This window comes from Hyperolius riggenbachi, chromosome 10, assembly GCF_040937935.1.
Source record: "Hyperolius riggenbachi isolate aHypRig1 chromosome 10, aHypRig1.pri, whole genome shotgun sequence".
Taxonomy (NCBI): Eukaryota; Metazoa; Chordata; class Amphibia; order Anura; family Hyperoliidae; genus Hyperolius; species Hyperolius riggenbachi.
Window position 1 is genome coordinate 137,138,975 of NC_090655.1, and position 288,358 is coordinate 137,427,332.

At 44.4% G+C, this 288,358-nt stretch overlaps 1 protein-coding gene and 1 long non-coding RNA gene across 2 annotated transcripts; both read right to left on the bottom strand.

Annotated features, from left to right (window-relative positions):
• Positions 1–30,160: 30,160 nt before the first annotated feature.
• LOC137536732 (uncharacterized) lies at positions 30,161–33,241 on the bottom strand. Its single transcript, XM_068258953.1, has 3 exons — positions 32,892–33,241; positions 31,479–31,641; positions 30,161–30,974 (listed from the first exon to the last, which is right to left on the bottom strand). Exons 1-3 carry the CDS (start codon positions 33,175–33,177, stop codon positions 30,161–30,163), a joined length of 1,263 nt encoding a protein of 420 aa, XP_068115054.1. The 5' UTR covers positions 33,178–33,241.
• Positions 33,242–76,532: 43,291 nt separating this feature from the next.
• LOC137535665 (uncharacterized) lies at positions 76,533–197,056 on the bottom strand. Its single transcript, XR_011024426.1, has 4 exons — positions 196,872–197,056; positions 195,804–195,960; positions 171,359–171,482; positions 76,533–76,601 (listed from the first exon to the last, which is right to left on the bottom strand). It is a non-coding gene; the product is annotated as an uncharacterized lncRNA (long non-coding RNA).
• Positions 197,057–288,358: the final 91,302 nt, after the last annotated feature.

The following is a 288,358-nucleotide window of genomic DNA, read 5'->3' on the forward strand; positions in this document are numbered from 1 at the left end:
ACCTTCTTGCTTCTGTCCAACTTGACGCTTGTACTGCAGTCAATTCGCCATCTGCCTCTACCCACCACGTGCAGCCCAGAAATACAGCGTGGCAGTGCTTAGCGGCAGGATACACGCTAAATCTGCGCGGTGGAAAGCCGTGCTGTGACAGCCCAATACAGGCGTCGGGTGAAGCTCCGCCCACAATGTACTACGATTGGCCCGAATGATCCCGCCCGCGGGACTACCGGGCCCTGTAAAAAGAAGCAGGCAGGAGAAGTGAGCGCTGCAATTGGCGGTCTGGGGCAGCGCCCCCCGCCTGATTGTTCGCTGACTACGTCCATCATTGGAGCTGCTCGCTGCGGATTGAGGAGTCGGGGAAAACATTGTATGCTGTACACGGGGGACAGCAAACTTAGGGATGGGGACATCAGCTGCAGGGACACCGGACACGGTGACATCAGATCGGGAACACCGGACACAGGGGGAACTCAGATGCGGGGACACACCGGACACGGGGACATCAGATTGGGGACACCGGACACGGGGAACTCAGATGCGGGGACACATCGGACACGGGGACATCCGATTGGGGACACCGCACACAGGGGGAGCTCAGATGTGGGGACACACCGGACACGGGGACATCAGATTGGGGACACCAGCCACAGGGGGAACTCAAAGGCGGGGGCACATCAGACGCAAGGACAGGGAAACGGGGCAATTTACACAGGGGGACGTGGGACACTGCACACATGGGTGGGAAACCACGCACAGGGATGATGGTCACCGTCAGATACAGAGGGCCAGAGGAAAAACATAGGCGCTGGTGGAACATTCGGACTATAAGACGCACTGACTTCCCCCCCCCCCCCCCACTTTTGGGGGAGAAAAAGTGCGTCTTATAGTCCGAAAAATACGGTATATATATATATATATATATATATATATATATATATATTCATAGTATAAAGTATAAATGTAAAGGTTGGACAATCAAGCAATCAAGGTAACAACATGTTTTGGGGATATGGGTGCAAACCCACATAAATTCACAAACTTAAATGCAGAAAGTATCCTGGTGAAGATTTGAACCTGAGAATCTAGCACTGTTCTCCACTATATCATAGTGCCACACAATACATTAAGAAAAAAACAAAACAAAACAACCTATACCATGCATAGACAGAAAAAAAACCGACATCAGCACAAATATGGAATGGACTGCATATATCTATAACTGTTACCATTTTTATATGCACACTATAGCTTCCATTTCAGTGATGAATAGTTTGACCATTTGTTTGGATCTATGAAGGGAATATATATTTTCTTGGCATGAGAATCGACATGAGGAATGGACTGCATATATCCATAACTGCTTCCATTTTTGTTTACACATAACTTCCATTTTAGTGATAAATGAGTTAACCGCTCATTTGGGTTGACGTCATGATGGGAATACTCTATATAATTTTTTGAGAGTGGTAGGACAAATCTCATGGATGCACGAACCAAAACCAGTTACTAGTATTAAATTGAGGCCTTACTTGTAACCAGTGTGCTTAAAGGATACCCGAGGTGACATGTGACATGATGAGAAAAACATGTGTATGTACAGTGCCTAGCACACAAATAACTATGCTGTGTTCCTTTTTTTTCTTTCTCTGCCTGAAAGAGTTAAATATCAAGTATGCAAGTGGCTGACTCAGTCCTGACTCAGACAGGAAGTGACTACAGTGTGAACCTCACTGACAAGAAATTCCAACTATAAAACACTTTCCTAGCAGAACATGGCTTCTGAGTTAAACGATCTGTGAAGCACAGGGAGGATCTGATTCCCGGTGATCTGCAGTATCACTGGGAATACAGATGTATACCAGATTATAAGTGATCTGCTGTATCACCGATAATCCGATATACCAGCTAACCTCTGTTCACCTAGGTAGAGTACTGCACGGATTCCTTCCGAAGACCTGGACTCTCCTAGACGGGAGGAGTCAGGCTGAGAGTAGGAAGGACTGTTCTGCAAGTGACACTCAGGAGGAAGTGTCACAGACAGGACGAGGAACCGCCTCCAATAGTAAAGTCGGTTCTCGAGGTCGGACAAGCCAGGTCGTAAACACGGACAGATAAAGTACAGTATCAGAAGGCAGAGGCGGAGTCCAGGTACAGGCAGGGTTCGGCAACAGGGTATCAGATATATCGAGGTACAAGATCAAGAGGCAGAAGCAGAGTCTAAGGATAAGCCGGGGTTCGGCAACAGAGTGTCAGAATGGCAAGGTACAAGATCAAAGCTCAGGAGGATAGTCAGGCAGGCAAAAGGTCATAACAGATAATCACAATCAAACTAGTACTTTAGCTATCAACAGAATCTAGCTAAGTGTAGGATTACAGCTCCAGCTGGTCCCGGCACACTTGCGGATCTGACTACGGATCTGGGTGCTCCCACGTATGTGATCGCACGCCAGACAAAGAGCAAGTGAACAGCCAGTGGTATATATACACAAGGACCTTTCCAGGACCTCCCTAATTGCTGGACCAATGAGAGTGGTGGAAAATGTCAGCTGACCCGCCTGGTCAGCTGACTCCCTTCTGACTGTTATTTAAGCTCTGCCTCTGTGCGCGCGCGCGTGTCACTCTGAATCTAGGTGGACTATCAGTCCCAGCCACACCAGTACTGTCTTGCAATGTATCCAGTTCCAATGCGGATTCCGCCGCTCCCAATGCGGAATCCGCCGATCCCAATGCGGATACCGCCGCCCTGCCTATGCGGCATGCGGCGGTTTTTCCACGTTGTGACGCCATGCTGGACGCGAAAACAGCCGCCTCACGTTGAGAGACGGCGGCTTTTCCGCGTTTCTTCACAGTACCCCCCTCCCGAGGAGTGGACTCCGGACAACTCCTACCAGGTTTCTCGGGATGTAAGGCGTGAAATTCCCTCCTTAATTCGTCCGCATGCATGCGACTCCCCGGTACCCATTGTCTCTCCTCAATGCCGTACCATTTCCAATGTACGAGATATTGTACCGAGGTTTGTACAACGCGTGAATCTAAAATCTTTTCTACCTCATACTCAGGCTGGTCATCCACCAACACAGGAGGAGAAGGAGTGGGACCCACATGGACTGCTGGCTTAAGCAGGGATACGTGGAAGGACCATACCCCACGCATGCTGGCGGGAAGATCAACGGCGTAAGTGACGCTGTTGATCCTTCTGGCTATCGGGAAAGGCCCGACAAACCTGGGACCCAACTTGTCTGAGGGCTGTTTCAGGGCCAAGTGACGTGTGGATACCCAAACCAAGTCTCCTGGTTGGAATCTCCACTCCAAAGACCGTTTCTTGTCAGCTTGACCCTTCTGACTCAGAAACGCCTTTTCCAAACTGTCTCTCACCGTCCGCCAAATGTCTTTAAAAGACCTTTGCCAAGCCTCCAGAGCTGGAAACGGAGTGGAGGCCACTGGTAACGGTGAAAATTTGGGCAATCTTCCAGACACAACCTGGAACGGAGAAAATCCAGTGGAAGAACTTCTCAAATTGTTTTGTGCAAATTCTGCAAAGGGGAGAAATTTGACCCAGTCATTCTGCGCCTCTGCCACGTAGCATCTCAAGAACTGCTCTAATGACTGGTTGACCCTCTCCGTCTGACCGTTGGTCTGTGGGTGGTAGCCCGATGAAAACGACAGCTTCATGCCCATTTGATGACAGAATGCCCTCCAGAATTAAGATACGAATTGGACTCCCCGATCGGACACTATGTTTTCCGGAATGCAGTGCAGCCGGAACACGTGTTTGATAAACAAGTCAGCCAATTCCTGGGCCGAGGGGAGTCCTTTCAAGGGCACAAAATGGGCCATCTTGCTGAAGCGGTCGACTACCACCCAAATGACCGACATGCCCTCTGATCTGGGAAGCTCACCCACAAAATCCATGGACAAGTGGGTCCATGGTTCACTCGGGGTGGGTAAAGGCTGCAACGTCCCTACAGGTGCCAGCCGGGAGGGTTTGCTTTTAGCGCATACCGCACAATCCTTAACAAATTCTTTGCAGTCGGCTGCCAGAGACGGCCACCAAGCACACCTGGCCACAAGATCCTGCGTTCTAGATGCCCCAGGATGTCCCGCATTCTTGTGTGAATGGAATATCTGTAGCACCCGGAGACGGAATGGCAGAGGCACAAATAAAACCTCCTCAGGCTTCCCCTCAGGGACATCCTGCTGAAAAGGACTCAAGGTCTCTGTCCAGTCTTCCCAAGTCTCTGTTACGGCCAGCACCAAATTTTGTGGGACAATGGTCTCTGGGGCAGAAGGCGGTGCTGTCTCCAACTCAAAGCATCTGGACAGGGCATCTGCCTTAATGTTCTTGCTACCCGGGGTATACGTAATTACGAACCTGAACCTCGAAAAAAACAAAGACCATCGAGCCTGACGGGGACTTAATCTCTTAGCCCCCTCGATGTATTCTAGATTCTTGTGATCCGTGTATACAGTAATTGTATGTTCTGCTCCTTCTAGCCAGTGACGCCACTCCTCAAAAGCAAGTTTAATGGCTAAGAGCTCTCTGTTGCCTATATCGTAGTTTCTCTCTGCCGGAGAAAACCTACGAGAGAAATACGCACAAGGGTGTAGCCTTTCCTGCAACCCTGACCGCTGAGACAGCACAGCCCCTACCCCAACCTCCGAGGCCTCTGCCTCAACAATAAAAGGATAAGAGGTGTCTACATGTCTCAGGATGGGTGCGGAACAAAACAAATCTTTTAAAGTGGAGAAAGCACTTAATGCATCAGGAGACCAGTGGGTGGTATCTGCCCCTTTTTTCGTAAGACAGGTGAGGGGTGCGATAACCGTGGAATACCCCTTTATGAACCTTCTTTAATAATTCGCAAAGCCTAAAAACCGCTGTAAAGACTTCAACCCAACCGGCTGAGGCCATTCCAAAACAGCGGAGACTTTGGCGTGGTCCATAGACAGGCCCGTGGTGGAAATTATGCACCCCAGAAAAGCGACAGATGTGACTTCAAAAATATACTTCTCAATTTTAGTGTAAAGTGAGTTTTGTCTTAATTTGTGGAGTACAAATTTCACATGCATTCTGTGCTCAGAGAGGTTGCTGGAGAAAACAAGTATATCGTCTAGATAGACCAGAACAAATCTCCCCAACACCTCTCTGAAGACCTCGTTGATGAGTTCCTGGAAAACGGCCGGGGCATTACATAACCCAAAGGGCATCACCAGGTACTCGTAATGCCCGTTTGGCGTGTTAAAGGCCGTTTTCCACTCATCGCCCTTTCTTATGCGCACCAGGTTGTACGCGCCCCGCAAATCCAGCTTTGAGAAGATCTTAGCATCGGTGACCTGCGTAAATAAATTGTCTATCAGGGGTAACGGATAGCGATTCTTTACCGTGATCTTATTTAGTCCCCGGTAATCAATACAGGGCCGCAGGCCCCAGTCTTTCTTTTTAACGAAAAAGAAACCTGCTCCAGCAGGCGATCGGGACGGCCGGATGAAGCCTTTGGCCAAATTCTCACGGATATATTCTTGCATAGCCAATTTTTCTGGCCCAGATAAATTGTACAAATGACCCCGAGGGGGCATACAACCTGAACGAATATCAATGGGGCAATCGAAAGAGCGATGTGGGGGTAATTTGTCTGCAGCCTTGGGACAGAATACATCAGAATATTCCACATATTGCTCAGGTACCCCCTGTACATGAACCCTGGTTTGGCCCAATGTCACCTTCCCTAAACATCGCTGAAAGCAGTGTGCTGACCAAGAAATTAGTTGGCCAGTGGCCTAATCAATGTGTGGAGAATGAAGGTGCAACCATGGCATGCCGAGTATAATGGTGGAGGTTGTCATATGCAACACAAAGAACTGTAACTTTTCCCAGTGCAGTACCCCTATGGTGACCCCCACCTCTGGTGTCTGAGACAGTGAGTGATTCCCTTGCAGAGGAGAGTCATCCACTGCCGTAACCTGGATGGGTGGTTGTACTGGTGTGAGCGGAATACACAATCTCTTAGCAAACTCAAAATCCATAAAATTTGCCGCGGAGCCTGAATCGATAAAGGCTTCCGTGACCTCAGTCTTATCTTCCCACGTAACGGTACAGGAAAGAAGCAATCGTTTTTCTTCTAGGGGTAAAAGTCAGACGCCCAGGGTGTTACCCCCTACCACTCCTAAGCGGCAGCGTTTCCCCGGCTTATTGGGGCAGTTCTGTACTATATGCCCCCCTTCAGCGCAGTACAGACATAGCTGTTCGGTCATTCTCCGTCTTCTACCTGGGTTAATTTTGACCGAGCAATCTGTATCGGCTCGGAAGGAGGCAAGATGGGAGAAGGTGAAATAGTAGGAGGTGGAGTCACTGGGACCGTGGTGTAAGATACCCCTCTGAGACGGGAACTACCCCTGGTCTGTTTTTGGTAGCGCAGCCTGCGGTCGATTCGGATGGCCGCTGAGATGGCCTCATCGACTGTTCTGGGCTCGGACTGGCTTAACATTAAATCAGAGACCTCATCGGACAGCCCTGACAAGAAACGATCTAATAGGGAATAAGTGTCCCACCTGGCCGTAACTGACCACCTCCTAAACTCGGCCGCATAATCTTCGACCGGACCTTCGCCTTAACGCAAAAGCTTGAGCTTCCGCTCAGAAGTCGAGGCAAGGTCCGAATCGTCGTAAATTACTGCCATAGCTTTAAAGAATTCCTCTACAGAGGTAAGAGCTTTGTCTCCGGCGCCGGACAACAAAGTTTTAATAAACGTGACCCTCTGGGTCTCAATACCCGAAGATTGGGGTCTCAACTCAAAATAGGACAACACCCTACTCCTAAGATTCCGGAAGTCAGATCTGTGACCGGAAAAACTTTCAGGTACAGGCATACGTATGTCAGAGCTAAAAGGGGATCGCACATGATCCACTGATGTCTGGAGGGTTTGTACAGACCCTGATAGGGCATCAATAAGAGTTATGTGGGTGCCCAGTACTTGATTGATGTTGTCCACCGAAGCGGCAAGTACACCCAGACAATCAGTGTTTGCGTCCATTTTGTATTTTGGTCTGGCGTTCTGTAACGATCTGTGAAGCACAGAGAGGATCTAATTACCGGTGATCTGCAGTATCACTGGGAATACAGATGTATACCAGATTATAAGTGATCTGCAGTATCACCGATAATCCGATATACCAGCTAACCTCTGTTCACCTGAGTAGAGTGTAGTGTTTGGTGTAACAGTAACACTTCGAGGACTAGGCCTCAGTGCAGAGAGGAGTACTGCACGGATTCCTTCCGAAGACCTGGACTCTCCTAGATGGGAGGAGTCAGGCTGAGAGTAGGAAGGACTGTTCTGCAAGTGACACTCAGGAGGAAGTGTCACTGACAGGACGAGGAACCGCCTCCAATAGTAAGGTCGGTTCTCGAGGTCGGACAAGCCAGGTCGTAAACACACGGACAGATACAGTACAGTATCAGAAGGCAGAGGCGGAGTCCAGGTACAGGCAGGGTTCGGCAACAGGGTATCAGATATATCGAGGTACAAGATCAAGAGGCAGAAGCAGAGTCTAAGGATAAGCCGGGGTTCAGCAACAGAGTATCAGAATGGCAAGGTACAAGATCAAAGCTCAGGAGGATAGTCAGGCAGGCAAAAGGTCATAACAGATAATCACAATCAAACTAGTACTTTAGCTATCAACAGAATCTAGCTAAGTGTAGGATTACAGCTCCAGCTGGTCCCGGCACACTTGCGGATCTGACTACGGATCTGGGTGCTCCCACGTATGTGATCGCACGCCAGACAAAGAGCAAGTGAACAGCCAGTGGTATATATACACAAGGACCTTTCCAGGACCTCCCTAATTGCTGGACCAATGAGAGTGGTGGAAAATGTCAGCTGACCCGCCTGGTCAGCTGACTCCCTTCTGACTGTTATTTAAGCTCTGCCTCTGTGCGCGCGCGCGCGCGTCACTCTGAATCTAGGTGGACTATCAGTCCCAGCCACACCAGTACTGTCTTGCAATGTATCCAGTTCCAATGCGGATTCCGCCGCTCCCAATGCGGATTCCGCCGCCCTGCCTATGCGGCATGCGGCGGTTTTTCCGCGTTGTGACGCCATGCTGGACGCGAAAACAGCCGCCTCACGTTGAGAGACGGTAGCTTTTCCGCGTTTCTTCACACTGAGAGCAAGAAAGAGGTAAAAAAGGGTAATTTCTTATCAGTTAGGGTCACACTGTAGTCACTTCCTGTCTGAGTCAAGACTGAGTCAGCCACTTGCATACCAGATATTTAACTCTTTCAGGCAGAGAAAGAAAAAAAGTAACACAGCATGTCTATCTCATCATGTCACATGTCAGTTCGGGTATCCTTAAAGGGGAACTGAAGAGAGAGGTATATGGAGGCTGTCCTGTTTATTTCCTTTTAATCAATACCAGTTGCCTGGCAGCTCTGCTGATCCTCTGCCTCTAATACTATTAGCCATAGCCCCTGAACAAGCATAGAGCAGATCAGGTGTTTCAGTGGTTCAGACTTATAAGTCTGATCTGACAAGACTAGCTGCATGCTTGTTTCTGGTTTTATTCAGATACTACTGCAGAGAAATAGACCAGCAGAGCTGCCAGGCAACTGGTATTGATTAAAAGGAAATAAACATGACAGCCTCCATATACCTCTCTCTTCAGTTCCCCTTTAAAGGTTAATGATAGAAAGGAGTTCTTACATTTTTTGAAATACATATATACCATAAAAAAATTTAACTATGCAATTCCCACAAATTGCATCTGTAATCAGATGGACCCTTGACCCAGCGGTGTGTGCCAGAGATGACACCACTTGCCTTTAACGAGAATGTGTTATGGAGGGCAAGTCTGCCATTCATTCAACTGTGTGAAACTTTCGATGGTACTTTCTCAGTAGCATGGTGACCACAGGTAATGACCAGGGAATCCTGGTTCGATTCCGGTCCGGAGTGGGAGCCTAAGAAACGGCTACCACCACCACACATCCAAGGAAGGCAGCAGGCACGCTGTGGGCAAAGGCGCAGGAACGGCTACCACACATCCAAGGAAGGCAGCAGGCATGGCATGCACGTCCCGAGGTAGTGACCAAAAATAACAATACAGAAGGACTTTCTAGGCCCTGCTGTATATGACACTGATCGACTTTACTACCTGTAACAAGAATCTGTTATGGAGGGGCAAGTCTGCCATTCATTCAAGTGAAAGGTATGCACTGACTGCCAAGTATAGTACAATGTGCAGTCACAGATGCAGTGAAAGGTATGCAGTGACTGCAAACAGCTGTTTGTGTAGTGACGGCCATGCTGGACTGCTGCGCACCATGACGAGAGTGCAGGTGACTGCGGCTTTCCAGCCCATATGGTTGCGGGGCTGAGGTAGCTGAATGACAGAACAGTGACTGTCCAGCTGATCAAATTTGGTCTGTCCACAATGAAGCAATGACCTTATTATTGTGAGTGTGATCCCCCCCTCCCCCCGAGACACTTGTATAGCCGGCGATCATTGCTTCATTGTGTTACGCAAGCCCCTTCACCGTGGGAAGGTAATGATCACGAAGGGGAATTGGCACATGTACATGCCCTTGGTTTTGTTGTTGCAGCTGCAGTGCAGGCAGAAAAATTCGGCAGGCATGTACACGCACCCAAAAAATTATTATAGCGGCCTGCGGGCAGAAGTGCTGTGTGGGGAGCGACTTAGTCTTGGGGCAGGCAGTCACACGGCATGCAGGCAGAGATGCGGTGTGTGGGGATTGACTTAGTCTTGGGGCTGGCAGTAGCCCTCCGGGATCAATGCCTCATTCATTTTGATAAAGGTGAGGTACTGAACACTTTTGTGACTTAGGCAACTTCTCTTCTCAGTGAAAATGCCTCCAGCTGCGCTTAAGGTCCTTTCTGACAGGACGCTTGAGGCAGGGCAAGACAGAAGTTGGATGGCAAATTGTGAAAGCTCTGGCCACAGGTCAAACCTGCGCACCCAATAGTCCATCAATGCTCATACTGTCGATGGTTCTTTCTCTACCATTGTTAAAGAAAGAAGTTTTAAACCAGAATGATACCATTTATTGGCTAACTAAAAATGAATAAAAATAAGCAAGCTTTCGGCCTTGCAGCCTTCGTCTGGCGTATATCCTGTTAGTTTGCAAACTGGTGGTACAGACAGCTTATATACATGCAACATCAAAACATCTTTTGATGTTGCATGTATATAAGCTGTCTGTACCACCGGTTTGCAAACTAACAGGATATAAGCCAGACGAAGGCTGCAAGGCCGAAAGCTTGCTTATTTTTATTCATTTTTAGTTAGCCAATAAATGGTATCATCCTGGTTTAAAACTTCTTGCTTTTACTGATGGCTAACACGGTACAATACCCTACTGCTACTACGATTGTTAAAGAAAGCGCACGGCCGGGGAGTCAAGGTTCGATTCCGGTCCGGAGTTGGAGCCTGAGAAATGGCTACCACCACACATTCAAGAAAGGCAGCAGGCATGGCATGTAAGTCCCGAGGTAGTGACAAAAAATAACAATACAGGAGGACTTTCGAGGTCCTGCTGTATATGACACTACTAATCGACTTTACTACCTTTAACGATTAATTAATTATTATTAATTAATTATCTGTTATGGAGGGCAAGTCTGCCATCCATTCAAGTGAAAGATATGCACTGACTGCCAGGTATAATACAATGTGCAGTCACAGATGCAGTGAAAGGTATGCAGTGACTGGTATTACAATGCAATGTGCAGCTGTCACACAGGTGCAGTTGACAGGTATGCTCGGAGTGGTATATTACACAGTGTGCAGTCACACGGGTACTGTGAACAATTATGCAATGACTGGTATTACAAATGTGCACCTGTCACACACACACACACACACAGGTACCGGACAGGCACAGTGACACTACATGCACTCACGTAGGTAGGTGGGTGCACCGAAGTGAACAACAGGTAGTAGGTATATGCAGTGATGGGTATTACAATGTGCCCCTGTCACACACAGACAGGTACTGGACAGGCACAGTGACACTGCGTGTGCTCACGTAGGTAGGTGGGTGCACAGTGAACAACAGGTAGGTATATGCAGTGATGGGTATTACAATGTGCACCTGACACACACACAGTCACTGAATGTGCAGGGCCTGGCAGTGGCACACACAGTAGGAATTACCAAGGCTGTTTATGCAACACAAGTGTCAGTGGGCCACACTAAAGAAAAAAAAAATAGATCACAAGAACAAGATTAGCTCTCAAAAGAGCTGATGAGGGGTGCTTTTTTAGCAATAAGAATCAGCAAGGAGCAAGCTAAGAAGCCTACAAGAGTCTAACTAAGCTTTCCCTATGAGAGTCTGCAGCAACGTTCCCTTCTCTAATTAATGCAGGCACACGAGTAAGTGAAAGGCCTGATGCTGCCTGCCTTTTATAAGGGGGGGGGGGAGTGGCTCCAGGAGGGAGTGTAGCCTGATTGGCTACAATGTGCCCGCTGACTGTGATGTAGAGGGTCAAAGTTGACCCTCATGATGCACTATGGGGGCGAACCGAACTTCCGGAAAAGTTTGCGGTTCTCCGCGATCACGAACCCCGGAAGTTCGCCGGGAACCGTTTGGGCCATCTCTAAATATAAGGCATATGCAGTATAACTCACATCTTTCACTGTTACTGAGGCTTGGATTTTAGTCACTTTTAGTCGAATATACAGAATATGTGTTGTAAACAAAATAAGCTTATTACAGATATATATATACATATAGCTGTGGGCCCATTACTGTAAATTAATCTGCATTCAATTTGTTAAATGTGTACCATGAACAATGTTTTTTTAATTTTCTTCTTGCTTTGAAGCATCTCTTTTTCTCTGCTCACAGATTTAGAGTGACAGATGTGGTAGGCACCTAACACATTCATTGCTCTTTGACTTATAAAGAACACCACAAATATATAAAGCAATATATACAATACAAATCATCAGCAGACAAAAGCAAAGTCATAAAGTAAAAACAATAAGTCAAAAAACCCAAGGAACTCAGTACAGCAGACCAGAGACAGGGAACAGGAGCAGAAACAGAGACCATGGTTGTCCAGTTTCAGCAACACCTGGGGCTAGCTACCAAAATAATCTGGCAAGGCCTGAGTGTTGAACAGTAGTTTAAATAGCAGGCCTCATCTGCAGAATAATTTGTCCCAAGCTATATGATAACAGCTGGGGAATAAGTCCATCCAGCCTTAACCTCCTTATCGGTAACCCCGAGTCAGATTTGTGGTAGCCGCCGGGAGGTTAATGCAGAGCACAGGGCACAGCAGGCATTTCAACTCACTGCCCCTGGATCCAGATGGAAGCAGCCATTCTCCTTTCAGTCCTCAGAGGCTCTGAATCCCTCTGGTGAGATCGCCGTCTATCGTCATGACGATAGCCCGGCGATCTCACTATAGTGTTACAGCTCCACTTGGAGGACAGAGGGAGAACTGCAGCGCTAGATCCCAGGGAGGTGAGTAAGTGCCGTGTCCGCTGCAGGCTCTCTGATTTTTTTCTTGCTTTTAGGGTCTAAAAGCAAATGAAAAAAATTGTACTGTTTTTAGACCCTAAAATCAGGACGGAATCCTACCACCAGTGAGGTTAAACTCTGTTCTTTGGCAACACAAAGAATAGCAGGCTTATTCCAAAGGCTGGTGAGGGCCGCCATTTTACAGATTTACTGACTATTGACTATTTCCATGCTGACAGGCATGTAACAGGCACTGGGAATATACCTGCCACACCATGGTGTTTTTTCTCATCTCCAATTGCACCTCAGTCTCACTCAAAATTGTCATTAGTGATGATCATAATCAGCTAATTACAACATTTTCTCAATTACGTGCATACGGAATTATAGTTTGTAAATTCAATTGATTTTATGTAATCATTCGTCATTTCACATCATTTTTGTGTAACTTTGTGGTGAGTTTAGCAGTGAATAGCCAAGTTCCCATACATGCTATTGTGGGTACAAGTCAAAAAAAGATTTTTTTCAAGAAGACCTTGTAGTTTTTGAGAAAATTGAAAAGGAAAAATGGTTTTTAAACTCGGAAAAATGACAGTTTAAAAAACATTTTTCCTTTGTATTTATTAAAATCTCTTTTCTCAAAAACTGCAAGGTCTTTTTGAAAAAAATGTTCACTTGTACCCACTATTCTCCTTAACACATGTAGCAATGTTGGTGGTAATAGCATGTATGGGGGCTCTGCTATTAACTGCACAAAACTACGGAAAAATTATGCAAATTATGTGAATGATTAAAATTACAGACAAAATTAATAACTATTTTTTCCCAAAAGTATTGCATTATGATTTTGCACCGTAACTGTGAATTTTGATGCAAAATTATATCTGTGTGAAATCACAAATTGTCATTGTTTGCAGAGAAGAGGGGTATCAGGCAGCAAGAACAGAGAAATTAGGTGGTAGACTTCTTGTAGAATGAGAGAGGGAAGTGAAAGTGCTAAGGTAGAATGGGGGCATCTCATTTTGCCAACTCTGAACCCTGGAGAAGCATCTAGACAGAACAGGGCAGTACAGTGTCTTCCCTTCCTCAGATTTAGATGGAGCCAGTATTGATGTAAATACCAGTGGTGCTCAGCAGAGCTCGAATATTCGAGTAGCTCGAATATTCGAGCTCTTTTTCAGCTATTCGAGCTCGGTATTCGAGCTCCGAATAGCTGGAGCTATTCGAATGGGCTATTCGAGTGAACTCGAATAGCCCATTCACTATTCGCGCTATTCGAGCTAACAGCGCTATTCGAGCTCGAATACCGAGTTCGAATAGCGTCATAGCCCAGATTGATGTCCTTAGAGCCAATCACAGGGCTCCCAGGCCCTCTGACGGCAGCCAATCACTGAGGGGGACCCTGGCCAGCCCCTACCCTATAAATAGCGGCCGCCATGTTCCGTTTCTCCGTCCTTGCCCGACTTTGCACAGAGAGAGAGATCTGCTCCTTTGTGCGTTGGCTTAGAAAGAGCTTTATTGTGGTCATTTACCTAGCGGTTTTGCTCACATACACCTCCTATATACACCTATATTGTTGTTAGTTAGATAGACATTGTATTTTAGTTAGTAGCTTTTGTGTTACATAGAGAGAGACTCAGACAGCTGCTGCAGGCTTACAGCTTTAGGCCTCAGGGCCTTGCCTGTGTGGGCAGCTGTTCTCTCCTGTCCTCTGTTTATTTCTCATCTATACCAGTATTTCTGCTGTCCTTTAGTACTGATTGATTGTATTTTGTATTGTAGTTATATACTGTAACTGTACTAGGACACTCACTCAGTCACTGTTCATAGGCTACTAGCTCCTGCGTGTGCGTGCACTCACTGTCTGTGTACTGTACACACACTATTTCCTTCTGAATAGTTATATACTGTAACTGTACTAGGACACTCACTGTCACTGTTCATAGGCTACTAGCTCCTGCGTGTGCGTGCACTCACTGTCTGTGTACTGTACACACACTCTATTTCCTTCTGAATAGTTATATACTGTAACTGTACTAGGACACTCACTCACTGACACTGTTCATAGGCTACTAGCTCCTGCGTGTGCGTGCACTCACTGTCTGTGTACTGTAGTGTACACACACTCTATTTCCTTCTGAATAGTTATATACTGTAACTGTACTAGGACACTCACTGTCACTGTTCATAGGCTACTAGCTCCTGCATGTGCGTGCACTGTCTGTGTACTGTACACACACTCTATTTCCTTCTGAATAGTTATATACTGTAACTGTACTAGGACACTCACTGACTGTCACTGTTCATAGGCTAGCTCCTGCGTGTGCGTGCACTCACTGTCTGTGTACTGTAGTGTACACACACTCTATTTCCTTCTGAATAGTTATATACTGTAACTGTACTAGGACACTCACTCACTGACACTGTTCATAGGCTACTAGCTCCTGCGTGTGCATGCAATCACTGTCTGTGTACTGTAGTGTACACACACTCTATTTCCTTCTGAATAGTTATATACTGTAACTGTACTAGGACACTCACTGTCACTGTTCATAGGCTACTAGCTCCTGCGTGTGCGTGCACTCACTGTCTGTGTACTGTAGTGTACACACACTATTTCCTTCTGAATAGTTATATACTGTAACTGTACTAGGACACTCACTGTCACTGTTCATAGGCTACTAGCTCCTGCGTGTGCGTGCACTCACTGTCTGTGTACTGTACACACACTCTATTTCCTTCTGAATAGTTATATACTGTAACTGTACTAGGACACTCACTGACTGTCACTGTTCATAGGCTAGCTCCTGCGTGTGCGTGCACTCACTGTCTGTGTACTGTAGTGTACACACACTCTATTTCCTTCTGAATAGTTATATACTGTAACTGTACTAGGACACTCACTCACTGACACTGTTCATAGGCTACTAGCTCCTGCGTGTGCATGCAATCAATGTCTGTGTACTGTAGTGTACACACACTCTATTTCCTTCTGAATAGTTATATACTGTAACTGTACTAGGACACTCACTGTCACTGTTCATAGGCTACTAGCTCCTGCGTGTGCGTGCACTCACTGTCTGTGTACTGTAGTGTACACACACTATTTCCTTCTGAATAGTTATATACTGTAACTGTACTAGGACACTCACTGTCACTGTTCATAGGCTACTAGCTCCTGCGTGTGCGTGCACTCACTGTCTGTGTACTGTACACACACTCTATTTCCTTCTGAATAGTTATATACTGTAACTGTACTAGGACACTCACTCACTGACACTGTTCATAGGCTACTAGCTCCTGCGTGTGCGTGCACTCACTGTCTGTGTACTGTAGTGTACACACACTCTATTTCCTTCTGAATAGTTATATACTGTAACTGTACTAGGACACTCACTGTCACTGTTCATAGGCTACTAGCTCCTGCGTGTGCGTGCACTCACTGTCTGTGTACTGTAGTGTACACACACTATTTCCTTCTGAATAGTTATATACTGTAACTGTACTAGGACACTCACTGTCACTGTTCATAGGCTACTAGCTCCTGCGTGTGCGTGCACTCACTGTCTGTGTACTGTACACACACTCTATTTCCTTCTGAATAGTTATATACTGTAACTGTACTAGGACACTCACTCACTGACACTGTTCATAGGCTACTAGCTCCTGCGTGTGCGTGCACTCACTGTCTGTGTACTGTAGTGTACACACACTCTATTTCCTTCTGAATAGTTATATACTGTAACTGTACTAGGACACTCACTGTCACTGTTCATAGGCTACTAGCTCCTGCGTGTGCGTGCACTCACTGTCTGTGTAGTGTACACACACTCTATTTCCTTCTGAATAGTTATATACTGTAACTGTACTAGGACACTCACTGTCACTGTTCATAGGCTACTAGCTCCTGCGTGTGCGTGCACTCACTGTCTGTGTACTGTACACACACTCTATTTCCTTCTGAATAGTTATATACTGTAACTGTACTAGGACACTCACTGTCACTGTTCATAGGCTACTAGCTCCTGCGTGGGCGTGCACTCACTGTCTGTGTACTGTACACACACTCTATTTCCTTCTGAATAGTTATATACTGTAACTGTACTAGGACACTCACTCACTGACACTGTTCATAGGCTACTAGCTCCTGCGTGTGCGTGCACTCACTGTCTGTGTACTGTAGTGTACACACACTCTATTTCCTTCTGAATAGTTATATACTGTAACTGTACTAGGACACTCACTGTCACTGTTCATAGGCTACTAGCTCCTGCGTGTGCGTGCACTCACTGTCTGTGTAGTGTACACACACTATTTCCTTCTGATTACTGATTGATTATTGTAATTTCTGGTTGTACTTACTGTTACTACTTACTGTACTAGTAGGGACACTCAGTCACTGTTCATAGGCTAGCTCCTGCGTGTGCGTGCACTCACTCACTGTCTGTGTACACACACTCTATTTCCTTGTGATTATTACTACTGATTATTGTAACTTCTAGTTGTACTTACTGACTCTGTTACTAGTTACTTACTGTACTAGACACTCACTCAGTCACCTCGCCCACCAACCCACTCCATTAAAGTACCCCACTTTTCACCCGCCCTTTTAAAAAACTTTTGTGTTTACGCCCAAAACATCGAAGATGTCTGGAAGTGGCAGCCAGCGTGGTCTGGGCAAGGGGAAGGGCAGCAAGGGAATCAGGAGGAGAGGGAGCAGCATTGTGGCAAGCCGCGGGTGCGGCCGCGCCACCATGCACAGTTCCGCAGCAGCAGCAGCAGCGTCAGTGGTTAACATTCCTCCTATAGCCACTGGCCGTGGACGCCTTGGGCGCCGCCCAGCAGGAGCATCTGCAACTCACGCTGCAGAGACACAGCAGCAGCGTGTAGCACCTGCTCCGATTTTCCTCCAGCCGGGTCGGAAACGTCCCATTGAGGAAAAGGATGCAGACACTGTGGTGCAACTGATGACGGAGGATGAGCAGCCCGCCATCAGCTCTGCATCCGAGGCCTCCACCCTCACCACCACCACCACCACCCCTGTTCGCAGCAGCCGCCCAGCAGGGCCTGGGGAGGAGGCCAGTTCACCGTCAGTCGCCGACCTGTCACTCAGCACTCTTTTGACCCCAGGCATGATGAGTCAATTGTCTGCTGTTGTTGGCGATTTGGAGGAGGAGATGCTGATGGGCACTTTGGGGGATGAGGGATTGGACAGCAAGACTGTGGCGACAGTCAAGCAGCCCATCCATGCATCAGGAGAGGAGTTTGGGGGGTCATCATCCCAGCAGGACATGTTTCAGGAGGGGGAGGATGATGATGACACGGTGACAGACAGAGACTGGGTGCCACCAGCTCCAGGGGATATCGTCATCAGCAGCTCTGAGGAGGAGGAGGAGGATGCGCTTGTGGGCCTTGCAAGGAGGCGCATCATTGCAAGCATTGGCAGCAGTAGGCAGGTCCCCCAGCCTGCTGGTGTCTCAGGCTCAGCAGCAGCAGCAGCATCTGCCAGTACCACCACCAGCCGCACCCAAGCCCCCCCCCCCAACCACCACAGGGAGACAGGCAGCAGCGGTTCCATGCCGTAGGGGGTTGTTTTTGTCACCAATCTGGCGCTTTTTCACCATGCCCACAGTGTACAGCAAGTACGCCACTTGCAACCACTGTCAGCGGAAGTTGAGCAGAGGTGCAGACTCCTTAAAGTTCAGCACCAGCTCGCTCATCAACCACCTTGCTGCGAAACATTTCCACCAGCATGAGGAGTTCCAGAGGCTGAAGGCATCTGGTGCTGGCAGTGGCACCACACCCATCACTGCACAGCCTTCAGCAGCAGCAGCAGCAGCAGCAACAGCAGCCACCCGCCCTCCTGCTCCTCCAGCAGCACCAGCAGGAGTGCGGAAACGCACTGCTCAGTGGCGCACGGAGGGGGTTGTTCTGGGTGTCTAGAACACCCCCCTGCACCGAGACCGGAAGTGGGGCTGCCGCATGGCCCGGCCGGCTGGGGAGAGAAGACAGAAAAAAATGATGGAGGCGCCAGCCGCGCTAATAAGGGATGCGGGAGCCGGCTTTATTCCTCGCTCCCTCCCTCCCTCCCTCTGAATGCCCCTCGCCTGCGGTGAATGTGTGCCCGGCTCCCCCATGAGTGTGTGCGCAGCGGAGCGGTAGGTCCTCTTACCGCAGATCAGGCGCACCAGCAACTGGAGTCTCATGCTTCCTGTTTACCATGACGTCACAGGAAGCAGAGAGACTAGTTGCTGGTGCGCCTGATCTGCGGTAAGAGGACCTACCGCTCCGCTGCGCACACACTCATGGGGGAGCCGGGCACACATTCACCGCAGGCGAGGGGCATTCAGAGGGAGGGAGGGAGGGAGCGAGGAATAAAGCCGGTTCCCGCATCCCTTATTAGCGCGGCTGGCGCCTCCATCATTTTATTCTGTCTTTTCTCCCCCGGGCAATCTTCTCCCCACACAGGGGGCGGGCACCTTCCTTCACCTATCTTATACTGGGGGGGCATATACCTATATAATCTATCCTGGGGGGCATATACCTATCTAACCTATACTGGGGGGCATATACCTATCTAATCTATACTGGGGGGCATATACCTATCTAACCTATACTGGGGGGCATATACCTATCTAACCTATACTGGGGGGCATATACCTATCTAATCTATACTGGGGGGTATATACCTATCTAATCTATACTGGGGGGCATATACCTATCTAACCTATACTGGGGGGCATATACCTATCTAATCTATACTGGGGGGCATATACCTATCTAACCTATACTGGGGGGCATATACCTATCTAACCTATACTGGGGGGCATATACCTATCTAACCTATACTGGGGGGCATATATATACCTATCTAACCTATACTGGGGGGCATAGCCCTATCTAACCTATACTGGGGGGCATAGCCCTATCTAACCTATACTGGGGGGCATATACCTATCTAACCTATACTGGGGGCATATACCTATCTAACCTATACTGGGGGGCATATACCTATCTAATTTATACTGGGGGGCATATACCTATCTAACCTATACTGGGGGACATATACCTATCTAATCTATACTGGGGGGCATATACCTATCTAACCTATACTGGGGGTAACTATATGGGCTACCTATACTGGGGGGGGGGACCTATAGCTGGCTACCTATACTGCGGGCACCTATACCTGTCTCCACGTTGGGGGCGCATTTTACGCCCTCACCCTGGGTGCAATTTAGCCTAGAAACTGCTAGTATTTGGCTCCACCCACACCATATTTTGGCCACGCCCACACGCCACTTTCAGGAACCCCCCCCTTGGAAATCCTGGATTTGCCCCTGCTGCTCCTCCCCCCTCTGCAACTCCTGCCGCCGACACTGAGGCCTGTTCTGGCAGCCAGTCCTCAGTGGCCTCCTCTGCTGTGTCTGCTGATTCCCGTGCCAGCAAAAGGCCACGCCAGAGCCTTTTGAGCGAGTCCTTCCAGGGGGTGGTTAGGGCTCTGCCTCCCAGCAGCCGTCGCGTGCGGCAGCTGAACGGCTTGCTGGCACGAGCCATGTGCTCCCAACTCCTGCCGTACACGCTCGTGCAGGAGGGGAGCGACATTCGTGCGCTGCTTGCTTGCGCAGCCCCAGACTGGCAGCTCCCCAGCAGACACTTCTTCGCCCGCAAGGCCATTCCTGCACTGCACCGCTTTGTGATGGCCAATGTGGAGCGAGGGCTGGAGCACGCGGTTGGTGAAAGGGTCCACGTCACCATGGACTCCTGGAGCAGCCGCTTCGGGACAGGCCGCTACCTGTCCTTCACTGTCCACTGGGTCAACTTGGTGGAAGGGGGTGAGGATGGGAGAGCAGCAGCGGGCACAGCAGCAGCAGCAACACAGTGGGTGGTGCCACCCCGCAGGGTCGGGGTAACTGCAGCAGGTTCCTCCGATCCTCTGCCATCCTCCGGCACACCTGGCAAAACACCCGCCTCAGCAGCAGCGTGAAGGCCCGCCACTGCCAAGCGCTGCTGCACTTGGTCAGCCTTGGGAAGACCAAGCTGACGGCAACCCATGTGTTGGCCAAACTCCAGGAGCAGGAGAGGATTTGGCTGACCCCCAGAGGCCTCAGAGTCGGAGAGGTGGTGGCCGACAATGGGGCCAATCTGGTTGCCGCAATAGACAGGGGAAACCTGACCCACATCCCCTGTCTTGCCCACGTGCTGAACCTGGTGGTGCAGAAGTTCTTGCGCACCTACCAGGGGATGGGCGAACTGCTGGAAACGGCAAGGAACGTTGTGCGTCACTTCCGGCGCTCGGCTGCAGCCTGTGCGAGCCTGGAAGACGTGCAAAAGGAGCTGGAGCTGCCACGCCATCGGCTGATCCTTGACGTTCCGACTCGCTGGAACTCCACCCTGGCGATGTTGGAGCATCTGGTTGAACAGAAGCACGCTGTCAACCAGTACCTTGCCCAGGCCACTGTTTCCGCCGCTCAGAGAAGGGACAGGACCAGCAACATCCCGTCCATCGTCCCCGATGATGACTGGAGGCACATGCAGCAGGTGTGCTTAGTGCTGGCTCCCTTTCTGCAGGCCACTAACATGGTGAGCAGGGACCATGCTATGGTCTGCGAGTGGGTGCCCCTGGTTTGTCTGCTGAACAGGGCCCTCGATGCTTTGCTGGAACAGGGAGAGGCAGCCTTGGATCAGCAGGAGCGGCAAGCAGCTGCACAGTCCACCTCTGAGGGGGAGGAGGAGGAGGACTTGGTGGAGGTCCCTGACCTTGCTGCTGATGAGGGGGATCAGCACAGCGCAGCTGAGTTGGTGCGGGGGTGGAGAGAGGATGAGGCGGCAGAGGAGGAGGATGAGGAGGACAGCACTGCCGTCGATGTGCCAGCAGACGTGGCCCGCCTCTTCCCAATGGCAGCGCACATGCTGACGTGCCTGCGCAGGGACCCCAGGGTGATCCAGATGAAGCAGAGGGAGGACATCTGGATCAGCATGATGTTGGACCCGCGCCTCAAGGGGAAGTTGAGCCAGTTCCTGCCGCCTGCAGGAGGAGACCCAGCGCAACAAATAAGGAGCTTGCAGCAGGCCCTTGTTGAGCGCTTGGAGGAAGCCTTCCCCCAGCCTTCCACCCCCACTGTCCAGCCAGCACAGAGGCAGCAGCAGGTGCCTGCATCCAGCAGCAAGCGCCCCACAGACCTGCTGTCTCTCAGCCACGAGCTCTACAGGACTGTAGAGGCTCCGGCAGCAGTGACTAGAGAGGAGGTGCATGCAGCAGCATCCTCCTCCGGTCACAGCCAGCGCCTGACCCGCATGGTGGCTGACTACATGGGGTCCTACAGCGGGCTTGACAGCGATGCCCCTGTTGATCCCATGGAGTATTGGGTCAAGCGCCTGGAGATCTGGAGCGAGCTGGCGCAGTACGCCCTGGAAGTGCTGTCCTGCCCCCCTTCCAGCGTGCTGTCCGAGCGCTGCTTCAGTGCAGCTGGTGGCGTGGTCACCGAGAAACGCTCACGTCTGTCTCACAAGTCTGTGGACAGACTGACGTTTCTCAAGATGAACCAGGCGTGGGTGGAAGGCGAGTTCCTGGCCCCTGTTGTCGGCGAGAGGGGGACATGAACTGGCTGCCGGAACTTAGAACCATTGTTAATGTGCCTTACCACCCTTTACCACCTCCTGGCTCCTGCTCACTAAGCCAGCCTGGTTCACTTTGACTATTACGTCGCCTGCAGCCACACATTTTACAACTACAGTGGGCTGCTGTGTACTGCTCTTCTGCTGTCTGTCTGTGTTTCCCACTGCCAGGGTACACAGATTTACATTCTGCTGCCACTCTGCCACCAGCTATTATGTCAAAAAATAGCTATATATCTGTGTAATTTGTTTTACAAACAAAAACCAAAAAACCATTAAAAAAAAAAAAGGTTTAATTTTTCAGAGGTGCCCGGTTTGAAAACTGTGTTGTCCCAGTTGTGTATTGGACACGATGTGGGCTGCACGACCGCTGTCTGGGACCTCCTGTTGTGTTTATTTACAGCCCTGGTATCACCCGCTAGGTACCAGGGCTATTATGTCACGCTGCCTGCCTGCTGCCACACTCACACTACTCCTCCATTCCTCCTGCTGCTGCTGCTGTCTGTCTGTGTTTCCCACTGCCAGGGTACACAGAATTACATTCTGCTGCCACTCTGCCACCAGCTATTACGTCAAACAATAGCTGCTCACATTACTCCTCCATTCCTCCTGCTGCTGCTGCTGTCGGTCTGTGTTTCCCACTGCCAGGGTACACAGAATTACATTCTGCTGCCACTCTGCCACCAGCTATTATGTAAAAAAATAGCTATATATCTGTGTAATTTGTTTTACAAACAAAACCAAAAAACCATAAAAAAAAAAGGTTTAATTTTTCAGAGGTGCCCGGGTTGAAAACTGTGTTGTCCCAGTTGTGTATTGGACACGATGTGGGCTGCACGACCGCTGTCTGGGACCTCCTGCCTGCTGTGTTTATTTACAGCCCTGGTATCACCGCTAGGTACCAGGGCTATTATGTCACGCTGCCTGCCTCATTGACTGCCTGCTGCCACACACTCATCCTCCTCCTCCTGCTGCTGAATTTACCTCCTGCTGTCTGTGTGTTTCCACTGCCAGGGAGCACATACAATGGCGCTTCCAACATGCGTGCGCCACCAGCTATTTGTTACGCTCAAAAATAGCTGCATTTCTTTAAAAAAAAAATTGAAAAGAGAAATAAGTGAAGAAGAAGAAGACGATCTAGAAAAAGAAGGAGAAGAAGAAGAAGGAGAAGAAGAAGAAGAAGATGAAGAAGAAGGAAAAGAAGAAGAAGATGAAGAAGATGAAGAAGAAGATGAAGAAGATGAAGAAGATGATGAAGAAGAAGAAGAAGAAGAAGAAGAAGAAGAAGAAGAAGAAGATGAAGAAGATGAAGAAGAAGATGAAGAAGATGAAGAAGATGATGAAGAAGATGAAGAAGATGATGATGATGATGATGATGATGATGATGATGATGATGATGATGATGATGATGATGATGATGATGATGATGATGATGATGATGATGATGATGATGATGATGATGATGATGATGATGATGATGATGATGATGATGATGATGATGATGATGATGATGATGATGATGATGATGATGATGATGATGATGATGATGATGATGATGATGATGATGATGATGATGATGATGATGATGATGATGATGATGATGATGATGATGATGATGATGATGATGATGATGATGATGATGATGATGATGATGATGATGATGATGATGATGATGATGAAGATGATGAAGAAGAAGAAGAAGAAGAAGAAGAAGAAGAAGAAGAAGAAGAAGAAGAAGAAGAAGAAGAAGAAGAAGAAGAAGAAGAAGAAGAAGAAGAAGAAGAAGAAGAAGAAGAAGAAGAAGAAGAAGAAGAAGAAGAAGAAGAAGAAGAAGAAGAAGAAGAAGAAGAAGAAGAAGAAGAAGAAGAAGAAGAAGAAGAAGAAGAAGAAGAAGAAGAAGAAGAAGAAGAAGAAGAAGAAGAAGAAGAAGAAGAAGAAGAAGAAGAAGAAGAAGAAGAAGAAGAAGAAGAAGAAGAAGAAGAAGAAGAAGAAGAAGAAGAAGAAGAAGAAGAAGAAGAAGAAGAAGAAGAAGAAGAAGAAGAAGATGAAGAAGATGAAGAAGAAGAAGATCAAGAAGAAGAAGATGAAGAAGAAGAAGATGAAGAAGATCAAGAAGAAGATGAAGAAGAAGATGAAGATGAAGAAGATGATGAAGAAGATGATGAAGAAGAAGAAGAAGAAGATGAAAAAGATGAAGAAGATCAAGAAGAAGAAGAAGATGAAGAAGAAGAAGAAGATGAAGAAGAAAAAGATGAAGAAGATCAAGAAGAAGAAGAAGAAGATGAAGAAGATGAAGAAGAAGAAGAAGAAGAAGAAGAAGAAGAAGAAGACAAAATAGAAGAAGAAGAAGAAGATATAGAAGAAGATCTAGAAGAAGAAGATATAGAAAAAGATATAGAAGAAGAAGAAGAAGATATAGAAGATAAAGAAGAAGAAGAAGAAGAAGAAGAAGTATATACAGTACTGAACAAAATTCTGGACACAACTTCTCTTTCCACCTTTTTTTTTTTTAAAGGAACATCCCCACATAATCACTTGCTGTTGTTACTTGGAAAAAAAGATGTTTCTTGCATCATTCACCCTCAAAACAAGTGTTGGAAGCTATTTAAGGCCAATTTGAATAGTCAGCTCGAATAATGAGCTCGAATACCGACTCGAATAGTGAGGTCGAAGTCCGAGGTCGAATCGAATAGTAAAAATTATTCGACTCGAATATTCGACTGACCTCGAATAATTTACTATTCGAATTCGACCAAACTCGAATTTTAAAAAGGGGTATTTGAGCACCACTGGTAAATACTACTTTAGTATTTTTAAACCAGTGTAAGTAATATCCCTACATTCAAATGGTAATAAAGCATTATTGTGCAGACATTTAGATTTTTTTTTGCCTACCATGGATCTCTGAAGTTCACTTATTTGTTAATATTGACCCTCTGTTCAGATCTCAACCTGTTTTTCCTAATTATGTGAACACTAGAACATGTATTTTAATGAGACAGGTAATACGCGTATAGGCAGAGATTTGGTCGCCGCCATAGGCCGTAATGTGAATGACGGCTGTAGTGCTCAGTGAGTAATTTGGGCGCCCCAAAAAGACGGAGCCAAAATTACAAACCCTGTAATTTGTCCCACAGCAATAGCTTCAAGCCAAATTACGTCTTACCCCACTGAACTGAGTTTTCAGAGGAAGAATAGTAATTAAAGTTGCCGGAAATTTGCCACAGCAGGGTGAGCCATTTTTCAGCTTCACCGGTGTCTAAATTTGAAATAAGCCAACACATTCATAGAAGCCCTATTCATCAAGGATAGAATTCTGCAGGGAACATGTGAGAATCTGCTCAGCTGCCTGTGCAGACAGGCAGCTTTTTGACCACTGTTCAGGTCTGCATTCTACAGGTCTCTTTAAGAGAGACTTTTGTCAGTATTGCAGCTTGCTGCCGAGGAATTTGCATACATTCGTTATGCAAATCCCCTACCTGCCTCCTGTGATGACTAGCAGTATAAAGGTTGGGATTACCCACAGTCCTTTGCTGGTCATTCCTTCAGGGTTTGTAGTAAACACTCCTAGAGAGTGTCAGCCATGCTACTTCTTGTTGAAGTTATCTTAGAGTAATTCTGGGGACTGCACTAGGCAGTTTCTTTAGTGCCGTTAGGATTGCTTATCTGTTTGTTTGTCTGTTGCGACTGTCCTGTCCCAGCGGTGGTCGATAGGAAGTCGTTCTGTGTGTCTGGGTGCTAACCGGAACAGCGGTTGTTACTGGTAGCCCCTTCTGATCTGTCTTCCCTGGATCGCACTCGCCTTGCGCTAGTGCTGTGGATCCTTCTGATCTGTCTTCCCTGGATCGCACTCGCCTTGCGCTAGTGCTGTGGATCCTTCTGTTCTGTCTCCCTGGATCGCACTCGCCTTGCGCTAGTGCTGTGGATCCTTCTGTTCTGTCTACCTGGATCGCACTTGCCTTGAGCTAGTGCTGTGGATCCTTCTGTTCTGTTTTCCTGGATCGCTCTAGTATCTGGAGCTGGTGCTGTGGATCCTTCTGATCTGTCTTCCTGGATCGCACTAACTGCTAGCGGTAGCGGCTGTGGATCTTTCTGATCTGTGTTTCTGCTTGGATCACACTTGCTCTGACGGAAGAGCGGTGGATCCTTTCTGCCTAGTTCCTGTTTCACGTCTGTCTGTCTTATCTTGTACGAACGCTTGCTGTAGGCTCGGTGAGGTAACCGTTAAGCAAGCGCTCGCGTTCTCTGTTTCGTGTTTGTCTGTCTTTGGTTAGTTAGGGGTGCTTGTCTCTGTTGTGCGTAACACGCAGAGACCACGCACGAACGCGTGCACTGTTGCGAATGAGTGTGGTGTTCGCGTTCAACTAGCGTTTGTTATTTTCCTTATCTTTCTCTTTGTATGATTTGCTGTGCCTTTGCTACCCTGGTGCTCTGTCCTGCTCAGTCTTGTGTCGCAATTGGCAATCACCATTCTTGCGATTGCGTTTTCTACTTCGTTTCCGCCGTTGTGTGTTCGCCGTTGCTGGGTGGCGACTAGTTTGGTGGGCACACATTGGTTCTGTCCTTTTGCTCTGTTCCCTGTGGGCTATCCAGCCCTGCCTGATTGTACCTTGTCCTGGATCTGTACAATTCCCATTTGGCATCTGTGGCTGTGCAGCGGCTGTGTTCGCCTGCACTCCACAGCGCCATCTGCCGGTGGGAATTGCCCTCTGCGGGTGCATAGCACCTAGCCTGGGTGTCCTCAATTATACGCTTGTGGAGGAAATCCGCCGCATCAGCGCACGTCTGGTGCGCTGACCACGGAGACGATTCCACATTCGTTACAGAACACTAATGTTTTAAGGTCTTGTTTCAATCTCTGCCACTAGAAGCAAACATGGCTTTTGTTTTCTTTTCATTTTGGATGGAGCAGTGAAATATTAGAGGTGGGAATATTTGGATTTGCTGCTGTGTGTATGTACTGGAAGATTTCTTCAAATACTGGCAACAAGACATTAACTTTTCCAGCTGGGGTTATGTGCAGACAGCAAAGGAAACACTTAACAGGGAATGGAAGAGAAACTACAAAAACATTATATTCTTCTCACCCAAAATGATCATTCATTATTTTTTTTGCAGTGAAAATATATGAGAACTGCTGTTTTTATAGTTCCTACTCAGGACAGAACTACAAATCATGGGATTCCCCAGCGAATGCTAATGAGCCACCCATATCTTCTTATTCAAGTGGGGACCCTCTTGGCCAGGCTACCCTGGCTATTGGCGTGTCTGACTAGGACTCCGGACAAAAGCCTGCACTCACCACCAGTAAACCACATCATGGTACTTGCTGCTCTCGTTGTTACTAGTGGAATTATTCCAAAGCCTACAACCTGGTGATTATTGGGTAACAAAGTAATCTTTCACACATTAGGTATAGTGGCCTATCATCCCTTTCAGGCGTACATGCAAAAATGGTGCTTGGAAAAAAGGGCGCGGTGTATAAACGATAAGTGGCAATAACGTTTATAACAATAGTGTTATATTTCGTTTACTTTAATGTTTTACAAATTGAAAACCTTTAATAATGTCTATGAAATTGCAAATTGTGAATATGATAATCTTCCCTGTTTTGAAAGTGAATCTTATAATAACATTTGTTAAAACGATAATATATGTATAATCATTATAATTGTATAATCTAGTGTATTGCCTTAATTTACCATTTTTTCATGTAATAAAATCTGAAAATATTGTTTGTAACAATAAAAAATAACTGTAGTAAAACATTAGTAAATATTACTAACATTTTACTACAACTAAACCTAACCCTACTCTTACACAGAACCCTCCCTCTACCTATCCCTAACCCTTAGACCCCCCTGGTGGTGCCTAACCCTAACCACCCCACCCTCCTTGTAGTGCCTAACCCTAAAACCCCCTGGTGGTGCCTAACCATAAGACCCTCCTGGTGGTGCCTAACCCTAAGACCCGCCTGGTGCTGCCTAACCCTAAATCTCCCCTGGTGGTGCCTAACCCCAAGACCCCCCTGGTGGTGCCTAACCCTAAGATCCCCCCTTAGTGATCGCTTTATTGTGTGGATAATAATGTTTTACAAATAGTAACTGTAAAAAATATATTATGATTTACTTACTGATCGCTGTATTATGTGGATAATAATGTTTTACAAACAGTAAGTGATAACATTTTAAATAACGGCTTAGTTAAATACGATAGATATGTTTAGTATATTTGTAAACATGATTTGTCACGGGTGCAGATATAAAATGCTAATTATCTCCAGCGCCCTTTTTTCCTGTTCGGCGCCCATTAAATTATATTTATTATGGGAGTGAATGGCAGCGCCCTTTTCGTCCACTAGCTGCCAGCGCCTTTTTTTTATTGCTCCCCCCTTTCAGGGACATCTTGGGAAGATCTGTATTAATGCTTACTCTCTAGTGCACACTTTAACCATGCCATTTAAAAACAACTAATAATTATGGAACTCCTTGACAAAGGGTCTTTAACCCATTAGCAGCTTCAATAGAGATATCTTGTTTGAGATAAGTGCACTGCTTTTAACCTTAGTCGGCAGAACCCGTTGAGCTGTTAAATCTTCTTGAAATGCATCCGAGGTAAAATTAAACTGATGAGATAAATTATTGTATCCATCCTCCTTCCCCTAAAAATGACCTTTTTTTTTTCGATATCCTGGTTTATTTTATATTTAAATCTAGTTTTTAAGTTTTTACTGTTTCATTGTCTATGCTCAATTACACCTTTATTTAAGTATGCCAGATCTCAAATCTATGAATTTTTTACCCTGTATATCTCTTTCCTGCTCTCAGGGCTGGTGCACACCAAAAACCGCAAGCAGATCCGCAAAACGCTAGCGTTTTTCTGAACGCTTATAAGTCTGTTTTTTTAGCTGCGTTTTGCTAGCGTTTTGCGTTTTGCGGTGGCGTTTAGCATGCGTTTTTCTAGCGTTTTGCGTTTTGCGTTTTTTAAGGAAAAAGGTAGAAAGAGTTGAACCAAAGGCTAAAAATTAGATATATTGATGACATGTGGATCAAATGAAGGAATTAAAGTGCAAGTACCAATATAAAAAGGGAGTGGTCCTTCACAGCATTGTGGGTTAGTTGAGGAGAGGTGACATAGTGTTTGAGAGTGAGTTGTTTTTGTGGAGAGAGAAAATGTATCCTGATTTGCTATTACTAATATGTGTAGCAGCATATATGAGACGCAGGCCAAGGACACGGAGATACTGGGTGCATCCCATACTGCAACAGCGGCGCAGGAAGGGTCAATTTTGGACACTCTATCGTGACTTGAGGCAGCATCCAGACAAGTTCTTTGGCTACACCAGAATGTCTGTGGGCAGGTAAGAGTTGTTTTGTTTGTTCTGTACCATTTGGCATTCTTGTTATTTAAATAATGAATGTTGCAGTCATTGCTGAGCCTTATTTAACACTCTGTTGGACTCCAATGTACAAACCAACACACTCAGCAATCATGTATATGCATTAAAAGACTAAGATTACCATTATGCTTGTTCCTGGTGTGTTATGCATACACTGCCTAACACCTATTGCTTTTTTGGACTACCCAGTAACTACTATAGTATATAAGCATACATCATTTTTGAACAATAACCTAAGGTAATAACCCCACGTAACACACATTTATACCTATACCAATATCATGCACCTATGAACAGCAGAAACTCAGTAAAGACACTTGTTGTGGCCAGCGACATTATTTTATTTGTTTTTGGTAGTGGTTGCCCAAATAATTCTTTAGGCCATGTTGTCATGAAGGTATTTTTGCAAACATAGAATGTATATGTTCAAAAAAGAATGCTTTTATATCACAAACATCATCAACAAATTACATATACATCTGTATTTTTGACAGTTTTGATTGTCTACTGTCCAAATTGAAGGATGCCCTTCAAAGACAAGATACTAATTATCGCCGTGCAATCACTCCAACGGAGCGTCTCCTCATAACTTTGAGGTATGTGAAACTAACTTTAAAATATTAACATAAAATATAACGATTTACACTACCTATAAGGCCCACTTCCTAGTCATGTTGTGCAAGATAATCAGACATGCTTCCAGTGTCATGAATGAAAGCTGGTGGACCAGATTCTGAAGTAGTTTGTGGCTGGGTCTGAGCTGATAAATCAGTGTACACTGGAGTGTCTGATCTTTGATACCTATTAGCTTGCTCAAAACGCATAGGTCCTGTCATAGGATAATGTGGCTGCTGCCCATATGGCCGGGTTGCCATATGCATAGGTGGGTAACTAGGTGGGTCATACATACGGTGACTCTGGTAAGATGGTTGTGGGTATGAATGATACTGAGGAGTGGCATGAGGCATGTGTTGTTGAGTGACATAGTTGGAGCTATTTTCTTCTGCCTGGCTCTGAGTTTGCAAAAATTTGCCCAGGGTCTCAGATATGGCATGTCTGGCTGCCCATTGCTTATCTGGTGGCACTTTCTGTAACAATGGCACTAAACTTAGCAGATACTGGGTGCATGGCTCTTTTAATTGTTTGATTTCCTCCTCTCGCTTCTCCATATGATCCACAGCCTTTTCAATAGAAGTAATGAGCTTGTGATCGTATTCAGCCCTGCTCATACCTCTTGCTATTCTCCTGCCTTGGGTTGATGCCCTCACACCTCTACTAGATCTGTGAGTTGTGCGTGGCCTAGTAGTTAGTGTACTGGGTTGTGTTTGATCAGCAGTTGTTGAGTCACTCTCATCCAGTGTAGCTGTGTCACCATCCTGTGGAGTTAAATCATCCACTTCCAGATCACTGCTAGTGTTGTGGCCTGCATCTATTTCCGCCTCCTCAGGATCAGGATCAGGTGGCAGGCTATCTTCAGTTCTAATGTAAAGAAGAAGAGAAGAATTGAGTACTGGTATAGAGGCCAGTGATGTAAAATAGAAAATGTCATTGATGTACATGTGTAACTGTACAACAATCATAGTTGCCTTTCTCTCCTGCAGAAATGTTGTGAGTATTACTTTAAGGCACAGCCCCTGAGTCATCATGCAGATCACATGTTTGTAGTGAAGTATTAATGTATAATCTACACATGCTTGTTCGTGGTGTGTGATTCAGACACTACTGCAGCCAAATAGATCCACATGAGTGTAAGGCAACTGGTATTTGTCCACAAAATCTTACCAGATTCCTGACAGATAATCGCACTATAAATAGCTTAGTAAACAATCATATTAAGCAAAGGCCTACTGTAAAATGACCTGCAGTGAATCACATTGAGTCTATCACACTCCTGCAATGCATTGTGTGACTTGTATTTATATTACAGCTGTAGCGGATACTTTTTTCAGAAGTGTAATAGGTGTACATTTGCGCCATACTTACTCAGCCGACTCATGATGTTTTCTCATAAATTCCAGAATCCCACAGAATTTATATCTTGTTCTTTGGGAACTGCCACACCCACTTTTAGATTCTTGATATTGTTTCTCCAGCTCCTTTTTATAACTGTCTCGCACAGACTTCCATCTTTTGCGCAGGAGACCAACTTCGAACAAAAAACAAATAAACATTTCTGTATTACTTTTCAGATTTCTGGCAACAGGACATTCATATGCAGCTCTGCATTATCAGTTCCTGATGGGAAGATCTACTATCCGCTACCTGGTTTTGGACACATGCAAACTGATTTGGAAAACACTGCAGCCCGAATTTATGCCACCTCCTGATCTACCTATGTGGGAGGCTAATATTCAGCATTTCTGGGAAAAGCATCAATTCCCTAACTGCCTAGGAGCAGTGGATGGGAAACATGTCCGTATTGTTATGCCTGCAGCCACTGGCAGTGTGTATTACAATTATAAAAAATATTTCTCTCTTGTGCTCATGGCTGTGGTGGATCCGAATTTAAAATTTATATATGTGGATGTGGGTGCTTACGGCAGTTCACATGATTCTGCTGTTTTCCAACACAGCAGATTTGGCTTGAAACTCCTAACTGGCCAAATGACCTTACCAGCACCACGACCCTGGCCTGACACACAACATCCACCTTACCCGTGTGTGTTTGTGGCTGATGAGGCATTTGCTCTATCCGAGCATGTGATGCGGCCTTATGCCCAAAGAGATATGTCTCTGAAAAAAAAAGTGTTTAATCAGCGCCTTACCAAAGCCAGGCAAGTGGTGGAATGTGCTTTTGGCATACTTTCTAACAAATGGCGCATTTTTCATACTGCCCTAAAAATGCAACCACAGTATGCAATAGCAGTTGTGAAGGCCACATGTGTTTTACACAATTATGTAAGAACATTAGATGGCATGCACACAGAGGAGGAGGAGGAGATTCCACCCTGTGCTCTTCAAAATGTTGCCCCTTCTACCTTACGTGGGCCTATTTCTGCCATTCAAATGCGAGATAAACTCGCAGATTACTTTGTGCCATAACCGATAAGTATGTAAATATTACAGGTTGACATTTAATTTGATTACATTATGATCTTTACTTTACTATTAAAAAATAGGTCAACCTCTTTGTATGTGTTAATCTATGATCATGTTCTTTACTGTAATATCACAACCGCATGCAGAATACATGTGCATACATAGACACACATGTACGTGCTGTTCCGATTGAGAGATGCCTATACAGAGACACAGACTGCAAGAGAGACATGTGGTAATGACACTTAGGATTAGCTAATTAACCTTTCAGGGGAGGGGTCTTCACATATTGTCAGCACAGTGCCAAAAGAGTCAACCTAAAAGAGTTAACAACACATGTTTAACAAATACACTCACCTTTTGCTTCTTGAGTCTTTGGTGACAATTTTTCCCATTTTTCACCCAGGAACTCATGGGCAATGTTTCTCCAGATGTCATGCAGCCTTTGATGATCTTTGTGTCCAGGCAATGTCTTGTCATACAGCTCTGGACTATTCTGTATTTTAATTATTAAATTTTCTGTGGTAAACCACGTGCCAGACATCTTGCACAAACCTTCTCTGCAATCCCTCATGCAAAGCAGAACAACAGGAAGTACACTTTGACCTGGAAGAGCAGATTCTGACAAAAAACGCATCTGCATCCGCTTCCAAAAACGCTATACCAAGCGGTTTGACAGGCGGTTTGCGTTTTTCCTATACTTAACATTGAGGCAAAAACGCATCCGCAATCCAAAATCTGCTGCAGCCCGGGAGTATGCGTTTCTGCAAAACGCCTACCGCTCTGGTGTGCACCACCCCATTGAAATGCATTACCCTAGCAGATCCGCACCCGCAAGCAGATCGCAAACCGCAGCGGAAACGCTCCGGTGTGCACTAGGCCACAGAAGCCATTTTCTGCCAGGGAAGTGTTTTATTGTTGAAATTCCTTATCAGTGAAGGTTATGCTATAGTCCAATCCAGTCCCGAATCGGACAGAAACTGTCACTTGCATACATGATGTTTAACTCTTTCAGGCAGAGAAAGAAAAAAAAAGGAGCACAGCATAGGCATTTGTGTGCTTTGCACTGTACATACACATGTCTATTTCATCTTGTCAGGTCACCTCGGTTGTCCTTTAATCTCTCTCTACTAGTAAAAAATATAGAAACTGAAAGCAGAAGTCCTCTGTTATTGGTTCATACTGCCCCCTAGTGACAAGTGGCCATAAATACACATTACAGCAGTACTAACTAAAAGCTAAGAAGAAATAAACAAAAATGTGCTAAAGTAAATTGGCCTGGAGCATTTGCAAGCCTCTAAATAAATTCGGTGCTAAAGGGTTACTCCAAAATTGACTTGTGTCATTTCAAATGTCTTGTTGAGATACTCTGAGTGATGACATTATCCATTGTACAATTTACTCTGGATTGAGGATTATTGCATAGTGCTGAATATCATTTAGCCCTATGGATCAATAAAACGTCCATGTACATGTATATCCAGGGATGTAACAGTTTGTTTTCATGGGTTAGAACCAGAGGCACTTAGACTTCTTGGGAAGCTTGTACATACTGCTAATGCCAGGGTCAAGACTACCTGGGGCCAGAAACCCACTAAGAGTGATTTTCTGAGCGCTTTGCAATTTAAAAGCTCTTGGTAATGTAATGCTATGGGTGTGATCCAACTTGAGCAATGTGATTTTATAAAAATAACCTATAGCATTGCATTAGCAAAAGCTTTTTCAAATGAGAAATCACTCCTGGTGGGTTTCTGGCCTTAAAGGGGTTCTGTGGAGTCATTTAATAAACATAAACAGGCACTTACCTGGGGCTTCTATCAGTCCCCTGTAGCTGTTATGTCCAACACAGTCCTCCTCCGATCACTCGTTCCCCGCTGGCACCGGGCAATTATTCATCTAACAAGACGAATAATGCATGCCCCCCGCTCGCGTCTCCGGGAGCTTACTGCTCAAGCGCAGTACGAGGTTTTCTTGTACTGCACCTGTGCAGTAAGCTACCGGAGATGTGAGCAGGAGCGTGGCCACGGCCGCACAGCCACAGACGCGTTACGCACGTAATCAGACCGAGACTGGTGGCGGGGAACGAGTGATCGGAGGAGGACAGCGCAAGACATTACAGCTACAGGGGGCTGATAGAAGCCCCAAGTAAGTGTCTGTTTATGTTTATTGAATTACTCCACAGAAACCCTTTAAGGTTATAATAGGAGCAGCAGTTTCAGACAAATAATGTAGAATACTTGTCATAATAGCATGGAGGGCGAAATGCCTTGATTTATTTAACATAAACTTGGGAGAAAAAAAATAAATAAAAATGGGTGTTTGATAGCCTCTTTGATCCTCCTGCAACTCACCAATGCTCATTAGGACCCTCACAGAAAAAGATATGCACAAGTGGCTCTGTGCTACTGCACAGACAGTCACTGCACCTGCGCAGTCTGACTGTGCTAAACTATTCAACAAGCCCTTGTCAAATAGGTAAGAGGGTCCCAGTGCTGGATTGGTGGGATGAGGCGGATGGGGAAGCCTCTGGATTATCCAGAAGCTTTCCTCTACTGAGTTAAAGGGGAACTGAAGAGAGAGGTATATGGAGACTGCCATGTTTATTTCCTTTTAAGCAATACCAGTTGCCTGGAAGCCCTGCTGATCCTCTGCCTCTAATACTATTAGCCATAGCCCCTGAACAAGCATGCAGCAGATCAGGTGTTTCAGACTTTAAAGTCAGATCTGACAAGACTAGCTGCATGCTTGTTTCTGGTGTTATTCAGATACTACTGCAGAGAAATAGACCAGCAGGGCTGCCAGGCAACTGGTATTGATTAAAAGGAAATAAATATGGCAGCCTCCGTATACCTCTTACTTCTGTTCCCCTTTAAGTATCTAACTTTGATAATGTAAGAGTGAACAGAGGTGCCAGCAGGATAAAAGGTTCTAAAAGGCTTAAAATCCCTCAGGAGGTGGTGGTGGACTCGCCTTCCCGAAGCAGACAAGATACCGTCAGTTTTATGACAACAGGTTTATTCATATACTCCAAAACAAACAGTGCAACGCGTTTCACTGGTATGTTCCCGCTTCCTCAGGCAATAAACAGATTGAAGTACACAGTATAGTCTCAAGGTCACGAATAGTGCCTCTGTTACTAAAGTATCTAACTTAGACCTTTTTTCCCCTACAGATACATAAATAAATGCTATAGGTACATAAATAAGATAAATGCTCCACACAATGCAATGTTGAATTTCTTAAGAAGTGTAGAGATTACAGTTTGACATTAATGTGTAACTGTAAGGAATATGGAGGAGGCAGCTGCGGGTAGTCTAGCATCCTCCGCAGCTGCCTCCAGTCTGCTGCCCAGTAGGTCTGAGGGGGACATGGAGGAGGCAGCTGCGGGTAGCCTGGCGTCCTCTGCAGCTGCCTCCATTCCGCCGACCAGTATGTCACCCGTGCCTCCGGCGTTTAGCACGCCGAGGACGGGTTTGTCAGCTGCTCATAGGGTTATTGTGAGGCGTGCGCGCACCGTCACGGACTTTATGCGGCAAGGAGGCGGCTCAGCTGACCTGCGGGTCGGCTGATGTCACGCCATGCGCCCACTGCCGCTGATTGGCCGGACGCAGGGGGGCGTGCTGCGAGGTCTCCTCAGGCTCTTAAGCCCGGAGGATTCAGTCCTTTTTTGTCTGCTGTTGCAAATGCTACGTGTTAGCACTCAGACCCTTAGATAGATCCGGTGTGCTTTGATACGGGAGGAAACCGGGGATTTCATACAGACTAGGATTATCATTGTTATTGATATATTGCTTGTATATTTGTGTATGACTCTGGCTCTCTTCTGACTTCCCTTCTGCTTTACGTCTCTGTACTTTAGCCCATCTGATCCTGTTGCCAACTCTGCCTGAAATACCTTTAACCTCTTGCCTGCCGACTTTGTACCGTATCCTCCTGTCTGTTGCCAAACCGATCTGTCTGACTACTCTACTCACCAGTGAGCCCTTGTCACTGATGAGGTTCTTTACTTATAGTACCCACCAGCTCCTCTGGTCAGGACTACTGTATTGTGTATATCCACCAGCTCCTCTGGTAATAGGCTTCTGTACTATAGTGCTCACCAGCTCCTCTGGTGAGGGCTACTGTACTAATCACATCCTCCAGCTCTTCTGGTGGAAGCCGCCATACAGATAGCACCCACCAGCTCCTCTGGTGAGGGCTTCTGTACTGATACTTACCAGCTCTTCTGGTGAGGCTATTGCTAGCTATCAGTTCTACTGTTGCAACTAGCATTATTAGTTATACATCTGTGTGTGGCTACACCTGTTACACCTTCTGTATTTGTTCTCACGGCAACTTCTGATATACCAGCATTATAGGTGATTCTGCAGATCACCTTATAATCTGGTATATATCTGCATTATAGGTGATACTGCAGATCACTTAATAATCAGATTCTGCCTTGCTGACACCAATCGTTACAGTAACCATTGAAAAGATTCTTGCATATGATTGCATATTGAAGAGAGATGATTGCAGCCATGTTAGCGCACTAGTAGAAGTTGAGTTTTGTGTATGCTATGGTTTTTATTTGCAGCAACAGTAGTTTCTTGGAGGATTTTCCTTTATACCTATGCCCTTTATCAGATCCTTAGGAATGTTATTCTTCCTCCAATTTTGTACCACAGTACTCAACTTTTTTTCAGATAACCGAACTGGAAACAGTGTCACTGTATTTTTCCTTTAGCATATTACCCCAAGCATTTTTATCTACCATGCAGTTCATGATATGGTTCACATCATTATTAATATAAGGAATAAAGACCCTTAGCTTCTACACCTCAGGTTTTTAGTATACTGTGGATCATTTTCTACCTTATTAAAACATAATGACAAAACGTGATTTACTTTTTTTGAGTAGGACTTTGTTAATGGGTATTCAAATATACTTGCATAACCGTCAGTGAAAATAATAAAAGGTATGAGTAGATTTTAGCTGCCAGGCTTCTATACTAATGAATCAAGCAGATGCTAGAAGCTGCGGCCAGGGCTACTGGTGCATTATATTGGCATTCATTCACAAAGTCAATTTCATGCATGGAGACTAGAAATACCGAAAGCATTTAAACTACATATTTTATGCTAATATATTTATACAAATTCAATACATGTAGTTAATAAGAGGTTCTCTGTAGATACCAATATTGCCTACATATAAAAGCCATGTAGCACATTATAGAAAATATACCATGTTACAGCAGTCATAAAAGGGGATGTAAAATATGGCATATGTAGTCTGACATTTGTATTTCCTAAACAATGCTGACTCCTTGGCTGTCCTGCTGAGCCTCTACCTCTAACATACCTCACAACTTTTTGATATAAGAAAGAGAGACACTTAAAGGGGAACTATAGAGTGAGGTATATGGAGGCTGTCATGTTTATTTCCTTTTAAGCAATACCAGTTGCCTGGCAGCCCAGCTGATCCTCTGCCTCTAATACTATTAACCATAGCCCCTGAACAAGCATTCAGCAGATCAGGTGTTTCAGTGGCTTAGACTTTAAAGTCATATCTGACAAGACTAGCTGCATGCTTGTTTCTGGTGTTATTCAGATACTACTGCAAAGAAATAGACCAGCAGGGCTGCCAGGCAACTGGTATTGATTAAAAGGAAATAAACATGACAGCCTCCATATAGCTCTCTCTTCAGTTCCCCTTTAAAGCAGACCTGAACTCAGAACTTACGCTCTGTTCGGAAAGATAAGCAACAGCATAATAACATTTAAAGGGAACCTGAACTGAGTAAAATGATTTAAAATAAACACATGATGTAGCTGCAAATTAATATTACATACTTCCCTCACCATCAATTCCTCTCAGAAGCTCACTATTTTCTTCTTACAGTGATCACATCCAGTTCTGTCAAGATTTTGTCAGAACTGAAATATACCAGTTGCTGTCAGTTATATATCAATTTAAAAGATGGGGATTAATTTTAGAGTCAATTAATAACATTCTTCAGTAGAAATATACATATATTTACACAGATCTGTACATTAGTCCTGAAACAAGGACAAATGTGGAAGAAAGAGAGAAAGAGGAACAGGGTCCCCAACAGGGTCAGGGGGTGGCATGAGGATATGGGGAGGTGAGGGAAATTATTAAAGCTGAAAAAAATGGATTATATTGGATACAAGGGGATTTATCCAAATATATCCAATCAATGCAATGTAGCTATTTAGTTCCCAGCTGCGTCTCTGAGTTAAAGGGACTCTGAGCAGTGCAGAAACTATGGAAAGATGCATACCATTTTGAAGCTCTCTTTCTCCTCTTTCCAACGATATATAAACCGCCGTCCTACGCCTTTTAGTTTTCGCTATTTTCGCGATCGAATTTGCGGCCTATGCAATTTCGATCGCGAAAATATCAAAAACTAAAAGGCGTAGGGAGGCAGTTTATGTGTTGCTTGTATTACACAGGATGACTTTTCCCCAAAGTCGGCAGCTCCATTCAGCTGCTGACTTTGGGGAAAAGTCGTCCTGTGTAATACAAGCAACTATGGAAAGATGCATACCATTTTGAAGCTCTTTTTTTCCTCTTTCCAACGACACATAAACCGCCGCCCTACGTCTTTTAGTTTTCAAAATGTTTGCGATCAAAATCGCGGTGGCCTTGATTTCGATCACGAAAATAGCAAAAACTAAAAGGCATAGGGCGGCGGTTTATATATCGTTGGAAAGAGGAGAAAGAGAGCTTCAAAATAGTATGCATCTTGCCATAGTTTCTGCACTGCTCGGAGTCCCTTTAAGTGCTTCTGTGATCTGTGTAATCTGCTGATCTGATTACTTTTCTGCCTATCTGCTACCAATTTTTGCCTGGATTTTGACTATTCTCTCTGCCTTTTGCCTGCACTAATTTCTCCTGGACTTTGATTGCTCTACTGTTGCCGATTTTTGCCTGGATTTTGACCACTCTCTGCCTGCTGCCTGTACCGACCTCTGCCTGTATTTCAACTACTCTCTCTTCCTGCTGCCTGCACCAACCTATGCCTGCATTTTGACTACTCTCTTCCTGCTGCCTGCCCGACCTCTGCCTGGATTTGACTACTTTCTGCCTGCCACCTGCACCAACCTCTGCCTGCCTGTCTGTCATCTGCTATGGTATCAGCCTCCAGAAGGTGTCTCACACCGGAAGCACTGGTAGAGTTTGAGGACAGTGATCCTTATCTGCAGTCGCTAGCGGACTCGAGTAACAGCAATGCACTTGCCGATCTGTCATCTGACCCAAGCAGCGAGAGTGACAGTGACTCCATCACCACCAAGGTCAGTGGTATCCACATTTGGTGCCCCAATGACACTAGTCAGGCGCCGCCACTGCCCCCATGTTTCCCTTTTACTGGGGAGCCTGGCCTGAAGGTAGACTGCAAACACAACCTCCTGTCCTGGCCTACCTGTAGCTCTCTTTTACTGATGCAGTCATTGACAAAATAGTGGAGGAGACAAACTGCTATGCCACCCAACAATTGGCTGCTACACAAGGGTGCTTTTCCAGGAGCAGTACATGGGAGCCGGTCACCAAACAGGACATTTGGGTCTTTTTAGGCCTAATTATTCTGCAGGGGGTGGTGGGGCTGTCTCTGCAGAAATGGTATTGGTCTACCAATAAAATTATTGCGATCCCTTTTCTTGGAATGGTGATGCCTAAATATTGCTTCAATTTAATCATGACGTTTTAGCATTTCTCCAACAACTACACCTTCGAGGAGTCCACCCACCCTGTGTCAAAACTTTAAAAAATCTGGGAAGTGTATCAGATAGTGGTTGACAACTTCCAGAGCACTTATGTACCACAGAGGGACATAAGCGAAGACGTCTGATGGCCTATAAGGGAAGGCTGAGTTTGACACAGTATATAGCATCCAAGTTGACCCGCTTTGGCATAAATCATACATGCTATTTAAGTCAGCAACTGGCTACATCTGGAACACTATACTATACACCGGCAAAGGCACAAAGTTCAACCCCAGGTTCAGCAACTATGGAGTGGCGACATTCTCTGTGCTTTTACTGGTTGAGCCTTTATTGAACAAAGGCTACTGTGTTGCAGCGACAACTTTTACAGTTCCCCTGAACTTTGAGTTTCTCCTAAAAAACAAGACTGAGGCCTATGGCACCATTAGGCCTAACAGACGGGAAATGCCATCAGCGTTTGCCAAACAGAAGCTGAAAACTGGGGACACTGTGGCTTGGCAAAAGGGGAAAATGCTGGCTCTCTGCTGGCATGACAAAAAGGATGTCTGTCTCCTGAGCACAGTCCATGACACCTCGACTGTCATCACCAGGACAAGAGGAGGTAAAGACATTCCAAAGACTCAGGTTGTGGTAGACTACAATTTCACAATGGGTGGTGTGGACAGAGCCAACCAGGCAGTTACTTTTTACCCCACAGTAAGGAAGCAGCAAAAGAAAAACTATAAAAAAATATTTCGTTATCTCCAGGAGCAAAGCTTGTGGATTGCCTACATCCTCCAAAAGCAGCACAGTGACAGGCCAGTAACACAAGCTGACTTCGTCTGGAAGATGTGTGAGTGCATCTGCCTCAAATACCAGACCTCGCCAGATGCCAGAGTTGGGCGCTGCACCTCCTACACTGTAAACCCTGAGCACCTCACAGGCCATCACTTCATGAAGTATATTCCACCCACTCCCCCAAAAAATGCACCAACCAGGACATGTGAAGTATGCTGCAGCAAGACTGATGAGAAAGTGAAAAAAGTCCATAAGGAATCATGATTCGACTACTACCCCGATTGTGATGTGTCCCTCTGTGACACTCTCCGATTTAAAATATACCATACGCGGGAGCTGTATAAGGTCTATATATGTACATACTGCATAATAATCTGGTACCTTATTTGTATAGTTTCACTGTTTTTTTCAGTTTATTGATACATTTATTTATTTCAACTATTTTTTGTTCCGGTCTTTTATTTATATGCAGGCTGTCTACCAGGCCTTTATTTCTGCTATATTTTGGCGAGTTAAGACTTAAGAATTGGAGGTTTAATATTCTTGATTAAAAAAATTACCACTTTTAGACCCATAAATCCAGACGGAAATGCACTGCCAGGAAGGTGAAAAAAAGAGATGGGGAAAATTGTGTATAATGTTGGGAAGGGATAACTTTATGCAGTTTTGAGGGCAACACGGAGAAGAAAGGGCTACTGGGAGGATCAGTACTTCCAGTATTCTAGAAACTCTGTCACAAGGGCCATTAAAAAGAGTTCTGCTGGGGTTTATTTCTAACAGTTTCATTCCACATCCCAAAAATGTACAGATATGTTAATAGGTTCCCTCAAAAGACTATCCCTATGCTACAACAGAAACAAGACTTGTGGAATGCCTACATCCTCCAAAACCAGCACAGTGACAGGTCAGTAACTGTGCCAGCCAGTTGACTTTGACTGGAAGATGTGTGAGTGCATCTGCCTCAAATACCAGACCTCGGCAGATACCAGAGTTGGGCGCTGTACCTCCTACACTGTGAACTCCGAGCGCCTCACAGGCCATCACTTCATGAAGTATATTCCACCCACTCCCCAAAAAAATGTGCCAACCAGGACATGTGCAGTATGCTGCAGCAAGACTGATAAGAAAGGGAAAAAAGTCCATAAGGAATCCCGATTCGACTACTGCCCGGATTGTGATGTTTCCCTCTGTGCAGCACCCTGATTTAAAATATACCATACGTGGGAGGTGTATAAGGTGTATATATGTACATACTGCATAATAATCTGTTGCCTTATTTGTACAGTTTCACTGTGTTTTCAGTTTATTGATACATGTAATTATTAGGGATGGTCGGAATGCCAATTTCCGATTCCGCGGTAAATCCGCATTCCGTCATGTACCAATTACCGATTCCGCTTTACGCTACCAATTTCCGCATTCCAATGCGGAATTTCCGCCGGAAATCGCGGAAATTCCGCCCGACTTTAACATCGATTTTCTCAAAAACTATAAGGTCTTTTTGAAAACTTTTTTTGCATCTTGTTTAGAAGATTCTGTGTAATAAACCCTGAAAATGTGGTGTTTTTAGGACTTACGGGGGCTTTTCTATTAACCACTAAAGTCGGCGGATTTTTACTGTAATGTAAAATGCAGAAAATAGGCAGATGCAGATTTTCTGCGTTTTACATAACAGTAAAAATCCACCAACTTTAGCGGTTAATAGCAAAGCCCCCTTAAGCCCTAGAAACACCAAATTTTCAGGGTATATTAAACTGAATTTTGTGAACAAGATGCAAAAAAAGGTTTTCAAAAAGACCTTATAGTTTTTGAGAAAATCAATGTTAAATTCGGGTGGAATTTCCGCGATTTCCGGCGGAAATCCACCTACGGCACTTGCATTACCGATTTCCGCATTCCTATGCGGAAATGCAATTTCCGATCGGAATTTCAGAAATTGCATTTCCGCGGAATCCGAATGAGCATCCCTAGTAATTATTTCAATTATTTTCGTTGTCCCAGTCTGCCTGATTTATTGTTGCCTTCTCAGTCCTTCCACAGACCACATTTGTCTTCTTTCCTCTCCCATCTAATCTTGCATTTTATTAATGTATTTTTCCTACTCTCTTCTCTTCTCTTCTTTTCCCTTCTTCTGTGCTCACTCCCTCTCTTTTCCTTCCTCCCCATCTCTATCCTTTCCTCCCCTTCTCTATCCTTTCCTACCCAGTCCCCATCTCTATGCTTTCCTCCCCATCTCTATCCTTTCCTCTCCATCTCTATCCTTTCCTCCCCATCTCTATCCTTTCCTCCCCATCTCTATCCTTTCCTCCCCATCTCTATCCTTTCCTCCTCTTTCACTTATCTTCCTCTCATCCCCTTTTCTCAGTCTCTCTTTTTTCTCCCCCTCCCCCACCTTTGCTACATCCTCTCTAGCACTCTCCCATCTCCCTATACTGTGTGTCCTCAGGGCTGGATCACACACTTTATTATTATGTATTTATGTAGTGCCAAAATCTTCTGCAGCGCTGTACAGAGTATATTGTCTAGTCACTTAACTGTCCCTCAAAGGTGGCTCATAATCTAATCCATCCCATACACATGTCTATGTCTGTATCATGAATAAGGCCAATCTAGGGGGAATCCAATTAACTTATCTGTATGTTTTCAAGTGTCTGGGGTAATGGTTGTTGCATTTTAGGTGTTGGGTGTAATGGTTGTTGCATTTCAAGTGTTGGAGGTAATGGTTGTTGCATTTCAAGTGTTGGAGGTTAACGGTTCTAACGATTGCTACATTTATTTTGATAGTCATAGTGGCTGTATATGGTACTTTAAAGAGAAATTGTGACCAGTAGTTCTGCGCCTGCGCAGTCCGCTCCGGCCCACGTGGCGGTGATTGACAGCGCCGCTCGTGCAGGCGCAGTACAGAGCGAACTGGAGGTCGCTCTGACGTCATTGCCGGGGACCGGGTCAGAGCTCCGGCGAACGACTGAAGGCAGAGCTGCGGCGAGGGAGGTCCTCGGAGCTTGGGGCTGGAGGAAGCCCCCGGTAAGTAGCGTTTATTTTCTATAAAAATCCCTGATAACGCCTTTAAGCAGAGGAAGAATCGCACACCCCTTGGTAGAGGCGCCACACCGGTACACAACACTGCTTTGTTGCTCCTGCTGTATGTTTTTTTGCCAGAGGAAGCGGGCTTGGGACCCGTGAAACGCGTTGCAAACTGTATTTTTAACTGGCGTACTAAATTAACAAATTTAATAATTTATACCATCCAAAGTGGTGTTTTGGTTGTTGCGGGGTTGGGCAAGTCCACCATTGCCACCCACTTTTTCATTGTTTTAATTGGTTCTAATTGATTTTATTATGCTGGCACCTCTGTATTTCTACTACGCAATTATCCACCTGGTGGATGGGTGTGGACACCCTTTCTTCTTCACAGAGAGCGACTTCTTAACCTGAGCAGGGACAGGTCTAATCTCCCCGACTGCGGAATAAGTGGTTGCCTGAGCTTGGCAGCAGTGCTGCTCGGATACCCCTTTTCAAAATCCGGATCCGATTCGGATCCGGATACCCCGCTATCCGATCCGGGTCGGATATCCGAATTCAAAATTTTCCGATCCGAATCCGATTCGGATATCCGACCCTAGTATCCGATCGGATTCGGATATCCGTGTTTAATCCCGGAAGTGGCCTTTAAATTGCTTTAAAAAGGTTTTTTAGGGTATATGAGGCATGTAGCATCATAATTTTGAAAATGGAAACACTGATGATGTGGGGAGTGGACTTAAAATCCCCCCCCCCCCTAAAAAAATGGCTGTCAATCAACATCAGAGTGGTATCAGGAAGCAGTCGTACTGACGCAGTTGGGGCCTCCCCACAACTCGGACAGCAGACACCTCCAAAAAAAATTACACAGCTATTGTGTTTAGATAGTTGACCATGGCACTGTTGTAGGTACCATGGCACAGTAAAAAATTAGGAGAGGTTCCAGGAAGCGGTCGGTCGTACTGCCGCAGTTGGGGCCCCACAACTCGGACAGCACAGACACCTCCAAAAAAATTACACAGCTATTGTGTTTACATAGTTGACCATGGCACTGTTGTAGGTACCACGGCACAGTAAAAAATTAGGAGAGGTTCCAGGAAGCGGTCGTACTGACGCAGTTGGGGCCTCCCCACAACTCGCACAGCACAGACACCTCCAAAAAAATTACACAGCTATTGTGTTTACATAGTTGACCATGGCAGGTACCACGGCACAGTTCAAAAAATAAGAACCTGGCTTCATGAAGATGGAGTCAGGAGGTTGTGGTGGTAAAGGGTGGTTAAGCAGCAAGCAGGCATAGTGATAACCACTCAGCCACTTCATTTCCCCCTCTTGCCAACAACAGGGGCCAGGAACTCACCAATTGCCCAAGCCTCGTTCATCTTTAAAAAAGTCAGTCTGTCCACAGACTGGCCTGACAGACAAGAGCGCTTCTCAGTGACCACGCCACCGGCCGCACTGAAGCACCTTTCCGACATAACGCTGGAAGGCGGGCAGGACAGCACTTCCAGGGCGTATTGCGCCAGCTCGCCCCAGATATCCAGGTGCTTCACCCAGTACTCCAAGGGGTCCACAGGGGTGTCGGTGTCAAGCCCGCTATAGGACCCCATATAGTCGGCCACCATCCGGGTCAGGTGCTGGTTCTGGCTTTGAGAGCCGGATGCTGCTGCAGGCACCTCCTCTGTAGGCAGCGGTACTGGTGTGGCATAGAGCGCCTTTGTCAGAGACAGCAGGTTTGTTGGGCGCCTGCTGATGCTGGATGCAGGCACCTGCTGCTGTGCTGGCTGGACTGAGACAGCAGGGGGGGTGGGAGTCCGGGGGAAGGCTTCCTCCAAGCGCCGAACCAGAATCCGCTGCAAGTCCCTGATTCGGCGCACAGGGTCTCCTCCTACAGGCAGGAACTGAGCCAGCTTCCCCTTCAGCCGTGGGTCCAGCATCAGGGTGATCCAGATGTCCTCCCGAGCACTCATCTCCTTCACCCTTGGGTCTTTGCGCAGGCACTGCAGCATGTGCACTGCCATGGGGAAGAGGGCTGCCATCTCTGCTGACCTATCATCTTCTGCACCGCTGACAGTGCTGTCGTCCTCCTCTGATTCCGGAGCCTCATCTTGCTCTCTCCACCCCCGCACTACTGCAGCTGCACTCCGCTGTGCCCCCTCCTCTTCAAGGTCAGGGACCTCCAACTCCTCCAAGTCCTCCTCCAACTCCTCCGAATCCTCCTCCTGCTGCACAGAGGTGGACTGTGAAGTGTGCTGCTGCTGCTCCTGCTGCTGGATCAAGGCTTCCTCTCCCACTTCCAGCAGAGCATCGAGGGCCTTGTCCAGCATGCACACAATGGTCAACCACTCACACAGCGACGCATGGTCCCGGCTGACCATGTTGGTGGCCTCCAGGAAGGGTGCCAGCACAAAGCACACCAGCTGCATTTTTCCCCACTCAGCAGGGCGGATGATGTCTGGGAGGTGGGTGGTGCCGGTCCCCAACAAGTTGGCATCCATGGTGGCTCTGGCCAGGTACAGGTTGACAGCCCGCCTCTGTTCAACCAGACGTTCCAACATCGCCAGGGTGGAATTCCAGCGTGTTGGAACGTCTATAATGAGGCGGTGCTGTGGGAGGTTCAGCTCCATCTGCACGGCTGTAAGGGTCGCTGTGGCACCACCCGAGCGGCGAAAATGACCCACCGTTTTCCTTGCCGCTCCCAAAAGAGTGTCCATCCCCTGGTAGGTGTGCAGGAATTTCTGCACCACTAGGTTCAGGACGTGGGCCAGACAGGGGATGTGGGTGAGGTTTCCCCGCTGGATGGCGGCAACCAAGTTTGCACCATTGTCGGCCACCACCTCTCCGACTCTGAGGCCTCTGGGGGTCAGCCAACTCCTCTCTTGCTCTCGGAGCTTGGCCAAGACGTGGTCTGCCGTCAGCTTGTTCTTGCCCACCGTGACCATCTGCAGCAGCGCTTGGCAGTGGTGGGCCTTCACGCTGCTGCTGAGGCGGGGTTGTTTGGCGGCGGATGGAACCGGATCAGAGCTGGAAGCTGCTGCACTTCCCCTGACCCTGCTGCGGGGTGGCACCACCCACCGTGGTGATGATGCTGCTGTCTCCTCTTCACCCCCTTCCACCAAACTGACCCAGTGCGCGGTGAAGGACAAATAGCGGCCTGTCCCGAACCGGCTGCTCCATGAGTCCATTGTCACATGGACGCGCGCACCAAGCGCATGATCCAGCCCACGCTCCACGTTGGCCTTTACAAAGCAGTGCAGTGCTGGGATGGCCTTGCGTGCGAAGTAGTGCCGGCTGGGGATTGGCCAATCCGGCGCTGCGCACTGCAGGAGCGCACGCATCCGGCTCCCCTCCTGCACAAACGAGTACGGGAGGAGCTGGGAGGACATGGCCCGTGTAAGCAAGCCGTTCAGCTGGCGTATGCGACGGCTGCCGGGAGGCTGAGCCCTGACCACAAAAGAGTCACTCAGCAGGGTCTGGTGGTGGGGGCGTTTTAGGCTTGCACGGGAAGCTGAGGAGGGAACAGAGGAGACCACTGAGGAGGACTGGCTGCCTGAACAGGCCTCAGTGTCAGCAGGAGTGGCAAAGCTGGTTATAGTGCTCTGACCTCTGCAAGGGCCAGCGCCAGCTTCCTTCAGCAGCTTGAATTCCTGATGCTCAGGTTTGTGCTTATTGCCCAGATGGTTGATGAAGCTGGAGGTGCCATAACTGGAGGGGTGAGACCCTCTGCTCAGCTTCACATGGCATAATTTGCATGTTACAAATTTGCTATCCAGTGAGGGCAGATGGAAAAACTGCCATATTGGGGATTGGAGTTTTCCCTTACGTGGCTCAGAACGGGATGCTGCTGTGGATTTTCTCCCGGTGGTGGTTGGGGCCTGGGGTTGAGTGGTGCGGCTGGTGGTAGTCGTGCCACTGACAGATGGAGCAGCAGCCTGCGGGTCACGTACTCCATGCCCACTGCTGCTCCTGCCAATCCCTGCAATGCTCAACCTGCGTGCCATACACACTGACTCCTCCTCCTCAGAGTCAGAGCTGACATGCCCCTCCGGTCGCTGGTAGTCCGGGTCCTTCACCTCATCATCAAACTCCCCTTCGTAAAACTGCTGGGATGATGAGCCCGCCTCAAACTCCTCTTCTGCTGACACATCATGGACGGGCTCCCCCCCAACAATTACTGTCAGCATCTCAGACTCTTCTGTAAAGCCAATTTTGCTGAGAATATTTTCTCTAGGGCTAGGGCTGGTGGTGGTGGCCTTACTGTCACTGGCTTGCTCCTCGTCATGCGCCATCTGCTGCATCACAGACGCGGCGTCCTTCTCCTCCAATCTGCGCCGCTGACCCTGCTTGAAAATTGACGCAACACGCTGCTGCGTCTCTGCAGCGTGACTGCCAGTGGGTAGCGGCGGAATGACTGATGCGGCAGAACTGCTGCCAGAGGCCGCAATGTTGCTCACTCTCCTTCTGGCCTTGCCCCTCCCCCGTCTCACACTGCCAGTGCCAGACATAGTACAAGACTCACTGTCACTGATGAGTCGACGTCACAGATGATGTGTGTGGGGTACTTGGTGCACTTTTATTATTGGCGGCGGGCTTGGAAATGATCAGCAGATTGACAGACAGGAGTACAACAACTAAACACACTGACACTGCTCACTCAGCAGCAGCACAGCAGCAATAATCTGTAGTACTAGCACTGTCTGCAACTACACAATATAAAACCACAGTAGCAGTAGTAATAGCAGCCCAGCCAGCAGCAAGGAGCCTGGAGTGTGTGCACACAGACACAGCACACACAAAGACACAGGACCTAGTAGCAGTAATAATAGCAGCCCAGCCAGCAGCAAGGAGCCTGGAGTGTGTGCACACAGACACAGCACACACAAAGACACAGGACCTAGTAGCAGGCACAGGCAGCTGAAAGACTGACTGACAAGACTGACTGACACTAACAAATTACACAGACTAGCTAAGCTAACTACAACACAGTAAAACAGTAAAACCAGAAGGTGTTTTAGTGTTAAAACGCTGGGTTATCACTGGGATAATGTACTTGCTTCAGCCAAACACACTGGACAAACTATCTCAGTGGCAGTCACAAAGCAAGGACGAGATTCTTAACATGCCCCCCTCCTTATATTCAGGAGGGACTGGCCAAGGTTCCCCTCTGTGATTGGGTGCTTGGGCTTAGGCTGGGAGCGCTCTGATTGGCTGAATGACGTCATGGACATCATGTCCATGGTTACAGTACCCGGATTCGGATATCCGATCGGTATCCGCGGATATCCGGGTTATGCGACCAACTATCCGCATAGAGCTATCCGGATTTCCGTCCAGCTATCCGGAATCCGGATCCGATCGGATAGGCCTAAAAAGTTCGGATATCCGAGTCTATTCGGATATCCGGTATCCTGATGAGCAGCACTGCTTGGCAGCCTACCTTTGTGAGTATAAATGTATTACTTACATTATACCAATCATTTTACAATAACACACTATTGGGGCTCTTTTCTTTTCTCTCTACATATCCAAAAACAGCCATAGGCAGGCAACAGATAGCTGACGTTTCGGATTAACCGTCCTTAATCATAGCTATGATTCGCAGTGCAGACCCTCTCTCTTCTTTCTGGCAGAGCTCTGTGCGCTGGTCAGGAGCTGCTTGCATTGGCTACTGAACCAGTCCATCAATGTAAGCCAATAGGATTTGCTTACAGTGATGACATGGTTAGGAGCCAAGGAAATCGGCTCCTGACCGGCTCACACAGCTCTGCCGTCATAATGACGGCAGAGCGAGTGAGTTGCGGTGGGGACAGAGTGGCACGATCGGCGGGACTGTGTGGCAACGATTGTTGAAATCCATGTCCTGTCAGAGCGGCGTAGCCACAAGCAGAATGTAGATTTCAACTGTGTTGGTTCAGAAACGGTTAAGTAAAACCCAAACAAACATGGACTATACTAACTGCATGCATCACAGTTCAAGCCTAGGAATGCAGAGCTGCCATGCTAAAGTGCTACAGTCTAGCAGATAAGGCAGAGACTGCTGTGAAAATGTAAAATATTAGTTTAGAAGGTAGATCAACAGGTGGAAATTATTTTGTCAGCACGGGGTTCAGTAAGGACACATAATTAACAGTAGTAAACAATCTGATGAAACCGGGGTTGGAAAATAAAATAACAAAGCTTTTTGAACCTTTTCTGAAAATAACATGGTTTGCGCTACAATGTTTTCATATTTAGTCACAGTTTCATATTTTACGTGCATTAACCTACACTGCTTTCTGTTGAGTCAACAATAAAAATAATTACACAAACAAAAGAAAACAGCTGGATGGCTTAAACTCCTGCAGGAGTTATATGAATAAAACGGCTTCATCAAGAAAGCATTAACTGAGGCATAAACTAAACTAAACACTTATACAGTTTACTGATTTGTCTTTTATATTATTGTACATTTTCATATTTTCATTCTGTTCATCTATGAATTACTGGCATTTTCTGAAGTGCTTAAAGGAGAACATTGAGTTAGTCACTTCATTTCTTGTATTCTAAGGAGATTAAAATGTCTTTCACATAGGTGCCAATGATGCAGATTGTACACATCTGCACAGGATCAGCAGTATAGCAGGAAGACTTTCATTTATTAAGTTATTAGAGTGAGTTTATCAATGGCAGAGATGCTGACGAAACCCTAGCTGAAAGTACACCTGAAATCAAACGGATAAGGATCCATATTTATTTTCTTTTAAACAAGACACAAGACAAGACACACAACATTTACATTGCACTTTTCTCCTGGCAGACTCAAGACCCCAGAGCTGCAGCCAGGGCCGGATTTGTGGGCAGGCCGAATAGGCTCGGGACTAGGGCGGAGCCAAGGAAGGGGCGGGTTAAAAACAGACAGCAGTGTCCCAATAGCCGCCCATGCTATTCCCTACAATGATGCTGCAGTGTTAATTTGTCTGCAGCCGCCCGCTGCTTTCCTATGCACATAGTAGCATATCTGTTTGTGCAGCAGCGGCGGCTACAGACAGGGACAGAGCGGGCAGCTTTGCTAATATGACAGGAGCAGTGGCCGCATCATTGCAGCTCTGCCCGCTGTCATTCAATGGTTGTCTCTCCGCCCCCCTTCAGAATCAGCCTATAGAAGTCGTAGAAGAGGCTTTAGAAAAAAACTTCAGCTTCCAGCCCTTTGTATCCCCGCCCTCCTGCTTGCTCCTGCCTATCAGAAATTCGGAGGGGCGGGGATACAGGAGATCGTGCAGAAATGAATTCAGCTTGAACATAAGGTAACTATAACTAGCTCTGCAATCTACACCTAGCTGTAATGTATAGCTGCACTCCCCCTGCTTCTCCCCCTTCCTGTTCTGTGTCTCGCTGTTCCTTCTGCTTCTACACTGTTTAGAGCAGCATCATCTGTATTCGTTGATGTGACATCTGCCCTTCCCCAGCACTCCCTCCTAAGAAATAGTGGTAGAGAGGGTTTGTTATGCCGCTGGGAGTGATGAATAGACTCCCAGGGCAGAGGTGCAGACCTTGAAAAGAAAAGTAAGTTTACGTTCCTCTGGGCAGGAGGGGAGGCTCACAGCCAGGCAGCACATTTCTGTACAACTACAGCACATTGCTGTACAACTAGAAACCAGTGTGTGAAATCCCTTACCACTGACCTCCTCTCCCTATCCAGCACAGCATGGTCTTCTACCTACTCGAATGGCAGATCCAAACTCTCCTCTGTTCATTACACCTAGACACTTTAAAGTGACCCAGAGATGAGTCATGTGGCTGTGTTTTTTACTTACCCGGGGCTGCCTCCAGTTCCATAAGCATGGATGCGTCCTTCGCCATCCTCCTGCGGGTCCTCCGTTAAGCCGCAATCTTCTCCAGTAAGCGGCTGTGTGATGTCAGCAGGAGGCCTTCTGTGCATGCGCGGACCTTCTGCGGCTGACGTCACTCAGTCAGACTGAGCCCTCTACCAGTTTATTGCAGCTGAACGAGGATTCCGGGCAGACTGCGGGAGGCACGCGTGAGGACGGCGAGGGACGCATCCGTGCTTCTGAGGCTGGAGGAAGCCCCAGGTAAGTAAAAAAAGAGCCACATGACTCATCTCTGGTCACTTTAAGGCTCGGCTCACACTGTAGATAAAAAAACTGATCCCTGTAAAAATGTATCCGTCTCAGGCCTCTTGTATACTACACTGATTTTTTTTTTTTCTTATACGATCCAATTTATGAATCTGATTAAAAAAAGTACTGCGTGCTGCTATGTTTTTAATCAGAATCAAAAATTGGATTGTATAAAAAATTGTAATTGCATGTAGTGTGCAAGAGGCCTAAAACGGATACGTTTTTTTAAAGGTGTCAATAATTTATCTGTTCCATTAGCACATGGTCAATGTGTGTCCTTTGATCCAGAAAAATTGTAGACACAAGTTTTCAGTATGTTCGGAGGAACGGATCCATTCTAACGGAGCAATGGGAACGGATTAATAGGTTAATTGGATCCGTTAGAATCTGTTCCGTCACCATCCACTAACAGTGCGGTTTTTAGTTCCAATGTGAACCAGGCCTTATGCTGCATACTTCTGTACAGCTCCCAGGTGTTCTTGCATGTCATGTGACATGTCAAGTGCTGTATAGAAGTGTGCTGCTGCATAGCACCCCACTGCATTAAAGAGTATCTGTAGTGAAAAAAGTGCCCCAGGGGTTATATTACTCTGGAGGGGGAAGCCTGTAGACACTGAGGCTTCCATCATCCTCCTTAGAACCCCTGATTCAGCTCTGGCCCCCTGGAAACTCCGCCCAGGCACACTACAGCTTCCACCGCTGGTTCGCCCTGAATAGTGCACCTAGTGCAGGTGCAGTAGCTGCTTTCCGCTTGGACTCCGGCAGAAATAGTGGAGTCCGATCAGGTCTGCTGTACTGTGCCCCCTTGTGGTCGGCTTGCGTCTGTGCTGTAAAGCAGATCCAATCGGGCTCGGCTATTTACGCCAGAGCCTGAGCAAGGAGCTGACACTGCGCCTGCATGAAGCTCACAGTGTAAATATATTGTTAATTTCACTGGAAAAGGGGATGGGGGTGGGGGTGGCAGTGCTGAATCGGGGCAGCAGAGAAGGACAGGGGAAGCTTCATTAGATTCTAGAGGCTTCGCCCTCAACCCCCCCTCCCCCGAGGTAAATCTATACCAATGGCAGATTTTTTTCGCTACAGGTTTCCTTTAAAATTGCTCTGCTGTGCTACTCTGAAGTTTTATCTGAGCTGCGGTTACAGGGCAGCACTGGAGGGGACCTTTGGGATGGGATAGAAACGTCCCATGACCGGCCTAAATGCTTTAGGAAGTTAGGATGAGCAGAAGGAAAAGGGAGGGGGGGGGGAGTTGACAACGGGCCTAGGGTGGGAAAAAGTACAAATCCGGCCCTGGCTTCAGCCGCTGGGGTACGCTCTATAGGCAGTAGCAGTGTTAGGGAGACTTGCCCAAGAGGTGCAGGCTTACTGAACAGACAATGCCCCTTAACCAGTACACTATCCAGCCACTGCACATTGCCTGCACACTGCCTGGCTGTTCTGCTGATCTTCTGTCTCTAAAATGTTTAGCTATAGACCCTGATCTAGTCATACTTCTGGCTGAAGTATGACTAGATTAGCTCCATGCTTAATTCAGGTGTGGGATCCAAATACTACGGCGGCCATTGATTAGTAGGAAGCCAGGCAACTGGTATTGTTTAAAAAGCAATATGTAACGATCTTACCTTCCAGCGGTGGGTTCCGTGGCGTCTCCGGTGATGGGACTTCCGTTCTGCCGGCTTCCGATGGCATCCCCGGCATCCCTCCAGCGGTGCACCAACAGACTCGCATGCATAGTTCCTCCTGTCGGGCGCACGTGGAGCACAGCAGCCTTTACAGGCTGAGGAGGTGTGTCTGACAGGAGGGGCTGTCATCCTGGGGGCGGGATCTGCTCTGCCTCTTGGCTTTTTGGTGCTGTTGTGTAATGATCACCTCTGTATGTGCTTTGAACAGAGGTTATCATTAAAGGGAGTCTGAAGCATTTTTAAAATAAAAAACAGATACAGGGAAGGCTCTAGCTCCTATAGATCATTCCCATTCTCCTCATGGTGTCCGTATACCCCTGCAGGTTAGTTAGTAGCAGTCTCTTCTGGGTTGGAGAGACTTCGGCAGGCTTCGGAAGACATGCCACTCCGTACAGCACACGTGCAAGCACCCTCTCTCTTGCGCATTTGCAATACAGAGCCGCCAGTCTTCGGAAGCCCAAGTGCTTCCGAAGACTGCCAAAGTCTCCCGCGGCAGGAGATTCAAAAGGAGGAGCCTGCAGGGGAACGAGGAGACCGGCAGGAGAACAGAAAGGCTCTGGGTCCTCCTTAGGTAAATATCAGTTTTTTAGTTTAAAAAATGCCTCAGATTCACTTTAACAAACAATTACTTTTCCTATTTCTCTCACATGACTTGTTTGAAGATCTGCTAATTTTTGAAGGTCTGTACATGACACAACAGGGTTTATTTATTATTCTCTATTGCTTAGAGAAGAAATTAATCATATTAAAGAACCAATAGAAAGGTTTGAAAGGGCAAATACTGTATAACACGTGTATGAAATAGAGGCACAAGGAATAATGGGAGCCATAAACGATAAATACTGTTTTGATCTGTGAGCCAAATGGAAAATAAAAAAATATTTACAGTGATAATGACGATAGTAAATGTTACCAATATTTTACTACAGCTAAGCCTAACCCTATTCTTACACAGAACCCCCCCCCCCCCCGCCCCTCAGATGCCTAACCCTAAAACCCCTCTTCCTGGCGCCTAACCTTAAAACCTCCCTTCCTGATGCTTAAGCCTAAAATCTCCCTTCCTGATGCCTAACCGTAAAACCCCCTTTCCTGATGCCTATCCAAAATTGCCTCTCCCCCGCCCCCAGTGTGCCTACCCCTGACGCAAATACTGTAAATATAAAAAACAAATTTCAAGAACAATAGATTAGAAAAATATGTTTCAAAATTCCGAATGATAAATTCAAAAACTAAAACTTTCAGTTGGACGGGCCTGTCACCTGCTATTTATCGGCCGCACAAATTTCTTGCTTCCAATACAACAATTTCCTCTGTCTTGACCCTGTGGGACGACTTCTTATCACTTTTACCAGCAGTAGCACTTCCATAGTTCTGGAATACATTTTTCATGCATTTTTCAATGAAGGTAACTGATGATTTTGTTTGCTATCCTCTGATGATTTTCTATTGGCCCTCTTTTCTTAAGTCTCATTTTAACCATTTAAGGACCAGCGGTCTCTGGGCACTTAAAGACCAGAGACCGCTGGTCCAATCCCGACGAATCGCCGCACATACCCGCTGCAACCGCCATCATCGCCGCTCGCCGAGACCCCCAGGATATAGACTCTACCGTCTGTATGACGGCAGAGTCATGTGAGCCGGTCAGGAGTCGCTTTCATTGGCTCCTGACCCTGTTTTTCAATGTAAGCCAATGGGAATGGCTTACATTGATAGACACGGCCAGGAGCCAATGAAATCGGCTCCTGACCGGCTCACATGACTCTGCCGTCATAGAGACAGGCAGAGCCTGTGAGATGCGGTGACAATCGTCGGGTTTGAGCGGCGCGATCAGCGGGTAGCAGCGGAAACGGCGGATGCGCGCTGCGGACAGTGACTGAGATCTACACCCTGCCAGCCAGGAGCCCACCAATACAGGGCGTAGATCTCAATCACTGCGGTCCTTAACTAGTTAAGGAAGACCTTTGTTATGTACAGTTTGTACCTAAACATGCAACTCTACAAACCAGAAAGAAGATATATTTAAAACAAAAAAATCTCAGAAGAAACCAAAATATCCATGAAGTCCTTGCTTTTACTAGTTAAACATGTGCAAAATAATTTAATAAATGTAGATCCATACAGATATACTCCTTTTTATATCACAACCAAGTAGGTCCTAAACATCAGAAAAAAGTGACAGCTAAATTACTAACTTTTTTTTGTGTGTGATATACATTATAACATTTATGTGTGCTGCTACAATTGAGCTTTGCTTTAATTTCTACAATGCAAAAAACCCTCTCCTAGCTTTTGAAATGAGATGGGCAGTGAATTGTGCTGCATGAAATATTGCTAAGGTAAACAAATGGATTGCTTGATCTCAGTAGAGTAGCTAAGGAGCTGTGGGCCCCGATGCAAGTTTTACAATGAGGCTCCCCAAACACTCTATACATAACAATTGATATGGCGCACCAAAACCTGTCAATGGCAACTACAGTGTCAGAGGTGCAAGAAGGGAATGGGGAACGGTTTGTTAATGATTACCAATATTCAAAGTATCAATAGAAGTGGTTATTATGAGCACAGGACCAATAGAGAGCTAATACTGTAGTTGAGGGAGGGCCTTTTGGGGCCCCTCTGGCCCTAGGGCCCTGATGCTGTCGCTACCTCTGCAACCCCTGTTGCTACGCCCCTGCTTGATCTTCTAGTCACTAGTAGCATTGTTCTTTTTCAGTTTGACACCAGTTCAGATAAAATGGACAAGTAATTTTGGAATCAGCAGGTACCGAAGCAGAACCCAGTTGAAATAAATATAAATAAAAATTCAGTAGATGTTTGGGGAACTGTAAAGAGCAATGGCTTCAGACAACCCTTTCAGTGCTTTTTATAAAGTAAAGGTGGGCCTTCAGGCTCAAACAAAGGCTATGGTTGATTGCTTTATTGCCAGCTAAGCCTCTGACTTACTATGATGATGTAAGCTTAGGGCTGCCCAACCCTCGGTTCATGGCCCAGTGCCAGTCCCAGTAGCCCAGAGAAACTGGAAATATACCACACCACTGGGAACACTGTCCCCTACTCTCCTTATTGCTGCTAGCTGTGCTGCAGCATACTCCATATGGCTCCTGATGTGTGTCACAATATAAGTGTGTGAGGAGAACCATTTGTTGTTAAGGGGAAGAGGCAAGAGGGCAGAGGACTTGTCATATGGCCCACCACGATTTTAGGCCAGTGTAAGGTATATAGGTGATTTTCAAATGCCCTTCAGATCTAATACCCTAATCTCCACCACAAGCTTCACCTATAGCCAAGCCCCCGCTTGAATGGGAAACTGAACACCGCTACCTGACTTAGGTTACCCCCAGCACTTATTTGTGCAAAGTATTTAATCTGAGGCTGAAGTAACTGATGGAAACACCCAATAAACAAAGGCAGAGTTAAGGTATATGGCAAAAGGTCATACACAAAAGGACAGATGGCTTACAATCTATAGGATAGACAAACTCAAAGTCATCCACTAGCTGAAGGTCATACACAGAGGACACAGCAGAGAGGTGGATAAACCAGGGGAAGAGACAGGAGCATGGTCAGTACAAAACAGTGGTTAATATAGGCAGCAAACAAGCCAAGGTTAATACACAAACAGAGCAATCCAGGAGCACACACTGTGCTGAACAGACAACTGAACGCTGTGACGGGTGCAGTGAACAAACAGGAAGTAGCTTTTATGCAAGATGAAATAAAGCAAAAGGCAACAGACTAACTTGAATGAATAATTATCCCAGGAGAGCTGAGAAAGATTCAGACTCAATATAAACAACTGGACTGGCCCCTTCTTCTTGCTTGGACCGGCCCTGGGGGCAGGGCGCTACTTCTTCTTCTTGCTTGAAGGTTGAGGCATGTAGCCTATTATATATATATATAGACAACTCACTGCCTCACTCTCTGCCTGACAGATGCATCTCCAAAGCCGATTCACAGAAACGCGTGTGGAAGAGGCACCATAAATGGAAGTTGCATGCTGCTGAGAAGAAGCTGAGAAAGCAGCTGAGAGATGGGGAGAGTTGTGATGGAAAGCCTCTGAGCCACAGAGTAAGGCCACAGTGGTGAGAATAGCTGTGAAAGGAATTGCCAGGCACATTCTGCTTTGGTGGTGAAGGTGGTGGTAGTGGTGGTGGTGGGGGAGGTTTGAGGCTTGTTATTTGGGGGACACCTTGCCCTATTTAAAATGTGCTTGCATGTGGTGAGGGGGGCCCCCATAATCTTCCCCAAGCCTCCCCACTTCCGGGTCTTCTCTCCAAAACACAGGCCTAGCATTTCCCGATCCAAGTCTATTACCTCAAATTCACCACATACCACGATCTTTCCCCCAAGACCTCGTCCCTGAAAAAATTGTGTGAAAAAACAGTCCTTGGCCCAAAAAAGGTTGGGGACTGCTGCTGTGGCTAATAAATGGTCCAGCTTATAACAAGGTCATTGAGGTGCTTTGTTTATTGTAAAGACAAATCCCACATCATGAAACGTTGGATGTTTGTTAATATGACGGAAATTTAAAAAGTGGCAAGACAGAGTAGCCTAGTGCTCGCCTATTACACCGGTCCCCCCACCACCACCACCAAAAAAAAAGTCAAGCTGGCAATACACTTATAGATTTCGACCAATGTTCCAAAATGATTGATTCTTTTCTGAAAAAAAAAATCAATTTAGAAGAAATTGATTCCTACTGTACAGTGCACATACATTTCCAAGAGCTATCTATTGAAAATTAATCAAACCACAGAGTTGCACCAACACTCTCACACTACACCAGATTGACCTATATTTTCCATCTTGTTCGATCGGTACATGCGATTGATTTTTGGTCAAAGGTTCCATCTAACATTTTGGGGAATGTATTCCCAGCAGATAAATTAAATCTGCACGGAATACAATGGGAAATTGATGAGTGAATGGGAACATTAACAGAATTTTAGCTTTAAACACCATTAGTTACAGTTGAGCTATGTTGTTGGTCTGGTCACTGCCATCTTGATTTCTGGCAGCTAGGCCTTGCACTCTATTTTAGCTATTTAGCCATTTAGGAATAAAAGCCAACATGAATGGGAAGCTTTCGAAGGAGATGCATATTGATGGTTGGTATGGTTATATAACTAAAACACACTGAAACAGGGGAGTCTCCTTAAACAGATATCAGCTTTATTAGAAAATACTGCTGTTGCAACAACATAAAAAACCCTTATCCCTTCTTAAAATCAAACACGGCCGTATTTAGGGTGTCATCAGCTGATTAACCATCCAACACTTTCAGCACTCATACCACAATCACTTAGCGCTATTTTTTTGTCCCCAAGGATCTCTAACCAGTTGCAACTTTGAAAAAGTCACTGATTCAGGGTAGCCTCTGTTACTCCAATGTGATGTGATAGGTAAGTTGCCAAGTCAACTATGTGTAGATGTATCACTTGTAAAGTCTCCTGTCTATAGCAGATGCGGTGTGATCCTAGTTATACCTACAGTTCTGCCCATAATTATTCATACACCTGACAAATTTTGCCTCAAAGTTACTTTCATTCAACCGGCAAGTAATGTTTTGATGGGAAATGACATAGTTGTCTCCCTAAACATAATAAGACGATGTACAAGAGGCATTATTGTAGGAGAAAAAAATACATTTCTCAGCTTTTATTTAAATTTGAGCAAAAAGTGTCCAGTCCAAAATTATTCATACCCTTTACAAACTGTCACAGTCTATGGGAAAATCCAACGTTCTATACCATTCCAAATAGTCCAAGCTGCTCTAAAGAATCCTAATTACCCTGATTAATCGGGAACAGCTGTTTTAATGATCTCCAGTACCACCTCTATAGTAAGTCACTTGCAGGGTCCCGCCTGCGTCTGATAAAGCTTGAATCGGCAAGCTAAACATGTCAAGTGATGTGGCCTTGGGGATCAGCTAATCTACCAAACACGTGACGGATTCCGGCGTGGCTGTTCTCCCGCGGTTTGCGGTGGTAGGATCACGCTGCACAGATGACCTGGAGTGAGTCTAAAGTGAAGAGACCCGGTGGAAAGTAACACTTGTGAAGCAGCATCCCAAGTGTGGTGGCTGTGATGGGCTTAAATTTCGCATATGCGATATTACGCATCGACATTTGCATTTTTGCATCGTAATCGTAATGTAAAAATTTCAGGGAAAATCGTAATTGATTTCATATGTAATAGTAGTATTTCATAATTTCGCGCAATTTTTCGCGTAATTTGAGCTAAATTTCACAAAATTTTGTCCGGGCTTTGGCAGTTAATAGCAAAGCCCCCATACGGGCAGCACGGTGGTGTAGAGGTTAGCGCTCTCGCCTTGCATCGCTGGGTCGCCGGTTCGGATGCCAGCCAGGTCAACATCTGCAAGGAGTTTGTATGTTCTTCCCGTGTCTGCATGGGTTTCCTCTGGGTACTCTGGTTTCCTCCTACACCCCCAAAACATACAGATAAGTTAATTGGCTTCCCCCCTAAAATTGGCCCTAGACTACATACACTACACAATACAATATAGGCATATGACTATGGTAGGGACTAGATTGTGAGCTCCTTCGAGTGACAGTTAGTGACAAGACTATATATACTCTGTACAGCGCTGTGGAAGATGTCGGCGCTATATAAATACTAAATAATAATAATAAAATGCTATTGGTACATATGTTAAGGAGAACATTGGGTACAAGTCAAAAAAAGAATTTTTCAAAAATACATTGTAGTTTTTGAGAAAATCGATTTTAAATATGCAAAACTGTCATTTTTCCTAATTTAAAAAACCATTTTTTCTTTGAATTTTTTATATCTGTTTTCTCAAAAACGATATGGTCTATTTGGAAAATTCTTTTATTCCCTTGTACCCCCAATTCCCTTTAACATAGGAAGCAATTTTGGTGTCAGTAGCGTGTATGGGGGCTTTGCTATTAACCTCCAAATTCGGCACAAAATTATGCGAAAATTACACACATTTTTAAGCGAAATTACGAATGACTATAAAATCAATGTTTGAAACATTGTATGGTGACAGACAATCATATTCACAAGTACTCCATCTGGGATAGTATCGCCAGCGACACTCACTGAGTCTGTGTAGCAGTTTGTGAACCGGGACTGTATTACCCCTTGTTATATATCTAGCTGGCAGAACATTAGTGGTGTACCACTGAGCTGCTGAAGTCTTAGATATAGGTATACCTAGGGCCACACCGCATCTGCTATAGACAGGAAACTTTACACACAATTGATACAGCTACATGTATTTGATTTGGCAACTTATCACATCACATGATTGGAGTAACGGGCTACCCTGGATCAGTGACTTTTTCAAAGTTGCAACACTTGAACTGGTTAGAGATCCTTGGGGACAAAAAATAGTGCTAAGTGATTGTGGTATGAGTGCTGAAACTGATTGGATGGTTAATCAGCTGATGTCACCCTCAACACGGCTATGTTTAATTTTAAGGGTGATAAGGGTTTTTTTATGTGGTTGCAACAGCAGTATTTTCTAATAAAGCTGATATCTGTTTAAGGAAACTCCCCTGTTTCAGTGTGTTTTCGTCTTTGATGGGTTTACAGGTGGTGGCTCCCCCTGGCGGGGTAACAGTTCAGCACTAAATGTCTTCAGGCGCTCCTCAATATTTTACTATGGTATGGTTATTTTAAAGAGAATCCTTTACATTTTTATAATAAATATTTTATAGTAATGCTAAACTTCCATCCCCTAATGTCTATTTGTCATCTGTTAAAGAGAACCCGAGGTGGGATTTAATTATGTTACTGGGGCACAGAGGCTGGTTGTGCACACTAAGACCAGCCTCGGTTGCCCCATGGTGTGCCTCCATGTCCCCTCTGCGCGCCGCTATACCCCCCCCCCCCCCCGCAGTGCTGGCGACACGCAGCGCGTTGCCAGCACAATGTTTACCTATGCGCTGTCAGTCAGCGCCGCTCCCCCGCCTCCTCCGCATCGGCACTACCCGCCCGCGTCACTTCCCTCCTATCAGCGGGAGGGAAGAGACACGGGCAGGTAGCGCCAATGCGGAGGAGGCGGGGGAGCGGCGCTGACAGACAGCGCATAGGTAAACATTGTGCTGGCGACACGCTGCGTGTCGCCAGCACTGCGGGGGGGGGGGGGGGGTATAGCGGCATGCAGGGGGGACATGGAGGCACACCATGGGGCAACCGAGGCTGGTCTTAGTGTGCACAACCAGCCTCTGTGCCCCAGTAACATAATTAAATCCCACCTCGGGTTCTCTAAGACAAATAAGCCATTATTCAATTGATGTCCTATCAGCGGGAGGGAAGAGACACGGGCAGGTAGCGCCAATGTGGAGGAGGCGGGGGAGCAGCGCTGACAGACAGCGCATAGGTAAACATTGTGCTGGCGACACGCTGCGTGTCGCCAGCACTGCGGGGGGGGGGGGGGGGGTATAGCGGCATGCAGGGGGGACATGGAGGCACACCATGGGGCAACCGAGGCTGGTCTTAGTGTGCACAACCAGCCTCTGTGCCCCAGTAACATAATTAAATCCCACCTCGGGTTCTCTAAGACAAATAAGCCATTATTCAATTGATGTTTTCTCCTAAGTTTTCATCTTCTGTTTAAGATAATTTATTTTTTCTGGTGGTGGTTTAAAAGGCATTTTATTGATAAGGTATGAAACTATTGCCTAGGATAGAAACTTAGTAGAAAAAGTGATTTGCATATGGGCCATAGTGTTTGTGGTGATCAGCATATCATTGATTATAAAAGCCACTTTTTTTACCTTGTTCGATACTTATATAGGGAGCTATGTCTCTTTTACATTAAAGCTAGCATTTTGTTTATTTCTTACACCATCTGTGTGGTGTCTCACACTTTTGTTACTTATACAGCCCTGAAATTGTTACTGGCTGTGTAAAATCAGGACAGAATGTGCTAATGTCTAGATCTGTCATGTTTGTTTGTGCTGGGAGATAAAGATGAGGTGCTAGACTAAATGACTTTTAGCTACAGGAAAAACAGATAGCACATGCTAATTTTTTTGTACATTTATTTTAGTTTAATATGCTAATGTAAAGAATGTAAAGCACAAATTTGCATTTGCAATGACATACTCTGAATTTGATTACTGTTGTCTGAAACTCTAATATATTTTACTGACAAACACAGACTTTGCTGTCTGTAACACAACAGTGTTTGTGATGCACAATCATAATCTTTGACCGTTGTCTATCGTTTACAAATGCCACTTGTCATGTGCATTGGCTCTGGAGGCATCTGTAGTAGGCTTTAAAAGCAAATACATTTTTCTTTATGCCACTGAACTTGAGGTCACTGGCTTCATTAAGCTAGCTTGATATTTCTCTCTGCCATAACTGTCAGATTTATATGGACGGACAAGGGACAAGGGGTTTTCATTTTAGAGTTTTTGAATGAATATATATTTCATACTGTGAACAACATGAACCACAAGATATATGCATGCTTATATCACCGTGGCAAGATGTGCTTACAGACAAGTAACCTTAAAGCAGACACATCCTTAAAATAAATGACTTATATTTTACTATACTTTATATTAATATCCCTTCCATCAGAAACACAAATAAACTTGAAAACTTCAGTCAAATACCCTTTTTCCCCCCTTAGTACCTACATATAAAACCCCCTTTAAGCACCAGAGCAGCTTCGAGGTTTAAGCTATGGCCCTATTAAATCAGAAATACCTTTATCACTACTTATGACTATTGAATAATTTATATATCTTTTTTTTTGGGGGGGGGGGGGGGTTGTCAAACTAGTCTTTCTTTGGGAAGTATTTTCTCCCAAGAGCAATTTTAATTTTATTGGTTTATAATGCAAAAGAAGACAAACACTTAAAACAAACCCTTATTTTTCAGGTTTTACCCATTAAAAGTAAAAAGTGCTAAAGTAGATAAAGCCCATTATTTGTCTTTTTCTCATTTTTAAAACTTAAATTATGTTCCTCTGGTGATGATGTTTGATTTTGAAATAAAGGTGAGTTTTTGCTATAGTGTGTACTTTTCACCTTAAATTGAAAACAAAATAATTAAAAGCGTTGTTAAACTTTAGGGAAAAAGGTTAATGGGGAGGGTTGACCAATAATACGAGGGGGGAGAGCTGCCTGCCTCATGCATGGGACGCCACGCCGCCCCGACCTCCGCTATCACTCACGGAGACCAGCTCCAATGGTCCCTATGCACCCGTCCACGCGGGCATACTGATGAACACTGATGAGTACATCCAGATTTTAATGCTACTAGTTGCAGACCGCGGACTACATTCTACCACGCAAGCAGACAGCGCTCTGAGACGCTGACATCATTGCCTCTGGAATAGGAGAGTTCTCCTCCGCAATTGGTGAGACAATTACTATATCTGTTATACATCTGAGTCATGGTATTGACGGCATATGTGAAGGCCATACCTGACTTGTTGCTGTGAACTGTTTGAGGCTGCTGATTGCTGTGACATTGCCTTGCTGCTGGACATTCGCATCACTATCTCTGGATGTTTATGTTGCTTCACTAACACTGCCTGATCACCGCAGTGATTGCCTATTTATCACATCAATCCAGTTCATTGGAAACAATACTGCATGCAATAGTAACAGCTTGCTGCATGCCAATTTCTGCTCAATCCTGTGTTCCTCCTTCATGTCATGCTATGGCAAAGACTAACCTATATAGTCATACCTATTGTTGTTGAACTTTGCTGGGTTCCTCTATAGGAGTAGTCCATACATTAGTTGCCGGCGTGTGATTGGTGTGTCAGTGTGGTTGCGGTTGTGTCGTGGCGGGGTGGCCATCCCATGTGCTTTTTATATTTTTTATAATATTCTACTTTTTCAGTAATTAATAAAATTAGATACATTTGAGATATTGAGCTTTGTGTTCTAGATTCATTAAGTAGTACATGCCCCACCACGTATTTACATGGCCATAATTGTGATTATTGTCAATAATATGACTATGTAGAATGCGTGGTGTGATGTGTAGGCATGATTAAAAGGTCTATTTCATTTTAATAGTTTTCACTGCATACCCATCACTATCATTTAACTATTACATTTCCCAATTTGGCCTGTTCCCCCCCTCCCTTTGTACAGATCTCCCAAGCAGTAGTTTAGCCATGTTTCTCTCGTGATCAGCTGGCCCCCAATCTACAGTATGTCTCTAGTAGTTTAATGCCAACCCCCCCCCCCCCAATGCTTCCCTGGTGGTCTGGTGGGTTTCTGGTGGCCTGGTGGGTGTCCTGGTAGACTGGCAGGTATCACTGGTAGACTGGCAGGTGTCCCTGGTAGGCTGGCAAGTGTCTCTTGTGTGGCTTTTCTTGGTGACCTGGCAGGTGTCCCTGGAGTTCTGGCAGGTTTCCCTGGTGGTGTCCGTGGTGGTCTGGCAAGTGTCCCTGGTGGAGTGGTCTGGACTGGTGGTCCCCCATATGCAGAACTGGCAGCAATGAAAAGCTCTCCTCTTTGCAAAGATCAGCATCCAGTGTTGCACTGCTGTTATGTACTTGGTTCTGGCTTGATGATGTCATCAAGCCAAATCCTGACTCTAGGGGCAGTGTAGTGCTAGAACCTGTATGCCAATCTGCTTGAAGGGGAAAAAAAGGTTGCTGGGTGAAGGAGGAGAGGTGAGGGTTGTTGCTGCAGCTGCTGCCATTGTGATCACTATGATCAGCAGTGATCATAGTAATCACATGATCGGGAGCATCATGGCATGGCACCTGATCAGTGAGGGCATCTGTCAAATAACAGCTGCAACTCCCCAGTCAGGTATGCAGGATTGCGGCGGGATTTCAGAAATTGCTTCAGAGTTAGGAAGCCAGAAGTGCGGCAGAGTCTACCATTGGTGGTCCCGAGCCGGTAAAAGGACACCTGGAGTGAGAAGGGCAGGGAGGCTGCCATATTTATTTCCTTTTAAATAATGCAAATTGTTTGGCTGTCCTGCTGATCACATGCCTCTCAAACTTTAACCTCACTCTTAGTAAGGACGAGTCTGACTTGTACAATCTAAAAGATGCTGAAATCCTGTGTTGTGTACCTTCAATAGCTTCCCCAGTGTCTTCTTCCCTGTCCCTTTGCGAATTTGCTTCTCCCTCTGCAATGAAGTGTTCTCCCGGGGTTGCGGGGAGAGCTGCGGCGAGGGACATGCTGGGAGCTTGCTGGAGGAAGCCCCCGGTAAGTAACACTTATTTTATTACATATTCCCTGATGACTCCTTTAAGGTAGCCAAACACCTGACAATTATGGACAGATTCGACTAAGAGATACATTTATCTCTTATCGAAGCTGATTAGAGATATATTTGTCTTGTCTTGTTTAAGCTGCCCATATACTGCAGGCTGATTCCCGTCCAATTTCAACATGACATCTTCAGGGAAACGGCAGAGCCCGCTGTGTCAGCCCCGCCATTGCCTCCCAATGTATAAATGTGCCCCCCCCCAGTGTATGCATTTATACATTACCCGTCCTGTAGCAGTCTCCGCACAGTGTCCGCCCATCTCTCCAGGTTCTTACAGCCGCGTACACGCTAGTGGCGCATAGTGTCTGAGTGTCTGAGTGTCTGATGGCAGACGCTATGCACCACCAGCGTGTATGTGGAACCTGGAGAGATGGATGGACACCACGTGGAGGCAGTTACAGGACAGGTAATGTATAAATGCACACACGGGGGGGGCACATTTATACCTTACAGTGGCAGAGGCGGGAGTTTTGTTGCTCATTCCGAAATTGGCCGCCATACCGCCGCAAACCCGACCAACCAACTTCGGCCCGACATCTTGCACTATGTGCGATTGACAATGCAACCAATTTTTATCCTGAAATTGGTGGCTTTGTCGGTCGGGCATGCAATTGGCAGGACAGATTTTCATCCAATTCGATTATAATCAAATCAGATGGTCGATCGGCCACCAAGTCACCTGATGTATGGCCACCTTTAGACCCTGAACAAACATGCAGATCAGATGTTATTTTTACTGGTGTAAAAATAAAACCCATGATATCAGCGCGGGCAGCAGAAACTTGTGCCATAATATCCAGGTTTTGTTGGCTAGCTTTCTGATAAACTGCCATGCAAAGACTACTGAGTACGGGTCCTTTTATACTCAATCAGTTGCTGTCAGTTATAGCTCAACAGACAACTGATGTGCAAGGTAAGGTACATGATTCCCTATGGCCCAGTTCACATTATACATACTTTAACAAAGCTTTTTCAAAATGCATTAGCAACAAGTTAAGTTAACTTAAAACACAGCAGTTTTTTAGTCTATACTGTAAAAGGCCGAATGCTGCATTTCCAATGGGGTGCTACTTCTGTTTCCAAAATGTAAATGACATTCATACAGATACAAATTGACATCAGTATCATTTTGCGATGCACAGCTATGGGGATTTGGATATAAGATGCAGAAATCTGAAGCATGCATCTTTTTTTTTCTCCACACACAATTCGTATGCAGCCTTTGGATTTAATTAGGCTGCGATTTTGCATCTGAAATTGCATGAGAAAAATGGGCACGATTTGCGCCTAGTGGAATTAGACCCTAATAGATTGTTTCATCTGTGGGTGGGTGAGAGGAGCTTAATACTGTGGCTTAAGAGGTACTCTACTTCTACCTGTGCCACTGAGCCAGCCTATCACAAAGAAGAGTGCTGGTTCTGAAGAGGGAAGTAGACCAGTTCCAGTAATAGTATATTGCATTCCAGAGCTGCTACAATGCTTCTCTGCTGCTTAAGGACCAGGGGAAGTTGCTGTGATCTGTGCTGCGTGGGCTCTCCAGCCCACAGCACAGATCACTTTGCAGCCAGGGCGACCAGACTTCCCCCCTTTTTTCCCCACTAGGGGGATGTCCTGCTGGGGGGGCCTGATCGCCACCGGCTATCTGCGTTTTGCAGGGCTCCTCAAAGACCCCCTCCGCAGCGATCTCCTCCCTCTCGGCCCTTCCCTCCATCTCGCTCTTGCTATGGGCTGTGCAGGACGGAGATACGTCCTGCGCCGCCTAGGATAGGCTTCAGCCTATCAGATGCCGGCGACCCCCGGCCAATCAGAGGTCGGGGATCGCCGATCTCCTTTACGGCGCTGCTGCGCAGCAGCGCCGTATGATGTAAACAGCGGGGATTTCTTCCCCGCGTGTTTACATTTCGCCTGCGAGCCGCGATCGGAGGCTTGCAGGCTGTTCACGGAGACACCCTCCGTGAACTGACATGGAAAGGCCGCTCGTATGAGTGGCCGTTTCCATGTAATACCATTTAGGACCTGCCGCCGCCTATTGGCGTTAGGCTATCGTTAAGTGGTTAATGAAGTAAGCCACTGCTTCATTGAATAAAACATAAAAAAGAGGGGGAACCATCGTAGTGCAAGTCTGGCTCTTTTACACATTGGAATTTACAGCAGTGGTCCACTTTAAGTTTAACTGAATTTGCTGCATGCTTGTTTGAGGTGATGCATGAAAGATGAGCAGGACACCGGGCAACTGATATTGTTTAAAAGGAAATAAATATGGCAGCCTCCATATCCCTCTCACTTCAGGTGCCCTTTAACAATTCTTGTCTAGGATCTCATCTCTGCCAGTAAGTCAAGTGAACTACTGCCAAAATTTGGTCAAGTAATCTCCTTTGAATTTGTTTAGAGGACTAATATGTAACTTCAGCCACACAATTATTGCACTGTCTGTACACTGATCATTGGCAATGGTCACACCACGCAAACATAGTCAAATGTCAGTCCGTATTTGGCCACTTCCTAATCATCAATTGGGCCTTTGATTACAGGAGAACTTGCTCTCCTTAAGAAACTTTAAGAATATTTGGTTATAACTAAATACTAAAATAAGTTTAGTTTATATTTAAACTTCTTGGCAGTAGCTGTCCATGAATCCTTAGCTGGACAAGAACATGTTTATCGGATTCAAGCCACAACTCTATAGTCAAGCAAATTAATTGTTTCCAAAAAGCATGTTACAGAGTTTTAATGAGACAAATTAATTATAAGCTGATTGTGCAATATAAATCCATTAATGTTGATATTTCAGTGACTATTCAAAAAGAGAATCTTGTTTCTATGGAGCTAACCTGAAATGACTTTGTATAACTATTTTAAGGAGTTATTTGCTTAAAAAATGCTGAAGAATACATAACAGCAGAAAAGAATGAAATAGGATAAAGTACATCAAAATATAAAGCAATAAAAGGGTTGTGCTGGAAAGGTACATTGTTAGGAGGAATTCAATTATATTAAAGCGTAGAAAAGGTGTCAGATGTAAAAGGGTAAAAACTTCCAGAAATGTAATTATCAACATTTTCCTGTCTTTTTGTGTGTCTGTGACAGAGTAGTTCTGGGTTCTAAACTTCACCCCTGAATCCCTATTGCCCCACTCTGTGTTAAAGTGTGACTTTGTGCCAAAAAATAGTAGTAGGGAGAAAAAGTAAATCAATACTTTGCAATGTAAGAAGGTAAAAAAATAAAAGAGAGATCAAGAAATTATTGATATTCGCCATGTAATTCATTCTGGTTGTTTGATCCACAATTAGCCTGCATGTCATCTTTACTACTGGCAGATGAGAAAAAAAACTACACAGCATCAACTGCCATTATCTATAGCCACACCCACTAACCATGCAATAGGCTAAAAAGGTTTTAGTTTTTTTTTTATAGCTAAACATATGCACATCACACATGGTCATGACACACTGTGGAAGAGGTTTCACCACAATATCAGCCCCCCCCCCCTTCCTGATGATCTATTAGAGAAACAGTAAAGATTTCTCATGGGGAAGGGGTATCAGATACTGATTGGGATGAAGTTCAATCCTTAGTTAACGTTTCTCTTTAATTGGAAAATACAGTGGGATGCAAAAGTTTGGGCAACCTTGTTAATCATCATGGTTTTCCTGTATAAAACGTTGGTTGTTACAATTAAAAAATGCCAGTTAAGGATATCATATAGGAGACACACACAGTCATATTTGAGAAGTGAAATTAAGCTTATTGGATTTACAGAAAGTGCGCAATAATTGTTTAAACAACATTAGGCAGGTGCATAAATTTGGACACTTTATTGATTCCAAAACCTCTAGAACTAATTATTGGAACTTAAATTGGCTTGGTAAGCTCAGTAACCCCTGACCTACATACACAGGTGAATCCAATTATGAGAAAGAGTATTTAAGTGGGTCATTTTTAAGTTTCTCTCCTCTTAATTTTTTTCTAAAAAGTAGCAACATAGGGGGGGCTCAAAACAACTATCAAATGACCTGAAGACAAAGATTGTTCATCATCATGGTTTAGGGGAAGGATACAGAAAGCTGTCTCAGAGATTTTAGCTTTCTGTTTCCACAGTTAGGACCATAATGAGGAAGTGGAAAACCACAGGGTCAGTTCAAGTTAAGGCTCGAAGTGGCAGACCAAGAAAAATCTGTGTAAAAAAAAAGTGTAAGCTTGCAAGGGAAGGGTTCTTTCACCCTTTTGTGCCTTGGAATTGTTAATTGCTAATTACTTTTGTCACTGTAATTAGCAATTTTGTATTTTGCACCAATTCAGTATTTTGTACTAATTTTTTTTGGGGGGGGGGGCAATTCTGTATTTTTGATATTGGTGTATACCATTGTCTATTATTATGTACCCCATGCTTGTTTCTTACTTTGTACAATCCCACATAATATGTTGGCGCTTTATAAAATACTAATAATTTAAAACATGTATTCTGTTCCATAACTAAGAGAATTGCATCTCATTTTGACTTCAGAGGCACAAGAATGTTCTCCTTTTTTTAAGTACAAAAAATGTTTTAGTTATATGAATTTTAGAACAGCACAGATATCAAGAACATAGTAAAAATGAATAATTATACTGCAGTACAAACATGATGCATATAGTAAAAAATAGTAATACAACTTGGCAATGAACATAAAACTACTGGTATATGTCAGAATAAGATATCAAACTGACATTGGCAATCAAAACAATATCTAAACCTCCTGTTACATGGTAACTCATCTTGTAAAGAGATATGAGCAGTAAGTTTTGAACAGAATCATGCATGAAGTTAAAATACTTTTTTTTTTTTTTTTTTATCTTGACCCTGATGCAGTAAACTTTTCTAATGAGCTACCTCATGATTTTTTCTTAGCTTATCTGTATAAGACATATTCAGTACCTTTTTTGCTTGATATGTGCTAAAAAAGAGTTCATATTAATAAACTGATAAAGAGAGATGACTAACATTATGTAAAAAGCTTTGTGCAATGGGACTCTTAACTGCAAAATACCTTGTTGACAAGAGAAACTAATAATGGTGCCCATTAAAAAGGGCACCTCATTCACATCAATGCAAATCTTTTTGCTATTGGCATAAAATGTTTAAAAAGGGTGCCGCATAAATATAAAACAACTATATTGCGCGTTATCTTTAACTTTCATTTCCATACCAAATGCATTCATTACAACAATCATTACTTAGCAAATAATAATTCTAAGACTGTATAATTGCTTACTCAGAAAAAAATCCTTTATATTTCAACTTTTTGCACCACACAACAAGCAGCTTCCACAATTCTCACCTATGTTACAAACTTTTGTTTTTTTAAATAAAAACTTTTAAACTAACATATATATATATATATATATATATATATATATATATATATATATATATATATATATATATTTTTTTTTTTTTTTTTTTAACGCTTTGACTGCTCAATTATTTTATTTTATTCTATGCTACATTAAGCCATAAACAAACATATTCTTATTTATATTAGGCAAGAGTTATATGCACAAAACAGGCCATTAGGCCCCGTTCACATTACAAGCGCGGATGGCCATGCGTGCGGAACGCACGCCATCCGCTTTGTGTGTGCTGCGTGGCTGATCCCATAACTGAAAAGTGAATGGGACAGCAACGCGTTTTTGCAAAAAATGCGTGCAGCATGCGTTCCTGGACCGCACAGGTCCTGAATGCATGCAGTGTGAACATCAGACAGTACACTCTATGCACTGTCTGATGTCGTGCGTGTCGGCCTCCCGCACACGTTTCCAAAACGCGGCTGGAAACGCGTGCAGTGTGAACGGGGCCTTAAGGTTACACGTCCTCCAGTGGTGGCAAAGCTTAGACATCATGGGTGGGATTTAAGGTAAGACACCACTGGGGGGGGGGGGGGGGGGGTTAAGCTTGCCAGTGAACCGTTCAGACCATCTCTACTGTTTTCGCGATAGTGGTTTTTGAAGCAGATTTCAGAGCAATTCTAGGCATGTTTAGAGACGTTTTCTAAACATTCCTAGCGTTTTTGGAGCATTTTTGTGTAGCAGATTACAAATATTGTTACAGTAAAAGCTATTATTGAACAGCTTCTGTAACAAAAATGCCTGGAAAACCGCTCTGATCTAGTGTTTTTCAGAACGGTTTTCCACTTTCCTATTCTATCGAGACAGAACGCCTCAGAAATCTAAAAAATGCTGCAGCCCCCGAGTTTGAGTTTGTGGAAAAAATGAACCACTCTGGTGTGCACACCATCCCATTCACTTTCATTAGCCAAGCGGTTTTCCTCCTGCAAACATTTTAAAAAACGCTTTAGAACCGCTCTGGGGTGCACCAGCCCTGTCTTAGGTGAAAGAAGCTTTAGTAAAACATTAATAAACTAGTAAATAAACTATAAACAAATAAACTAGCTAACTCTAGTAAGTAGTTATGATTCAGTTTTATCGCTGCCATTTTGTGTAAAATAAAAAGGAAGTTTGAGTTACTAATGTTATTACGGAGGTAATTCCTATGCATCAGTCTGCTAGAAGAAAGCCCTAGGTCTGCTTAGTTCACTCATTTTTCATCTGTCATTTAATATTCTTGATGGCCATTCTCTTCTTAAATATTTGGCCTGCAAGGATGCTCAGAGATACTGAAACAGACAACCTGTTTACTTTAAACCATCAATGGGCCTTTGGCTATGTTAGTTGCCAAACTTACTTATACTTTCAGTGCACCTTTCAAAAAGTAGAGCTACTGTATTTCGTTTTCTAGAAAGTCATACTTCTTACGAAGTAAACCTAGTTCATCGTTTTCAATAAAGGCTTCATACTGCTGACTAACCACAAGGCAGACTTCAATGGCGAGACATTGCTCCATTACAAGTTTATTGGGATCATGAAGGTCATTCCCACAGGGTCCTTCAGCTAGGAACAATCCCACACATTCTATGGACTAAGTGCTGAAAACAGCTCATTTCTAAGAGCAAAGTTTTTAACAAAAAGCTTTGTCATCTCCCCTGGGTCCCATAAAGCAAGTAATATGTTGCACAGTAGCTGTGTGTTTATAAGAAGACATCATATGAACAGAAGCATTGCAATACAGTTTGGCATACACAGCTTATGTATATAGCATATATGCATTTAAAATAAATGTCAAAAATTGATTAGCAAACTGTCACACCAAGGCAAAACGTAAATAAAAAACCTCACGTGTGGTCTCCAGCGTATTATCTTCCACATGAAAGCAGAGAATAGTAAACTCCTTATCTGACGTTAGCTGAGCTGTAGCAGATTTTGTTATAAATTGACACCAACTCAGTTTTGTATGATGTACTTTATGAAAGTTAGATGAAGAAAACTTAAAAAATGGAAACTTGCAATGTGTCTTCATACTTCCTCTGTGCAAGTATTTATATTTTGTCTAGGTGATTTGAGTTGAAAAGTGATTCCATCTATCATTTCGCCATATTAGGGCTATAGGAGCAGGAGCTTAGCACATGCGCTGATAAAAAGATCAAGTGATGATGGGCTGGTAACAGGAAGTTTCAGTCCAGCCTAACAGAATCTGACTGACCAAGGGCCTGTTTCCAATGGCATTTAGGATGTGAGGCGATCGCCACATCGCCTCGCATCCCTCTGCAAGTGCTTCTGGTTGTCTTCCATACAACCAGATACGGCGCCATGTGGCTTCCCGTCGGCGGCTATGGGGATTCGGATGCATGCTGTGGAAAGCTGCAGCATGCTATCCATCATTTCCCCCGTGTCGCATCGCACCGAAACGCGTAGGTAAATTCATGTCAATGGAAACTCCTACATTGATGTGAATTGGTTGCAGTTTCCTTGCGTTGCGACGCGTCAAGTGCAGTGATCTGCATACTTGGCTCTCTAGCTGTTAAGGAACTACAAGACCCACAATGCATTTGCCTTTATGAATCATGACTGTGGCTGTCAGTGTCAGACTCCCGCAATGCATTTTGGGACTTGTAGTTCCTTAACAGCTGGAGAGCCAAGTATGCAGATCACTGGTCTAGTGGAAACGGGCCCTAAATGCTAGTACGCTCAAAATTATCAGATCTGCTGATTAGAATACAACATAAATATTTTCAAAGAGTTCAAGTAATCCTGCCCTCCACCTTAAAGAGAAACTGTAGTGAAAATACCGGAATAAATACAATTGTTGATTATTCCTTTTTTTTTTTTTTTTTTACAATATTCATTTATAAACTATTTAGTCAGTGTTTGCCCATTGTCAATTTCTTTCCTCACACCAAATTTACTTTCTAAAATTTATTACAGGTGTAGATTTCTTTTTTAGTACTGTCAGGTGCATTTCTGTGGAATGTTTTATCGTAAGAGAACAGAGGCGCCAGCAGGATAAAAGGTAATAAGAGTTTTTTGAAATGTGCAGAGGCGCTATTCGTGCTACTGATGAGCTACTGGTTGTCCTCTATCTTATTGCCTGATGAAGTGGGCTGTGACTGCAAAACGAGTTGCATCTTTTGGGGTACCAATAATAAATGTATTTGTTCAATTCAGACAGTATTTTGAGTCTGCTTTCCGGAGGTAAGTCCACCACTGCCTGACAGTAAATTTTAAAACGTATTACCTTTTATCCTGCTGGCGCCTCTGTTCTCTTACGATAATACTGTGTCCACCCCTGGTGAAGGGGTTACCTATCCCTACTTTTCTGATCTACAGAGAGTGACATCTTAATCCTGAGTGAGGACAGGTCTAATCTCCTCACCTGCATCTACAGTGGTAACCCATGTTTGTGAGTATATGCATTTCACACTTACATTTATCCATGGTTTCCAATACATACTACACCACTATATTGGGCTCTTCAGGGTTTCTTATTTATCTGTGGAATGTTTGTTTACTGAGAGTTCTGAAGCCAGTACAACCGTGAGTGAATAATTTACTGCATTCCATTATATGTCCCCACAGTGCCTCTTTAAATTGCGTCAGAGAGAAGACTAGAGGCGAATGAGAAACCCTGTGTTGTGAAAGGAAACTTTTAACTGCTATTGACAAATTGAAAATAAAGACCCTATGCTTGGAGAAAAGGAGTGAAGGGCAGATATGCAATTTTGCACAATTAGTTACATTTTGTGTAGTTGGATGCAAAGTAAGAACTAAAACTGTCATTTAAGGGTCGCTTTTAAAGTGTACCTGAAACTAATACTGTCCCAGGATCTATAGTTACCTGGGGCTTCCTCCAGTACCCTTCAGGCGGTTCTGTCTCTCGCCTACTCCCTGGGCCGCTCAGGTTCCCCGTGGGACAGCCCGGTACATTGGATCATTTGCTCTTCATCGTGCACGTGCAGCCTGGCTGCACACGTGCCCCTGACGTGCTTTCCTTGACCATGGGAGTTCATGCATCCAGGCCGCACATGCATGACAAAGAGCAACTGAGCCAATGTACCATGCTGTCCAGCTAGGGACGGCAAAGAAAATGGCCTGAAGGGGGCTGAAGGAAAACCCAGGTAAGTATAAACCCTTTAAGGGTACTTTAAACGGATTTACCAGAATTCATCTTAAGATTCAACAACACTTCAACTGCACCTGTAATTAATGTACAATTGATCTACAAATTCCCTTATCTCATCCTTTTCTCCTCTTAGGTATATGACAATCTATCTCCTCTTTGCATCTGATCTTTACTGTATCTGCAACCAATATCTTAACTGCATCTGCCTGTGTATATAATGATCTATGACATGTTTGCATGTGATCTGTACTGAATCTGCAACTAATATCTTAACTGCATCTGCCTGCATGGGCACCAAGAGGGTACAAGGGACCCACCCAACTGCTTGGGACTGCCCAGTGCTCTGCAGCTCCTCCTGCCGAAACCAACATGGCCCTGATACAGTGACAATTCTCACCGCACTTCTGCCACTTAGTGTCTGGTCACCATGGTTACTTCCAGCCAGCGCCTCTCTTGATGTCAAAGGCACCATCCAAAAGTAACCATGGTGGTCGAAACTAAGTGGCAGGAGAGTGGTGAGATTCGGTGCTGGATCAAGCTCATGTGAGCTACGGCAGAAGGGAACCGTGGAACACAGCACAGTGAAGGGGAAAAAATTACACAACGGGACAAGAGGTGACACAGGAGGACAAGAGGTGACATGGGGGAACAGAGGAGAACAAAAGAGGCACAGGAGGAACAGAGGGGGACACAGAGGGGGACAAAGAGGCACATGTTGAACAGAGGTGACACAGGAGGACATGAGGTGACACAGGAGGACATGAGGTGACACAGAGGGGGACAAAAGAGACACAGGTGGAACAGAGGTGACACAGAGTGGGACAATAGGGGGGCTAACACAATGCAATACTGCTACTGCTATGAAAAATGGGTTTAATGTTTAGATTGGCTTGCAAAGAAGTGAACATAACATAAACAACACCTACCTTAATCATGCATATGAATGCAAGGACAGGTATTTTAGACAAAGTATTCATCTGAGATATTCAGTAGTCTAAAATGTATAAAAAGATTGAAGGAAATAGATAGATAGATATAGATGTATTGCTAAGAAAGCCTGGATTGTTGCCTTATACAGAAGTTTAAAAAATATTATGTAGCATCAGATTAAATACATTTATAGATATATACTGTATATATTTTTGACTGTTAGTGAGGTAGGGAAAGCATTAGCTAGGCCTGTGTTCTTGTTCCTTATTTGCTGTGAAAGCACCCCAAACAGCCGTTTTGAGGGCTAGCACATCAGTCTCCTGTGTTTTTTTTGTGTGTAACACTCCACAGCCCACTGACACCCAGAGCTGTGTGCACACTACTGTTGTTGCTACATTAAGTTGCACGCACAGTACCACTCCTGTACATTATTATTTCACTGTATTCTGATAGTACTATTGCATTACTCTGTGTGTGACACTCAACAGGCCACTGACACCCAAAGCTGTGCATAATGTGATTTCTGCCCTTTAAGGATTGAAACCTGACTTTGCATTAACTCCTTAATTTTTGGTGGGACTTTTAGCATGGATACCCCTCTGGCATGCCACAGTCCAGGTGTTAAACCCCTTGAAACAACTTTTCAATCACTTTTGTGGCCAGAAACAGTCTTTGTAGGTTTTAAAATTTGCATGCCCATTGAGGTCTATGGCAGTTCGCCAGATTTGCCTGTTAGCTAACATTTGCTAATTTGATATTCATGACATCTCTAGAGAATGGGAAGGCTCTGTAGGACCCAGATTCTTTCCTCACCTTAGGTGAGTATCTGTTTTTTATTTTTAAACTCACTTTAGATTCACTTTAAAGAGAGAATACTGGGCTACATTAAAAAAAATCAGCCAAAACTAACTGTACAATACGATTAGCCTGCAATAATAGTCTTAATACAAGTAAGACTACAGGCACAATGGGGCTCACAAATACAGAAGTAAGAACAGTTAAAAGTGATCTCCATTCCATTTAAATACGCTTTCTTCGGCTCTACCTTTAACTTAAAAAGGTAGTTTCAAAAGGAAAATCAATCACTTTCTAGTTTCTACATATTTTCTGTCCAAAACATTCCAACGATCAGAAGATAAGTATGAATCCTTCAGAAAATACATCATTATAGTTGCAAAACTCTGTTGTGACTAATGTCTAGGTGCTGGCCTCTTGCATGCATTAACAAAGCAACTTGTCAGCAAGTTTTAGCAATTCTGTTTTAAATTATAAAGTGCTGTACTAAGTGGTTAAAGAAAGCTTAAAGTAAGGGGCACATGAATTATTAGGAAAAGGTAGGGCTGCGCATACACCAATGAGTATGCAGGGGCAAAAAACGATACATTGCACAACAGAATGAAAGAAACATTCCATAAACACCACCACTCAAATATCATGGAATATACAGCATTTTATTTGATTCAATTCAAAAACCTATAACATGATTTATTTGCACAGATACACAGAGCAGTGAGCTGTCGCTAAGTGAGCACATGCACTGCATCAGCAGCACCACACATTATTTATTTATGTGTTCAGGGGAATATGCTGCTTAATTTTGTATGGATGGGAGATCATTCTGCATATTAATGTTATTTGGTGAAACATCCTACCTGATGTTTATGGGGAGTTGGGGACACTATGCTTAACAGTATTATTTGGGGAGGATACACTTCTTAAGTATGTTTTGTGGGTGATACACTGCCTAATTGAGTTGTTTTTGGGGGGACATGTTCCCTAATTGTGTTGTTTGGTGGGACACCCTGCCTAATTATATTGTTTGTGGGAGATACCTGCTTAACTATGATCTAATACTATGGATGAGTGTAATGTAAAAGACAAAACAAAAACAGTACATACATACAGTGAAACCTTGGTTTACAAGCATAATTTGTTCCAGTGACATGCTTGTGTTTCAAAGCACTCTTACATCAAAGCCAATTTCCCCATAAGAATTAATGTAAATTCAAGTAATTCATTTCGTTCCACAATCCAAACAGCTATTGAAAAACAGTTTATACAAAGGACTATAAAGTATAAAATAATGATGTAAATAAGGCTTTCACTATAACTAAGAGAATTATTGCAATCTGCTATTTAACAAGGAACTTTAGAGGATTTTACGGAAATGTGACTTTGCAGTCTCTACACTTAGATTAAGTACAGCCTCAAAGGGAGAAAAACCATCGGCTCAGTCGTGATGTGGTGTCGCGTGTGAATGTTTTTTGCTTGTACATCAAGATTTTGCTTGTATATCAAGTAAAAATGTCTCAAAAATGTTTGCTTGTATTTCAAAGCACTCTCAAACCAAGTTACACTCAATTCAAAGTTTTACTGTAATTTATTAGCGATCCCCACTAATCTCCGCCCACTACTCTTGACACCTTTCAGCGTTAGGCGGTCCTGGGGCTGCCACCTTCCCAACGCCGCCTATCGGCGTTAGGAGGTTGGGAAGGTGTTAATTGTAATTTTTTTTATTAAAAGTTTTATTGGGGTGTTTTTAGGAGAGTATGGGAAATAATTATTTAATTATAAAAGTAAGTGTGATTATGTTTATTAAAAAAAAATGTATGTAGGTGTAATTTTAATATTTGGCCATATGTACGCTTACAGGACATGAATAGGGGATGTGTAACTTAGACCGATCGCGGCTTCTCATAGACGCCAGCGATCGTTCTAATGGGGACTTAGATCAATGAATGGGAACTGTGTTCCCATTTATTGATCTCTGGGCTAATGGGCGGCGGAGGGAGCGGCAGCAGGGGCAGCCTTTTGGATGTAGTAGCTACTTCCAAAAGGCTTAAAGAATACCCGAAGTGACAAGTGACATGATGAGATAGACATGTTTATGTACAGTGCCTAGCACACAAATAACTATGCTGTGTTCCTTTTTTCTTTCTCTGTCTGAAAGAGTAAAATATCAGTTATGTAAGTGGCTGACTCATTCCTGACTCAAACAGGAAGTGACTACATTGTGACCCTCACTGATAAGAAATTCCAAGTATAAAACACTTTCCTAGCAGAAAATGGCTTCTGAGAGCAAGAAAGTCATAAAAAGTGGAATTTCTTATCGGCGAGGGTCACACTTTAGTCACTTCCTGTTTGAGTCAGGACTGAGTCAGCCACTTACATACCTGATGTTGAACTCTTTCAGGCAGAGAAAGAAAAAAAGGAACACAGCATAGTTATGTGTGTGCTAGGCACTGTACATACACATGTCTATCTCATCATGTCACATGTCCTTTCGGGTATCCTTTAAGTAGTTAATTATACATTCAATATATTCACTTAATTTACCCTTATACTACATAGATTTGGTAAAATTGGATAAAAAAAAGATTGAATAATTAGTGGCCACCTTTATGGTGCCCATACATGGTACATTTTTTTTTCGATTAGCTCATTTTGTTTGATTATTCCGTTAGCTCGAATATGAAGATTTTTCCAACACATCAGATTGGGTGTTTGTTGAAAAAACGTGATAATCATTACTTTTCTTTGATTTAATTTTTTTTTTCGATTCTATCGTTTTGGTTGAATATACGAGAAAATCAAATGTTTTTATTGTACCATCTATGGGCACCATTAGCTTGAGAGTGAATACTGGCTTTTGTTTTCAGCCCTAAATAACTACTGGCAGAGGATGTCATAGTCTATGTAGATTAAAATAGGCCTTTACTCTGAAAACCTGCGATTTATGATTTTCAATGCCTGCAATTGTTAAAACTATTAAGTATGTGTATAATTAACCCTTAGGCCCTGTTCACATCTAAAAAGGCAAAACAGGAGTGCTTCCATTTTGTGCAAGTGATTTTACTGCAATTAGCATGGTAAAAATCACTGGACACGTCCGCGAATTCCAGAGCAATCGCGGTCAGTGCTTTATAAGCACTGTACCGCACTCGTTCCAGAATCACCCAGAAAATGCTTCAGGTAACACATTTGCAATTGGCCTGCCTGTGATCAGCGCCAATTGCGGCAGTGAGAACACTGCCATAGGATAACAAAGCACAAGCGCTTTAAAAAGCACTAACGATTTAGATTTAGGGAATTGCCCGCTAATCAAATAAGTGTGAATGGGCCTGCCAGCTATTTTTTTTTTTACAAAATCTACACACCATTGCCAGCTATGTTTGTATTGTTTATTAAATGTCTTGCCCAAATCTAGATGTGCCAAAGTCCAAAATTGTCAGCAGGATTGGTATTGAGGTGCAAATACATTTGAGATGATAGAGAATTATGTGAATTATTATGATATAGATGTATACTAATTATTATGAAAATCGTTTGTAAAATGGACGAATCAAATCTTGCAGTAAAAGCATTTAGCTGGTCCATATTCAAGCTGTATATGTTTTCAGTAACATCTATACATGTGGCTAGATAGTTTAATAGTTAGACAAGACAAGACAAATAACATTTATGTTGCGCTTTTCTCCTGGCGGACTCAAAGCGCCAGAGCAGCAGCCACTAGGACACGCTCTATAGGCAGTAGCAGTGTTAGGGAGACTTGCCAAAGGTCTCCTACTAAATAGGTGCTGGCTTACTGAACAGGCAGAGCCGAGATTCGAACCTTGGTCTCCCATGTCAGAGGCAGAGCCCTTAACCATTACACCATCCAGCCACTGGGCTCTGCCTCTGACACAGGCACCCCGACTCTTCCTATTCAGTAAGCCTGCACCTATTCAGTTAGGAGTCCTTGGGCTAGACCCCCACAGACTACTACTGCCCAATGAGCGTGCTCTAGTGGCTGCAGCTCAAGTGCTTTAAAGTCTACCAGGATAAAAAAACAATATGTTATTTGTCTTGTCTATATGTCTGCATCAACATAGAATTATATGCATATTTCAAGTAAATTAGAAAGTTGGCACTGTGGCAAAACGTTCAGCTAAAAACGACTTTTAGATGTCTGTGGCAAAGGGATAAGGAGACTAAAAATGTTATAGATGTGTGCTGCAGGTGGAAGTAGTTTTGTAAAAGCTTTTAGACATCCGAGGCATATGGATGTGAAAACGCAGAACACTATAGATGTTGGCCACAGTCTAAGGCAGGCATGGGCAAACTTGGCCCTCCAGCTGTTACGGAACTACAAGTCCCACAATGCATATGCCTTTATGAGTCATGACTGTGGCTGTCAGACTCCTGCAATGCATTGTGTGTCTTGTAGTTCCTTAAAGGGGTTCTGTGGGGGTTCCTGAGAAGAAAAACAGACCCTTACCTTGGGCTTCTATCAGCCCCGTGCAGCGGTAATGTCCCACGCCGTCCTCCTCCCATCTGCTATTCTCCGCCGCCGGCCCCGGTCTAAGCGGCATGGGATCCAACTGCGGCTGCGCTACAGTGGCCGCGCACCCGCTCGCTTCCGCCTGCATCATCGGAAGCTTACTGCGCAAGCGCAGTACAAGGCTCCGTTGTACTGCGCCTGCGCAGTAAGCCTCAGATGACGTGAGCGGAGGCACGGCAACGCGCATTATTCGTCTGTGTGACAGCCGAATAATAGCCCGGTGCCGGCTGTGGGGAACGTCAGTTAGAAGCCCAAGGTAAGTGGCAGTTTTTCTCCTCAGGAACCCCCACAGAACCCCTTTAACAGCTGGAGGGCCAAGTTTGCCCATGCCTGGTCTAAGGGTTACCTGCATGCTTATGCAAAATAATGTAATACATTTCACCTTTCTATTTTACTACCAAAGTGCCATATTTTTTTCAGTTCAGGAAACACCGCCGTTTACTGTGCAACACAATTACCTGTTATCGATTCTAGCACTTCTAGGTATCTGTAAATTCTGAGTTTTGGCAGTTTCTATACATTAAAAGAAATAAAGCGGCATAGTCTCTAGCTAGCATTTAACAGTAAGCATTTTCCATGTGTCGTGTTGGTTCAGTTTCCCAGCAGTCTTCATACTATACTAATTTTCTCACATTTCCAACTAGATCATGTCTGTCCCTGGAGATCACTGGTAATAAAGGAGTGTACAATTAGCATCTTTGTTACATATGGTGAGCATTGACAAGCAAGCATTCTTGCACCAAGTCAAGGCCCTAGTATTGACAGTTTTATAAAAAGCCTCCAGCCAGTCTGCCTTGTAATGGTGACATATCACCTTGCACTAACCGGGAACTTATTTGAAGTGCTATGCATAACGAGCGATCTAAGCTATAATATGCATGTTTTATCGACTAGCAGATTGAGGAGAGGTAGAAAATGTTCACAGGACGCTACAAGGAGAAGAGGACATTTCGACGAGTGTAATGAGGAAGTTGCCAATACAGATTTACTGCAAATGAGTACTAATCAATGTGGCAAAGTAATTAAAACGGAAGGAAAAAAAGGTTATTTATGTCTTTAGGATACAAGGAGCTGTTGATCCAGTAAACAAGTTCATAAAGCTTTGAAATGGTCTTATTTTAGCATTTTGTACCAATTACTTGCTGTGAGATGTTAAATAGGCGCACATTATGAGTTGATTGGATAGACATAATAATGTTTTCTCACAGCACATGAACAAGTGCACTGAGAAAAACAATGGAAAAATACCTACTGTATTTTCTTAAGAGAGGAGGAGCACTGTATAAAGATATAGTACACTTGTCCTTGTTTAAAGGTCAAGTGAAGTGAGAGGAATATGGAGGCTGACAAAAGTATTTTCTTTTAACCACTTGAGGACCCACCCTTTACCCCCCCCATTAAGGACCAGCACTGTTTTAGGTGATCTGTGCTGGGTGGGCTGTGCAGCCCCCAGCACAGATCAGGGTGCAGGCAGAGCGACCAGATCGCCCCCCTTTTTTCCCCACTAGGGGGATGATGTGCTGGGGGGGTCTGATCGCTCCTGCCTGATGGGTGTTGCGGGGGGGGGGAGGGGGCACCTCAAAGCCCCCCTCCGCGGCGACATTCTCCCCCTCCCTCTCCTATCTGTCTCCTCTGGGGATCGGGGCTGCACAGGACGCTATCCGTCCTGTGCAGCCAGTGACAGGCTGTCCCCTGTCACATGGCGGCGATCCCCGGCCGCTGATTGGCCGGGGATCGCCGATCTGCCTTACGGCGCTGCTGCGCAGCAGCGCCGTACAATGTAAACAAAGCGGATTATTTCCGCTTGTGTTTACATTTACGGAGCCCCCCGCCGTGAATTGACAGGAAGCAGCCGCTCGCGCGAGCGGCTGCTTCCTGATTAATCAGCCTGCAGCTGGCGATGCAGTACTGCGTCGCTGGTCCTGCAGCTGCCACTTTGCCGACGCGCGGTATGAGTGCGCGGTCGGCAAGTGGTTAAACAATACCAGTTGCCTGGCAGTCCTGCTGATCTTTCATGCATCAGTAGTGTATGAACCACACACCTGAAACAAGCATGTATCAAATGCAGTCAAACATCTGATCTGCATGCTTGTTCAAAGATTTCCATATTCAACATGTATTTTTAAATATATTAATGTCTTTTGAGATATGTCCTATCCTAACTAATAAAAGCTAGCTGTCCCTGCGTACTCCTGTCTCTGTGTCCTTGGGTCCATGCTTTTTGCTACTGCGCATGTGCGCAGCACGGACCTTTGGGACAAGAGGACAGGGCCAGTTAGCCGGGCGGCGTGTGCACAGGTGGTCGGGTGCACGCATATGTGGCGGGTGCGGTTGCACGTGCTTGCGCACTCACATGCAGTGGTGGCGGCAGTGAGAGACAGACCTAGAGCCCAATTTTAAACGGGCTTAGGTCAACTAGTTTTGAATAAAACTTATGGTATTTTATTGTATAGTATGAGTTTACCTTCCCCTTCCCCGGGAAATCACATGGTGTGTACCAGGCATAACACCGAGAGCTTATTTGCAATATTGTTTGTCTCCAAGTATTATTGTAATTAAGGACATTTAATTAAGCTGCATATTTTCTGTCTCCCCAAGCACGTATAAATATGCATAACTTGTGGACATGGTTGGGCTCTTAGTCTGCCATGCTTATCTTGTGCTATAGGGCACAAAGCATCAAAAAAAAGGTATGGATGGGTCGCTGGCCAGTTTTGCAGCACTAATGGGGAGGAAGAGCTAGATTACGGACTTCACCCATCATATCCAGGCACTGGGCCATGCTGCAAGAGATAATGGGGTGGGTGGTTCAGTGACTGTTCTGGGCTGGAGGAGCGTGCCAGGCTTTTAGCCCAAGAAGTTATGTCAGAGCCAGAGTCCTATACCTGAAAGATTCCTGCCCGACAGGTGGGGTAGGACATAGCTGCCTGGGATGTCTCTTTCTGTCACTTTCTTCAGCCCTCCTCTTCCTATCCTCCCTCCCCTTTTCTCCCTCCTTCTCCCCTCTATTTTTCTATTATATTTACACCTTTTCTTCTTCTTCTCTTTCTTCCCTATTTTTTTCCCTTGTTTCACTTTGGTTGTTTTTGTTTTCTTTGTTGAACCATAAGCATCAATATTATATACCGTATTTTTCGGACTAAGACATTTTTTCTCCACCAAAAGTGGGACGGAAAAGTCCCTGCGTCTTATAGTTCAAATACAGGGAACGCCCGTCAATATGAACCACCATGATGTCGGGGACTCCCTGCATTGTCCCTGTCTGTGTCCTGTGCTCCCCCTGTTGAATGTAATCAGGGGCAGCCACTATTAATCACCTCATCCTAAGTGCCTGCAGCGATTAGCTGCTGTCCCCCTCCGTGTTCCTGGTGTGTGCTCCATGGCTACTGTATCCTATTCCAGAGCAGGAAAAAATGGCGCATACAGCAATAGAAACTTTCTGGCGCACCATTGAAAAGCACGGTAAATTTAATTTACCGTTTTGAAGTGAAACATTCTGGCACCATGATGTTGCACTTCAAAACGGTAAATTACATTTACCGTGCTTTTCAATGGTGTGCCAGAAAGTTTCTATTGCGGTGAGCGGAGGGATCAGTGTGAAAGGCATCAGGGATTAAATGATGCATTACCTGCTCCTAAACGATCGCTTTTCCTCTCCACCTGTTAGTTTGAATGAGATCCGCAGCCAGCCAATCACCATGCGGCTTCAGTCCCCGCATGGTGATTGGTTGGCTGCAGGACTCTTTCAAACTCTAACAGGGAGTGGAGAAGAGGCGGGATTGTCGGGACCAGGTAATATGCCAGTAATAACATCTTATTGCTAAGGTTATTTAATGTTTTAGGACATTTATAAAACATTCAATAACCTTAGTAGCAAGATGCCATTATCGGCATCACCCTGCGCCATTTTTTTCTGACGCCTCTTTGGTATGCATCCATCCTGTTCTGCTCCTGTTATTAGACCAATGGGGAGCCTTGGAGCCACATTTAAAGACACTTTTGGCTCTAGCTATACTTATAGCTAGATCCTCTGCGGGATCAGCGGTGTGTGGCGGCGGGTGGCGGGCAGAGATCTTCAATCAAGCTTCTTGTTAGAGGATATTGGCGTGGGATAATTTCTGAGGATATTGGCATGGGAACTTTTTGTTAAAGGCACAGGTAAGTATTTCTGGTTAATTAAGAATAATAAAGGACTTTTTTCGTGGTTGTGTTTTTATTTCATTTAACTCTTTTTGGAAATGGGTAAGTGGTACGATGTACCTCTATACTCATTTCTCCTGAGGATGGGATGGGCATCTGGAGTGGGGGTTCCCTTCTTAAAGGGGACTCCCAGATGCCACTATGAATCCCCCAGGATGTTGGTGGCCCCCACCTCCTTCTGGGGCACCATGGATTGGACAAGGGCTCTGGGGGATGTGGGGTTAGTATGGCTCTGTAAAATTGAAAGCTATAGGCTTGCTAGACACGGTTCTGGATGCAAGCTTGGCTTCTGGGGCACCATGGATTGGACAAGGGCTCTGGGGGATGTGGGGTTAGTATGGCTCTGTAAAATTTAAAGCTATAGGCTTGCTAGACACAGTTCTGGATGCAAGCTTGGCTTCTGGGGCATAAAGAGATAATTTGCATATTCAGAAGCAGTACATTGTGGGTAATCACAGATGTTTACTTTAAGCTGAATTATCGCAAATTCTTTTTGTTTTAAGAAGGCAAACCTCACTTAACATTGCTTTTTAGTAGAAGGGCTTTTCGGTCTCTAAGTCCCCTATACATTCCTTGTGGTTTAAGATCATGATGGTCACACTTGTTTTATGACCCTTGAAAGGGCTGCGAGGGTCAACAAGGGGAGGCAAGGGAAGTGGTATAAACATTGAGGGCCCTATGATTTGTAGTTTGGCCCCTGCATAGGGTGTAGGTACAAAAGTGAAGGGACTTTACAATTAGAGATGGCCTGAACGGTTCGCTGGCGAATGGTTCCCGGCGAACTTCCGGTGGTTGGCGTTCGCGCAGAACCACAAACTTTTCCGAAAGTTCAGTTCGCCCCCATAATGCACCATTAGGGTCAACTTTGACCTGCTACATCACAATCAGCAGGCACATTGTAGCCAATCAGGCTACACTCCCTCCTGGAGCCACTTTCCCCCTTATAAAAGGCAGGCATCGCCGGCCATTATACTCACTCGTGTGCCTGCAGTAAATAGAGAAGGACAGCTGCTGCTGCTGCTACTGCTGCAGACTCTCAAAGGGAAAGATTAGTTCTCTTGTAGGCTCTTGTAGGCTTGTTAGCTTGCTCCTTCCTAATTCTTATTGCTAAAATAGCACCCCACAACAGCTCTTTTGAGAGCTAATCTTGTTCTTGTGATCTATTTTTTTTTCTGTGTGTCCCAGTGACACTTGTGTTGCATAGAAAGCCTTGATAATTCATACTGTGTGTGTGCCACTGCCAGGCCCAGCACATTCAGTGACTACCTGTGTGCGTGAAAGGCAGCTGCACATTGTAATACCCAGTACTGCATATACCTACCTACCTGTTGTTCACAGTGCACCCACCTACCTACGTGAGCTGAGCACACGCAGTGTCACTGTGCCTGTCCGCTACCTGTCTGTGTGTGACAGGTGCACATTGTAATACCCAGTACTGCATATACCTACCTACCTGTTCACAGTGCACCCACCTACCTACGTGAGCGCACGCAGTGTCACTGTGCCTGTCCACTACCAGTCTGTATGTTACAGGTGCACATTGTAATACCCAGTACTGCATATACCTACCTACCTGTTGTTCACAGTGCACCCATCTACCTACGTGAGTTGAGTGCACGCAGTGTCACTGTGCCTGTCCACTACCAGTCTGTATGTTACAGGTGCACATTGTAATACCCATCACTGAATATACCTACCTACCTGTTGTTCACAGTGCACCCACCTACCTACGTGAGTTGAGCGTACGCAGTGTCATTGTGCCTGTCCGCTATCTGTCTGTCTGTGTGACATGTGCACATTATAGTACTTATTACTGCATATACCTACCTACCTGTTGTTCACAGTGCACCCACTTACCTACGTGAGTTGAGCGCACACAGTGTCATTGTGCCTGTCTGCTACCTGTCTGTGTGTGATAGGTGTAATATCCATCGCTGTATATACCTACCTGTTGTGTTCAGTGCACCCACCTACCTACGTGAGTGCACGCAGTGTGATATACCACTCCGTAATACCTGTTAACTGCACCTGTGTGACTGCACATTGTATTAGTGAAGTCAGTGCATACCTTTCACTTCATCCCCCCGCTATGGACACAATGGACAAAACAGGCAGAGGTGGAGGCAGACCCAGAGGAAGGCCACCTGGCAGGTCTGTGCGAGGTCGTGTTGATGTGATTTTGTGCGGCCCTAGCCCAAAGTACAGTGCTCAGAAGAAGGCACGTCCCAACAACTCCCAAGATTGTCAGGACGTGGTTGACTATTTAACACAGAACACCTCATCTTCCGCAGCCACCAGCGCTACTACAAGCACCACATCCATTGCATTTGACACTTCGCAGGAGTTAATTGGTTGGGTATTAACTGATTCACAGCCTTTATTGTTACAACCAGATGAAGGCGCTAAAAAAGTTACATCACCTCATATGTCTGAGTTAGGCGGCGACACTATGGATGTAACGTGTGAAGATGATGACGTACCTGCTGTTGGTGCAGTTTTGGAGGTGTCTGAGGCCAGCGAAGCTGGGCAGGATGATTATGATGATACGGATCCCACTTATGTTCCCAATAGTTCAGAGGGGGAGTCAGAGAGGAGTAGGAGGAGACGAGTTGCTGAAAGAAACAGCTGGTGGTAGTGTCCGGCAGCATGTATCCCCACCTATGTACAGCCAGCCAACATGCCCTTCAACGTCAGCTGCTGATGCCACCATAGTGGCATCACCCCAGGGGGCTCAGCGGTTTGGAAATTTTTTTAATGTGTCTGCCTCAGATCGGAGCAATGCCATCTGTTCTCTCTGCCTCCAAAAATTGAGCCATGGAAAGGCCAACACTCACGTAGGGACAAGTGCCTTATGAAGGCACATGCAAAAAAGACACAAACTGCAATGGGAAGAGCACCTGAGCAAAAGCAGCACACAAAAGAAAAGCCACCCTCCTTCTCCTCTTCCTCCTTCAGGTGCAGCATCTTCAGACGCTTTCTCCCTTGCACCTTCACAGCCACCCTCCTCCACTCCGCCTCTGACCTTGAGCAGTTTCTGCTCCTCTGCCCACAGCAGCAGTCAGGTGTCTGTGAAGGAAATCTTTGAGCCGAAGAAGCTAATTTCTGCCAGTCACCCCCTTGCCCGGCGTCTGACAACTGGCGTGGTGGAACTGTTAGCTCGCCAGCTGTTACCATATAAGCTGGTGGACTCTGAGGCCTTCCGTAAATTTGTGGCCATTGGGACACCGCAGTGGAAGATACCAGGCCACAATTTTTTCTCTAAAAAGGCAATACCCAAACTGTACCATGAAGTTGAGAGGCAAGTGGTGTCATCTCTGGCACACAGCGTTGGGTCAAGGGTCCACCTGACCACGGATGCTTGGTCTGCCAAGCACGGTCAGGGTCGCTACATTACTTACACAGCCCATTGGGTCAATCTGGTGACCGATGGCAAGCAAGGAGTACGTGGCTGTGCAGCGGACTAACTTGTGACACCTCCACGGCTTGCAGGCAGGCCTCCTGCCACCTCCTCTCCTCCTGCTACATCCTCTTCACTGTCATCCTCCCCCTTGGCTGAGTGGCAGTTCAACTCTACTGGTGCTGCGATCTCCTCTCCAGCTACACAGACCCATCTCCCCAGGGCCTATGCTGCATGCAAGATACGACGGTGTTGTTATAATTTAAGTAGGCCTCAGTTACTTGGCCTGAGTGTTATGTAAAAGGCTTGTCCGCAGTGTAGGCCTTTAAAATAGATAGAGTTCTTGTGATGCAGGCAGAGGCCTCTCAGGGTCTGCGTGTAGCAGAGGATACACGCAGATACTGAGAACATGTTCCTAGAAGAAGGCCACCGGCCGACTCTGACCTCAACACGTACACCACAAGAACAGTAAACATAGGCTTTGTTTTCTAAATACCAAATTCTTGTATGTATGTCAAAAGCCTCATTAAATATTAATTGAGTAGGTGGGTATTACGACCCCACGAGGGGGCTCCACCAATAGTCTGATCTAGGGGATGGCGAAAATGATGTCATAGTTAACTCTTTCCTAGTCGGTATTAAAGAAGCAGACAAGCTGGAAGACGGCTCTGTTTCCTGCTCTGCTCTCAATGCTGACTGGATCTTCTAAGTATTTTCATTCTATATGTAATCTGATATAATGTATGCTGTACATAGGTAGTCTAGTGTAACGTAGTTTAGAAAGAAGGTACCTGATTGACTTCAGCAGGAAGTTTAATCAAGAAGCTTGTAACGCAACATGAAGATTGGCGTGGCTAGGATATGATGAACTGTATCTATCTGTATTTCTGTTTCCTGAATAAATAACATGAATATTGAAGAAGCCTGAGAAAGTCTATCTCCTGCTGGCTGTGAGGAGTCGAGTGTGCAACTCTTGCTGATGAGTTGCTGGTGCCAGAAAAAGGTGATTAGAACAGTTTATAACAGGTGTCACGCCATCTTAGACATGTCTTGCCTCAAAGCAGAGAGTCTCACTGCACCAGCTCTCCTGGCTGCTCTGAACAAACAGGTGGATCAGTGGCTGACCCCGCACCAGCTGACGATTGGCAACGTGGTGTGTGACAACGGCAGCAATCTCCTTTCTGCTTTGAATTTGGGAAAGCTGACACATGTACCCTGCATGACACATGTGCTGAATCTAGTCATTCAAAGATTTGTGTCAGAGTACCCAGGCTTAGAGGACATCCTAAAGCAGGCCAGGAAGTTGTGTGGTCGTTTCAGGCAGTCTTACACGGCCACGGCAACAACTTGCCGGTTAGACGCTTGATATGTGATAGCCCGACTCGCTGGAATTCGACCCTGGTCATGTTCTCTCGCCTGCTAGAACAGGAGAAAGCCGTCACCCAGTACCTCTACAATTACAGTGGAAGGACACAATCTGGGGAGATGGGGATGTTGTGGCCCAACAACTGGACACTGATGCGAAATGCATGCAGGCTCATGCGGCCATTTGAGGAGGTGACCAACCTGGTGAGTCGCAGTGAAGGCACCATCAGTGACTTGATCCCGTATGCCTACTTCCTGGAGCGTGCCATGTGTAGAGTGGTGGATGAAGCTGTGGAAGAGCGTGAAGAGGAACAGTTACGGCAGGAACAGTTGTGGGAGCAATTTTCATCAGAATCAGATGTTTCCTCAACACCTGCGGCAGCACAGAGGGGGTAGGAGGAGGAAGAGTCGTGTAGGGAAGAGGAGTCAGACTCAGATGATGAGGAAGTTGTTTCTTTGGAGGAGGAGGAGGAGGCGGCGGCGGCAGAAGAACAACCCCAGGCCTTAAATGTGGATGTAGACACTGTGAGCAGCGATGAACCTTGGGCTACTGGGTGCGCAGGCTTGACCTGTGGCCAGAGCTGTCCCAATTTTGCCATCCAACTTCTGTCTTGCCCTGCCTCAAGCGTCTTGTCAGAAAGGACCTTCAGTGCAGCTGGAGGCATTGTTACTGAGAAGAGAAGTCGCATGGATCCCGGAGGGTTACTGCCCGCCCAAAGAAGTCAGTCCCCAAACACAGCATCTCTGCCTGCATGCCATGTGACTGCCTTCCCCAAGACTAAGTTGCTCCCCACACAGCACCTCTGCCCGCAGGCCGCTTGACTGCTTTCTCCGCCACCACCAACAGGGCCCAAGACTCCAGGCGGATTCCTGAATTTTTTAGGCAGCGGCCGCTATAATAATTTTTCTGGTGCGTGTACATGCCTGTCTAATTTTTCTGGCTGCACTTATATGTGCCCATTCCCCTTCGTGATCATTACCTTGCCGCGGTGAAGGGGCTTGAGTATCACAATGAAGCAATGACGGCCGGCTATATGAGTGTCTCGGGGCGTGGCACAGCAAAGATAATAAGGTCGTTGCTTCATTGTGGACAGACCTAATTTGATCAGCTGGACAGTTACTGTTCTGTCATTCAGCTACCTCAGCCCGGCGACCATATGGGCTGGAAAGCCGCCATCACCTGCACTCTCGTCATGGTGCGCACCAGTCCAGCACGGCTGTCACTACGCAAACAGCTGTTTGCAGTCACTGCATACCTTTCACTGCATCTTTGACTGCCCATTGTATTATTCCTGGCAGTCAATGCATACCTTTCACTTGAATGGATGGAAAACTTGCCCTCCATAACAGATTCTCATTAAATGATTTAAAGTTGATTCATCTCACATATACAGCAGGGCCTCGAAAGTCCTCCTGTATTGTTATTTTTAGTCACTACCTCGGGACGTGCATGCCATGCCTGCCGCCTACCTTGGATGTGTGGTGGTAGCCGTTCCTGCTCCTTTGCCCACAGCATGCCTGCTGCCTTCCTTGGATTTGTGGTGGTGGTAGCCATTTCTTAGGCTCCCACTTTGGACTGGAATCGAAACAGGATTCCCCGGCCATTACCCGTGGTCACTTGCAATGGCAGACTTGCCCTCCCATAAAGGATTCTCGATGCAGGTACTTAACAGCAAGCAGAACAAGTATTTAAAAAAATAGATGTAAGCTTTAACAATGGTAGAGAAAGAACCATCGAAAGTTGATAAGGCAGTTAGACATTGCCTGACATCACTGAGTAAGGGAGAGCAATCTTGTCATGGTGTGCACCAGTCCAGCACGGCCGCCACTACACAAACAGCTGTTTGAGGCGTGTTACATAGTGAGTTTGGTGTGTCAGTGTGAAGCAGTACTCTAATTACACTCCCTGTTCCATGTATACACACACAAGATGTTTTAAAGCACTTTAGGCCTGCAATTTAGCATTCAATGTGATTTCTGCCCTTAAAACGCTGCTTTGCGTCCAATCCAGATTTTTCCCCGGGACTTTTGCCGTGTATCCCACTCCGCCATGCTCCCCTCTAGGTGTTAGACCCCTTGAAACATCTTTTCCATCACTATTGGGGCCAGCATACATTTTCCTAGTTTTCAAAGTTCGCCTCCCCATTGAAGTCTATTGCGGTTCGCAAAAGTTCGCGGGAACCGAAATTTCGTGGGAGGTTTGCAAACCTAAAATCGGAGGTTCGGGCCATCTCTACAATGTGTTGTAGCACATGGAAGTTTATATAGAGTGTCAAATGTTTACATAGGTCATATAACATGGAAAACAAAACATTACATTTGGTGCATAGCTCATATTCAAATGAAATGCTTGGTTATCTTATTTTCAGAGGATATTTTTATTTTACATGGTTTGCCAGTAAACTGGTCATCGTTTATTGTGGAATATATAGTATGATCGGGAAGGATATATATCTACTTTATGCAGCCTCACTAAAAGCTACTATATAGTTTATAAGGCTCAGGAGTACATGAAAGAGAGGAAGAGGTCTGTTTCCTAAGATCAGGTTGACTATTCTGCTTCAGCCAACAACCAGTAATAATGCATGTAAATGAGCAAACATTCCAGTCAGTGGCGTAGCAAAGGAGCTGTGGGCCCCGATGCAAGTTTTACAATGGGGCCCCCCAAGCACTCTATACATAACAATTGATATGGTGCACCAAAACCTGCCAATGGTAACTACAGTGTCTGAGGTGCAAGAAGGGAATGGGGAACAGTTTGTTAATGATTACCACTATTCAAAGTATCTATAGAAGTGATTATTATGAGCACAGGACCAATAGAGAGCTAAAACTGTAGTTGAGGGAAGGCCCTTCGGGGCCCCTCTGGCCCAAGGGCCCCGATGCGGTCACTACCTCTGCAACCCCTATTGCTACTGTACTGCTCAGGCATTCACAGCAGTGCTGGTTATTATTTAAACAAATCAAATTAGCCTCATTATTACATGAAACTACAAATGTAAAATGGTAAAAACAAGTTTAACAGCTTCCCATCCGCCTAACGCAGATTGGCGGCGGGAGAGCAGCTCTCCCAGGTCTCATCGATGCCATATTGCGTCATCTCACAAGAAGTGAGATTTAAAGGGAGCTTGCGTTCGCACAGGAGCTTGCGTTCGCGAGCGCCCGGCACTGTAAACAGCGGGCCCCAGCACTCAGCCTGGCAGCTGCTGATCAGCGCTGGCAGGCTGTTTTTTTAACTTATAATGATAAAATCATTTATATAGCATTAATCTTACGCAGCGCTGTACAGAGTGTAGTATTGTCACTTACTGTAACTGTCCTCAGGGGGGGGGGGGTCACAATCTAATCCCTGCCATAGCCATATGCCTATGTATGTATTGTGTAGTGTATGTAACATAGTCTAGGGCCAATTTGGGGGGATGGGAGGGAGAAAAAAAAATAGGGTTTTTTAGTTTTTGTTTCCTTTACAAAAAAAATTACTTTTTAACCACCCTGGCGTTCTGATTAAATCGCCAGGGTGGCTGCGGGAGGGTTTTTTTTAAATAAAAAAAAAACTATTTCATGCAGCCAACTGAAAGTTGGCTGCATGAAAGCCCACTAGAGGGCGCTCCGGAGGCGATCTTCCGATCGCCTCCGGCGCCCAGAATAAACAAGGAAGGCCGCAATGAGCGGCCTTCCTTGTTTTGCTTATATCGTCGCCATAGCGACGAGCGGAGTGACACATCGACGTCAGCCGACGTCAGCCGCCTCCGATCCAGCCCTTAGCGCTGGCCGGAACTTTTTGTTCCGGCTGCGCAGGGCTCAGGCGGCTAGGGGGGCCCTCTTTCGCCGCTGCTCGCGGCGAATCGCCGCAGAGCGGCGGCGATCAGGCAGCACACGCGGCTGGCAAAGTGCCGGCTGCGTGTGCTGCACTTTATTTGATAAAAATCGGCCCAGCAGGGCCTGAGCGGCAGCCTCCGGCGGTGATGGACGAGCTGAGCTCGTCCAGACCGCTCAGGAGGTTAATTAACAAAAAAAAAATTTGCAGAAGCAGCAGCAGCAGCAATGAAATACCACCAAAACAAAGCTCTATTTGTGAGAAAAAAGGGGGTAAAACTCATTTGGGTGCCAAGTTGTATGACCGAGGAAATACAGTGAAATAATCATGCTGCTAGAGACCTTGCAGCAGCCCCTGCACATTTCTCACCTCTCTGAGATGCATTGCTGCAGTTGTCCCTCCATCCTCTGGGTGGCACTGTATCCCTATAATGAGATTGCCTTCTGTTGTCATGATGACAAACGGGGATCTCACCCAAGGGATGCAGAGCCTCTGAGGACAGGAAGGAAAATGGCTGCCAGTATCTGGATCCTGGGGAGGTGAGTTAAAACCCACACTGCGCATAGCACTCTGCACAGACCTCCCAGTGATGGCCACAAGTCATGATCGGGATAACTGCTCCTGGCTTGTTTTTTCTACCCCAAGCATGACTCAGGATAATCGCCAAGGAGGTTAAGGGGCCTTTCACATTTATTAGAATTTGTGTGCATTGAGCAGAATTGCGATTTTGCGTTCGTCACATATCTCATATTTTAATGGAATTGCATTTGACCCATGCTTTTCCCATTTTTTTTATGCATTTTGTGTTTTGTGATTTTACTGCACTATGAAATTGTGCTGCAGTGATGCTTTTTTTCCTGTCTGCTATTCCCATGTAATGCAAGTCAATGGAATCCCATTTATTTTGCATGCAAGGATTTTTAAGTTTATTAGATGCATTCCCATGTAAAATAACTTCATTGGTATGTGTGAAAAAAAAATCGCAATCTGGTTAATACCATACAAACACACACACAAACACAAGATCACAGAGATGAAAAAACAAAAAATAATAATTGCAAAACGCAGACTCGAACATACAGAACAATGTGGAAAATAGCATCAAGTGTGAATGCTATCTAAGGCTGGAGAAAACTGTAGAATATTTTTTATTTTTAATAAATCACGTCAGAGCAGTTTATATTAGATTGCTGTAGGCTAAATCATTAAGTGCTACTGCAGTTACTGTAAATGCATATATAAACAGTAGTTACCTGTTAATTGATTCAAAACAGCCTGGATTTATTTCTAAAAACTTCTCAATATAGATGTATGTATGCAATTGTCACTATAAAGCTACTAATTCACTAACCTATAAGCAACATAATACATAAAGCCTAAAGCCTAATTTCTTTCTGTGTTGCCAGAATGATCAGCAGGGCAGCCAGGCAACTGGTATGGTATAATGCTAGGAATACACCATACAATTTTCTGTTAGATCTTTCTGTTAGATTTTCTGTTACATTATTTCCTGTTATGCTGGGTAACAAATTCTGTGTATGGGTGGTGGAGCACTCCTCAAATTGACGTCCGGATGTGCCTTGGTTAAGCCAGCTGCACTCTGGCTTGTATAGACTGGAAAAAGGTAGAACCGACACCATCCAAAGTAAGTATTTGCTCTTTTATTGCAGATAATCAACAAACAGCCATATCAGCGACGTTTCAGCGCAACTGCCCCTTTCTCAAGCTTAGCCGTCTATGAACATTCACCAAATGACATGCAACATATATACAGGATCTTCTCAAAAAATTAGCATATTGTGATAAAGTTCATTATTTTCTGTAATGTACTGATAAACATTAGACTTTCATATATTTTAGATTCAAATACACACAACTGAAGTAGTGCAAGCCTTTTATGGTTTTAATATTGATGATTTTGGCATACAGCTCATGAAAACCCAAAATTCCTATCTCAAAAAATTAGCATATTTCATCCAACCAATAAAAGAAAAGTGTTTTTAAAACAAAAAAAAGTCAACCTTCAAATAATTATGTTCAGTTATGCACTCAATACTTGGTCAGGAATCCTTTTGCAGAAATGACTGCTTCAATGCGGTGTGGCATGGAGGCAATCAGCCTGTGGCACTGCTCAGGTGTTATGGAGGCCCAGGATGCTTGGATAGCGGCCTTAAAGTGGATCCGAGATGAACTTTTACTCCTTGCATAATTGTGTTCCTTACATATAGTTTATAGGGCATTCCTCAAGCCAAATACTTGTTTTGTTTTGTTTTAATACTCTAATTTCCTATAAACTAATCAAGCCACACCCACAGCTTCTCCAGAGTGCCTTGGCGCTTGCAAGGGATTGTGGGATTTCAGTCTGGGCAGGTGAAAAAGGTGTTACTAGCTATAGATTTCAGAGGCAGAGTTTTCACAATCTGAGAGCTGCAGTGCAGATACAGATCAGTTGCCTGTGTAATGGAGGAGATAAGAGTGGAGTTTTCACAGAATATGCAGATTAGCATGCCTAGATACAGATAAGCTTGCCTGTGTGTGTAATTGTGTAATAGTGACAAGCAGAAAACATGTCTGCTCCCATTGTATCACAGGAAAAAATATTAATATACTGTTGAAGCGGTTTGAAGATAGATTTGCTGTGTAAACTATCTAAACTTTAGATAAGATATATAGACAAGTCACTTGTTATATTTAGTTTTTCATCTCGGATCCGCTTTAAGCTCATCCAGAGTGTTGGGTCTTGCATCTCTCAACTCTCTCTTCACAATATCCCACAGATTCTCTATGGGGTTCAGGTCAAGAGAGTTGGCAGGCCAATTGAGCACAGTAATACCATGGTCAGTAAACCATTTACCAGTGGTTTTGGCACTGTGAGCAGGTGCCAGGTCGTGCTGAAAAATGAAATCTTCATCTCCATAAAGCTTTTCAGCAGATGGAAGCACGAAGTGCTACAAAATCTCCTGATAGCTAGCTGCATTGACCCTGCCCTTGATAAAACACAGTGGACCAACACAAGCAGCTGACATGGCACCCCAGACCGTCACTGACTGTGGGTACTTGACACTGGACTTCAGGCATTTTGGCATTTCCCTCTCCCCAGTCTTCCTCCAGGCACTGGCACCTTGATTTCCGAATGACATGTAAAAGTTGCTTTCATCTGAAAAAAAGTACTTTGGACCACTGAGCAACAGTCCAGTGCTGCTTCTCTGTAGCCCAGGTCAGGCGCTTCTGCCGCTGTTTCTGGTTCAAAAGTGGGTTCATGCTTCCATCTGCTGAAAAGCTTTATGGAGATGAAGATTTAATTTTTCAGCATGACCTGGCACTTGCTCACAGTGCCAAAACCACTGGTAAATGGTTTACTGCCCATGGTATTACTGTGCTCAATTGGCCTGTCAACTTAGTGTTGGGCGAACATCTAGATGTTCGGGTTCGGGCCGAACAGGCCGAACATGGCCGCGATGTTCGGGTGTTCGACCCGAACTCCGAACATAATGGAAGTCAATGGGGACCCGAACTTTTGTGGTTTGTAAAGCCTCCTTACATGCTACATACCCCAAATTTACAGGGTATGTGCACCTTGGGAGTGGGTACAAGAGGAAAAAAAAATTTAGCAAAAAGAGCTTATAGTTTTTGAGAAAATCGATTTTAAAGTTTCAAAGGGAAAACTGTCTTTTAAATGCGGGAAATGTCTGTTTTCTTTGCACAGGTAACATGCTTTTTGTCGGCATGCAGTCATAAATGTAATACATATAAGAGGTTCCAGGAAAAGGGACCGGTAATGCTAACCCAGCAGCAGCACACGTGATGGAACAGGAGGAGGGTGGCGCAGGAGGAGAAGGCCACGCTTTGAGACACAACAACCCAGGCCTTGCATGAGGACAAGAAGCGTGCGGATAGCATGCTTTGTACCACCATGCAGTCATAAATGTAATAAAGATAAGTGGTTCAATAAACAGGGACCACGCGGCAACGCTAACCCAGCAGCAGCACACGTGATGGAACAGGAGGAGGCGCAGGAGGAGAAGGCCACGCTTTGTGAGACACAACAACCCAGGCCTTGCATGAGGACAAAAAGCGTGCGGATAGCATGCTTTGTACCGCCATGTAGTCATAAATGTAATAAAGATAAGAGGTTCAATAAACAGGGACCACGCGGCAACGCTAACCCAGCAGCAGCAGCAGCAGCAGCACACGTGATGGAACAGGAGGAGGCGCAGGAGGAGAAGGCCACGCTTTGTGAGACACAACAACCCAGGCCTTGCATGAGGACAAAAAGCGTGCGGATAGCATGCTTTGTACCGCCATGTAGTCATAAATGTAATAAAGATAAGAGGTTCCATAAACAGGGACCGGCAACGGTAACCCAGCAGCAGCAGCAGCAGCAGCAGCACACGTGATGGAACAGGAGGAGGCGCAGGAGGAGAAGGCCACGCTTTGTGAGACACAACAACCCAGGCCTTGCATGAGGACAAAAAGCGTGCGGATAGCATGCTTTGTACCGCCATGTAGTCATAAATGTAATAAAGATAAGAGGTTCCATAAACAGGGACCGGCAACGGTAACCCAGCAGCAGCAGCAGCAGCAGCACACGTGATGGAACAGGAGGAGGCGCAGGAGGAGAAGGCCACGCTTTGTGAGACACAACAACCCAGGCCTTGCATGAGGACAAAAAGCGTGCGGATATAGCAGCAATGCTTTTTGCCGCCATGCAGTCATAAATGTAATACAGATGAGAGGTTCAATAAACAGGGACCGGAAACGCTAAACCATCCCAGATGTTCATCGGTCATGTTACTTGGTTGGGGTCCAGGAGTGTTGCGTAGTCGTTTCCAATCCAGGATTGATTCATTTTAATTTGAGTCAGACGGTCTGCATTTTCTGTGGAGAGGCGGATACGCCGATCTGTGATGATGCCTCCGGCAGCACTGAAACAGCGTTCCGACATAACGCTGGCTGCTGGGCAAGCCAGCACCTCTATTGCGTACATTGCCAGTTCGTGCCAGGTGTCTAGCTTCATGCCCGGTTTCAGGTCCAGCGGTGCCAGCCACAAATCCGTCTGTTCCTTTATTCCCCTCCAAATTTCCTCCCCTGTGTGCTGCTTATCCCCAAGGCAGATCAGCTTCAGCAACGCTTGCTGACGCATGCCAACAGCTGTGCTGCACTGCTTCCACGATCCTACTGCTGCTGGTGCTGGGTTAGCGTTTCCGGATGAGGTACAGCTTTGAGATGCGTTGGAGGAGAAGGAGTCAGAGAGGTAGGTGCTGCTGTTGTTATCCAGTGGGAGGGACGGCGGTGCAGCTGTTTGCGGCGTGGGCAACACCCGCGCCGTAGCAGGTGAGGAATCGCTGCCAGGCTCCACAAGGTTCACCCAGTGCGCGGTAAGGGAGATGTATCGACCCTGGCCGAACGCACTCGTCCAGGTGTCAGTGGTGAGGTGAACCTTGCAGGCAACGGCATTCTTCAAGCTTCGGGTTATTTAGCTGACCACGTGCTCATGCAACTCAGGCACTGCAGAGCGCGCAAAGTGGTAGCGGCTGGGAACCACGTAACGTGGGATGGCCACTGACATCATGCCCTTGAAGCTGTTTGTCTCCACCACTCGATATGGCAGCATTTCGCAGGCCAGAAGCTTGGCTATGCTGGCTGGCTGTTACTGCCACGGCCCGGGGGTCATTTGCTGGCAATTTCCTCTTGTGCTCAAACATCTCAGAGACAGACAACTCAACCGTAGCGCTGCACACCGAAGGGCTGTTGGTTGTTGTGTTTGATGAACACTGGGAGACCTCAAGAGCACTAGTCCGGAAAGTGACAGTGTCAGCATCGTCTGATGTTTGTGAATGTTGTGAACCACGCAATGGCTGGGCTACTGCTGCTGCTGAGGCGGGTCTGGTGGTGAGTATGGTGAACCCAAGGGAGGCAGTGTTGCTGGTGGTACGGTGGTACCCTGTCCTGCCGCGTTTGCCCACAGAGTGGGATGTTTGGATAGAATGTGGCGGCTCATGCTGGTGGTGGAGAGGTTGTTAATACTTTTCCCCCTGCTCAGGCGGGTCTTGCACACCTTGCAAATCGCCATGGTAACATCCTCAGTGCAGTCTTCAAAGAAAGCCCAGACTTTAACTGGCTGAGGACTCGGACCTCGTGCGTGATGTGCTGGTGCTGCTTAACCCACTGCTGGACGCTTGAGAGGTCATCCAAGTAATTATCTGGTCCTGTTCTTTTGGATCTGTGAGGGTTGTTGTCCTGGACAACATGGGCAGTATTGAGTGGGTTTTCTTGGGTGCTCCCCTGTGGCCTGTACGTGAACCGTCAGGGGAAACACCTCTTCCCTTGCCCCTCCCTCTTTCACCGGATTTCTTCCTCATTTCACTTATCCTTAAAGTACACGCTGACTGGCAGCAGTACAGTGGCAGTACAGAAATGCTATACAGTGGTGGGTGAGCGGTGTACCACTATTGTCAGCAGTGACACAGAGCACAATGCTATACAGTGGCGGGTGAGCGGTGTACTACTGTTCCCAGCAGACACAGAGTGGAAGTAAACACAATGCTATATAGTGTGGCTGAGCCGTGTACACAGAGTGGCATTAAACACAATGCTATATAGTCTGCTATATAGTCACCCCGAACAGGGTGATGTTCTGCAGAACCCGAACAGTGGCAAACACTGTTCGCCCAACACTACTGGGAGGGATCGCAGATTTTAGTACCTAAACACACGATACAACATGTTTTCCGGGGTCGGACTCTGAGGCACATACAGATGGTCCCGATCATCATCCTCATCATACAACTCTTCTCCTGAGTCTGACCCACCCACCACCTCTGCCACCCCAACATCCCCAGACACAGACCCCTCATCGTCCTCAACATTAACTTGGGATGCTGGCCTGAGCCAGACCTCCTCCTCCACATCAGGCCCCATCATCTCCTCAATGGCAGCCCTCAATCGCTCTGGCGACGGACTGATGGACACAACGTTCTCCTCCGGGGAGGGCTGCTGCTGACCACTGGCTGCTGGGGTGGATGTTATAGCTTGCGTGGGGCGTTGGCTGTTGCTGTTGTTGGGAGTGCTGCTCACAGCGGAGGTCTCTGGGGAACTCATGTTGAGCTCATATAGTGGTTGACGGTGAGTGGAGTATTACTGATCCCAGCAATATACACACTGACTGGCAGAGTACGCAATGCTATATAGTGTGGCTGAGCGGTGTACACAGAGTGGCAGTAAACACAATGCTATATAGTCTGGCTGAGCGAGCGGTGTACTACTGTTCCCAGCAGAATCAGAGTGGCAGTAAACAATGGTATATAGTCTGGCTGAGCGGTGTACACACAATGCTATATAGTCTGCTATATAGTGTCAGTAAACAATGGTATATAGTCTGGCTGAGCGAGCGGTGTACTACTGTTCCCAGCAGAATCAGAGTGGCAGTAAACAATGGTATATAGTCTGGCTGAGCGGTGTACACAGAGTGTCAGTAAACAATGGTATATAGTCTGGCTGAGCGGTGTACACACAATGCTATATAGTCTGCTATATAGTGTCAGTAAACAATGGTATATAGTCTGGCTGAACGAGCGGTGTACTACTGTTCCCAGCAGACACAGAACAGTACACAGAATGCTATATAGTGTGGCTGAACGAGCGGTGTACCACTGTTCCCAGCAGACACAGAACAGTACACAGAATGCTATATAGTGTGGCTGAACGAGCGGTGTACCACTGTTCCCAGCAGACACAGAACAGTACACAGAATGCTATATAGTGTGGCTGAACGAGCGGTGTACTACTGTTCCCAGCAGACACAGAACAGTACACAGAATGCTATATAGTGTGGCTGAACGAGCGGTGTACTACTGTTCCCAGCAGACACAGAACAGTACACAGAATGCTATATAGTGTGGCTGAACGAGCGGTGTACTACTGTTCCCAGCAGACACAGAACAGTACACAGAATGCTATATAGTGTGGCTGAACGAGCGGTGTACTACTGTTCCCAGCAGACACAGAACAGTACACAGAATGCTATATAGTGTGGCTGAACGAGCGGTGTACTACTGTTCCCAGCAGACACAGAACAGTACACAGAATGCTATATAGTGTGGCTGAACGAGCGGTGTACTACTGTTCCCAGCAGACACAGAACAGTACACAGAATGCTATATAGTGTGGCTGAACGAGCGGTGTACTACTGTTCCCAGCAGACACAGAACAGTACACAGAATGCTATATAGTGTGGCTGAACGAGCGGTGTACTACTGTTCCCAGCAGCGACACACAATGACTGGGGGGGACCCTGGCTAGCGTGGCTGGAGCGCGAACTACCCTGCCTGCCTACCCAAAGCTAAACCCACAGACAAATGGCGGAGATATGACGTGGTTCGGGTATTTATTTACCCGAACCACGTGACAGTTCGGCCAATCAGAGCGCGTTCGGGTCCGAACCACGTGACCCGTTCGGCCAATCACAGCGCTAGCCGAACGTTCGGGGAACGTTCGGCCATGCGCTCTTAGTTCGGCCATATGGCCGAACGGTTTGGCCGAGCACCGTCAGGTGTTCGGCCGAACTCGAACATCACCCGAACAGGGTGATGTTCTGCAGAACCCGAACAGTGGCGAACACTGTTCGCCCAACACTATGTCAACTCTCCCGACCTGAACCCCATAGAGAATCTGTGGGATATTGTGAAGAGAAAGTTGAGAGATGCAAGACCCAACACTCTGCTATCAAAGCATCCTGGGCCTCCATAACACCTGAGCAGTGCCACAGGCTGATTGCCTCCATGCCACGCCGCATTGAAGCAGTCATTTCTGCAAAAGGATTCCCGACCAAGTATTGAGTGCATAACTGAACATAATTATTTGAAAGTTGACTTTTTCTGTTTTAAAAACACTTTTCTTTTATTGGTCGGATGAAATATGCTAATTTTTTGAGATAGGAAATGTGGGTTTTCATGAGCTGTATGCCAAAATCATCAATATTAAAACAATAAAAGGCTTGAACTACTTCAGTTGTAGTGTAATGAATCTAAAATATATGAAAGTCTAATGTTTATCAGTACATTACAGAAAATAATGAACTTTATCACAATATGCTAACTTTTTGAGAAGATCCTGTATATACTCAGCAAAAATGACAAGCGACCAATCAGCATTAAGCTACATCTCCTCCAATCACATGGTCTGTCCTCAATGCGGACCTGACAGGGAACTACACTAGTCGCACTCCATAGGTACATTTGAAGTGAACTCTGCCACACCTCCCCACTCACCAGTAGCCGGAAATCCGCCTCTGCTCCATTGCCAGGAACGCCTGTCAGCTGCTCACACAGGCCGCTGGAACAGCAGACCTGATAGAAAACTGGCAAGCGTGACGCTGGAAGGCGGAGCAAAGCTTCGCCCCAACGTCACCATGGCAACAAGACGCAGGAGCGGCTAATAGTCGCCCTGCGCAAAAGATGTAAACAAAGCCATGCGGAATGCCGGCCACTGTAAAGGGGCCTCCTGTCTATATCCTAATATCTCCGTTCAAGCGTTACATTATATCAACAAGCATGCATATCTATAACAAGGGCCACACCATAGTCTAGAGGGTAAAGGGACCTATATGTATAAATGTATAATAATAAACCAAATTAGTAATAAAGAAAACTAAAAATTGCAAAATAAAAAATAAAAAATAATGAATAAAAATATCTTTCGCACAGGGCGACCATTAGCCGCTCTTGCGTCTTGTTGCCATGGTGACATTGGGGCGGAGCAAATTCCAGCGTCACGCTTGCCAGTTTCCTATCAGGTCCGCTGTTCCAGCGGCCTGTGTGAGCAGCTGACAGGCATTCCTGGCAACGGAGCAGAGGCGGATTTCCGGCTACTGGTGAGTGGGGAGGTGTGGCAGAGTTCACTTCAAACGTATCTATGGAGTGCGACTAGTGTAGTTCCCTGTCAGGTCCGCATTGAGGACAGACCATGTGATTGGAGGAAATGTAGCTTAATGCTGATTGGTCGCTTGTCATTTTTGCTGAGTATATATATATGTTGCATGTCATTTGGTGAATGTTCATAGACGGCTAAGCTTTAGAAAGGGGCGGTTGCCATGAAACGTCGCTGATATGGCTGTTTGTTGATTATCTGCAATAAAAGAGCAAATACTTACTTTGGATGGTGTCGGTTCTACCCTTTTCTAGTCTATACAAGCCAGGGTGCAGCTGGCTTAACCAAGGCACATCCAGACGTCAATTTGAGGAGTGCTCCACCACCCATACACAGAATTTGTTACTCTGCACTTGGTGAGTGCACCCTCTTGGAATCAGTATGATGGACGTTGATGTGGACTTGCCCACATTCTCCTACACTCCTGAGGAGACCTCAAGAATTATGGCACAAGTTTCTACCAAAGTGTCTTTTCTAACTACAGCTGATGAGAAAAACATCCGCAAGCATATTGTCAAAGTTGCTAAAATGCACACTACACTTGAATTACATGCCAAAACCTTGGCCGAATACCATCGGGTTAAACGTATCCCACAAGGGATGAGATCCAATGTAGCCCCCATAATGTTTGCAACGGATAAGCCTTTCTGCCATCAATGGACCTTAATATGGAACAAAGCAGCATTTGATGCTATGACGTTAACGATTGAAAAGATTCAAGAGGAATTGCTCAAACTTACTACGCAACGTATCAAATTGAAGGGGAAACTTAAATCTTTGGTTTCGATTGATACATATGAACAATTTTCCTCTGAATTAGTGACAACTTTGGAGCTCCATGAAAAACAAATACAGGCCATTAAACGTGAGAAATTCTTACGTGATGAACATGATTACAAATTAGGATGTGTCCATTCGTGGCAGAGACCTATTCAAAGACCAAGACCAACCACCACGTAGACCTAAACAGGGTGGCCCAGAAGGGAGAAGACCACAGGGTGGTTCTGTACCGGATTCCTCAGAGACTTTTGCTAGCTCTTCTCAGGAGGGTTTTTCGGATCAGGCTACAAGTCAGGGCGTACACGGAGGGGCGGCCGCAAGAGGCGAAGGAGGAGGGGGAATCAGAGATTGGTTACGATCTCGTCAGCTGAGACAGCCCAAAAAATGATCGTATACAACATCTCCTCTGTTGACCTGACCTCATCCCAACTGTCTGCATTAAACCATGGCCTCTCTTTTTCACCTACCAATTATCCTGATCCATTGGAGTTAGATGTGGAGTTACAACGTTTTTTTCGTTCTATTAAACTTAAGTACTATTTTTCCATGCCACGACCATTTGAGAACACTACATGATCTACGATAGATACGGACTCTCTGCACCTGGGAGATACTAATTTACGTTTAAAAAGCAAATTTCAACCGACATCTTGTCAAATAATTGATATGTATATCAAAAATGTTCAACAAGAAATTGATTCTCTTATTAGGAGATCAAATCTTTCTGGTGTTCATATTAGATCTAATATCAGCCAGGCAGAGAGACTAGCCATTAAGGAATTGGCCGCTAATTCTTCTATCACGATTAAGCCGGCCGATAAGGGCGGAGCGGTCGTGGTGATGGACACCTCTATGTATCGCAGTGAGATTTTGAGACAATTGGCTGATTCAGCCACATATTTACCAATACCATCAGACCCATTGGTTGAAATTCAGAACAAGATCGGACATATCATCACAGAGGCCATTTCTGAAAATTTGATTGATGATAAACTGGCACAATTCTTGATTCAGTCATATCCTATGACTCCGGTGATCTACGTGTGTCCAAAGATCCATAAAAGTTTATCGAATCCACCAGGTCGACCTATAGTCGCTGGGATGGACTCAGTACTAGCCCCTATCGCTAAATATCTAGATCAAGTTTTGCGACCTTATGTGGTGTCTCTCAAGTCATACAGTATTTGAGAGACACAGATGTTTCTTAGCATTTTGCATAACATGTCCCCTATTCCAGAGGACTGTTTATTTGTTACTCTTGATGTAGAAAGTTTGCATACCTTCATTCCGCATGATAGTGGAATGGAGGCAGTAAGATATATGTTAGAAACAGCATCTGATATGACTGCGAGACAGATACGGTTTATTTGTAAACTGTTGGAGATAGTGCTTAAATGTAATTATTTCAGATTTGAAGACCAGTTTTATATGCAGCTTAGGGGAACAGCTATGGGGTCGAATGTGGCCCCCTCCTACGCTAACATCTATATGGGGGTTTATGAGGAAATGTTTGTTTATTCCAATTCTTTATTTCAGAAATATGCTTTACAGTGGTTTCGTTAGATTGATGATGTTTTTTGCGTGTGGGCGGGGCCACGTTCGACCCTTGATGAGTTCATCCAACAGTTGATGATAAGATGTACTGATATCAAACTTACAATCCACTGTTCAACTGAACAAGTGAGTTATCTTGACACCTTGGTGACATGTAGGGAGCAGAGACTGGTTACTGACCTCTATGTTAAGCCCACGGATGTGAACTCCCTGTTGCATTTTGGGAGTTTTCATCCGTGGGCTACTAGGAGGTCAGTGCCAGTAGGACAATTTCAAAGAGTTCACAGAATTGTTGAGGATGAGTTAGTTAGGACACAGAGGTTGGATGAAATGCAGACTAAGTTTGTAGATAGAGGGTACCCTAGTGAAATTGTGACGGCTGCACGTGAAAAGACTCAGGATGGTAGTGTGGGTAGAGGTAGATGCAGAGATGAGGGCCAGAGAATATCTTTGTGACAAGATACAACACTCAAAGTGAAAACATTGCTAGAATTATTAAACGTCACTGGTACTTGCTTGCTGATAGCTTTCCAGAGATACAGCAATTCAGAAATCCACCCATTATTTCTTATAAAAGAGCACCTAATTTGCAAGACCAGTTGGTCCGTGCTGATATGTGTGGGTATGTCAGATGGTCAGTAAAGATCTAATCGCATTGGCACGTTTCCGTGTATGAATTGTGTTCACTGCAGTTCAGTCATCAAAGGTGACTGCATTACTCATCCTCATAGAGGTACTAAATTTAAGATAAAAGGTTGTTTTACATGTGATTCCACTTACGTGGTATATGCACTTAAGTGCCCGTGTGAGTTGTTGTATATTGGGCAGACTACGCAGAAAATTAAAAAAAGACTTTCGTCACATAAACATGCAATTAGAGAATCATTGACGGACCAGGCTGTTGCTTTTCACTTTAAACAGGCTAACCATCAGGTTAACCAGCTTAGATACCTTATTATAGAACAGGTGGGGCCCCTTAGGAGAGGAGGTGATAGGATAAAAAAACTGTTATATAGGGAGGCCTTCTGGATCAAGAAATTAGATACTATGGAACCTTGTGGTTTAAATCGAGAGTTGGCTCTTATACCCTTCATTTAACTTGTGATTATCCTGTTCCATTTGGCCTCTCTGTATAGATATTAGGTATTATTAAGAGTACTGTGTCATTCTGCCTTAGCTACTTGTCCCCTTTAAATGCTATTGCATGTTATTTCAATGGGACCCTATGACACTATATTATTTATTTCTATTCTTTATTTCTTATTTTTATTCATTATTTTTTATTTTTTATTTTGCAATTTTTAGTTTTCTTTATTACTAATTTGGTTTATTATTATACATTTATACATATAAGTCCCTTTACCCTCTAGACTATGGTGTGGCCCACGTTATAGATATGCATGCTTGTTGATATAATGTAGTGCTTGAATGGAGATATTAGGATATAGACAGGAGGCCCCTTTCCAGTGGCCGGCATTCCGCATGGCTTTGTTTACATCTTTTGCGCAGGGCGACCATTAGCCGCTCCTGCTTCTTGTTGCCATGGTGACGTTGGGGCGGAGCTTGCCAGTTTCCTATCTGATCTGCTGTTCCAGCGGCCTGTGTGAGCAGCTGACAGGCGTTCCTGGCAACGGAGCAGAGGCGGGTTTCCGGCTACTGGTGAGTGGGGAGGTGTGGCAGAGTTCACTTCAAACGTACCTATGGAGTGCGACTAGTGTAGTTCCCTGTCAGGTCCACATTGAGGACGGACCATGTGATTGGAGGAAATGTAGCTTAATGCTGATTGGTCGCTTGTCATTTTTGCTGAGTATATATATATGTTGCATGTCATTTGGTGAATGTTCATAGACGGCTAAGCTTGAGAAAGGGGCGGTTGCCCTGAAACGTCGCTGATATGGCTGTTTGTTGATTATCTGCAATAAAAGAGCAAATACTTACTTCGGATGGTGCCGGTTCTACCTTTTTCCTGTTATGCTGGGTACACACGTTACTTTTTTCGTGCGATTTTACGAACCGGCCGTTTTATCGGCACGATTCCGCACTTGATTCCGCGCTCGATTCTCTTCATTCGTTTTTTATATCTTTTCCATTAACCACTATGAGAAATCGAGTGCAGAAACGATTGGGAGCAATATCGGACATGACGAATTGTATCTATCTGATCCCGCTATTGCACAGAAAATTGTACCGTGTGTTCCCAGCATTAGATTATTTTCTGTAGAGACTGTTCATTATCTGTGGTGCATTGTCTTCTGGTTATCTCCTGCTGAGTAGAACAATGCCTAATTGCTAGGCAGATAGATAGTTAGATAGATAATTTCCAACATGTTTTAAATTATCTATCTGGCAGGTAAATCTAACAGAAAATCTAACAGAAAATTGTATGGTGTATTCCCAGCATTAAAGGAATGAATATGGCAGCAGCTACATAACTCTTGCTTCAGGTTCCCTTTAAATAAATAATCAATATCATTATCAAGCAGACTATGCATTTTTATGTTATTACTAGTCTAGCAACAGGCCGGATTTACATCACAGAAGCCAATAGACACAGATGTCTTGGCACCTGACCCTAGACTTCGCCCTCCATGAACCTACAAACCCCCTCAGAGCCGCACCGCAAGCTTGCTGGCTGGCCCAGCTGTCACTACTCCCTTAGTTCCCCTGCTCGCCATAGGTAGCTACAGGTGTCCTTTAGCCTTAGGTACCCAGAAGTACCTTCAGTATTAAACAGCTAGTGATGTCCCTGACTGAAGGAGACCTTGTTAGTGAATTGCTGAGAGCTTGGTGATTAATCTCTCATTTACATTCCCATCAGGACTCTGCATAGGGAAGAAGGGAGGCAGGCAATAGGGGAGAGGAGTGAGCCGGATTTTCCATCATCAGGCGCAAGCCTAATTTTCAGAATGAAGGTGGAACTAATATACACTGCAGGTTTATAGCTCCACCCATGGTACTGGTGCAGAGAGAGGAAGTATCTTGTGGTCTTGGACCATTCCCATACATGCACATGGGAGGTGTTAATAGTGATGATCGTAATCAGCTGATTACGATTCCGCAAATTTTTTGCAAACATTTTCGCAATTTTGCTTATACTTAATTACAATTTGTACATTTAATTGATTTCATATTGTCATTCATAATTTCAAAAAATTTCGCAGTGAATAGCAAAGCCCCATACATGCTATTGACAACAAAATTGCTACACATGTTAAGGAGAATAGTGGGTACAAGTCAAAAAAAAAGTTTTTAAGGAACTCAAATTTAAAAACGCAAAGAAAAAAAATTATATATATATATATATATATATATATATATATATATATATATATATATATATATATATATACACCGTATATACTCGCATAGAAGCCGACCCGCATATAAGCCGACCCCCCAACTTTTCCCTGAAAAACCAGGGAAAAATTATTTACCCCCATATAAGCCGGGGGTAGGAAATGCTGGATTGGTGCAGCCCCCCAGTGTGTCCCAGTATAGCTAGTATAGTGCCCAGTATAGGTAGGTAGTGTCCAGTATAGCTAGTATAGTGCCCAGTATAGCTAGTAAAGTGCCCAGTATAGCCAGTATAGTGCCCAGTATAGCCAGTATAGTGCTCAGTATAGCACCCAGTATGGGTAGGTAGTGTCTCAGTTTAGCTAGTATAGTGCCCAGTTTAGCTAGTATAGTGCCCAGTTTAGCTAGTATAGTGCCCCAGTATGGCTAGTATAGTGCCCCAGTATGGCTAGTAAAGTGCCCAGTTTAGCCAGTATAGTGCCCAGTATAGCGCCCAGTATGGGTAGGTAGTGCCTCAGTATAGTGCCCAGTTTAGCTAGTATAGTGCCCAGTTTAGCTAGTATAGTGCCCCAGTATGGCTAGTAAAGTGCCCAGTTTAGTCAGTATAGTGCCCAGTTTAGCCAGTATAGTGCCCAGTTTAGCCAGTATAGTGCCCAGTTTAGCTAGTATAGTGCCCCAGTTTAGCCAGTATAGTGCCCAGTTTAGCCAGTATAGTGCCCAGTTTAGCCAGTAGCATAGGTAGGTAGTGCTCCCCCCGCTCCCCGCTCCCCCCGCGGTCACCGCTGCTATTACCTGCTTAGGCAGCGGCCACTTCCTAATCCGCGTTCCTCTTCTGAACTTTCAGAGTGTATCACAGCAGCGCGCCCGGCGCTGCTGCTGTGACGATGCAGAGTGCAGGAAAGAGCGCGGCTCCCTATAGCGGCGATCTGTATCGCCGTTACCAAGGGAACCGCTCTTTCCTGCCCCCTGCATCGTCACAGCAGCAGCGCCGAGCGCGCTGCTGTGATACACTCTGAAAGTTCAGAGGGGGAACGCGGATTAGGAAGCGGCCGCTGCCTAAGCAGGTAATAGCAGCGGCGGCCGCGGGGGGAGCGGGGAGGGAGGGGGGGGAGCGGATCGCGGACCACCCACCACTAGACCACCAGGGAAGACTCGCATACAAGCCGACCCCCCAACTTTTGACCCCCTTTTTGGGGGTCAAAAATTTGGCTTGTATGCGAGTATATACGGTATATACATACTGTATATATATATATATATATATATATATATATATATATATATATATATATATATACTGTATATACATATATGCAGGGGCGTAGCAATAGGGGGTGCAGAGATTGTGACCGCATCGGGGCCCTTGGGCCAGAGGGGCCTGAGGGACCCTCCCTCAACTGCAGTATTAGCTCTTTATTGGTCCTGTGCTCATAGCATTCACTTAGATGCTTTGAATGATGATAATAATCAACAAACTGCCCCCCCATTCCCTTCTTACACCTCTGAAATGTTGTCCTTGACAGGTTTTGGTGCGACGTATCAATTGTTATGCATAGAGTGCTAGGGGAGCCTCATTGTAAAACTTGCATCAGGGCCCACAGCTCCTTAGCTACGCCACTGCATATATGTGTATATACTGCTGCCTGCACCAACCTCGGCATGGGTTTTGACTACTCTCTGCCTGCCGCCTGCACCGACCTCTGCCTGGATTTTGTCTACCCTCTGCCTGCCACCTGCACCAACCTCTTCCTGAATTTTGACTACTCTCTGCCTGCCTTGTTTGTACAGTTTCACAATTGTTTAAGTTTATAAATAAATGTAATTAATTCAACACATTTGTGTTCTAGTCTTTTATTTATATGCAGAATGTCTTCGACCAATTTGGTCAAACACTGCTTTCTCTGCTGTCGAAGGAGTCTTCAGAAGGGCTCCCGAAGACGGGCTGCTCCATACTGCGCACAGCCTCTCTAGCGCACTTGCACGTGCGCAGTATGGAACCACCTATCTTCGGGAGGACTCGGCTCCCATAGACTTCCAAATTCCACCAGGGCGGACCCAGAGCCATCCCTCTCCTTAGGTAAGCATCCTTTTATTTTATTTTTTTTATTTTTACAATTCACAATTTCTTTAAGCAGAAAAAAATTCCCATATCTATATATTGCTGCATATTGGTATGTAACAATCCCAGTAATGCTTAGATTAGGCTGTTTGGCTATGCAGAATTCTCCTACCAGAGCATTCTGGGAAACCAGGTATATTTTACTGGTTTCGGAAGTCAACAAAAAATAACATTCCACAGAGCTGCACCTGACAGCACTAAATTTGTCACCTGTGACAATTGCAGAATGTAAATCAGTGTGGAATGTTTTTACAACGGGCAAACACTAACTAAATAATTTATAAATGAATACTGTAAAAAAAATCAATTTTACTCATTGCGTTATTTTCGCTACAGTTCCTCTTTAAATTTGCATGCTGGGCAGAATTTTTAACATCTCATTGGCCACCTGCATGTGCCTGGCATTTGGTGTCTGGCTATGGGTGAGCAGCAGTCAGTCACATGGCTGGAGATATTAATACTGAATCTTGGCATTTTGTGTGTGTAGAGGCGAAAAGAGTGTTGGCACTAGATGCAGCCAGGAGCCTACAAAGGTTGCAGATGGGCTAGGTGACGTGCTCAAGTGGTTGATCCAATACAAAACAAAGAAGAGAGCAAGGCACAGCTTACCTATGAAAGCCCTTTAAAAGGGAGTCTGAATGGAAAATAAAAACTAGATACTCACCTAAGGAGAGGGAAGGCTCTGGGTCCTATAGAGCATTCCTGTTCTTCTCCCAGTCTCCGCGGTTAGAAGACCGTTCGGTCGTGGGTGGCCTGCTCTCTTCCACATTGGGTGGGCTTCGTCAGTCTTCAATAGCACTCGGGCTTCCGAAGACAGGCCCACACCGTATTGCGCAGACGCGAGCGCCCTCTCTCACGCACTAGCCGCCCGTCTTCGGGATCCCAAATCTTCCGAAGACTGCCGAAGTCTCCCCCAGTGGAAGATTCAAATGGAGGAGCCTGTTGGGGAACAAGGACATCAGGAGGAGAACAGGAAGGCGCTATAGGACCCAGAGCCTTCCCTCTCCTAGGTGAATATCTGTTTTTTTATTTTTAGTTAAGCGTTAGACTTGCTTTAATGCAGCATGGGCAGACACAGTGGCACAAGCAGTGGGGGTGACAAACGAGCCTTAGCTCATTTGTCACCCCATTAACCCTCCTGGCGGTCTATTAAAAACCGTTTTTTTTATTTTTATTTTTTAAATCCTGTAGCGAGCCTAGGGCTCGCTACAGGATAGCCGCTGCTCAGCGGCATCCCCCCAGCCCCTCCGATCGCCTCCGGCGATAGGCGATCAGGAAATCCTGTTCATAGAACGGGATTTCCTGGAGGGCTTCCCCCATCGCCACGGCGACGGGGGCGGGATGACGTCACCGACGTCATGGACGTCGTGACGTCTAAGGGAGACCCGATCCACCCCTTAGCGTTGCCTGGCGCTGATAGGCCAGGCAGCGCAGGGGTCTAGGGGGGGGCTCTGCGGCAGCGCGGATAGCGGCGAATCTGCGCAGGGCGGCGGCGATCGGTGTGCTAACGCAGCTAGCAAAGTGCTAGCTGCGTTCAGCAAAAAAAAATTACGCAGATCGGCCCAGCAGGGCCTGAGAAAACCTCCTGCGCGGCTTACCCCGAACTACGTTTGGGGTTACCGCCAGGAAGGTTAAAGAGAACCCGAGGTGTGTTTAAAGAATGTTATCTGCATACAGAGGCTGGATCTGCCTATACAGCCCAGCCTCTGTTGCTATCCCAAACCCCACTAAGGTCCCCCTGCACTCTGCAATCCCTCATAAATCACAGCCATGCTGTGAGGCTGTGTTTACATCTGTAGTGTCAGTCACAGCTGCTCCCCCGCCTCCTGCATAGCTCCAGTCCCTGCCCCTGTCCCTTCCCTCCAATCAGCAGGGAGGGAAGGGATGCAGGCGGGGACTGGAGTTCTGCAGGAGGCGGGGAGAGCAGCAGACTGACACTATAGAGATAAACACAGCCAGCTCTGACAAGCTGTTTGTCAGCAGCGTGGCTGTGATTTATGAGGGATTGCAGAGTGCAGGGGGACCTTAGGGGGGTTTGGGATAGCAACAGAGGCTGGGCTGTATAGGCAGATCCAGCCTCTGTATGCAGATAATATTCTTCAAACCCACCTCGGGTTCTCTTTAAAGGGCTTTCATAGGTAAGCTGTGCCTTGCTCTCTTCTTTGTTTTCCATTAAATCTTGGCATTGAGGCTAGGTTCACAGTGGGCATTGTGTCTTCTGTAACAGCAGGAACACCTTGGCTAAACAGTGCAGTACATTATCCATGCATTGCATCACTTGAAGTGAAGCCTTCAGTCAATGAAATGTATGCATCACTGTCACTGTTAATGTGTGCGTTTTGTGGTAAGTTAACACTTGCATGCAGTATGTTAAGATGCCACATGCCAGTATACCACCATGCACCCGCTGCACTGCGAACGTCATTGCAGTGCAGCAAGCTGTGTTACAAAGCACCCGCTATCAAAAAAGGATTAAGATGTACTGGGGCCCTAGGCAAGATAGCAGTTTTTGCCAACCGCAGATGATCATCTGGCTATTTTATTTTTTATTTTTTTAACAATATTTAGTTTTTTTATTTAGATTTGGTGGGGGCTAGCGTCCACCAGACCCCTAGACTCTCTCCAGGCCCTAGGCAACTGCCTAGGTTTACCTTGTGGATGATCCAGCTCTGCTCGCTGTGCCATCCCACTGTGAACGTAGCATTAGCCATATTTTCTTTTCAGGACTATCTATTTCTGAAAGATGGCGGTATACTTACTGATTACTGAAGTCCAAGATTTTTTGAATTCAGTCTTAATAAAGCTGCATGTAAAAAATAAAAATAAAAAACAAAAACAAAAAAAAACAGTAAAACTGCTACCATTTTTAACACATTTTCAAATTCTGTATCTTGCATAGCTTTGATCTGCAGAGTTTATAATTCGTATGGTCTTATTCAGCAAAACAGTTCAAAGAGCAATAGTGAAGTGCTAAATCCAATAATTCTCTGCCACAATATAGAATCTTCTAACATTTCTGACTACAGTAAAATAATATATGGTTGCTTTGGGCTGTGCTTTTTGTGTTTCATCATCATGCTTTGTATGTCTTCTATCTCAGTAATGTTCTGCACCATCAGGAGGCACAGAAGGGCACAAGACAACACAAAGTTCAACATTTATTGTCAGTTCAAATACAGTAAACTAGATGATAACAGGCTGTTGAGCACATATAAGAACTATGTATATTACTGGCTCAAAAAGGGGTGATATTAATAGAGCTGGCTACAGAAGGAAAATATACAGTTTGAAAATCAGCTTACTCTGCTCTCGCCAGTCTTTATAGAATGGGATATTTTTCCTCAGACAATGAATCAAAAAGTTGGTCTGCCTTGTGTCCAGTGCAGTTCACAGACATTATGTAGCGTGCGTTAAGCAACACGTATCTGCTTATCTGCAAGAATTGCGCAGGTAAGGACTTTTTGTTTTTGTCCCTAATCAGATCTAAAAGATCTTTTGCAAATGGACATATGTAGTCGGACGAGATCACTTGCCAACAGTGTAAAACGGACAAGAAAGAATGTCAGTATTTTGGTTCCAGTAGAGTCTAAACGTGAAAAAACAACAAAAAAACAACAACATCACTACTGATTTTTAGGACCTTTCAAGCTGTGTATTGTTATGCTACTTTTAAAGGAAACCCAAGGCGAGAGACATATGGAGTCACCGATGGGCGTGACAGCGGCGTCAGCCTCAGGACCGCCAAACGCCAATTGGTGTCAAGTCCTGGGGTGAGGATTTACAGGAGATCGCGTGCGCCGATGCGCGCATCTCCGCATTAATGACGGAGCTCCGCTCCGCCATCAGTCTCCCAGCGGTGATCGCTGCTAGGAGACTGTTAGACGGTGAAACCACCGTCTATTTACAATGTACAGCACTGCCATCTACAGCAGCACTGTACTGGGGACAGCCGTGTGCCCCCTGGAAGGCAGACAAGTGATCCGCTGTCATAGGCTGACAGCCAATCACAGTGATTGGTTGGCGGGGGGGGGGGGAGGGAGCAGATCTAGTAAGAATAAAAAATAAATAAACACATTTATTTAAAAATAAATCAAACAAATATTTATATATATAAAATAAATCCTGGGAGCGATTATTGCCCACCAACAGAGAGCTCTGTTGGTGGGCAGAAAAGGGAAGGGGGGGGATCACTTGTGTGCTGAGTTTGTCAGAATTCTAGCGGTTTATTTATGCAGGAAAAGCTGTCACGTGTATGTTTTACGTTTTAATATTCTATGCAAAATTTCATTGGAAACTGTAAATTTGGGGTATTTCTTTAAATATTGCTCTGTGACATCTCAGCATATTCCAGGCTGTGAAATTTATAAGATTATTCTAGTTACAAGAAGCTAAAACATTTTTGTTTGTTAGAAGCAACTTTCAAATGTCAAGGTTGTAGATAAGTGTACTGTGTGAAGACTGAAAAGAAACAAGTTTAAAATTCTCATTACTGCAACAATCTTATATGTATATTTGCTCAAATTAGTATACATAAATATTAATAATCAGTACAGTCCATCTAAAGAAAGTAATAATTATTGTTAAACCCTATATAATATAATTTAATATTTTGAAATACATTTAATTTTAAATGCTGAATTCTGCAGTAAAAGTTTCAAAACACATTAGCTGTGTTCCACAAAGTTGTTTTGACTATGATTGTCTTTTGGAATGTCAATACAAGTTTGCAAGGTTTTTTCTATTGTCCCGTATTTAGGACAATTATGCCACCTGGCGGTTTCATAGTCTTATAAAATTAATATTATTAACCACTTGAGGACCGTGGGCTTTACCTCCCCTTAAGGACCAGACCCTTTTTTTCCATTCAGACCACTGCAGCTTTCACGGTTTATTGCTCGCTCATACAACCTACCACCTAAATTAATTTTGGCTCCTTTTCTTGTCACTAATAAAGCTTTCTTTTGGTGCTATTTGATTGCTGCTGCGATTTTTACTTTTTATTATATTCATCAAAAAAGACATGAATTTTGTCAAAAAAAAATTTTTTTTTAACTTTCTGTGCTGACATTTTTCAAACAAAGTAAAATTTCTGTATACATGCAGCACGAAAAATGTGGACAAACATGTTTTTGATTAAAAAAAAACCATTTAGCCTATATTTAATGGTTTGGGTAAAAGTTATAGCATTTACAAACTATGGTGCAAAAAGTGAATTTTCCCATTTTGTAGCATCTATGACTTTTCTGACCACCTGCCATGTTTCATGAGGGGCTAGAATTCCAGGATAGTATGAATACCCCCCAAATGACTCCATTTTGGAAAGAAGACATCCCAAAGTATTCACTGAGAGGCATAGTGAGTTCATAGAATATATTATTTTTTGTCACAAGTTAGCGGAAAATGACACTTTGTGACAAGAAAAAAAAAAGTTTCCATTTCTGCTAACTTGTGACAAAAAAAAATGAAATCTGCCACGGACTCACCATGCCCCTCTCTGAATACCTTGAAGTGTCTACTTTCCAAAATGGGGTCATTTGTGGGGTGTGTTTGCTGTCCTGGCATTTTGGGGGGTACTAATTTGTAAGCACCCCTGTAAAGCCTAAAGGTGCTCATTGGACTTTGGGCCCCTTAGCGCAGTTAGGCTGCAAAAAAGTGCCACACATGTGGTATTGCCATGAGAAGTAGTATAATGTGTTTTGGGGTGTATTTTACACATACCCATGCTGGGTGGGAGAAATATCTCTGTAAATGACAATTGTTTGATTTTTTTTTACACACAATTGTCCATTTACAGAGATATTTCTCCCACTCAGCATGGATATGTGTAAAAATACACCCCAAAACACTTTATACTACTTCTCCTGAGTACGGCGATACCACATGTGTGGCACTTTTTTGCACCCTAACTGCGCTAAGGGGCTTAAAGTCCAATGAGTACCTTTAGGATTTCACAGGTCATTTTTGTTTCAAGACTACTCCTCACGGTTTAGGGCCCTTAAAATGCAAGGGCAGTATAGGAACCCCACTAATGACCCCATTTTAGAAAGAAGACACCCCAAGGTATTCTGTTAGGAGTATGGTGAGTTCATAGAAGATTTTATTTTTTGTCACAAGTTAGCGGAAATTGATTTTAATTGTTTTTTTTTCACAAAGTGTCATTTTCCGCTAACTTGTGACAAAAAATAAAATCTTCTATGAACTCACCATACTCCTAACGGAATACCTTTGGGTGTCTTCTTTCTAGAATGGGGTCATTTGTGGGGTTCCTATACTGCCCTGGCATTTTAGGGGCCCTAAACCGTGAGGAGTAGTCTTGAAACTAAATGTCGCAAAATGACCTGTGAAATCCTAAAGGTACTCATTGGACTTTGGGCCCCTTAGCGCACTTAGGGTGTAAAAAAGTGCCACACATGTGGTACCGCTGTACTCAGGAAAAGTAGTATAATGTGTTTTGGGGTGTATTTTTACACATACCCATGCTGGGTGGGAGAAATATCTCTGTAAATGACAATTGTTTGATTTTTTTTTACACACAATTGTCCATTTACAGAGAGATTTCTCCCACCCAGCATGGGTATGTGTAAAAATACACCCCAAAACACATTATACTACTTCTCCTGAGTACGGCGATACCACATGTGACACTTTTTTGCAGCCTAGGTGCGCTAAGGGGCCCAACGTCCTATTCACAGGTCATTTTGAGGCATTTGTTTTTTAGACTACTCCTCACGGTTTAGGGCCCCTAAAATGCCAGGGCAGTATAGGAACCCCACAAGTGACCCCATTTTAGAAAGAAGACACCCCAAGGTATTCTGTTAGGTGTATGACGAGTTCATAGAAGATTTTATTTTTTGTCAGAAGTTAGTGGAAAATGACACTTTGTGAAAAAAAAACAATTAAAATCAATTTCCGCTAACTTTTGAAAAAAAAAAAATCTTCTATGAACTCGTCATACACCCAACAGAATACATTGGGGTATCTTTTTTCTAAAATGGGGTCACTTCTGGGGTTCCTATACCGCCCTGGCATTTTACAGGCCCAAAACCGTGAGTAGTTTGGAAACCAAATGTCTCAAAATGACTGTTCAGGGGTATAAGCATCTGCAAATTTTGATGACAGGTGGTCTATGAGGGGGCGAATTTTGTGGAACTGGTCATAAGCAGGGTGGCCTTTTAGATGACAGGTTGTATTGGGCCTGATCTGATGGATAGGAGTGCTAGGGGGCTGACAGGAGGTGATTGATGGGTGTCTCAGCGGGTGGTTAGAGGGGAAAAATAGATGCAATCAATGCACTGGGGAGGTGATCGGAAGGGGGTCTGAGGGGGATCTGAGGGTTTGGCCGAGTGATCAGGAGCCCACACGGGGCAAATTAGGGCCTGATCTGAAGGGGAGGGGTGCTAGGGGGTGACAGGAGGTGATTGATGGGTGTCTCAAGGTGTGATTAGAGAGGGGAATAGATGCAAGCAATGCACTGGCGAGGTGATCAGGGCTGGGGTCTGAGGGTGTGGGCGGGTGATTGAGTGGCCTAGGGGCAGATAGGGGTCTAATCTGATGGGTAGCAGTGACATGGGGTGATTGATGGGTAATTAGTGGGTGTTTAGGGTAGAGAAGAGATGTAAACAATGCACTTGGGAGGTGATCTGACGTCGGATCTGCTGGCGATCTATTGGTGTGGGCGGGTGATCAGATTGCCCGCAAGGGGCAGGTTAGGGGCTGATTGATGGGTGGCAGTGACAGGGGGTGATTGATGGGTGGCAGTGGCAGGGGGTGATTGATGGGTGATTGACAGGTGATTGACAGGTGATCAGTGGGTTATTACAGGGAAGAAAAGATGTAAATAATGCACTGGCGAATTGATAAGGGGGGGGGCTGAGGGCAATCTGAGCGTGTAGGCGGGTGATTGGGTGCCCGCAAGGGGCAGATTAGGGTCTGATTTGATGGGTAACAGTGACAGGTGGTGATAGGGGGTGATTGATGGGTGATTGATGGGTAATTAGTGGGTGTTTAGGGTAGAGAAAAGATGTAAACAATGCACTTAGGAGGTGATCTGACGTCAGATCTGTGGGCGATCTATTGGTGTGGGTGGGTGATCAGATTGCCCGCAAGGGGCATGTTAGGGGCTGATTGATGGGTGGCAGTGACAGGGGGTGATTGATGGGTGGCAGTGACAGGGGGTGATTGACAGGTGATTGACAGGTGATCAGTGGGTTCTTACAGGGAAGAACAGATGTAAATAATGCAGTGGCGAATTGATAAGGGGGGGGGGTCTGAGGGCAATCTGAGCGTGTAGGCGGGTGATTGGGTGCCCGCAAGGGGCAGATTAGGGTCTGATCTGATGGGTAACAGTGACAGGTGGTGATAGGGGGTGATTGATGGGTAATTAGTGGGTGTTTAGGGTAGAGAAGAGATGTAAACAATGCACTTGGGAGGTGATCTGACATCGGATCTGCAGGCGATCGATTGGTGTGGGTGGGTGATCAGATTGCCCGCAAGATAAAACAGAAAATCCGAGAGCCCAATATAGTGTAGTATGTATTGGATCAGGGAGAATTAGTGTGGAGTAAGTATTATACTTACAAACATGGGTTACCGTTTAGGCAACCACTATATAGGCAGGTGGGGAGATTAGACCTGTCCCCACTCAGGATTAAGATGTCGCTCTCTGAAGAAGGAAAGGAGGGTTTGTCACCCTTCCAACCACCAAGGGTGGATATCTGCTGGGCCGATTTGCTCCAAATAAAAAGGTGCACACGCAGCCGGCACTTTGCCAGCCGCGTGTGCTACCTGATCGCCGCCGCTTTGCGGCGATCCGCTGCGAGCAGCGGCGAAAGAGGGTCCCCCCAGCCGCCCGAGCCCTGCGCAGCCGGACCAATCAGTTCCGCCCAGCGCTAAGGGCTGGATCGGAGGCGGCTGACGTCAGGGCGTAAGCTGCCGTCCATGACATGACTCCGCTCGTCGCAATGGCGACGACGAAAGCGAAACAAGAAAGACCGCTCATCGCGGCCTTTCAGATACTTCTGATCGCCGGAGGCAATCAGAAGTACGTGTCAGGAGCGCCCTCTAGTGGGCTTTCATGCAGCCAACTTTCAGTTGGCTGCATGTAATAGATTTTTTTTTTATTAAAAAAAACCTCCCGCAGCCGCCCTGGCGATCTTAATAGAACGCCAGGTAAAGAAGGCTTGGATGCTTTCCTTGCAATTGAAAAGCATCGCGGCAGGAGAAGGACCACCCACATCCAGAGGGGAGGACAGCCAGGACCCTGGATTTGCACGGCAGGAGGAGGACTACCCACAGCCAGAGGGAGAGATGGCCAGGACCCTGGATATCCCGCAGCAGGAGAAGGACCACCTGTGGCCCAGTGGAAAAGATGGCCTGGACCCTGGATATCGCACAGCAGGAGAAGGACCACCCGTGGCCAGTGAAAGAGACGGACAGAACCCTGGATATCGGGCGTAAGAAGAAGGACCGCCTGCAGCCCAGTGGGAGAGATGGCCAGGACCCTGGATATCGTGCAGCAGGAGAAGGACCACCTGCAGCCCAGTGAGAGAGATGGCCAGGACCCTGGATATCATGCAGCAGGAGATGGACCACCAGCGGCCTTTGGGAGAGACGGCCAGGACCCTGGATATCGCGGCAGTGGTGACAGACGACCTGGAGCCAGGGGGAGAGCATCACGATGGCAAGAGCAGGTAATATTGCTTTCCTGCGCACTCTGCATACATTATTCTGAATCTTTGGAATATAAGATGCACCCACTTTTCCCCAAAAATTTTGGGGGAGAAAAAGTGTGTCTTAGGCTCCCTGCACACTGCAAATCCGTTTTGCAATTCCGATTCCGTTTCCGATTTGCAATTCCGATCTTCCCTGAATGCAATCAACAGAAAAACGGAGGAAATACGCAGCACGCAGTAACGATTAATAATTGGAATCAGAAGCAGTGTGCAGGGAGCCTTATATTCTGAAAAATACGGTAACTGTAACTATATGTCTCCCTTTTCAGCAAATACTGCTCCATTGCTTCTACTGGGAGTTAAGTGTGTAGATGTTGTGTGTACAGTCGAACCTTGGTTTGCGAGCATAATTCGTTCCAGATACATGCTTGTAAATTTAAAAATTGTTTGCTTGTATTGCAAAGCGCTCTTAAACCACGTTACTCTTAATCCAAGATTTTACTGTATAAGTCTTTTATTAAACATATTACGGTACAGAGGCACGTTCATTGCTTTTTCAGTGCATTCTCACCTGTTAATCGCAGCCTACGACTATAGAGGTACAATAAAGATTCCTGAACTTTGAATCAATCTAATTATATTTTAGGCTTGTCCTTCATAGCAGTTTATGCTTTTTATACTGCCTTCACTACAAACATCTTATTGTTTATTAGGTATCCTTCTAGCGCTGAGACCATTTTTTATTTACGGTATGTGTACTTTTAGCCATAGACCCTGAACAAGCATGCAGATAAAATGTTTATAACAAAATCTGACAAGATTAACTGCATGCTTGCCTCAGGTGTGTGATTCAGACACTACAGCCCAGAAAGATAAGCAAGACAGCCAGACAAAAAAAATATATAACAGCCTCCATATGTCTTTCACCTCAGGTTCCTTTTAAATAAGGTAAATGTACTTGTCAAAGAAAGGGCAGTATCCGGGTGTAAGATAACCTCTGGATAAACACTTCGGCCAACGGACCCACTAGAGTGCTTTCAGCAACGATTTATACTTTTAGGAATCGCCGCGATTCCAAAAATCGCCATGCCAATAAAAGTGGATGGAGGTGAGCAATTGGAGTGATTGTGATTTGGCCGAATCATAATCACAGCGCCTGCACCAATTTGCACAAAGGTTTAGTTTTGGATCACTGGAAAATTGCTTTTCAATCACTATACATAACGATTTCAAGGCTACTAGCACTAAAATATGACATGAATCCCTGCCAAAATCTTTTCAAAACGCGGGCTAAAACACTGTGCAATTGTGACCTGCAGTGGATACCAGGCCTTCAGGTCTGTACCCACAGCACGATTTTTGCAGTAGCTTTTTTTTTGCAACTAATGACTTTTTCACGATTTCGTGTTACAACCCTTAACTAAAACTATTTGTATGTAGAACAGAGGCGCCAGCAGGATAAAAGTCAATAAAATTTTTCAAAATTGCTTGGAAGAAGTGGTGGGCTTGCCTCCCAAAAGCAGACACAAGATCCTGTCTTCATATAAATCAATACATTTATTATACGGTACCCCAAAAACAGTGCAACGCGTTTCGCAGGTCTAGCCCGCTTCATTAGGCAATAAAAGTGGGGACAAAACAGAATTTCGGCAATAGCAGGTGTAGTGCCTCAGTGCTACCACTTCCTCCAAGCAATTTTTTAAAATTGTATTGACTTTTATCTTACTGGCGCCTCTGTTCTACATACAAATACTCTGTGTCCACTCCTGGTAGAGGGGAGTGCTACCCCCTTTCTTGTCTCTTTACTACAGAGAGTGACTTCTTAATCCTGAGTGAGGACAGGTCTAATCTCCTCACCTGCCTATTGAGTGGTTGCCTGAATGGTAACCCATGTTTGTGAGTATAAATTCTCTCACTAAACCACTTGCCAATTGTCTTTAACATACTACAACATATTACTCATTTTTTTCTATTTTATTTTCTTAACTAAAACTAGTTGAACAATGTTTAGCGATGTGCGGCAAATGCAAATGTCATGTAGGATCACTGAACCACAATCGTTCAGATGCCCTTTGACCACCGGAGACATTTTCCACGATCATTTAAACTTTAATCGTTTAAACAATAGTTTCAGTCATCATTACCACGGTAGTGAAGATGGATTTGGCAAGGATTGCTGGTTGCTGCTGATCCCCCAATCCATCTTCACGTGGGTACTCTCAGGATGCTAATCCGGATCCGGGTACCCGGGTAAACCCGGGTATCCGACCATTTTTCCGCTATCCGGTCGAATCCGGATTCCGGATACATGGGGCCGGATCCAGATAGCTCTATGCGGGTATCTGGCTGCATAACCTGGGTACTCGCAGGTACCCGCGAATATCTGACGGCTATCCGGATCCGGGTACTGTAACAAGGGAGATGATGTCATTGAGCCAATCAGAGTGCTCCCAGACAATCAGAGGGCTCCCAGCATAAGCCCTAGCAACCAATCACAGAGGGGAACTCTGGCCAGCCTCACCTGACCTCATTGAGCCAATCAGAGACCTCCCAGCCTAAGCCCTGGCACAGAATCACAGAAGGGAACCCTGGCCAGCCCCCCTGTGTAATAAGGAGGGCTGGCATGATGAGACAGATCGGCCTTGCTTGTGTGGCTGGCTGGTCACTGACAGACTTGCTCCAGTGCTGTTGGCTTAGCAAGTGCTGCCTGTATACAGTGATAAACCTAAAGCTTTGAGTGCTTAACACCTTCACTACACTATTGTTCTATTGTTTTTTTTAGCTAGCTAGTGTAATTGTTTGATTTCATTCACTCAGTTAGGTCCTGTCTGTGTGTGCTGTGCAGGCCAGCAGGACAGTATAGGTTAGGGAATAGGATTACTGTGTTATTGTATTGTATTATATAGTTAGTTAGTACTGCAGTTAGTTGTTAGAGAGAGTAGTACTGTGTTATCTTACTACAGATTACTGCAGTGCTGCTGTGCTGAGCATTGTCAGTGTGACAGTTAGACAGATAGTGTGCACTGTCTGTCCTGTACTCTGCGGTCTTTCACTCCGTGCTGATTTGATTTAAAGTCCAACCCCGATTTCATTAAAGTAAAAGTACCCCACATCATCTGGTGACATCATCATCACGTATAAGTTGTACTATGTCTGCTGGCACCGGCAGCCGGGGAGGGGCAGCAAAGGCAAGAGGACAGGGAGCAACATTACGGCCACCCTCAGAAGGTCTGCCGCGTCATTGTCGACCCCAGCGGGCAGCCTACTCTCAGTCAGCGAGCTTTTCGCTCCAGGCGCCACAATTTAACTCAGGGCTGTTAGCCGCAAGGAGTTTGAGGAGGGTGTTCTGGGTTTTGAGGACAAGGGGGGTATGATGTTGATGATGGGATGAAGGACCGTGACTAGGATGGGGATGTCAGCTCTTACTCTGAGGAGGAGGATGTGTCGGTGGGTTTGGCACGTAGGATCAGCATTGCAGACAGTGGCCGTGGAATGCGGGACCCACCACATCGTTCTGCCGCTACCACGAGCCGCACCACTCAACCCCCAACTGCCACAGGGAGAAAAGCCGCAGTATCCCATTCAGGCCGCAGGGGAATGTTCACCTCCCCAATCTGGCGGTTTTTCACTCTGCCCTCATTGGACAACAAGTTTGCCATATGCAATGTGTGCAAACTACAGATGAGCAGAGGTTGTGACCCCTACATGTATGGCACCTCCAGCTTCATCACCCATCTGGCCAAAAAATATGTTGTTCAGCATGAGGAGTTCAAGAGGCTGAAGCAAGCTGGCGCTGGCTCCCACCGCCATGGTGCCACAGGCCACTGCTGCTGATACCACCACCTATATTCAACCCAAAACACAATTGCGGTGTCATTTTTTGGAGGTGTCTGGGCTGAAAACTGTCATGTCCCAGTTGTGCGATTGGACTTTGGACACAATGTGGGCTGCACGACCACTGTCTGGAACCTAGTCCTGATATTAATTGACAGCTTTTTTTTTTTTTTCATTTTATGTCCACCAAATAATAAATTAGTGTTTCCCTTAAAAAAAAAAACATGTTGCTACATGCATCATTTACCCTAAAAACCCTTTTTAAAGCTATATAAAGGGCACTTCTGTTTTTTCTATCCGGATACCCGAATAGGTCGGGTACCCACGGGTAATTTGGTTGGATATCCAAATTCACTCGGATCCGGGTATCTGGGTACCCAGATTCGGATCCGGGCGGGTTTTAAAAAGTACTACCCGAGCAACCCTGCTCAGCTTCAGTCTGCATCCACTGTTGCCACCTACAAACTTAGGGGCTATGTACAAAGCAGTGCTTGGCTGCTGCTTTACAGGCTTTCACCAGTCATCATAGTACATCACATATGAAACATTTGTCTCTGTATAAAATGTTGATGCCTTTTTCACACCATTTAAAACTGATGTTCCTCTCCTGACTGCTGAGCTCTTATGGGTCAATTGATGTTGCAAATGTAATGGACATTACTGTTTTTTCAGGGAGGGGAAGAAAAAATATGATCTATACACTACAAGACTGACACATATTGGAGTTGATCAGCAGGTGCTGCTGTTTAGTGTTCTATATATTGTTGTCAAGAGTCCCTATTATTCTATACACTTTCTCTGTTTTTCCTAGCTAGGGCATTGTGAGAGTTGTGTCCTTTCCCTGCTGTGAACTAGCATATGTACTGTAGCACTGACAAATAGAGTTGGGCCGAACCTCCGATTTTAGGTTCGCGAACTTTCGCGGAACGTTCGGTTCGCGTTAAAGTTCGCGAACCGCAATAGACTTCAATGGGGATGCGATGATTATGCTGGCCACAAAAGTGATGGAAAAGATGTTTCAAGGAGTCTAACACCTGGAGGGGGGCATGGCAGACTGGGATAGATGCCAAAAGTTCCCGGGAAAAATCTGGATTTGACGCAAAGCAGCGTTTTAAGGGCAGAAATCACATTGAATGCTAAATGACAGGCCTAAAGTGCTTTAAAACATCTTGCATGTGTATCAATCAGGTAGTGTAATTAAGGTACTGCTTCACACTGACACACCAAACTGTTCACTGAACAGAACAGGTATGCAGTGGCGGGTTCACTGAACAGAACAGGTATGCAGTGGCGGGTTCACTGAACAGAACAGGTATACAGTGGCGGGTTAACAGAACAGGTATGCAGTGGCGGGTTCACTGAACAGGTATACAGTGGCGGGTCCACTGAACAGAACAGGTATACAGTGGCGGGTTCACAGAACAGGTATGCAGTGGCAGGTTCACTGAACACAACAGGTATGCAGTGGCGTGTTCACTAAACAAGTATACAGTGGCGGGTCCACTGAACAGAACAGGTATACAGTGGCGGGTTCACAGAACAGGTATGCAGTGGCGTGTTCACTAAACAGGTATACAGTGGCGGGTCCACTGAACAGAACAGGTATACAGTGGCGGGTTCACAGAACAGGTATGCAGTGGCGTGTTCACTAAACAGGTATACAGTGGCGGGTCCACTGAACAGAACAGGTATACAGTGGCGGGTTCACAGAACAAGTATACAGTGGCGGGTCCACTGAACAGAACAGGTATACAGTGGCGGGTTCACAGAACAGGTATGCAGTGGCAGGTTCACAGAACAGGTATACAGTGGCGGGTCCACTGAACAGAACAGGTATACAGTGGCGGGTTCACAGAACAGGTATGCAGTGGCAGGTTCACTGAACACAACAGGTATGCAGTGGCGTGTTCACTAAACAGGTATACAGTGGCGGGTCCACTGAACAGAACAGGTATACAGTGGCGGGTTCACAGAACAGGTATACAGTGGCAGGATCACTGAACAGGTATACAGTGGCGGGTCCACTGAACAGAACAGGTATACAGTGGCGGGTTCACAGAACAGGTATACAGTGGCGGGTCCACTGAACAGAACAGGTATACAGTGGCGGGTTCACAGAACAGGTATACAGTGGCGGGTCCACTGAACAGAACAGGTATACAGTGGCGGGTTCACAGAACAGGTATGCAGTGGCAGGTTCACTAAACACAACAGGTATGCAGTGGCGTGTTCACTAAACAGGTATACAGTGGCGGGTCCACTGAACAGAACAGGTATACAGTGGCGGGTTCACAGAACAGGTATACAGTGGCAGGATCACTGAACAGGTATGCAGTGGCAGGATCACTGAACAGGTATACAGTGGCGGGTCCACTGAACAGAACAGGTATACAGTGGCGGGTTCACAGAACAGGTATACAGTGGCGGGTCCACTGAACAGAACAGGTATACAGTGGCGGGTTCACAGAACAGGTATACAGTGGCAGGATCACTGAACAGGTATGCAGTGGCAGGATCACTGAACAGGTATGCAGTGGCAGGATCACTGAACAGGTATGCAGTGGCAGGATCACTGAACAGGTATGCAGTGGCAGGATCACTGAACAGGTATGCAGTGGCAGGATCACTGAACAGGTATGCAGTGGCAGGATCACTGAACAGGTATGCACTGGCAGGATCACTGAACAGGTATGCAGTGGCAGGATCACTGAACAGCTATGCACTGGCAGGATCACTGAACAGGTATGCAGTGGCAGGATCACTGAACAGGTATGCACTGGCAGGATCACTGAACAGGTATGCAGTGGCAGGATCACAGTACAGGTATGCAGTGGGCTGAGGGCTCACTGAACAGAACAGGTATGCAGCCAGGAAAAGCTAAGCCTAACTAATCTTTCTCTAGAGACAGACAGCAGCTCGCCCTACTCTCTCTAATGCAGGCACACAAGTGGCCGTAATGGCCGCCGCTGCCTGCCTTATATAAGGGGGGGTGGGGCTCCAGGGGCTAGTGTAGCCTAATTGGCTACACTGGGCCTGCTGACTGTGATGTAGAGGGTCAAAGTTGACCCTCAGGTGCATTATGGGGCGAACCGAACTTCCGCAAAACGTTCGCGTGCGGCACCCGCACGCGAACCACCTAAGTTCGCGCGAACCACGTTCGCCGGCGAACCGTTCGGCCCAACTCTACTGACAAAGACACTTGGACATAACCAGTGACCCTGAGAATAGGAAAGCTATTATAGAAACACAAAACTGTACAGTACATCCAAGTTGCATGATACTTGGAAACGTATTCATACATTTAAAAAAAAAAAAAACAGGCAGCACAAGGGTGGAGTGCTTCCCTAGAAGAAATGCATTTGTGTTTTGAACTTAATGATTTACTTTCAGGAAATTGTAGCAATGTAGCAGATTTTCTCAGTGTCCTGAGCAAAAACACATACAGCATTGTGCAAAGCACCAGAGAAGCCATCTTCCTTTAAAAAAAATAAATAAAAAATAGTAATTGCAAGAGCATGTCACTCATACATTTGATAACAGCAGAAAGATTCTAATTTATGACAAAAAAATTATTATATAATTATTATAAATTATTTCCCAGCAGAGCTACAGAAACTAGCAGAGCCCTGGGATTTAAAAAAAAAGACTAAATGATGCGCCAAAAGACAGATTTACATGTAGGTTATACAGCGAAAGAATACAAAAAAAAATGCTGACTGAAGACAACATGAGTTCTGAGAAAACTATTAAAAATTAGGTACTGCCAAGGACAACCTTAAACTACGATACGTATAAATACACTACGATTGTGCAGGGAATGGCTACACAAACACATAGCCTCAATACGGAAAGGGCACAAATAGGAATCCCGTTAATGTGGAAAAGTCTTGCATATCAGCATGCCAATTAATTAAAGATAGGTATTGTGTGAAATATAATAAGAAAAGTCAACCAGTCAAAACAAGAATGAGCAGGCTAACCCGTATATCAGCTGTATTCTGCGCCCAAGTCTCCCAGTGGCGATTTCACTTGTACGCCCATGGCCTTGATCATGTTTTTTTCACTAACCATGATAAATAGAACAGGGCAAAAGAGACAAAATCTGGTTTTGATTTACCATATTTTCCACCTTATAAGAAGAAGCAAAGTAGACCATCACCCAATGGGGAAGATTTGTGCTAAGCAGAGTAGATCACGTGATCCTTCGGGGTCAGCAGTATTCAAAGCAGTAGTCCGCAGCACCACGTCTTGTATTAAAACTCTTTTATTGGTATCAAAGTTAAAAGACAGCCATAAGCAGCTACAGACGCTGTTTCGGACAGACTTGTCCTTTTTCAAGCTGTATATGCTCTCTTAATGAACAAAATGGTGAAGCAAGCAAGGCTGGAAAGAGAGGTCCTGATGGGGAACTGCCATCAAAGCTAATCACATAAAAGAAGCATCTAAGCTAGTAACCTAAAAGACATGGTACTGCAGACTACTCCTTTGAATTCTGCCGTATGAGCCAGTCACTAGAGCCAGCTGCATGGAGAAGACTGAGGTCTGCAATCCATGTGGACATGGTGGATAGGTAAACTGTCTGGCACTGGGGGGCAGGAGACACAAGGGGGAGACTGCAAGGGGGGGGGGGGGGTAGGGGCAGCAGTCTCACTGTGGATCAGAAGGGGAGACATGGGGACACAGGAGGACACATTGAGAGACATGGGGACACATGGAGATACACAAGGAGACATGCAGGACACATGGGGAATACAGGAGGACACATGGGGGACACCATTTGAAGGAGAACATGTACAAGACACTCCTGGAACATGGACGCACCAAGTTTAATATATATATATATATATATATATATATATATATATATATATATATATATATATATATATATATGGGGCACTATCACAAAGTGCTTGCTGCATTTTTCAACAGCCCTTCTCACTCAAGAGGGCTGTTGTAACACCACTACTTAAAAAACCATCTCTAGACCCCACCGAACTTGCTAACTACCGCCCATTGTCACTTCTCCCATTTGCATCTAAATTACTTGAACTATTAACTATTTAATTCATGCTGAACTAAGTCAGTATTTATCTGCAAATTCCTTGCTTGATCAGTTCCAGTCTGGCTTCCGCCCAAACCACTCCACAGAAACAGCCCTCACCAAAGTAGCTAATGATCTCCTCACAGCTAAATCCAAAGGCTATTATTCCATACTCATCCTTCTAGATCTGTCATCAGCATTCGACACTGTCGACCACACTCTACTCCTACAGATCCTTTCATCTATAGGAATAAAGGACCTTGCTCTCTCCTGGATATCTTCCTACTTCTCTGGAAGGTCTTTCACTGTTTCTTATTCAGATCAGGCCTCCTCTTCACATCCTCTGTCTGTAGGGGTACCTCAAGGCTCTGTCCTCGGTCCCCTCCTCTTCTCCATCTACATGCACGGTCTTGGTAACTTAATCAGCTCATTTGCAGATGACACACAACTGTACCTCTCGGCCCCAGACCTTAACTCCCTCCTCACACGGGTTCCCGACTGCCTGTCCGCTATTTCCTCTTTCATGTCCTCTCGCTTCTTAAAACTTAATATGAATAAAACTGAACTAATAGTCTTTCCACCATCCCTGTCCACCCCTTTGCCTGATATTACAATAAATGTTAACAACACGTCTATAACATTAATTCCCAAAGCATGGTGCTTAGGGGTAATTTTTGATTCTTCTCTCTCATTTACTCCTCACAATAACTCCCTAACCAGCTCCTGCCATTTCCAACTGAAAAACATAGCACGTATCCGACCTTTTCTCTCCCATGACACAACCAAAATGTTAGTGCATGCTCTTATTATATCTCGATTGGACTATTGCAATATATTGCTTGGTGGACTTCCAACTAACCGACTAGCACCGCTCAATTCTGTACTGAACTCTGCTGCTCGACTCATTCATCTCTCCTCTCGCTCTTCTTCTGCTGACCCTCTCTGTCAAGCTCTTCACTGGCTACCAATTAATGAGAGGATTCAGTTCAAACTCTTAACCCTAACCTACAAAGCTCTCCACAATCTTTCTCCCCTGTACATCTCCTCACTAGTCTCCAACCCAACCGCAATCTCAGATCTGCACACGAGCTTCTTCTATCCTCTTCTACAATTACCTCCTCATATTCACGTGTACAAGACTTCTCACGTGCCTCACCCCTCCTCTGGAATGCCCTTCCACAACACATCCGCCAGTCTCCCACCTTTGAAATCTTTAAACGCTCCCTCAAAACCCACCTTTTCCGACAAGCATATTCTCTAGCTTAGGCCATGCACCCACTAAATAACCTAATTACGCACTGCCTGTACATATACTGTATACTTCCCCACCTCTTGTTTTCACCCCGATCCTTTAGATTGTAAGCTCGAAAGGGCAGGGCTCTCACCCTTTTGTGTCATGGAATGTTATTAATTTAATTGCTTGCACACTGTTAGACATTTATACATTTTAGTCCCTGACTTGGAAAGCCAACACTACCTCAACCCAGAAAAAAGCCTAGCAGAGGCTATTTTTCTTACGCCAACTAAAGAAGTTCGGTATGGCCCGTGAGCTTCTGACGAGCTTCTACACTGCCACAATTGAATCTGTCCTCTGCTCCTCCATCCTGGTCTGGTATGTTGGTTCCTCCCCCAGCGACAGACACAAACTGCAGAGGGTCATCAGATCAGCAGAGAGAATCATCAGGAAACCACTCCCCTCTCTTGACCAAATTTTCAACTCTAGACTGCGCTCCAGAGCTCAAAAAATCGCTAATGACCCGTCCCACCCAGGTTTCTGCTTCTTTAGTCGGCTCCCCTTAGGCCTGAGATTCCGATCCATCTACACCATGACCACAAGGCACAGGAACAGTTTCTTTCCCTCAGCCGTAAACTATCTTAACTATCTGAACTCTTAGAACTTTCCTCATCCAACCACGACAAGTCTGGTAGCACCTAGCCTGACTGCACACTTCATATATACGTGTTCAAATGTGTTCAAATGTGTCCAATGCTGTAACTGTATCCTTTATATTGTCGGTCTGCTTACATGTATGTATCGTTTGTCCTGCTCGTTCTCATACTAGCCCTGTACTTGCCAAACCCAATTCCGGGCACGGACCAGTTGTGCTTGGCGAAATAAAAGATTCTGATTCTGATTCTGATTCTGAAATCAAATTGTAATCAGCAGTGCTGTATTGTGTATCAGTGTTCATATTTGATGTATATCATTGTCTGTATCATTATGTATCCCTTGTTTGTTTTCTTACATTGTACAGCGCCACGGAATATGTTGGCGCTTTATAAATAAATAATAATAATAATAATAATTTTTCCTACGTTGGCAATTAGGTTAAATAAATGGGAGCACATGCAAATCACATAGCAAACACGGACGAACAGCTGTTATGTCTGTTCACACAGACAAGACAAGTAACATTTATATTGCACTTTTCTCCTGGTGGACTCAAAGCACCAGAGCTGCAGCCACTAGAACATGCTCTATAGGCAGTAGCAATGTTGCAGTAGCAGGGCTAAAACCCAGTAGCAACCTTTTGTAAGCGCTAGTGATTTAAAAAGCTCTTGCTAATGCAATGCTATGGGGAATTTTTATAAAATAACATTGCTCAAGTTGGGTCACACCCACAGCATTACATTAGCAAGAGCTTTTCAAATCACAAGTGTTTAGAAATGGTTTAATAATGTACTGCTAGTGGGTTCCATTTCTTTTGGACTCTTGCCCAATGTCTCCTACTGAATAGGTGCTGGCTTACTGAACAGGAAGAGCTGACAGATCACGTTTTAATGCTCCTTTCTAAATAGCCTCTTTAGTTTTGCCTCTATCAACCTACTGTATGAAAGTTCTGGATTTGTCAGTTCAAACTATCACTACAGCAGGTTTCTGAAGACAGAAACATATGTAGAGAATCTGACTCTTACTTATGCCAACAGTATGGCATTCCTTCCCTGCTGCAGCAACATTTTTCTGAAATAAAGTGAGGCTCTTAGGCACCCAATAAAACTGTCATGAAACAGTTAAGTTTGTTGAAATTACACTTTTATAAAGCGAATCCTTCTTTCTACTTAAAGGCCTGATATATTATTTGATATCTCGCTGATCTTGTACATGAGAGTAGTTTAACTGAAGTGCGCCATTCACCACTGATAAGATTTCATGAGAAATCCAATTTAATATTAATCATGCTGCCACCATTAGTTTTGTACTGTTCAGTGTAGTACAAACCTATGTGGCCATCATTGCACACAGCTAATGTTTGCATCGGGTTCCTATCTAACCCCCAATCACCACAACCACCCCTACACACACACACACGCTCTGCAGATGCTTTTATAATATTCAATGTTCTTTTCTATTAAATAGAATATCTAATCTATGAAAAAATGTTAAATTTTGTGTGGCGGTTTTAAAGTAGGAGCACATGTTGGTTTAAACTCAGCAGAGATGGCCGTGGCCTACAGGAGGCTGGAGAAAGCCCCAGGTAAGTTTAAATCCTTATATTCTTTTCATCTCAGGTTGACTTGAGATTAAGAATATTAACTGAACTGAACAATAATGATTTGGCGACAGTCTGCTTAGGCAGGGTAGGATTTCTGGAAAGTCTTTTGGGAAAGTCCACAAAGGCCAGGACCTTGATGACCTCTACAGTATATGGAGGAGGGGCGAGTACATACGGAGAAGGAGGATGCAAATTGAAAAGGAAGGCTGCAAATGGTGAGTAATAAATGGAAGATGGATGCTGTTGCTCAAGTAAGCTGTAAATGGATGTTGCACATAAAAGAGAGCTGCAAATGGAATGGTAAGACACTGCTGCACATGGAAGAGCAGCAACAAAAAGGTTAACCCAAAGATGGTGGGCCTAAAAGTATAAATCTTGTGTTTAATGTAATAGATAGCGGAGAGGCCGCCGCGGCGGTGAGCGGCATGGCGGCTGTATCCGCGTCTCAGCCGGCGGCCTTCACCGCGCAGTTACATGTTGGAGTTTTGCCTGGTCCCTCAGTTGCACATAGACTGAGGGCTACGCGCACGCGCACGCCAGGCGACAGGACCTTTATTCAAGTAGAAGGGGAGTCAGCTGATCAGCTGGTCAGCTGACTCCAGCAGTGCTCTGGATTGGCTAAGTGACTGGGGCGGCGCTGCAGAGCACTCTTAGTATATATAGGACCTGCCTGTCAGTTGCTCTTCGTCTGCTGTCTATGCCTATCTGATCTTGTTGCCGACTCAGCTTGTACCTTACTGTGAGTCAGTCTTCTGTCTTTGTACCGTATCTGTCCGTGTGTTGCCGATTCTGCTTGTCTGACTCTCCTGCCCTCACCAGTGAGCTTAGTGCTGGTGAGGGACTCTCAGTTTAGTAATCACCTGCTCCTCAGGTTGATAGCTGCAGTACAGTTTTAATCACCTGCTCCTCAGGTTGATAGCTGCAGTACAGTCTTAATCACCTGCTCCTCAGGTTGATAGCTGCAGTACAGTCTTAATCACCTGCTCCTCAGGTTGATAGCTGCAGTACAGTCTTAATCACTTGCTCCTCAGGTTGATAGCTGCAGTACAGTCTTAATCACTTGCTCCTCAGGTTGATAGCTGCAGTACAGTCTTAATCACCTGCTCCTCAGGTTGACAGCTATAGTACAGTCTGAATCACCCGCTCCTCGGGTGATAGGTACCTTCTGTCTACTGTGCATCATCCGCTCCTCGGGTGAACCGATCACTACTTCATCTGAGTCTCCAGCCTGCTGGAGTACAGATTCCAGTGTTCTGTAGAGATAACTCATCACCAGCTCCTCTGGGAAAGTGGGTATCTCTATCTATATTTACTGTTGCACCAAACACTTATCTCACACCTGGTTGTCCTGTGTCTGGCTATACTCGCATTATTGGTGATTCTGCAGATCACCATATAATCAGGTAGAGCATCTGTATTATTGGTGATACTGCAGATCACCAATAATCAGAAAATCTGTCCTTGCTGACACCAATCGTTACATTTAAGTTTGCACATAACTTTATAGCCCATCCTTGGACACACCAGCCTACACCTTGGCCCATATGCCATTAACTTTTTCTCCTGAGTTTTCTACTAGCAGATAATTTTTCATCTTCAATTTAGATTAACTTTTTAGCACTTTGCAATGGAAAAAAAAAGTACAAAAATGTACTATCAAAATTATTTTGAGCATTTTTTTTGTTTGCTAGAGATTTAAAGGGTATTTTATTGACAAGTTTTAAAATATCAGGGAATCTGTTCATAGTATTAAAAATGTGCTGGCCCTCATACTACATGGAAGTGGTAAAATTGGCTGGTCATTGGCCAATTAAAATGGATGTGTTTGCGCGCCCTAATAACCAAACGAGAAACACGGTGGTTGTGGTAATTGAAATTCAAACAGCATATGGGAGAAAACGCACCAATGGAAACAAAGACGCATATGAGACATTCCCCATAAACTGACATTTTCAAAAATAATTCTGATTATTTTAAAGCAACCTAAAAGCAGGCAACTGCTGAACTCAATATATATATATACCGGTATATACTTATCTTTGCAACCTACAACATTTTTCATTACTCTCTAATAATGAGAAGATCCTGGTCTAACTATGAACTATCACATGAAAACTGTACTCTGTAGATCTAATGCTACCAAAACAAATAATTTCAGGCTTGAATATATAATCAATGCAACAAAAAAATGGTAGCCCCCTCAATCAGGCTGATGACCTGAGGACAAACATTTGGGGAGCTGGGCAGATGCCCATCGCAAATTGTAAAGGGACCTCAGCTTAAACTCACAGGTAGCCAATGGGTGCACACCACAAAAAAACAGATTGTTGCTTCCATATATCCACAGACACGTGAATAAACCCCTCAGCTGGCAGCAAGGCCAATCTCATTGAGGTGTCCCTATGATGGTGGATGCATTCACATCCTACACATACACAGGGTGATTCTGCTAGATGTCTAAATGCACCCCATGAGGTTTGGAGCTCATGGCCTTGGGGCAAGCTCAAGTAAGTGTGCTCTCTGGCTTTTTATCCAATTAGATATGTGTCTGTAATGATCGGTGTCAGCACACAGAGAGAATATGATTGTTGATGATCTGCAGAATCATCAACAATACAGATGTATACTCGATTATGGATGATCTGCAGAATCACGAATAATACAAGTATGACTAACCTCTTGACACCTAATGAGTTAAATGTATTGGATGAACTGGAGGCTATCTCCCGAGGAGCGGGAGATATAAGAGACTCGGCCAAGAGCCACCTGAGGGGCAGGTGACCCCGGGCAGTGCAGAAACTCTCTCTTGATAGTGAGGACCTGGTAACCAGGGATAACAGTATTAGATGGTGAACTGTACTGCAGCCAGAGGGAGGGACCACTGGCTGCTAACAGGCCGGACTCTCTCAGGAGCGGGAGTCCTGGTTGCAGCTGACACCTGATGGAATGGTGTCACTGCTAATACTGATAGACTGAGCACTCAGGGAGAGTGACAGCTAGGATAGTCGGGCAGGCCAGGTCGGCAACACACGAGCAGATGAGGTACAGAGACAGAAGACTGATTCGGTAACCGGTACAGGCAGGGTCTGGCAACAGGTAGACAGATATGCAGAGGTACCGAATCATAAAGCGAGAGAAAGGTCAACAGAGCAAATAGTCATAACATATAAATATAACAGGGTCCTAGACTGGGGTGTGAGCTCCTTGATCTCGACACCCGGGAACTAGTCTAGAGTAACACAGTAATGACACAGAGTCCCTAACCTTGGGTGTGAGGTCCTCGGTCACAACACCCTGGAACTGGTCTAAAATATAACACAGCAATGACACAGTTTCCGTAAGCTTGGGTGTGAGGTCCGTGGTCTCAACACCCTGGAACTGGTCTAACATATAACACAAACGTATTCTGGCTAAGTGTGAATTCCCAGGTCCTCCTGGTTCTAACACACTGTGGGATCTGACTGGTCTGTGTGCTCACACGTAAGTATTCGCAACGGCAGACAACCAGCAACTGACAGGCAAAAAGTATATATAGAGCAGCGCTCCTCAGCGCCGCCCAGCCCCACTTAGCCAATCACCTACTACGCTAGGATCAGCTGATCGTCCTGATCAGCTGATCCTTCTCCTATTGGCATAAAGGTCCTGCCTCCTAGCGCGTGCGCGCACGTAGCTCTCCATCTGTGTGCACTACCAGGCTTAGACACACCAGTTGCACGCTGCTGTGCGGAAACCGCCGGACTGAACGGGGAGACAGCCGCCCCGCTGTCAGACCACGCGGCGGTGTCTCCGCAATCCATTACAGTGTCTAGCCATGGATACGCTCATTATATCCACCATGCTTGCTTAGTAGAAATGGCTTGAACCTCAGATTCTTGGTTCGCGAACCTCGAACTCAAACTTCCGAAAAAGTTAGCAAACCTGCATACTTTTTGAACCGCAATAGACTTCAATAATTGGCAGGCGAACTTGAAAAACTACTATAGCTGTTTCTGGCCACAAAAGGTGATGAAAAAAGATGTTTCAAGGGGTCTAACACCTGGAGAGGTGCATGGCGGAGTGGGATACATGCCAAAAGTCCCAGGAAAAATTACGGATTTGACGCACAGCAGGCTTATAATCCCTAAAAGGCAGAAATCACGTTGCATTGCTAAATTGGTGGCCTAAAGTGCTTGAAAACATCTTACGTGTGAATACATGGATCAGCAGTTAGTGTAAGTAGTGTACTGCTTCACACTGACAGACCAAACTCACTGTGTAACGCTCCGCAAACAGCTGTTTGTGTGGTGATGGCTGTGCTGGACTGGTGTGCACGATGGCGAGAGTGCAGGCGATGGCAGTTTTCAAGCCCATATGGTCGGGCTGAGGTAGCTCCCTGACAGAACAACAGTGACTGTCCAGCTGATCGAATTTGGTCTGTCCACAATGAAGCAACAACCTTATTATCTTGAGTGTGCCCCCCCAACACACTTATATAGATAATTGCTTCATTGTGATACGCAAGCCCCTTCACCGTGGCAAGGTAATGATCACAAAGGGGAATTGACACATGTACATGCCTTTTGTTTTGTTGTTGTAGCCGCAGTGCAGCCAGAAAAATTAGGCATGTACATGCACCAGAAAAATTATTATTATGTTTGGTAGCAGTTGCTGCTAACAGCTGCGGCCATAAAAATTCAGGAATCCACCTGGAGTCCTGGACCCTGTTGGTGGTGGCGGAGAAGGCAGTCAAGTGACCTGCAGGCAGAGATGCTGTGTGGGGACTGACTTAGTCTTGGGGCAGGCAGTCACACGGCGTGCAGGCAGAGATGCTGTGTGTGGGGACTAACTTAGTCTTTGGGCAGGCAGTAGCCCTCCGGGATCTATGCCTCATTCATTTTGATAAAGGTGAGGTACCGAAAACTTTTTTGACCTGACTGCTGATGGTATGATACAATGTGCAGTTACACAGGTGCAGTGAAAAGGTATGCACTGACTACCGCTATAATACAATTGTGCAGTGACACAGGTGCAGTGAAAAGGTATGCAGTGACTGCTGGTATACAATGTGCAGTCATACAGGTGCAGTGAAAAGGTATGCAGTGACTGCTGGTATACAATGTGCAGTCACACAGGTGCAGGGAAAAGGTATGCAGTGACTGCTGTTAAAATACAATTGTGCAGTCACACAGGTGCAGGGAAAAGGTATGCACTGACTGTTGGTGGTATTGTATAATACAAAGTACAGTCACACAGAGGCAGTGAAAGGTATGCACTAAATGTGCTGGGCCTGGCACGGTACAGCAATTAGCAAGGGCCAGCTGCGACAGACAGGGCTGTATATGCAGTGTCAGTGGCACACACACAAAAAAAAACCCACATCAGAAGAACATTAGCTCTCAAAAGAGCTGTTTTGGTGGTGCTTTTCATCAACAAATATCAGCAAGGAGCAAGCTAACAGACCTCCTAACTATCACTTTCCCTATCTCACCAATGTCTCTCCCTTCTCTCACTAATCAGAATCAGAATTTATTTCGCCAAGTACAACAGTGGATTGTACCCGGAATTGGTTTTGGCGCATACAGGGTCGTTGATGAAAACAAGAAAAAAGCACGATTAAGCATGGGACAAACATAGACATGGGACAAGCATACATAGGACAACATTACAGCTTGTGCGTACAATTGAGCAGAGCGTCATATACAGTTAAGCATGGTACATACGTATACGTATAAACAACAAAAGCAAAATAAAAAGCAAAAACAGAGAACATTACAGCATACACGTACAGTTAACGTAATACAAACAGAGCAAAAACATACACTGATAGCAGGAACAGAAAAGAGTGGGACTGGAGGAGCAGCCTGAGAGCTGATCTGAGCGCTGCCATTTTCGGCACTGGACGCTACACAGCGACACGCTCCCAACAAGACAGGTGCTCCAATTGTCCACGAAAGTAGAGAGGAAACTGAGGGGAATCATGATAGAGGCGGGCAGCAGAGTGTCCTGGTAAGGAGTGGAGAGAGAAAGAGAGAAGGGATAGCAAAAGAGAAAATGAGGAAAGAAGGAGAGAGAACTAAAGCGAGAGGAGAGAGGCAGAGGCTGCAGATTGAACAGATTAAGACACCCCTGGTACAGTCCGACAATCGGTCACCGTGTGCTTGAGCCACGCTTAAGCAAATCCCTGGCTTGCTGCCCAACCGAGGTGGTCCAGAGTCCATATGCTGGTGGTTGCAGGCAGAGGGGCCCAGTAATACATCAGCACACAGAATGAGAACATGGCCGACGCTGCTGCCTTTTAAAAGGAGGGGGGGGGGGCTCCAGGAGGGGGTGCAGCCTGATTGACTGCTATGTGTCTGCTGACTGTGCTGTAGAGGGTCAAAATTTAGCCCAATGATGTAGTATAGGGGGTGGGCCAAACTCACAAAACGTTTGCGGTTGACAGCGAACTCTAACCAGCAAAGTTCGCGCGAACAAGTTCTCCGGCGAACCGTTCGGGCCATCTCTATTTCTCAGCTTTCTGACATACAGCATATACAATAGACTATAATTATAGTAAACTCTGATACAGTAAACCTCTGGATATAGTGAACTCATTAATTAGGTCCCAGCAAATGCGTGTGACTAATTCTGATATAGTAAACTTCTGATATAGTAAACTACTTTTCCTGGTCCCTTGGAGTTTACTATAAAGGGATTATATTGTACCACCCTATGCAAAGGGAAATGTAAGAAATAACAATCTGCCAGTTTACCCAACTATTGGCAAAGCAGCAGCCATGGAAAGGAGGATATATTTACAAACAATAGATTGTGTCCTGAAAGGTCATAAATAATTATTTCTAGCAATTACTTTTTAATTTACAAGTAAAAAAAAAAAGAAAAATGAAAGGTGTTACCCAGTAACTTAAATTGAAAAGTAACACTAAATGTAACCACTAGGCATGTTGATTGCATTTTTGAATGATCAGGTATCACAGGTAGAAGAAAGTATGAATAACTACACAGTTATTGGTGCTTGTGGTCACAATCCAATATAGAGGTATGATGATTCGAGAAATGTCCATGTAGATAAGCTCAGCTTGAAGGATATAAATAAAAGAATAATTTAGAGATTTACATGAAGTAAGAACTTATTAGAGGCACCCGCTGAGCAATTACATGAATGTCTATAGGTGGGAATTGCTATCTGCATGGTACAGGTTCCCATGTACAGGTTCTCAGCATTGCTGTGAGAGTACATAACGCTGCTGTGTGCCAAGGTCCCTTGCATCAGTTATGTGCACTGTAATAGTTAAGGCCAGATGCTGTAAAATACAGTGGGGTAAACTATTTTCTACCTGTGTTGCATCACAACACATAGAGCCATAGATACACTTTTTAAACATGATTTGTATTTTTCTGTATTTTTGCTGCATCATACATTATTATGAAGTAGGGATGGGACGACGAATCCGGCGAATCAACGAATCCCTCGAATATTAGGAAATATTCGAGATTCGTGGACTCGAATCCCGACGCCATTTTCCGCTCGCCGAATCCGCCGAATCCCGACGCTGCATCGCCGCGCACCCGCCGCTTTCCCCGCTCGCAAATGTCCTCCTCCCGCTCCCCGCAGCCTCCTCCGCTCGCCCGCCGCATAAATAAGATCAGCAGCCTCTCTCACCTCCAGCGTGGAGCCCGGACTCCGGAGCGGCAGACCTCCTGCAGACTTCCTTATTCCCCCTAGTGACTGGCTCTTACTACGTCATCAGTAAGAGCCGGTCAGGCGGCCACTAGGGGGAACTAGGAAGTGAAGACTGCTGTACTGCACTCCACGCTGGAGGTGAGAGGCTGCTTCTGCTTATTTAGGCAGGGGGGCGAGCGGAGGAGGCTGTGGGGAGCGGGAGGAGGAGGATATGACCCAGCTACCTACTGCAGTGTAGGTAAGGTAGCCCACCCAGCCTGCTAACTACACTGATCCCCCCAGCCTGCTACCTACACTGAGCCCCCCAGCCTGCTACCTATACTGGTCCCCCCAGCCTGTTACCTACACTGAGCCCCCCAGCCTGCTACCTATACTGAGCCCCCCAGCCTGCTACCTATACTGAGCCCCCCAGCCTGTTACCTACACTGAGCCCCCCAGCCTGCTACCTACACTGAGCCCCCCAGCCTGCTACCTATACTGAGCCCCCCAGCCTGCTACCTATACTGAGCCCCACAGCCTGTTACCTACACTGAGCCCCCCAGCCTGCTACCTATACTGAGCCCCCCACCCTGCTACCTATACTGAGCCCCCCAGCCTGCTACCTATACTGAGCCCCCCAGCCTGCTACCTATACTGATCCCCCCAGCCTGCTACCTATACTGATCCCCCCAGCCTGCTACCTATACTGATCCCCCCAGCCTGCTATCTATACTGATCCCCCCAGCCTGCTACATATACTGAGCCCCCCAGCCTGCTACCTATACTGATCCCCCAGCCTGCTACCTATACTGATCCCCCCAGCCTGCTACCTATACTGAGCCCCCCAGCCTGCTACCTATACTGATCCCCCCAGCCTGCTACCTATACTGATCCCCCCATAGCCTGCTACCTATACTGGATCCCCCCATAGCCTGCTACCTATACTGAAGCCCCCCATAGCGTGCTACCTATACTGAAGCCCCCCATAGCCTGCTACCTATACTGAAGCCCCCCATAGCCTGCTACCTATACTGAAGCCCCCCATACCCTGCTGCCTATACTGAAGGCCCCTATACCCTGCTGCCTATACTGAAGGCCCCTATACCCTGCTGCTTATACTGAAGGCCCCTATACCCTGCTGCCTATACTGAAGGCCCCTATACCCTGCTGCCTATACTGAAGGCCCCTATACCCTGCTGCCTATACTGAAGGCCACTATACCCTGCTGCCTATACTGAAGGCCACTATACCCTGCTGCCTATACTGAATGCCCCTATACCTTGCAACCTATAGTGAAGGCCCCTATACCTTGCTAGCTATACTGAAGACACCTTTACCTAGCTACCTATACTGCGGGCACCTATGCCTGGGTACCTATACTGCGGGCAACTATACCATGGATCGCACAATTCTTATGTGCAGGATTCGTTAGATTCGGGATTCGAAAGGTTCGAGATATTCGAGAACCTTTTTAGATTCGGATCCGGATTCGGATTCGAAGAAATTGTGGATTCGTCCCATCCCTATTATGAAGTCTGTATGTCCTCCATGTGTTTACATCAACAAAAATTTGCTGGGCATACACGGCATTTTTTTTCTTATCAATCGAGCTGCTGATGGCTCGATTGATAATTTCCGACAGGTTCGATCAGCGAGGCGCTCGATTCCCCACTCGTCCCCGCGGGCGGAAGATAAGGAGCGCCCGCGGGGACGAGCGGGGATCGATCCAGGCGCCGGCGGGGACGAGCAGGGATGCGCTGGGATCGATCCGGCGCATAAATCTAACCGTGTATGCCCAGCATTAGACTACAGTAAGAACATAAAACAATAACTGGCTATGATAAGGATTAGATTGTGAGCTCCTTTGATGCCGGTTTCACACTAGATTAGATTGTGAGCTCCTCTGATGCCGGTTTCACGCTAGATTAGATTGTGAGCTCCTCTGATGCCAGCTTCACACCAGCAGCCTGCATTTCGGTTGCTGTGCGACCTCACCACAACGCTAAAAGGAGCCTTTGGAGATTCCCTCAGTAATGCGTGGTATTGTAGTTTTTGGTAGCAAGCCAAACTTTAAGTGATGCTCTCTAGCACTCACTTCCTGTGATGGAAATACGAATTGCAAAGGAGGGTATTGAAATAATACGCTTCCGCGCATGCGCACCGCAAACGCGAAACAGTATAAAATATGCCATTGAGTTACATGACTTCTGGTCAACACGGGTCGCTGCAGATGTTAACCCATAATGCACTGATGCTTTTGCGACAGATGCGATACTTTCAGCGCATCACATTGCATCAGGTATAAAATGTCCCATAGACTTTCATTGCTTTAGCGTTAGTCTGTGGTTAAACGGGTAATGCAACACAATGAAAATGCCCTGGTGTGAAAGGGGCCTCAGGGACAGTTAGTGAAATGACTTTACACACTATGTGAAAGAACTGCAAAAGATGTCAGCCCTATATAAATAAGAAAATAAAAATAGTAATATAAAGAGATACAGGGAATGTTATTGGTGTGAGACAGCTGAATCGGAAATAAAATTGCTTTATGTAGAATATTTGTAGGCAGCGTTATATCCATGGCTATTCCAGGTATCAAACACGTATTAAAGTCATGTGACGGGAATATGTAATCTATCTTTTCAGTTTCTGGCTGCATAGATGTGCTGCACAGCTGTTTATATCGGCAGCAGACATTGTCTTTAAAAGTAATAAATCATTTACAGCAAACATGTTTAAAAGCCCTATTTCCTAGTCACCATAAAAACATTTTACAGTAAGTCGCACTGATGTTTCTGGAGACATAACTCATTCATTGTCAGTGAAAGGAAGATGCACAGCATGCAAGGAATGACAGATGCTTATTTATTTTTTTACTGAAACTGGATTGCCTTTCTTGGGCATCTCTAAAGGAGATCATTTTCTGTTAAATTCAACAACAGTTTGATGAATGCAGAAAAAATTATACTTTTTTTTATCAAACCTCTAGCAATTTTTAGAAATTCTGCATGCATGGGAAATGATTTTCAGTAGGTTTCATGATCACTGCAGTAAAGCCTGATATACGCCTTGAATTATGATTGGCCAATTACTTTTACCATTTCCATATAGTATGAGGGTTTACCTACACATTCTGCTCATACTACAAGTAGGGGGTAAAATTGGTCAGTGATTGGCCAATCATAATTGAAAGTGTGTATAATTATAAGGCTCACAAGTTCCTATCACTGCAAGGAACCAAAAGTACGGAGTCTGGCATAAAGCCTGGCATACATCCAATTTTGGTTGTCTAATGATGCATTTTGGGTAGCACAGTCTGCTGCTTCAGATCAAATATAAAACAGTGTCTTTATATTGTACGCCAGAAAAATCCAAATCCCAAAAATGTTTGTGGCGTCCATCCTTGTGACCATATTCTAAAAGCACTTGTATTGACCTGAAGAAGTGGGCTGATACCCATGAATTGTGTTGTCCTTTTAACTGTGCTCAATAAATAATTTAATCTTTTTACATTTACTGTATGGTTTGGGTTCTTACATCTGAAGTGGAAAAGAAATCTCCCTCCCCCTTATTATTTTTTGTTTCATTACATTACCTACTTTTGGGTGCCTCCACCCCTCAGTACAACCCATACTTATACCCATACAAAATATACTGAGTATTCTGTTGCTCTTTAAGACTATGTGCACTTGACATACTACACCATAAAAGGCTCCTGGTGTCTGTGTTTTTTCTTGTCTCCCAAGGAAGTCTGTTGAATCACTTGGGATAATGGCGCACACACCCTTTTCAACATAGGACAAAGTTATACATATATAAGGCAAACAGTGTACAAGATACAGGCTCACGCAATTTGGGGCTGGTTAGGTAGGTCCAGTAATTCAAGCACGAGGCGGTCATAAGAAAGGTGCACAATAACCTGGGGTGCACAATATTGTAGAATAGGTAAGGGAGGATGCAGATAATGTGTATATATATCCTTCAGCGCTAGTCATATACATCCACCACCACGAACACCATAGAAAATGGGTGTGCTTACCAGATGGTGACAGACCTTAATTACAGGGTCTGTAGCAAAGCATAATCAGGTCAGCGGCTGGTATCTTCCCTGCTGGCCTCCTCTCCACACATAAACTTCAGCAATGTTTCAAACTCTCAATGCAGTATACAGTATATCAAAGATTGCATGAAAGATAATAATAAAAAACTCATCTAAGCGTATCCATCTTCAGTTTAATAAAAGGTCGTTTAAAACAAACAGTAAAAAGATCCACAATCACTTACATCTGGGTCCTTATTACAGGGACCCATAGCAGAAATCAGCATATAAAATAACACAGGGCGCCGTCCAGCCACATGTCCGCTTCACCCGACCGGTTTCACTGTTACAGTTTCCTCAGGGGCTATCATAAGCCTTGCCTTTTGCATTCAACAGTTGTCCAAAGAGAACCCCAGATAGCCATGTAGAATCATCTCTTTCTCTCTCTGGGCTTGAACCACCAACCTTTCGGTTAACAGCCGAACACGCTAATTGATTGCACCACAGAGACTGTGCACACAGTTGTTGCTAAACGATTTTATGTGGATGCGTGTGTGTCTTGTGGAGGGAGGAAAAAAGTCTGCTCCAAGAAGTTTAACGCTACTTTAAACAAAACCTGTATATATCAAATTTCTACATATATTTGTATGATCCTTTCATGATGACAAAGGCCAGAAAGAAGTAGGCAAAGGAGTGCCCATTTTTCCGTACGGCTAAGCGGTCTCACTCACTTTTTCTTACAACGAAGCATCTGCTGTACAGACCAGCTAGGCTGGCTTCAGCCTGTAGTGTTAATAGTATAGTGGTGAGCTAAGCTGCCCTCCAAGCAGTTGACCTGGGTTCGATTCCTGGCCAATGTATGTGAGAGTGCTTTTGACATCCTACAAATCCCTGGAAGACAAGATCCTCCTCCGGAGGAGGAGAGAAAGAGATAAAGGGAGGAGGGAGAATTACACTCTCTGATCGATGTATACACATGTAGTAGTGTAGGCCGGCAATTTAGCATTGATTGTGCTTTCTGCCCTGCTTTGTGTGAAAACTACATTTTTTTCTGGGACTTTTGACATCTATCCCAGTCAACCATGTTTCTCTCCAGGTGTTAGATGCCTTGAAACATATTTTCCATCACTTTTCTGGCCACCATAATTTTTTCTAATTTTTCAAGTTTGCCTCCCCATTGAAGTCTATGGCGGTTCGCAAACGTTTGCGGAGGTTTGCGAAGCGGGTTCGCGTACCTAAAATCGGAGGTTCAGGCCATCTCTAGGTACAATATGTGCCAATTGGAGTATGTCCAATTCGTTAGTAAAATGCTCCCGACCCGGAGATACTCCGCTCCCGACCTGAGGATGCAGCTTATGCCGATAAACACGTCGTCATAGTGCTGTGGTTGAATAAAGTTGTTAACTTTTTCCGTTAAAACTCCTTGCGAGTCTATTTTTATATGATCATTTGACCCCAAATTGACTATTGGTTGACATACTTTTGCTTTGTGCGCCTCCTACCCTTGTCCCTTGGCTAGAATGTGTGCACTTACAGTATGTGCAGGATAAGGCACAATCCTGGAATAAAGCACACACTCAAAGAAAATATAGAACAACAAGGAATGGAGTATTGTTAGGATGGAAAAAAATGTGTAGAAGGAGAAGGAAGAGGGATTATTTTGCACACAGAAGCAGGCCAGCAATCTGTATATGAAGAGCCAGACATTCCCTTTTTCAGGTCTGAGGGCTCAAACCCACTAGTAGCCTTTTCTAAGTGCTAGTGATTTGAAAAAGCTGTTGCTAACGCAATGCTATGGCGGATTTTTATAAAATCACATCGCTTAAGTGGGATCACACCCATAGCATTACATTAGCACGAGCTTTTCAAATCACACAGTGCTCCTAGTGGGTTCCAGGCCTGATTGTGTAATAACAGTTTTCCATAGCAGGGCCATCAAGCTGCAAAAAAAGCTAGAGAGGCATTTCCTTTCTGGGAAAACCACACTGAGGATGGGAGTAAACATAGCTTAATGTGGATCTCCAGGCATGCCCTGCCTACATTCTGTATGGCTATCCAACATCCCCCCTCCCTACCTCACCTCAGTACAAGCCTATTATAATACTTTTTTCCGAAGATCTTCAGACCCCCCACACACACACAAACACACACCCATGCACATACATACACACACACACACACACACACACACACACACACACACAAACATGCACTTCAGTATAAGAAATGTCCAGTTTAGTGATGGAAAAAAAGATTGAGGGGGAGTTTAGGGATTGTCATATGTCCATGTTTTAAGTCAGAAAAAAGAGATATTGAAAGGTCTACTTTTTTAATAGTAATCTGTGACTTTATAGTGTGTAGGGCATACATGTAAAAGGGTGCTGAGTTAATTTGGGTGCCAGAAATAGCCACTAGTAGAATATTGTTAAAATTACAGATATTCTACTACTAGGCTGTATGTAATGACGATAGTAAAAAAAAAAATCAGTAATTTTTACTGATATTTTACGTCCCCTTACAAATAAATTAGTAATGCCTGACTCAACCTCCTTTTAATATACTGTATGCCACCTCTACCTCAATATCGAGGGAACAGCACCACTCAGCACATATGAAAATACATAGTTGCCATTTAGAGTATTGCAAAATGACAAACCAGTATTTATTAATGAATAGCACTACAATGCAAAGACAACCAACCATTAAAAACTATTAAAACTGGTCTAACAGGAGGGCTCCCATAACACTACACCCACACTGCATACACTCTCGTACACCCCATCTGTTATTGGTACCAAATCACCTAGCTCTTCAGAGAGGGGGAGAGATGATTGCTATGTGCAGCAGCGTAAGGGGTTATGTTCAATCTTCAGCTTGCAAGCTCAAATAACAGCTATTACATCTCACCACCGGGTCCAGCACAAGTCACCTCCTTCCCAAGAGTCCAGCTTTGCAGCTATAATTAGTCTCCCTTTTTGTGCGGCTATGTGCAGGCTCTGTTATTGCTGGTGGAATCTGTCAGTGGCACTGATTACAGCTCAACCGGCTCCGTGTTTATCACACACGCTGGGGAGCTGACACAGACACCACTGCAGACGGCATTGCAAAGAAGGAGCGCCCCTGGACCTCGGAATTTGAACCCACCCACCTATGCGTTACGCCGGCCCTCTTGCATGCTTCATCAGATTTTTTTTTTCCCCTTAGCCTGACCACATTCTTACTTGAACCCTCCCTTTATTGATACCTATCCTTAACCACCTTAGCGGTATGGACGAGCTCAGCTCGTCCATTACCGCCAGAGGGTGCCGCTCAGGCCCTGCTGGGCCGATTTGGATGAAATAAAGTGCAGCACACGCAGCCGGCACTTTGCCAGCCGCGTGTGCTGCCCGATCGCCGCCGCTCTGCGGCGATCCGCCGCGAGCAGTGGCGAAAGAGGGTCCCCCCAGCCGCCTGAGCCCTGCGCAGCCGGAACAAATAGTTCCGGCCAGCGCTAAGGGCTGGATCGGAGGCGGCAGACGTCAGGACGTCGGCTGACGTCCATGACGTCACTCCGCTCGTCGCCATGGCGACGTAGTAAACAAAACACGGAAGGCCGCTCATTGCGGCCTTCCGTGTTACTTTTGGCCGCCGGAGGCGATCAGAAGAACGCCTCCGGAGCGCCATCTAGTGGGCTTTCATGCAGCCAACTTTCAGTTGGCTGCATGAAATAGTTTTTTTTTAATTTAAAAAAAACCCTCATGCAGCTGCCCTGGCGATCTTAATAGAACGCCAGGGTGGTTAACCAATCCCTCAAGCAATGCCGAACCCTAACCAACACCCCAAGCTATGCCTAATCCTAACAAACCTCCCACAACCTACCCCCAACCTATGCCTAACCGTCCGTAATCGACCCCCTAACCTGTGCCTAAAACTAAATGACCCCTTAATCCTATGCCTAAACCTAACAGACCCTCCCCCAACCAATAACCAACCCTAACTAAACTGCAGCTACAAATAGGTAGTTTGGGAGCCACCATAGCAGCCAATATAAATTGCCGCTGTACAAACTGCAACTATATGTCTGTATAGGGTGCAGCCCAGACACCCAATATTTTATTGAGTGTCTCGTGTGCCAAAATTATCACTTATATATGCTAATTATTACTATTTAAAGTACATGTTAAGGTGTATGGGTGATGAATTCCTTGAACACTTAGTTCATATTTTTATTTTTCAAAACTTTTTCCCATTTTGGTTACATTCCCATCATCTGTAAAACCCAGTGTAATGCATTTTTGTTATAGAAATATAGGAATTAATAAATAATGCAGTCATCTGGACAGTTCCTAATTGATGATGCACACAGTACACTCTGGCACGTGGCGATTCATGAAACAAAACTTGTGCTATGACCATACTCTGCAATCATACAATGTAAACATTTTTTGCAGCACTATTGATCTATAGATCAATGTTACTTCTGTAAAAGCTTTGCCATTTTCTTTCTCCCATGAAAGGACTACAGTTAGGTTTTATTGCAAGCATTTTATATGCACTATAAGGGAAAGTGCATAGTTATTGGGCCACTTACTTGTAAATTCACAACACTAACAAAAGAAATAGCCTTTGAATCTGTAGACAGCCTAGAGATAGCGTTTAACAGAACATTGTGTTCTATCCCTCTGTATGGAGCAGAAATTCCTCTATGCATCTCCTACAATTGCCTAAATTTGCTATAATCAGTATCTAAAAAGCAGTGTTAGTATGAAAATAATTGTATGCACTTAAGAATACCTGTCAGGACAAGTTTTTGTTTCATTTTAAGGAAAAAAATTATGTGAATATAAAATGTTCATGATTTTCTTTAAGCTTTCATGGACAACAAAGGAATAATTTGCATATCCATTAGTAATGCCAAATACCTTCTCTTTTATAAAGGGCAAATTCTGTTTTGCATAGAATTTTAGTAAGAGGGCTATTTGGTCCTTTTTAGCCCCATACACACTCCTTTGGTTCACCATGATCTTGCTGGGCAATCTGTAAGGCCTCGTTTACATCTAAAATTGTAATTGCAAACGCAAGCGTTTTGCGATTTAGTGCGGCTTTTTATTTCCCTCCCGGTGCTCCACTGTGCGCTGTGTTTTTGGTAAAAGCGTTTTTCTAAGCGCTTTTCCAGTGCGGTTTTTAAATTCACTCCCTGACACAAAGTGAACTCTTTGACCCGGAAAATAATAAATACAATGTATTTATTCTTAAAAACGCGAATGCAATCGCTGCACAAAGCTATTTTGTGTGCTTTTGTTTTTGCATTTTTTCTATACCTTCCATTGAGGCAAAATCGCCTCAAAAATGGTACAGGCACCGCTTTGCTGAGCGGATCAGATACGAACCGCTCAGATGTGAACTCTCTCATAGGGAGTCATTGCACAAGCAATTTTAGGGTGATTTTGAAAATGGCCTGCGCTTGAAAAAAGGCTGAAAATGCCCCTAGTGTGAATGAATGAGCCTCACTCTGGTATAATTAATAATCCAGATTAGAATCCCCTCATTTTTTATGTTGTGGTTTTCTTGTCATACAAAGAAACCACAAGCAACCAATAGGCAGGAAGCAGTTGCAGTCTAATTACTGGTAATAATTAAAAAAATGGTTTCTTTAAATCATTGCCAGTTAATTGGGATGGTAACAGAGACTCTTCCATCTCTGGAACCACTTTTGCGAACTACAGTATAAATATTGACAAGGCCCTCTGGACCAACTAACCGTCTCTTTTCTAAGCAAATAATAGCAGCAGCAGCAACAACTACTGGAGTCTAGATCTGGTTCTTGCTACAATCTCTAAAACACACTAATTGCACTAGATATCGGGAAAACAAATGAAGTCCATTATTCCGTCTGTGGGCTTTGTATTCCTAACTCCCCCTATCTACCTGAACATTAAACCTAACCTTACTCTCACATGAGCCCTTCCTCTCGATGCCCATCTCTTAAGACTCCGCCACCCCCCCACCCTCAACACTCAATGCTTAATCCTGAGAGTCCCCCACTGATGCCTAACTCTAAGTGGTGCCTAACATTAAGGACCCTCCCGTCAAAGCCTAACCCTGTCCACTGATGCCTAACTCTGTCCACCGGTAAGTTGGATGTTGCAGTTACAACTAATGGGCACTTTACTACTGCTGTTTGTTGCCTCAGTTTGTTTTTTGGATGCCTCTGGCACCCAGATTACCTGTAAGAGCTTCTTCCCTTTCCAATACCTAACAAGCAAAATAAGCTTTCTTCAAGCTGACCTTAAAGTGGACCCAAATTAAAAATACAAGATTTCAGAAATAAAACCTATTTTCTAAATTATAATAATTAATATAAGCCTTTTTTCAGCTGCATGATGACAAATATAAAATATTTTACATTTATTGGAGGAACCCCTCCCTTCCTTTCAAATTGCCGGGATTTTCCCGGCAAACTGGAGGAATAGCAGGTGTCTGGCAAAGGAGGAATTGCTAATGGCTGCCCCCAGTATAATCCTAGCTATGAAAAGAAAAGGGTGAAAAGCATGCACTGAAATGATCATAGGTTTGAAGGAGTGTTTATTTATCTTTGTATGTGTCAGAGTGGTGCAACTAAATATTTTTAATTAAAAAAATGTTTGGTTTGGGTCCGCTTTAACTTAGAACTTCCTCTCTGCTCTAAAAGATAAGTAACAGCACAATAACCTTTAAAACATTTAAAATGTATTTACTTCAGCTGATACAAAACCTGCAATTATTCCGCAGTGTGTTTACTTCCTGCTTTTATGGAAGCAGACATAGGGTTAACATCGTGTGTTTACAAATTAGCTGCTCTGCCGTGACAGCCAGCTGACACAGCATTGAGATCAAATTACAATTTGTGATAGTCACAGAAGAGGGGGAATTAGACAGGCTAAACACATACAGGGTGCATTAATCTATGTTTTCCTTCTGTCCTGTGCAAGAGTTCACGTCCACTTTAACTACAGCCCCTTCTTCTCCCCCCATAGACTTATCTAGAACTAGGCATCTATTCTTAATCCCTCCTCTAAAGTAGAGAGGAGTTCAATCCTGTTTGACCCGTCAGTGTTCAATATAACGTATTTCACAGCATTTAAGTTAATATTCAGCAATTCAGTTAGTCACATACTTACATGTATCATTTATTAAATATTCTCCTCAGTTCTAACGAAATATAGTGCATGATGATTACATGTAGGCCCCTTGCACACTGTCACATCACATTACTCTCCCCCACTGCATCCCTGTTGCAAGGGCCATTCAAGTCTATGGAGACTTGCACACTTCACGCAATGCGACACGGTGCGCAGAAGTATCAAACTCACTGCATTGCCTATGCAAAGGCTGCAGCGCCTTACCGCATAATCAGGGCATACTGCACAGATTATGGAGTAATGCAAGCCAATGGGCGACACAGTAAGCAACAACAGATGATAGTAGGATATCAGTAAGATTAGCGATATATTACTGGCACTTTTAAATGTATGCCTCCATTACCCCTAATCTGCCCTAAACTTGATAACTAATTATACCCGGGCATAAATCGGAGATTATGCTACAGTGAATTTACCTGCTCCAGTGCTGGATTCATGAAATATCTGTGAGACACCATGTAATTATTCTACACTTTAGCCTGTGTACCCTTAGGGCCCTTTTCCACTAGCAATCGCTAGTGTTCACGCTGAACGCTAGCGATTGCTGAATCGCAATTACCGCCGATTCCCCGACGTTCGCGGCCGCGATTTTGCTATGCTATGCACTGCATAGCAAAATCGCGGCAAAAGTCGCTCCGCGGCGCGATCGCGATCAAGTAAAAAACGAATCGCGGTAGTGGAAATTACCTACCGCGATTCCTATGTTAAAAAGCAAACCGTAGCGATTGTAAAATCGCTAGCGGTTTGCGTTTTTGCGATTCAGCCAGCGCAAACGCGCTGGTGGAAAAGGGCCCTTAGTGTATTCTTCTGAATTAAACACGTCTATATAAATTAAACACAATTTGTCATGTTCCATTGTACACACTTAGGGAAAACTGCAGATTGCAATCCTTTAGATATTTAATAAATAACTGCCAAAGCATGGTTAACCATAGTGCTAGACCTTATATCATCCCCATTTCTTTATTCAAAGGATAAAAAAAACACTAAATTATAAAATGTACATATTAAATATCTATTTACTGTAAAGACAAAGGATTTTATAAACTAGAAAGTCAGAGAAATAAAATCACCCAATTAAGAATACAAAGCGGCATATTTCTTGGAAGTTCAATATGTGCCCTTGCTAGTTCAGGCTAAATGGCATTCGGTACTTTCTGTGACCTATTCCAGTTTCCTGACTGACGTGGTAAGTGTGCTGATTGCCTCAATCAAGTGCAAAAGGAGCTCGGTTTTCCTCCCCCCGATTGACGCAAGTTCAAGTGAAATAATTGTATATGAGTGTGGCTGCATACAGGCTCAGTGTATGCAGCTAAGAGAAGATGTAGGGCTCAAAGCAGAAAAAAAATCAACTATGGTTCCAGAGTTAGAAAAAAGAGAGTAAATAACGTTTCAATTTGCTGAAACCACCATTAGTGATGCTGCTGAATACACTATTAACTATTATCCCCATTTTGCCAAAGACAAATACTACTTAGCACTGAGCTGATTAATACTTGTTGTGTTGCTACTGTGGGATGAGATGTGATTTGAAGTGACCCTGGTGTAATATTAAAAATAGGCAGGAAATTAACTAAGCATTTGAATGGCATTGAATGCTGATCATTATGAGCCATCCAAGCTTATTTCAGAAAAATAGTCAACAAATGAATTGGTAATTTTTTATAAAATTGCCTTCTAGTGTGCTATAGACAATTGGCAATTGGTTGTTAAGGATAAGTAAAAAAAAAAAAACTACAACCATTATGAGACTGTTCTAGTTTTTAAATAAAGGCGTTAAAGGGTAGGGAGGATCCAAGTTATTATTTGTAATTATAATAATTGCCCTATATATTGCTAGGTTCAACCTATTTAGCAATAACATCCGATCAGAAAATGGCACTCAGCAGCTTGTGTTCCATTCTTTAATTTCATTGTCATGGAAACACTCGAGCTCACACTTAATGTTCAAGTAGAGACGGAGGTCTAAATATACCACCTGATAGCATAGTAAGCTTTCAAAAGCTTTTTCAGTGAAAATCATGCTTTAAAGGATACCCGAAGTGACATGTGGCATGATGAGATAGACATGGGTATGCACAGTATCTAGCATACAAATAACTATGCTGTGTTCCTTTTTTTTCCTTTCTCTCTTTCTCTGCCTGAAAGAGTTAAATATCAGGTATGTAAGTGGCCGACTCAGTCCTGACTCAGACAGGAAGTGACTAAAGTGTGACACTCACTGATAAGAAATTCCAACTATAAAACACTTTCCTAGCAGAAAATGGCTTCTGAGAGCAGGAAAGAGATAAAAAGTTTCAATAGTTCATAGATTTGAGCTCTGGCATATTTCACTGAATGTGTCATGGAGCAAAAACAATAAAACAGTTAAAACTTAAAAAGTAGATTTAAACATAAATTAAAACTGTGGAATATCTTAAAAAGTCATTTTTAGGAGAAGGAAGATAGATACAATAGTTTATTTTATTCGTTTATTTTCGCTTCGGGTGTCCTTTAATAATGAGATCCAATGCAAAGGGGCAACTTCATTGTGAAGCGCTCCCCTTCCCCCCAAGATCTTTCCTCAACCTCGTACCCATCCCCCCTTACAGTGTTTAGGATAGAGGGAGCCCGCTCCTGCACATAATGCATAGTGGCAGCATATTGTTGTACAAGCACTGTACAGCCAATCACTATGTGGCTGAGATCCATAGCACCCTAATGGGCAACCAACCCTAGTGGCTGATGGATTATATAGCTACCTTATAGCCGCCAGGTCGGGATGCTCTGGATTGCCTCTTGGTGACAGAGAATCCTAAATATGAGGAAACATCTCTACTTATTTACAGAATGTTATCTGGGGCTGCCCATTCATATTATCTAGGAGATATGCTTCCTAATGTTGTTATTTAGGGGACATCATGTTGCCTATGTTTATTACTTTCTGGCCTAATTATATTATTTGGAGGACATGCTACCTACATTTTTTGATTTGGATGGACCATGACTACACCTGGGCCTCAAAAAACCTGCTTAGGCGCATAAATGTAATTGAGGCGCCGGGATATTTGGGCAAAGGGCAAAGCCTAAAAATGGATCACCCAGCTCCTACAAAAGTTGTTAATTACTATTCTCCCTCCAAGCCATCGTGGACTCAGGGTTAAGACATATTTCTGCTGCCAGCTATTGCTGCCGGCCGAATAATGCTGTTTTTATAGAAATTTGGGGCTCCGTCTTTTGACAGCACCCAAATAGCCGTAATTTGCATTGCGACCTATGGCGGCACATGGTGCGGCCAAATTTCCTGCGCTGTTTTTGTCTGTCTCGATTTAGGCTGCTATGGTTATTGCTACATACCTACAGTGAATAGTGATTTTTTTTACGCCCTTATCTTAAGAAAGTTGCTGGCTTGTAACATGCTGTGAACATCAAAGGCAATCCACTACGTACAATGATGTTTTTCCTGGTTCCTAGAGTTCATCTTTAACTAAAATAATGGACACCTTCCTTCAGTAATTTCGCTAAACATTCAATTGTTAGAGAACATTGCCCTGCAGTATACATGCCTTGACACTTCAGTCTGTCAAGTGTTAAAGCTCCAACAACAATCCACTCTTAACATGCTGCTTGGCTCCACCAAGACGGTAAAATTACTGCTGCTATTTTACCATTTTAACAGAGTTAAGTGACACTCTAAGCTATTAGAATGCTCGTGTTAATGTGCCATTACCCTCCATTTAACCTGTAATTTAATCTTTGCTAATACCTGTACAATGCACTTCTGAGGCAGACCTCCCAAACACATACAACACTACCATGGGGTGGAGATGAAGGCAAGAGGATCATTGTGTTTAGAAGACAACTGTTCCTCAAGGGCTTTTTTAAGTAGGTCAGCTAAGCTTCTTGGTATTTTAAGAACCTTACTTTCTTCCTTTAAAACATGCTGTTAACATTCTTCTTTAATCTATAAATGAAAATGTCTCATCTCACTTCTCAAATCTGTCAACTCTGAAGTTTCACATGTAACAGTCAGCATGCTTGCATTCTCACTTGAGTCGAAAATATAATGCTCACTTGTAAAGAACATTTACTGGAGTGGCAACAAAGCAATGGTGGAGCTCGAGAGAGAAAAGAAAATCAAAATATGCTGCCTGGAAACACTAGATGACACATAGGTGACATATTTTATTTTGCATTGCTGATGATGTCTTAATTTATGGTAAAAATTCAATAGCGCTAAAAGCAATGTAAAAATCACAGAAAAAATGGTATATATGCCAATATTATACAGTATATTACAGCGCAACACTGAAGAACAGAAACATCGAAAACAAAGTTTCTTCAGTTAAACTGAATATGAATAACATCCAGTGGATAATTTCTTTATTTCCTTTCATTATTATTTTATTTACATAGTGCCAACATATTTAATGATAAACAAGTTTATATGTGTAAAAAAGGGAAGAGAGAGCGACCCTATGGTGGGATAGCTTTTTATTGTTTTGCCATAATAGCTAATCAACATGCTTACAAAATGAGAAAATAGACTCCCCACTGCAGACGACTTCTTGCCTGATAACCCCCGCTGGCCACAATGGACTACAGGTAGCTAGAGATGTTGCGAACATAGAATTTTTGCGAACTTCCGCAAAATGTTTGCGAACAGGCGAATCTGGTGAACCACCATAGACTTCAATGGAAAGGTGAATTTTAAAACCTACAAAGACAAACACCTAGATAGGGGCATGGCAGAGTGGGATACATGCCAAAAATCCCTGGGAAAATTACGTATTTGACGCAGAGGAGGGTTATAAACCCTAATGGGCAGAAATCCCATTATGCACAGCTCTGGATGTCAGTGGGCAGTAGAGGGTCTCACACAGAGAGATACAATAGTACTATCAGAATACAGTGAAGTAATAATGCATTGGTGTGTTTCTGTGCCTGCAACTTAATAAGGCAACAGCAGTAGTGTGCACACAGCTCTGGGTGTCAGTGGGCTGTGGAGTGTCACACACAAAAAAAACACAGGAGGCTGATGTGCTAGCCCTCAAAAGGGGTGTTTGGAGTGCTTTCACAACAAGTAAGAAGAAGACAGGCCTAGCAAATACTTTTCCTACCTATCTGCAGCAAGTCTGATGCTGCTCTCACTAACGTTCAGCAGCCAGCAGAGAATTGATCCAATATGGCCACCGCAACTGCTTTTTGATAGGGGGGTCCAGGAAGGGGTGCTAGCTGGGTGGCTGCCATGTGTCTGCTGACTGTGAGGTAAGGGGTCAAAGTTTAGCTCAATGATTATGTATAGGGGGCGAATCAAACACGCCAAATGTTCGCTGTTTGCCGCGAATGCAAACAGCCGATGTTCGCAGAATACTGCTCGCCGGTGAACTGTTCGGACCATCTCTACAGGTAGCCATACATCTAGCAATTTTGATTCAATCCACAAAGCAATCGACTTTATTAAGGAATAGACTTCAGTATGGTTGATCGATAGTCAATCGACTAGTAACCCACACTCTACACACGATATCCTATGCTATTTACCTTCACATTCGATTTGACCGATGTTGTGTCTCCATGTTCAGAATGCAAAAATCGATTCAGAGTCGATTGAATTACTTGTGAACAGTAGCCGATTCCGGTGCGATCGACCAATATCTTGCATTCTGCTTGATCGACTAAGCTCATCAATTCGACATGAAATCAGCTACTTTTCATTGATAGGGAATTCTGGAGCACACTCTATTCTCTCTCGATTCCATCAAATTATCAAATTGAATTGTCGATCATACAGCTAAATCGCTAGATGTATGCGACCTTCAAAGTTGTGTGGATCGCCTGGTTATGTGAGATAAGCAAAACAGCCTATTTTCATTGTGTAAGCACATTCAATAGTATAGAGGCCCTCTCTCTTCCCTTTTGTTGCAGTTTTTCAAGCTAAATGCCATTACTCCAGTGTGCTGCACTGGTTGATACCACATACCATCACTTCACCCACTGGTTGCCACAACATGGGAGGAAACACTTTGTTAAGAATAACTGTAAATCATTTGCTCAACAAGACTGTACCCCCAGTTTTGCCAGTTGCGCACAAATTTGACTTTCTCACATTTAAATGTATGTAAGTCTCAAAATTCATGAAAAAATATTGCGTACTTGAAGTGTCCCTCATGGTTCCCAGTGTCTAGACACAAAACAACTGTTGTTTCTTACAAACAAAGCTTGTGTCAAGCATGAATAAAAGCATTTTTCCAAACAAGGTTTGGTACAAAGTCACAGATGTTACATTAAAATGTCCATTGATTCTGTAACCACACAGATAATAATAAGAAAAATGGTAAAACACAAGAAAAGGATAACAAACTCATACCACATCAAGCAAGATGAGCTGCTCACTTTGTGGTCATGGAGCATTAGCTATCTACAGTATAGGTTTTGGCATAGTTTTAAACAATTCTATGTAGACAACTACAACTGAAAACGGAAGGGGGGGGGAGGGGGGTCTGGTCTCCAGTTATGACCACATTTGGCAGCCTAATTTTTACTGATGTTTTCATGATAATAGTAATATTTTCACAAACACATAAGGCCTCGTTCACATCAGGGACATTTCTGTGCGCTTTTCACATTCCCCTGTGCGTTCTCTGCAAGGTATTGATTTTCCCATGTAATTAAATGTGGCTGGTTCATATCTATGCACTGCACTGTGTTACAAACACGTAGTGTTGCACAGGGCCGGCCTTTGACCTGAGCGACCGGAGCGATCGCTCAGGGCGCCGGCTTCAGGGGGGGGCGCTCCTGCCTCTGGCAATAACAAGTAGGCGGACAACTAGGGCACAAACTGCGAGCAGAGCAGGCTGTTGTCCAGTGCAGAAGCGGGCACTAGGACCTGGAGGAGACATACTTCTCCAACGCTCGGACTTCCTTATCAGCCCCCCTCCCCGCCCCTTCAAGCACGCTGGATGGATAGAGGAGCAGTCCGAGGTGGCGAGGTAATCCTCTTGTGGGCTGTTAGAATTTGTGTCGTTCTCTTTCTGGAGCAAGCTCCTACAAACTGTCTTGTCCTGTCTGCCGCTGCTAGAATGTAGTGTGTGTAGCTGTGTGTATATAGACTGTGTGTAGTATGTGTGTGTGTGTGTGTAGCTGTGTGTGTAGCTGTGTGTGTATATATAGACTGTGTGTATATATAGACTGTGTGTGTATATATAGACTGTGTGTGTGTGTGTGTGTGTGTGTGTGTGTGTGTGTGTGTGTGTGTGTGTGTGTGTGTGTAGCTGTGTGTATATAGACTGTGTGTAGCTGTGTGCATATAGACTGTGTGTAGCTGTGTATATAGACTGTGTGTCTGTGTAGCTGGCTGTGTATATAGACTGTGTGTAGTGTGTGTGTGCAGCTGTGTATATAGACTGTGTGTAGTGTAGTGTAGTGTGTATATAGACTGTGTGTGTGGCTGTGTATATAGACTGTGTGTGTAGCTGTTTATATAGACTGTGTGTAGTGTAGTGTGTGTGTGTGTGTGTCTGTGTAGCTGTGTATATAGACTGTGTGTCTAGCTGTGTATGTGTAGTGTGTGGCCGTGTATATAGATTGTGTGCGTGTGTAGCGTGTGACCATGTATATAGATTGTGTGAGTGTGTAGCGTGTGGCCGTGTATTTAGATTGTGCGAGTGTGTAGCGTGTGGCCATGTATATAGATTGTGCGAGTGTGTAGCGTGTGGCCGTGTATATAGATTGTGTGCGTGTGGCCGTGTGTATAGATTGTGTGTGTGTGTGTGTGTGTATAGTGTGAGTGTGTAGTGTGTGTGCGCATACGTGCATAGATCTGCTGTCTGCCTGTTTTCTGTTTTGTGGCTGGGGGTGCCTGCATTATGCTGGGCATACACGGCTCATTTTTGCCACTCGATCGTTTCGCCGCTTGATTCTGCAGTCGGTTCTCTTATCTTCCGCTCGTTTTTCTTATCTTTTCCATTCAGTGCTGTCACAAATCGAGCAGCTAAACGATCGAGCGGGAGATCGGACATGTCGGAAATTATCTATCAAGCCATCTAAATGGCTCAAAAACAAGCCGTGTATTCCCAGCATTGTTTGTGGTGGATTGCCCAGTGGAGGGGATGGGGGGCAGATAGATGGGGGACATCCCAAAGTGTGTGCGTACGCGTAACCGCACGTGCAAAGAGGACGAAACGGGGAGGGGGGCACCAAAATCAGGTTTCGCTCAGGGCGCTGTGAAACCTAAGGCCGGCCCTGGTGTTGCATGCATTTCTGTGCGTTGAGCTGTAAAGCGTTCATCAATGCAAGTGAATGGGTCAGCTTTTTAAGCGCATAGAAGTGCATGTGTTTTTTACCCCAGAGTGACCAAGCAGCTCAGGGTGACCTAAAACTACTAGGAATCTATACGGGGATAAAAGGGACCAAAAAGCCCTCCTACTAAAAAAAGTAGTAGTGCATTGTGGGTAACCACAAATGTTCACTTATAGCTGAATTACTGCAGATTTCCTTCTGTTTTAAGAAGGCAAATACACCAAGCTTTGTTTTTTACCCCTAATTGGAAAAAAAATACATTTACATATGAAAACAAAGCTTTATTGACAACTGCTTCTGCTACAATAAGAAAAATTGGGTAAAAAAAGCACAGCGCATTGCACTGAATGCTTTTTTTAACATGCGCTTTTACACGTTTTTTAGCGCATCTAATGTGAACGAGGCCTAAAGGTGGAGACACAGTGCAGGGAAGTCAATGGGGAAGGGACATATCATCACACAAAAAAAGTGCCAAACTCGGAGCTAGGTTTACCCAGGATCTGGAAACCAGTATTCTGCTGGCGGTTTCTAGTGTCTGGGTAATATGAACTGTCTACAGCAGCTGCAAATACAAAAAAAAGTTTGGATGTTGATATACATCAGCATGACGATAGGAAACTGATTAAAGTAAATTAATAATGTAAATGGAATATACCTGTTGGAATAAGAAGTGAGGATAAAAAACGTAAGCTTATAACAACATATATTTTAATTATGGATAACAAGTTGCAGCACTGTGTTAAAAATATTTGCAAAAAATAAACAATTATAAAATATTGTTCATGAAACTCAGTACACAATACTCTGTAGGCAAGGAATGACAAGCCACCTACAATGGTAATGCAATAACAATCATCACTATACTAATATCTGCAATGAACAGTGTGCAGTGAGAGACCACAAAAATGTAAAAAAAAATGGTTTTGGTGGTGGGATCAGAGTACAACTGTTTGTACATCGAAAGGATGTCTGGATGCATTTCATGGTCATCAACTGTTATAACTCATACAACGCCACGGAATATGTTGGCGCTTTATAAATCAGTAATAGTGTGTCTAGAAGTGCCCAGGTCACACAAGTCCTACATTATCTGTGCATCCTGAAAGTCCCCAGTCTTTTAAGACATTTTTTAATTTCTTAATAGGGCTAGTACTAAATGAGGCTATGTTTCCCTCATCATGTCATGTCTCACTTCAAGTAAGCTTTGAATCAGATTGGAAGTCCAGAGGAAAGTAAGGATATGGACTAGGGTGGAGTGCAAAGTCTAGGTTGACTGGCTGCTGGAGTATGGGAGTGGAGGGCAGTGTTGAAGAGGTGGCTACACTTATCATTAAACATAGTAACTGGGCATAGGGTTGAGAAGGAATGAAGGGAGGGGGGGGGGGGGGGGGGGCGGGGGGAGAGAGTAAATGTCACAAGTGATCAGCTGGGGACAGTAAAAACCTGGATTTTTCACCCTAATTTCCTGCTTATAATTTAACGGTACTGTAATTCTGGAACAAGAACAGACACATACTGTATTTGGCTAAGCAACAAGTCTCAGAAGGAAGCTTGAACCCTAAAATTACCAGACACTACATGATCTGAGCGGGTGCAACAAAACGTTTTTAAGATGTGTTACAAAGAGAGTCCACTGTCACTGCAGAAATATGTGTATACTGTACAGTAATTGCTGTGAGAAACGAGAACTTCCTGTTAGTTCCACTTGCAGGATTAGATTTGTCAAATAACAGTTTAAAAAATGTCTGAATGCATTTGGAAAAACATTTGCAAAATACTATTTACTTGACAGTTTTTATTAATATTAATATTAGTCCAATTTTCCAACCAGCTCATACCAATGGCACAGGTAAAATAGGAAACAGAATGATGATGCTATAAAAATGGGCAGAAATGTATGTACAAGATGTTAAATGGTCTAGAGTTTAACACCAACTTTATGAGTCTCCAGTGTTTCTACACCGAATTCTGGGTCTGGCATTTTTTTTTGTATTACAGTATATTATTTTCATAGCCATCACCCTGAAGGCCAAATACAGTCCAGTTTATTTCTATATAGCCAGGGAAATTCTACTTTCCTTTAAAAATTCTATAAATGTACAGTACAGTAATCCTGCAATTCCTTTGCAATTTAATGTCATTCATTTGTTTTACATTTTAATTTGCAGAATACTTTGGCCCTCATTCAATTCACTTTTTCTCTTAAGTTTTCTCCTATGGTTGTTCACCTTCTGTTTAAAACAACTTTTCAGCAATCGGCAATTGAAGAATGATCAAAAAGTAGAGTAAAAAATGCTGTCAAAATGATTCTGAGTTTTTTCTTGCTTACAGGTGGCTTCAAAGACATTTCATTGATTAGATGTGAAAATATTACCTAGGATAAAACTTAGGAAACAAGGGAATTTAATTAGGCCCTATGACTTTCTAAAATACTTAAAGTGGCCATACACGGCTCAGTATTTTTATTGTTATCCAGCTGATTCGATCATTCGATTTATGACCGACAATAATAGATTTGGTTGATCCCGGTGGATGGAGGTTTTCGCTCTATTGACGAGGGGTTGGGAGTGTGTCGCTAAAGACTTAGATTTTGAGCTGACCAACTCAACAGCAGAGCTACTCTCACCTGTCTCCTTCCTTACTCCCGTGTCTCCTCTCCACTGCCAGGGTGTCTGTCTGTCTCTTCACTACTGGGGAGGGGGAGGGGGGAATGCCTGCCCCTCAAGTAAGGCTACTTACACACCAGGACGTTGCGTTTAGGGGACGTTATAGGGCACATAACGTGCCCCTAATGCAACGCCTGGTGGTGTTGGAGCAGGACGCTACCAAGAGCCGCGTTACAAGCAGCTCTTGGTGTGCCTGCTCTGTCGGAGGCGCTGCGGAGACCACGTGAGCGGAGCTCTCCGCATCACGTGGTTCCGCCAGCCAATCAGCGGCCGCTCCAATGAGTAAACACTGCAAGTGCAGTGAATGCCAAGTAGCCATGTGCCTGGCTACGTAACGGCCTCTCCCCGCCTCCTCTCCACCCCTAAAATAAAAAAAAAACACCCGTACTGAGCATGTGCAAACAGTATAAAGTACTGCATGCAGTACGTTGTCTTGACGTGAAGCATTACTGTGTAATGCAACGCGGGCACTGTGAGCACCCCATTGATTTTTCATTGCTGTGCGGTGGGGGTGCGTTACAGGCTGCTCTAACGTGCTCTAACGTGAGCCTGTCCCACTGTGAAAGCAGCCTAACTTCAACATCAAATAAGTGTGTGGAGGTAAGTGAATTAATAAACAAGTGTGTGAGTGATAGCCCTGTAGCTGTAGATAGTCACGGTAAAACTATTTAATGCCAGTGACGGATCACTTACATTGCCAAATTTCACACAGCATTCAATGCACCGGCATAACAATAGAACCCCCCCCCCCCACACACACACACACTGCCCGCAAAATTCCATGGAGGGGTACGGTCTATGGGGCTTGCTCCTACCATTGGGCTGTTTCTCACCATAGATGATTCTGCAATATTTGTGCTGCGATTTCTGGCAATTGGCAAGTCACTAGTGCATTACCTTCCTCCAGGAGCATTCACACTGCAGTGCTTGCACTCACAAAGTGCTACATGCAGTGCTTTAGGAGAGACTGCAAAAAAAATCACCACAAAATTGCCAAAAATGACAATTGCGATTTGTATAGTGATTTGCGATGTGAAACAGCCTTTGCAGAGTAGTACAGGAAGCAGTGTCATATATTAATCTGTCCCACGCTGCATTGAGTCTTATTTTCCTCCCAGCAGCCACACACACTTCATGCTGCCCTCCTCCATCTCCCGATCACATGACATGCACCTCGAGCCAGGCTTGCAGGATAGGGCGAGTGTCTGCTGGGAGGAAGAGGAGACCCGACGCAGTGGAAGCAGGACAAAAAATTCTTACATAGCTCCACTGTGCTTATTTTGGTGAGTCGTGGTGGAGTATGGTGGTTGCAGGTGGCCCTATGATCATTTTGTGTGCTGGTGGCCAAGGGGGCTGTTGGACTGCTGATTTTGACTTTGTGTGATCAATCAGCAATTAGGATTTCAATGCTGAATGCTGTCATTTGATAAGTATACTGGGGCTTTAATTTATACAATTTTGGTTTTGTGGTTGCAGGGAAGTTATGGTTTAGTGCTGTGTGGGGCATTACCAGAAGCCCAGGACAATATTATTTTACACTAAGGAGTGATATTTTCAAACTTGTCAATGAAATGCCTTTTAACTCACCAGCAAGCAAGAGAAATAGCTTTGACAATACTTTTCAGCCTACTTTTTTCTACTTTTCGATTGCAAAGTGCTGAAAAGTTATTCTAAATAGAAGCTGAAAAATTATCTCCTAGGAGAAAACTCAGGAGAGTTAATTGCATTTGTGCGTAAGTATGGGCTTACATTAGAGACATGATTACTAGAACAAGGAGGTGTAATCTCGAGGTGGCTGGAGGCACTTGATGTGGAAAAAGTAGCCTATATACTCATAGGCCTCGATTCATAAAGCATTACCGCATGCGGTTTACCGAGCACTTAGCAAAATGTCAACTCATAAAAGCAGTTACCGCATGAAAAGCTGAAATTCCCAAGCAGTGAGGTAAATTACTGACTTATGCGGTGAACACCTCCAGCACGTCAGTAAATGTCAATTCTTAAAGATTACAGCAGGCGGTAATGACACAGAGAATACCGCCTGCTTTGAAGAGGTAATAAGAGAGCAGTAAGAGAGAGGGACTGTGTAAAAGCAAGCAGCAGAGCAACTGGAACAAACAAGGCTTCCCTGAATACCCCAGGCTGTGTTTTTTAACCTCTTGGGTACCTGTTTTCAGATGTTATTTCACATCAGAAAGCCTGTATGTGTAAAGTTTCTTGAAGTTCTTCTAAGCTGTGGCAATTAAATAGATTGTTTAGAAAGACTAATAGACCGATTCAGGACAATCAAATCAGAAGCAGTATAACAAAACATGCACATCTAAAGGGAAGTTGGGGGATACCTCTTTTATTGTAATGCTGTCTCTGCACAGCAAATGTATCGACTCAGCCATCTACTCTTCTCATGTTATTACCGACAGTTTAGTGCGGTAAATCCCCGCATTTTTATCGCAACTGTAAAAGTTTATGAATTAGCACACAAAAGTCTAAAATACCGAATACGGTATTCCCCCAACCAGATTTTTTTTTTATCGCACATGCTTTTATGAATCGAGGCCATAGAACGATAAATAGAAGATAAAGAGCCAGACGTTAGCACTGCAGCATATGCAGGAGGGTTGCAACTGTGCCATCCAGGTTGCCTAGTGTCATGCTATGCGTGCTCTGGCATGGAAGATTGGATCAGTAGATAGTAGGAAAAGAGCAGAAGTCGGCACTGCAAGCAATACTATTTATTCCATATAAAATGCATACAGCAGTGTGAAAAGGTGCTATCCAGTGCAACAAATATTCAGGTAGGTGCACATACCGGTCCAGGTGGGCAGTCAGTGGGTAGTGGGTGGGGGGTGTGGGGAGCATTATTATTCATTTATTAATTACTAATGAATCAATACACTTTGCTTGCTCATATACAGATTCACATATAGATGTAGGACAATAATACTGATATACTCATACAATTATAATACAGTAATAAATTTTACTTTTTCAGGTTTGTAAGGGTTTCTATCCCTCTAGATGCCTAAAATGAATAGGCCAGTCTCTCTCTCTCTCTCTCTCTCTCTCTCTCTCTCTCTCTCTCTCTCTCTCTCTCTCTCTCTCTCTCTCATTTCAAAACCATACTCACATTCATGACATGTCCAGGGATCAAACCCAGGCCAACCACATGGAAGACAACTATGCTCACCACCATACCACCAAACACACACTAAATAGACTGCTTACCTAAATCTTACTTGTAGACAGTCATATGAGACACATGCTGGGTGCAGGGCTTTGTGATTGGACCATGGACCATGCGATAGAGTGAGGTGCAAAAATGAAATCATGCCTAGCAGAGGATGGTTTCACAATGCTAAATGCTAGGCTGGCTGTGGTGCAATTGGTTAGTGCGTCTGGCTGGTAACAGCAAGGTTACAGGTTCGATTCCATCCAGGCATGTCTTTTCCTTTTGCGTTCAACAGTTGTCCAAACAGAGCCAACAGAGCCCCAGATAGCCATGTAGAGTTAGGTCACAGCTAGCCTGGCTGTGGTGCAATCGGTTAGTGTGTCTGGCTGGTAACAGCAAGGTTACAGGTTCGATTCCATCCAGGCATGTCTTTTCCTTTTGAGTTCAACAGTTGTCCAAACACCGAGCACAAAGTTTTGCATGCGTAAAGTTTTACGCACGCAAAATACCCCATGGGGTTCAATGGCGCAGCGCGCGCACGCAAAAGGAAAAGACATGCCTGGATGGAATCAAACCTGTAACCTTGCTGTTACCAGCCAGACACACTAACCAATTGCACCACAGCCAGGCTAGCTGTGACCTAACTCTACATGGCTATCTGGGGCTCTGTTGGCTCTGTTTGGACAACTGTTGAACGCAAAAGGAAAAGACATGCCTGGATGGAATTGAACCTGTAACCTTGCTGTTACCAGCCAGACACACTAACCAATTGCACCACAGCCAGCCTAGCATTTAGCACTGTGAAACCATCCTCTGCTAGGCATGATTTCATTTTTGCACCTCACTCTATCGCATGGTCCAATCACAAAGCCCTGCACCCAGCATGTGTCTCATATGACTGTCTACAAGTAAGATTTAGGTTAGCAGTCTATTTAGTGTGTGTTTGGTGGTATGGTGGTGAGCATAGCTGTCTTCCATGTGGTTGGCCTGGGTTTGATCCCTGGACATGTCATGAATGTGAGTATGGTTTTGAAATACTACAAATCGAGAGAGAGGGAGGAGGAGGAGGAGGTTGGTTGGTTGGTTGGTTATTCATTTTAGGCATCTAGAGGGATAGAAACCTTTGCAAACTTTAAAATACTAAATTTCGTAATCGTAATTACGAAAATGTGCGTAATTTGCGAAAATTACGAAATTTCGATTACTGCTAAAATCGTAATTGTAGAAATTTCGGAAATTCGTAATTAGGTCATTACGCTCATCCCTAACTGCAAGGCATACACACTGAGGCTTAGCAGAAGTTCTTTGCAAGGCCAAAGTTGCCATGTTGTATGCAAGTGTCCATATTAAGTTAGAATAGCATTATATTCTTACATACATATACCACAATAAATTTGATAGGAAAATTACTGCTCAGTTAAGATGTGATATCAAGAAAGATGCCATTTCTGCAGAACCTCTGTTTGAAGCCAACCACAAGAACATATTTGTTACTGTGTCCTATGTTAAAACCCATTCTAGCATCCTGCCACATATTCTGGGCATGATGCCAAGGGACAGTGCACCTGCTAAGGTTCGCTGTCTACATGTAATCCTGTAGAAGATGAACATTTAGGTGATTTTATAAATGACGTATAAGACTCCAGTATACTTTCTACGCATGTGCAAATAATCTTTTCCTTTATTATAATTTTGTGGTTTTTGCTCTTGTCAAAAACAAACCAAACAATCCAAAATAATGCTTACTATGCATCTTTGCAATATATAGAGCTAAACTGAAGGAATTGTTTATTTTCTTTAAAACATAATAGTTCCCCGGCACCTCCCCACACCATGAAGGAATCTTTTTGACCATTGCAGACCAATAAGAAACACCAATAAGAAAAACTGAAGATCAAGCATTATCTATTAAAAGAAAAAACTTAGGAAAAAAGGTGAATTGGATAAAGGCCAATTTATCTAAATACCACCATGGGCTCTATTTTATAAAACCTCTCTAGGCTGGATATCTGTAAGGCTTGACAGGTTATGTCCACAATCAGTCCCTATGCCTCGATCTAATGCCCTGACTCTGAGCCTGGCCCATGGTCTTCACCTATAGACAAGCCCCCACGTGAACAGGACACTTTATTTGTCTCCTAACTACGGTTACCCCCAGGTCTTAACGTGCAAGGCATACAGACTGAAGTAGAGTGGACAATAACCCCCCAGAGCCCCACTGAGGCAAGTATCAACAGAGTTCAAAAGTTCACAAGTGTCAAACAGTAGCAATACCTTGAAGATGAGGATGAGGCCCACAATGGTAACAGGCAGTCATAGGATCCAAGTGACAGGCAAGGGTCAGTCCAGGCAGCAAGCAAGAGTGTCCAGGTAACAAGCAAAGTTCAGTCCAGGCAGCAGGCAAGAGTATTCAGGTAACAAGCAAAGGTCGGTCCAGGCAGCAGGCAAGAGTATCCAGGTAACCAGCAATGGTTGGTCCAGGCAGCAGGCAAGAATGTTCATTAACATAACAAGCCAAGGGTCAATTCCAGATGACAACAATATTAGTAAGAGTGCGCACCCAGCAACTAGCCACAGCTATGCTATTATGGGAGATGACTGGGCGCACTCACAATGTTTAAATACAACTCTCATCCAATCAGTGGCCGGCCACACTCTGCACATCCAATCAAACAGCAGTTCACCCTGCCTAAGTGTCAGCTGTAAGATCAGCTGACACCGCGCAGTCAGCTGACTACTGTTTACCATTGCGGAAGGCATACTCAGATCGCGTCCTCCGCCTATCATGAAGTGTGGCCTGTGTCCCAGCCTGCACATCATCAGCGGGGAACAAGCGCTGAGTCCCGGAAGTAGAGTTCTCAGCCCAGCTCTTAGCACAATCTGCACCAGATACAGATATGTTCCTTACAAGATCTTCAGAGATCACTAATGATGGTAACAAACCCAAGTATTGCAAATAGTCTGCTATTGGGTGCTATGAGTTCCAAACCCTCATCTAGGTCAAATACAACCACAGTGCTGGAGCTGATGATAGATTAATAAAGCAGTCGGTGTGTGACTGCAGTCATGTACAAACGCTCTCACAGCAAGATTTTTTTTTATTTTATTTTTAATTAGATGAAGGTTGTTTTGAATAAACCAATCCAGTCAATAGAAAAAAAGCTGTTAGCATTCCTCAAATATTCACAACCACTCTTTTGTTTTTCGTAGGTACAAAGAATTCCCTGCAATTAATTTACAAGCAAACTGTGGGATCATGCAGTGATAATCATAGGCTAGATTTATTGATTTTGCTACACAGGAAGGAAATGAAAAATGGAAGCAGTGATTCACCTTATCAGACACATTTACTATAAAACCGCAGCGTGATTTATACGCTTCTCCCGCTCCGCTACACACTTCTTCTCCTTACTTCATCTGAACGATATTAAAGGAAACTTGTAGTGATTGAGGATATGGAGGTTCTGGTCCTTATACCATTTCAGAGAATCCTAATTGTTTGGCTTTCTGTTGATTCATTACCTGTAATTCCTTTCGAATCACTGGAGAAAGATAAATATCTGATGCTCTGACTCTGGTCTGATTTGAGAGCCTGTATGCCTGAACTACAGACACTACTGATGCCAAAAAAATCAGCATGGCAGCTAGAAAACAGGCATTTTTAGGAAGGTAAATAAGAGAACAAGTTCCATGTACCTCTACCTGTAGGTTTCCATTAAAGAATCGCTTTCACTTTTCATGTTTGGTGAGCTAAAATTATCCAAGAGATTTTACCTTTTCGTGGCTACAAGCCTCTTTAGAATTCATTGTTACTGAGTTATTCTTGCATTCTGGTCCCCTGCTGATAATTGCTCACACCATGTCATTCATTCTCATATCTACCTTTCTCCTCCCTTGTCTAATTATTTGCAGGTATGCTAATGTGCCTTCTCCAAAAGTTGTTCCTTATAATTACAAGCTGATTGGACAGTTAGAAAACTTTAACATTGTACAGAAAGTTGTTTGAAAATGATAGGAAATCTAAAGAAATATTTATTGCAAAAACGTACCTTTAGGCCTCTTTGAAGTGGTACTGTGCTCATCTGGTAGTGTAGCTACCGATCAGCCATTCACTGAGCGTCGTCTCTGTAAATTTAGTGCAGAGTATGTAATCCCACACGTGGTGTGATTATCCTGCAGGAAAAAAAAAAGCATTATGAGTTCAATTGTCAGATGTTCTCATTGCATTGGCTATCTCGGCATTGCCTGTGCTCAGCACTATTAAGTGCCTGGCTAGAGCACAGGAACAGCTGGCAGGTGGTGGTTCACGGCCTTCAGCCTCTTGTGTAAAGGAGGCCTTAGGGCTCTTTCAGATGGTCAGCTGACAGGAGGATAATTCACTGTGTCAGATGTTCTCCTGCACCAGCCGGGCACTCGTTAGCACTCTGTATTGGCACTGGACAGGCACCCAACCCCCCTCCTGATGTGGTCACATCTGCGTGTAGTTTCTCAGTGACAACATGTTGTAGTTCTCTGCCACTGGGTAACACCACCACATGTCAGCACTTGGTGTTACAATTACTGCCGGACAGTTGCACTTCAATCGTACATGAACAGCACCCATAGGTAAAAAACTGACACTGAACTGCCCCGACAACCAAGCAGTTTAGCCATCCATCTGAATGATACCTTACTCATTCTGGGGCTGATTCCCTTAAAATGATTTTATGGATTATCTCTCATAATTTACTTTGCACTTTAAAATAACTTTTCAACACTTTCACAGAACAAAAAAAAATCCTTTAAAAGAAGTTGTTCCTGTCAGTACTTTTCTCAGCTTAATTTCAGCATTTGCTTGTTGGGTGTTTCAAAAGGTTTTATATAGATAAGTTGAAACAGAGATCAGGTGAGAAGATGAATGAGTTTTCTATATCAAGCCGTATGTGTGAAAAACTGCCAGAATTTCTTAAAGTGCACAGCTAGTATGAAAGCTTGCTTCCTTACTCTATGAGGATATGTGCATTTAACAGCACTTGTTAATCATTTCTGGCCATTATTCTACCTGGACACAGCCAATTGTCTTAAGAGATGCTTACATATTAGCCTTACTTGCTTTTATCAGGATAAGCAAAGGAAGCCTTCTGTATGAGCAGCAATAAAAAGTACCGTCTACGTGGCTTTTTAATGTAATTATATTTAAGAGGCCTCCAGTGTCACGCTAATGGAACATAATGAGTGTTTGTTCAGTAATATACAAAAATAGGTACAAATATTCTATGAAAAACATAGCTCATGTTTCTGTTATTCTCACATTTCCAGGAACAAACGCAGTGTGTGCAGGACAGAACAGGACCCATGTAAATAACACTTACAACGAAGCAATATGTTCACTAAAACACCACAAATGAAGGCCAAGCTATGAATCCAGTTCAAGTGTTATGTTTTGAATAAAGGCTAAAATCTGACCATTTTTAAAAAAAAAAAATTTGTGTGTGTTTTTTTTTCAGTCTTGATTCCACTTCCACGTAATTTTCTGTCCTAGTAAATAGTAATAGGGTCCCTATAAACAGAAATAATAGGCAGGGCATACGAATGAGAATAGGGCTAATGCGTAGCACACCCCCAATAGGTGGTTACTCTATGAATAGACAAGACAAGGCAAAACATTTATGTTGCGCTTTTCTCCTGGAGGACTCAAAGCACTTGAGTTGCAGCACACTAGTCAGAAGCAGTGTTAGGGAGTCTAGCCCAATTACTCTTTACCGAACGGGTGCTGGTTTACTGAACAGGAAGAGCCGAGATTTGAACCCAGGTCTCCTAAGTCAGAGACAGAGCCTTTAACCATTAAACTTTCCAGTAGCTAGCTATGTTTGATCACTAGCTATGTTTGAATTGTCTGTCCCAAATGTACACGTACCAAAGCCCACATTAGGCAGCAGGGACTCTCAGTGAGATGCAAATACACATGAAAAGTATTGAGAATTTTAATTATACAGCATTATGCCAAGTATTATTAACTTTTTTATTTATTTAAATATATATATTTATTTTACCGAATGCGGACCGACGCAGTTTAAATCTACGTCAAGCGGGTGGTGCGGCAGTTCTGACTGGACGTAAGCTCTACGTCTCATTCACCACGTGTCCCCGCCCGTTCCCGCTGCAATGTGCTGCCCTGCCACCTCTATGATGGCAGAGCACTGTGAGCCGGGCAGGAGCCGTTTTCATTTGCCTTAAGGGGGCAGAGGCTGCTGGTACCAAAGTGGTTATATATATATATATATATATATATATATATATATATATATATATATATATATTTATTTATTTCTATTGAGTATTATGAATGATAATCTAAACTGTAAACGGGCTAATCAAATCTTTCAGTGAAAGCATATCGCAGGTGAAGTAAAAAAGTTGGCAATGAGCCAAAGTTTTGTACTAAATGTCTTTAGACGTCCATGAAAATGGAATAAGGAGATACAAAAATGCCTGAAGACAGCAGGCAAAAGTAATTTGGTGAAAAAAACACGTGTATGGCAGTAAACATTCACATTTGCCTATTAGACATCTGCGTTAATTGGTTACTGATGAAAAAAAGAGATAAGCTATGGGGTATCTGCTTGTATAGTTGTAAAGGATAAACTTGACAAATAAAGCAAAAGTCTGAAAACCTGATTTGGATGACGCACATTTGAAACCTTGTTATTCGGTGGCAATATGTAATGACTAAATCACTACTGAATGCATGCCAAGCATGAGCTAACATATTACTTAGTGTGAACAAGCTGTAAACTTTGTCATTGCTCAGGCTGGTACATTTGCAATTTTGCTAATGCAGGGTGACATTCATTAAGGGTAACAGTCACAAATGTGACTAAAATCCATCTCACACTCACAAGGAGTTAGCAGCCACTTTTAGACTATTTTAACACGTTGGGAATCTTACTTTACTTTATTTCAAAGTAAATACATTTTTAAAGCAGAGGGACACCAAGAGCCCCAATAGTGTAATTCGTCTTGGGGACAACAAAATAAATGAGAAGTTAAAATTATACTTACAAACCAGGGTTACCAATAGGCAACCACTGTATAGGCAGGTGGGGAGAACAATGCTGACCCCACTCAGGAATAAAAAGTCGCTCTCTGTAGACAGGAAAATAGGGTAACAACCCTCCACCCAGGGTGGACTCAATGTAGTGTACAAGATACAGAGGCGCCAAAAGAATAAAAGGTAATTAAATGAACTTAAACCAGTTGGTTTTTTAAGTTCATTTAATTACCTTTTATTCTTTTGGCGCCTCTGTATCTTGTACACTAAATACATTTTTGTTTCCCTTTTAAAATAAAATTATACGTTTGTTAAGAAAAATGAATCCTGTAATAATTTACCCCTGCTGCACATCATCTTGTATTTTAATGTTACTTGAAAACTGAATATTAAGATAACTTAATTAGCTATGAATTTACAAAATGGGTTGTAAACTCAGATTGCATTTAGTGGAGTGGAGGAATCAGTTGCCTGGAAGTGGAGGGAGTTAGCCCGGTCGGGTGTTGATCGCTGGGCTCTTCCAGCAGCACTGTAGCAGTTAGCCCGGCTGCGCTGTGTGTGGGAGCCTTGTTGGAGGAGGTGGGAAAGCTCAGCTCACAGTGGAAGGTGGAGGTGGCTCAAAATAACCAGGTGTGGGACCAGGTGTGATTGTCCTGAAGTTTCTACCTAGAGATGACACGTGGAAGAAGGGGAAAGAGTGACAGCAGCTCACAGACATCGGACAATAGAGGCTTTATGGAGGTAAGATCAAAGGAGCCGGCAGGAGAGGAGGAGGGGATGGAGGAGTCACGGGCTGAGCCATCTGGAGGTGGTGGAAGTTCTGGGTCCGAGTCAGGTGCTGCTAAAGAGCCTGCAAAAAAGATAAAAACGTTGGCCGGTGATGAGATGGAGGAGGAGGAGGAGGAGGAGGAAGAAGACTGGCGTGAACGGGTGAGATCTTGGCCAACTTTGTCTGACATAAAAGGGCTGATTGAGCGATTGGAAAGAAAGAAATGTCAGATATCAAAAAGGAGGTGGTGAATATTGGTCAAAGAGTGGCAGCAGTGGAGGCTAGAGAGGATAAAGTGGAACAATCTGTGACTGATATGTCTGTCAAAATGAACTCTCATGATAAAAAATTTGAAGATCTAATCTCCCAACTAGACGATTTTTTAAATCGTAATCGCAGGCAAAATATCAGATTATAAAGACAGCAAGCAATCGTCAGCGCTCACAGGCTGCAAGTGAAGTGAAAGCTCCAGAGATGTGCACAGCCCTCTGAGGCTAAGTCTACACCTTGAATACAAATCAAATGTAAATTATGTGCGGAACACTAATGTAAATTCTAAAATTTGAATGCAAGCTGACGCCCATGGAGGCAGCTAGCCTAAAGTATACTTAAGTTTTTGTACAGCAGAAAGGAATGGCAGCACTTCCAAACAGAAGCTGCACCTGAATTGACTACCTGCACAAGTATGCAGAGCTTGATTAACGGACAGATTACACACCTTGCAATCAAAACAGGTACAGTAAAGGGGGGCGTTAGCTTCAGCATAATTTGTGCACAAATTATCCCTAATGGACTCTCCCACGGAGTTGACGGGCCCCCATGGGAGAGACCTAACCACTAATGAAGCATATATAATAGTGAAGTATGTTCAAACAGTGAACCATATACGATCAAAGGTTAAAACCAAAAACTAGTCTGACAGTGAAGCATATTCGACAGTGAACCATAGCTAATCTAAAGTTAAAAACATAATCCTTACCTGGTGCAGCTAACCATAAATGGTATACACATTTGTTCAAAAAGACTGCAACCAATCGGTAGCGCTCACAGGCTGCAAGTGAAGTGATAGCTCCAGAGATGTGCACAGCCCCTCTGAGGCTCAGTACACACCTTGAATACAAATCAAATGCAAATTACGCGCTGAACACTAATCTAAATTCTGCATGCTTTTGTGGAGTATGCCAATAAATTGTATGTTTTAAATAATGACAGTTTCTAGTGTCTGCTTATAGGAGGTAAGTCCACCACTGCCTCCCAAGCACTTTTAACAATTTTAAGTATTGTTTTTATTCTTTTGGCGCCTCTGTTTACTACACAGCCTTGTATCCACCCTTAGTGGAGGGGGATACCCCCTTTTTTCCAATCTACAGAGAGCAACTTCTTAATCCTGAGTGGGGACGGGACAATCTCCCCACCTGCCTACACAGTGGTTGCCTTGGAGGTAACCCTGTTTTGTGAGAATATTTATTTGTACTCTTCTACATTCCACATTCCAGTACGTACTGCACTATATTGGACTCTCTGTGTCACCTTCTTTTCTTCAGGGATGAGCAGAAACTATGCCAGTGCGAATTTACGCAAATTTCAGCATTGAAAAGGGGAATGTATGCATAGAAGAGTTACCGGTATAAGCATTGAAAGAGGAATTAACCACTTGAGGACCGCAGTCTTTTTACCCCTTGAAGGAATACTTAAGTCTAAAAAAAAATGATATTTACTCACCCGGGGCATCCCTCAGCCCCCTGAAGCTGGATGGTGCCCTCGCAGCCCCGCTCCGATCGTCCTGTCCCCGCCGGCGGCTACTTCCGGGTTCAGCGACAGCCGCTGACAGGCTGGGAAGGCGAGTGATTTTCCGCGTTCCCAGCCGCTATATCACCCTCTATGCTGCTATAGCGTATATGTTATACGCTATAGCAGCATAGAGGGTCGTATAGCGGCTGGGAACGCGGAAAATCACTCGCGTTCCCAGCCTGTCGGCGGCTGTCGCCGAACCCGGAAGTAGCCGCCGGCGGGGACAGGACGATCGGAGCGGAGCTACGAGGGCACCATCCAGCTTCAGGGGGCTGAGGGATGCCCCGGGTGAGTAAGTATCATTTTTTTTTTTAGACTTAAGTATTCCTTTAAGGACCAGAGCCTTTTTTTCCATTCAGACCATTGCAGCTTTAACGGTGTTGTGCTTGGTCATACAACCTACTATCTAAATGAATTTTACCTCCTTTTCTTGTCACTAATACAGCTTTCTTTTGGTGCTATTTGATTGCTGCTGCGATTTTTAGTTTTTATTATATTCATAAAAAAAGACATGAATTTTGTCTTTTTTTTGTCATTTTTTTAACTTTCTGTGCTGACATTTTTCAACTAAAGTAAAAATGTATTCCAAGGTATTCCGTTAGTAGTATGGCGAGTTCATAGAAGATTTTATTTTTTGTCACTAGTTAGCGGAAATTGATTTTTATTTTTTTTTTCACAAAGTGTCATTTTCCACTAACTTCTGACAAAAAAATAAAATTTTCTATGAACTCACTATACACCTAACGGAATACCTTGGGGTGTCTTCTTTCTAAAATGGGGTCACTTGTGGGGTTCCTATACTGCCCTGGCATTTTAGGGGCCCTAAACTGTGAGGAGTAGTCTAGAAACCAAATGCCTCAAAATGCCCTGTGAAATCCTAAAGGTACTCATAGGACGTTGGGCCCCTTAGCGCACCTAGGCTTCAAAAAAGTGTCACACATGTGGTATCGCCGTACTCAGGAGAAGTATTATAATGTGTTTTGGGGTGTATTTTTACACGTACCCATGCTGGGTGGGAGAAATATATCTGTAAATGGACAATTGTGTGTAAAAAAAAATTTAAAAAAATGTCATTTACATAGATATTTCTCCCACCCGGCATGGGTAAAAATACACCCCAAAACACATTATACTATTTCTCCTGAGTATGGCGATACCACGTGTGACACTTTTTTGCAGCCTAGGTGCGCTAAGGGGCCCAACATCCTATGAGTACCTTTAGGATTTTACAGGTCATTTTGAGGCATTTGGTTTCTAGACTACTCCCCACGCTTTAGGGCCCCTAAAATGCCAGGGCAGTATAGGAACCCCACAAGTGACCCCATTTTAGAAAGAAGACACCCCAAGGTATTCCATTAGTAGTATGGGGAGTTCATAGAAGATTTTATTTTTGTCACAAATTAGCGGAAATTGATTTTTTTTTTCACAAAGTGTCATTTTCCACTAACTAATGACAAAAAATAAAATCTTCTATGAACTCACCATACTACTAACAGAATACCTTGGGGTGTCTTCTTTCTAAAATGGGGTCACTTGTGGGGTTCCTATACTGCCCTGGTATTTTAGGGGCCCTAAACAGTGAGGAGTAGTCTGGAAACCAAATGCCTCAAAATGACTGTTCAGGGGTATAAGCATCTGCACATATTGATGACAGGTGGTCTATGAGGGGCCGAATTTTGTGGAACTGTTCATAAGCAGGGTGGCCTCTTAAATGACCGGTTGTATTGGCACTGAAGTGCAGGATGTTCTCAAAATCGTGACCTGGACATTGCAGCAGAGAACATGGGCATGTGATGTATTGGGTGCGTAGACCAATAAGACCTCAATACATTCTTTTTGACTAGACCCATGTTAAGGAGAAGGCCCCAAAAATGTTACTTTCGGAAACTTGGAGTGGTTATCACCGAAAAGGCTGGGCATGGTAGCTTCTTGGATTGGCGGTTGCGTATTGTGTGGCATAACGGTTGGTCTCAGCCATGTAACGATTGGGGAGTTATTTCCGTGGTCAGCACACAAGATGTGCCCCGACACTGCGGAAATCCTCCACAAGTGTTTAAAACAACAGAACCCAGCTTTGGTGCAATGCACCTGTAGAGAGAAATTCCCACCAGCAGATGGAGCTGTGGAGTGCAGAGGAATAACCCCTCTGCACTGCCACAGATGCCAGATGGGAATTGTACGAGTTGAAGCAATGTAGGGCAAGATAGCCCTTAGAGAGAGAGAGAAAGTGAGCACAGAGACAGAATGTATGTGTGCCCACCAATCTAGTCGCCACCCGGCGACGGTGAACACACAACAGCGAAAACCAAGTGGGAACGCAATCGCAAGGATGGCGATTGCCAATAGCGACACCAGACTCAGTAAGACAGAGCAAAGGAACAGACAGGACTAACTACACACGGTCCCCACACGTTAGGCGCAATAGCGACAAAGCGCGTGCACGGCACGGTCGCCACACGAGAAGCGCAATAGCGACAAGGAGTACCAACCCTGACTAACCAAAGAAGCACGAAAACAAAAGAGAACGCCAACGGTTGCTAAACGGTTACCTCACCGAGACGACAGAAAGCATTCGTTCCAGACAAAACAGACAGAAGGAGTAACCGCTGCTCTGGCAGAATACAGAAGGAACCACCGCCTCTGCCGCTAGGGTGGTTGTGATCCAGACAGACAGACAGATGGAGTGACCAGTAGGAACCGCAGCTCTGGCTACACTCCCAGACAGATTACAGGAGGAACCACAGCCTCTACCGCTAGGGCGAATGCGATCCAAACAGACAGAACGATTCTCTGTCGGCCGCCGCTGAACAGAAAGACAGAACAGGCAATACAGATAATATTAGCCAACAATATGCAGAGGGCTGAGACTCAAGGTAAGTCTAGCAGGATCAAACCTTTACGACCAGCAAGGAATTCTCAGAGGAAATGTTTTCCAGAGACCTGTGCAGCACTCAGACCTAAAGAATGGTCAATAAGCTGTCTGCCTGTGCAGACAGCAGAGCAGATAATTACAAGACACAATTAAGTCGTAGAGACCAGCAGTGATCAGAAAAAAAAATTCTGTCACTGCGGTGGGGCGGGTGAGGGTTTGGCCGGATGATCAGAAGCCCGCAGGGAGCAGATTAGGGCCTGATCTGATGAATAGGAGTGCTAGGGGGTGGCAGGAGGTGATTGATGGGTGGCTCAGGGAGTGATTAGAGGGGAGAATAGATGCAATCAATGCACTGGGGAGGTGATCGGAAGGGGGTCTGAGGGGGATCTGTTGGTTTGGCCGAGTGATCAGGAGCCCACACGGGGCAAATTAGGGCCTGATCTGATGGGTAGGTGTGCTAGGGGGTGACAGGTGGTGACAGGAGGTGATTGATGGGTGTCTCAAGGTGTAATTAGAGGGGGGAATAGATGCAAGCAATGCACTGGGGAGGTGATGGGGGGGTGGGGGGGTCTGAGGGCAATCTAAGGGTATGGGCGGGTGATTCGGTGCCCACAAAGGGGCAGATGAGGGTCGGATCTGATGGGTATGATGGGTAGCAGTGACAGGGGGTGATTGATGGGTGAATGATGGGTGATCAGCGGGTGTTTAGAGGGGAGAACAGATGTAAATAATACACTGGAGAGGTGTTCAGGCGGGGTCTCAGGGTGATCTAAGGGCGTGGGCGGGTGTTTGGGTGGCCGCAGGGGGCAGTTTAGGGTTTGATCTGATGGGTAGCAGTGACAGGTGGTGAAGGGGTGATTGATAGGTGCTCAGGGTGTGATTAGAGGGGAGAATAGATGCAAGCAATGCACTGGCGAGGTGATCAGGGGGCCTTCTGAGGGTGTGGGAGGGTGATTGGGTGCCCACAAGGGGCAGATGAGGGTCTGATCTGATGGGTAGCAGTGACAGGTGGTGACAGGGGGTGACAGGGTGATTGATAGGTGATCAGTAGGAGATTACAGGGGAGAATATATGCAAGCAATGCACTGGCGAGTTGATCAGAGGGGGTCTGGGGGGCTATTTGAGGGTGTGGGCGGGTGATTGGGTGCCCAAGGGGCAGATTAGGGTCTAATCTGATGGGTGGTAGTGACAGGTGGTGACAGGGGGTAATTGATGGGTGATTGACAGGTGATTGAAAGGTGATCAGTGGGTGATTACAGGGGAGAATAGATGTATACAGTACACGGAGGTGGGGGGGGGGTTGGAGGAGGATCTGAGGGTGTGGGGGGTGATCAGGAGCCCCCAGGCAGTTTAGAACCTAATCTAAAAAATAGCGTTGACAGATAGTGACAGGGAGTGATTGATGGGTGATTAGGGGGGTGATTAGGTGCAAACAGGGGTCTGGGGGGTGGGCAGGGGGGGTCTGATGGGTGCTGTGGGTGATCAGAGGGCAGGGGGGGCAGGATCAGTGTGGTGCTGTGCTTACTAGGGGGGCTGCAACCTGCCCTGGTGGTCCCTCAATCACTGGGACCACCAGGGCAGGAGGCAGCCTGTATAATACGCTTTGTATACATTGCAAAGCGTATTATATGCTTATGTCACGGCATATCAGGGGTTAACAACCCGTCGGCGCTACTAATTAGCCGGCGGGTTGACGTCGCGGGTGGGCAGAGCCTATTGCAGGCGGATGCGCTCGCATTGAGCCAGCGATCCCCGACCAGCTAGTCTACAACGAGCCGCCACCGATGGCCGTATTGCGGTCATTGCAGACTCCACTTTGCCATCGGCTGTGGGCGGTTGGCAAGTGGTTAATGCGTAAAATTTTCTGCATGCGGGCATAAGCATCCGTATACACTACGCTTCCCACTACGCGTAATTGCCTATTTTAACGCATAGTCTACGAAATGCATACAAAGCGAATATTTGATTTTGAACCCGTAGTTTGGCGAAGTGTAATTGCGTAAAACTACACGTAGTTCCAGCGTAGCGAAGTTGGCTGACTACGACCATCCCTGCTTTTCTTAATTTTCTGGTCGATGCTCCCTTCCTTCTGTTTTTATCTCGAACTATCTGTATACTTCTAAGAGGAAGACATTCAGGAAGAGATTATGATTAACTTGTATAAGTATATGACTGCCTATACAAAAAAAGTAGAGTAGCGAAAAGTTATTCACTTTAGATCTCTACAAAGGAAGCAAGGGCACTCCTTACCATTTCAATTGTAACCACAATGAAGCAAGTAATTCTAGCAATACAATGTAGTCTTTTACAAAGGGACTGAATAGATGCATACATGTAAAAGGGCGCTGTAGTAATTTGGGTGTCAAGCAAGGCAGAATCTAGTAAAATTACCAATAATCTACTATTGATCAGTAGCTAATTCCAACAGTGGAATATTGGTAATGTTTACCATTATTTTACTAACACCTAACATAACTCTTTTTTCACTAACCCTCCTTTACCGAAACCTAACACTAACCTATCCCCCACTGCAATTTCCGATATCTATCATCTACCCCTTTTCTCTCACTAACCCTTTCTCTACCAAAGCATAAAACTAACCTACCCCCACCGCAATCTCTGCCTTACACCGGTAAATAACTGATATCTGCGCCACCTATAGGGGCTACCGGTGCCAAAATCACACTTTGCAGTTTATGCTGCGCCCATTTTACCGAATTCTCACCAGCACTCAAATTACCTTTTTCAAAATATATTACTAAACATTATAATACAGAAGGTGACCTACATTTCCCATATTGACAGCAGAATGTTGCTCTGTGTTGATTTTATTTGATCATTTAAAGCCTTTTAAAGACAAGACAAGACAAATAACATTTATATTGCGCTTTTCTCCTTGCGGACTCAAAGCGCCAGAGCAGAGCAGCAGCCACTAGGGCGCGCTCTATTGGCAGTAGCAGTGTAAGGGAGACTTGCCAAAGGTCTCCTACTGAATTAGTGCTGGCTTACTGAACAGGCAGAGCCGAGATTCGAACCCTGGTCTCCTGTGTCAGAGGCAGAGCCCTTAAGAAACTGACTGACCAGTGTTTTCTCAGTTGTTTATTTTTTCTGCCTCTGAATTAATTAGGGGTACTGAGAGTTCAGGATTGTTCATGTTTTCATTTTATTTTAATACTGCTTCAGCTTGATGTACAGGCAACTGTGAATTTCACCATAATCAATCCTCTGTTGACAGTACGTAAAAATCTGCACAGGTTTTACAGTAGTTATGGTACATTTTCACTGGACTCCATTATATCATCATCTCTAGTGAATGTGAGAGTCTGTACTGAAATGGACCAAGTGTAGTGAAGGAAGAGTGCATATTTTAAATAATAGCAGTCCATAGATAACAGCTGGGACTTCAACAAAAGCCTATTAAAACAGTTCAAAAGAAGGGGATCCTAGAGGAAAGACAAGCCATGTTCACCAATTCCTTTTTATATTACAACGGAGGCAGGATTTTAAACATTGTTACTATTATGCATTTGTTATATTCTAGGCAGCCCTCTTAACCTGACTTCCGTTCTGCTTTAATGATACAACAATGTTATTATGAAATATAAGGTAGGTTACTTAAAGCCATAAAGGGGGAAAAGGCCAGTTGAAATACAGTATTCTAGACATATTTCACAAGCTAATGAAAAAAGTATATAAATGCGACTTATTTTCCTCATGTTACCCTAGTACTGAATTTGACTGCTTGCTCAAAGCAAGAATACAGTGTTGCTTTCCTGTGCGAACCATGGAATCTTGTACAGCCAAAGTGGTAAAATAATAGGATCGAATGAGCTCTGAATTCTACAAATGAAAGAAAAAGGGCAAATGAGACTCTGCAGTTCAAAGACTCCCATTCAGTGTTCTTTCCTGGTCCTACAATATTAATTCATTTCAGGTGTATGCTGAATAACCTTGTCTGGCATTTGAAACATGCAAGCACCCTGTAGTTCAAATAGAACATAAAAAGGTTTTCAAAGGTCAGATATAATACCTGTGCAGAAAGAATTCTTTGATTCTATACAAATATCAAGTAAATCAGCCTCCTGTAGCAACACAACTGCTATATATTCACAGATAGAGATATATACAGATACCTACATCTGCTCTGAAATTCTACATTGTTGTGAATCAAATGCACAGCTTTTCTAGTGCTGTTTAATTAAGATGTAGGTAGTTATATTTCAAGTCAATTTGCCTCCAGTTTGGTCAGATTCCTAATTTGAATATGTGCAACAGATTTTCAGAAGAAGCAGTGCGCTGCGAATGCAGCAGTCTCCATGTAGTCTCATAGGTGCTGATATGATCTAAATGTCATTAATTGCCTTTGACATTTAATGTGCAGAACTGTGGTCAAGTCAGGTCATCATGGAGCATTAATATTTCTATATTTATGCACACATCATCTTCAAGGGCATTTTAAAACATCCTTCATGTGGAATTTAGAGAAATGAAAGGGGTCGTGTGTACAAGGTTTATTTTTAACCCTAAAGTATACTCTGCAGTCTGAAATCAGAACTGTAGAATGGCATTATGGTCCATACTACCAAGCAGGGACACAACTATGATGTGCTATGCCCACCAGCAAAGATCTCACACCAGCCTCCCCAGCAAAACCCTGCCCCCCAATATTATTATTATTATTATTATTGATTTACATAGAGCCAGCATATATAGATGCCTTCCAGCCTCCCCTTCCCTCTGCATACCCCCTGATCCATGATTAGGCATAGTGGCAGGGCAGGGCACTGTGAGCAAGTGCAGTGTTAAAAGTAAGTGGGACCTGTCCCAACTTCAAAAACAGTTAAAGGGGCACTACAGCAAAAAATTGTACAATGTAAAATATGTGCAAACATATACAAATAAGAAATACGTTTCTTCCAGAGTAAAATGAGCCATAAATTACCACTAACAGTAGTTAGTAGAAATCTGACAGAAGTGACAGGTTTTGGACTAGCCCATCTCTTTATAGGGGATTCTCAGGGATATATTTATTTTCAAAAGCACTTAGTGAATGGCAGTTGCTCTGTCCAACTGCCAAAAACAGTGTAGCGAGCAGGGAGGCTGGCCAGCATCATTGTTTAAATCCTTTTTAGGGAATATCTTTATAAAGAATAAAAGCCATGCTGAGAATCCCCTATGAAGAGATGGACTAGTCCAAAACCTGTCGGTTCTGTCAGATTTCTACTACTTACTGTAAGTGACAGCAACATAGGAGAAAAGTAATGTATGGCTCATTTTACTCTGGTAGAAATGTATTTCTTATTTGTATATGTTTGCACATATTTTACATTTTACATTTTTTTTCGCTGTAGTGCCCCTTTAATGTATTGACTGTATATGACACTCCACTGCTGCTGTTCTGCATTTACATTTGCCCACAGCTGCTAAGCCCCCTCCCACAATGGTGGGTGTTGTGGAGGTTATTGTTGCATCCCTTCTCACAAGGTTCTCTTCATCACATGATGCAGACAAGCCAATGATGTTTGAAAACTCTTCCAGTAAATCTTGGGCCACAACATCACAGCAGTCAGCAAATCTGCAATCAGCCTCTAAATGCATCTCCCAAGCTAATACACAAAGGCCTCGATTCATCATTGTCTTTGAGATAACTTTTTCCAGTTTATTAAATTACTGAATTCGAAGTTTATCGATTTCTAGTTGTATTCATCTAGGTTTTTCCGCATTCGGTGTGAATTCGATAAAATATCGATAACAATTCGGTAACCATTCGGTAACGTGTCGATATTTCCATTTTACAGCGGTAATTTAACACAAGGCCATAAGATTCCCATGGAATTGTGGGTAAAAGGCAGTCCTTTGAACACTATGTAGCAACATTCTGAATAGGGCTTACACCTGGACCAGGATTCTGGAAGTGGCTTGGGACAATACCACAATTTGGCCAGCTACGGCTTGATAGGAGCCTTTTCTAAAAAAAAATATAGTGCAGCTAGCAAATTAGTTAACCCTGGCACTGTTATAATTTAAGTAGGCCTCAGTTATTTGGACTGAGTTAGTCAAAAAGGCTTGAGGAGCAGACCTGCCCTTTAAGGGGATTTTCTCTTAGAGAGAAAATCTGCAGTTCTGTCAGCACAACTAGAACATACCAAGAAGCTGTTCTATGGACAAGGCCACAGGTCTCCCTGACCTGGGCATGTACCGCCACTAGAACAATAAACATCAACCATGTTTTGTAAATATCCACATTCCTGTAGGTATGTCAAATGCCTCAACGAATATTAATCGAGTAGGTGTGTATGATGACACCACAAGTTGTTCCACCAATAGTCTGATCTAGGGGATGGCGAAGATGATGTCATATTTAACTCTTTCCTAGTCAGTATTAAAACCTGAGTGAGCTATGGGAACTCACTCTGCTTCTTACTTTCGCACTAGCTCGCAAGGCTGACTGGGACCTCTAAGTATGTTCATTCCTTTCTGTAATCTGATATAATGTATGCTGTACATAGGTAGTTTAGTGTAACATAGGTTAGAAAGAAGTACCTGATTGACTTCAGCAGGAAGTCTAATCAAGAAGCTTGTAACGCAACATGAAGATTGGCGTGGCTAGGATATGATGAACTGTATCTATCTGTATTTCTGTTTTCTGAATAAACTCCGTAAACATTGAAGAAGCCTGAGAAAAGTCTATCTCCTGCTTGATGTGTTGAGAGTCAAGTTATCTCACATTCTGTGAGACGCAACTATGAGAAGTTGATGGTGTCGAAGCAAGGTGATTTAGAACAGAATCTAACAGGCACTGCCTGTGTTCTCTTACAAGATGATTAAAGAGAAATGCAGATGTCCTGTTATAGCAAATAAATATATTCTCTTGCAAATTGATATGGTTCTAGACCTTACTCTTGCTCTTTTGCGCCTTTGAATCACTCTTAGCTGAGACACCTCTATGTCAATTCGTAAATATACGCAAAATTAGTTAATGTGAATTTAACAGAAACATTGTGATAAATAAGCCCTTACAGTACATGCTTAGTCTAGGTAATGCACAAGGTACAAATAACAGGACAAAGACTTAGGTAATTCTATGGCAGAATTCCAGTTAAAGGTATACAGTCCACGAGGCTGACACCACCAACAGTGTAAAACAATGCTCGTTTATTAGAACGTCATTAACCAATAACCACTTAAGTCTATCTGGATGGATACATCCATCCAGATAGACTGTGCTGCTCCTGCTGCCTGAGGCATGCTCCCATGCACGCTCCCGTGCACACTCCTGCCGCCTGCCGTTAGCCCTCAGCTCAATGAATGGGAATATAGATCCCATTTATCGATCTAAGTCCCCCACAGAAAAAACAACGGTCTCTTATCAGAGGCCACAGTCTTTCTGCAAAAAAAACGTTTCCCATCCTCTTTCTAGTTCCTGGAAGCGAGATCGTTTGCTTCCAGGACTTTTTGACTGTGGCCATCTTGTGTCCAAATAGTAAACTACACCCACATACATTTTTTATTAAATAATAATAATTATTATTAGTAGTACTGCGGACATCTTCCGCAGCGCTGTACAGAGTATATTGTCTTGTCACTTAACTGTCCCTGAGAGGGGCTCACAATCTAATCCCTACCATAGTCCTATGTATGTATTGTGTAGTGTATGTATTGTAGTCAAGGACCAATTTAGAGGGAAGCCAATTAACTTACCTGTATGTTTTTGGGATGTGGTAGGAAACCGGAGTACCCGGAGGAAACCCACGCAGACACGGGGAGAACATACAAACTCCTTGCAGATGTTGACCCGGCTGGGATTCGAACTGACGACCCAGTGTTGCAAGGCGAGAGCGCTAACCACTACGCCACCGTGCGGCCCACTATACTATACTATATACATTATACTACATTTAAAATTAGCTGTTTACCTCCCACAAGAAAAAAATTACCCAAATACATCTTTAAATAAAAAAAATAACAATTAAAAAAATAGTTACCTAAGGGTCTGAACTTTTTAAATATGCATATCAAGAGAGTATATTATTATATTTTTTTAAATTATAGACTTGTAAATAATGATGGACGCAAATTGAAAAAATGCACCTTTAGTTTTACATAAAATATCAGCGCCATAAACTGTGATAGGGACATCATTTAAACGGTGTAATAACCGGGACAAATGAGCAAATAAAATACAAGCGTTTTAATCTATAGCATTTATTAATTTCAAACTATAATGGCCAAAAACTGAGAAATAATGAATTTTTTCCATTTCTTTCTTAATCTTCCTGTTAAAATGGATTTAGAAAAAAATAATTCTTAGCAAAATGTACCACCCAAAGAAAGCCTAATTAGTGGTGGAATAAACAAGATATAGATCAATTAAATGAGATAAGTAGTTATAAAGTTATTGTCGAATGAATAGGAGGTTAAAAGTTGCTTGGAGGCATAAGGTGAACAACACTGTAGGCTGAAGTGGTTAAAATGACATTAAGTCAGTAGAATATAGTAAATGTAGCCATGGCATGGCCATTGTCCTGTGACAATTGGAATTAAAGAAATATTTTTTCTACAATTTCTGATGTGAATGATTTAGATGGTTCATAGAAACAATCTGCAGCCAGGTTCATAATGTCTCCATACATTATGGCCAGATGCAGAATGTACTAGTGCAGGGCTTTTCAACCTTTCCACTAATTGTACCACTTTTATTGCCTGAAAACTTTCAAGTACCACCAGTGTGCCTGCACAGTAGATTGGATGCAATCGGGCTTGGCTGTTTCTGCTGGAGCCTGAACGGAGAGCAGCTACTGCGCATGCGCACACCGATGAGGAGAACTATGGGGCTCCCAGCACTGGATCCCATCTACTGTGGAGGAAGGGGGAAACCTCTTTAGGATACAAAGGCCTCCCCTTCCCTGAGGAAAGTACCCCGGGGCACTTTTTTCTTACAAGGTACACTTTAAGAAAAAAAGGCATTTGGGAGGGGAAAAGTAGGAGGCATTGGTGGGGAAAAAAACTACAATTAGATTGCTAGCCTACATATTGTCAGTATTGGCAATCTAGAGGTAGATTGCCATATAGGTAGCCATACAAGTCCCCCCCCCCCCCACGCGCTTAATTATAGGTAGCCTGGCCCCACCACCTGAGAGCTAGGCAGTGACTCACCACAAAGTTTGGCTCCCCCCTTGCTACCTCCTTGCTGTTCTGCCCTGCAGAATGGTTCACACCTCAGATCATCGGTAAGCCAGCCGCAGAGAAGAGACAGCCAGGCAAGCGGTGCACAGTGATGGCGTGTATACGTCAAATGAGCAGTGATGTCACTTTCTGTATCTGCGCCATCACTGTGCACCATTGGCCTGGCTGTCTCCTCCACACTAATCTGAGGTCTGAAGTATGCTGCAGAGAAGCACAGCAAGGAGCGAGGGAGGGGGAGCCAAACTTTGTGGAGGCAGGACAGGACCAGGACAAGTGGCAGGTGGACAAAAAAGTGGCAGGCAAATCTGGTGTGTACCACCTGGCCAACAGCAAAGTACCACCGGTGGCAAGCGTACCACAGGTGCAAAGCCCTGGTCTAGAGAGATTAGCCTGTCTAATTAGGCCTTATCAACAAGTAAGCAGCAAGTGTAAATTAGGGTTGTCAGATGTGCCACTCTATGCCATAGTTTGGGCTAATATGTAAACACAGGAGGTTAACCCTTTTGTGTTCCTAGGACACCGGAAAGTAAACACTGCAGGGTTTTTGTAAGATTCCTGTAAGTTGTAGCAAAGAAATGTTTTTCTTTAAAGTTATGATGCTGTTGCTTATCTCCTTAGAGCAGAGAGGAAGCTCTCAGTTTAGGTCCGCTTCAAAAGCTGACAGAACCAACAGGTTTTGGACTAGTCCATCTCCTCATGATGGAGTCTCAGGGTTTCCCTTTGTTTTCAAAAGCATTTGCTGAACGGCCATTGTTAAGTCTGACTACCAAAATAGTGTGCAAGTAGGGACACTGGCTTGTCCTATTTTGACAGTTAGACTTAGCAACTGCCATTTAGGAAATTATTTTAACCTTCCTGGCGGTAAAGCCGCGCAGGAGGTTTTCTCAGGCCCTGCTGGGCCGATTTGCGCAATTTTTTTTTTTGCTGCACGCAGCTAGCACTTTGCTAGCTGCGTGAGCACACCGATCGCCGCCGCCCCCCCCCCCCCCCTAGATCCCTTGCGCAGCCTGGCCTATCAGCGCCAGGTAGCGCTGAGGGGTGGATCGGGACTCCCGATGGAAGCCCTCCAGGAAATTCCGTTCTTTTAACGGGATTTCCTGATCGCCGAAGGCAATCGAAGAGGGTAGGGGGATGCCGCTGCACAGGGCTCGCTACATGATTTAAAAAAAAAAAAAAAGGCTGCGCTGCCCCCTGGTGGTTTTGAATAGACTGCCAGGGAGGTTAAAAAACAAAGAAAACCCTTTGTATCCCCAATGAGGAACTCGACTAGTCAAAAACATGTTGGTTCTGAAAGATTTTAACTGCTTACTTTTTCACTATAGTGGTCCTTTAAAATGGTAATTTGAAAACAACCGTGAAGGTCAGGATGTACTGCTGCATTGCTGAGCTTATTTCCGTAATGTGTTGCAGACTCTCATGTGCTGTGCTGTGTTCTGACAATAAACTGCTGCATGCATCTCTGTGCCAACACAGTGCTGCCTCATTGCAATTAATACTGCCATGCAGAGCAAAACACGTGCCATACATTTTTGTAAAGAGAAGTAAATGGTTGGCACTCCAAAAATTTGGTACAGAAAGATCTGTAATTAAGATAATCCAAAATTCCAAAGCAACAAAGTACCTCTTTATCAAGAAAAAAACAGTGCAAGTTAATCTGAAAAACAACTCCGCAACAATAAATCACCATAATGCACAATAAATAAATACATTTGAAGTAGCCCAAGAAAAAGAGGGTCACCATCGTGGAGGAACACCAGTACCAAGCACTAAGGTAAGAGAATGTGTGGACACGTTTCAAAAGTGGCTTAAAGTGCTGCTAGCCTGGAAAGAGAACCACTATGAAAGTTGAAGACAATAAATGGGTCATTAGACTGGGAGCAAGATTTTCCTTTTTTGTATAGTGCTTTTCTCCTGTCTCAAAGTGCTTGCGAGGCAGCCACTAGAGCGCACTCAGTAGGCAGCAGCAGTGTTAGGGAGTCTTGCCCAAAGAACTCCTTATGGAATAGATGCTGGCTTACTGAATAGCAAGAGCCAAGATTTGAACCCAGGTCTCCTACGTCAGAGGCAGAGCCCTTAACCATTACACTATCCAGCCACCATATCTGACACCTGTCACTGTTAGAGATAGCCAGTTTTAAATTGTGCAAATCATGATGCAAATCTAGCCCCCAAAACACAAAATGAGGTGGCAAATCAACATTCAACACTGAGGATCTCAAGGCTTGTGTTTGAGGAAAAAAAATAAAATAAGAAAGGAAGAAGGAAGCAATTGGAAAAGGATAGTCGAAAAATGGAAGTTAAAAAAATGACAGTTGGAAAATAATGGCAGTCAAAAAACAGTTGAAATTTGGCTGTTGTAAAATGGCAGTTAGAAAATGGCAGTTAAAAAACAACAGTTGGAAAATGACAGTTGAAAAATGGCAGTTAAAATTTGACAGTTGAAAAATGGCAGTTAAAATTTGACAGTTAAAAAATGGCAGTTAAAAATGGCAGTTGGAAAATGGCAGTTGGAAAATGGCAGTTAAAATTTGACAGTTGGAAAATGGCAGTTGGAAAATGACAGTTGGAAAATGACAGTTGGAAAATGGCAGTTGGAAAATGACAGTTGGAAAATGACAGTTGGAAAATGACAGTTGGAAAATGGCAGTTGGAAAATGGCAGTTGGAAAATGGCAGTTAAAATTTGACAGTTGGAAAATGGCAGTTGGAAAATGACAGTTGGAAAATGACAGTTGGAAAATGGCAGTTGGAAAATGACAGTTGGAAAATGACAGTTGGAAAATGACAGTTGGAAAATGGCAGTTGGAAAATGGCAGTTGGAAAATGGCAGTTGAAAATAGACAGTTCAACTTTTAACTGCCATTTTCCAACTGTCATTTTCCAACTGCCATTTTCCAACTGCCATTTTCCAACTGTCCTTTTCCAACTGCCATTTTCCAACTGTCATTTTCCAACTGCCATTTTCCAACTGTCAAATTTTAACTGCCATTTTCCAACTGTCATTTTCCAACTGCCATTTTCCAACTGCCATCTTTTAACTGTCAAATTTTAACTGCCATTTGCCATTTTTCAACTGTTATTTTTCAACTGTTATTTTTCAACTGCCATTTTTCAACTGCCACATTTCAACTTCCCTTTTCTAACTGTCTTATTTAAACTGTCATTTTCCAACTGTCAAATTTCAACTGTTTAAAGGACCACTACAGTGAAAAAAGTGAGTAGTTGAAGGAGAAATTAAGTGAGAGGCATATTGAGGCTGCCATATTTATTTCCTTTTAAGCAATGCCAGTTACCTGGCTATCATGCTGATCCTCTGCCTCTAATACTTTTAGCCACAGCTCCTGAACAAGCACATGCAGATCAGGTGTTTCTGACATTATTGTCAGATCTGACAAGGTTAGCTGCATGCTTGTTTCTGGTGTGATTCAGACACTTCTGCAGAGACATAGATCAGCAGGGCCGCCAGTCAACTTATATAGTTTAAAATGAAATTAATATAGCAGCCACCGTATTCTTCTCACTTAAAAGGAGTTCTTTTGCAGCCTAAGAATCAAACAAGCTGACACTTACCTGGACTTCTATCGCCCCCCTACAGCGGTAATGTCCCACGCCGTCTTCTTCCAATGCTCCGTTCCCCGCTGCCGGTCCCAGTGTAATCACACGAGTTATTACACTGCGGCTGTGCAGTAAGCTCCCGATGACGCGAGCAGGAGCTAACATTATTCGTCTGTTTAGACGAATATTAAACTGGGACCGGCGGCGGGAAACGAAGCATCGTAGGAGGACGGCAAGGGACATTACAGCTGCAGGGGGCCGATAGAAGCCCCAGATAAGTGTCAGCTTGTTTGATTGATTTTTAGAATCCCACAGAACCTCTTTAAAGAAGACCTAAACTCAAGTACTGCAGTCAAGGAAAACAAATTCTACTGCGCATGTGCACACACCGACAAGGAGAACTTTGGGGCTCCCAGAGCTGGATCCCTTCTACTGTGAAGGGGAAAACCTCTCTAGGATACAAAGGCCTCCCCTTCCCTGAGGTAAGTACCCCTCGGGGCACTTTTTTTTTTACAGGTACACTTTAAGAAAAGAAGAGGGCATATGGGAGGGGAAAAGTAGGAGGCATTGGTGGGGAAAACGACTACAATTAGATTGCAAGCCTACATATTGTCAGTGTTGGCAATCTGTAGGTAGATTGCCAATATAGGTAGCCTTGCAAGTTCCTCTCTTTCCCCTCCCCCGCATACATATGAACTGCCCGCCGGGAGATTGGGCACAGGATACAGCTGATATACGGCAATTGCTGGAAGCCGAATTGCAGTGTTTTAAAAGCAACTTCAGCACTGTCTTCTGATGGCCCCGAAGTTACTGACTGTGCGCCGCTATAGCCGTAATTTCTATTTCGCCCTATGATGGCGCCGCCTGCGCCCATATCTCCTGCACTGTTATTACAGTGCTTGCCCCCTTCCCCCCCCCCCGCATAATTATAGGTAGCCTAGTCCCACCAGCTGAGAGCTAGGCAGTGACTCACCACAAAGTTCAGCTCCCCCCTTGCTACCTCCTTGCTGTGCTGCCCTGTGGAATAGTTCACACCTCAGATCATCGGTAAGCCAGCCTCAGAGAAGTGACAGTCAGGCAAACGGTGCACGGTGACGGCGTGTATACTTCAAATACAGGAAGTGAGCAGTGATGTCCCTTTCTGTATCTGCACCATTACTGTGCACCATTTGCCTGGCTGTCTCTTCCCCACTGATCTGAGGTCTGAAGTATGCCGCAGAGCAGCACAGCAAGGAGTGAGGGAGAAGCAGCCAAACTTTGTGGAGGCAGGACAGGACAAGTGGCATGCGGGCAATAAAGTGGCAGGCAAACCTGGTGTGTACCACCTGGCCAACAGCAAAGTACCACCGGTGGTACGCGTACCACAGGTTGAAAAGCCTTGTACTAATGGAACTGGATGTAAAGTGTGTTTGTGGCTCCCTGGGCACTACCTGTTTTTGTGCAATTTATGTAATACAGTTTAAGTCTCTGTTCAGTCTCACAAGACTGAGTGTACACCTCAGTAGTGTTGAGCCAAAATTTTCGTAATTTCGTAATTCCTTAACTACGGACGCAATTTTTGCTGCTATCACCCAAATTCTGAATTTCATAATTGCCATACAAATCATAATTCGGAATTCCATAAGTGAAATCTCAGTTTCGTAATTTCGTGTTTCGCTGCAAATTCGTGTTTAGTGCGAAATTTCGTAATTTCATGTTTTCTATAGAAACAAAGTTATTTTAGTTACGAAAATGGACGTAATTTCATTTCTAATAGTGATTATGGACATTTAGGTAATGACTAAACTCAGGAAAGTCACTCATTGACTGCAATTACTGATTTCAATTACTGATGGTGCAAAGGCCCCTGCACATGCCGTTGCTTTAAATGTATCAAGAGGCTCTATCTGCAGCCACTTCTAAGGGCTCATACACACATCAGACCATAGTCTTTGGAAAATGAAAGATCACAGACCAATTTTACCCCCTTCCATGTAGTATGAGAGCCATACCTACACAGTCTATTCTATGGAGCTGAACTCCCCATCAGACAGAAATCTTTGCAAGATGCTCCACACACAGATGCTGTAGACATTCAAAAGATCAGTATCTGCAAAAGATCTGTTCCTGCAAAAGATCCGTTCCTGCAAAATGCATTCATAGTCTATGAGATCTGCAGATCATCATACACACCTTGTTTAACTGACATTCATCTGCAGATCAGACAATCATCTGCAGATCTGAAAATCCATCCTAGTGTATCTGATCTGCAGATGAATGTCTGTAAAACAAGGTGTGTATGATGATCTGCAGATCTCATAGATTATGAATGCAATTTGCAGAAACAGATCTTTGGCAGGAACAGATCTTTTGCAGATACTGATCTTTTGTGTCTGTACAGCATCTGTGTGTGCAGCATCTTGCAAAGATTTTTTTCTGATGGGGAGTTCAGCTCCATAGAAAAGACTGTGAAGGTATGGCTCTCATACTACATGAAGGGTGGTCAGATTGGTCTGTGATCTTTCATTTTCCAAAGACTATAGTCTGATGTGTGTATGAGCCTTTAGACAGGTGCTCTTTGCCATGGTGCACTTAGCGGTCATAATGAGACACTTGGTTTTGGGCCTTAAAACATCTGATAATGCAAAGGTTCCTGCATGTGCTGTCACTTTAAATGCATCAAGATACTCTACCTGCAGCCACTTCTAAGACAGGTGCTCTTTGTCAAGGTGCACTTAGCAGTCATGCTGAGACACTTGGTTTTGGGCCTTGCAATATCTGATAATGCAAATGTCCTTGCAGGTGCTGTCACTTTAAATGTATCAGGAGGCACTGGACTGGAACAAAATTTCGAGAACGGATGAATTTCCATGTTAAACACGAAATTCTGATTTGTTTGTGTTATGTAAATGATCGTAATTCTAAAATTCCCCCAAAACACGAAATTTTGCGTAATTTCGTGAAGTTCACAAAATTTCGGTTACGGTAGTAATCGTAATTTTGTGAATTACGCTAAATTTCACATATTTGTAATTAGGTCATTACGCTCATCACTAACACCTATTCCCATATCACATCACTCCAAGACCTTCTGAACAGGCACTCATTCAACAGTACTTATACACTGAAAATTGCAATCAGCATTGCAAATGCACTGTAATGCAATTGAGATTTTCACTATTTATACCAAGCACATTTGCTACCGCGATTATCAACGGGGATAACAATGGGTTAAAAAACAACAATGATGAATGCAACGTTTTGCGCTTGGAGAAAAATCAAAGTGCACTTGTGGAAAAAGGGTAACGCTTACCATATCACTGCAGTGCCCTTGTGATCTCACGGTAGCAACTCACGGCTATCCACAGCTATCCAAAAATGCAAATGGAAATGCGGCTGGTGTAGAAGGTTCCTTTGGTTTTTGAGGCAGTGCAGTTGAAGATTCTTTTGTCTTGTATACAAGATTGTGCCTGATGAGAGATTGATATAATGGAGTCCTTGAACAAAGTGCTCACATGTATTTTATTTTATAGTATTAGTATTATACATTATTATTATTTTACACAATTTAACCCATACTGAAGAGAGCAGTATTGTCTTCTTGTGAAAATCCTTATGCTGCTTAGCCAGACTGTGCCAAGTTCAAGCCTGTTGTGTCAAGATAGGCTCTCCAAGTTTTGTAGCTGCTCACCCAGCCTCTTCTATTTCTCATCCTGCTGCCCTTTCAGGCTATTCAAAGTTACAGTCTGCTGCCCAGAGTGAGTCTTCTGAGTTCCAGCATGATGCTTAAAGGGGAACTGAAGAGAGAGGTATATGGAGACTGCCATGTTTATTTCCTTTTAAGCAATACCAGTTGCCTGGCAGCCCTGCTGATCCTCTGCCTCTAATACTATTAGCCATAGCCCCTGAACAAGCATGCAGCAGAACAGGTGTTTCAGACAATAAAGTCAGATCTGACAAGACTGGCTGCATGCTTATTTCTGGTGTTATTCAGATACTACTGCAGAGAAATAGACCAGCAGGACTGCCAGGCAACTGGTATTGATTAAAAGGAAATAAATATGGCAGCCTCTGTATACCTCTTACTTCAGTTCCCCTTTAAGCAAACTCTGCCAAGTTAAACCCTACTGTCTAGTCAGACTGTCAGGGTATTCCACTGCCCACCCAAACTCTACTAAAAACTACACTGCTGCCCTGCTAGACTCTGCCTATCATCATCCAGTGTCTACCAGGTGCCAGCCTACTGCTCAGCCGCACACATCCAAGTTTCTGCCTACTACCAAAGCAGACCTTTCCAGACTATTGCATAGCAATAATCACATCTACTGACACCCAGATTCCTCAAATTATTTCCACCCAACCATTTTTTTCCCAGCCTCACCTGATAACTTTTGCCACTCTTGCCTAGCTTCACCAAATGATTTCTGCTAGTGCTGCCCAGTCCAACTAATTTACTTTTGCTTCCCTGCACACCTGATTATGTCAAACTAGTAAAAAGGCCCGCCCGTAAAAAAAAAACAGGCACTAGGCCACGGCCGCTCAACCCCGGCAACGCGCGTAACAATACGTCCCGCACAACCAACCCCACTGCTGTCCGAAGTATATGCACACAGTGAGATGTTGCTTACTTGCCAGTTGAAAAAAGCTGGTATTTCCCACAATGCAATGAGGTTCTCAGAGAGCAAACTGCCAAGTCTGGAAGCAGGGACACACACACACAGGGACGGGACGCAGAGACACAGGGGTTTTATTATATAGGATGTCCTTATGCTTTGCCTTACCTGATTTCTGTCAAGTCTAACCTCACCATGTTTCAGCACAACATCACTGGCACCTCAATAGACATTTTTTTTTAAAGAAATGTAAGATAAATTAAAGTAAAAAGCTTGTAGTGTACATTTCATTGGGAAGCATGTTAGATGTTGGGCATAGGAATGAATGAGAACACCTGTGCAAGTCTCACAAAAATGTCTTCAAACTTTGGATGGTAACACAAATTTTCATTGAAGCTAATTTGCAAATTCTAATAAGTAAATACAGTAGTCTAACTTCCAAGGTTAATTGCAAATCCCTCTACATGTTAGAACTACCAAATTTGCTAGATATGTGCAGTGGCGTAGCTGGGAAGCGTGGGGCCCAAGTGCAAGTTTTACATGCCACCAGTGGCGGATTTAGGCCATGGCCTAGGGCACCATAGGGGCAAGGGCGCCTGGGCTGCAGGCTAAACCGGTGCAGCATTGCAAAGCTTGCAAATGCAGCAGAGCAGGGAGATTGGGCAAGCGCCTGACCATGGTACTCTCCTGCCAGCCAGCCAGCTGGGTAGCAGCCACTCTGCTCTCTGTGCCTGTTGGTGCTGTGGCAGGAGGCTACAGGCTTCGACAGCATTGCAGAGTTGCAAGTGGAGGAAGTGGAATAGCTGCCGTCAGTCACTTACATCTCCACTCTTCACCATCATAGAAGCTTCCCCTCCTTCTCTATCAGCTGCCGTTGTGTTTCTGTCCCTCCACCTGGCATCTCTCACTTGTGACTCGCTGGCATGTTATAAGTGAGGCATTTGATTCCTATCCTGTGACTTGCTGGTAACATGCCAGCGAGTCCCATGTGTGAGACGTTGATTGGAAGGACAGATGTACAGCAGCAGCTGATGGAGATGGAGGGGAAGAGGAAGCTGATAATGAGTGGAGAGGTGAGTGACACTGATGGCTGCTGCGGTGTGTAGTCATGTGGCTACCTATACTGGAGGGGAGGGGGGTCATCAGGTTAACTATAATTGAGGGAAGGGGGAGGGGTCATCTTGCAACCTATACTGGAGGTAGAGTTGAGCTGAAATTTTCGTAATTTCGCATTACTATAATTACGCATGCGAAATTTGCGATTACGATGCGAAATTAGCGTAGCGAAATTGCCCTTAAAATCGTAATTGAAAATACCGTAAGCGTAATTTTCAACGCGAAATTTCGCGTTTCGTTCATGCCGTAATTTCGCATTAAACGCTACCGTAATTTCGCGTTAAACCGTAACGCTCTGTATAATATAAAAAAGCCGCCGACTTTAAGGGTTAATAGCAAAGCCCCCTTAAATGCTAAGAGCCTCAAATTTGGAGAATATATTAAGGAGATCAGGAGGAATAAGAGGAAAATTTTTTTTTTCAAAAAGACCTTATAGTTTTTGAGAAAATCGATGTTAAAGTTTCAAAGTAAAAATGTATACATTTAAAAACCCGCCGACTTTAACGGTTAATAGCAAAGCCTGCTTAAAGTTTAGGAACACCAAATTCCTAGGGTATATTAAGGGGATCAGTGGGAATAAGAGGAAAACATTTTTTTTCAAAAAGACCTTATAGTTTTTGAGAAAATCGATTTTTAAGTTTCAAGGGCAAAAATGTCTTTTAAATGTGGAAAATGTCAGTTTTTTTTGCACAGGTAACAATAGTGTATTATTTTCATAGATTCCCCCAAGTGGGAAGAGTTTTACTTACTTCGTTCTGAGTGTGGGAAATATAAAAAAAAAGACATGGGGTCCCCCCTCCCAGACCTCTTTAACCCCTTGTCCCCCATGCAGGCTGGGATAGCCAGAATGCGGAGCACCGGCCGCGTGGGGCTCCGCACCCTGACTATACCAGCCCGCATGGTCCATGGATTGGGGGGTCTCGGAAGGGGAGGGGCAGCCAAGTTTTCCCCTCCCCCTCCGAGCCCTTGTCCAATCCAAGGACAAGGGGCTCTTCTCCACCTCCGATGGGCGGTGGAGGTGGAGGCCGCGATTTCCTGGGTGGGGGGTTCATGGTGGAATCTGGGAGTCCCCTTTAAAAAGGGGTCCCCCAGATGCCCACCCCCCTCCCAGGAGAAATGAGTATAGAGGTACTTGTAGTACCCCTTACCCATTTCCTTTAAGAGTTAAAAGTAAATAAACACACAAACACATAGAAAAAGTATTTTAATTGAACAAAAAACATAACCACGAAAAAAGTCCTTTAATATTCTTAATTAACCATTAATACTTACCTGTCCCTTTAAATAAATGATCCCACGCAATATCCTCGGAAATGTTCTATCAGTTACAATGTAACAAAGTTATTACAATATAACAACTTTGTTACATTGTAACTACGCCGCACCCGACGTCACTCACCGCCGCCGCCGCCACCGCGTCTGCGCTGCAGGACCCGACAGAGCTCTGAGCTATAGCTCAGAGCTCTCGAAAGCATCTTTGTATTTGGGCTCCAAGGAGCCCCATTGGTCCTTAGCAGACCAATGGGGTTCCTTCTGATTTGAAGGAACCCCATTGGTCTGCTAAGGACCAATGGGGCTCCTTGGAGCCCAAATACAAAGATGCTTCTCAGAGCTCTGAGCTATATAGCTCAGAGCTCTGTCGGGTCCGTGCAGGACGCTAAGTCCCCGCCGGCTCCGCTGCCCTCCCTGCCTCTCCCACATGTCACCCACATGTCACCCACATGTGGGTGACATGTGGGTGACAGATGTGGGCGGGGTGGACAGCGGGAGCTGCGGGGACTTAGCGTCCTGCACGGACGCGTATGCGGCGGCTGAGCGGCGAGTGGCGTCGGGTGCGGCGTAGTTACAATGTAACAAAGTTGTTACATAATAACTTTGTTACATTGTAACTGATAGAACATTTCCGAGGATATTGCGTGGGATCATTTATTTAAAGGGACAGGTAAGTATTAATGGTTAATTAAGAATATTAAAGGACTTTTTTCGTGGTTATGTTTTTTGTTCAATTAAAATACTTTTTCTATGTGTTTGTGTGTTTATTTACTTTTAACTCTTAAAGGAAATGGGTAAGGGGTACTACAAGTACCTCTATACTCATTTCTCCTGGGAGGGGGGTGGGCATCTGGGGGACCCCTTTTTAAAGGGGACTCCCAGATTCCACCATGAACCCCCCCACCCAGGAAATCGCGGCCTCCACCTCCACCGCCCATCGGAGGTGGAGAAGAGCCCCTTGTCCTTGGATTGGACAAGGGCTCGGAGGGGGAGGGGAAAGCTTGGCTGCCCCTCCCCTTCCGAGACCCCCCAATCCATGGACCATGCGGGCTGGTATAGTCAGGGTGCGGAGCCCCACGCGGCCGGTGCTCCGCATTCTGGCTATCCCAGCCTGCATGGGGGACAAGGGGTTAAAGAGGTCTGGGAGGGGGGACCCCACGTCGTTTTTTTTTTATATTTCCCACACTCAGAACGAAGTAAGTAAAACTCTTCCCACTTGGGGGAATCTATGAAAATAATACACTATTGTTACCTGTGCAAAAAAAACTGACATTTTCCGCATTTAAAAGACATTTTCGCCCTTGAAACTTAAAAATCGATTTTCTCAAAAACTATAAGGTCTTTTTGAAAAAAAATTTTTTCCTCTTATTCCCACTGATCCCCTTAATATACCCTGGGAATTTGGTGTTCCTAAACTTTAAGCAGGCTTTGCTATTAACCGTTAAAGTCGGCGGGTTTTTAAATGTTTACATTTTTCCTTTGAAACTTTAACATCGATTTTCTCAAAAACTATAAGGTCTTTTTGAAAAAAAATTTTTTCCTCTTATTCCTCCTGATCTCCTTAATATATTCTCCAAATTTGAGGCTCTTAGCATTTAAGGGGGCTTTGCTATTAACCCTTAAAGTCGGCGGCTTTTTTATATTATACGGAGCGTTACGGTTTAACGCGAAATTACGGTAGCGTTTAATGCGAAATTACGGCATGATACGACTGTAATGCGAAAATTACGCGAAAATTACGCTTACGCGAAATTTCGCGAAATCCTTCTTCATTACGATTATGTACTTACGGCCATAATCGTAATTACACTAATTACGCGAAATTTCGCAAAATCGTAATTAGGTCATTACGCTCATCTCTAACTGGAGGGTAGAGGGGTTTATCTTACTACATATACTGAAGAGGGTGACTGGTGACATTGGTCCTTGGGTGGTAAAGAGTACAAATCCGGCCCTGCATGCGACCCAAGCACTCTATTGATATGAAGTCCCTAAACCAATTTTAGTGTCAGAGAGGTGTAATCAGAGTAGGGAAGCAGTTAGTGAAGGATTACTACTGTTCAATGCACATATAGAGGCATTTATTACCAGCATACCACCTATTAAAACCTAATTAAATGAATTAAGGAGCCCCTCTGCAGTCACAACCTCTGCATCCCCTATTGCTATGCCACTGGATATGTGTAGGAGAACAGTAGCAACAAGGGAGGAAAAAGTACCAAAAGATTGTGTGTTTTTTTCAGAAACTCGTAGTTAAAGTGATAGCAAGCAATATGTTTTCAACACCTGAGGTACCTGGTATCAGAGGTGTAATGTTTCGGGTGCTAATCTATAGCATGCTAAAAGCCATTATAGGTATACACAATTTAACACAACTGCTTTGATGCACCTTAAGTAAAGCAGCAGTACTAAAGCGGCAGTCATTCTCTCCTGGGAAGGACGGTCACAACCTCTGCATCTAGACAAAACAGCAAACGAGCTTCATTACATGCATGAATCATGTCAATGTAACCATTGTACCTTATGCTCCCACGATGCAGAGCGTGATGCAGCCCCTAGTAGCATATATAATTGTAAAAAAGTGAAGCATGGGCTATCAGCATCATCAAGGAATACAAAATGTATTAGTATACAAAAATGACAGATCAATACTCAAAGAGCAATATCCATTAACCATGTACTGCCAACAATACAAACTTGATTAAAAACACAAGCCCAGCAGATAGCTTCATGAGTCAGCTGCTCAAACCATATGAGCTCCAAGATGAAATACATGTGCAATATGCAGATATCATAACACATTCATCACAATCATCCATGCATTCAGCCCCAAGTGAACAATGCCAAGCGATGTTTAACCATTTCTGCCGCCCGGACGTGATCGTCACGTCCAGGTGGCTGCTCTGCTGTGGCGCTGCGCTTCGCGATCGCGGGCGCGCCCCCGTGCTGTCCCCCGGTAGCCCTGGGATCAGTGAATGGGAACATGGTTCCTGAACACCGATCCGTGTCCCCAGCAGAAAAACCGAAGCGTTCTTACTAGAGGCTTCAGTCTTTCTGCAAATAAAATTTTCTGCGTCCTCCTTGTGCTTCCGGTGATCGAGAAGCACAAGGAGAAAAAATAAACTCAAGGTGGCCATCTTGTGGCCAAATAGTAAAACTACATCTACATATTTTTTACATTACAGTTTACACATATAATAACATTAAAAATTAACTGTTTATTTCCCACACCAAAATATTACCCAAATAAAATGTTTAATAGAAAAAAATAATTACAATTAAAAAAAAAATACATAAATAGTTACCTAAGGGTCTGAACTTTTTAAATATGCATTTGAAGGGGGTATACTACGAACGTTTTTAAAATTATAAGCTTGTAAATAGTGATGGATGCAAAACGGAAAAAATGCACCTTTATTTTCAAATAAAATATTGGCGCCATACATTGTGATAGGGACAAAATGTAAATGGTGTTATAACCGAGACAAACGGGCAATTAAAATGCATGGATTTTAATTATGGTAACGTGGATTATTTTAAAGCTGTAATGGATGAAAACTGAGAAATAATGATTTTTTTCCATCTTTTTCTTATTATTCCTGTTAAAATGCATTTATAAAAAAATAATTCTTAGCAAAATGTACCACCCAAAGATAGCCTAATTAGTGGCGGAAAAAACAAGATATAGATCAATAAATTGTGTTAAGAAGTGATAAAGTTATTAGCGAATGAATGGGAGGTGAAAATTGTTCTGATGCATAAAGGGAAAAATCCCCGCGGGCTGAAATGGTTAACCAGTTGGGGGGCCCCCTTTATATAGATGTACTTCTCGTGATCTTTCTATAGTCCAGTGCTGCATAAGGATACTATAACACAGCAACTGCTGTTTGACTGACCGCCTTTTTATAAGCATATGCCATTAGGCCACACCATGGGGTAATCTCACCAACTTGATGCTCTTTGGCTCTTTGGCTCCAAGAGTTACAGCTGTTTCACTGAAACTCAGTACAATATTGTCGGTCCTGCTGTCCCCTCTCACTCGCAGCAGGGGATCAGCATGTGAAGATTAGCCGGCCACAGAAGGGGCACGCCAGACTCCATGCATATAGAGGGCAGACGCTGTTGTTGGAGTGATCAGCTGACCAAGGCTCCGCCCACCTGGAGGGTAGAGGGGTTTATTTTACTACTTATACTGAAGAGGGTGACTGGTGACATTGATCCTTGGGTGGTAAAGAGTACAAATCCGGCCCTGCATGCGACCCAAGCACTCTATTGATATGAAGTCCCTAAACCAATTTTAGTGTCAGAGAGGTGTCCCAAAACCTGTGAGAAAACGCAGAAAAGCCGCCGCGTGTACTGACAGCAAGGCGGCTGATTCCATGTCCAACGCGGCGGTCTGCACGCGGAAGCGTGCATCTAGTGACATGGCAGAACGCGAAAAAGCCGCCGCATGTAACGACAGTAAGGCGGCTGGTTCCGCGTCCAGCGCAGCGGTTTGCACGCAGTAGCGTGCAGCTAGGGTGGCTGAGCCTGTTAGTTCACACAGGTTTAGGAATACGCACGCGCGCTGAAAGGCAGAACTTTTATGATGTCCAAGGAGGGATCAGCTGACCAGGCCGGTTAGCTGACCTCAGAGCTGGTAGCCATTGGTTGATCACTTCAGGGTGGCGCCAGAGAGCAATGCACTATATATGGTTACTGCTGGCCACTCTCAAGTTGTCTGCCATTGCGATCACTACATGGAAGCACTCAGACCTTAGTCAGATCCAACAGTGTGTTTGAACCAGGAGGACCTGGGAATTCACACTGAGCCAGATTACTTGTGTTATCATTCTGTTATACTTCAGACTAGTTCCAGGGTGTAGAGACCACGGACCTCACACCCAAGACTAGGGAACTTGCATTATCATTCTGTTATTCATCAGACTAGTTCCAGGGTGTAGAGACCACGGACCTCACACCCAAGACTAGGCATTGTTTGTTATTTGGTATGACCTGTTGCTTTCCTGACTATCCCTCTGCTTTCTGATTCGGTACCACGCATTTCTGATATCTCGTTGTCAAACCCTGCCTGACTTGGATACCGAATCAGCCTTCTGTCTTTGTACTTTATCTGTCTGTGTGTTGCCGACCTGGCTTGCCCGACCTCGAGAGCTATCTCTCTCCACTTAAGAGATAGTCTCCAAGATCAGTCAGTGACATCCCCCTTCAGGTGTCACTCACTATCTGGTCCTTCCTACCTTCAGCCTGACTCCACCCCTTGGAGAGTCTCAGGCTGCTGGAAGGTTTCTGTACCCTCCATAGCAGTATCTTTTGTACTGCTTAGGGTCACCTGTTCATCAGGTGGGTTGCTCAAAGTCATACTGTTACACCAAACACTCACCATATATATATATCTAGAGGTGTCCAGAGGTTAGCACTATATCTGTATTATTGGTGATTCTGCAGATCATCCATAATCAGGTATAGATCTGTATTCTTGGTGATACTACAGATCACCAATAATCAGATTCTCTCTGCGTGTTGACACCGATCGTTACACCTACCAAGTAAACTATTCCAAAGAGTCAGCACCGTCTCAGTAAAAATAGCTCTTTATTTTATATCCAAAAAGATAAAATCAGCATGATGTTAGAGCAAGACAGCGACAGCTCCGCTGTTTCGGGTTATCCACCCTTTTTCAAGCTGCAAAGCATAACATCCACATTTCAAAATGACATCTCATCCGTATAAATAGAGAGCTTACCACTATCAGGTGATCTGTGATCAGCCAATGAAAGCCCTGTGACTACTAGCGGACCTGATGGGAAACCCCACAGTTTAATATTTAAATCTTATGCAAAATACATCCACACATGGGGATAAAATAATCACTTTCCCTTATACAGTCATGTGTGGCGTATCACTCACCGCCAATAGCGCTGCAGTAGGCCAGCCCGCAGGACTTCCATCTCCCCTCGCTGCACGTCAACAATGACGTCCCTAGCTCACGTGACTCTTGTCACGTGTGATTGCTCTACCAATAACAGAGCGCACTCTGTCCCAGTCTAAGACAGCGGTGCCTCTTCCAGTTACTAGGCAGCGAGACGCGCCGGACTGGGCAATACAAGCCCCTCCCTCCACACTACGCTCCCGCTGCCTAGATACAGTAACTAAGCACACAAAGACGCTCTCGGCGTCCAAACACATTACAGCAAAGGAAAGAGGACTAAGGCATCCCCCGCACTCACCCACCACAGCGTTCTATATTCAATACACCCCGGGCAACTTGGATGATATGGGAATCACATAGGCTTGCACAGGTCCACCACTCCTCACCTGTAAATATAAACACAAAAAAACAAATGTATAAATATATGCATACACGCAGTTATATGCAGCAGCATTTCTACATACAGGGCAAAAGGTCATATTCTTTGTTTAACCCTCCTCTCCCCAAGGTACCTAACTTTCTTATCTACATAGCCTGCTTTTTTAATAACAATTTATGGCGATCCCCCCTACATATACTCATGGGGGCATGATCTATTAACTGTACCTTCAACTGAGACACATTATGTCTATATTCTTTAAAATGACAGGCTACTGCTTGTTCCCTACTTTCACCTCTGATGGTCGTCTTATGTGACGATATCCTATCCCTCAGTGGCTGCGTTGTCTTTCCAACGTAACCTAAGCCACAAGGGCACTTCAACAAGTACACCACATAAGTGGACTCACACGTAAAATAACCCTTAATAAAGAATTTTCGTCCACTTGAGGGATGGATAAATATATCGCCTTTGATTACACAATTGCACATGTGACAATGTAGACAAGGAAAGGTTCCATTCCTGACAACCCTCCCACCACGTCCTTCAGGGTAAGTATGCATGACCTTATCCCTAATAGTTGGTGGCCTGCGAAATGACATGAGTGGTGGGTATCTAAATTCCTGTACCTGGGGAAAGGATTCCTTTAGAATCCTCCAATGTTTTCTCACAATCTTACTGATCTGTTGGCTCTGACTATTATAGGTACTAACAAACGGTACCCTTGGCCCACAAATTTTCTTCTTCTTACTATGATCTCCCCCTCCTCTGAATAGTTCTTTAGGATAACCCCTCCTCTCAAATTTATTCTGCACTTGTGTGAGTCTAAATTCACGTTTTTCAGGATCAGCCACTATCTTTTCAACCCTTATTTTTTGTCCCTGAGGTATGTTGTCTTTGATGTGTTTGGGATGGAAACTTTGAAATTCAAGAATAGAATTTCGATCCGTTGGTTTGGTGTACAGGTCCGTGAGTAAACGATCACCAGACCTATACACCAATGTATCGAGAAATGGAACCTCTCCAGTCTCCACATGCGCCGTCAAAACTATGCAGGGGCATTTCTGTCTCAACTCTTCAACAAAGGATTCCAATGATGAACGTGGCCCCGCCCACATGCAAAAAATGTCATCAATATAACGAAACCAGCATTTTGCATGCTGATGGAACAGATTATTGGTATAAACAAAACTCTCCTCATACTGTCCCATAAATAGATTTGCATAGGGCGGGGCCACGTTCGATCCCATAGCTGTCCCTCTACGCTGTGCATAAAAATGACCATCAAAGAGAAAGTCATTTTCATATAGAATGATCTGTAACAACGAAATAACAAATTTCCTCTGGGGATTAGTCAAATCAGAATAGACCATCAAAAACCACTCCACTGCCTCTACACCTCCATCATGTGGGATGGCGGTGTAGAGGCTCTCTACATCCAGCGTAACCAACAGACAATCTGATTGTAAATCAGGCAAGGAATTTAATTTTTCAATAAGCATGCTTGTATCACATAGATAGGATTCTAGTGAATGGACTAAAGGTTGAAGAATTTTATCAACAAACTGGGCCAATGGGACAAAGACAGAGGTGAGTGATACGCCACACATGACTGTATAAGGGAAAGTGATTATTTTATCCCCATGGGGTGTGGATGTATTTTGTATAAGATTTAAATATTAGACTGTGTGGTTTCCCATCAGGTCCGCTGGTAGTCACAGGGCTTTCATTGGCTGATCACAGATCAGCTGATAGTGATGTAGATGTTATGCTTTGCAGCTTGAAAAAGGGTGGATAACCTGAAACAGCGGAGCTGTCGCTGTCTTGCTCTAACATCATGCTGATTTTATCTTTTTGGATATAAAATAAAGAGCTATTTTTACTGAGACGGTGCTGACTCTTTGGAATCGTTTACAGGTAGTCACCTGGGAGTGCACAGGTGACCTGAGTCATAGCACGTCAAACTTTTGAATTTTTTGAAATTGCCCTCCATTGGTGCTTGCCAAACACTGGACTGCCAAAACCTACCAAGCACAATTTTAGTGTCAGAGAGGTGTAATCAGAGTAAGGAAGCAGTTAGTGAAGGATTACTACTATTCAATGCACTTATAGAGGCATTCATTACCAGCATACCACCTTAAACCCTAAAATGAATTAAGGAGCCCCTCTGCAGTCACAACCTCTGCATCCCCTATTGCTATGCCAGTGGATATGTGTAGGAGAAAAGTGGCAACAAGGGAGGAAAAAGTTCCAAAAGATCGTGAGGTTTTTCAGAAACTCGTAGGTAAAGTGATAGCAAGCAATATGTTTTCAACACCTGAGGTGTCTGGTATCAGAGGTGTAATGTTTCAGGTGCTAATCTATAGCATGCTAAAAGCCATTATATGTATAACAGTAAGGCCCCATTCACATTGCACGCATTGCCGTCCGTGTTCCAGCAACCCGTGCGGAAGGCAGAAACGCGCAACATCAGAAGTGCATAGACTGCACTGTCTGGTGTTCACACTGCTTGCGTTCAGGACCAGTGCGGTCCGTGAACGCATGCTGCGTGCATTTGTTCCCGAAACACACGACTGACCCATTCACTACTGCGGCATCAGCCACACAACGCATGCAAACGCAGATGGCGTGCGTTCATACGCATTGCGTTCTGATCACATGGCCATCTGCGTTTGATAATATGAACGGGGCCTCACCCTGAGTGAACAGGGCAAAATGGAATGAAATGACAGTCATTTTTATTGGGGTGGGAAATGGACACAATTTAACACAACTGCTTTGATGCACCATTAGTAAAGCAACAGTACTAAAGCAGCACTAAAGCAGCAGTCATTCTCTCCTGGGAATGACAGTTCTCCATGTTGGTAATACAATACAGCATACAGCAGTGATAGGGACACTATACAGAGAAAAACTGAAAAAAACATAATTAAAAGAGAGGAAACATTTTATGGATACAGTTAAATTGAGGCATATGTGTTTTCTGTGTTTTTTGTCCAAGTGAAATAACCCAGTGCTAATGAAGAAGAGGGACTGCACATGGGTGTTACATATGCATTATAATGAGTGTGAATTGCAAAGGAGACTGGATATAATTTTAATATAAAGCCTGCATACAGTGAGTTAGAATAACATGATCTGTTACAATGCAGAACTGTGAACAGGCCCATAGAAGTGTGTTAGCAGTGAGTTGACATGTAGAACTATTCTGCAATGCAACTGAACACTGTGAATTAGTTTTCATATAAGGAAGGGGTCCAGCAATCATTATCAGAATGGCACATTTTCTGGCAAGGTAACTGATGTATTGATCTATTTGAGTTCAGCTTAGTATATGAACGTACCATATAGGCTATCATTCATAAAGCATTTCCGCATGCGGAAATGCTTAAAACAGCTGACTTTACCGACCACTCGGCAAAGTCAGCATTCATAAAGCCTCTTTCCGCATGGAAAAATGACACTACTGAGCAGAGTGATAAATCACCGCCTTGTGCGGTGATTATCGGAACAAATGTAGCAAAATGTTAATTCATGAAGATCACCGCAAGCGGTGTGAGGTCGGGAAGTACTGCTCCCTCTGATGTGACGATACCAATGTAAGTGAATGGAGACACACAGACCTCCCAGGCAGCTGCAGCAGAGCGGAACACGGAGACATGTATCAACTCTGCAGCTTCCGTGTCTCTGCCTGCCTACCGCCTGCCTACCGCCAGCTTAGCTCGGGGAATCTCCGCACTGCTTCCGCACATGGATACATCTTTATGAATGCCCACCCAGAAGTCTAAAAATTCGCTAGCGGTGTTTTCCCGCACTAATTCTCTTTACCGACAGCTTGTTCATGAATGATAGCCATTGCTACAGATTTTTCAGTGGAACAAGCCTTTAATTACACACTTCCAGCTGAATTCAGGAAACAGGCTGCAGTGAAAGCATATTGTTTCATAAAATGGTGCATTCATTGTTTTGAATGTCTGAATGGATTCATTTTCTTTTTTTGTTCTGGTGCTTAGGGATGCTCGTCGGGTTCCACGGAATGGAGATTTCCGCGATTCTGGTCGGAAATTGGCAATTCCGTTCCGTTGAGCCAGAACGGAAAAGCTTTAGCGGTAAACGGAAATAGCGGAATTTCTATGCGTAATTCCATCGGAATTTAAAACAGAAGTATGTAAAAGCAGCATTAGCCAATCAGAAGGGAAAGACCCATCACAGAAGCTTGAAACATAATGATTTCTATATTAAAAACTGAATTTCTGCACCAATTAGAGGCTTAACAAAAACCAACCAATCCTACGTTAGCAACCAGCTCCTAGCTACCTATCATCAGCTATCCCACTCATGTTGTATACAAGAGAGGTGTGAAAGTCACGAAGCTTGTGGGTTTCATTCTGGTGTTGGAGGGAGGAGAGACAGTTTCAACAAAAAACAATAGTCTTTTTAAAGACTGTATATAAACCAAAAGTCTTTTTAAATACTGTGTGAGAGAATTAGATTGAGTGTGAGCTATATTAGTAGTAGCTAGCTAGGTGTATTTGTGAGAGAGTGACAGTAGATTGTTAGTTTGAGTGATAGATTGTAGTGTAGTGTACTAGTAGTTGCTGTGTGGAGAGGGTTAGACAGAGCCAACCAGGCCGCAGGCTTAATGTTTGACAGAGTTTGAGAGGTGATTGATTAGTTGAGTGTAGTGCAAGTTTTTTGTTTTGTTTTGTTTTCTAAGTTCATTTTTTTAGTTTTTTTTCCTTTATTTTGTTTTTGATTTTTTTCTCTTTATTTATTTTACTTTGGTTCTGTCGCTCATACCCCTTCCCCAATAAAGGTTTTGGCCCCAAAGCAATGGAGCGAGAGCAGCAGCAATTTCCTGCCACTCCTAAAAGAAAATGGAGTGATGGTGGTGTTGGTGGATCACGTGAAGTATGTGATCAGGTTGAGGGTGGCAGCAGCAGCAGGAAGCGTCCCCCCCTGGTCAGAGATGTCTTCCCTCTGTTTGGATGCAGGAAAATTTTGACAGAGCAGCAGGCAAACAGGGTAGTTGATTATTTCAATCAGGAACCCTCTACCCAGTCTGAGGAACTTGAAGCCAGCAGCACCAGTAGTGGCCAGGTTCCTCATGGCCAGAACCCAACCGCAACTGCTTCTCTTGATGAGGTTTCTTCCTCCCAGTACTCTCCTCCAGAAGTAAAGCACACCTATGTTGATGAGAGAGATGTGGAGAAGGATTGGGAGGAGGCACTGGAGGAGACCATGGGACCAAAGTCCCAAGAAGTGGTGGGTTCGGTGGTGACAGAAATGGCCCCTGTGTTTTCTTCATCCAGTAGTAATCCATCACAACTGGGAGCTTGTGTCACCACCAATCTACATCACCACCAGTCAAATACAGAGGTGTTTCATGGCCAGATGGAGGGTCCAGAAGAGTCACTTATGGGTTCCAGTGATTTGGTTGAACTGGATGATGTTTTGGATGAAGACAAGGCGGCTGATCCACCGTGGTAGCCATATGGTGGGTTAGGCACTAGCAGGTGTGAGCAGCATGAAGAAACAGAGCAGACGGTTGGTCATCAGCCTGCAAGTGCTTTTCCGTCTGTCAGTACCCACCAGTCCAATGCTGAGCATTGACGTGCTAGAACAGGTTGCACCATTGCTCCACGTGCATGCACGTCCCCTGCATGGAATTATTTTACTGTTGTGGAAGAGGATGAATCCAGGGCAGTCTGTTCTGTGTGCCGTAAATCGGTGAGCAGAGGCAAATCGGGCACCGGGTTCAGCACTTCAGGGCTGATAAGCCATCTGCGCAACCACCACAGACGGGAGTTTGAATATGTAAAGAATTACAATAAGATGGGCGGAGGAAAAACAGCAGCAGCAGGCCCTTCCTCTTCTTTTTCTACTCCTCCTGTCCCTATCCAACCTGCTCAGTCCCATTCTAGTTCAAATTCCTCTGCATGCCAGGCTGGAAGAGGATTTCAGGCCTCGGCAAGTACCTCATCATCACCCTCGTTGGTTTCCTCTGAATCAACAGTGTTCTGGCATCAGGCCTCTGTGCCAGAAATGTTGCAGAGGAAGCGGATGCTCCCTGCAAGTGATCCATTTGTTGTGAAAAATAATGCACTCCTGGCAAGGCTGTTGGGCCAACAGCTGCTGCCCTATCAGTTTGTGGACTGTGCCCCCTTCCACAGACTGATGAACAGTGTTGCTCCACAATGGCGGATCCCCAGCCGCCATTATTTTGCCAGAAATGCTATCCCTGCCCTTCACCAGCACATTGTGGAGTGTGTTGACCGATCTATGGATCACACTGTCGGTGGCTAGGTGCACTTCACTATGGATGGCTGGAGCAGTAGGCATGGGCAGGGAAAGTATCTAACTTTTACCGCCCATTGGGTCACCCTCCATGGTGTTGCTGAGGAGGGTGCAAGATCTGGGGCATCTCAGCTGGTGGTGCCACCACGTGGGTTGAAGGGGAGGCCTGTTCTACAGCGGACTGTTGCTGAGCCTCCCAGCAAGTGGTCTGCAGCACCAGTGATGCCAAGCAGTGCGGAAACTCGAATCCATGGATGACAACAGGCAAACCGGACCTGTAATCCTTGCAGCCTTACAGGATCAGATTCGGCTGTGGTTTTCCCCAAAAAAACTGGAGACAAGTGTAATGGTGTCTGATAATGGTGCCAACATGCTGGCCACCATTTCGGAAGGTGGCTACACTCATTTACCTTGCTTGGCCCACGTCTTCAACCTTGTAGTCCAGAAATTTCTACGCACTTTTGATGGGTTGAAAGATGCTGTGGCCTCAGCGCGAAAAGTGTCAGCCAACATCTGTTGCTCCGCAACCGCCACCGCGGCCTTGAAACTGCGTTAGTGCCACCATAGCCTGCCACAGCACAGGCTTATTTCTGATTGTCTGATGCAGTGGAACTCCACACTTCACATGCTGGAGAGGTTGTGGGAGCAGCAAATGGTGGTCAGGCTATACCTGTCTCAGACATCTTCCTCCAGAACAGGGCCACCGGACTACATTACTGGGGACCAGTGGCAGCTGATTGGACAGGTCTGTAAAGTGTTGGAGCCGTTTGAGCAGGCAACAAAATTGGTCAGTGAGGAGCACTGCAGCATATCAAAAGTACTTCCTTCATGCTGGACAAGGCTCTTGACAAAGTGCTCGGACAGGGGGAGGAAGCCCTACTGAACAGTGAACAGTCAAGTGGGGGAGTGAGTGAGCATGCTTAAGTCCTGGATGAGGAGGCAGAGCTTGTAGAAGCGGAAGAGCCCATTGTCCGCGGGTGGAAAGAAGATTCTGATGATGTGGAGCTGGAGCATGACGACAGTTCTGACAGCCAGGAAGGTGTGATTAATGGCAGACATCTCTTCCCTATGGCTGTGCATATGATCCAGTGCCTCTGTAAGGACTCCCGGCTTAAAACTTTAAAATCAAGGCTCGACATGTGGGTTGCCACCATCTTAGATCCCTGGTGCAAGGGGAAAATGTGGCAGTTCATACCCCCCTCCCAAGCAGACGCCAGGATGAGCCAAATCCAGGATGCCCTTCTTCGTTGGTTAGAAGATGCGTTTCCTGAACCTGTATCCCAGGCCCAAGATACCAAGCCTCATCATACTCAGCAAAGGTCTGGTGGTCCCACTCCCAGCAGCAGCACCAGTAGCCAATCTGTGAACCTGCTGAGTATGTTGAAGGAATTTTATCAGCCAATGCCAGATACTCCTAGCAGCAGCACCACCAGCGGGCAAAGTAGTCACCGCCAGTGGCTGGCCTGTTTAGTGAATGATTCCTTGGGGTCGGTCAGTGCTCCAGACAATATGGAGAGTAATGATGACCCCATGGAGTATTGGACAAAACAACTGGATACCTGGCCTGAACTCGCTCAGTATGCACTGGAGGTTCTTGCATGCCCCGCCGCCAGTGTTCTTTCTGAGAGAGTATTTAGTGCTGCAGGTGGGGTGGTCTACGACCAACGGACCCGTTTGTCCACAGATAATGTGGACATACTAAAGTTCATAAAAATGAACGAGTCATGGATCAGTGATAATTACAAGGCCCCTCTCACTGACTCATGATGAAGATTGGACAGACTAAATTAAAATGTTGCTGTAGTGACTGCCGTGGAACCACCTCTAGGTCCCATGACCTACGACAACTCCTGCTGCTCCCCCCAAAAAATCAAAAAATTATAATGACTGCTGTGAAACCACCTCTAGGTCCCATGGCCCAAGACAACTCCTGCTGCTCCAAACAAAAATTGTAATGACTGCCGTGGAAATACCTCTAGGTCCCATGGCCTACGACAACTCCTGCTGCTTCAAAAACATTGTGATGACCGCTGTGAAACCACCTCTAGGTCCCATGGCCTATGACAACTCCTGCTGCTCCATAAAAAAAAATTGTAATCAGGATTGTAATTCAGCCACCACTAAAGCCAAAGTTATCAGCAGGACTGCCAGGGAACTGGTATTTGTTTAAAAGGAAACATCCATTACGTTCCCTTTAACATGCGGAATTCCGCGGAAAACCGTGGGGATCCGCCGGAATGTAACGGTGATGGAATTTCGTTACTGCGCAATATCGGAAATCGCCTGTTCTGATCATCCCTAGTGATGGTCATACAACATTGTAAACGTCACACCCATAACAAGTATAGCCACAAAAATACCTGATCTGGAAGATGGACCCCGTTATTAGAGGGAGGGAGCGTAGTAGTAGTTGTGACCCCTTACAGCTTTGGGCCCTCTCCCTTGTAGTTATGCCCCTGTGGCCATGCACACATGAATTCATGAGTTATTTATGTAAGTGTTTTTACTTGTGAACATGCATCATGCTAGCAACGCACGTTTTACCTACAAAAACCTAAACACAACGTGTGCTATGTCACTTGTGTAAATAGCAGCAAAATTTGTTGTCGAATTGATATCCCTTGTGCTAAAATCACTGACATAATCACTTAGAAAGAATATTCTACTTGAAATGTTCTGTTAATGAATGGATTCATAGTAAACAATGCAACATTTATTTATTTTTACCGTTCCATGCTAAAATACATATAAAATTAATACATCAAGATCCAAAGCCTATGTTGTTAGAAAATAATGTAAGTGCGTATGACTGGAAACCATTGTGACATTGATATGCATATGAGTATGTAATTGCTTACCTCTCAGAAACAACTATATGCTAATGATACCATTATTGCAAAAAGAAGAGAACAGTTTTTTATGGTACAAATTGTTTATTATGCAGAATATAAGCAACATGATGGATTTTCCGCTGCATAATTAATGCACAGTTTGTGAGTCACAAGGTGTTATTTTAGTGTGTTCGCAACAGAAATTCTGGAGTACATAAAAAACAGAAATTGATCTTGTAAAACGGCAGTTAATGCAGTGGGTGTAATTTGCTCAGTGAATTTGGTTAGGAGTCAAGCTGTTGAGACTATAATTTAGAAATCTAATCATTATGAGGGTTGTACACACTAAGTTTCTATTAGGTATCCAAATAAAATTAACAAACATGTACACAATACACAAAAAGAACATAACAGAAAATAGAACAAATCTGGCCTATACTTTATTGAAGCATATCACTAGCCCAGTTGATCTTATTTCTTTATGAAATATTTTAGTTTACAAATATATATAAATATTTTATAAATATGTGCTCCTTGAGTACAGAAAATTAGCAATTTCATTGGTTTTTAGGTATGGACCCTTATAAAAACTGCAATACCTCTCTATTTACATGTAAACACAATTGCATGACTGATGGGCAATACATATTTTGTAACTATTTATCAATTTGAAATGGTCTTTTGTTGGGAGGAAATGTGTCTTTTTCACTAATTTCATCCAGAGCTAAATTTGTTGTTGCTTCTTGGAGTCTGAGATCTGTATAATGATAGCTTATCAATGTTAACTATTTTAGTGTAGTCGTATATTATTCCAAAGTTTCATTGTTTCCCATGTTACCTGTTGTTCAGCCGCATGGAGTCTCCATGAAGACTTCCATAGTGCCATGTAGAGAGAGTAGTTTGCATCATAATTATTCTTTGCAGTCTTATAAAGTCTGCCACATTTGTCAGTGGACTACTCCAAGGGACCCAATGAAGTCATGCACTGCTAATTGGTGGGATATCCACACTTAACCCATCTGACTGCACAAACTGCTTGCTTGAGGCGTTTTGTACGGAGACACGCAGGTGGCAGAAAACGGCCATTTTTAACCCAGGTAGAGCACAAACATTACTGCAGACCCTCACTGTTACTTGGTGGGACACTCCTCATTATGTTTTCTCGACTGTAAAAACAAACCATGCAATGCCAAAAGCCGTAGATGGTTTGTCTTCCCCAGAAACTCAATTAGATTAAGGTGTATGCCTGTTATTCACTGTGCGATGTTGTGGAATTTATGAGGATTATAGTGGCACATGAGCACTTGAATAATTGCAAACTTGCTCTGTGGATATTAGAAGTAGTTCAAGTTCTGGATCCCATGTGATTGTGTTTTATATACATGATGCTGTTTTCATAACTCCGCAGGGATACATGATATGATGCTTGAACTATGCATACAAAACCTTAATCTTGTTTGAATGTAGTTTGGCCAAGCAACTATCCACATTCTGATCATATTAGATTTTAAAGTTCATCCCAGGACTTTGACACAACACCACCCGTTGGGGTATTGTGTCTCATGCCCAAAAACTTGAGGTACCATCATGTAACATCATTGGTTGAGTAGCTTATGTGGTTATTGCCAAGTTAATACTACATCAGTTGGTGATAAACTGTATATGGGTTGGTCATCACGGGTTATTTATGATTTGTGCAATGTGTTGCTAAATATAAATAATATTTCAACTTGCAGCCAATGTTGAGTTCAGTCTTTCTTGCATTCTTAAGGCCTAGAACCCCCAGAAATGGACACAAGGGAAAACTAAATAGATGCAAGGGTGGCACCTTGTCTTCATGAAGACTGAAAGAGAGTTGTTCATTTCAGATGGCCAACCAGATGACAAAGAAGCCAGTAATCAGAACAAATATAATCAGGAACAAGCAGAGTATCAGGCAGAGCAGTAGCAGTACCAGGAAAGAAACCATAACAAAGTCAGAGCCAAGCTGTGGTCAAGACTCATGAACAAATTTACAGATAAATTAGCAGAGGTAGCCGGCAGAAGTAGGGGCCAAGACAAAGGCCATAGCAGTATCAGAGCCAAGCCAAATGCCTACAAGAAGTTAGCAGTGGAAGAATCTGTGAGGTTCCTGAAATGTAAAACCCTAATTCACTTTGAGAACCAATGTGTAATGATCGCTGCTGCAGCACCTATTACTGGAAGTAGTAGTGCTGCAGCTCAGGCAGTTCTGATCTATTTCCATGCAAGTTGCATAGCTTTGTCTGTCTTTCCCTGCTGTCAGCTTGTGACTGATTATCATTCACCTGTGTGGGAATCTGCATGTCTGCTCCCATTGGATGACCTCAGTATAAAGATCTGCTTCCTGCAGGGTTTCCTTGGGTTTTCATAGCTTCAGCTTAAGCCTGCCTTGCTGTCGCTTTAGCCCCCGATCGTGTTTCTTGTTATAAAGATACTTTGCTGGTCTTTGCATCATATGTTGGTTCATTGCCAATGTATATGCATACCAGCACGTTTATTATTTTCCTTGTATTTGTGTTACGTTAATACATCAGTGTCGCTGATGTATACGTACACGAACTGTTTATATCCTGTGTGCAGTTAGTCAGCTTCCAGCACGTTTTGGTAGGTTGCGCGTACCGTGACCACCCGTGCTGAGGTAGTTACCCTGCTCCTGGTTCTGTTTGTGGATTGCGTTCATCTCTGCGAAGAGATAACGAATCCTTCTGAATCCTGTTCTGTTGCCATTTGTGGATTGCGTTCATCTCTGCGAAGAGATAGCGAATCCTTCTGAGTCCTGTTCCCTGTGTTACTCCATTCCTAGTCAGCGTTCCTGCTTATGTCATATATCGGTTCATTGCCGATATATACATATGTTAGTCAGACGTTACAAATAGTTTCATTGATAGCTGTAATTGTAATACGCTAGGAAAACATACTTATTGTATATTTATCTGTGTTACGTTCATCTATCTTAATCCTGCTATTTTCTGACTATCCTGTCCTGTCTTTGTGAGGCACGCCATCGCCGCATCGCATTGGCTGCCTCATTCCAGTCTGTCTGGTTTTGGACGCTTGCTGTCGCTAAGTAGCCGCTAGCTAGCAAGCGTTCATTCTGTCTACCTGTCCTGATCTCCTCAGTTCTGGTTTGTGCGCTCAGCGCTACTTTGCGCTGAGACGTTATAACGAAAGCATTGTTTGTGGCTGTCAGATCTGCACTGGCTTTGTGCGCCACAATCTCCTATTGGAGTCAGTCCTCCCCTCCACTATACTAGGGATAGCCTGTTTCCTGGTGCTAGTGTGTGTACCTCCTCCACGCCAGCTCATGCGTTGCATGCTGACTGTGGAGAATACACCACCAAGCCTTACACAATGTTTCAGCAGAAGACTATATTCAGCATTCTCCCTTAGGACATTTTCTAGGAGAACATAATTCTTATACAGCATTGGAACATTGTGCTTTGTCAAAGGCTATTTAGTTTCTAATCTAACTGGATGTGCCGTCTGAAAGATGCCAGGGCTCCTTCAGAACAATAACCGTTCTAAGGAAATCAGAGAAAAGTCACCAGAACAATTCCATTTGTAGCCTGGGGTTTTCTGTCCTGCACAGTCTATCAGCTGTCAGTCATTCAATCATAGAAGCCAATAGAAAGCTCATAATGCAATTGACAACTAGCATCCACCCCCAGACCAAGTACAGTGGGATGTGACTAAGAAAGCAAGCAAGAGGTTTTTCTGTATATAATTAGATCAATCCCTAATGTCCTGGGTACTTTCACTTTACTGTTGCTATACTTTCGTTTTGTTTTATGTTGCCTGGTTTTGCTTCTGGAGCCTAGCTTAATTCAGTTTAAAAATGCAGACTTCTGATCAGGGGTGTAACTATAGACCCTGCAAGGGATGCATCCGCATGGGGGCCCAGAAGCTACAGGGGCCCCCGTTCTGAGGGACAGACAACTAAGGGCACAGAGAAAAAACATTCTGCTCTCTGCACAATTGTTCTAATTACTGCATCTGCTCAGCCACTGATAAGCAATCATACAAAGTTTTGCGGACAAAGATTTGTAGACAGTCCCTATTCAGTGTGCAGCAGGCTCTTCTGTACAGCGCCCAGCCCCTAACCTGGTGGGAGGGGACCCCAACCAAAGTTTTGCAGGGGGGCCCAGTGATTTCTAGTTACGACTCTGCTTCTGATTGCAACCTGCTACATCAAGATCTGCAATGATATTTGTATTCTTGCTTTGCTGATGTAACTAAGAGTGCTGTCCAATATGAACACCTTGTATTTCTGATTGAAGCCAATAAATTCCTTACACTGCTTGAGGGCATCCATAGTCTACATTGATCTGCTAAAAAGCTGTGTAAATGTCCATGCTAATAAGAGACTAGGGCCCATATGCAATTAACTTTTTCTCCTGCATTTTCTCCTAGGAGATTGTTTTTTATCTTCTATTTAAAATAAGTTTTCAGCACTTTGCAACTACAAAAGTACCAAAGGTATCTGAAAAAGTACTATGAAAATTATTTTGAGTATTTTATTGTTATAGTGGCTGGATAGTGTAATGGTTAAGGGCTCTGACACAGGAGACCAGGGTTCAAATCTCAGCTCTGCCTGTTCAGTAAGCCAGCACCTATTCAGCAGGAGACCTTAGGCAAGTCTCCCTCTCACTGCTACTGCCTATAGAGCGCGTCCTAGTGGCTGCAGCTCTGGCGCTTTGATTCCGCCAGGAGTAAAGCGCTATATAAGTGTTTGTCTTTGTCTTTTTATTGTTGGCTGGTGGTTTAAAAAGCATTTTACTGACAATTTTGAAAATATCACCTAGGAGAAAACTCAGGAAAAAAAGTTAATTGCATATGGGCCTAGGTATGGGCAAGTTTTCTTCTAAGAAATAATTTTCATCTTCTATTTAAACTAACTTTTTAGCATTTTACAATTGAAAAAGTACCAAAAAGTTTGTGAAAAAGTACCGTTACATTTATTTTGAGTATTGTTTTGCTTACTAATGGCTTAAAAGGCATTTTATGACAAGTTCTGAAAATATCACCTAGGAGAAAACTCACGTGAAAAAGTGAATTACATATGGGCCTAAGTGTGGTCATGTGATCACAGTTGCCGATTCTAACTAGTAGCAAACAAAAATTTCCAGCTGCAACGTGTACATGATGTTAGTCCCGTGTGTTGTGCTGCTTGCACTAACACCGGTAAAACTGACGTTCACTATGAGCACCCAGCAATTTTACTCTATATCCATGAATATATTCCTTTAACTGCAAAAAAACAGCCAAATTGCACAGTTGACCCCTTTTAAATAGACCCAATTGACTTATTAACATTACAACAATCTTATAATGAAGATTAAAAGAAAAGCATTACACCATAGACATATGCATGAAATAGCAATTACATTGCATATTGCATAGTCATCACAATTTGTTTCTGGCAGACTTCAGTTAAAAACAAATGGCAAGTAAATAAGGTGAAAGGTATTAATATCCAAAATAAATTGCAGTGGAAATGCAGTAGCTTGTTTCTCATTTTATGATCTGTTGACACCAGCAATTTACAAGTGTGCAATGGACTGTATAAGTCAGGGCTCAGGTTTATGCAAATATGTGTAAATTGCAGATCAGTTCCAGCCACTGAGCAACTCTGTATAACTTTGATATGATGAGCTGTGTGGTATTTATTGCTTTATGCTTGAGCTTTCACGGCCAATACAATTCTGTGTATTAACTACATTTCACATGTACCCCTGAAATAAACTTGTTTTACACTAATGAAAATGCATATTTTCTTTGAAAATCCATTACCAACCAGAAGTAAGGCATGTTGCTTTCATTCAGTGAAACTGATTACACAGGTTTGTTATGCATCTAGGTAATATATTACAAGTGCAATGGGAAGGGGGGCTCTTCTTGATTGGAAGTCTGAAACTATTAATGGATTTTTTTTCTATAATAAAAAACAAACCCTTCGGATTTCATTTCTCAGACTTTGTAAAACAAATCTTTGTTATTTCTGTAGCTCTGAATGTATAGATTCAAATCCCTGTGTGCACCCTTTATGGAAATATTGTGTCATTTTGGTGTTGTACGTTTACAGGAAACCGATCCCCTGGTATTACAGTTCAACAGGAGGTTGCCTTATTTATTTCCTTTTAAAAATACCAGATGTCTGGAAGTCCAGTTGATCTCCTGGCATCAGTAGTGTCTGCAGTGGTTGCTCCAGCTTCAAATTTGATTGGGGGGGGGGGGCACAATGGCTGGTGGGGCCCATTTGGTTGATCAAAATCAATATTTGTGTGGTGAGCTTTAGATATTTTTTTGCCTAACTCAGGTATTGAAATTAAAGGACTTACGAGGTGACATGTGACACGATGAGATAGACATGTGTATGTACAGTGCCTAGCACACAAATAACTATGCTGTGTTCCTTTTTTTCTTTCTCTGCCTGAAAAAGTTAAACATCAAGTATGCAAGTGACTGTTTCTGTCTGGGTCGGGACCGGGTCGGACTGGGTCAGACTATAGCATAGCCCTCAGTGATAAGTAATTACAGCCATAAAACATTTTTCTGTCAGTAAATGGCTTTTAAGAGCAGGAAAGAGATAAAAAGGGTCAATAATTCATAGTTTTTAGCTCGCCATACTGCAATGATTGTGTCATTGAGCAGAGACAATGAAACAGTAAAAACTAGATTTAAATATAAAATAAAACTGTGGGATATCTAAAAAAGTCATTTTTAGGAGAAGTAGGATAGATATACTTTTCTCAGAAGTTTATTTTCACCTCGTAAGTCCTTTAAGGCTAACTAGATTTGCAATGACAGGAACCAAATGTAAACATAACAAACAGAATGCGGCTTTTGGGCAGAGCAGATTGTCCAAATGATGGTGCTATTATGTAAGAGAAGTTACCTACAGATGTACTTGGTCATTTGGCTGACATGTTTTAATACTTACTTGCTGGCAAGCTGCTCCTGTGTGGACAAATCATTCCAGCCCCCAGCCTGTGTCTGGGGACTCAACACGCGACGGGTTTAGGATGTAGGGGAGGAGGCAGGAGGAAGAGAAACTCTGTGTGTAATTCCTTATCTTAGTACCTAAGCATTGCCAGACTAGAGCTTGTATTCTACAGACCGGAAGTTTTAAATCAGGCTAATAGCATTTATTGGCTAATTTTAAAAGAAAAACAGCAATCTTTAAGCTATTAAGCCTTCTTCAGACTCTATTCATGTTGACTGACAATGTTAGAATATACATTCAGAACAGGGGCGGACTGACAACTCATGGGGCCCCCGGGCAATAGGAGAATATGGGGCCCCCATACCAGTGTTACCCACCTTTCACGTTATATTTTTACAGACTAAGGTATAATAATTTATTGACAACAGTAAATATGTTATATTGTACACTGACAAAAACCCCTGCGCCGCGCGCAGCGCGGCGCGCCAAAAAATGGGTGTGGTCACGCAACAGAATGTGGGCGTGGTCATGGGTGGGGCAAAATATACATGACCTTAGCAGTGGTGTAAAAGGTCTGCCGGGGAAGTTTGAACTCTGCCATAGTGTTTCCCCGCAAAATACATGTAATCTGACAGCATTTCACCAAAAATCCATGCAATTTGGCAGAGGTTCCTCCAAAATACAGATAATATGGCAGTCGTTCCCCCAAAATACACAGAATCTGGAAGCAGCAGTCCCCCCATTATACACAATCTGGCAGCGGTTCCCCAAAAATACACATAATCTGGCAGCTGTTTCTCAAAATACACTTAATCTGGCAGCAGCAGTTCTCCAAAAATAGTTAATCTGGCAGCAGTTCCCCCAAAATAGGTGCCAACAGTAAAGGTAACCAGGTCAAAAGGTATCCCCAGTGGAAGTATCCAGGTCTATAGGTTTTCCCAGTGCAGGTATCCAGATCTATAGGTGTCCCCAGTATAAATAGCCTAATCTACAGGTGTCCCCAGAATAGATAACCAGGTCTATAGATGTCCCCATTTAAGATAGCCAGGACTATAGATGTCCCCAGTTAAGATAGCCAGGTCTATAGGCTTCCCAAGTATAGGTAGCCAGGTCTACAGGTGTCTCCAGAATACAGTAGGTAGCCAGGCCTATAGGTGTCCCCAGTACAGATAGCCAGGTCTATAGGTGTCTCCTGTATAGATAGCCAGGTCTTTAGGTGTCCCCAGTATATGTAGCCAGGTGTATAGGTGTCCCCAGTATAGCCAGGTCTATAGGTGTCCCCAGTATAGCCAGGTCTATAGGTGTCCCCAGTATAGCCAGGTCTATAGGTGTCCCCAGTATAGCCAGGTCTATAGGTGCCCCCAGTATAGCCAGGTCTATAGGTGCCCCCAGTATATACAGTCAGGTCTATAGGTGCCCCCAGTATATACAGCCAGGTCTATAGGTGCCCCCAGTATATGTAGCTAGGTCTATAAGAGCCCCCAGTATATGTAGTCAGGTGTATAAGTGCCCCCAGTATATGCAGCCAGGTGTATAGGTGCCCCCAGTATATGCAGCCAGGTGTATAGGTCTCCCCAGTATATGCAGCCAGGTGTATAGGTCTCCCCAGTATATGCAGCCAGGTGTATAGGTGCCCCCAGTATATGCAGCCAGGTGTATAGGTGTCCCCAGTATATGCAGCCAGGTGTATAGGTGCCCCCAGTATATGTAGCCAGGTGTATAGGTCTCCCCAGTATATGCAGCCAGGTGTATAGGTGCCCCCAGTATATGCAGCCAGGTGTATAGGTGCCCCCAGTATATGCAGCCAGGTGTATAGGTCTCCCCAGTATATGCAGCCAGGTGTATAGGTGCCCCCAGTATATGCAGCCAGGTGTATAGGTGCCCCCAGTATATGCAGCCAGGTGTATAGGTCTCCCCAGTATATGCAGCCAGGTGTATAGGTCTCCCCAGTATATGCAGCCAGGTGTATAGGTCACCCCAGTATATGCAGCCAGGTGTATAGGTGCCCCCAGTATATGCAGCCAGGTGTATAGGTGCCCCCAGTATATGCAGCCAGGTGTATAGGTCTCCCCAGTATATGCAGCCAGGTGTATAGGTGCCCCCAGTATATGCAGCCAGGTGTATAGGTCTCCCCAGTATAGCCAGGTCTGTAAGTGCCCCCAGTATAAACAGCCAGGCTTGTAGGTGTCTCCAGGAGGGGAGACAGCCAGTGAAGGAGGGCAATTTGCATAGCAGCGGAGAAGGGGGGAAGTTTCCCCCCCCCCCCTCCTTCTCTCACCTTGGGCCCCCCCTTCCTGGCTCTCCCCCCTCCGTAATCTGCAAAGTGCAAACAACTGGAAGCGGCTGACAGCGGGCGGAGACTTACCGCTGTTCAGCCACCGGAGGCATCGCTGATCTGTGTGCAGCTAGTCTGGGCTTCTCAAGCCCACACTAGCTGCACACAGATCAGTGATCCATCCAATGGCTGAACAGCGGTAAATCTCCGCCCGCTGTCAGCCGCTTCCAGCTGTTTGCACTTTGCAGATTACGGAGGGGAGAGCCAGGAAGGGGGGCCCCAAGGTGAGAGAAGGGGGGGGGGAACTTCCCCCCTTCTCCGCTGCTATGCCCATCGCCCTCCTTCACTGGCTGTCTCCCCTCCTGCTCAGGGTTCTCTTGCGGGTGGCGGGCCCCCCCTGACCACGGGCCCTCGGTCCGTGCCCGAGTGCCCTAATGGTCAGTCCGCCCCTGATTCAGAAGGAGGCAGAGATTTTTTTTTAGCAAATATAAGTGTCATTCAGGTTCAGACCTGAGACCACCAAATTATAGTGTAAACATGTTCTTAAAGCAATCCAGAAGGTGCCACATTGCTTCTACCAGTGCAACCTGGTATTTCCATGGAGCTGGCGTATATATGCACACATTTTTTGCATTGTACGCATGCACCCTCCTCATTTCCCATTGTGATTGGTCATATATCAGTAGAGGAGGGGTCTACAGTTGCTTAGTATGTGCAGCATGCATTTTAAAGCACGGTGTTCTATTTCAAATCAGCTACCTATAGATTTTATGATGCCTTTACCTCTGGTATTAAAAATATATACACTAATTTATTTGTATTTATATACATTAACCTCCCCCTCTCCTCTGCCTAACACTACTCCCCCCCCCCCCCCTCCTCTGCCTAACACTAACCTCCCCTCCTCTGCCTTACACTAACCTGCCCTTCTACTCTGCTGAACACTAACCTTCCATTCTTATGTGCCGAACACTAACCTCCCCTTCTACTCTGCCTAACACTAACCCCCCTTCCCCTCCACTGACTAACACTAACCTCCCCTTCTCTCCTATGCCTAACAGTAATCTCTCCTCTGCCTAACACTAACCTCCCCTCTCCTATACCGAACACTAACCTCTTCAAAACTAATAACAGCCTTTAATCTTCCTATCCCAAAACTGCCACACTCAGCCAGTCCACTTAAGGGTAGTAAACTCTTATAATGGGAGAGTACCCACTGCTACAGGACCATATCACGCATGCACAGTAGGTGAAATAGTAATACAAATTTCGGGGGAAAATCATAATTCATTTTGTATGTAAACGCAATCAGGAACCATCATTTTTCAATCTTGCAGAATTTTCACTTAATTTAATGCTACAAGTTAATAGCAAAGTCTCTTTACATGCTATCATCACAAATATATGTTAAGAAGAATAGTAGGAATAAGTAAAAAAGAGAATACCTTGTAGTTTTTGAGATAATCAATTTGGAAACTGTAAAAAAAACAATATTTAAACTGTAATTGTTAAAAACAAAGTATTTTCATTTTATGCAGATTTTTTTTTTTAACTTATTTCCGCTATTCCCCTTAGCATATGCAGCAATGTTTGGGGACAATAGCCTGTATGGGGACTTTGCTATTGACCGGCGATCGCTAAATTCAGCACAAAATTATGCAACAATTTTGCAAAATTATAAATGGATTACACAAAATCTATTTAATTTGTAAATTGTAACTATGCAAGGCTATACAAAATTTTGTGTAATCATAATTTGCACATTACAATCATCACTATCCTACAATACAAATGTAACACCCAGATTTCTGTAAACACATTGTGAACTTAGACTGTGTTTTAGACGTATATGATTGAATTTGCCACCCCTGTAACCTGTGGCAAATTATCTAACTTAACCTGAAGTTATACCTTATGGTATTCAGTTTTTCAATTTACATTCTGCAATTAACATTCTGCAATCCATTAAAATGTTTCATCCAATCTATTCTAAATTTCTGAATTCCATCAACCAACAGTGATCAAGTGGACACTCAAAATACCCTCTATTATCTAGTCTAGACCCTCCAAGATCTGCCTCTTTCTGACCCCGGACACTGCCAAGCTGCTCATCCATGCCCTCATCCTCTCCCACCTTGATTGCTGCAACTCCCTTCTGTCTCACCGCCCCTTGAAATGCATTGCTCCCATCATTTATGGACGAGGCTGCCAGACTCATCTATTATTCTCACTGCTCTGCATTTACATCCCCCTTTTTAAATCCCTGCACTGACTCCCTATCCGATTGAAAACCCAAAACCTGCCCTACCTACATCTTGGAGCTTGTTCACATATATATTCCTAGCCATCTCCTCTGGTCCTTCAGCGATCCTTGCCTAACTGCCCCACACATTTCCCACTCCCATGCATGCCTGCAGGATTTCTCAAGAGCTGCCACACCCTCTGGAACTCCCTTCCATCAGACTTACCCCCTCCTTCAACACATCTATGCAAGCCCTCAAAACCCCAAAATCCACCTCTTTAAGACGGCCTACCCACCCCCTACTACACAGTAACTTTGTGCCGATTACCTATTCTAAAGCCATACTTAGTGTGTCCACCTCCCCTCCCCTTAGATTGTAAGCCTTTGGCAGGGTCCTCCCTTCCCTAGTGTGTTCTACACAGGGCCGCCTTCAGAAATTTTTGGGCCCCATACTGGACAAACAAACTGCCCCCCCCCCCCCCCCCCCCCCCCCCCCCCTCGGCCTGTCTGTATACTTTATATTGTTGCAGGAATGTGTCTGAGAGAGCAGAGTAACTGCCCAGTGTAATGTTTGCAAATGATTTGGGAGGCTCGTGGTGTAGAATATGGGGGGGGGGGGAGGGGGGTTTGGGGAGTTGTATCTGTGTGCTCTATGTCCAGCAATGACCACAGTGCCTTTCCAGACCTTTCTGAGCAACGCAATGTATATAGTTTATCTTTTGGGCTATTTTTAGTACTGTCTCTTTAAAACGGAACTGATGCAAACCTGATACATAACCTTTTTTGACCACAAACGGAACTGATCCTGAAGGGATCCGGACCTCCCGGATCCGTGTCCAACTGACAGTTTTGGCTGCAAACGTAAGTGTGAACCAGGCCTTATGCTGGATGTGGACTGCATCCTCCGTTCCCCTAACCACAGCTCCATTCAGCTACAATTTGGACGGAAGTAGGCCCTGACCCAAGGAAGAAGTCTTTGCCCTGCATGCACAGTTCAGTTCTCATGTACTGCTGGAAGCTGCTATGAGTGCAGCACACCGCTCAAAAAGCCACCGGGAGCGCAGACACATCATTCTGAATAAATTGCTCATATGCTGAACTGCGCATGCAGGCAGACTTTTACCAGTTCAAACACCCCGACCCCTTAGTCTGGACCAAGTTGCAGCTGAACGGATTTGTGAGGGGCAGAGAATGGAGGACACAGTCTGTGTCCATAGATTGCATTTTGGACAATATGGACACTGCTTCATTACAATTACCCAGGATTTCATTAAACTGCTTCTCTTTTTTTTTTTACTTTAGACTTCCTTTTAACTTACCTGGGGCTTCTTGCAGCCCCCTGCAGTCACCCTGTGCCCGCACTGTCCTTTCGGGGCGACCCAATCAAAGCTTCCAGCCAGGCACCTCATCGCATCCCCATTCACAGCAGCATTCTGTGCATGCACAATATGGGAAAATCGTTTCTGCTCATAAGTAGTATGTTCCTGTGATGACCAGCCAGCTTTGAGGGGGTTACCACTGCTGACTGGAGGGTTCCGGAGTGACGGGGCGTGCACAGGTTGACTATAGGGGGCTGCAAGAAGTCCCAGATAAATTAAACTGCATTTCTTTACTTTAATAACCCTTGAAAGAATACCAGAGCCAAAAGGAATTGAAAAAACAGGGGGAGCAGGCACATATTGTTCTTATGTCCGTTCTATTTCAGCCCCTTTCTTTGTGTTACCTAATTGCCCCCTTGCACCCCCTTCCAGGTAGGCAAGTTGCACATGTGCGTGTCACGGGTACGTTGTGCATTGCTCCTGGCTGTGGTTGCGCGATATAGGACTTGCGCAGCTGGGCCAGTGCCTGCGCACTACTGCAACTTACTCACTGACCCAGTTGCACAGAAGAGGCTGCAGGGGGGCATTTAGGTGACAAAGGAGGGAGACGCTTATGGCTCTGGTATCTTTTAAAGTGTACCTGAGATGGTACACTGGGCCTCATTTATACTGACCTGTGGATTCCTCCAGCCCCATGAGGAATGTGGCCTCCCTTACCATCCTCTTCACCCCCTTTGTTCTGACGCTTTGACTCCTGGTAATCCATTCAGTCGCCGCACTAGTCGTAGGATTCTGTGCATGCTTGTGGTACTACTGCGCAGACACAGAATGCTCCTGTCTTTGGGAGCGCAACAAGGGGTGCACGCGTGGTCAACTCGCGTATACGCAGAGGAGTGTGGCTGGACAGATTACTGGGATGCATAGTGCAAGAAGGACAAGGAGTGAGGCCACAGTGCTCATGGGGATGGAGGAAGATCCAGGTAACTATAAATAAACAATCTAAGATTCACTTTAAAATAAGCCCCATTAAGATGTATCTTAAACAAAATAATAAACCTTCAAAAAAAATCTCACCCACCCATCAATACATACTTTTTTCAAGAGCCTGGCGGTGCAGTGCTCTGTGCTGTCTGGGTGCTGCTGTCTGTAAGAGCCTGGCTGTGCAGTGCTCTGCTCTGTGCTGTCTGTGTTGAGACCTGAGAGTCAGTCACAGTCACGCATACTTCTTCTGGCTGTTAGCTGATCTCTCCTCATTTCTCCACCTCCCATCAGCCCCTGCGCAGTAGTGTTGTCCGGATCATGAACGATTCGGATCTTTGATCCGAATCTATTTTATGAGTCGATCATCCGAATCATCAAAATGAACGATTCGGATCGCAAAAGGGGCGGGGCCAGGAACGACACGCCCCCTCTCAGCGGGCAGCGGGGTCCTGGAAGCAGGGATCGCTCTGTTGGAGGGGAGCCAGCCTTGCAGGGACAGGTAGATCAGAGAGAGGGGACATGGGTGCCACTGCCAGATATGTGTAGAGCACACATACTGGCTGCAATGTGCTGCTCATTATAGGCTGTCTGTTCCGTAGTTGTGCACAGTGAACACATTGGAAGCTTTTGGCTCAGCACAGCTCAGTAACTTTGCAGACACTGTGATTGAAAGGCAATATAATCCTTCGGCACTAAACAGCTGCACTTATCTTCTGGGAATGCTTTCTTTCACTGTGCGACCTTTTCTTTCAAAGTGTACAGATGAACATATAGGTGAAATATATGTAAAGCATAAATGTGGGTATTCCGTGCAAACATTTCTGCTCTCTGCTCGTCCCTCCTCCCTTCTCTGTCCACTCCCTGCCCTCTGTCCATCTTCTCCCCTTCTCTGTGTGTCCACTCCCTCCCCTTCTCCTGTCCACAGACCTGTCCTGCTGTTCATTTCACCCCCGAATGCTTCCGGTAGTAAAATGATCCGAGATTCGGATCAAAGATCCGGATCTCTTCAATGATCCGATTCGAATCATCCGGATCATTGAAAAGATCCGAACTTCCCATCTCTACTGCGCAGTGTGAGGAAGTGAGGAGAAGACATGGGGGGTGGAGCTGAGCTGGTGGTGGACAGCAAGGAAACAGGAACTAGAAACCACCAGCTCAGGGAGGCGGGACAAGGAGGAGAGAGTCTGGAGAGAGCAGTGTGATGAGACCAGCCACACAGTCACAGCATCCTGCCCCCCTCCCTCCCCCCCAGCAAACAGCGTGAGTAGGGAGAGATTAAAAGCAATGCAGCAGCCGCAGGGATGGATGAGGGAAACGTACAGCACATTACTGCAGCAGCTGGGGTCCAGTTTGTGTGATTCTGTGTCCACAGGGCCCTAGAATTAACAAGGCCCCTCCCTGCTCTCATGTCAATCATGTGCTGTAGGCGGCCCTGGTTCTACATGATCGTGTGCACCATCATTGTCCTATTTTCCTATGACCGACTTGTACATGTTTTACTCGGCCTACCTAACCAGCCTAAAATTGCATGATCATGTATTTTGTACCCTGTTCTCCTTGTATAGCGTTGTCCTATGTCGTATAACCTTGTTGCGTCTGCCATCCTTTGCATCATTATATGTATTTATTGTCCTGCGCTGCGTAATTTGTTTGGCGCTTTATAAATGTAACAAAAAAAAATAATAGTATCTTAAGGTGCTCATTAATGGTACACTTTTTAAGCAAACAATGTTTAATATGATATTTTCTTTCAATGTGAATGATCTTTTTTTAATTTATCCAGATCATTAAAAATATACAACTTGTGATCATATCTCTTCCAGTCCCAAATCTGACAAGTGGAACATTCGTTTCTTTAAGGAAATAGTCAATGAGGCAATCATTCAGGGTCAATTGGGCCCATCAGTTTCTCACACAATACACTATGAAAAATCTGATTGACTAAAAATCGTCTCGTTAATGGGCACCTTTATGTCTTAATAAATTCCTGTTTCATTTGTAGCATGCAAACACACCCTTGTACTTTCTTTGCTTTTCTCCAGTTCAAACAGCCATTGCTGTTCATTGGTGGTATTTTCTCTATCTACTAGAGTTTTCTCACCACAAACTCCTCCCTTCCTAGCTTAAATAAATAAAAAAGCATCATTAGAACTGACAATTATAGACCTACTTGAATGAGTGAAGATAAGAGAAATCGTTTATCTGTATTTCACCTCCAATGAAAAAAATGTTATCTTTAAACACAAAAGGACTGCCTGAGAGAAACCTTATCAAAGGTTGTGAAAAGAGTAAATTTATTTAACTCTGTTTAACTTTACTTAAAGGAATACTATCGATGTATGCATTTATTTTTAAATGCTGTATGTTGTAGCACACATTAGGACAAGTACTAGGAGCAATTTGATTCCTCACACAGCTGTTCCTCTCAGCTGTAAAATCCTCCGTCAGTTTTGGCGTCAGTGTTGGATACAAAATGTATCTAATACTGAGCTCCCAGAGGGCAAGACCATGTCTCTGCACAGGGGAGATGCTATCTACTCCTCAGTTTATAGTTTATCACCTTGCTGAAAGAATCTTGTTGATATGGTGGTAAGGGGTTAAAGATTCTAGCAATGTGTGTTTATTATCTTTGCTTCTCTTTACTGATAAAGATACTAATAATGCTAATTGTAGACAGTGGTCTGCCCCTCTCAGCAGCTTGTAAAGTGGATGCAGCCTGGAGTCAAGCAGGCAGCCAGTCTGAGTGTAAACAGACTCGTGGTATAGCTAGTTATATTCCAGCAATATTCCAGCTCATTTAGTTACCTGTTACCACCTCAGATCAACCTATTTCTCCTCATGCCTGCTGCATGCTGTGAGTGACACAGTGAAATATACTTGTGAGCTGTGTGACAGAGTAACCAAGCAGCTCAGGGTGACCCAAACTACTATGAGCTGTGTGAGAAATGAATTTTTAAGCAGGGATAGCAAGAGAGAGACCTGGGTGAATAAATAAAGTGCCCCTAGCACTAGTGGTAATGTGTACACTAATATAGAGTATTACAAAAAAAAGTTGTTTCAATCGATAGTACTCCTTTAAGCAGAAATGTTGTTGTTACCAACCTTTCCAAGCATACTATGATCAAGCAAAAAAAAAAAAAAAAAAAAAAAAAAAATCGGACTGTAAAAAAATGAATTGCAATAACAAAAATTAACCAAGGGGAAATGTAATACTCTGTAGAGATCTCCTTTAACCTTGCACTTGATGATTCACGGTGGTGTAGTGGTCAGCGCTCCCGCCTTGCAGCGATGGGTCCCCAGTACGAATCCTAGCCTGGTCAACATCTGCAAGGAGTTTGTATGTTCTCCCTGTGTCTATGTGGCTTTCCTCCGGGCACTATGGTTTCCTCCCACATCCCAAAAACATACAGATAAGTTAACTGGCTTCCCCCTACATTGGCCCTAGACTGATATATGCACTACATGATACATACATAGACATATGGCTATGGTAGAGACTAGATTGTGAGCCCCTCTGAGGGACAGTTAGTTCAAAAACAATATACTTTGTACCAGGAAATTGTGCCAGGAAACTGTTCTATGGGTGTAATGCCTTGATCAGTGATATTGCAATACGAAGAAGCCGGCACCATCAGATATAATATAGCTCTTTTTTTGTTCCATAATGACAGGCTATCACAATGAAACAATGTTTCGGAGTGTCCTGCTCCTTTCTTAAGTTAAGTCTTAAGAATGCACACATTCATTTATATATCCCCCACCAAAGAATAAACTACCAATCACAGGTTGACATATACGGCCAACCAATCACAGGTCCTAAGCATTATGCGGACCTGATGGGGAACTGAGGTAGAGTGTAAGGAACCAGTGGAACAGCAGCACTGGTCCGTGTGGGCCACGCCCCCCAAGACGCACACCCGCACCAATCACAGCCATCTGTGCGTGACGCCACCTCCTGACAGGGGTAGAGTCCGCGCATTGGTCCGCCGTAGGGGAGAGTGTTGGAACCAAGTCCTGCAACGTCATGCGGGCGGGGAGGACGCACTATGTATATGGTTGGAACTCGAGACGCACATCTCCGAGTTCTCCACGTGATGCATGCGTCATGTTCTCCGCCCACCGCGTCACCTCCCTCAGCCAACTATGACAACGAGAGGGGCGGAAGAGCACGTGCAACACCTGCGGGAGCGCGGCCCACACAGATTACCCAAGCGGTAACCTAGCAACCCATGAAACAGGAACCATCTCAGTAAGACAATTATAATGCAGGGACATGAAGCAGAGGAAGCCCTCATACCATGACCACAGAAAAATAGATGACAAATAGAACACATCAGAAGAATGAAAAAAGAAAAATACAAAGTGACAATATAAAAATGAAAAAAAATAGTTAAAAATAGGGAATAATGGATAAATTGTATAAAAAATAAAAAGAAATGAAAAATGAAAAAATATAAACTATTTAAAAAATTAAAAGATAAAAATTAAAATAAAAAAACAAAAAAATATAAAAAAATATATATAAAAAGAAATTATCAAAAATTAATTAACAAAAAATTATTAACAAAAAATTACAAAGGAACCAAGTCACAGGAACGGTGACAGATCATATTCTCGATTAAGACCTCTGGGCTCTAGACAATCTAATGTCCTGATCCAATAGGCCTCTCTGTATAAAAGTTTTTTGAGTCTATGTCCTTCCCTTTTCATCAGGGGATCCCCTCTATGATCTGGCAGCGTAACTGGCTAACATGGTGTCCATGTGTTACAAAATGTGCTGCAACCGATTGTTCAATGGTGCGGTTATGAATAGCAGATTTGTGAGCTGATAATCTCACTTTGAATTTGATGGTTGTCTGGCCAACATAAATGAGGCCACAAGGGCATTTTAACAAATAAATAACATACTGTGAGTCACAGTTGTAGCATCCCCTGATGTCATATCTCCTGCCAGTGTGTGGATGAACAAAATGAGGACTTCTAATAATAGAATGGCAATGAACACAATTGAGGCAGGGGAAAGTACCCCTCCTCTGACTCTCTGGTGGTCTAACAAGGGTCCTCATTTCAGCATGAACTAATCTATCGAGGAGAGTAGGTGCTCTCTTATACGATAGTAATGGTGGATTTTGAAACTCAATTACAGAGGGAAAAGAGTAAGAGAGTAAATGCCAATGTTTTTTAACGATTCTCCCTATGGGATCACTCCACACATTAAACTGTGAAACAAAAGGAATACGGTTGTCTCTGACTCTTCTACCCCCACGGTGAGAGCGCGTGTCACTTGCCTCTCTGCAAGCTTTCTCAACCACTTTGGTTGGATATTGTTTATCCAAAAATCTTTTTGACATATCCTCAAATCTGGTTTCTCGTAGGCTATCATTGTCCATGATACGTGCTATTCGCTGAAATTGACTTTTGGTGATAGCACATTTCGTGTTGGTTGGATGAAAGCTATCATATGACAGAATTGCATTGCGGTCGGTAGGTTTTATGTACAAATCTGTATGCATCCTACCATGATCCAAATACACCATGGTGTCCAAAAAACGAAGATTAGACTGATCACAATGCACTGTCAGACGTATAGCCTGGCATTGTTGGTGAAGACTAAGGATAAATTCATCAAGGGTCGAACGCGGACCCGCCCAGACGCAAAATACATCGTCAATATATCTTAGCCAAACTTTGGCATATTTTTTGAAAATGTTATTTGTATATACAAAACTCTCTTCATATACATTCATATATATATATTTGCGTAGGGCAGAGCGACGTTCGACCCCATTGCTGTTCCCCGTACCTGCAAGTAAAGTTGGTCATTAAATACAAAATAGTTACACCTAAGTACAATTTTAAGAAGATGAATCAAAAAATCTATCTGGCAATCAGAAAAGTCTGATGCTATGAATAAAGTGTGTCGAACAGCCTCCACACCTCCATCATGTGGGATGGAGGTGTAGAGGCTCTCCACATCCATTGTAACTAAAAAACTGTCCACTGGTATGTCATCAAGTGCCAAAATAGTCTCAAAGAACATAGAGGTATCTGAGGTTCGAAAAGTTTGCAGGTTCACTAACTTTTTCGGAAGTTCGAGTTCGAGGTTCGCGAACTGAAAATTGGAGGTTCGAGCCATCTCTACCTGTGAGTCATCCAATGTTGTATACATGATACTCTGTATGAAATGCCCCTCAAAAGGAATCTGCATAGGATAAACAGGACAAACATTGCGCACAAGAATGGACCACCGCTTTAAAATTAATGAGGGTAAAATGGACACACCAGTTGCCCAACACTTTTGTAAACCAGGACACAGCATGCAAGATCTCAAAGTTCTTATTCTTAAAGGGATACTGTAGGGGGGTTGGGGGAAAATGAGCTGAACTTACCCGGGGCTTCTAATGGTCCCCCGCAGACATCCTGTGTTGACGCAGCCACTCCCCAATGCTCCGGCCCCGCCTCGGGTTCACTTCTGGAATTTCTGACTTTAAAGTCAGAAAACCACTGTGCCTGCGTTGCCGTGTCCTCACTCCCGCTGATGTCACCAGGAGTGTACTGCGCAGACACAGACCATACTGGGCCTGCGCTGTGCGCTCTTGATGACATCAGCGTGATCGAGGACACGGCAACGCAGGCGCAGTGGTTTTGTGACTTTAAAGTCAGAAATTCACGAAGTGAACCGGAGGCGGGGCCAGAGCATCGGTGAGCGGCTGCGCGGGCACAGGATGTCTGCGGGGGACCATTAGAAGCCCCGGGTAAGTTCAGCTCATTTTCCCCCGACCCCACTACAGTATCCCTTTAAGGGCAACTTCAAAAATTAACAAGCAAGAAAGATTTCTGAGTAATTAATGAAAATGTTCAAGACATTAACAAAAGGTTTAAATTGTGGAATGGGATTCAGGACACCTTATGTAACATGATTGACTTGGCTTCATTATCTTCAGAAACCTGCTGAATTTCATGTATGCTTGCATGAGCTCACTGGCTCCAGCCTGATGATCACTTGACATGTAACTGCTAAGCAGTAACCAGTACAACTGTCATCTTCGTGTTTACTATTTACCTGCATCAGTGTTTTACTAGCTAAGATCTGGAAATATGCCTGAAGAAGGGGACTAGATCCCAGAAGGCTTGCATATTTTAACTTTATCAGTTAGCCATTAAAATGTATTACTTTTACAAGACTTTGTTTTTTTTTCTCCCTACATAATGGGGATTAAAGAAAAACTAAAAAAGAAAAAAGGAGGAGCACTCCGTAGTGCATTAAAATTTTTAATCATAAAACATGCAAGGTTTTAAAAACGCTTCCTAGCAAGTAGTAGAAAACAAGCATATCTTGGGTTAAAACCCAATCGAACAACCATGGGTGGCAACCTGCTCCTCCTCTGTGGCCAGCAGTGGTGGGTGTCCCTGGTGGTAGTGGACAATAGGAGCCTTCCCTCTGGTGACCATGTGCAGTGACCTCACGGCGCGTTTTGGCACATCCACGCCTTTGTCAAGTGAGTCACTGCTATGCACATGTAAGAATATATATCAGAATCAGTATATATCAGCTATCAGTAAATTATCAAGAGTGCCATAAATACATACTGCCCCTGTCCATGCTTACTCCACCATGTATCAGAGGTCAGGGGCTCCCTGTCAATTAAAGCATGCTGCTGTGACACAAACAAACTTTGTGTCATGTGGTTGTGCAGGGCAGGGAAGGCAAAAATCATTAGGACTACGCATGTGGTAGTAGGGGACAGCACATCACAAAGTGATGGAAGTAATCTGCATCCAGTAATCTGTAGGGCAATAATTGCAGAACATACACTTCCTCGAAAGTGCTTAGTATGTAGGTGGATGGGGGCTTCTTTTTCACTCTGAAACATTGTCATTGTGTTGCTTTTTTATGTAGTTGATAGCAGACCCATTATTTTAAACGGGGGCCATTCTCACTTCTCACTTCCCTTGGTGTAGTGGTCAGTGCACTAGTACATGTATTTTTACAGACAGCAGATGCTTTGTGATTCATTTACATACCTGAATGCTGAAAAGTTGATAGTCAATTTAACAGAAAAAAAAATTACCCTAAAGATTGTCAGGAGGGGATGATTTTTTTTCTTTTCTTTTTCTTTTTTTAACAGGCAGTAGTGTATTACTGGGGAATACATTACATCAATTACAATGCTCAGTCTCTCCTCAATTAATTCACTACTATTTATGGATTGGATGTTTTATAGCCAGCATCTTCTATTTCTTCAACTAAGGCCACCTTTTTGATTGTTTTTCTAACATGTTTTGAGACACCTTGTTCTCCCAAACAGTTTGTTCTGCCAGTTTCCATAAAAGCACTGTAATTAACAATAAATTGAGTTCAATTTAGTTGTTTAGCTTTTCTAATTTTAGTGAATAATTTCCCAGAATCCTCAGCTGTGCTGATGACTGACAATATAGCTAAGCATGGTTGTCTAAACTGTTGGGTGGTTTCACAAAGTACTTTATCTTTATTTGACTGGATGGAGAAGGATGAAGGACTTGTTTTGTAAATTGCCCTGTTTTTGCATGTGAATAGAGTAGGTGGTATGAACCATTAAGTATCAGAGCATTTCATGCCTGTTATCAGCATTGTCAGAGCTTAACCAATGACATCCATTCTATTGATTTCTGAAAACAACATCTTTTTATCACTGTGTTGGTTGTATTTTTCAATGGCTGTGGCTTGGAGCTCTGCCTGGACTCTTTCTTATGCTGTCATCAGTTAGAGGCTCATTACTTAGCATAACTGATTATTTTAGATTCTGATTTTATGACATGTTCAACAAATGATAAGGCACAGCTGAATTATTTTTCATCGTCAGATTTCTCCAACTGTGAATTAATTAGCAAATAGTCTAATCATATTAGCAGGACAGCCAGGCAACTGGTATTGTTTAAAAAGTAATAAATATGGCAGCTTCCATATCCCTCTCAGTTCAGGTGTCCTTTAACCACTTCAGTACCAGACTGCTCTGGCCTCTAAGGGACCAGAGATTTTTGAGTAAAAAAACAGGCCTCACCGGCGCCATGCTGAACGGACCCATCTCTTGTGCCATTTGCGCTTCTCTCTTGTTGCTGCAGCCCACTTGCTCTACTGTCGGTATGAAAGCAGAGATCTGTGAGCCAGTCAGGAGCCAATGAAATTGGGTCCTGACCGCTTTACAGAGCTCTGCTGTCACACTGACTGCAGAGTGAGTGGGCTGCAGCTTTAGGAGAGGATCACGATCGGCAGTAGCTGCAGGAGCATGCAATGCAGTAATTAACCACTTAAGCCGATCTGGACGAGTATTTTTGTGCAGATAGGCGCAGCTAAAGGCAAACTGGACAAGAATTCTCATCCAGTTTGCAAACAGCAGAACCGCCGGGGTGCACAGGCCGCAGCCCGTGCACCCCGGCGGTTTTCTGTGTAGGCGATTGGGGAAGAGAAAGAAAGCTAGTCTAAACCAATTGAAATGCCTGTGATGAAAGGAAATTTCCCGATCAGGGGCCATGTCCATTCATAAGAATATAACATTTTTTTTTAAACTTCATTAACGTTAAAACACTGCCTTGTAAGCCAAGGTGTGTTTATTGCCATCTAGTGGCGAAAAGTGAAATTACCCTGCACAGATTTAAAAAAAAACAACAAACAAACCAGTAAATACTGACGACATACATATTCATAAAAGATCTAAACTTTAGATAAGATATATAGACAAGTTATTTGTCATAGTTAGTTTTTCATCTCAGATCCACTTTAAGGCAACTATTGATGGAATTTTTGTTTTTATATTTTCAATTATTTGCTTTGTAACTGGGGAAAGGGGGCTTTGGAAGTGATTTAATTATATTCATGTTAGTAGATAACTGCTTACAATTGATGGAACACAAAAAAAAAAAAAAAAAAACACTGGAAAAAATACACCTGTACCTCCAAATAATATATTGTCGCCATACATTGTACTAGTAACATCATTTAAGTGTTGTGATAGCCGGGACTAATGGGCAAATACAATGGGTGGGTTTTATATATAGTAGCATTGCTTACTTTAAAACCATAAGGGGTGGAATTGGAGAAATAGGGCTGGATTCACAAAGCGGTGATAATCCAGTTATCACGCCTAAAAGACTTTAGGCGTGATAACCATTGCACCACGCTGGTGAAAAGTCCTTTATCACGCCTAAACTCAGTTTAGGCGTAATAAGTTTAGGTGTGATAAGTTTAGGCGTGATAAGTTTACATAAGTTTAGATCGCGTGCAAAGCCCCCCGCGCAAAGCAGCGCCATTAAACTCTATGCGACGTTTCACGTGCACTAGACTTTGCTAGCGCAAAACTTTTGATCAGCTGTGCACTGTGGTGCTAACCCAGTTGGTGCTATAGTTATCATGCCTAAACTTAGGCGTGATAAGGGGCTTTTCACCAGCGTGCTAACTGTTAGCACGCTTTTGTGAATCAAGCCCATAGTGTATTCTTTCTTTTTTTGTGTGTGTATTTGCCTTTAAAATGCGTAGAAAAAAAAGTAATTACTGAAAACAAGTAACTCTCACAAAAACCTTAAAGGGACTCCGAGCAGTGCAGAAACTATGGAAAGATGCATATCATTTTAAAGCTCTCTTTCTCCTCTTTCCAATGATATATAAACCGCTGCCATACGCCTTTTAGTTTTCGCTATTTTCGCGATTGAAATTGCCGCGGCCGCGATTTCAATCGCGAAAATAAAGAAAACTAAAAGGCGTAGAGCGACGATTTAGGTGTCGCCAGAAAGAGGAGAAAGAGAGCTTTAAAATGATATCCATCAAGCCATAGTTATATTGTATTACACAGGCCGACACTTTTCCCAGTGTCAGCAGCTCCATTCAGCAGAAAAAGTCGCCCTGTGTAATACAATGTAACTATGGCTTGATGGATATCATTTTAAAGCTCTCTTTCTCCTCTTTCTGGCGACACCTAAATCGTTGCCCTACGCCTTTTAGTTTTCTTTATTTTCGCGATTGAAATTGCAGCCGCGGCAATTTCAATCGCGAAAATAGCGAAAACTAAAAGGCGTAGGGCGGTAGTTTATATATCATTGGAAAGAGGAGAAAGAGAGCTTTAAAATGATATGCATATTTCCATAGTTTCTGCACTGCTCGGAGTCCCTTTAACTTGTGCCGAAAAAAAACAAGATATATATTATTTACGTGTGATGACGAGTAGTGATAAAGTTATTGGCAAATGAATAGGAGGAGCGCTGACAAGGAAAAATTGCTTCTGTCTTGAAAATGAAAACACCTGCGGGCTGAAGTAGTTAAAACTAAAAAGCTATTCACTGGAAACATAACAAGTCCCAAACAGGGTGTAGATTTAAATTAGCAAGGTCAAGAAGTGGTTAAAAGGATTTACCTGCAGAAATGGAGGTTACAGGCATGTGTGGGCAAGAGTCATCATGCCCTCCGCCACCCCCATTTACCGCCATCCGCCTCCATTCATTTGTAAAAGGCCCACAAGTCAGCAAAGTCAAGCACTACTGCGCGAACTCTGGCCCAGTGGCACTCGTCCTTGTTCAGAGTCCCATGGGCCGGGATCGCTCTGCACATGTGCACTACATAAAAACTCCTAGCCACACATGTGCAGAATGCTCCTAACTATGGAAGCACGATCAAGGATGCCAGGAGCGCTGCCAGCATACAGGCGAGCCACCCGCCCCCCCTCCGCTTGGGGCCTCACACTACGGGGACCTCGGCTCTGCTGCTGGCGGCAGGCATGCAGGTGGTGCGGCCGGACGGGGAACCACGCAGAGAGGCAGAAGGGTGGGCATAGTGGCGGGGGGAGCGAGTAGAGAGAAGTTTCCACTTACTTGCCTTGATCCTCTGCACACAGCTCTCTATCTTCATCCTGTTCAGGCGTCTGTCGTTACGGTAACAGTGCCCCCTATGATGACGTAACCGCATGTCATCACAGGTGGAGCTCTTACCAATGCGACGCATGCCGGGACAGGATGAAGATAGAAGCTGTGTGCAGGATCGAGTCAGGTAAGTGGAAACTTCTCTCTGCCCACTACCTCCACAGCTGCGCCCACCCTCCTGCCTATCTAAACTATACTGGGGCATCTACCAATCTAACCTATACTGGGGGCATATACCTACCTAACCTATACTGGGGGCATATACCTACCTAACCTATACTGGGAGCATATACCTACCTAACCTATACTGGGGGCATATACCTACCTAATCTATACTGGGGCATATATCTATCTAATCTATACTGGGGGCATATACCTACCTAATCTATACTGGGGCATATATCTATGTAATCTATACTGGGAGCATATACCTATCTAATCTATACTTGGGGCATATACCTATCTAACCTATACTGGTGGCATCTACCTATCTAACCTATACTGAGGGCATCTACCTATCTAATCTATACTGGGGGCATCTACCTATCTGACCTATACTGCGTGCACCTACCTAGGGATGCTCATCGGATTCCGTGGAATGGAGATTTCAGCGATTTTGGTCAGAAATTGGCAATTCCGTTCCGTTGAGCCGGAATAGGAAAAACTGGATGATGTTTTGGATGATGAAGAGTCGGCTGATCCACCGTGGTTGCCATCTGGTGGGTTAGGCACTAGCAGGCGTGAACTGCATGGAGAAACAGAGCAGACGGTTGGCCAGCAGCCTGCAAGTGCTTTCCCGTCTGTCAGTACCTACTAGTTCAATGCTGAGAATCGATGTGCTGGAACAGGTCGCACCACTTGCACCACTGCTCCACGTGCACACACGTCCCCTGCATGGAATTATTTTACTGTTCTGGAAGAGGATGAATCCAGGGCAGTCTGTTCTGTGTGCCGTAAATTGGTGAGCAGAGGTAAATCGGGCACCAGGTTCGGCACTTCAGGGCTGATAAGCCAACTGCGCAACCACCACAGACGGGAGTTCGAATATATAAAGAATTACAATAAGATGGGTGGAGGAAAAGCAGCAGCAACAGGCCCCTCTTCTTTTTCTACTCGTCCTGTCCCTATCCAAACTGCTCAGTCCCATTCCAGTTCAAATCTCTCTGCATTCCAGGCTGGAAGTGGACTCCAGACCTCGGCAAGCACCTCATCATCACCCTTGTTGGTTTCCTATGAATCACCAGTGCTCCAGCGTCAGGCCTCTGTGCCAGAAATATTGCAGAGGAAGCGGATGCTCCCTTTTTTGTTGATGCACTCCTGGCAAGGCTGTTGTGCCAACAGCTGCTGCCCTACCAGTTTGTGGACTGTGCCCCCTTCCGCAGACTGATGAACAGTGTTGCTCCACAATGGCGTATCTTCAGCCACCATTAATTTGCCAGGAATGCTATCCCTGACCTTCACCAGCACATTGTGGAGTGTGTCGGCCGGTCTATGGATCACGCTGTCGGTGGCAAGGTGCACTTCACTATGGATGGCTGGAGCAGCAGGCATAGGCAGGGAAAGTATCTAACTTTTACCGCTCATTGAGTCACCCTCATGGTGCTGCTGAGGAGGGTGCAAGATCTGGGGCATCTCAGCTGGTGGTGCCGCCACGTGGGTTGAAGGGGAGGCCTGTTCTACTTCCCTCTGCTAATTGTTCTGTCCAAGGCCAGTCCGCCGTTGCTGAGCCTCCCAGCAAGTGGTCCCGCTCCTACACTGGTCTGCAGCACTATCTATGCCAAGCAGTGCTGAAACTAGAATCCATGGACGAGAACAGGCAAAACGGATCTGTAATCCTTGCAGCCTTACAGGATCAGATTTGGCAGTGGCTTTTCCCCCGAAAGCAGGACACAGGTGTGGTGGTGTCTGATAATGGTGCCAACATGCTGGCCGCCATTTCGGAAGTGGCTACACTCATTTACCTTGCTTGGCCCACGTCTTCAACCGTGTAGTCCAGAAATTTCTACAGACTTTTGATGGGTTGAAGGATGCTGTAGCCTCAGCACGAAAAGTGTCAGCCCACATCTGTTGCTCCGCAACCGCCACCGCGGCCCTAAAACTGCTGCAGCACCGCCCTAGCCTGCCGCAGCACAGGCTTATTTCTGATTGTCCGATGCGGTGGAACTCCACCCTCTACATGCTGGAGAGATTGTGGAAGCAGCGAATGGCGGTCAGGCTATACCTGTCTCAGACATCTTGCTCCAGAACATGGCCACTGGACTACATTACTGGGGATCAGCGGCAGCTCATTGGACAGGTCTGTAAAGTGTTGGAGCTGTTTGAGCAGGCAACAAAATTGGTCAGTGAGGAGCACTGCATCATATCAGAAGTGCTCCCTATTATCTTCATGCTGGACAAGGCTCTTGACAAAGTGCTCGGACAGGGGGAGGAAGCCCTACTGAACAGTGGTCAGTCAAGTGGGGGAGTGAGTGAGCATGCTCAAGTCCTGGATGAGGAGGCAGAGCTTGTGGAAGAACCCATTGCCCGGGGGTGGGAAGAAGATTCTGATGATGTGGAGCTGGAGCATGACGACAGTTCTGACAGCCAGGAATAGGTGATTAATGGCAGACATCTCTTCCCTATCGCTGCGCATATGATCCAGTGCCTCCGTAAGGACCCCCAGATTAAAACTTTAAAATCAAGGCTCAAAATGTGGAACATCTTAGATCCCCGGTGCAAGGGGAGAATGCAGCAGTTCATCCCCCCCCCCCCCCCCCCCCTCTTAAGCAGATGCCAGGATGAGCCAAATCCGGGATGCACTTCTTCATTGGGTAGAAGATGCGATTCTTGAACCTGTATTCCGGGCCCAAGCTACCAAACCTCATCATACTCAGCAAAGGTCTGGTGGTCCCACTCCCAGCAGCAGCACCAATAGCCAATCTGTGAACCTGCTGAGTATGTTGAAGGAATTTTATCAGCCAATGCCAGAGACTCCTTCTAGCAGCAGCACCACCAGTGGGCTAAGTAGTCACCGCCATCAGCTGGCCCATATGGTGAATGATTACTTGGGGTCGGCCAGTGCTCCAGACATTATGGAAAGTAATGATGACCCAATGGAGTATTGGACAAAACAACTGGATATCTGGCCTGAACTCGCTCAGTATGCACTGGAGGTTCTTGCATGCCCCGCCGCCAGTGTTTTTTCTGAGCTAGTATTTAGTGCTTCAGGTGGGGTGGTCACCGACCAACGGACCCGTCTGTCCGCAGACAATGCAGACATACTAACGTTCATAAAAATGAACGAGTCATGGAGCAGTGATAATTACAAGGCCCCTCTCACTGATTCACGATGAAGATTGGACAGACTAAATTAACGTTTTCTTTAATGACTGCCATGGAACCACCTCTAGGTCCCATGGCCTACGACAACTTCTGCTGCTCCCAAAAAAAATTGTAATGACCGCTGTGAAACCACCTCTAGGTCCCATGACCTACGACAACTCCTGCTGCTCCCAAAAAACAATTGTGATGACCGCCGTGGAACCACCTCTAGGTCCCATGGCCTACGACAACTCCTGCTGCTCCCCAAAAAAATTGTGATGACCGCCGTGGAACCACCTTTAGGTCCCATGGCCTACGACAACTCCTGCTGCTCCCAAACAAAAATTGTAATGACTGCCGTGGAACCACCTCTAGGTCCCTTGGCCTATGACAACTCCTGCTGCTCCAAGCAAAAATTGTAATGACTGCCATGGAACCACCTCTAGGTCCCATGGCCTACGACAACTCCTGCTGCTACAAAAATGATGATGACCGCCGTGGAACCACCTCTTGGTCCCATGGCCTACGACAACTCCTGCTGCTCCCAAACAAAAATTGTGATGACTGCCGTGGAACCACCTCTAGGTCCCATGGTCTACGACAACTCCTGCTGCTCCCAAACAAAAATTGTGATGACTGCCGTGGAACCACCTCTAGGTCCCATGGCCTACGACAACTCCTGCTGCTCCCAAACAAAAATTGTAATGACTGCCGTGGAACCACATCTAGGTCCCATGGCCTACGACAACTCCTTCTGCTCCCAAACAAAAATTGTAATGACTGCCGTGGAACCACCTCTAGGTACCATGGCCTACGACAACTTCTGCTGCTCCCCAAAAAAGTTTGTGATGACTGCTCTAGGTCACATAGCCTACGATAACTCCTGCTGCTGCCAAAAAAATTGTGATGAGCGCCGCGACAACTCCTGCTGCTCCAAACAAAAATTGTGATGACCGCCGTGGAACCACCTCTAGGTCCCATGGCCTACAACAACTCCTGTTGCTCTGAAAAAAAAATTGTGATGACCGCCGTGAAACCACCTCTAAGTCTCATGGCCTACGTCATGGCCTACGACAACTCCTGCTGCTCCAAAAAAAAAAATTGGCTTTAGTGGTGGCTGAATCACAATCCTGATTACAAAGTTATCAGCAGGACTGACAGGGAACTGGTATTTGTTTAAAAGGAAACATCCATTACGTTCCCTATAACATTGTGGAAATGTTTCCGCCGGAATGCGAAATTCCGCGGAACACTCCAGGGATCCGCCGGGATGTAGCGGTTATGGAATTTTGTTACTGCAGAATCCGGAATTTCCCGCGATATCGGAAATCGCCTGTTCCTACACCTATCTAATCTATACTGAGGGGCACCTACCTATCTAACCTATACTGGAGGCACCCACCTATCTAACCTATATGAGGGCAACTACCTATCTAACCTATACTTTGCGCTCCACTTCTTTCATGCATGGGGGCATCAAGTTATTATGGACTGCTTGAGGCCACCAAAACCTAAGCTGCACCCCTGAAGGAAGCGAGCCACCAGGCCAGCATTTGCGCAGTAGTGAACGACTTGTCAGACTTGAGGGGCCCCTTTACACATAAACGGAGGGGGCCAGAAGTAAACACGGGGAGTGAAGGGCATGAGAACTTCTGCCCATACATGCCTGTAACCTCCATTTGTACAGGTGAAGACACCTCTGTTATCCTTTAAGCAGTCCCGTTTCTAGGGGTGGGAGAGGTGGGTGTCTGCCCGGGCGCAGTGACGGGGTGGAGGAGGAAGATGTGGCCACACTGGGACTCAGCCACGGGGAGAGAGGGAGGCCTGACGTCTCCTTCCCTCATTCTCTCCAGGGCCCCCCCTCTGTGCTCCCCCATCCACTGCAGAGTAGGTGTAGAAGGAAGCCTCAAATAGGAACAACTCAACTCCATCTGGGCTCCATGCGATGATCACTTTCCGCTGGGCTCCCCTGTCTGCAGCTGTTTACTCTTACTACTTCCTGATTAGTGGGGGGGGGGGGGGGGGGGTTAGAACTGCATAGCAAATAACGTTCTCAAGTCCTTGCACGGGGGGGGGGGGGGGAGGTGTGTGTGTGCTAATTTTACACCCTTGCTCTGTATGCAATATAGCCTAGAAACTGACCTGCACCAATATGACTACTAATGCTGCCATCTAACAGCAGACAACTATTATTAAATCCAAGTCAGGTTTGCAGAACAGAAGCAGTAAAGAAGGGCGCATATGGCTAGTGGACAAAAAGGGCGCCGTCATAGACTGCAATGCAAAATATCGGCTATTGGGGCCCGGCAGGAAATTTGGGCGCCTGAGAAATAGTGGTTGCAGGGATCATGTTAACAAAAGTTTTCGTTTACAGAATAAGGTTTATTACAAATATCGTTTACAAGTTCGTTTTAACTTTGTGGTTTACTTATTTTTTAGTTTTTAAATTTCGCTTATAGGAGTTTTTACTTATTTTTTAAATTTCACTTTCAGGGCTGTAACAAGTACATTTTTGTTTACACTTATTTTAGCATTTAAAATTCATTTTCATACGTATAATGCTTAAATATCATTTTCAACCTTATTCTATTAGAAATACATTGCTTTTGGTATTAACTTTGTTTTTTACACTTATAATGCGTCATTATAGTTTTATTAACTTACGAATATATCGATTTTAATATTACCGTTATTTATATATATACCTTTTTCTATGTATAATATTATTAATGTGTACGTGATTTTAAGGCTATTTATTCTATTACAAATATATAAATTATTCTATTCATGTTATAGTGAAGTATTTTAACCAGCTGGGCGGTATGGACGAGCTCAGCTCGTCCAGTACCGCCGGAGCCTGCCGCTCAGGCCCTGCTGGGCCGATTTGCCCCAAATAAAGTGCAGCACACGCAGCCGGCACTTTGCCAGCCGCGTGTGCTGCCCGATCGCCGCCGCTCTGCGGCGATTCGCCGCGAGCAGCGGCGAAAGAGGGTCCCCCCAGCCGCCTGAGCCCTGCGCAGCCGGAACAAAAAGTTCCGGCCAGCGCTAAGGGCTGGATCGGATGCGTCTGACGTCAGGACGTCGGCTGACGTCCATGACGTCACTCCGCTCGTCGCTATGGCGACGGTGTAAGCAAAACAAGGAAGGCCGCTCATTGCGGCCTTCCTTGTTTATTCTGGGCGCCGGAGGCAATCGGAAGAACGCCTCCGGAGCGCCCTCTAGTGGGCTTTCATGCAGCCAACTTTCAGTTGGCTGCATGAAATAGTTTTTTTTTAATTTAAAAAAAACCCTCCCGCAGCCTCCCTGGCGATCTTATCAGAACGCCAGGGTGGTTAAGGATTAAATATATTATTGTTTATATGTGTGTAAGGGTGTTTGTGCAGTGGGGATGGTTAGGGTTAGGCACCCCCAGGGGGATGGTTAGGGTTAGGCACCACCAGGGGGGTCTTAGGGTTAGGCACCACCAGGGGGTTCTTAGGGATAGGCACCACCAGGGGGGTCTAGGGGTTAGGGATAGGTACAGGTATAGTTACAGTACAAAATACACCACCAGGGGGGTGGTTAGGGTTAGGCACCACCAGGGAGGGTCTAGGGGTTAGGGACAGGTACAGGGAGGGTTCTCTGTGAGAGAGATATAGTTACAGCACAATATATGTAATATATACAAATTATTAAATTATGTATATTTACACAAAAGGGGGGGTCTAGGGGTTAGGGATAGGGAGAGATCTGTGTGAGCCTACAGTTAGGTATAATTGCAGTAAAATACCTGTAAAATCTACGATTGTATTACTATGCTTAATACAAGTGTAAATATAGTTTTTTGTTATAAACGCTATTTGATGTATCATTTCAGAATTTGTTTGTTGTTATAAACGGTATTTTGCATTTTAATTTCCGTTTATTCAACCTATTTAGCACTACATTTTTTGTTTACAAGCTATAAATGGAAAATATTGTTTTACATTACAACTTATAATTTCGGCTATATCCCGTGCCCTTTGCTCCAGGCGCCCTTTTTTGATGCACGCTTGCAGAACAACTTATTTTTTCCACTGGTCTCCAGCCCTAGAGGACCTTTTAAACCAGTCCTATTCACTAGAAACTCCGATAACACTAGTGTAGAAGTGTCAAGAGTAGCTGAAGTTGTGACAGTAAGTGAAGTGGAGAGCGAAGAAAAGAGAATTTCACAAGATTGTCCCAATTTTTAAGTCAACCCTGCCTAAAATATGCTAACTAAAACTGTGAGAGTAAAGTGGCTGTATATCATTTATATAATTTGCAGTTTGTTTTATCTTTACCAGCGAAAATATTCTGTTTCATCTTCCCATAGTAACCCATCCAATTCCGGCAATTATTTTACCAGTGTAAATATGAAAAAAGAGAATGATTATTTAAATAAATAGAACAACAGTATCTCCATCCTATTTTTCTTTACTCTAAACACACCAGACTATAGATTGCCTATATCCAACTACATGCTTCCCTTGAAAGTAGTCATTTCTATAAAGAGTATTGGCACTTTCTCAGTCTTGCCTATTTCTGCTTCTCTTCACTTCACTGTATAAAGTAAATAAAATGTTTATGAGGTGGAAAAGCAATCTATTGTTTGCTGTTTCTCAAAATCCTCAATGAATGATCTCAACAAACTTAAGCACAAAACTCCATAAACTTTAACTGGCATAGCTCCCAACTGTCCCTTTTTCAGAGGGACAGTCCCACTTTGGGAACCAAATACCTCTGTCCCTCCTTCTTCCTCATTCGTCCCTCTTTCAAGACTGATGTACAGATCTATGTAAATATACGTATTTTTCTATTCCCATCATTTAACCACTTAAGTACCAGTGGTCTCTGCCCCCTTAAGGACCAGAGACAGCTGGTACAATACTGACTGAATCCCAACGAATCGCTGCATATACCCGCCACCGCACGCCGGGAACCTCCTGACATCCGCTTTCATTGGCTCCTGACCGTGTCTCTCAGTGTAAGCCAATGGGAGTTGCTTACTTTGAAAGACATGGCCAGGGGCCAATGAAATCAGCTCTTGACCGGCTCACAGGGCTCTGCCGTCATAGAGACAGGCAGAGCAAGTGAGCTGCAATGGGACACCGCAGGGATTCAGCAGCAAGATTGGCTGGGAGCGGCGAAAACGGCGGATGCGCTCATTGGCGGTGATTGAAATCTACGCCCTGACAGCCAGGTAACTACCAAAACAGGGCATAGATTTTAATCACCTCGGTCCTTAAAGGGAACCTGAAGCAAGGAAAACTATTTAACCACTTGAGGACCCACCCTTTACCCCCCCTTAAGGACCAGCGCTGTTTTAGCTGATCTGTGCTGGGTGGGCTCTGCAGCCCCCAGCACATATCAGCGTGCAGGCAGAGCGACCAGATCGCCCCCCTTTTTTCCCCACTAGGGGGATGATGTGCTGGGGGGGTCTGATCGCTCCTGCCTGCCGGGTGTTGCGGGGGGGGGGGGGGGGCACCTCAAAGCCCCCCTCCGCGGCTAAATCCTCCCCCTCCCTCTCCTACCTGGCCCCCCCTGGTGAACCGGGCTGCACAGGACGCTATCCGTCCTGTGCAGCCAGTGACAGGCTGTCTCCTGTCACATGGCAGCGATCCCCGGCCGCTGATTGGCCGGGGATCGCTGATCTGCCTTACGCAGCAGCGCCGTACAATGTAAACAAAGCGGATTATTTCCGCTTGTATTTACATTTAGCCTGCGAGCCGCCATCGGCGGCCCGCAGGCTATTCACGGAGCCCCCCGCCGTGAATTGACAGGAAGCAGCCGCTCGCACGAGCGGCTGCTTCCTGATTAATCAGCCTGCAGCTGATTAATCAGGAAGCAATACTGCGTCGCTGGTCCTGCAGCTGCCACTTTGCCGACGCACGGTATAAGCGTGCGGTCGGCAAGTGGTTAAAATGAACACATGATGTAGCTGCAAATGAATATTACATTCTTACCTCACCGTCAGTTCCTCTCAGAAGCTCATCATTTTCTTCTTACAGTGATCCCTTCCAGTTCTGACAAGATTTTGTCAGAACTGAAATACACCAGTTGCTGTCAGTTATATATCAGCAGCTGTCAGTTATAGCTGAATGTGCAAGGTAATGCTCATGTTTCCCTATAGCTGAATGTGCAAGGTAATGCTCATGTTTCCCTATGGCTCAAGTGGGTGATATTACGGTTTAACAGTGTGCTGATCAGGAAGCTGTTAGGGGTAATGGCCATTTTCAAAATGGAGGATGGAGAAATTCATTGATCACAGTGGAAAAACAGGAGGCAGGAGAGGAGAAGGAGATTGAGTAGTAGACTACACAGGAGGGAAGTATGACCTATGTATGGTTATTCTGACTTTTTATTTTCAGTTCAGGTTCTCTTTAAGTAGTTAAATTGATATATTTCTTCATTTCAAATGTTAATCTAAAGAATGACTAGTGATGATAGAAAGGACCAGTGTGGTTTGATTTCCAAAATTGCATCTTTTGCTCATGATTTTTTTGTGTTATGCATGGCTAGGGGTGTGGTGGGGCGGGGCTAGGGGTGTGACAAGGGCATGTCCTAAAGTATCCCTCTTTCTCATCACAAAAAGTACTGAATTTTCTAGTCCTTTACTACAATTAACAAAGATGGTGTATTATAAGGAAGGAAGTGAGGAGCAGTTGGCAAAAAGTAATCTGCTTTCCCTTATTGCTTCTTTTTTATCTGTAGTATTCTTTGTTGATTTAAGAACAACCCCTGCTTTAATCTGGCCAGGAACCCTGCGGCCAGCATATTTGAATTTTTCAAAACGGTTTCCTAATAGCCCAGAAGAATGGATAAAATAGAAACAGAACATTAGCTCATATTTCAGTATGGCACCTGTTATAAATCACCTTTTTGCTTCGACACCAGCAACTTCTTAGAGTTGCACCTCACAGACTGTTAGATAACTTGACTCTCAACACAGCAAGCATTATTGGAGATAGACCGTTCTCAGGCGTCTTCAAAGTACAAGGAGTTTATCCGGTAAACAGATATACAGATACAGTTCGTCACATCTTAGCCAAGCAGATTCTTGCGTTGCGTTACAGCTTTGTGATTACCTTCCTGCTGAAGGTAATCAGGTCCTCTTATGTCTACACTATGTTACATCATCTAGACTACCTATGTACAGCATACATCATATCAGAACAGAAATGGATTATATAAAGGTTTAAGCCAGCAGGGACAGGTAGCAAGACAGAAAGTGCTACTCCATACTCCGGCTGTAGGTTTTATATGAACCAGAAAGAGTTAAATGTGACCTCATCTGAGCCATCTATGATTGGTTCAGATCCCTTGTGATGTCAGGACACACACCTACTCGATTAATATTCTATAAGATATTTTGCCCTAGATACAAAGAATTTCTATGTTGAATAAACATGGCTTTGTTTACTGTTCTTGTGGTCTCCATGTTGAGGTCAGTGAGACCTGTGGCCTTGCCCACAGAACAGCTTCTTGGTATGTCCTAGTTCTGCTGACAGAACTGTAGATTTTCTCTCTAAGAGAAAATCCCCTTAAAGGGCAGGTCTGCACCCCAAGCCTTTTTGACTAACTCAGTCAATATAACTGAGGCCTACTTAAATTATAACAGCACCGAAGATTTTTATTGGCTCATTGGCATGGTTCATTGGTGTAAACCAATGGGGATTCTTGGTGGAAAATGCAAATGTGCCTGCATCATAGTTCTCTGTCACTAACACTGTAAAAGTAGGCTATATACATACTTATACACATACAATCCAAAGACCACTAAATTATCTTTTTATGGGATAATGTGCTTGGGGAGACAGAAGTCCACCCTATCTGACAACCATATCAGAGTCCATAGGCAGTATATATAGACCAGAAATTAATCTTGAAGAAATTACTGACTGGCTTTCACAAGCAATGTGTTTATTTTGTTAATGATAAATTGCCTCTAATGAAGCATGGCTGAGCCTTGTGAAATGCCATTGCCATTGACTTAGCATGCTTTCTGTTTCTGTAAAATAAAGAATTAGTTTCAGTTCCCACTTGACCTCTCATTCCCATGGTCTGTTCAGCATTGAGTGGAGTGGGCCAGTTTAGTGTCCGCTCCATTTTCTCTTTGCATTCGTGTCTGGGGTGGATGAGTTTGTACCATATAAGGCTATAGGAAAAGCATCCGCTCATCTGGAAAAATGTACTTTTTTTTTTTTTTTTTTTTGTAACGGCAAATATTTATTGGTTTTTAGTAATGGTACATTACATAAGCAAATTGACTCATAGCATTTAGAAAGTATTGGTCAGTTGGAATATGAAACAAAGGAACAGTGTAACTCATGGACGCATAGCGAATGTTCGTCTTCAAAGTGTTCCAATAGAGAAGCAGAGGTTTTATCTGGGGAGGTCAACTTCCAGTTTAATCAGTACAAAATAGAGTAATGTAATGATTGAAAAAAAACAAAAAACTAGACATTATGAACAGTAGTAACAGTAATAATAACCAGTAATAAATGTTGGTAAGCAATAGTAAACATTAGTGAATGGGGGAGGTGTATCCTAGGTAGCAGTGAGGGTTGTGGGAAGTCCAGGTAGGGGAGCAAAACTAAAAAGTTAGGAGTGTTAGGCTCAGTAGTTGATACATCGAGGTTAATGAATTTTCTATTTTCCCTTTTGCAAGGTTTGTGTAAAGGGTCATATCCCGGGTTGTGGAGGACTGAGTTCCTCGGCCGGGTTCAAAGGGTTCCTGTGGGAGGAGAAGTAGACGATGGGGAGTCATCTTTTGAGGTAGAGGTATGGGTTATTACTAGGAGAGATCTGTCCTCGGAGTAACAAGCAGATAGGGGAATTCCTTCTTACCTTTGACTAATCTGATGGACCGTTCCATTTGGAGGTTAAAGTCTACTTGGTGTTTTAATTGGGAGAGGGTGGGGATTTCATTAGAGTTCCAATTAGATGTGATCAGATTCCTAGCTACACAGATTATTTGTGAGACTATTAGTCTATATTTAATTGGGATGGATATTAATCCAATGTGGAGCATGGCTAGTTGAGGTGTAGTCACATATCTTGTCTGCATAATATTGCTCAGTTCCTGGTCAATTTCTGCCCAAAAGGGTTGGATTTTAGGGCATGTCCAAAGAAGATGGAAGAGGGTACCAGTGTTGTTACAGTTCCTCCAGCATAGGGGGGAGGCGTTATCAGAAAAGTTGGATAATCGGCTGGGGGTGAAGTACCATTTGAGTAGGATTTTGTGAAATGTTTCTCTGTGGTTTATACAGGAGGAAAAACAATTTATTGATTTGGTGGAAGAAACTATATCTGAGTAATCTATAGGGTAACCAAGATCGGTTGACCAGGAGTTTATGTATTTGTACAAATGTTTGTGACTACAACTCAACAGTTCCTTATACCATAGTGAGATGCCTCCTTTGCATTTAGTCGAGGAGGATAGTAGGGAGACAATGTGATTAGAGGCCATTGGCAATTCACATTTAAGTTCTGATATTATATGTTTGACGCGTAAATAGTTAAAGATCTCTCTGGAGGGGAGAGAATATTTATTGCAAAGGTCAGGAAAATCAAGAATTTCGGGTTGTTGTGTTGAGAAAAGGTCTGAGATCAGGGATATGCCTGCTTCTTTCCAATTCTTTAAATCTAGGTTGGATGTCAATAGAGTGAGGGATTCTATGGGGAGTTTGAGTTTGGACAATTCCCCAGGAGACTTGGGGGGATTTGCAGAAGTGTGCCCATGCATTAAATGTGGCCTGGATAGTGGGGTACTGAGATTTGTTAGATTGCGCTTTTAGTAGTTGGAGTGCTAAGAGGTGTAGTAGGTTTTTCGTGGAGGAAGATTTTTCGATATGGTACCATTTTTTATATGCAGCATCCTTCCACCAGTCTTTAGAGCTGTCTAGTAGGCATGCGTAGTAGTATGATTTCATACAAGGGACTCCTATCCAGGGGCGTAACTAAGCCCCACCGGGCCCCCCTGCAAAATTTCAGAGTGGGCCCCCCCTGGGGCCCGCTCGTGGCCGGTTTTTGGGGGCTGGAGGGGTGGCAGCATGAGGGGAAAGCCTTGCCCACAGTCGGCGGGGAAGCGGAAGTGACGTCAGCCGCTAGAGCGAGAAGGCGGCGATGGAACGCAAGGAAGAAGGTATGTATCCTGACGCCGCTGCTGCCCGCTGCCCACACACGTTAACTAGCTGGAGGGGAGCGCAGAGGGGAGAGCCCCGAGGTGAGGGAGAGGGGGGGAACTACCCCTCTCCCCGCCGACTGTGGGCAAGGCTTTCCCCTCATGCTGCCACCCCTCCAGCCCCCAAAAAACGTCCCTGAGCGGCCCCCAGCGCGCTGCAGGGCCTATTGTTACGCCCCTGCTCCTATCCCTCCCAGGGTTTTCGGGATAGATAAATTCATGTAAGAAATTCTGTGTTTCTTTTTCCCCCAGAGAAAATTAGCAATAATTTTATGGAGATTAGTAAAAAATGTATTAGGTAGAGGGATTTGGATTGTTCTGAATAGGTATAAAATTTTGGGGAGGATTTTCATTTGAAAGGCCGCTATTCTGCCAAACCATGAGAATTCGAGTTTGGATATTGTTTCCAGTTCTTTGGGGATGGAGGAGAGGAGCTGGAGAAAGTTAATTTCGTAGAGCTTATTTGTAGAATTTGGAAGATTAATCCCTAAATAAGGGATGTATTTTTTGGCCCAGTGGAAGGGGCAAATATTAGATATTTTAGATAAGATCATTCTGAGATTGTGTCTTAAGGAAAATAATTCTTTTTCTAATTGGGAGTTATATCTCGCCTTGATCTGTTCCTCAATCTTTTGAATTTTTTTGAGGATCAGGTCTAGTTGAGTAGTTCTGATCTTCTTAGCCCTTGCTCCTAATTGTATAAAGCAACCCCGGATAACTGCTTTATGCGCGTTCCATAACAAATCAATCCCGACCTCTGGACCAGAGTTGAGTTGAAAGTATTCTTCTATTTTATTGTGGATATGAGTTTTATGTTCAGTGTTATGAAGTAGGGAGGAGTTTAATTTCCAAAGAGGGCGATCAGCTCTATGTCCAGAGCAGGAAAGAGAAATTGAGATGGAGGCGTGATCAGACCAGGTTATTGTGTTAATAGATGTTTGTGTTATCTTTTGCAGGGTTATTCTATCCGTAAGGAATAGATCAATACGAGAAAAGGATTTATGGACGTGGGAGAAGAAAGTGTAGTCTCTTTCAGTTGCATGTGTAGATCTCCATGCGTCATATAGGCTTCCTTCTAGCAAAATTTTATGAATAGAGATACACTTTTCTCTTTCATTGTGGGAAGTATCTATCTTTGGGTTTATGGTGGCATTAAGTCTCCTCTGATGATAAGGGAGCCTTTATGAAGATCGTGAGTTTTGGAGAGAAGGGATTTGAGGAAGCTCCTCTGACCTGTGTTTGGGGTGTAAATGTTCACCAGGGTGTATAATTCTTCATTTATGGTGCAGACTAAAATCAAGAACCTGTCTAGGGGGTCTCGTTGATATTTTAGAATGTTTACCATTAGGGCAGCGTGAAAAGCTATAAGGACACCAGCTTTCTTTTTCTTTGAATTGGCTAAGAATATTTTGGGGTATTGTGGGTGGGTGCAACGGGGGGCCTTGCCCTCTGCAAAATGGGTTTCCTGGACCATAATTATCTGAGCTTTGTGAAGTTGGGCTTCTTTCCAGAGGCAATTCCTTTTGAACGGGGAGTTTAATCCATGAGCATTAATAGAGAGTATTTTGATATCCATGGTGGATAATTAGAGGTGGGGATAAAGAGTATATTAATAAAAGGCTTGGGTTTGTCGGAATGGTATGATACATTAGATTAAGGGGATTTGCTCTGGGTTTATAATCCTTAAGGGATGAGGATCAGCCTAAGCGAAGTGGGTGCGCTTCAACAGGTGAGGGAGGGTAGTTCAAACAAAGGGATACAGCAAGAGTAAGATAACAGTAAATGGTAATAAAAAGTAACATATAAAGCATTTGAGAACTAGAATGGAGGCCAAAAGTTAGCCTCAACATTTGTACATCAGCTGTCGTCCTAATCCAAAGTAGGCGAATTAATAAATCCGCTGTCTGGGAGAAAGAGAGAGCTGAGGACATGAGTAAGGGTAGCACAAAGCATTGTATACTTTAACAATAAATTGAAGGTGCAATTCAGGCGTCAATAGAAAAAGAAACGCTAAGATGGGAAACATCTTTAAGGTAGGATTCTATAAGGAAGTTCCATACATCAGGTAGAACGATAGAATTATCGACCAAACAATAGTAGGATGATAAACAGTAAGGTATCAGATGTGAGAAGGCAAGATTCGGCCCATGGGGAGGTTACCCCTCGATGGGTGTTGGTCAGGTGGTTGGAGACATGGAAAGAGAGCGATGTGCCTTGGGGATTCTAGATGGAGATTGGAGGTTGTCTTTGAGTTTTTTAGAGTTGGAGGAAGGAGAGGCTTGCCATTCTCTATGAAGCCTTTTGTTTGAGCTGGATGAGTCCATAGGTGGGTCATCTTGGAGGTCAATCATATTGTGATGCTTTAGTAGTTGTAGGCCTTCTTGAAGGGAGGTTATTTGGACTCTTTGTTGTCCCAATTTGAATTGGAGCATGAATGGGAAGCCCCATTTGTATTGTATGGCTTTCCTCTGAAGAATAGTTGTGATTGGCTTAAGAGAGCGTCTTTTGGCCAAAATTATTGGGGAAATATCTGGGAAGATTTGTATTTTGTGCTCTCCTATCCCTGCTGCTCCTAGTTCTCGTGCAGCCCGTAGTATGGGATCTTTTGTCTCTGCGTAGTGTAGTTTCAAGATGACGTCTCTTGGTTTGTCTCCAACTCTGGGTGGTTTAAGGGCCCTGTGGATTCGGTCGAACCGGAAAAGCTCCTCTGGGTGGTCTGGTACCAACGCTTTAAATAGTGCCAGAACATATGGTTTAACATCCACTATGGATTCAGGAATCGCTTTAATTCGCAAGTTGTCACGCCTGCCTCTATTATCTAAATCTTCGATTTTGGAGTCCTGAGAGAGAAATTGTTCATCATGTGTTGAGATTTTCCCTTGTATGGCATTTACTAGATCAGCTGTCTCATCCATACGCGTTTCAAGAGAGTGTGTTCTTTCCCCCAGTTCGTCAAGTTGGGCTGAAAGTGTTTGGGTAGAGGAACGGATCTCTTGTCTTAACGAGTCCTTCAGCTCAGAAAGCAAGTCTGAAATGTCTTTCAGGGAGAAGTTTCTGTTGTTGGATGAATCAGTGTCTGATTCAGATTCCTCACCGTGGTTGTGTGCCGGGTCAGGAGAGGCGGCTTTACTTTTTTTATCTTTAGGTTTAAAAAAGTCAGCAGATGGATTGGAAGAGGGGTTAGCTTTCCCAGCTTTAGAAGCCATTATGTAGGAGCTGAGGGTGGGGTAACTGTGGACGAAATTTACTTGGTAGAATTGCAGGTGAGAGTGCTGGATAGTATACAGATGTTCTGTGTAAATCAATTAGAACATAGTTGTGACTAAAAAGTCCTTAGATGTACAACTTGTGTCTCCTTTCATATGTCAGTGTAGTATTTCAGCAGTGCTAGGAGACCAGGGGAGTGTGTGAGGGGTCAAAGATCTCCCATAAGGGTAGAAAGGTGCACTATACTGAGGTGCCACAGATGTTGGGTATGGGCCTAGCTGCAGGCTGAAGCCAGGGCCTCGATTAGTGTCTATATCCTGCCCTTGGGTTGAGATCAGCGTGGAGGGTATATAAGGTGCTCAGGACTGTGGCACTGGGCTGGTTAGGCTTTGATGTCTGGTGACCCCAGAGTGGTGGTTTTGCAAGGTCAGATGGAGCCCAGAGGAAGCAGGGAGAGGGCAGAAGTTCTGTCGTTGTTCGCAGGTTTTAGTGCAGACCTCCTTATTATGGTTGGTCTCTCTGATGTCAGGGGCTGCCTTAGTGTGTGCCTGGGTGTTTTTGCACAGTTCGCAGAGTTTTGCAGGGATGAGGCCTAGTTTGCTCTGTGAAGCCTGGGCCTCAATTAGTGACTGCTGGCCACGGGTGGGTGACGTCCGGCGCGGTAGTTTTGCCCGATCTCCTATTGAACATTTGAGATGCTGGCTGTGTAGGAGGAGGGTTGGGGACCTCTATAGTGGTGGCAGAGTATTCGGATAGGGCCCTGGTTTGTCGGGAAGTGCGACGGAAGGTCTCTCTGGCCTACCTTAAGCTGGATCACACTAGGTGGTCAGATTCAGTCCTGGCTCAAATTGATTTAGAGGTCCTGGTTCAGGATGCGTAGCTGGGGATCTCTGAGGAGTTTTGGGTGCTGCTGGAGTGAGGATGTCGCTGGATTCAGATGTTAGTAGACAGAGCTCCAGGAAAGTGCAGCCATCCACCATGATGCGTAGGCCACGCCCCCCGAAAAATGTACATTTTTAGTAACACTTGGACGCGGACCCTATTTACATTAGGATCTACTTCCTGTATTTCTCTGAGGTGCAGTAAATGTACAGAACCGAGCCTAATATTTACTAACCTTGAAAGCTGAATTCGCTTTTTCTATTTCTAAACTTTACAATCCTTCTTGGAGCTGATGGTGGCATGAGCGTAGCTTCACACTTGATTCCTGGAGATGGATGATTGCCATTACGTGGACCTACTAATGGCTATCTTGGATTCATGGTGGTCTGTCCACTAAGAAGCCTATATTGCTGACCAGTCAATACTGACACAGTCACCAACTTCTTAAGGTGAGCTTCTTTCAGCACTGGGGGAGATACCTTCTTATACCTTTTAACAAGTGCTTTTCTTTTTGCATTTGATTGGCTTGTTGGTGGTACCCAATAGGAGACAAGCTGCATACTTGATGTGTTTTTCATATGACTGCCTATAATCTAGTGGTATTTGAGTGCGTTCCCCCACTGACCCAGGGATGTTTTGTTCTATTTGTCATATGGTTTGCATAAGGAACACACTTGTTATGAGGAGGGATTTAAGTGACACTTGACATTGAAAGTATGACTATTTGTTAAAGGAACAGTATCGATTAAAATGTTCTTTTTCAATTGAGATAGGAAATGTTTGGGAAGTGCTGCTAAGTACTGACGTATACATCTGAATGCTTATCTCTTTGTTTTCTGTTATCTAATTCCTTTCATACGTTTCTGGCAGCAAGTCTGCTCTAATCTGATGGTAGAGTGAGGCATGAGGGTAGGGGGAATTCCCTCACACTTCATTTGTTAATCCTGTGTGTGTGAGAGAAAGCTCTGCCTGTCTCTGACTGAGCTCTCTGCAGAGAGAAGAGGAAATGTATCTTATGTGCAACATAAACATTTGTAATTGTGTTTGTGAAACCTGACACCTTACAGGTTTTTCATATAACTCTGCTTCAATATTACACTGCTCTTAGCATGTCAGTGTAACGTTTGCGGGTTTCTATCTCCGTGATCAGCGCACAAGATGCGCGCTGACACAGCGGAAATCCTCCACAAACGTGTTATTTGGAGAACCCAGGTTAGGTGCAATGCACCAGTAGAGGGCAATTCCCACCAGCAGATGGAGCTGTGGAGTGCAGACGAGCACAGCCTCTGCATGGCCACAGATGCCAGATGGGAATTGTACAGATAAAGGCAAAGTAGGGCACGATAGCCCTCCAAAAGAGAGAGCACAGAGACAGACTAAATGTGTGTTCCCCAATCTAGTCGCCACCCAGCGACAGCGAACACACATTCACAGAAACAAAGCGGGAACGCAATCGCAAGAGAGAGGCGATTGCCAGAAGTGACACAAGGTTGAACAGAACAGAACGCGAGAGTACCAAAGGCACAGCAAACAACAATCAGAAGGTAAAGAAAATAAACGCTAGCTAAACGCGAACACTGCACTCGATCGCAACAGCAAACGCGTTTCTTCACGATCACCGCGCGTTAGGCGCCCAGTGATAAGCGTGCCACCCTAACTAACCAATGACAGACAAACACGAAATAGAGAATGCGAACGCTTGCTAAACGGTTACCTCACCGAGTCTACAGCAAGCGTTCATATCAGACAAAACAGAAAGACAGACAGACAGGTGGGGCTGCCAGTAGCAACCGCTGCTCTGGCTAGCACCCCTAAGGCGGAGATACAGAAGGAGGCACTGCCACTACCACTAGGAGAAGTGCGATCCAGACAGAAAAACAGAAGGGGCTACCAGTAGCAACCGCTGCTCCGGTTAGCACCCCAAAAGCAGAATACAGAAGGAGACACTGCCACTACCATTAGGGCTAATGCAATCCAGACAGATGGAGCAGCCAGGAGCAACCGAAGCTCTGGCCTACACTCCCAGACAGACAGAACGATTCCCTGTCGACCGCCGCTGGCAACAAGGCAATCGAGACACAGAAGGAAGCACTGCCACTACCATTAGGGCTAATGCAATCCAGACAGATGGAGCAGCCAGTAGCAACCGCAGCTCTGGCCTACACTCCCAGACAGAGAACGATTTCCTGTTGACCGCTGCTGGCGACAGGACAATCGCAGCAGAGACAACACAGGCAAAACAGATTAACTTTAACAAACAAACAGGGCTGGTACACTAGGAGAGTTTATCAGTAACAAACCATGAAGGATGACCAGCAAAGGATTCTGGGAGAACATGGCTTTTATACTGCAGGCCTTCAAAGGAGGCAGCTAGGCAATTTGCATGACAAATGTATGCAAATTCCTCAGCAGCAGAGCAGGTCTGAAACTTGCAAGGAAAAGACAGGTCTCTTTTCCAGAGACCTGCAGCCCTCAGACTTAAGGAATGGTCAAACAGCTGTCTGTCTGTGCAGACAGCTGAGTGGATCATTACAGTCAGACATGAAAAGTAGGAAAATGTTCACACAGCTACTTAGACATTATTTGTACATTGTCATTTTAGAACACTTGGTTTGATAGTGGTCCTTTAAGTGAGCATTATGAATACATTTTTACTTGGAAGAAATTATGGTTACCCATTTTATAGGAGGAATAAGGAGAAACCTTATAATGGTTCACATGGCTTTTGTATTTAACTATAACATTTCATTAATGCCCATCATAAGGTTTGCTCTGTACTTATATCCATAAATAACTTAAGGTTTTGCATCTGTTAAGGGTTGAAGTTCAAAGCTCCAGGTCTTCTGTCTACAGAATCCATAGATAAAAGTCAGGCCCTGCTTATACATAGACTTGAATCCAATAAACTCAGTTTCTCATAGACCATAGTTCTGGGCACCTCTATTTCTTCAGTGAGGACACCAACCCTAGCGTGATCCATCCTGAAGGATTCCCCACATGGAAAGCCTTACAACTGCAGTTACAGTTCTGCTATGTAGCAAGTTCGTTATTAGTATTGTAGATTGAAATAGTTTTCCTCCTGGCAAAATATGATTAATCACATCAATTACTTTCTTGATTAACAATAAAAATGATGATTTATGCTTGATACCTCTCCATCCAGGCATGGAAGCCCTGGAGCTCTTCCAGAAGCAGTCTTGAAGGGAACTGATTGTAACAAGGAACCCCTGTGTAGACTCCTGCCTCTTTCTCCTTATCTTCATATAACCTCAGCACATGTAGTTAATCTGTTATTGCCTTAGGCTTCTCGTAATGCCTCAGCAGGGACACATTTTCAGAAATTGGCATCATTTTCTTTGAAGTTGTATATTCTTTTTAACTGTATTGGTTATCTACAATAACATGCAGTATTTTGCAGTCAAGTCACTACACTTCTTGTATATCATCAATGCTGAAAGGAAATATAAAAGCTAAATATGGCAATAGAATATGCCTGATCTGCATCTATGCTGGTTGTCAGCTGCTTTGTAGGGTGATGTGTTTGAAAATGGCAAATGGTCAGAAATGGTCAGTGTTGTTTTGCCAAAAGCAAGCATCATTTGTATAATTATTTCTTGGTTGTTTGATTAAGTAGTTCCTGTGTATCTGGCTAAATGGAACCAGACAACTCAAGCTATTTATGTCAGTGGAATAAACTATTCTGAGAATATAGAGTTTATGATTTGAATTATTTGTGAGGTTATTGCAAGCTTGGACTGACAGAAAAAAAATATAAAAAAATTATATATATATATATATATATATATATATATATATATATATATATATATATATATATATATATATTTTATGTGTTTATTCCATATTTTAGAAGGAACCAACCTATAATAACCCTAGCACAGTTGAGGTCAAAATTATTAGCCCCCAGGAATTAAGGAGCATCATACCTCAGGCACAGGGAGCCTTGTTTGGATGCACAGCATCATGAAAAAAGAAAATGTTGACATTTTGAGGGATAATATGCAGAAATCTGTTTGTAGTCTAGGCTTTCGTCACCGATGGGTCTTCCAATAAGACAATGACCCAAAGCATACATCAAAATCAGTCCAACAGTTCCTCAAGGATACCAAAACCAAGATCCTGGAGTTGCACATTCTGAGTCCAGACATCAGTCCTATTTAGATTTTGTGGTCGGTGCTCAAAGTGAATGTCCATGCTTCAAAACCAGCTAGAACAGTTTGCAATGGAATAATGTGCCAAAAATCCACCAGGAGACCTGTGCCAACCTAGCAAAGAACTACTCTACGTGATTGTTGTCAGTAAGGGTGTAGCTCAGAAAGGTTACACAATTGACTACTAACCCACTTCAGGACCACAGTACTAAACCCCCCTAAAGACCAGGCTTTTTTTGTTGAATTGGCCACTGCAGCTTTAAGGCCAAGCTGCAAGGCTGCACAACACAGCACACTAGTGATAGCCTCCCCCCTTTTCCCCCTACCAAAAGAGCTCTCTGTTGGTGGGGTCTGAACACCCCCCGGTGTTTATTTTTTTGGCAAATATTTGTTTGTTTGTTTTTTTAATATTTTTTACTATTTCTTTCTTTTTTTTTAAACCCCTCCTTCCCCCCAGCCAGCCAATCATGGCGATCAGCTCTCATAGGCTTCACGCTATGAGAGCCGATCGCTCCCTTTTGCCTGAGCGGGACAGCCATGTCACACGGTTGTCCCCAGTACAGAGCTGCTGCAGATTGCAGCTTTGTACTTAGTAGAAAGACGGCGGTTTCGCCGTCTAACAGTCTCCCTAGCGGCGGTCGCCGCTCGGAGACTGAAGGTGGGGTGGAGCTCCGCCCCCCAAGCAGGAAATGCGCGCAGCTTGCGTGTGATCTCCTGCAGTAGCCGGCCCCAGGACTTGACGCCAATTGGCGTTAGGCGGTCCTGGGGCTGCCGCTGAGGCCATGCCCATTGGTCGTAAGGTAGTTAAATGCCAGGGGGCTAACAATTTTGTATGTCTAATGCTTGCCCTTTGTGTTTCAACTCAGTTTATCAATCAAATATCCTAATTAAATGTAGTGGGCATTGTTTTTTTTATAGTGTATTTGTTTCCAAAGGGGTTAATAAATGTGGCCTCAACTGCATGTAATGCACCTTTTGAAGGTCCCAAATTAACGCAAACATTTACCCTATAAGCCTTATAAAACATTAACAATTTTTGATTAGGATGTGTACTAATGGCCCCATCAACCTATGAGATAGATCAGTGGTTCCCAACCTTTTTGGAGTCGTGACACATCAAACCAAACGTTCAGATCTCCGTGACACGTAGACTAAATGCATGTAATGAGAGACAGCGTTTCCCCACTAAATGCACATAAGAGACAGCGTTTCACCAGTAAATGCAGGTAATGACAGACAGCCTTTCACCAGTAAATGCACGTAATGAGAGACAGCTTTTCACCAGTAAATGCACATAATAAGAGACAGCTTTTCACCAGTAAATGCACATAATAAGAGACAGCTTTTCACCAGTAAATGCACATAATGACAAACAGCCAGTTGTCCCCAGTATATGTAGCCAGGGATATATGTGCCCAGTATATGTAGCCAGGGGTATATGTGCCCAGTATATGTAGGCAGGTGTATATGTGCCCAGTATATGTAGCCAGAGGTATATATGCCCAGTATATGTAGCCAGGGGTATATGTCCCTAGTATATGTAGCCAGAGGTATATGTGCCCAGTATATGTAGCCAGAGGTATATGTGCCCAGTATATGTAGCCAGAGGTATATGTGCCCAGTATATGTAGCCACGGATATATGTGCCCAGTATATGTAGCCAGGGGTATATGTTCCCAGTATATGTAGCCAGGGTGTATATGTCCCCAGTATATGTAGGCAGGGGTATATGTCCCCAGTATATGTAGGCAGGGGTATATGTCCCCAGTATATGTAGGCAGGGGTATATGTCCCCAGTATATGTAGGCAGGGGTATATGTCCCCAGTATATGTAGGCAGGTGTATATGTCCCCGGTATATGTAGCCAGGGGGTATATGTCCCCAGTATATGTAGCCACGGATATATGTGCCCAGTATATGTAGCCAGGGGTATATGTCCCCAGTATATGTAGGCAGGTGTATATGTCCCCAGTATATGTAGGCAGGGGTATATGTCCCCAGTATATGTAGGCAGGGGTATATGTCCCCAGTATATGTAGGCAGGGGTATATGTCCCCAGTATATGTAGGCAGGTGTATATGTCCCCGGTATATGTAGCCAGGGGGTATATGTCCCCAGTATATGTAGTCAGGAGTATATGTCCCCAGTATATGTAGGCAGGGGTATATGTCCCCAGTATATGTAGGCAGGGGTATATGTCCCCAGTATATGTAGGCAGGTGTATATGTCCCCAGTATATGTAGGCAGGGGTATATGTCCCCAGTATATGTAGGCAGGGGTATATGTCCCCAGTATATGTAGGCAGGTGTATATGTCCCCGGTATATGTAGCCAGGGGGTATATGTCCCCAGTATATGTAGTCAGGAGTATATGTCCCCAGTATATGTAGGCAGGGGTATATGTCCCCAGTATATGTAGGCAGGGGTATATGTCCCCAGTATATGTAGGCAGGTGTATATGTCCCCGGTATATGTAGCCAGGGGGTATATGTCCCCAGTATATGTAGTCAGGAGTATATGTCCCCAGTATATGTAGTCAGGAGTATATGTCCCCAGTATATGTAGACAGGAGTATATGTCCCCAGTATATGTAGGCAGGAGTATATGTCCCCAGTATATGTAGGCAGGTGTATATGTCCCCAGTATATGTAGGCAGGAGTATATGTCCCCGGTATATGTAGCCAGAGGTATATGTGCCCAGTATATTGTAGCCAGGTGCCCCCCCCCCCCCCCCAGGAGGAGAGAGCGAGGGAAGGAGAGCGGCACCTCAGGGTGCTCTCCCTCACTCGCTCTCTCCTCCGGAATGAAGTGCGGTGGCTGGCAGAGGGGCGGAACTTACCTTCCGTGTCCTCCGTCTGGTCTCGTCGCGGGATGATTTGCCACTACTCTGGCATGATCCAGACCAGAGCAGCGGCTGCGACACCAGAACTTCCGGCCGGCGCATGGAGCGACACGGAAGGTAAGTCCCGCCCGCTGCCAAACGCCGCCACACACACAGATCGGAGGGGAGAGCGAGGAAGGCAAAGCACCCTAAGGTGAGAGAAGGGGGGGAGATGGCCCCCTTCTCCGCCGCTGCCCACAGCTTTACCTCCGCTGCGCTGCTCCCCTCAGAGAGCCGCGACACATACCCGAAGCTGCCGCGACACATGTATGTGTCGCGGCACATGGGTTGGGAACCAATGAGATAGATTAACAATTGCTTGAAAGTCAGCAAAGGACCATAACAGAATAAAACATGTTTTTGATTTGCATATACTATCTCTGCAAGGAGAGGCTGAGCAGTGAGCACTAGTAGGGATGATCGGAACAGGCGATTTTCGATACCGTGGAAATTCCGGGTTCCGCGGTAATGAAATTCCGTAACCGCTATATTCCAGCGGATCCCCGCGGTATTCCGCGAAATTCGGCATTTCAGCGGAACCATTTCCCCAATGTTAAAGGGAACGTAATGGATGTTTCCTTTTAAACAAGTACCAGTTTCCTGGCAGTCCTGCTGATAACTTTGGCTGTAGTGGTAAAATGTAGAGAAACCGAGAGCCCAATATAGTGTAGCATGTTAAGCATAAAGGAAGTAAAGGTTATCGTGAGAATTATACTCACAAACGTGGGTTACCACAAAGGTAACCACTGTATAGGCAGGTGAGGAGATTAGACCTGTCCTCACTCAGGGATAAGAAGTCGCTCTCTGTAGATGCGAAAGGGGGTATATGACCCCTCCACCAGGGGTGGACATGGTATAGCAGTAGGAGAACAGAGGCGCCAGCAGGATAAAAGCGGATAAAAACTTTAAAATTTGCTGGGAGGAAGTGGTGGACTTACCTCCATAAAGCAGACATGAAAGACTGTCTGAATAGCAGCAATCACATTTATTAAATAGTACCCCAAAAAAGTGCAACGCGTTTCGCAGGCCCAGCCCGCTTCATCAGGCAGTAAACGTGGGGACAAAACTGTAGACAAGAGACAGTACATTATGCTATAGTAAATTCTGCAGTTACAAATTTGCATATCAATATATTGCATATCATAAAGCATACCATATGAAAAATTGCTTCGTGGAGATGGCATAAAAGAGTCGGGTGTACAAGTAGACAATAGGGGTAGAGGCTATGGTGCTCATGATAGTAATGGGCTATGGGGTGTTTTTTACACAGATTTTGCAATGAGTGGTATTGGTAATGGAAAAGGGTATATGTCAGCAAGAGTAATGGGTAATAGAGCATTGAGAAGAGAACAGGGGGCCAGAAATACAGGGTAAAGTGTGCAAATAAAATAACAAAGAATTCACCAGAATTTCGTCAATAGCAGGTGTAGCGCCTCAGTGAAGTGGTGAGGACGCTCAACTCCTTATATATACAGGTTCTTGCTAAAAGGGCCAATTGGATGTATGGGAGGTGTTAGGTGGGCGGGGTTAGGGTGAGTGTGCGAGAGCCCATTGGCTGCTTTTTTTTTGGAGCAGCTGGAGTTGTCATAGGCCATGGGACCTAGAGGTGGTTTCAAGGCGGTCATCACAATTTTTGTTTGGAGCAGCAGGAGTTGTCGTAGGCCAAGGGACCTAGAGGTGGTTTCATAGCAGTCATTATAATTTTTTGGGGGGAGCAGCAGGAGTAGTCATAGGCCATGGGACCTAGAGGTGGCTTCACAGCAGTCATAATTTTTTTTTTTGGGAGCAGCAGAAGTTGTCGTAGGTCATGGGACCTAGAGGTGGTTTCACAGCAACCATTATAATTTTTTTGGGGAGTAGCAGGAGTTGTCGTAGGTCATGGGACCTAGGGGTGGTTTCATAGCAGTCATAATTTTTTTTGGGGAGCAGCAGGAGTTGTCGTAGGCCATGGGACCTAGAGGTGGTTCCACGGCGGTCATCACAATTTTTGTTTGGAGCAGCAGGAGTTGTCGTAGGGCATGGGACCTAGAGGTGGTTCCACAGCAGTCATTATAATTTGTTTTTGGGAGCAGCAGGAGTTGTCGTAGGCCATGGGACCTAGAGGTGGTTCCACGGCGGTCATTACAATTTTTGTTTGGAGCAGCAGGAGTTGTCCTGGGCCATGGGACCTAGAGGTGGTTTCACAGCAGTCATTTTTTTTGGGAGCTGCAGGAGTTGTCGTAGGCCATAGGACCTAGAGATAGGTAGTTCCACAGCGGTCATCACAATTTTTGTTTGGAGCAGCAGGAATTGCCGTAGGCCATGGGACCTAGAGATGGTTCCACAGCAGTCATTATAATTTTTTTGGGGGGAGCAGCAGGAGTTGTCGTAGGCCATGGGACCTAGAGGTGGTTCCACAGCAGTCATTACAGCAACATTTTAATTTAGTCTGTCCAGTCTTCATGGTGAATCAGTGAGAGGGGCCTTGTAATTATCACTGATCCATTATCTCATCCATTTTTATGAACGTTAGTATGTCCACATTGTCTGTGGACAAACGGGTCCGCTGGTCGGTGACCACCCCACCTGCAGCACTAAATACTCGCTCAGAAAGAACACTGGTGGCGGGGCACGCAAGAACCGCCAGTGCATACTGAGCGAGTTCAGGCCAGGTATCCAGTTGTTTTGTCCAATACTTCATGGGGTCATCATTACTCTCCATATTGTCTGGAGCACTGGCCGACCCCAAGTAATCATTCACCATACGGGCCAGCCGATGGCGGTGACTACTTTGCCCGCTGGTGGTGCTGCTGCTAGAAGGAGTATCTGGCATTGGCTGCTAAAATTCCTTCAACATACTCAGCAGGTTCACAGATTGGCTATTGGTGCTGCTGCTGGGAGTGAAACCACCAGACCTTTGCTGAGTATGATGATGCTTGGTAGCTTGGGTCCGGGATACAGGTTCAGGAAACGCATCTTCTACCCAACAAAGAAGGGCATCCCGGATTTGGCTCATCCTGGCGTCTGCTTGGGAGGTGGGTATTCACTTCTGAATTTTCCTCTTGCACTTGGGATCTAAGATGGTGGCAACCCACATGTCGAGCCTTGATTTTAAAGTTTTAATCCGGGGGTCCTTACGGAGTCACTGGAGCATATGCACAGCCATAGGGAAGAGATGCCTGCCATTAATCACCTCTTCCTGGCTGTCAGAACTGTCACCATGCTCCAGCTCCACATCAGAATCTTCTTCCCACCCCCGGACAATGGGCTCTTCCGCTTCCACAAGCTCTGCCTCCTCATCCAGGACTTGAGCATGCTCACTCACTCCCCCACTTGACTGAACACTGTTCAGTAGAGTTGGGCCGAACGGTTCGCCTGCGAACGGTTCCATGCGAACTTCCGTGGTTCGCGTTCACGTCCCGCAGGCGAACTTTTGCGGAAGTTCGGTTCGCCCCATAATGCACCATGAGGGTCAACTTTGACCCTCTACATCACAGTCAGCAGGCCCAGTGTAGCCAATTAGGCTACACTAGCCCCTGGAGCCACTCCCCCCTACTAAAAGGCAGGCAGCGGCGACCATTACAGTCACTCGTGTGCCTGCATTAGTGAGAGTAGGGCGAGCTGCTGCACACTCTCTCATAGGGAAAGATTAGTTAGGCTTAGCTTGTCCCTGGCTGCATACCTGTTCTGTGAACCCACCACTGCATACCTGTACTGTGAACCCACCACTGCATACCTGTTCTGTGAACCCACCACTGCATACCTGTTCTGTGAACCCACCACTGCATACCTGTTCTGTGAACCCACCACTGCATACCTGTTCTGTGAACCCACCACTGCATACCTGTTCTGTGAACCCACCACTGCATACCTGTTCTGTGAACCCACCACCGAATACCTGTACTGTGAACCCACCACTGCATACCTGTTCAGTGAACCTGCCACTGCATACCTGTTCTGTGAACCCACCACTGCATACCTGTTCTGTGAACCCACCACTGCATACCTGTTCTGTGAACCCACCACTGCATACCTGTTCTGTGAACCCACCACTGCATACCTGTACTGTGAACCCGCCACTGCATACCTGTTCAGTGAACCTGCCACTGCATACCTGTTCTGTGAACCCACCACTGCATACCTGTACTGTGAACCCACCACTGCATACCTGTACTGTGAACCCACCACTGCATACCTGTTCAGTGAACCTGCCACTGCATACCTGTACTGTTCAGTGAACCCGCCACTGCATACCTGTTCTGTTCAGTGAACCCGCCACTGTATACCTGTTCTGTTCAGTGAACCCGCCACTGCATACCTGTTCTGTTCAGTGAACCCGCCACTGCATACCTGTTCTGTTCAGTGAACCCGCCACTGTATACCTGTTCTGTTCAGTGAACCCGCCACTGTATACCTGTTCTGTTCAGTGAACCCGCCACTGCATACCTGTTCTGTTCATTGAACCCGCCACTGCATACCTGTTCTGTTCAGTGAACCCGCCACTGTATACCTGTTCTGTTCAGTGAACCCGCCACTGCATACCTGTTCTGTTCAGTGAACCCGCCACTGCATACCTGTTCTGTTCAGTGAACAGTTTGGTGTGTCAGTGTGAAGCAGTACCTTAATTACACTACCTGATTGATGTATACACATGCAAGATGTTTTAAAGCACTTTAGGCCTGTCATTTAGCATTCAATATGATTTCTGCCCTTAAAACGCTGCTTTGCGTCAAATCCAGATTTTTCCCGGGGACTTTTGGCGTGTATCCCACTCCACCATGCCCCCTCCAGGTGTTAGACCCCTTGAAACATCTTTTCCATCACTTTTGTGGCCAGCATAAATTTTTTTTTTCAAAGTTCGCATCCCCATTGAAGTCTATTGCGGTTTGCAAACTTTAACGCGAACCGAACCTTCCGCAAAAGTTCGCGAACCCGGTTCGCGAACCTAAAATCGGAGGTTCGGCCCAACTCTACTGTTCAGTAGGGCTTCCTCCCCCTGTCCAAGCACTTTGTCAAGACCCTTGTCCAGCATGAAGACAATAGGGAGCACTTCTGATATGCTGCAGTGCTCCTCCTCACTGCCAATTTTGTTGCCTGCTCAAACAGCTCCAAGACTTTACACAACTGTCCAATCAGCTGCCACTGGTCCCCAGTAATGTAGTCCAGTGGCCCTGTTCTGGAGGAAGATGTCTGAGACAGGTATAGCCTGACCGCCATTTGCTGCTCCCACAACCTCTCTAGCATGTGGAGGGTGGAGTTCCACCGCGTCGGACAATCAGAAATAAGCCTGTGCTGTGGCAGGCTATGGTGGCGCTGCAGCAGTTTCAAGGCCGCGGTGGCGGTTGCGGAGCGACGGATGTGGGCTGACACTTTTCGTGCTGAGGCCATAGCGTCCATCAAACCATCAAAAGTCCGTAAGCAATTTCTGGACTACAAGGTTGAAGACGTGGGCTAAGCAAGGTAAGTGAGTGTAGCCACCTTCTGAAATGGCGGCCAGCATGTTGGCACCATTATCAGACACCACTACACCTGTCTCCAGTTTTCGGGGGAAAAGCCACTGCCGAATCTAATCCTGTAAGGCTGCAAGGATTACAAATCCGGTTTGCCTGTTCTCGCCCATGGTTTCGAGTTTCAGAACTGCTTAGCAGCGATGGTGCTGCAGACCAGTGTAGGAGCGGGACCACTTGCTGGGAGGCTCAGCAACGGCGGACTGGCCTTGGACAGAACAGGTAGCAGAGGGAAGTAGAACAGGCCTCCCCTTCAACCCACGTGGCGGCACCACCAGCTGAGATGCACTTTAGGCCTGCAAATTAGCATTCAATGTGATTTCTTCCTTTAAAACGCTGCTTTGCGTCCAATCCAGATTTTTCCCCGGGACTTATGGCGTGTATCTCACTCCGCCATGCCCCTCTCCAGGTGTTAGACCCCTTGAAACATATTTTCCATCACTTTTGTGCACCCCTTGTTGTGTTTTTATCTGACTTTTTTAAAGGGGACACATTCCAAATAAATCTTGTTTGTATTTCATGGACATTTTTTTGTCATTATTATTTATTATTAGCTATATGGATGTCTTTTCTTTTGTGGTTATATTATTGCAGGATGTGTATCTACTTCATGCTTTCATGGAAGCAGACATTGTTAACACCCTGTGCTTTCAAATTAGCCTCTCTGCTGTGGCAGTCAGCTGACACAGCTGAGGGATCAAATTACAACTTGTGATTAGTCACTGATAAGGGTGAAATAGACAGGCTAAACTCTCTAAATACACACAGGGTGCATTTCTCTATGCTTTCCTTATGTGGGGTCCACTTTAATAACACCTTGTTCATTTAAATTCTGGGCTCCAGTCTGCTTGCTTGAAACCAAGATGGCAGCAGGAAATTAGGCTGATATTAATGATCAAATATTGAGCTGACCAAGCATTTGCAATCAGTGAGCCAGCAACAGAGCAGATATATCCTTGGGTTCTACAAACAAGATGTGATGAAGAAACTATTTGGAATATATTGTTAAATACTTATAAGATTTGATAACTAAGTTGCAACACCCAGATTAATTGGAACTTTAATAAAAACAAATTAATATCCTTTATCCTGTTTTCATTCAACGATTTTGTTTCAGTTTTGTTTTTTTTCAATTGTAAGGCGTGGTAATGTACCCCTCTAATCATTCCCCTGAGGAAAGGTGGATATCTAGGGACCAACCTTATTGAATAGGCTTCCAGGCTTACCGTCCACCAACCCTTTCCCTCTTTAATACTATTACCTCTAGCTCCTAATGGCCATCTTAGATAAGGGTGCTTTGCAAAGGGACTTGGAATTGCTGCTGCTCACCTTTTCTCAGGTACCCCTTAATGATAAATATGGGGGCTGGTATTGTTCAGGGGAGGAAGACCCATGCTTGGTGGCTTCACTTTCCTGGCCAATACCAGCCTGCATTCAGGGGCTAATAAACCTTATTCTTGTTACCACCAACTAACTGATTGAGATTGTGTGTCATATAATTCTTAATATGTAATGGTATGTAATATGTATGTAATAGTATGTAATGTATAATTCTTAGTAAATGGTATCATCCTGATTCAAAACTTCTTGATAATTCTTAGTAAATAAGGTTTCACAATGGTTTTCACTAATGACTAATGTTTGCACTAACAATAATTATAAATATGTACATTTTCACTTAATAAGTTTAATGCAAAACTCAGGACATGTTTAGGCAAAAGTTGGAATTCTGCCTATTTGGAACATGACAGTGCAGCTGCTGATGGTTTAGGTTAGGGTGGGGGGTTGGTGTAGAATTATGGTTTCGTGGCTGGAGTTGGGTTAGGATTTATATTAATATAATATAGAGGCAGTGCAGTTTCTAGGCTAAAATGCACCCAGGGCGAGGGTGTAAAAATTGCACCCCCCCCCCAGTATAGGTAGCCAGGCATAGGTGAGCCAGTATAGTTGCACCCGGTATAGGTTAGCCAGGTAGGTGCCTCCAGTATAGGTAGCCAGTATAGTTGCCCCCAGTATAGGTTAGATAGGCAGGCGCCCCCGGTATAAGATAGATAGGTGCCCCAGTACAGGTTAGCTAGGTGGGTGCCTCTAATATAGGTAGCCAGAATAGTTGCCCCCAGCATAGGTTAGATAGGTAGGTGCCCCCAGTATAGGTTAGTTAGGTAGGTGCCTGCAATATAGGTAGCCAGTATAGTTGCCACCTGTATAGGCTATCTAGGTAGGTAGGTGCCCCCAATACAGGTTACATAAGTAAGTGCCCCTAATACAGGTTAGATAAGTAAGTGTCCCCAGTATAGGTTTGATAGGTAGGTGCCCCCCAGTATAGGTTAGATAGGTTGGTGCCTGCAATATAAGTAACCAGTATAGTTGGTATAGGTTAGCCAGGTAGGTGCCTCCAGTATAGGTAGCCAGTATAGTTGCCCTCAGTATAGGTTAGATAGGCAGGCGCCCCCGGGATAAGATAGATAGGTGCCCCAGTACAGGTTAGCTAGGTGGGTGCCTCTAATATAGGTAGCCAGAATAGTTGCCCCCAGCATAGGTTAGATAGGTAGGTGCCCCCAGTATAGGTTAGTTAGGTAGGTGCCTGCAATATAGGTAGCCAGTATAGTTGCCACCTGTATAGGCTAGCTAGGTAGGTAGGTGCCCCCAATACAGGTTACATAAGTAAGTGCTGCTAATACAGGTTAGATAAGTAAGTGTCTCCAGTATAGGTGAGATAGGTAGCTGCCCCCCAGTATAGGTTAGATTAGGTAGGTGTCCCCCAATATAGGTTAGATTAGGTAGGTGCCCCTCAGTATAGGTTAGATTAGGTAGGTGCCCCCCAGTATAGGTTAGATAGGTAGCTGCCCCCCAGTATAGGTGAGATAGGTAGCTGCCCCCAAGTATAGGTGAGATTAGGTAGGTGTCCCCCAATATAGGTTAGATAGGCAGCTTCCCCCCATAATGGAGGGGGGAGCCAGAGCCACGGGGAGGGAAGTCCGACCTCTCCCTCCCGGCTCTCCCTCCCGGCTAAACCGAAAGCAGCGTGTGTATCAGCGTCTATGCTGAGAGGAGATCAGCGGCGAGTGAGCGGCCAGTGGAACGCAGGAAGGTGAGTAGTTATGTACGCTTCCTGCTGCGCTAATTAATTACTCTGCATCTAATCTGAGGGGGGAGCACAGAGGGCGGCCCGGGGAGAGGGAGGGAGAGGTCGGGCTGCCCTCCCCGCGGCTCCGGCTCCCCCCTCCATTACAGCGCCCCCCCTCCCAACAGCGCCCAGGGCGGCGGCACGGGCCGCACGGCCCTAAAAATGGGCATGTATAGAGGTCGTTGCCTAATCACAAACAGGTTTTGTTCCGGGAGGTTGTTTGTAAGTTGAATTTGTTTGTAAGTTGAGTCCTGTGTTAAACATGGTGAAATGTGGATAAATGATTTACTTTCGTACAACTTTGAATTTTGACATATAGTATAAACTATGTTTTTTGGTTGTTGTCAATGTGCTTTTAACAGTTTATGCAATACTGTAACATTAACAACAAAAATATGTCATAAAAACAGTATTGCATAATTTTTCCACAAAGACAAGGCATTTGTCAGTAATGAACTGTCTGTATGCTGTTGTGTAATATGCCCAGTAGACACATTGCACATTTATAGCGTAATTCTACATTACTTTCAGAATGTGTGCATCAGAATTCTCTAAGTTCTGAATTCCAACTTTCAACCCGAAATAGTTTTTTTTTTTTTCCAAAGTAGGAGTTATGCAAAATCTGTGCATTCATCCCTAATACCAACCAAATTCTTGTACAAACATTTACCAAACTATGAAAAGTAGTGGTAAGAACTGTCTTACTGCTTCAACTGCTTCAGGAGTCAAGGAAACAAAGTTCTACGACACTGCAATGAGATCTGGCAGTGAGATGTTATGAAGACAAAAACTACCAGGTTTTTATTTTAAGTGGGCCTGCAGGAACCTGAAATCTTTTAACAAACCCTTTACGAAGCCCCTTTTACCAAGCATAATCTAAAATATTGTTCCATTTTGAAGGAGTTAAAGGGGAACTTCGGCCTAAACAAACATACTGTCATCAAGTTACATTAGTTATGTTAATTAGGATAGGTAATATAATCTCATACCCACCCTGTTGTAAAAGAACAGGCAAATGTTTGTGATTCATGGGGGCTGCCATCTTTGTCATGGGGGCAGCCATCTTTTTGGTTGAAAGGAGGTGACAAGGAGCAGGAGACACAGTTCCAACTATCCTGTGTCCTGATTACCCCTCCCAGCTGCACACGCTAGGCTTCAAATGTAAAATTCGAAATGTTAAAAAAAAATAAATTATTGCACCAAAACAGCAGAAAGAGAACAACAAAATCAGAAATCCCATCATGCTTTGCACAGCATCAGGGGAAAAAAGCCCGGGCAGTTTTCTTCTGTGCAGCTAAAAATGAGGTTTGTATAAGAGAAACAAAGTTCTAATGCTGTGAAACTGTTAAAGAAACACAAAGCCTTTTTAGTGCTGCTGAGTCGATTTTTAGTCCGGATGTTCACTTTAAACTTGCCACAGATTTTTCAGTAGAGTCTTTTGGATCCCTTTAGCCCCACTACAAAAATCCTTGTGGTACTGATCAGGGCCAGTTCTCTCATGAGGCAAGTTAAAACACTTTCATCAGGTACAGAGATTACAGGGGCAGCATGTTTGTACTGTGCGTTTACACTGACAGCATGCAGTCAGAGTAGGGACAGAAGCAAGAGGAGAGCGAGCGAGGTGAAGAGGTAACCATTGGGGAAAAGCAGCTTGTTGCGCTGTGTGAGGAGTCTGGCAATGAGTGAGGAGAAGGGGAGCAGGAGAGCAGCAATGTCTCATTTCACTCACATAGCAGAAGGGAGGAGGTGGCACTGCTGTCCTGACTGAGGAGAAATGGATGGCGGCTGCTGACTGGCTAAGGCTGAGCAGCTTGTTTGTCACAGACTCCCAGCCAGCCAGTGTGTTATTGTGTTGAGCTTCAGCATGTCATGTCTCAAATTGTTGCATATGCTTCCTTGCTGACTGAGAACATTAAATGAAGCAGAGTAAATTGTTGGGGGGAGGGGGTGGGGTATGGTGGGGGGGGGGAGAGCACATCCTCACAAATTTGCCTCAGACAACCACAAAAAATCTAGAACCAGCCTTGGTAGTGATAAACTATGTATCCTGTAACAATTCACTCAAAAGTGCTACAATAGACCAATGGCTACAACTTCTGGATGAAGAGGATTGTTTTACATATTACACACCCACTGTACTGAAATTCTGCATTATGTTTGCTATGTCTTATTCATCTCTTCTACTGGTCCCCAAATGAGGCAGACACATCAATACTGTCTGCTATAGAAAAAAAAATATTACTGGTGGTTACCATATACTCTAGTATACACAATTGTTTTGCTTGTACTAGACATGATTTTAGCGGAAAACAAATAAAAAACCCAGAATATTTACTACATTAACAACAGAGCATGTTTACTTTTGTCTATTCAAGCATGGTGGCAGAACTGGAACACTTATGGAGCAGCTTACATCTGACCATCCTAGATCTGCAATGCAATAAACAAAATCACACACTTTTAGGGCTCTTACACACCAGGACGTTGCGATTAGGGGATGTTATAGGGCACATAACGTGCCCCTAATGCAACGCCTGGTGGTGTTGGAGCAGGACGCTACCAAGAGCCGCGTTACAAGCAGCTCTTGGTGCTCCTGCTCTGTCGGAGGCGCTGCGGAGACCATGTGAGCGGAGCTCTCCGCATCACGTGGTCCCACCAGCCAATCAGCGGGCGCTCTAAGAAGTAAACACTGCAAGTGCAGTGAATGTCAAGTAGCCATGTACCTGGCTACGTAGCGGCCTCTCCCTGCCTCCTCTCCGCCCCTGAAATAAAAAAAAACATACTGAGCATGTGCAAACAGTCTAACGCGGCTTTAGCCGCTAGAACGCACAGCATGCTGCACTTCAAACGAACATGCAGCGTTACTGTGTAACGCAACGTGGGCACTGTGAACAACCCATTGATTTTTCATTGTTGTTCGGTGGGCTGCGTTACAGGCTGCTCTAACGTGCGCCTGTAACGTCCCACTGTGAAAGCAGCCTTAAAGAGCAACTCCGACCAAGAATTGAACTTTATCCCAATCAGTAGCTGATACCCACTTTTACATGAAAAATATAATGATTTTCACAAACAGACCATCAGGGGGCGCTGTATGACTGATTTTGTGCTGAAACCCCTCCCACAAGAGGCTCTGGTACCGTACGGTACTCTGGGCAAACTGCCACAATGTAACAATGACACACACAGGAAATGGCTGTTTATAGCTGTCTGTTAAAGCCAGAACAGCTACATAATCTGCCCACAGTAACAATGTCACCATGTATTACATGTCAGAATGTGAATCTGGGAGAGGAAAGATTTTACAATGAGCAAACTCTGACTAAATCATGTATACATAATTATTGTAAAAAATTAAGCACCTTTTTATATTAAATTATTTTCACCGGAGTTCCTCTTTAAGGTGCCTAAAGGTCTCAAGGGCAAGAGTGACAAATGGGTAGTGGAAGAAAATTCCAGAACTAGGAGTTCTTAAGGAAAAAGTCCTGAATACATAAGTATGAGGTGGTGATGATGAAAGACTGTGGCCCATATGCAATTCACTTTTTTCTCCTTGGTGATATTTTCACACCTTGTAATAAAATGCAGTTTAACTTCTTGCTGACCGCTCCACGCCAATTGGCGTGAATGTGGCAGCAGGCCTAGGACTGCTCCACGCCGATTGCCATTAACAGTCTTATATGGGGCTAGCAGGAGCGTGCGCGCCAATGCGCGCGCATCTCCTCTTAGAAGGCGGAGGTCCGCTCTGCCTTCAGTCTCCCAGCAGGGACCACCGCTCGGAGACGGTTAGACGGCGAATCCACTGTCTAATATACCTGTACAGCGCTGCGATCTAAGGCAGCACTGTACTGGGGACAGCTGTGTCACATCGCTGTCCCCCTGGGGGACACAGAAGCGATTGGCGGTGATAGGCTGAAGCCTATCACAGCCGATAGCAGTGATAGGGCTGACTGGGGGAGGGAGGGAAAATTCTGAAAAAAATATGCATTTTTATAAACAAAATAATAATAATAAAAATATTTATAAAAAAATAAACAAACACTGGGGGAGCGATCAGACCCCACCAACAGAGAGCTCTGTTGGTGGGGAGAAAGGGGGGGGGGAATCACTTGTGTGCTGAGTTGTGCGGCCCTGCAGCAAGTCCTTAAAGCTGCAGTGGCCCAATTTATGAAAAATGGCCTAGTCTTTAGGGGTTTAACAAGTTTAACAAGGTCCTCAAATGGTCAAAGCACCAACAAGCAAGTCAATACTCAAAATAACTTTTCACCAACTTTTAGGTGTCGTTTCAAGTGTAAAATGCTTAAAATTTATTTTAAAGAGAATAAGACAATGATCTAGTAGGAGAAAACTCAGAAGAAAAAAAGTTAATTGCAAATGGGCCTGTGTGGACTGAAAAGGATTCTGGGTGTTGTTTCAGTAGGCTTCTCTGGCCATGTCATTACCTCCGGTTTTAAATCCTATTTTAATAATTATGCCTTTACTTTATCTCGAAGTTTTCAAATAAATACCCACACTGATTTTACCCCATATCAATCAGTAGAGAGGATGCCATTTTATTTAATTGAAGGGGGGTTTGTTGCCTGATCCAAGGGCTATGTCCCATCTGCTGTTGTGACAGAGCTTTTAAAGCAGAGGGGGCTATAACAACATTTCATTTTGGAGCCATGTTCTCTCTACTGGTGGCGATGGGACTGCTGAAGGGTTCGAAAAGGGAGAGGCCATGCTCATTTTCATCTGCTTTCCTAGGAGCTGGACCAATAACATCTTAATCTTCAGCCAGTTAGCTGACCATAGAACACAGCAGACAGTACTTACTTGTACCTCAGTAAAGGTAAGAAGTTTTAAATCAGGATGATACCATTTATTGACTAACTAAAAATAAATAAAAATAAGCAAGCTTTCGGCCTTGCAGCCTTCGTCAGGCTTATATCCTGTTAGTTTGCAAGCTGGTGGTACAGACAGCTTTATACATGCAACATCAAAAGGGAAAACAGATATTTTTTTCAAGCATAAATACATGTCATTAAGATGCCTTAACTCAAACAGACCATCTAAATGGGGTTAGAGGTTAGCTAAGATAAGGATCCTTGTTTACTCCATGCTCACAGGCCTGGGATTAGGATTGACCCAGAGGTATCTAAATCAGGAAGGTTTAACAGGAGCAAACTAGATTAAAGAAATTTAACAAGCCTCCCTTAGGAAGAAATTGGCACAATCAGTCATGAAATCACAGTACTAGAAGTTAATTTGCCCGGGTATAGTAGTACCCACAAGGATGGCACAGCTTACTGCAGTGTTTTTGAATCAAAAACTTACTAAGGAAATATATGATAGTAAGAAGACAGACTATTTAACAGTTAAGCAAATGGATAAAAAGAGGAGCAGTTGATATAAGAGGTGGATAGAACGAATGGTAGATTTCATTGTGGACTGGAGCAATGCTAGCCATTTTCGATGGTAGCCCACAGAGGGGAAAATAAGTCTAAAAGAATGACAAAAACTGTTCCCTGCATATAAACGTTGATCAAAAAGTATGGAAAACAATGTATCACCCAAGTAACAAATGGAACAGAAAGCTTTTCCTATACCGATAAAAATAACTGGCATACAAAGTAAATATGAGCACAGGTTTTGGATCTAATAGAAATATTTTGTGTTGGATATTGACATTTATTAAAGACTCAAAGGTCAAAGTCATTCAAAGGTCACAATAGAATAGTATGGTACAGGGCACATAATATAGTACATAACTATAATTAAAAGTGACAATGCAAATAAATAGCATTTACAACATTTAAATAACTGCCACAAGAACTTTTTTTTAGATTCAATGTAACCTTTTTGTTGACATAAATACAGTACAGCCTCTGAGCACTTTACCTGCTGCTGTGTTGAAGTGGAAGAAGATTACTATGTTGTTCATGATAAGATTGCCATTATTTTCTGTGTACAACGGTAAACTTCAGCTGACCCTCTCTCTTCTCCTGCTAGATAGTACAAGCTACATGTCATATTGCATTTATCATTTTCTCTAAATAGTCACTGTTCTGCCTGACATTAAATGATTGCCTCAGGATGAAATTATAATTGTGAAACGTCCATGTTTGCTATTTTCCTACTTTATTAGAGACCCCATACATTTATCCAGGATTTTATTTGGTCTTTTTTAAATTAAATTGTGATTATTTTACAGTTATGAGGGTATGGTGTGCTGTGATTGGAATATTTTTCCCTACTTTACTTTTTCACTCGCCTCGCCTTCAACTAAGAATTAATATATTACCTGCAATAATTAATTTTATTGCCATGCAATAAACATAATAATGAAGTTCATACATTACGGGCTGAAGACATGATTAGGACAAAGAACATATATTTTGCTTTCGTATGCCTGCAGTTTCTTTTGCTATTTGCAGATTATCATTTTCTGTTCCTTCCACTCCACTTATTTTAGTTGCTTTAAAGGTTGATGTTCTTCAGTCCAGGGTAATACAAAGATAGACCACAATCTCCCAGTGACCAGATCTCAGTTAGCTTCTGGCTGGTGTAGCCCAAACCTCTATATAACTAAGAAAATCTCTAAGGTAAGGATAGAGAATAGCCAAAGGCTTATACACAAAATTGAAGATTTATTCCAACTCTATAATGCATCATGGGACCTTTGAAATAATGTAATCTGTAAACAGGGCTGTCATGGGGTTGTTGACCTGGTAATGTGGCTGGGGAAAGGGAATTCTGCAAATACAAAGTAAACTTACAGTACCTTTTTTTTTCTTCTTAAAATAGTTTTTTTCTCTCCTAAGAATCTGTATTTGCTCACAATTAGTAATATACAGATTGCCCCGTCTAATTTTTATCAGTTAAATGTCATCCATAGCATGTCCCTTTTGTTAAAAACAGTCCACTTAAAAGAAGTATTTAAGGCTGTGTTGTCATAGGAAATACCATGTATGTCTCCTGAATCTTCCATGATTGCTTTAGTTGACATTTCATTCCTACACAGAGGCCCATATGCAATTCACTTTTTCTCCTGAGTTCTCTCCTAGGTGATATTCTCAAACTTGTTACTAAAATGTCTTTTAAACCATCAGCAAGCAAAATAAAATACTCAACATAATTTTGGTAGTAATATTTTCCTACTTTTTTATACTTTTTTCATTGCAAGTGCTAAAATGTTATTTTAAATCAAAGATGAAAATTTTCCTCATAGGAGAAAACTCAGGTGAAAAAGCAAATTGCATACAGCCCAGAGTGTAGATGTGCTAACAGTTCATTGGCCCATATGCAATTAACATTTTCTCCCAAGTTTTCTCCTACAGTATGTGACATGTTCACACCTTTTTAAATAATATATTTTAAACCATCAGCAGGCAAGGAAATACTTGAAAAAATTGACAGTACTTTTTCACCTACTTTTTGGTACTTTGTCAATTGCAAAGTGCTGAAACGTTATTTTAAAGAGAAGATGAAATATCTCGTAGCAGAAAACTCAGGGACAAAAGTGAACTAGATAAGACCATTTTCTCTTATGGAAAGAGGAGGAGGATTGTGAGTATGAGGTATACAGCTCAATTGAAACTACAATAGCAGTCATTCGAGTAATATCTAACTTGGGAGATCATTGATGAGTGCACCAACATTGGTGAGCACCAGTATGTACACCAAAGTGTCATGGTAAATTTTGAGTGGCTAAAATCTAGCATATTTATTTATTTATGTATTTATTTGTTGTATTTATAAAGCGCCAACATATTACGCAGCGCTGGACATTAATTTAGGTTACAGACAATATTTAGGGGTGACAAACAGCAATATGACAATACAGGAATACAAGAAAACCAGATCACACAGCACAGTATGAGTACAAGGTAATGCTTAGTCAGTCACTGGATGGGAGCATGGAGTTAGGCAAGTTAGGTTCACTCAAATGCATAGCATGGGTGCACAGTAATAGAGGTGCATGATCAGGTAGGACACAAAAGGAGTGAGGACCCTGCCCAAAGGCTTACAATCTAGAGGGAGAGGTAGGGACACGAGAGGTAGGGGACCAGAGTTCGGCTGGGTTTAGAGCAATTGTGAGGGGTGGTAGGCAAGAGTGAAAAGGTGAGTTTTGAGGGCCTTCTTGAAGGTGTTGAAGGAGGGGGCTGCCCTAATGGGTGGAGGTAGGGAGTTCCATAGTGTCGGAGCGGCTCTTGAGAAGTCTTGGAGGTGTGCATGGGACTGGGTGATGCGGGGGACGGTCAGGCGAAGTTCATTGGAGGAGCGGAGTGAGCGGCTTGGTGTGTATCTCTGAGTAAGATCAGAAATGTAGGTTGGACAGGTTTTGTGGATGGATTTGTAGGTCAGACACAATATCTTGAATCTGATTCTGGACTGGATAGGAAGCCAGTGGAGGGATTCACGGAGGGGAGTCGCCCTGGTGGAGCGATGGGAGGAGTGGATAATTCTGGCAGCCGCATTCATGATGGACTGCAGTGGGGCTATTCGGGTCTTATTGAGTCCAGACAGAAGGGCATTGCAGTAGTCGAGGCGGGAAATTATGAGGGCATGGATGAGGAGTTTGGTGGTGGCAGGGGTCAGGAAAGGGCGAATCCCACTGTATTTGTGACATTTAGAATTTTAGTTAACTTTGACAGTCGTTCTTTAAGGGGTGGGGGATGGACATATGTACATACCTTTAGATCTAAATTGAGCATATAACAGTTTTATTTTTAGAATGATAAGTTAAAGATTCCAGTTTCTGTTTTCACTCTAGTTATTACATGTCTGAGCCTCCTTCTCTAATCAGTATTTTGACATTTCCCAAATATAGGATTATTTTGATGAGACCTCTGGTGATCTGTTGACCTCTGAAAGTAGTTCAATAAAGTCTATGGCTAATTTTTTTCAGGTTATCATTCAAATGTATGTTAGCATACTGCAGTACTTTTTATTGATAGGGCAGAGGGACAATCAGAGGGAGATCAAAGACCACTGAGATTTGCTCAGCATTGGTTGGTATGAAGCTAGTGGTTTAAGTGTTTTTATCTATTCTTGACCAGCTCTCTGCTATGGAATAAGTGGTTAAGATGGTAGAATAATCACTACACCTCAATCTCTTTCTTATTAGGGAGTAATTTATCAATGAATAGATGGTCTATTACCGCACTGTGGATGCCCACCTTTTGGACTAAACCTTGAGATCCACTGAGATAATGGAGTTTATCTTGTCTTGTTTACACCCATGAAAGATGCCAAAATGATGGACAATGTTATCTGTGAAAAATCCAATACTGTGTAATAGTGCAAGTTACCAGCTTATTTAGCAAAAACCAGGCCCTTCAATGCTACTTATTCAGTGGCAGTCATCTTGCCCAGGGCAATTTCTGGACATTTTGATGCCCAAGGCAAGGCAGCTGTTGTCCATCCCCCACCCCTTAAAGAACGACTGTCAAAGTTAACTAAAATTCTAAATGTCACAAATACAGTGGGATGCGAAAGTTTGGGCAACCTTGTTAATTTTCATAATTTTGCTGTATAAAACGTTGGTTGTTACGAGAAAAATGTCAGTTAAATATATCATATAGGAGACACACACAGTGATATTTGAGAAGTGAAATAAAGTTTATTGGATTTACAGAAAGTGTGCAATAATTGTTTTAATAAAATTAGGCACGTGCATAAATGTGGGCACATTTGTAATTTTATTGATTCCAAAACCTTTAGAACTAATTATTGGAACTCAAATTGGCTTGGTAAGCTAAATGACCCCTGACCTACATACACAGGTGAATCAAATTATGAGAAAGAGTATTGAAGGGGATCAATTGCAAGTTTCCCTCCTCTTTTAAGTTTCTCTGAAGAGTAGCAACATGGGGGTCTCAAAACAACTCTCAAATGACCTGAAGACAAAGATTGTTCCCAATCATGATTTAGGGGAAGAATACAGAAAGCTGACTCAGAGATTTCAGCTGTCTGTTTCCACAGTTAGGGGGAACATGTTGAGGAAATGGAAGACCACAGGTTCGGTTCAAGTTAAGGCTTGAAGTGGCAGACCAAGAAAAATATCCGATAAACAGAAGCAACGAATGGTGAGAACAGTCAGAGTCAACCCACAGACCAGCACCAAAGACCTACAACATCACATGGAGTCACTGTGCATCACTCAACCATGCAGCAAACTTTACACAAGGAGATGCTGTATGCGAGAGTGATGCAGAGGAAGTCTTTTCTCTGCCCACAGCACTAACAGAGCTGCAGTTCTGTGTGGCCAATATTGTTTCTCTCTCTTTCTGCCTCACAGTGTAAAATAAACAGTTTAAAGACAAAAACAGCAAATTCTGAATGGTAAGGGGAAGCATGCACGCCACAGGAATGGAATATGTCCTTCTCTTCAGATCCTTTTTCTGTAGCTAACTGATCTCCAAGGTGTTCTCATATGATCTGTGATAAAGCAGTGTGTGTGTGAGCAGTGTAAAAAAAACAGTAAATCATTCCACTGTGAATAGTGACAGAGACGTGGAACCTAACTACGTGGTATAGCTCTTGTCTCTAGCATTGTCACTGACACAAACTGTTACAAACCGCTTATCAACAAGGCATGTTTTTCCATAAGCTGTGATGAGAGACTTCTGAAAAACGTTCTATTGTTGCTGGCTAAAAGCTCTATAGGTATGTGGGGTTTACAGAAGGACAGTCTCTTTGATAGTTGTTCTTTAAACTTATTAAATAGGAAGTCTGTAGCTTATATTAATTTGCTTTCCATACAGCAATGATTAATTAATAAGTTAGGTACAAAATTATGTTTCTCAAAACAAATCTATAAATGAGCGCCGGTCTTTACAGGTTGGAATACTGTCCTGGAAATCCAGAAGTGTTGGGACAACCAAGACAGACCAAACCAAACCAATTACAGATGAATTAGCTCATGAAAATGACCTACCATTCATTGTAGTCCTAGTCAGGCAATCTTTGTTATGTTAATCAGTGTTGCCCGTTTATGTGTTTAAATTACCATTCATCCATATCATTAAAGCAGAGGTGTCCAATTCCAGTCCTCAAGGGCAGAGGTACTCTCTCTCTAAATTTCTGGCACAGCTTAAATTAATTGATGGGACTCAACGATGAAAAGTGTGCTGCATCAAGTAAAACACGTTTCTCCATTTGTCTGTCCATCCTAAACACTGGCATGGATATGGCCCTCGAGGAATGGAGTTGGACATCCTTTCTCAAAGGAACTAGCAGTTGAGCATGATAATTGCATAAAGCACAATCTGCTAAAAATAGCAGCTGTCAGCCTAGACATCTGCCTGGTTTGTTTATGCCTAAAACGGCATTGGACTTGCCATACATGTGAGAGAAGAATAGTAAATTAAAATACCCCAAATTTACTGTAACAAAAAGATACGTGCTTAAAATAATGGCAAAAAGCAGTGTATGTGTTAAAATCTGGCATTTATCATATAGTTTTTTTACTTTAAAGCGTACATGCAAATACGCTCTTTTATTAAAATAATTTGTCCATGACTAAAAATGGAGATTTTTTTTTTAACAATGGTCCACTTAACTGAAGAGTCTGACATTACTTTGAATGCAGTAGGTTTTAAAGCTCAATTCAGTATTACTGGATGACTGCTTATCCCCCCCCCCCCCAAAAAAAAAAAAAAAAGAAGAAGAAGAACAAGCCTAAGTCCAAAGCATTTCACATCATTCTCATATGCTGCACTTAATTATGCTTTCAAAATCCATTTGGGAATTAAAGAAAGGCATTTAAAAACATGATTTCATCTGAGGGAATAAATTGTAGACATACATAACTTTATAAGGCAAATTCGCCTGACCAATGCATATTTATTAGATTTGCAGCTACTTATTGTGATTGTGTGTAAAAGCTAATCATGTGGCTGGTATCTATGTTGATACAGGCAGAGGTCTTTACTTTCTTCTCTTGTAGTGCTAATGACACATGAAGCCAAAAGGCAACCAGGAATGTCCCACAGGACTTCCTGGTGTCAGTCCATACAATGGGGATTTCTAGCCAGAGGAGAGACTAATTTTTCCTTCATTTTCATTTCTGATGAAAGAAGATAGAGGAAGCGGAGACAATTAAAGGAGGCCATACCCATCACCCTGGATAGATCCAATGAATAATAATAGACATCAAGCTGCTAATGTGGTTAAGAACAGGCTAATCTCAAGTGTCGAAAAGCCTAGGGGGTTTTGATGGGGACTTAATTTATAGTACAAGCTGAAATTAATAGGTTACCATGAAGCATGGAAGAAGGGATGGGAGATATGTCAAATTAATTCCTATTCCTCACACTATGTGGGACAATAATGGGGGAAAGTATGGTCACATAAAAAGGTAATCAAAGAGGAATAAATCTGTGATAGTTAAAGGAAAGTATGTTATGACAATAGAAAAGTGTCTTTTTTTTGCACAAATATGTGTTTATCAAACGTTTCTGCAGAATTCATGTGTTTCAAGTTATATTTAACCTCTGTAAGAAGATGCTGTAAAAAGCACGTTTAAATCCCTTTAGTAACATATTGTATACTTGATAAAATTTAGGATTAGTAACTCAAAGCAGCTGAACCTATTGTGTGGTCTTGGAAGTCACTTTTAAGCTACCTTGATTCGAAGTGAAACCTCTTCAAACACAAATAACCAGCCAGAGTTGCCTACATTTGCTACTAGTAACTGCCCCGCAACCAGATTAGGTAAGAGCTTTCATAGAGCAAGGTAATTCTCATATTCTTTAACCACTTGATGACCGTGGGCTTTACCCCCCTTAAGGACCAGGCACTTTTTTTCCATTCAGACCACTGCAGCTTTCACGGTTTATTGCTCGCTCATACAACCTACCACCTAAATGAATTTTGGCTCCTTTTCTTGTCACTAATAAAGCTTTCTTTTGGTGCTATTTGATTGCTGCTGCGATTTTTACTTTTTATTATATTCATCAAAAAAGACATAAATTTTGTCCGAAAAATGATTTTTTTAACCTTCTGTGCTGACATTTTTCAAATAAAGTAAAATTTCTGTATACATGCAGCACGAAAAATGTGGACAAACATGTTTTTGATAAAAAAAAAACCCCCATTCAGCCTATATTTATTGGTTTGGGTAAAAGTTATAGCGTTTACAAACTATGGTGCAAAAAGTGAATTTTCCCATTTTCCAGCATCTCTGACTTTTCTGACCACCTGACATGTTTTATGAGGGGCTAAAATTCCAGGATAGTATAAATACCCCCCAAATGACCCCATTTTGGAAAGAAGACATCCCAAAGTATTCACTGACAGGCATAGTGAGTTCATAGAAGATATTATTTTTTGTCACAAGTAAGCGGAAAATGACACTTTGCGACAAAAAAAGTGAAATCTGCCACGGACTCACCATGCCCCTCTCTGAATACCTTGAAGTGTCTACTTTCCAAAATGGGGTCATTTGTGGGGTGTGTTTACTGTCCTGACATTTTGGGGGGTGCTAAATTGTAAGCACCCCTGTAAAGCCTAAAGGTGCTCATTGGACTTTGGACCCCTTAGCGCAGTTAGGCTGCAAAAAAGTGCCACACATGTGGTATTGCCGTACTCAGGAGAAGTGGTGTAATGTGTTTTGGGGTGTATTTTTACACATACCCATGCTGGGTTTGAGAAATATCTCTGTAAATGACACTTGTTTTATTTTTTTTTAAACACAATTATCCATTTACAGAGATATTTCTCCCACTCAGCATGGGTATGTGTAAAAATACACCCCAAAACACATTATACTACTTCTCCTGAGTACGGCGGTACCACATGTGTGACACTTTTTTGCAGCCTAGGTGCGCTAAGGGGCCCAATGTCCTATTCACAGGTCATTTTGAGACATTTGTTTTCTGGACTACTCCTTACGGTTTAGGGCCCCTAAAATGCCAGGTAGAGGTTTAGGGTAGAGAACAGATGTAAACACTGCACTTGGGAGGTGATCGGACGTCGGATCGGGTGATCAGATTGCCTGCAAGGGGCAGGTTAGGGGCTGATTGATGGGTGGCAGTGACGGGGTGATTGATGGGTGGCAGTGACAGGGGGTGATTGATGGGTGATTGACAGGTGATCAGTGGGTTATTACAGGGAAGAGCAGATGTAAATATTGCATTGGCGAATTGATAAGGGGGGTCTGAGGGCAATCTGAGCGTGTAGGCGGGTGATTGGGTGCCCGCAAGGGGCAGATTAGGGTCTGATCTGATGGGTAACAGTGACAGGTGGTGATAGGGGGTGATTGATGGGTGATTGATGGGTAATTAGTGGGCGTTTAGGGTAGAGAACAGATGTAAACACTACACTTGGGAGGTGATCTGACGTCGGATCTGCGGGCGATCTATTGGTGTGGGTGGGTGATCAGATTGCCCGCAAGGGGCAGGTTAGGGGCTGATTAATGGGTGGCAGTGACAGGGGGTGATTGATGTGTGATTGACAGGTGATTGACAGGTGATCAGGGGGATAGATGCATACAGTACACAGGGGGGGGGGGGTCTGGGGAGAATCTGAGGGGTGGGGGGGT

Bases quoted from the DNA above. Each gene is read 5' to 3' on its own strand.
- LOC137536732 (XM_068258953.1), bottom strand. From the start codon at position 33,177: ATGCAGATGCGTTTTTTGTCAGAATCTGCTCTTCCAGGTCAAAGTGTA. The intron at 31,642-32,891 runs GTGAGTGTATTT...TTTTGTTCGAAG, and splicing joins AAAGACTCAAGAAGCAAAAG to TTGGTCTCCTGCGCAAAAGA. The intron at 30,975-31,478 runs GTAAGTATGGCG...TCTTTACATTAG, and splicing joins AAACATCATGAGTCGGCTGA to AACTGAAGATAGCCTGCCAC.